This window comes from Cupressus sempervirens, chromosome 10 (genome assembly GCF_028749045.1).
Source record: "Cupressus sempervirens isolate cs-2001-9-10 chromosome 10, ASM2874904v1, whole genome shotgun sequence".
Lineage (NCBI taxonomy): Eukaryota > Viridiplantae > Streptophyta > Pinopsida > Cupressales > Cupressaceae > Cupressus > Cupressus sempervirens.
The window spans coordinates 54390358-54678715 of record NC_143127.1 but is presented as its reverse complement, the minus strand read 5'-3'; the positions used below and the strand labels follow the sequence as shown (position 1 = coordinate 54678715).

The 288358-nt window shown below is 36.2% G+C and overlaps 1 protein-coding gene across 1 annotated transcript; it reads right to left on the bottom strand.

The window, feature by feature from the left end:
• Positions 1-88540: 88540 nt before the first annotated feature.
• LOC149532529 (FAM91 carboxy-terminus protein) lies at positions 88541-258559 on the bottom strand. Its single transcript, XM_089804375.1, has 11 exons — positions 258211-258559; positions 245192-245353; positions 223034-223151; positions 222649-222745; positions 203073-203179; positions 188687-188809; positions 188059-188212; positions 177279-177339; positions 176650-177035; positions 134923-136546; positions 88541-89558 (listed from the first exon to the last, which is right to left on the bottom strand). Exons 2-11 carry the CDS (start codon positions 245317-245319, stop codon positions 89291-89293), a joined length of 3066 nt encoding a protein of 1021 aa, XP_089660501.1. The 5' UTR covers positions 245320-245353; positions 258211-258559; the 3' UTR covers positions 88541-89290.
• Positions 258560-288358: the final 29799 nt, after the last annotated feature.

Sequence of the window (288358 nt, the reverse complement as noted above, 5' to 3'; positions counted from 1 at the left end):
CAATACTCACACAGTCTAAAGACTAGCCAATTCTTATTATCAATTGTATGTGCACACCATTTGGGCCAAAATTCTACAAAACCAAGGGTCATTTTCTACTCTTTTGGCTCTGCAAAACTAGGGTGGGTATACCCAGGGATGATACAAGACTAGGAAACCTGTATGAGAATTATCTTAGTTTCAATCTGATTCTCATCTCAAATTCTCCAATACATGTACAATTCTTGATACTTTAATAAACACATCCCATATAACAGATATGGCCAAAAATCTTCTATAGGTCTGCAGATGTTCTCAGCAATAATGGCTAACTAAAGCTAAAACATTCCATGCAAACAAGTAGAGGCCAACTTTGAAGATCTACAAGAAATAAAAGTAAAGTTGATTATAATTCTGCATTTTGACAATCATGTGTGACACATTTCTCTTTCAACTGGATTAAATTTGATCAGTGCCTAATCCATTGGGGTTCAGAGTCTACTACAAATCTCTAGATCTAATTTGTTGTCTTACAACAAATTTTATCAGCAATTCTTATCAGAAATCGTCATTCAAAATCCTTTCCACTACTGCAGAAACCTTATCAAATTCATCAAAGCTTTTACTTAATCCATTGAATTAACAACCATGATAAATAGATATACAACCTAATTGAACTGCATTCAATTGCACAAGCCTTTATTTATACAACATCAAGATAACCAAGTAATCAAAAGGAGACAAAGTTCAAAAAGAACTGATATGGGGACAGTTCATAATTTGTATTCATTTTCCTTAAAAATTGTATACAATTTAAAATAGACTCAAAATGACCTTCAGAAAGAAACACAGATCATTCTATATTCATGTATTCTCAAGATCTAACAGAGAAAATACATCACAAATTTTTGCTCAAAAATGGTGGACCAAAAACAGACTAAGTGTATCACTTAGCAAATAGAATTCGGACCTTTTCTCTTGCCCTAGAATTTCTAAGAGAAACTGAAAAGTGTCTTTTACAAAGAATATCTACATACACCTATCACAAAATGACAAAACTATGGGTAACAGAAGATATCAAAATCAAATCATTCCTTTTGGTGGGTCAGCTTCTATTACATGTTTTGTTGTTGCTGAGTTGGCTATTGATTTGATTCATCTTCATATGTAACTGCAAAATTAGCCAATAATGAAGCTTGTTTTGATGAGGGCACATTAACCTCCACCTACAAGCAACCTTCATTCTGCATGGTAAGGACAACTTCTACCTTTTCCTTTTCTTTAATTGTATTGGCATCTTGTGATCCCGGTTCTGCAACTGAAAGTGACAGGTTTTTCTTGTCTTCTTCTTCTGATTGGGTTTGAGTAGTGATGGTATCAATGATTTGGACTTCCTCACCCTGCACCTCATCACTATCAGTTTCATCTACATCAAATTGTTCACTAGAAGGCATTTCTTCCATCCACCTATCAAATAATGTGCCATCTGGCCAATTGAATTGCAAAATATCCTTTTGTTTCTTTATTATATAATTAGCCTCATTATCAATATCAAAAAATTCCTATTTTAAAGAATCAAAGAATATTTTGGCTTTCACCATTTCTTCTGTTGTGGTGGCCCACCATGCATGCCCTATTTCATTTATGACTTGATTCATTCTTAAATAGAATAAATCATCAAGTTCCTTCGCCCATTCCTCTTTTCTTTTCAAACTATTTTTCTTATCTAGTGCATGAGGAAATAAATTGAATTTTTGGCTCTTATATTTGTCTAAGTAGCCTATTATTATCTTCTGTAAATGTATCCTTTTGCTATCAAAATTAGCAAGATCAGAAACAATGTCAAAGGTTTTATCAATCTGATCACGAGAACTATTTATAACAGATAGACACAATAAGGATATTTCTTTCTCCCTTCTCACCCATTTGTTCACAATAGGCTTTAGAGTCTCATCATCTACTTTTAACTCCTCCCAGATGTTAATCACCCTGGCCAATTGATCATGGATTAGTGGCCATTCAACCTTGTTTCCTTGATATGTAAGAGTTGTTCTTAGTTTATCTTCATATTTAGATTCCAACTCTACATGTAAGGCCCACAATTTACTCTTTTCTTCTTCAAAATCCTCAACAGTGTAATATTGTGGCCCTTGGGGTGTGTCTGGTATTTCAATGAGGGGGGTAGATTTGAAAGGTTCAACAGGGGAGCGAGGGTATGTTATTTTAGGCCTGGTGGATTTTCCCAGTAGCTTGTTCTCAAGCTCAACTCTCCTTTTTACCTCTTTATTGTAGGCATCCACAACTGCCTCATATTTACTTTATAATTCAAACATTTCCTTTTCCTCCCTTTTAGCAGTAGCCAAGTCAAATTGAGAATAATCCACATTCATGTGGGCTGCCTATATGTGTGAGGTATCAGCAACTCTTCTCACAATAATATTCCCTATCAGTCATGAACCATCAGGCTGTGCTGATACAATCCTAGATCCTCTTCTTAATGACCACATAAAAAGAGCAACTTGATCATCACTAAAAGCAATCCCTGCAAATTCCTTTTTATTTGGGTCTTGTAACTCCAGTCTATTAGAAACAGAGTTGAAAATCAATGCATCTGCAATATCCCAATTAGGCAACAATAGTATGTTAGAAGTTTTTACCATTTGCCTTCCCTCCTCAGGGGTAATGTTCTGGAATTCTTGCATCATTTTCTCCTTTATTTGGTTTTGGATGGAGGCTTCATCCATTTCTAGATGCTTTGTTTTCATGTTCTTACATCTTTCCTCAAAATTGTGGATGTTTTCCCTCTAAGCAAATTGATGGAAAGCCCTAGACCTTACAAAACTGTCATCTAACAAAAATTACTGGCTGGCTTGTTCCAAAACAAGGTCCAATTCCCTTCCCTTAAAATCAGCTACAGTTAGCTCGAGGCTTGGCACAGGAGGTTCCTAGGGGTTCCCTTCATCGATCTCTGCTTGAGTGACAAAAACTCCCCCTTGTGATCCAATTTGTTCAATTTGCTCAATAGTGAGCTACTCCTCCCCGGTTCTCAAAGGGGTCTGTGAAGGTGAATACTCCTCAATATGAGAATCCTCCTCTCTTATTATTTTCCTCCTCTTAGGGGAGGGCTCAATAGGCCTCTCTTCCAAAACCCTACTAGTGGACTCAATTATTTGTTTGCCTTTGTCCACTATATTCTTTTTATTTTGAACAATAGTTTATCCCAGCCTTTTTGGGCAGTTAATTGACCTGCCCTTATATTGGGAGTAAAACCCAATCTTCCCATTACTTCCCTGGCCTTATCTAGGTAGAACCTAATAAAGAATTGCTTCTTTTCATTCATTGCCTCTATTATTTCAGGAAAATTATTCATAATTTTTCTCATCTTATCTACATTTGTAACTGCATCATCCAAAGGACTATAATCTGGATCAAAACAATGAATGAAATCCAAAATTTTAGAAAAGACTTTCCACTTTTCTTTCCTAGTCTCTTGCTCCTACAAGGAGTACTCATTCCTTATTAAGTCTTTAGGAAAATAAAATTCATGCTCAATTTTACCAAGCTTAATTCTTTGCCTCAGAGCCAAATGATAAAATCCTTCATAATCACAAAAATGAGGATGGGAAGTGGCCATCTTATAAGGATTCAAAATCTTGTACAGAGAAAGCCAACCTCCTTTTGTGATTACAAAATGATGAGCCACTGTGCAAGTAGGAAAAATTGACCCCTGTTGTCTTTTCAATAGAAGAGCTTCCTCCACTCCTCCCAGCTACCACAATATCTCAGCAACTCCTACCTTCAAAGGCACTTGGTAGGGTAGTATGTGAGGGCTTTCTTTAAAACCATATATTCTAAATACAGTAGAAAAAAAATATGGAATGACATCTCCCCAATTATGTGAAACTTTCAAACCACTTGGGTTGTCCATAGGCCTAATGAGATTCATTAATGCTTTGGGGATTCGGGGATTGTCCCTTAATAGAAGGCATCTTAGCTTTGAAGCGAAATACCTATCAAACTTGACAAAAACTAGCATTCTTTGCATCCCAAGTCATATCTACACTCCACAATTGAACTGGTAATGCTTCCCCACTCTCTTCTCTGTCTAATTTCATTTCTTTACTAAAATATGTTACTCCCTTGAATAAGAACATGTGCATTAATAGAGAATAATGGCCAAAAGTTATTTCCACCTTACCCTTAGCAATTCCAATTAGTGCAATGTGAATCTCCTCAGCTAAGTAAGAAGAAAAATCAACAATTATATCCACACCAAAAGAGGAAATCTGAGTAATCATATACATAAAATCCACAGGCATGAACTCTTCTTCATCTCTCCCAAAAAATTTACACAAGGACCTATATATTTCTATAGCCCTAGAATTGAAGTATGCCCTTTTGAAAGGCTCCCTAGAGGATGTTGTTATTGCTGGCAGTGTTCCAATTCTACCTATTTGTGCGCTTAGTGCCCCTTGCCTAACTGCATCTCTCTTAGACATATACTCATTTTCTAACCCTTTCAAATCAATGGGCACATGATAATCAGTGACATGCCCTAAACTGAAAACTTCCCTAATCTCCTCTATGCTGATTGTAATCAAGATTTCACCATTAGTTCTCCTCACTACCCTAAGGGCTTGGTTGTAATTCTTATCTATAGTTTCCAAAAGATCATAATCCATGAAAACATTGGGAACCACCATTTTCCCTAGACCAAAATTTTAGATGTTGGCATGTGGGGCAAAAAGGTTCCTCTCTAAAAACCATTTTTTGAATAAAACAAGATCATTCTGTGAAGTTGTTACATCCCTAACCCAATTTCCTTTGTCATACAACCCATCTGCTATTTTCAGCCTAGGGTTTAATGAAGTTAGCCTCTTAACTTCTACAGTTTCAACAGTGGAAGAAGGGAGCAGTTCAAGCAAATCATCGTGGACATTCCTATCCAAATAGTTCTCTTGACCAGAAAACGCTTTCTATTTTGGAGCCATTTTAATTAACTCTCGAAGGAATTTAAATAGCAGGAGGATTATAATGCAAGTACTTACTTTGAATTTCGCTCTAGTTCTTCTCAGTGTTACTACAATCTTTTTGCGAACAAACTGCTTCACAATCTTACTGAATCTAGCACGATCTTCTCAACAACTGTTTCTGCTTTGAAATGCTTTGAATCTTTGTTCGAGTATAGTGGAATTAAGAAAATCTTCTATGTTATACTCTATTTTTCTTCACATGCGAAGCTTTCATCTCTCATAAATGCACAGGGTGGCATCACCTTCTATATTCAAATTTACACCGTGGATTTACGAAAAATCCTAAGATCCAAGGATGCAAGCAAAGATGACTCATGTTCCTCTTGAAAAGCTAGCAGTCAACCCAATGAAAATTTTCCATGTGTACCTTTCCTTCATTGTTGGTGCCTCTAAACTGGACCCACAAAACTCTGGGGACACATGTCACTTAGGCGCTATCTTGCTATACATAAAGAGTGAGCACCTTGCCATAGCGAGATAGCACCCGTCATTGATCCTGATTTGATCATGTGGATGACATTTGATGCATTGCTCAAAAGAAATATGGTGGGCCCCTTGTCGCCATGTCGCTATTCATAACCTTTGTGCAAGTTGCCATAGAGAGATAGTGATGATCATGGATCTGAGATAGATCTGATGATCAATCTTTCATATATTTTGTGAACAAGACATGAGTCCAATCATTGATGACGTGATGAAATCTTGGCTATATTACCTGCTTCTTGGGGCCCATATTTGTTTATTTCTCGGTCGGGCACTATGTTGCTAATGGCGAGAAGAACAAGTTCCTGATAGTGACATAGCGAATCTCGGTGTCTTTGCTTTTCCCAGTGTATACGTGTAGCCCATTAGATGCCAGCATGTTCCAAAGCCTTATAATTGATATCTGATGGAGTACTTTCTAGGACCCACTTACTCTGAAAAGTTTCCGCAGTACTACTTTCTATCTGGGCACTATGTCGCTAACAGCGAGAGACACCAATTCTTCGATAGCAACATAGCGATTTTTGGTGACTCATCAAAAATTAGGGTCAAAAAGATAAAGGCGAGTGAAGTCATAACTACCCTCGTTAATGTATCTGACACATAATAAAATAGCACGTGCACGACGCAACCTGAAAAAACTTATGATCATCAAAAAATTTAAAAGTGACTATTGGCCATTATTTTTGGTGAAGGCGTCATGTCGCTAACAGCAAAGTGCCCAATTTCTTTGATAGTGACAAAGAGACTAATAAAAAAAGCTAAGATTTCTATTGATGCTTTTTATACCTCAATATTGTAATTCCTTTTCAGGTTCTAACATGTCTATTGTAAACGTGATGAAATATCTCTGAATCAATACAATCTTCGGTCACTGTATTTCCACTTGACGATACCACTTTTCAACTTAGCGATGGTCGCTATGTCGCTAAGGGTAAAATACTTGTATCGTTTCATAGCAAGATAGCGATTTTCATAGATCTTTTAGGGATTAGGCAGTTAGAAACACAAAAGAAAAGATGTGACTCAAGGCGCGAAAAGTTTGAAAAGGATGGGAATCTTCGCATATTTTTAATTTCGCACCTAAAAATTTTAAAAGAAAACAAGACCTAGGGTTTCGACAAAAATATGCTTCAAAGACCTACAAAATATGACTTGGCTAGAAACCCTATTCACCATAGGTGGATCCCAATCTGAATTCTTCTATACCTTGGACAAAGGAATTTGATTATGCAAAAATTCAGACCAACAAAACTATCATGAAAAAATTGTGACAAAGATGCCACCTGCAACTATTAGACTATCATAGAAAAATTGTGATGAAGATGACATTAAAAACTATTGGACTATCATGTGTACAAGTCACAAAATGATTCCAACATATGAAATTAAGTGTACTACATAGGATAGTGATGACTAAATTTCCATGCCCTCCAAATTTGGTGGTTGTAACATTTATACCAATTTCATTTGTGGGATACACACTCTTTAAATACTCTAGGCAATTCTTGAGTTCGGATATTTCAATTCCTTAGTGTCAAAACTTGAATATATTTCATGCTTATCATTTCCTCTAACAATTCTTATGTAAAACATCATTAAAATAATTGTTCCCTTTGACAGCGTCAAAGAGTGTATATATACAATATTTTTGAAGTTGTTTTGTGATAAATGAACCTTTTGTGATCAAGTCCTATAAATATCTTGGTTGGTACAACTGCAGATTTCTTACTGGCTTTGTACTAGTACCCAAGATTAACATTGATGACATTAGTAGAATTCCAAGTTTTGCTCTTGTATTCCTATTAATTGTACTTGATTGTTGAATATGTTAAAGAAGAAACAAATGCCAGTTAATTTACAGACTGTAACTGACCTGAATTGCTTGATGTATTTTTTAAATGTTGAGATGCATATACTAAGAATTTTTTGTTGTTGCAAGCCAAGTCACAGCTGGCAGACAAGTCAAAGCTTCCAACTATTGTGGATCCTATGATTAAAGAGTTACTGAACTTGAAATATCTTTAGTAAGTAAGTTGCATGCAAAATATTTCTTTTGAAGGGAATTGACATTATTTTTAAAAATACATTTAGTTTATACAATTTTACTCATGTTTTGGTGGATAAAAACATAACGTTCTTCCACATTTCTTGCCCATTTTATTGCATATCTGAAATAAGACATAATCTTGCCATTTTCCAATAGCTAAATGTCTTTAACTATAATTGGAATTTGGCATAAAATGTATTTTTTAGGTTAGATTGTCAGCTAGTTTTGGTTGATCGCCATTTGAAAATTAGAGGTGCTAATCCTTTCATTGAAGATAAAATTTATAGTGCACTACATATCATCACACTTACCCAAAAACATTGAGCCAAACATTTGATTATCTAGATTGAAAGTCATTGTCCACTTCATAATCTTAGCAAGAAGAACACCATAAGTGCTTGTGAACCAAGTATTAATGATGAAGCAAGAAGGAAAGAAAAATGAAAAAATGTGTTGAGTTGAGAGATAGACATTGGAAAGAAAGCCATTGATTATAAAAAGTATTAAGATCAAGTTTTAAAATAATATTTTAATTGACAAGCACAAAGCAAGATTAGTAGCTAAAGAGCAACAAATTTTCCTTGTACATCCGTGCACTATCTCTATGATTCCATGTTTGGTCCTTAGCCTCTTTGCAATAACCACATGATCGATGATTGCCAAATAGTGCCAACATACTATGTGGAAAGGCCCTTTCTAGATCATATTTCAATGCAACAATTTATCAAACAATGGCGCCTTGATGGGATAATGATCATCTTCAACCATGTGACTTTGGCTCATTGCTTCAAATTTGTTAGAGAATATAGAAACTTACTGACTGTAAACAATAGGTATGTTCTTAGAAAAAAAAACCCATACTCATTGTAAATAGTAGGTATGGACTTAATGCATATTTCATGAGTTGTGGTTCATAAAAACCCATACTCATCAGCTTAAATTGTTTGTTTAATACCCAATGCATTGAGGTGACGCTTAAAATTTGAATTCATAACAACCATTTCTCATCAACTTAAATTGTTTTTTTAGTACCCATTGCATTGACATGACACTTACAAGGTTGAAGTATTGCAACTTCCTAGAAGGTCTGCCTACTCAATTCCATGATGATCCAACTTTCCTTGATCCTTGGTAGAATGATGCAGGAGCATCAAGGTCAAGGTTGAAGGCATGAGAAGACATTAAGGTCTCAAGATAACCAACATGACCATGTTAGAACAATTGATGTAATAAGACCTTGTGAAGGTCCTTTTTGATATGTTTGTAATCATTTTAGTTACATTTGAAAACATTAATTAACAAAAACCATATGTGCAGATATAAACATTAATCACAACATGTCCAATTTATTTGTAGGTATATTTTCCTATGAAGAAAGACCATGCCTGACAATATGAATCTAGAAGAAATTAATGAGACAATGGCTGCATTGTGGGCTCAATTACGAAGAAAACCTGATAAATTTTATTGTCCTTGCAAAAAGTTTAAGGGTTTAAAGAATCGAAGAATTCTAATCACAACAGCCTAGAGTCATTGTAGGCAATATGGTCATGTTGAAGGGGGAAATGATTTTTGTCCATTGCTGAATGTGGATTTCCTACTGGAGGAACATGGAGGTGTGAATATCCAAGTTGAGGATAACGTTCCCATGGAAGAAGATGATAATGTGCCAGAGGACATGATTGAAGAAGATGGTATTGGGGCAAGTGATGAAGAGGCTCACAATGATGGTACTAGAAAATCTGATAATAATGATGCAGATGGTCTTGATATACCTTTACTTGAGAAGGCACACAAGCCCTTATACCCAGGCTCCCAAACTTAAAGCTTATGAATAGCATATCCAATGTAGCAATGTCACGTATGCTAAGGTATCTCATTTTTATCATCTTCAAGGTTAGCATACAATTACTATTCATTATTTTAAGAATGCATATTTGTTGTTGTAGGTTGATTAGTGAGTTTTTGTTACTACCATCAAACATTTTGCCTCATTTGTACCGAGAATTATCTAACATTATGGATCAGATTGGAATGAAGTATCAGACAATACATGCATGTCCCAATGATCACATTCTATATCATAAACAACATGAATTTGCAACAGAATGTCCTAATTGTCATGTTAGTAGATATCGGTTAGATCAAATAACAAAAAAAGTGCCGCACAAGGTTCTTCAGTACATTCCCATTATTCCACGTCTGGAACAGTTATTCAGGTGCGCTAGCTTGGCACAATTTATGGATTACCATGCATGCAATAGAAGTCAAGATGACATTATGAAAATGCTTGCCGATGGTTCTGCATTTAAAGAGATAGAAGAAATATGGTCACACTTTAAAGAAGAACCTCATAATCTGAAACTTTCATTGGCGGTGGATGGTGTCAATCCATATGGAGATATGAGATCTGTTTACTTAGTATGGCCTATTTTTGTTATTAACAATAACGTTCCTCCTTGGATGTCAATAAAGAGGGAGCACATAATGTTGTCAATGATTGTGCCAGGTTTTTTTTTTTGTATAGTTATCTAAATTAATTTATAAATAGTGCATGAAAATGGTTATAATAATTACATAATGTTTATGTTCATTCAATTGCTAGGTAAATACCAAGTTAAAGATATGAACACGTATACTGAGCCCCTAATTGACGAGTTGTTGAAGTTATGGAATGGCATCACTATGTATGACATCTCTAGATCGATAGGACATCGACAATTTCAATTCCATGCAATGCTTGTATAGACAATACATGATGCCCCTCGGCTAACTCATTTTTGTAGTATGTTATATTGTTAAGATCACATATTTTTGGTCTGTTATAGTGCTTACACATTACTATCAAATGCTTAAGTTGTGCATGATAATTGTACATGATCCAATTATACATGATCTTTTAGGTCTTCAAACAAAGGAAAAATTTGCATGTCTAGTTTGTGGTCCGAAGATGAAATGTCATCATTCGAGAAGTTTAGGAAAGTAGGTTTTTGATGAGTTTAGACACTTTTTCCACAATAATCATAGGTGTCGAATTTCCAAAAAACATCTTTTCAATGGGAAAAAAGAGACATCATCAAGGCCATGAAGAATGACACCTCATTTATGGAAGTTGGAATACGATCGACTAAATCATCGAGGTAATGTCTAATTTGTTGTCCAAAGTTTACAATTTGTATTTTGATATTGTCTTATATTTACTAATGTTATAATTGATGCTCGTGAAGGTCATCAAGGCATCAATGACCAACTTCCAAGAGGAATGAAAAGTTATCCTACTCAATTTAGTAGGTTACCATACTACAAGGATCTCCCAATCATGCATTTGTTTGATGTCATGCATATTGGAAAGAATGTAACAGAGACACAATGGAAAATGTTGGATGGAAGGCATGATAGAGAACAAATTGCTAAAATTTGTACTGACATTCATGAATCTAATCATGCACTAAAAGTTTTCATTGAATCAAATAGGAATGGAGATCGCATAAATACAAGTGCCCTTCCTTGGTTATTAACAGAGCAACAAAGTGATGCATTAAAAAAAGTCATAAAAAAAAAAAAATTTCCAATAGGATTTGCTGCAAATATAAGCACTCTTCTATCAAAGAAAGGTGATTTTGGGCTAGGGTTGAAGACACATGATTGGCATACCTTCCTCAAGGTAAGTCATTTTTTCTATTTATAGTATATTTGTAAGATTGAATGTAGTACCAGTTGCATTATTTAATAATATATTGAAATGATCATTTTTTAATGATTATAGTTTGTCCTACCTCTATCCCTTCCACAACAGTTTGACAACAGTATTAAACAAGTTATATATGATCTTGGAAAATACATGAGGTTAGAAGAGTGTTTTTTCTTAGATTTGTAGCTTTTTATCTGAAATCTATTGTATAATTTTATTTGAAATCTCCTCTATGTGTTTTTGCATGTTGAATCTCATTTAGTTGGTTATCATCTAAAGAAATTGATAAAAAAGATATAAAATATTGGAAGAGAAAAAGTCCACAACTTATGTGTGAAATGCAAAAGTGTTTACCTCCAACATTTTTCAATGCTTAAGAACACTACCTCATACATCAAGTTGAGGAGATTGAATTGTGTGGACCTGTACAAGCTAGATCAATGTGGATGGTTGAGAGGCATTTGAAATTTATGAAGGGCTTGGTTCAACAAAGAGCACGTCCTGAGGGTTCTATGATAGAGGGATATATGATATACTAGACCATGGTGTATATCAGTGAATATCTTCCAAAGTTTGTAGCAAGTATCCATCTAGATCGCATTTGGGATCCCAACTGTAATGAAAAATTCAAAGGGGAGTACCTGACAGGAAAGGTAGATTGAGGAGGGTGAGAGGTAATTATAAGTTTTTTTTTGTAATTTAACAATTCTTATCCATCATCAATATATATAAGTTGTTTCTAACTGGTGTAATTGTCTTCTTTATAGTTGGTCGTGAGTGGGATGCACTACACTTGTATATTGCAAACAATATTGATTGGATGACAGTGTGGATTGAACAGTCTCAAGAAAATGGTTGCTCATTAACATGGGATGGTGTTGCATCGTTGGTTAAAGAAGCTCATCGTAATGGAGATCCCAATGTTACGCCAATGGTACTTGATCTAATATATGGCTTAAGAGATACAAAGATATGCATAAGATTACTAATCATGAGACATAAGTTTAATATCAACTCACAGATCAATGAGAAGATTCTTGACATGTTTGAATAATTGCAGGTCAAATAGCACAAAGCTATGTACTACCATGGCTATAAATTTTTCACAAAAAAGTTAGATGAAATGAAGAAAATGTGTGATTCCGAGATAAGTGTTGTCTTCGCAGTCACCAATATTTCATCTAGAACTGACATACATCCTCAACAATCTAAAAATTGATACTATGGCATTTTGGATGATATACTTGAGTGCGACTTTAATTCATTCAAAATAGTTCTATTTTTCGTCAAATGGTTTAGGTTATGATTGAATCGAAATGATCCTGATAGGACTATTATTGAACACGAAAGTGGATTTACTATGATTAATACAAGGTCATTTGAACCAGTCGGAGATGAGCCCTATGTTCTTCCAAGTCAATGCAATTTGGTGTTCTAGAAAAATCAGGTTGGTCATTTGTTGTTAGACATGGCCCAAGAGGAAGGCTGGTAAAGTATAATGTGATCAAAGAAGAAGATATTGAAGAAGCACAAGAGGAAGTAAATGATTATCAGGAACAACAGTTACCCAGTGATGAAGAAGAAGAAGATGGTGATGATTTTGGTCATGCTAACGATAATGGTGATAATGATGATGATGATGCTGATGAAGATCATGATCATGGTGACAAAGATGGTGATGATCATGGTGATGATGGTCATGATGATGATAGTGATCAAGAGGATGATGATGGTGATGAAGATGGTGGTGGTGACGACGAAGATCAAAGTGACGAGTACGATGATGGTGATGATGATGATGATGATGACATGGATGACGATCATGATGATCAATGAAATCTTCAGGTATGATCAATGTCAACTATGATGGGGTCTTGTATGACCAAATATTTCTTTCCAAACCATATGTGCACATATAAACATTAAGTAGAACATGCCAAATATTGTTTTAGATATAAACATTAGTTACACTAAATTTTTAACTTAAGAAAAATGATTTACATATACAATCTACTTTATTATTAATATTTTTTTTGGTAAGTCTATTACTTTAATTTCGCTGTTGATTTCTAAAACTTACTAATTTTTTTCACAAGGCGATATGGATGCACCATGTCAGACACCTTCAGTAGAGGTAAACATTAATTATCATAAATTTTAATATTAATATAGAAACAAATGTCCTATTATTATGTTCTTTTCTTTATGGCTTTGGAGTTATTTTGATGAAAGTATACGAATATTTGATGTCACAACTGATAGGAAAAAGCTACAATGATCGCTAATCAAATGCAATCTAAAATACGGGTGTCATATCTACATGAGATTGGCCTTAGTACTAACCCTGTATTCATCACCCAACAAATTACACAAAGATACATTGATGAGCTTGTTCAAATTATCATCAAGGGTGACAGAAGTGAGGAGGAAGAGGCACTGAGAATAGAATTGGACCGTAGAATCCAATCTTTGAAAGTAAGTAGTAATTCAACTAAAGTAGTAATAGAAGTTCAATAGATATTAATATTTTATAGTATCTTATGGATTATGATCTCTGATTTTATGTGTTCTTGTATAGACATATGTGCCAGTTGTGACATCACATGCTGAACATGGTCAGGGTTGTTTCATAGTACCTTTGTGTAAGTAACACTTTGTTTGTTTTGATCAACATTATAACACTTACCTTTTTTTTTGTCGACGTTTCTCACTAGTATCCCATTTGATCTTTATCCATTGCAAATGTCTTTTCTAACAATATTCTATTCTTCAGCTCATGATGAACTGCGGACTCCTCCTTCGGTTGGCGGTCCACTATTGTCTGCTACATTGTCGGCAACAAGGACCATGCAAACATTATTGTCTATGCCCAGTAGAACTGGTAAAACCTTGTTTTTCTATATTTTGTAATGTGCTATATTTTGTAATGTCTTTCTACAAGTTGATGAACAATGAAGTAGCACATTAGTGCTTAAATTATGTCTATAGAAGCTTGCATACATACAAACACATGCATACACACACCATGCATACATACATACATACATACATACATATATATATAGCCACACATAGAGAGACATGGACATAGGCAGGGAGGTAGACCAATAGAGAGAGCAGTACTAAAATTTTCATTTAATTGTTATGATGTTTCAGTTGATAGAGCAACAAAGAGCAATACTACTGAAGCTGATCCATTTCCTGGAGCAGTTCGTGTGATTAGTACTAGTTTGTATGAAGGGACATTGTTGCTGAATAAGAAAACTATGTTTCCATTAAGAGAACAAAAGCTTCCAGGTGCTTTAAAATTGATAATTTTTAAAGTGTAAATTTAGTTTACTTTTACATTACTCATTTTGGACTGATAAATCCTTTATGTTTTTGTAGGTAATAATGCTTTCTTTGAACATCTTTTTCATATGACATTGAGACTGTTTGGACCCACCATATGTAAAAGGTACGTAGTTTCATATCATTGCTACATAATTTTTTATTTTCTTCTATTTATTGTAATATATTAAAGTTATTGATCTAAGAATCTATTTGTTTTTAAAAAGGTGGAATTTACAAGCTGGGGAATTAAAAAATCAGCTGATTGCATCCATTGAGGAGAAATTTGGGAAAAACATTTTTGACATTGGCCTACTTCTAAAAAGAGCAGCAAAGCATATAAAGACTGTGAGGGATCAATATAGAAGGGGTCTTAAGGATAACCCAAAGTATGATCATCCTCCTATGATTCCACCAATGGAGTGGAATGAAATAATAGAAGATGCAAAGGAGAAAAGGCTATGTGGAGATAGAGATAATGAAGCAGCACAGGGCAAAAAGAGGTGTGTCATTATAGTATTAAGTACATTGTAATTATGCACTAATTATTGATATTTGTAAATATATAATCTAAGATGTTTGAAATTGTTCATAGATTGTAGGACACATTCGTGGCTACAAAAGTGAGAATAGAAAAGGTTGGCCAACACAAACTTGGCTCTGGTGGCTATATGAATCTGCAGTCTCGACTTGTAAGTAGAGCAATGAATTTTGTTTTTTTTTTTAATATAATGTTGCAAATAGTTTTGTTTAATGAAACCATACATGGAAAACTGATGTTATCAAGCAAAAACCATAGGGCACAGATTTCAATGTGGAGGTCACAGATGAAGATAGAAAAATTGCCTTGAAGGAAGGCTATAAAGTTGTGGTTGCACGCCTATGTGAAGAATCTATAAGCCTTGCTCAAGAATCCAATGCACCAAATGATATCTCACAGGTAAATTGGTCAGATGAAAAGTAAATGAAATTAAATAGTTGAGAAGATTCTTTTTTGGTATTAGTTTTAAACGTAAATTGACTACATAACAATGTGCATAACATTTTATTGCAGCCTTCATATCCTACCACAGAACCTGCTCCTGACAAAGGCCATGATGTGCATTATAGTGGTGGAGGTATTAATTTTCTATTGGAAATTAATTATGCAATTATGAATACAATTTAACATCTTCAATTGGAATTTGACGTGTATCCTTTTTTTTAATATTTCAGAGCATGTTGAACATCATGCTAAAGGACTAGACCATGTTCCAAGTGTTCAACATGTTGACATGGTGGCAGATCAAAATGTTAATGTACATGATGTGGTATTTTTAGGTAAGAAAAATGCATTTTATGTTGTACTCGTACTTAATTAAAAACTTGTAATAGTTAGAAAAAGAAAAAGAGTATGCCAATTTATCGCATTCACTTGTTCTTGCAACAGAGCCCCCTTTAGTGCAGCAACCTCCTGCTCCTCCAAAGAGAAGGAACCATCGTAATTTGACATTACATGTGCCAGAAGACGAGGAGAATGAAGTAGATATGGATGTCCCTATGAGCGCTTTTCTTAAGAGAGCTCAGAAAAACAAAAAAAAGAAATGATGTTTTAAAAATCTTCTTTGATAAACCTTTTTGGATAATGAAAGAACTTTGTTTTAAGTAATTATGTATGAATGATGCGTATAAATACAGATTTTTATTTTATGTTAATGAATATTGTTATGTGTTAATGAAGTTTTGATTAGTGTTGTATATTAATGATTTTTATATCATATTAATGAATGTTATGTGATTGTATTGATTGAATGTTATAGTTCATAAATGGGTAAATTAATGAATGAAGTATGTAATTAGATGATAATGGGTACTTTAGATTGATCCTATTCTCTGCAATTCAATCTCTGTCCCATGGAACAGTGAGTTCCTATGATGTATCAAATGCATTTTGACTAATATTTAATGTGACAACATTTTATTATTTTTGTTATCTTTTCCACGCATTTTTTTAATTTTCATTGCGGGTTGAGTAAGGAATAATAGACTGCAGCATTCAAACCAGTGATTGGATAGACACAGTCAACTATACTTATTCTGAAGTTTCCAATGTAGATTCTCTCCTACCACCTGTAGTCACTGTTATTAGTGGGAGACAATGAGGTTGTGATAATTTATTTTTACTATATTAACCAAATGCAGGAGAGTGGGAAAACTTGGTGCAAGTGTAGTGTTGGATGGTAATTGTTGATGGAGGTTTAGCCTGGATTAGACACTAGTCTAATAGACAGTGGATCATTTCATGTTTGAAGATGTTTGGGGGGTGAATCCTTCATGTTTGGGGGGTGTCTCTGTTACCAAAAATGAGACAGTAGAGCATTGCTAGTGTTATGGTGGGCAAAATATGTCTTTCATTGTGATAGAATATTTCTAAGTCATCTGTGTTGTTTCTTGCTATTGTCAAGAAGTCTTTGTTTTCCTTGAGACCATGAACAAAATTATCTACCATTTTTTCTAATGATAAACTTTTGACTTGAACAATGATAAAGTTTATTAGTAATCATTATAGTGGAACAACTTTTGACTTGTTCAAAAATTTTAGTCGAAGGTGTTGGAATTGATAGTGAACCCCAAGCTCCTAGAAATCACCTACAACCAAAATGCATGTTACATCTGTGTCTGAGAGAGAATATGATCCAAAAAGCATGCCTACTTTGGTGATTTGGCTATTATTGCAACACTATAAAGTGTCTTATAGTGTTTCTCATTTTCTTAAATAATAGGCAATTAGTCCATGATTTCATCATATCTTATAGTGGAACAACTCCAAGAATCTTGGGCAAATTGCTTACTATAAGACTTTCTTGTATAGGACACTCGATAATGTGGGCTAAGTGATGGGCATAAAGAGGAACAAGAAAGAATTTGTACAAGTGCATGGTGCAGTAGAATTCAAAAATGAAATTATCTTAGTTTATTCTGATTCTCCTCTGTTACTCTCACATACATACACAGCTCACTTCAATTCTTCAATGCTCTTAAACTTATACACATCCCTTATTAGCAAATCTGGTTATAATTCTCCTAAAATTTACAAATATTCCTGGAAATAGCAGCTACCTAAGACTCAGGAATTAGATATAAATGAGTTGAGACCAGAATTTATAATTCTTGAACAGGATTGAAAATAATTTTGATTTTGTAAGATGATTTGATATGTAGCAACAGAATTCATCCTTGTTTACTTCTGATTTATAAGACCAGTGCCTTATCCATTGGGCAAGAAATTGACTATTGGTGGGAGATCTAATTCAAATAACTTGTATAAGAATTAATCAATTGCAATCACCCATCTCCATTCTTATGCAATATCCCTTTTATGAACTCATAAACCCTACTGATTTACTGAAGCATTTATATAATTGCTTGCATTAAAAGCAACAATAAAACCAACATAAAACCCATCCAGACTGCATTCAGCCAAATAAACCTTATTTAAATGACTTCAAAGTAAACAAACCCATAAACTGGAGATAGCAATTGATGATCCACAGATATAGTGTAAATACCCCTTTGTATTATCCTTTTCATATGACTAATACAATAACCAATAGAAAACCAATTGAATGCCCAGAATAGATTGCCATTTTTGTCATTTCAATTTGCCTATCAGAAAGTACAATGGAAGCAAACTCAAAACCTCTGCATACTATTGGACCAACTGAATATGTACTCTTCTTGAAAGAAAAAAAAAAATTGCACAAGTCTTGGACCATCACAATTCCTTGAAAACTCATTTATATAGCATGAGTTGCAACAAGAAAAGGGCAATTGTGATCTGACAAGTGTCTAAGGAACAAAGCATCATACAAAAGAAAAAAAAATCACAACAGAATGCCAAGCGTATCAAATATTCCTTTAGGTACGCCCATTCCAGTTTCTGTTGTGAATCATCAACTTCTGATTTGTCTCTCATTATTCTAGCTCCTCAGAATACATGGCTACCAAGCTGGCCAAAGAAGGATGATCTTGTAAAATCAGTTTTCTCCTGCAGGTTCTCACTGCTTTCACCCTGAGTAGGCATTATTACCTTTTCCCCTTCTTCTTTTTTCAGTTCTAGTGTAGAGGTGTCAATAACCTGCACCTCGCCTTCTAGTTTCTCATCATCATCTGAACTGTCCTCCTCTAACTGCTCGTCCAACAGAAGATCTACCATCCAAGTGTCAAATTGTATATCATCCGGCCAGCTGAACTGTAGGATATCATTTTGCTTTTTTAAAATATAACCAGCCTCCTTTTCAAAACCAACAAATTCTTGCTTCAAAGAATCAAAAAATAATTGGACTTTAACCAATTCCTCTGTCGTGGTGGCCCACCAGGCATGCCCCTTTTCATTAATAACTTTATTTATCCTTGTGCAGAAAAGGTCATCTAATTCTTTACTCCACTCTTCCTTATTTTTCAATTTGTTCTTTCTATCCAAGGCACAAGGAAATAGATCAAATTTTTTATTCTTATACTTATTCAAATAAGAAAAAAAATTCAATTGCAGAGCAACTCTCCTGTTATCAAAATCTGACAGGTCATTAGCAATATCATACAATTTTTCAACATGGTCATGGGAAGACTTTATAATTGAATAACATAGAAGGGTGATTTCCTTTTCCATTTTTCCCCATTTATTAACAATAGGCTTCAAGGTATCATCATGAGTTTTCAATTCCTCCCATATATCTATTACTTTTACTAACTGATCAAAGAATAAGGGCCACTCAATTTTGTCCGCTAAATACATTAGAGCCTTTCTAAGCTTATCCTCATATTGCATATTTAACTCTACATGTAAGGCCCATAGTTTCCTCTTCTCTTCTTCAAATTCCTCGGCTGTATAATATTCAGGCCTTTGAGGTGTGTCTGGTATCTCTACAAGGGGGGTGGATTTAAAAGGTTCCACTGGAGGACGGGGGTATGTTATTCTTGGCCTTGTGGATTTTCCCATTGCCTTGTTTTCAAGTTCAATTCTCCTTTTTACCTCCCTATTATAGGACTCAAGAAGTGTTTCATATTTATTCTGTAACTCAGACATAACTTGTTCCTCCTTCTTAGTAGTGGCCAACACAAACTTAGAAGAATCCACATTCCAATATGTTGCATGTACATGTGAAGTGTCAACAACCCTTCTTACAAGTATATTTCCCATCAACCTAGACTCATCTAATTGTGATGGTGTGGCTCTAGATCCCTTTCTCAATGACCAACTGACCAATGCATCTTGATCTTCAATGAATGAAGTGCCTTTGAAGTCTCTTCTATTTGGGTCTTGCAACTCCAATCTACTTGAAACAGAATTGAAAATTAATGCATCTACAATATCCCAATTGGGCAATAATAAAATGTTAGATGCCTTTATCATTTTCCTCCCCTCCTCAGGGCTTATATTCTACAATTCCTTCATCACTTCTTCTTTAATTTGGTTTTGCATGGAAGTTTTATCCATTTCTGGATGCTCTGTTTTCATCTTTTTACATTTCTCCTCGAAAACATTCATGTTTGTCCTCTATGCAAACTATTGAAAAGCCCTTGATTTCACAAAACTGTCATCAGTCAAAAATTGATGACTTGCCTACTCTAATATAGGGTCCAACTCCCTGCCTCTATAATCAGCTATTGTTAGATCCAAACTTGGGAGAGGAAGTTCTGGAGGGTTACCCTCATCTAATTCTACTTGAGTAATAAAAATATCTCCCTGTGATCCCATTTGTTCAACCTATTCACCAGTGAGTTGCTCTTCTCCAATCCTCAAAGGGGACTGGGTGGGTGAATATTCCTCATCTTGAGGCCTTTCTTCTATCATTACCTTTTGCCTCTTAGGACTAGGCTCTTCAGGTCTCTCCTCTTGGGCTATACTGGTAGATCCTATTATTTTTTTGCCCTTGTCTATAGGAACCCTTTTATTTTGAATTATAGTATATCCGGGCCTCTTTTGTACAATTATTTTATCAATTCTCACATTTGGAGTGAAAGCCAACCTCCTCATGACCTCTCTGGCCTTATCAAGATATGAATCAATAAAAAATTGTTTCTTTTCATTCATGACCTCCATTATTTCAAGGAAGGTATTCATGAGCTTACTTATTTTGTCAGCCTCTGTAATAGCATTATCCAAAGGATCATATTTATTATCAAAATAATGAATGAATTCTAAAACATGAGAATAAACTCTCCATTTTTCCTTTTTAGTTTCCTACTCCTGCAATGAGAATTCATTCCTTATAATATACTTTGGATAATAAGAATCATGCTTGACCGGTCCCAACTTCATTCTATGCCTCAACATCTGATTGAAAAATCCCTCAGAATCACAAAAATGGGGATGAGAGACAGCCATCATATACTGCTCCAAAATTTTATGCAAAAATATCCATCCCCCTTTTGTAATCACAAACTAATGGGCCACTGTGCAGGTAGGGAAAATTGACCCTAATTGCCTTTTCAACAAAAACATTTCTTCCACTCCCCCTAACTACCATAAAACTTCAGCCATTCCCACCTTCAAAGGAACTTGGTAAGGAAAAACATGAGGGTTCCCCTTGAAACCATAGATTCTAAAAATAGTAGAAACAAGGTAGGGGATGATATCTCCCCAATTATGTGAAACTTTCAAGTCATGGGGGTTATCCATAGGCCTAATGAGACTCATTAGTATCTTAGGGATTTTGGGATTGTCACTCAATATGAGGCATCTCAATTTAGCAGCAAAATATCTATCAAATCTGACAAAACTAGCATCACTTGCATCCCAGGTCATATCTGCACTCCACAATTGGACTAGCAGTATTTCCCCATTCTCCTCTCTATTTAGTTCCATCTCATTACCAAAATATGTCACTCCTTTGAACAAAAACATATGCATTAATAGAGAGTAGTGACCAAAAGTTTTTTCCACCTTGCCCTTCGCAATCCCAACTAAACCAATGTGAATTTCTTCAGCCAAAAAGGAAGCAAAATAAAAAATAACATCTTCACCAAAGGAAGCAATCTGAACCATCATGTACATGAAACCAATGGGCATAAATTCTTTCTCATCTTCACCAAAAACTTGACATAAGGTCTTGTATACCTCTATAGCCTGGGAAGTGAAAAGACTCTTCTTAAAAGGCTCTCTAGAGGCTGCAGTAATTACTGGCAAAGTTCCTATTGTACCAATATGTGCCCTTAGTGCACCTCCCCTAATTACATCCTTCTTTGCTTTATATTCATTCTCTAATTCTAGCAAATCAATTTGCACATGGTAGTTTGATAATGGTTCTAGGTGAAAAACCTCTCTAATTTCTTCAGGAGTAATCGAGACCAGAGGCACACCATCCTTTCTTCTTACAACCCTAATGGCTTGGTCATAATTCTTAGCAATGGTTTCAAGCAAATCATAATCCATGAAAACACTTGGGACTACTAACTTTCCCAAATCAAAATTCCATACATTAGCATGCGGGGCAAACAACTTTCTTTTCAAAAACCACTTTTTCAACAAGATAAGGCCAGTTTGAGTAGTTGTTGCATCCCTAACCCAGTTCCCCTTGTCATATAGGCCATCACCAATTTTAAGCCTAGAGTTTAAGGAAATTAACTTTTTAACTTGTGCAGGCTGTACAGTAGATTCTGGGAGTAATTCTAATAAATCATTGTGGACATTCCTATCCATATAAATAATTTTCCCAGAGAATGGTTTCTTAGGAGGAATTTTGACAGTATTGAGAGAATTGGAATGCCACAGAGGTTATAATATGAGTTCTTACTTGACTTGTTGAACTTGTTCTTCTCTGAACTTCTAAAATTTCTCTCGAACGATAGAAGAATAGTTTCATGTCTTTACCAGGCTTAACACGACACAATCAATCAGGCTCTTGTGCTCAGAAAATTTGCAATCTCTGTTCACATGGGACTGGAATTAATGAAAATCTCTATGTTATTCTATGTTTCTCCCACATGCAAAGCTTTCACTTATCATAAATGCGTTGAACAGAAAAATAGAGGGGCATTGCACTTTCTTTTTTAAACTTGTGTCGTTGATCCTTGAAAAATCCTACGATCTAGGAATTACAACTAAGCTGACTCAGCTTTCTTCTTAACACATTGGCAGTCAAGCCAATAAAACACCTCCACCTCTACCTTTCCTCCAAGGCTGGCACTTCAAACCAGACCCATGCATGACTACGCACACGTGTCATCAACTTGCTAACTCGTTATACATAATTCTTGAGCACCTTTCCATAGCGAGCTAGCGATGATCATTGATCTTACTTTAATCGTGTGGTAGACAATTGAAACAAGCTTTAAGAACATGATGCTGGGTCCATTGCTCGTTAACTTGATATACCTAATGTGCACACATCTCTTTATAGCGAGTCAATGAGCGTCATTGATCCACACTTGATCTTGTGGACAGCAATTTTACTTCAACAGTAGTGGGTCACACTCGCTAACTCACTATACTTAACTTTCGAGCACTTCTTCATAGCGAGTCAACACCACCCTTTGATCCCAGCTCGATCTCATGATCATAAATCTTTGTACCTAGTACATGGGAAGTGGGTCCATGATATCGATGTCCATGATATGGGCCCTACAGATTTCTACCAAGCATTGGTCAAAAGTTTGACCAATGAATGGCAAAAAATGTGCTAATAACGCCAACATTTTTTGACCACCGTATTCATTGAAGTTTTGACCAACCTACTGGATGGTCAAATTTTTGACCAAAAAGTTTTCAACCAGTGCCATCTAGTTTTCCACCATGCATTGGTTGAAATTTTGACCAATGCCCTGCAGATTTCTACCAAGCATTGGTTGAAAGTTCGACCAATGAATGGCACAAAATGGCTCAACAACCTGGACATTTTTTTACCAACGTATTGGTCAAAATTTTGACCATCCAGTAGGTTCATCAAATTTTTGACCGAAAAATTATCGACCAATTCGTTGGTCAAATTTGGTCAAAGATTGGTCAAAATTTTGACCAATAAAGGTCAAAAAATCAGCCCAAATGTACTAGTGTAACTATGTGCTACGAAACCCCCACTGACCCACATTTAATATTGGGGATTTAGGTAGTTTACCCAATATTAAATAATTACATCAAATATTATCACAATGTTACAATTCAACTCATCAAGAATATTCCATGGGAATCTCTCCATGTTGCACACCCATCTTGGTGCTCCTAGGCACAACATTATATAATAAAATATAAATAATATTATGTAATGCATGCAATAGAAATAATCTCAACATAAACCACCCATGTTTTAGAGGACACCAAATACACTCCTTCCTTTTGTTATTTGGGACTAATTTTGAACCTATAAAGAGAGGAATATTGAGACCTATCCACCTCCCTCTTATTTTATTATCCCAATGTGACATCACTACGTCTCCCAAATAATAGTTCATGATCCTATTGTTGTTTAGTTTAATGAGAAGACTCAATCTTTCTAATAAATTTCTTATCACCAATCTTCTCTTCTTTTCTTGGGAAATCATTCTATTGTAATCTTTCCATAGTTCCTAAAGGAAAATTAGTGAGGTTGAGACCCATAGATTTCCATAGATATTATATTTCTTGAGAAATGACCATGCTAAGAGAATTTCCACTATTGAATGTAGAAAGGTTGAGGTCCATCCTAATTCATAACTCAACCATTTCCAACACTGATTGGGAAAAGGGTGATTCAAGAATAAGCGATCAATGAGTTCCTCCTTATTTTTGCACAAAGGGTATCTACTAAGGCCATGATAACCCACCCTCTTAAATTTATTTATTATTATTATTTTTTAATGAAGGACTAATCATGTGAATATTCAAACCCTAGATAGACATGATTTATCACAACAGAGTTTTATAGGGAGCTCGCATTGATTTCTCAATTGTTTGGACACTAAATGTTTGTGCCCCAATTTGGAGCTATAATCTTTACTATTGCATCTATCCCACACTAATTTTTCTTTTCCCGCGTATAATATCACCTTCCTTGATTTTAATAGCTTGCTAAGGGTTTCTTTTTCATTATTTGAGAGGTCTACATCCACAAAGTCCTTCCATTGCCAACGCACCCTATCAAATGGAAATAGTACATAATCTCTAACTTTATATCCCCATTTAGGTCCTAAGATGCTACTATATTGAGTGAATTTAAATTCAATATCAAAAACTTTGAAGCCTCCCTAAGAATCTTGCCAAAATAGAGTGTCTTCCCCATCCCCCAATTTCCATGTAAGTTTATCTTGGATTATGTTTCTGCAATCAAGCATGAAGTTCCATAGCCTTGATCCTTTGTGAGGGGATTTATTTCTAAATAGGTTGATAAGGTTAGGGGTTGATACATATTTATGTAAAAGGATCTTACCCCATTTGAGATGGGGGCATCTAAACAATCTCCAAACCAATTCGCACCCAATGTTTTCCCTTGGGCTTTAATTTTCTTTACCCCTACTCCTCCATGTTCTTTTAGTATACACACATTATCCTAGTATAATAAGGATATTTTATTTCTATCCCCCATCCCCTTCCAAAAGCTTATTGATTTACTGTCCAGAAGAAAACTGATAAATAGGTTGTGCTAATAAGACAATTGGACCATTATAGCTCTACCCGCAACTAAAAGTCATTTTCCTTTCCAAGACTTTATTTGTATTTTATTTTTTCAATAGTGATATCCCATAATTTAGTGTATTAAAAATCTATATTTAGGGGTAAAACCAAGTATTTACATGACAATATTCCCTTACTAAAGTTTAGAATTCAAAAAATTTGATGTTCCAACCTAGGAGAGGTATTGAAGAAGAAAATTCTAAATTTTCTAGGTTAATCTCTTGGCCTGAGGCTAGAGTATATTGTGTAAGGATAGACTTATAAGATTTAGCTTCATATATGGAGCTTCATCTATAGAGCATAATGGCATTAAAAAATAATTGGTAGATAGAAGGTTCTAACTTGATAGTTATTTTAATACCTTTGATGCGGCCTTCTTTCCCAGCTAAAGAAAAATAACTACCTAAATCCTTTTCCATAAGAATGAAAAGAAAGGGAGATATATGATCTTCTTGTCTTAAGCCTCTAGGAGTCTCAAATAATTTGATTGGCGATCCATTAACCAAGATGGATTATGCATTCATAAATCATATTAATCCATGGTTTGTTGAAGCTAAAGGCCTCAAGGAATTTAAAATGGAACCTCTAGTCTACTCTATCATAAGCCATTTTATGTCTAATTCAACAAGGATACTTGTTTCCAAGTTCTTTTGAAAATAATGAATAGCTTTTTGTGTTATTATCACCCCATCATAGATAGATCACCCTACGATAAATCACTTTTGTTCCTCACTAATTAAGTTGGGTGGAAGCTTTTGGATCCTATTAACTAGTATTTTAGAAAATAACATGTACATGGTCTTGCAAAGTTATATAGGTCTAAATTCATTAAAGGATTCAAATTTATCTTTTTTAGAGATAAAAAATATGAATGTGTTGTTACCTCCTTAAGGAGAATTCAAGAGTTTCTCACATCCTCTAAAGCTTTAATCACTTTGAATCCTATGAATTCCCAACATATTTGAAAGAAGTAAGTCAAGAATATATTTGATCCTAGAGATTTGGATGCAGCTTCTTGAGAGCTTCTTTCACTTCTTGTAAAGTGAATTTCCCTAATAGCATCTTGTTTTGATATCTAGAAGTGAGATTACAAATATTTTTAATAATCTTATTTTGTTCTAATAGATTCGACCCCTCCCAATTATTGAAAATATTCTCAAAATATTTTGCAAAATCCTTTTCTATAATCTTAGGAGTCTCCCTTACTTCACAATTTCATCATTGATGGATAGTATTCTATTCACAAATTCATCTTTTTTTGGTGCTATTATGAAAAAATAAATCGTATTCTTATCTCCTACTTCTAACCATGTCTTCCTTGATTTATGTCTCCAAAATATTTCTTATTTAGCTAAGACATCTTTGTATTCCTCCAATAGGTTCTTTGGAAGGGTTAATCCATTCTTTTTTCAATAACTGTATTGTTTAATTATACCAATTTATCTTTGAAGGTCATCTTATACTAAAAAATATTCTTGAAGAATTTAAAGTTACATACTTTCAACTTATGTTTGATAATTTTTAGTTTGTTGACTACTCGAAATTTTTTTAGATCCTAATACCTTTTTCTCCTTCCACCATTGTCATATCATTTTAATACAACTATCATCCTTGAGCCACATTTGTTCAAACTTAAATGCACAATTACAAGGTCTTTTTTCCTCAATACTTTTTTAGTTCTACTAGATAGTGATCAGATCCTGAGATTTGTTTTACTATTATTTCTAAGGAGATTGGTAGTGTTGATAGGTCCTAATGAATTAAAAATCTATCTATCTTTTCAGCTATATACTATATCCCTTCCTCCTATTTCTCCATTTAAATTATTCTTTGGGAGTTGTTATTTCAAAAAACCCATTTTTATTTATACAATTTGTGAAATACTTAGTGACCAACCTCCCTACCCACATCCACGCATTTTTTTAAGGATTTAAAATAGCATTTAACTCTTCTCCTATTATGGAAATTTCATCTTTAAATTCTTTTAATTTAAGTTTTGACTCATTCCAAACCCTAATCTTATCCCTTTTCAGGATTTGTCCATACACATTAAAGATCCTAAAGCTTGATTTAATTCTAACTCCCTTGAATAGACCAAAAATCCAATCCTCATGGATTTCTAGTGAGGAAATAGTAACTTTCCTAGGATCACATAAGATAGCTAGCCTGCTAGAAGCTCCCTTAGTTGGAGAGTCCAAAATCTCCTTGAGTCCTAGAGATTTTCTTTAAAATCTCATTTCCAATTTTTCTAATTTTATTTATTGAAAAAGAACGATATTTGAATGTGTTGTTGTATTACAATTATTTAGGATGTAATTCTTGTTATGGGCATTAAGGCCCATAACATTCCAAATCAAGACATTCATGGCTCATTAGGAAGGATCTTCCCCTTCTGTACATGAAATATTAGTTAATTTTGATTGTAATATCACCTCCCCATCTTTTTTTGTAAACTCTTAGATGATTTGTGTCCCCTTTTCTTAGTCAACCTAGCTTAATCAGGCTATACCTGACTAGGCAAGGAAGCTTCTATTGCTAGATATTCATGATCTTCATTTCAAGAGCATCAAGGTTAGTTAATAGGTTTTCAACCTTTATCCCTTCTGGGGGAATGTCTTATTTGTTAGCCCCAAATGATTATGATGAAGATAAGGGATAAAATGTATGTGAAAGAGTTATATCATTTGTTATGTTTTCATTGATGTCAAGCCTAAAAAGGTAAGAACTATGCTAATTATGTCAGGTGCCAAATCATTTGAAGGACATAGTGTTCATTGAATGAAGAAGTAAATGGAAAGAAATACAGTGTTGATAAGTATGTGGATTTAAATGGGCACTTAAAGAGTCAGAATTTGTCAAGGTAATATTGGTTTTATTATTTTACATTATTTTATGAAGTGTTGAGATCATGTATAAGTTAGTTATGTTGATTAGTAAAGAAAGAAATAAGTCATGAAGTGTAAAGACAAAGAAACAATGAGTTGCACCAAACTAGATAATGAGGTCACTAAATGAAGGACTAGTAGTTACCAAGAACATGTTAAGTAAGTGAAGAATGAATAATATTATTGAGAAATAATAGTATTAGACAAGTGATTGTAGTGTTAACAAAACAAGGGAAACATGAACAATTTCTAGAAGGATAAAATATGGATTGATTGAGAAGTTTTTAAGATAAGGACAACATTTGTTAAGAGATCTACAATTGGATAAGTTCAAAGAAGATTTGATGATGGAGATTTATTGATTAGAAAAGGAGCTCAAAGTTTAAGGAAAAAATGTGTTGACTAAGTATCTAGATTCAATGTATTCAAGCTGGATGATTATCGGGTGGTTATGATTAAGCTGAAAAATATTGGAGAATCTAGTGAAGTAGAAATGGCCTATCTATTTAAGGGATGAATGAGATGTTCGTTATCACCGATAAAGTTAATATTGTAATTGATGAGAAAGGGTCACTAAGCAGAGAATATTTTTGAATTCTAGCAGAAGAAGTGTGAAGTTGATGGATGTGAGTGGATCAACCAAAAGATGAAGAACTAGAACAAAGGATGAGTGAAATGGAGATATAAAAAAAAAAAGGTAGTTGCATTATTTATTAGATCATTTACTATTACTCTAGAGAAATAGTAGTAGAACATATCTTAACTTAGTGGAATTAACACTCTTATTTGTAATTCCTTCTTAAGGTGAAATTCCATTGATTTTTTGTAAGCCTTTTAGAGAAGGCCACTCAATTGAGGAGTGATAAGATCTAGATGATCTTTGGTGTAAATCCCCTAAATGGGTCACATTAACAATGTTCATATAACCTTTAACCAGATTGTCTCTTAACCAAGCTCACTTCAAAAGAGTAAAAATTTTGGGCTACTAGTCCCAGGTGGGTTTTCTGTTAACATGACTTCCATGTTAAAATACTTGTATTAAAATGTGTGAATGATTGTGTTGCATGGTATTTGATGTTTACTGTTTATTGCTTCAACTCAGTAAATAAGGTTTATGAAGTTTACAGTAATTGTCAATTACTCTAATACTTCGTATATAAGCCAATAATTTACTAGCAAAGATTGAATGAAATACTATTGTGAAGTTTAGATTTGTTTATTGAGCTTGTTTATTAGAAGTTTAAGTTGTTAAATTTTTGAATCAATATTAAGGATGTGACAATCATTGATTCAACCCCCTCTGAGTTATCTAACAATTGGTATCAGAGCTAAGTGCTTGAAGAGAAAATTTTAAAGGGACTTGAGCTAAAGATCCAAAGATGTATAAGAGAGATGTTCCTAAGCTAAAAAAAAAAGAGAACTTTGCATCATGGAAAAAAAGGATGAGATTGTACCCAACAAGAATTGGAGACTATACACTGTACTACTTGGATAACCAATACACTTCACAATCACTTGACCCAATGATAGTTGAGTAGATGAAGAAAAAGAAAGAACACAATAGCTTGATGATAGAGATTGCCTCTTCTCTTAATGTGGTTGAATTTGATGATGTCAAGAACTGTGCTATTGCAAAATAAATATGGGCTAAGCTTGCACTTGTTCATGGAGTAGATTAGAATGTGCTAAGGGAAAAAGATGAGAGCCTAAGAGAATAATTTTATGACATGCAGATGAAATAAGGAGAGAACATTGAACAATATAGTAACTCAATACCCATCTTCTTCCACAAATTTCTCCAAAAATAACCAAAAAAAACTATCTTTTCCAGAAATAATACTTCTTGGTAATCCACGCAATCTAACAATCTCTTTGAAAAAAATGTTTAGCAACATGCTCAACATCTGATGTCTTCTTACAAGGTATAAAATGAGTCATTTTAGATAATCTATCCACAACAAAAAAATATAGAATCATACCCCTTTTTTGTTTTAGGCAATCCAAGAACAAAATCCATACTCATGTCACTCCAAGGTTTCTCAGGAATAAAAATAGGTGTTTATAATCTAGTAATCTAATTTACTCCTTTTACAACTTGAAAAACTCCATAACTCTTCACAAATTAATGAACATCCTTATACATATGTGGCCAATAATACTTATCCTTCAAGAAACTCAATGTCTTATCAATTCCAAAATGTCTAGCCAATCCACCACTATGATTTTTCTTAATCAAATTAATACTCATAGAGCTTTTAGGAATACACAACTAAATACCTTTGAAAAACATACCTTCTTGAATAAAAAATGCATCATACTTATTGATGTGATATGTTATATTTAGTGCTCTGCACCCTCTCCATAACTCAAAAAAATTAGGATCAGTATTATACAACTCTTTCATCTCATCAAAACCAAGAAATTCAATCTTCATCTCAGTCAACAAAGAATGTCTTCTTCTCAATGCATCAACAACTCTATTAGTAACTCCACTCTTATTCTTAATCACAAATGTAAACCCACAAAAATACTCAACCCACTTCATATGTCTCTGATTCAATTTATTTTGACTTCTAATGCAGAAGCATCCTAGGTTGCACTATTATCCTACATGTTTTTAGTTTTTATCTTGCTCCTGAAACAATGTTTTGCTGAAGCTATATTTTATTGGTTTCTGGGTGCCTATTACAGACCATGTAACTAATTTTATATAATGAATGAAGGGATGCACACTTCAAGTATTAAAGAGGACCTAGTCCAAGGTGCAAGTTCTAACTCCTTATGAGTTGGGAGATATGGCAATTCTCCCAGAGCATCGATTTCTGGCAGTTCTTTGTTGATAGTTTCCTATTCTTGCCTTTCAAAGTGGATGCACACTTTTCCTTGATGAATTAGAATTTAAAAAATTAAGGGGTTGTAGAGGACCTAGATATCTACCGATAGTTTGAAGTGTGAGTTCTAACTCAATCAGAGCTAGGAGAGACCATGATTTTTCTGGGACATCAATTTCTAAAATTTAATTGCTGATGTAGGGTGACTTGTGGCTCTTCAAGAATTTAATGTTAGGTTTATTTTCATTTAAGATTTTTTGAGAGCCAACTTTTGGCTTCTCTATGTTCTAGAATTATCTATAAGTCATTTTGGCTAGTATAAATAGAGTGTTTAACCTAGGAACTAGAGTAGTTAAGAGTTTAAGAAGAGGATTACAAAGAAAAATTGGAAAGTACAAATTTTCCATTGATCCTTGTGTATGAATTTATTTTGTATCTGGCTGTAACCCAGAAGGCCTTATAGCTGGGCATGTATGTTGAATATTAGAAGAATTAATGAAATTATTTTACTCTTCTTCCTCCTTTGGTTCTTGTTCTTTATGTTTGCTTCTATTGTGTTAACTCTTGTAAGGTGGTTCAGAGAGCTAGGTGTGCCCTTGGCCCTAGTTTTCCTCGTCCTTCCTTGAGTCAGGTGGTATCAAAGCTTGAGGTTCATCCTTGTGAAAATTGGATCATGTAGAACCCTAATCTGGATTTGGTTGTAGGGTGGTAGATCTGGGGATTTGACCTATAAGTTGCAAAGGGTTACGATCTTGCAGGAACCTGATTTGTAAAGATGGTTCGTGGGAGAGGAAATCTTGATAATGTTATATTAGACAAGTTGAGACAAATTACAACTAGATTAGATGCTATGGAGATAGCCTATAGGAGAGGAGCACATCTTGATGATGTAAGTGATGATGAAGCAACAACACCAAACCTAAGTCTAAAACTTGAAGAAGATCAAGATGAGGAAAGATTGTTGAGAGTATTATCTAGGAAAAATTCAAAGCCTATTGTAAAATTTGTTCCTTAAGATGGAAAATTAGATACCAATGTTGTGTTAGATTAGATCTTAGATATGGAGAAGTTATTTGAGTATGAAAACACTCTTGATAATAGAAAGATGAAGATTGTCATCACGAGGTTGAAAGATCATGCATCACTATGGTGGGAGCATTTGCAAACTAATAAACAAAGGAGAGGAAAGGAGAAGATCGAAACTTGGCCAAAGATGGTGAACAAGGTAAAGAACAATTTTCTTCCTGTTGATTACCAAGTTAGCTTGTTGAGAAAGATGCAAAAGTTGAAATAAAATGACATGAATATGAAAGAGTATACCAAAGAATTCTATAGATTGGACATTACATCTAGACATGTGGATGATGATGTTGAGAAAATTGCAAGGTACATAAATGGATTAAGATCTAGAATTCAAGATGATATATGTTTTGTGAAGTTGGAAAGTGTTGAAGAAGCATATCAATATGCCTTGAAAGCTGAGGAGATCTTAGCAAAGAAGCATGAATAAAGACAAAGAGGTAGAGGTGGTAGATTCTAGAGAGGCGGAGGTAGATTTTATGGTGAAAGTGGCAGATCTAAAAGTTTTGTGTAGGATAAACGAAAATCTAAATGGAAGAATGATGACAAAGAAAAGATTGAGTGGAAAGGTGGTAGCTCATATCGAGGAGGTACTAGATCTTACCAAGGAAGAATTAATTCTTATCCTAGAGGTGGTTTTCATGGTAATTTTTTTAGATGTGGTAAAGAAGGGAATAGATCCTTTGAATGTAGATATTTTGAAAATGGGCAGAATAATAAAAATGTTGTGATTCAAGAAGACATTGAGAGTTCACCAAGTGGACCTGAGGCTGGAAAAAATTTGATGGTGAGAAGAACCTTATGTAATAAGGGAAGTGATGAGGAACTTGTCCTTAGAAGAAGTCTTTTCAAGACTAGATGTAAGATGGCTAGAAAATGTTGCAAGGTGATCATTGATAGTGGAAGTTCAACAAATTTGGCATTAGAAGAGTTGGTTGCAATTGTAGAGGCTAAAACATCCCAAACCATATCATGTTTCATGGATCAAAGATGAGCATAAGATATTGATAAGTGAGCAATGTGTTGTGAAGTTCAAAATTGAACATTACTTTGATGAAGTTTTGTGTGATATTATGCCTATGGATTATTGTCATATTTTGTTGGGTAGACCTTGGCAATATGATAGATATGGTGTGCATGATGGAATATTGAATCAATATACTCTTTGGGTAAATGGGAAGAAACAAATATTGCTACCTTTGATTGAAAGTTTGAATGAGGTCAGTTATATTGTGATAAAAGTTTGCTTCGTTAATGAAAAATAATTTGAAAAGGAAGTAAAGAAGAATCAAGTTTTTTTTGCTAGAGTTCCTAGAGGACTAAGTGCTAGTAGTAATGATCAAGTAGAAAAAGTTGGTATGATAGTAGAAATTGTTGAATTGCTGAATGAATATAAAGATATTGTTGTTGATGATATTCCTAATGGTTTACCTCTAGTAAGAAGCATAATCATTGTATAGATCTAATTCCTATAGCTAGTTTTCCAAACAAAGCACCATATAGATTGACACCTATAGAGAATAAAGAACTTAACAAACAAGTGCATGAGTTGTTGCAAAAATGTTTGATTAGAGAAAGTTTGAGTCCATGTGTTGAACCTATTGTATTAGCACCTAAAAAGATGGAGAATGGAGAATGTGTATTGATTCCATTGTTGTTAACAAAATCACAATGAAATATAAGTTTCCTATGCTAAGGATGGATCACATAATGGATTGCATGAGTGAAGCAAAGTATTTTACCGAGATTGATTTAAAGAGTGGCTATCATTAGATTAGAATCAGAGAAGGTGATGAATGGAAGATTGCTTTCAAGACAAAAGATGGTTTGTATGAATGGTTGGTTATGCCTTTTGGTTTGCCTAATGCACCTGGTACTTTCATGAGGTTGATGAATGAAGTTCTGAAAAGATTCTTGGATAAGTTTATGATTGTTTATTTGGATGATATTTTGATATTCAATAAGACTAAGGAAGAACATCTTGAACATATTAGACAAGTATTGCAAAGGTTGAAAGAGGAAAAGTTGCTAATTAATCTGAAAAAGTGTTCTTTTATGCAAAAGGAGATTGTGTATTTGGGATTTGTGGTTTCATTTGATGAATTGAAGATGGATCCTGAGAAGGTTAAAGCAATTTTGGAGTAGCCTACACTTGAGAATGTGGGTGAGGTAAGATCATTTCATGGTTTGGCTAGTTTTTACAAAAAAGTTATAAAGAATTTCAGCATTGTTTGTAATGCTATGACTAAGACAATGAGGGGAGATAAAAAGGAATTCAAGTTTACACGTGGAGTTGATAAGAGTTTTGAAACATTGAAACAAAAGGTTGTTGAATTATCTGTATTTTCTTTACCTAATTTCAACAAAGTATTTCAAGTTGAAAGTGATGCAAGTGGTAATGCAATGTGAGTTGTATTAAGTCAAGAAGGTAAGCCTATTGCTTTCTTTAGTGAGAAGTTGAATGATAATAAAAGAAAATATTTTGTTTATGATCAAGAATTTTATGATATTGTTCAAGAATTGAAGAAGTGGAGACATTATTTGATTCCTAAGGAGTTTGTATTGTATACTAATCATAAAGCTTTACAATACTTGAAAAGTTAACATAAATTGAATCAGAGACATATAAAGTAGGTTGAGTACTTGTAGAATTTTGCATTTGTCATTAAGCATAAGAGTGGAGTTACTAATAGAGTTGTTGATGCATTGAGTAGAAGATGTTCTTTGTTGATTGAAATAAAGGTTGAATTTCTTGGTTTTGATGAAATGAAAGAGTTGTATGATGCTGATCCTAATTTTTCTGAGGCGTGGAGAGAGTGCAAAGCACCAAACTTAACAAATCACATTAGTAAGTATGATGAGTATTTCATTCAAGACAATATGTTGTTCAAAGGGCATTTAGTTATGCATTCCTAGAAGTTCTATGAGGTTGAATTTGATTAAGGAAAAGCATAGTGGTGAATTAGCCAAACATTTTGGAAATGATAAGACATTGAGTTTGCTAAAAAAGAAGTATTATTGGCCACAAATGTATAAGGATGTTCAAAAATTTGTAAAGAGTTGTGGAGTTTGTCAAGTTGCAAAAGGAGTGAGTCAAAATATTGGTTTGTATACACCTAGTACTATTCCTAAGAAACCTTGGAGTGACATTAGTAAAGATTTTGTTCTTGGATTCTCTAAAATAGTGAAGGGGTATGATTCCATATTTTTTGTAGTGGATAGATTTTTTAAGATGGCTCATTTCATACCATGTAAGAAGACATCAAATGTTGAGCATGTTGTTGAACTTTTCTTTAAAAAAATTGTGAGATTGCATGGATTACCAAGAAGTATTATTTTTGACAGAGATGGTAAGTTTGTTGTTTAGTTTTAGAAGACTTTGTGGAAGAAGATGGGTACTAAGCTGAATTTTAGTTCTACATTTCATCTACAAACTAATGGACAGACAGAGGTTGTGAATAAAAGTGTGAGGCCTCGCCCCCGACCCATCGTAGCATAGTGATACATTACTCTTATTTTGTTATCCGCGACTCGAGATGTCGAGACATTATCTGATGCTTAGAACATATTTTATTATTTCATGTTGTGTGATGTTATTTTTAGATATATTTGATGATTTTCATTTAAAGTTCATGTATATGTATGTTGAAAAAATCAGTAGATGTAGGATTGAGATGTGATTTAAGATATTTCAAATGGTTAAGAATTATAAAGGATGAAGAAACTTTATTGATGTATGTTTTAAATTATGAAAAAATTCTGATACATATACGTTTATATACATGTGATTTTATGGGACTACTGATGGGTGCAATGAGTGTGCAAATATTTAGCCGAGGAACCCTACGGAGGAACAAAACTGATCTCCATGTGCTAAAATTTGGAAACCCTATTGTTAGTAATTGTGCTCTTTCAGTGTCGCTTGACACTCGTAAAATGTTTATGTACTTAATTTGCTAATTAGAGTTGTTAGATGGACCTATTTTATTTCTAGATTTTTATTTTGGCTCTAACCTCTTCCCTAAGGCTTTAAAACATGTTTTTTTTTCTAACCTATGGGTGTGGGTATGGGTTAGGGGTGTTTTCCAACCCCTAAGCCCCTAGCTTTGACTTTTGAGGGCACTCAAAAAGTCCCTTTTTGCCTTTGTGCGAAAATTGCAAGTGGTTGTCATGAGTTGTCTTACCCCACCTCCTTTCTAGGGTTTAACCATGGTGTAGGTTGTGTTAGGAGTTTCTAGAGTGGCTAAGTGGGTGAAGATAGTTATTGCTCTTTTTGGGTGGTTGAGTTGGAGGCTTATTAGAGGCCTTCCTTTGTTTAGTGGTGGGGGTTAACCAATCTCTACTTTGAGAGAGGATTTCTTGAAGCTTGAAGGAAGGAGGGATACTCTACTCAAATTGGTTCATTGCCATTACCTCTTTGTGAAGGTAGGAAACTCCCATTTTCCCTTATTCAGTTTTTATGATTGGTTTCATGTTCTTGTTACCTTGTTATTGTTTTACTGTTGTATGGTTGTGGGTATGTTGGAAAGTTTTGCAAACCTTGTTATTTTGGTTGCTTTCCTGTCTTGTTTATGTTTGAAATTTTGAGTTTCCTTGCATGGGTGTTTTGGTATTACTCACCCTAGGAGAGGGCAGAAGTGACCAATTTTGGGAGAGGTCTGTTTAGTTGGACTCCAACCTGTGTAGAGTCTCTTCTCAGGATGAGAAGAGGGATAAAGGGTAGGGTGTTATGGGCCCCTACCCGTCAGCACAAGCCTGGTATGAGTATGGCAAGTTTAAATGGAAGAACGGAAGTTCTTGGTTATTGGCCCCGATTGGGCATCTGAATTGGTGTTGTGCTTGACTTCTCCAGTTGGAAGAATCCACCTCTCCCTAGTCTTGATTCATTGTGAATCCTATTGTGTAAACCATGTATGATTATGCATGCTTGATGTTCTTTTGGTTCTGCTTGGTTGTCACCCGATCAGATATTGGTTTCCTCCAAGGTACTTGAAATGAGATTCAGTAAACATTACACACTCCTTATTTATGATCATGAATAAAATGGGATAAAATTGTTGTAATTGGGATTGCTATCCTATGAAATTGTATTTTCAAACCTTATTGTAAATGGCAATGAAGCCGGGTTTTCTTCCTGATTCTTTTCCGGCTGAGCCTTGAATCAGGTTTGCCAATAAAATTGGTGGTTTTGAGCATAATCATTGGTCATGTGATTAATTTTGTAACACATTATTTTTGGATGGATGCACATCAAAAATTAAGATGAAATGATGATAGTTTAGTAGGCAAAATTTTCCAGTTCTTTTTATGTTCAAAATGAAAATTATGATTGAGGAAAGAAAACAATGGCTATGGTTGATTTATTGCAATTCAAGTTATTTAGGGGATCAAGTTTACCATGCATTATTGTGACCACCACCTTTGTGTAGTATAAGAACATCAAGGAAGAGAAGTCCATTGCCAAAATTTGGTTGTCTCATGGTCTTGGATAGAAACATCTCTCAAGAATTTAGAATACTTGATGTTTGAGTGATTAAAAAAAAGTATGTTCCAAACTAAATTTGATATCATAGCAGAGATAGTATTCATAGAAATGATTATTCTTGTTGATTATTATTATCATTTTGATTCTAGTATATAGTAGCTGTGAATGTACATTCAAATTTAAATTTGCATGAGAATATAATGTCAATCTTTGAGAAAGTGTTTTTTTTTAAAACTTCATAATGCATAGATAAGAACAATTCAGATAGTTTCATATCAAGCCTTATCATGGAATATATATATATATCCATTGTATTAAGTTTAATGTTTGCATTATGTAGCTATTCAATTTTGACCCAATTTGAAAAGGATTAAATCTACTTTTAACACCATTCAAAAAAAAAAATTTCAAAACATCCAGCTACAGGATGCTGGAAATTGTATTGAAGTAATTGTTCATTCTCTTGGTTGAATAGAGAATATTCCTTTAAATATTCTCTTTTAAATTATATGATGAATCTTGTAAAATTAAAATAGAATAATAATGATATTTGAAAGTTTTGTATAACAAAATTTAAATCAATATATAAACTAATATCCTTCCTCACCCATAAAACTTTAATAACTTCAATGCCCTATCTTCTCCTTTAGCCGTCAGCACATAAGGAAGAATTAAAAATGGTTGAAATTTTGTTTTGTCATCATAGCGATGACATCACCCTTTCACATCACCCATCTCCTCCATTTCCTCCTTGTAGGCTCCTTCTTCCTTCTCCTTTGTGGAGGACTTGGGCATGAATTGCCTTTCCTTACACCTGCATTGGACATTACTGACGCAGGTCAGTTCTCTCGTGCAGTGCATAGGTTGAAGCGCTTGGAGAAGCGCGTGCCTTGGGGAATGGGGTTGACGTGTTTTGGGGGGGGGGGGGGGGGGGGTTAGGATAAAGGGTAGTGGTTAGGTTTGGGGCTGGTTGGAGTTAGGGGGTTGGTAGGGTTAGTAGGTGTGTAAGGGGGGGGGAAAAGCTTAGACTAGGGGGGGGCTAGTTGTAGGTGGTTTCTTATTTAAGTTTTCTTTTAGTGTGTAATTAGTATGTTTAGTTAGTTTATTAATTATGTTAAGATGTGTTTTATTTAAATATTGTTAAATGTGTTAGAGTGTTAAGAGTTGTAGTTTAGTGGTAGTTAGATTAGGTGATAGTGTTAGGTTAGTTTTAAACCTTAGGTTTAGTCTTAGATTAGTTAGTTATTTTATTATTTGATCTTAGTTTCTTTATTAACATTATTATTTCATATATATATATATATCTATTTAATTTAGAATGAAATTTTAAATTGTTAAAGAATAATTAGTTGAATTAATAAAGTTTAAGGTTATCTTATGTTTGATTAAGGGCGTTGTTTGTAATTGATAATATTTCTTTTGTTACTTAGTTATGTTTAAATACTAATTAGCTAGTTTTAATTTAAATGTACTCCAATTTTTGATCATTAAGTAGATTAAATTATCAAATAATTGGCTATTTGAATAAATTCTAAAGTAGTTTTTGATTGTTTTGTTATTGCAAGAAAATTTAGATCCGAATTCATGTACAATGTTATGTAAGTAAATTTGATCGCATATCATTGCAAATTGATGTAAATGCTAAAACCAATAGAGAATGTTGGATTGTTTCCTTTATCTTTTGGTCAAAATTAAGTGTAACTTACATCTCTAATATCTTTTGATATGTTTAATTCTTAAATACCATAACTTAAGATTGATACCAATCTAGTAACAAAAGTTTCAAAATCTTAACAATATAATCGCCTTCATGTTTATAACCTTAAGACATAAAGTAAGGAACCTGTACTAAAACTATTATCAATCTTTTCAAACCTAGGGCATGTTTAATATTCAGTCAAAAAAAAAAAAATTGTGTGTGTGTTTTTGCCTTCAAGTTTTGGGCATGACAAAAAGCTTTGGTAATTTGCTAAGATGTTTAGTTGGGAATAAGCTAAGTAATTGTGAGATGGTATTGGCACAAGTTGAATTTGCATATAATAATTTTGTGAATAGAAGTATAGGGAAGACACTTTTTGAGATTATTACTAAAATGAAGCCTAGAGAAGTATCAGATTTGAGGGATATTGCTAGTGAAGAAAAGAGGAGTGATGCAAGAGAAGAATTTGCTGATTTTATGGAGTCTTTACATAATGAAGTGAAGTTGAGGATAGAACAAGTAATCAAAAGTATAAGGAGAATGTTGATCAGTCTACAAGACATCATAATTTTCAAGTTGGTGATGAAATGATGGTTCATTTAAAGAAAGGAAGATTTCTAGTTGGAACATATAGTAAGCTAAAGATGAAGAAGTTTGGACCTTGTAAGATCTTGACGAAATTTGATAGTAGAAATGCTTATGAAATTGAGTTACCTAATAAACATGGATATATCTCCTATATTAAATATTGCTGATTTGTATAAGTATCATGAGTTAGATGATGAAGTTATTGTATCAGAGGACTATCCTAAGAAGCAGATTGAAGAAGTTGAATAGATATTGGATCAGAGATTTGGTAAGAGCACAAGGGAAAAAGATTACTATGAATATCTAGTGAAGTGGAAGAACAGACCTATAGAAGAGGCTTCATGGATTTCTCAATCTGAGTTGGATTCAGCTTAGGTTGTGACATCTCAATGATTCAAGAGAATCATTTCTTCCAACCCTAGTTGTTTGATGTAGGAGCATCTCGGGTTGCACTGCTATCTTGCATGTTTTTAGTTTTTATCTTGCTGTTGAAGCAGTGTTTTACTGAAGCTGTATTTTTTTAAGTTTCTAGGTGCTTGTTGCAAGCCATGTAACTAATTTTCCATAATGAATGAAGGGCTTCACACTTGAATGATTAAATAGGGCCTAGATTAATATCTATGGTCCAAGGTGCAAGTTCTAACTACTTATTACTTGGGAGATATGGCAATTTTACCAGAGCATCGATTTTTGGTAGTTTTGTCTGACAGTTTCCTATGCTTCACTTTCGAGGTGGATGCACATTTTTCCTTGATGAATCAGAATTTTTTCACTTAAGGGGTTGTATATGACCTAGCTATCTACCCATATTTTGAAGCATAAGTTCTAACTCAATCAGAGCTATGAGATATCATGATTTTGCTTAGATATTGATTTCTAGAATTTAATTGTTGATGCAAGCTGACTTGTGGCTCTTTAAGAATTTAATGTTAGGTTTATTTTCATCTATTATTTGTTGAGAGCTGACTTGTGGCTTCTTCATGTTCTAAAATGATATATAAGCTATTTTGGCTAGTATAAATAGAGTGTTTAGGCTAGGAGCTAGTGCAATTAAGAGATTAAGAAGAGGATTGCAAAGCAAAACTAGAAAGTGTGAATTTGTTGTTGATCTTTGTGTATGAATGTATTTTGTATCTGGTCATAACCCAGAAGGCCTTACAGCTAGGCATGTATGTTGAATATTTTAAGAATAAATAAGATTATTTTACTATTCTTCCTCCTTTGGTTGTTGTTCTTTGTATTTGCTTCCATTGTGTTAACTCTTGTAGTGTGGTTCGAAGAGTTGGGTGTGCCCTTGGCCCTAGTTTTCCTCATCCTTCCTTGCATCAACTTTTCAAGTACTATAAAGATTTATGATTAGTATACAACACAAACTCCTTAGGAATCAAATAATATCTCCACTTCTTCAAAGCTTGAACAATATCATAAAACTCTTGATCATACACAAAATACTTCCTTTTAGCATCATTCAACTTCTCACTAAAGAAAGCAATAGGTTTACCTTCTTGATTCAATACAACTCCTATTGCATTACCACTTGCATCAAATTCAACTTAAAATACCTTATTGAAATTAGGAAAAGTCAATACAGGTAACTCAACAACCTTTTGTTTAAATGTCTCAAAAATCTTATCAACTCCATGTGTCAACTTGAATTCCTTTTTATCTCCTCTTATTGTCTCAGTCATAGCATTACAAACAACACTAAAATTATTTATAAACTTCTTATAGAAACTAGCCAAAACATGAAATGATCTTACCTCACCCACATTCTCAGGTGTATGCCATTCCAAAATTACTTTAACCTTCTCAAGATCCATTCTCAAACCACCAGCTGAAATAAAAAATCCAAAATACACAATCTCCTCTTGCATAAAAGAACACTTTTCCAAATTGATCATCAACTTCTCCTCTATCAATCTCTACAATACTTGTCTAACATGCTCAAGATGTTCTTCCCTAGTTGTACTGAATATCATAATATTATCCAAATAAACAATCACAAACTTACCCAAGAACCTTTTCAGAACTTCATTCATCAACCTCATGAAAGTACGAGGTGTATTAGTCAAACCAAAAAGCATAACCAACCATTCATACAAACCATCCTTTGTCTTGAAAGCATTATTTCATTCATCCCCTTCTCTAATTATGATTTGATGATAGCCACTCTTCAAATAAATCTTGGTAAAATACTTTGCTCTACTCAAACAATCTATTATGTCATCCATCCTTAGCATAGGAAACCTATATTTCATTGCAATCTTGTTAATAGCTCTGGAATCAATACAGATCTTCCATTCTCCATTCTTCTTAGGTGCTAATACAACAAGTAAAACACATGGACTCAAACTTTCTCTAATTACATAAGGTTCTTCTCAACATCAAATTTTCTCCAACCTTGGGTCCACTAGGTGAACTCTCAATGTCTTCTTGAATCACAACATTTATGTTACCTTGCCCACTTTTAGAGGATCTACATTCAAAAGATCTATGCCTTTTTTTACCACATCAAAAAAAATTACCATGAAATCCACCTCTAGAATAAGAATTACCTCTTCCTTGGTAAGAACCAATACCTCCTCAGTAAGAACTACCACCTTTCCACTTGGTATTGTCTTTGCCATCATTCTTTCATTTAGATTTTCCTTTATCTTGCACAAAACTATCAAATTTTCCACCTTCACCATAAGATCTACCTCTACCTCTCTGGAATCTACCATCTCTACCTCTTTGTCTTTGTTCATGTTTCTTTATCAAGATCTCCTTAGTTTTCAAGGCATATTGATATGCTTATTCTACACTTTCCAATTTCACAAATCTTATCTCATTCTAGATTCTAGATCTCAATCCATATAGATATCTTGCAATTTTCTCAACATCATCATCCACATGTCCAGATCTGATGTCTAATCTAGAAACTTTCTCAGTATACTCTTTCACAGTCATGTTTCTTTGTCTCAAATTTTGCATCTTTCTCAACAAGATAACTTGGTAATTAGCAAGAAGGACTTTGTTCTTTACCTTGTTCACCATCTTTAGCCAAGTCTTGACCTTCTCCTTTCATCTCCTTTGTCTATCATTTTGCAAATGCTCCCACCATAGTGAAGCATCACCTTTCAACCTAGTAACTACAAGTTTCACCTTTCTATTATCAGGGGTGTTTTCATAATCAAAGAATTTTTCCATATCAAATATCGAGACCAACACAGCATTGGTGTCCAACTTTCCATCATAAAGAAAAACTTCTACATCAAACTTTGAATGTGCCCTAAACAATACTCTTAGCAATCTTTCCTCATCTTGATCTTCCTCTAGTTTTGGATTAGGTTTTGGTGCTACCACTTCATCATCACTCACATCATCAAGATGTGCTCCTCTCCTCTGGGTTGTCTCCACAATAGCTAATCTAGCTATAATTTATCTCAATGCATCCAACATGACATTATCTGCATTTTCTCTACCTCAAACCATCTTTACAAATCAAGTTCCTACAAGATTGTAACCCTCTACAAGTTACAGTTCAAATTCATAGATCTACAACCCTACAACCAAATCCAAATCAGGATTCTACATGATCCAGTTTCCATAAGGATGAACTGCAAGCTTTGATACCACCTAACACAAGGAGGGTAAGAAGAACAAGGGCCAAAGGCAGACCCAACAATCCAAACCAAACTTCCAAAGTTAACACAATGGAAGAAAACACACAAAGAGAACAACACTACAAAGAGAGAACAAACACTTTTATTGATTCGTCAAATAATCAACATACATGCCCAGCTGTAAGGCCTTTTGGGTTACAACCAGATACAAAATATATTCAAGATCCAAGATCCAACTTCAAATACAACTTGCAAACACATATGCATCAAAATTTCTAAGTGTTGCTCCAACTTCTCTTCAACTTCTCACTTACCTCTAACCTAAGCCTCAACACCCTATTTATACTTGCCAAAATGACTTACAGAAGATTCTAGAACATTAAAAAATAGAAAGGCCAACCCTAAAATGGTCTGTACACATTCCAAGACAAGATCTTATCATAAAAGTCATGATCAAAATTAATCTCACAAGTTAGCTCCCATTAAGAATCAAAACACAAAAGCCTTGTCCAAAATGCTTACACTTGGCATCAATAGGTTCACTCAGCATATGAAGAAATGCTCAACAAATACTAGATAACTCAACACCCACTAGATAGCTCGGTACACACTATGGAACTCAGCACACACTCTAGAGTGAGATGGGATAACATGCTAATTCGAATGTTAAAATGACATGGGATAACTTCAACTCGGTAGATATTGTAAAATTATTGGCACTTGGCAATTGTTACAACTCGACAATGACTACAACTCGGCAACAACTAACACAATGAACACAAATGAGCAGAATAACACATCAACCCAAGATGCTCCTATATCAAGAAGGGAAGTAAGTCATGATCAACATGATGAGTCACCATCATAGTGACATGATAGAGAAGACATAGATCAAAGCATGAAGTAGTTCAAGCTCTAATAAATAACAAAAAGAAGAAAGGACAAATAGGGTATGGATAGACCTAGCATAGATTGATAGGGCTACTAGTCTAGACTTTATGATGTAGGGGTCATGAGTTCTTCATGAACTACTTAAGTATGTGATACAAATTACAAATTATGCTTTGGGAGGGATGTTTTTAGGTTTTGACACCCATAAAAGATAGAATGCATATATTGCCAAAATGCTTTAGTATTGAGTGTGGAGTATCAGAGTGAATACATAGACACAAAAAAATGTGAAACAAGGAGAGAAGGTTGAATAAAACTAATATTTTCTGAGTAGAGATAGAAAGAAGATAACAATAAGTCAACATAGAAGGTTGCATTGCAGATAAGGCTAAGCAGAGAAGGAAGGTGGTGATATAGAAGATATCACAAGAGACACAACAAGAGAATATCAAGTTATCTTCTAGATGTACGATGGAGATCTATTAAGCAAGATGTGACACATAACTTAGATCAGTATTTGATTGATTTCTAAGCATTGTAATAATTTTGTAAGCTCTTAGTTGGACATACTTTAGTAGCAAGCATATAGTAAATCCTCTAACAAGGTACCTCTTGGAAGGAGTGCTTAAATCTTTTAGAAATAAGAAATACTAAGCAGGCGGTGGGTGAATCAATATTTCACAAACTTTTGCTCAAATATATATATATCCTTCACAGTCTTATAACTTGTATAAATAAATAAATTGTTTAAGTTGAATAGTAAACACAACCATAAATCAATGCGACACGTACCACCATATTTTGTTAAGTAGGGAAACCCTGGCCAAGGGAAAACTTGATGCAAGAGCATCAAGCTCAGATTTTGTAGACCTATGGTTTCTGCAGTTGGATATGTGTTTAAGGCATATTGGGCTACCTTGTCTTAAGTGCACATGAAGTTTGGAGTAATCATCTTGGAGATAAAGTAATTTTGGTGACTCCTAGTAATGTATTTGTAATGTCCCTAATCAAGACAAACTTAATGTCATTTGATTTCTTTAAACTAAATCTTTTCATACCATCCTTTTAATATATTTCATTTTCTTCTTACATATACTTCCCTCCTTTTTTTTGAGATTTACCAATCCTTTATATATTTTGAAATAAGAAAAGTTGTGTCTTTTCAAATTATATTTAATTATGTTTATATATCATATTATATTTCTTATTTATATTTTTTAATAATAAATTGAATAATAATATAATTATTAATATTTATTTAACCATTATTTTATCTAAGTAACATATTATTGTGCTACTCGTATATTCTTATTTACTTTAATAATCATTATATCTTTGTTACTAATTCATAATGAACTTATAATATAATTTGTTATTTATTCATATAATGATTATATATATATATATATATATATATATATATATATATTATACAATCTATTCAACAATAACTATTTATTTCACTTATCTATTTATCCATATTAGCACAATTAGGGGACATGACAATATTCCTAATTTACTAGCAAGCATTAGAGATTGTATCTACGAGCTTCAATCTGAGGGAGTTGACATGTGTGCTCTTGAAGTTGGATCACTGGATGGAACATGGACCTAGGCCTAAGGGTGCCTCTTTCTATGTTGTCATATGATTTAGTTATGTTTTGTAAACTTAGGGTCTATACTAAGTATTTCATTGTTTCATGTATTTAATATATGTTGCCAAGCCGTCTTGTCACTTGAGGGCATATTTAATGTATTCTTGCTAGGCTAACTTGTAGCTTGGTTTGGTATAAGTAGAGGGTCATGTGGAGTCAAGAACCATAATTCATGATGAAATTCATGAACATGGAGTAGTTGAGAGGAGAAAATTTTAGTAGATCTAGTAGCTAAGTGTGGGCTTTAGAAACAAGAAGGTTGCTTGGTGGCTTGGAAGCACACATTTAGATTCTTCTTGACATTTTATACCAAATTGTGGATCTAGGCTAGCTAGGAGTTTGGATCATGTGAGATTTTACAAAATTATTATTGAATTGTTGATGTATTTGGCCATAACTCATAAGGCCTTACAACCAAGCATGTTGGATGTAAATCTTATTCTATTATGAGAATTGGCATTGTTGTGCATCTAAATCATTTTGTTATTATTTATATTCCACTGTGTGGTTAATTATTAGGGGCTAGGACATCTCCTTTGGGGATTCTCTGAAATGGGCACGCCTGGATGTCCCAAAAAACTAAACCAATTTGCTGAAAGGAATTTTGTCAAATAGTTTGCATTCAACCTCTTATTTCTCTATTTAATGTTTTAAACCCCTTATAACTCTGAAAATCAAACGTTTATTTGTTTGTTTTGTTTTGTGCATGGAATTGGTATCATACAACATAAACAAAAAAGAAACTACAATAATATGCAAAGTGGAAATGAACTGCTGCTAATAAAATGTTATTTTCAGAATTCATAAAACCAAATACATGGCAAATTTATCAACTCACTAATTACTTCAGCAGTATTGACATAATACTTCATCTCATGCTTTCAAACTTGTTGCTACAGTGCTTTGTCTTTCAATCAGTCCACTACCTTCATAATATCATTCCCTCAAAGTGGCATAAGCGTCAAAAAAGTAGTGAAGAAGATATGAGCAAAATACCAAATCTGCCTATAGCTGGAAATGCAACTAAATTGCCTGATAATGAAGCCAATAACAAAGAATTCCAAAGGCCAAACCTCAAAGGAATGATGTCTAGAATGTTACAAGAGAGGATAGATGTCCTCAAATGCCAAGAACGGAGCTGCAACTCACACACCAATTTCTTCTCATATTCAACCTAGCTAATGAAGCCACAAATGCTTCCTTTTATTCTATTTCCAAGGGTCCGCTCAACTCATATGGGCAATGTGGGATAAAAAATGTGTAGTATATAAAAAATATATTAAAATATCCCTTATGTCTCCCTTGGGTACACATCCCCATAAAATAAATATTAAAGTAACACTTTAATATTTTACAATTAAATTAGACGTTAGTTTAATAAAACTTCAGGCATTAAAATGTATTAGCAATCAGACTCCAAATAATGCGAGTGATAGCTCATCAGAAAGCTCTCACCGAGGAGTATCAAATCCAATCACCAAAATTGACCTGCACTGTGTCCTTTTGACTTACTAAAAATAGTAAGTATTTCTAAAACTGAGTAAATCAACTTCGTTTTGGCCCAAACTAGAAATGACTAGGCCAAAACACTCCAGGATCTCATTAAACCCTTCGTTAGCCCTCGAGACCATGTAGAACAAGGCTAACACACACACACACTTGGTCAACTGCTAAAATGGGGACATTACAGTCTGGCCCCCTTGAAATTTCTTGTCCTCAAGCAATCTCAGTCCAACCTGTTGAATAACCTGCTCACTCTCCCATGTAGAATCTTCCTCCGGCAAGTCTCTCCATCTGACCAAATACTCCTTCACTATCTTGTTTCTAAGCTTCCTCTCTCTGGTGTCCAGAATAGCCTCAAGTACTAACACAAGCTTCCCCTCCTCATCCAAAGGGGGTAAATCTATAGAACGCACTACATTCTGACCAATGGCTTTCTTAAGCCTAGACACATGAAACACATTGTGCACTCGATTGCCCTCTGGAAGCTCAAGCTCATAGGAAACTTTGCCCACTTTGCGAATCACCTTGTAGGGACCATAAAATCTAGGTTTCAACTTTTTAGCTCCGCTCTTCTTGAGCGATGACTATCTATATGGTTGTAGCCTCGAGTAAACCATATCCCCTACCTCGAAGCTATGCTCTATTTGGTGCTGATCAACATACAATTTCTGTTGATTCTAGACCTGTTATATATTCTCTTTGAGCACTTTCAGGATGTCCTGACTATCCTGTAATAAGTTTTTGGATTTGGGCACTCTACTATCCCCCAAAACTAAATCCATGAAGCTAGGTGCTTCATAACCATAGAGTGCCATGAAAGGAGTCATCTTGATGGACATATGATAAGTGGTGTTATAACAATACTCTCCCATATGCAAACATCTAATCCAAGCCTTTTGTTGTGCAGTTACATAGTTCCTCAAATATCCTTCCACCCATTTATTCATAATCTTTGTTTGCCCATCTGTTTTTGGATGATAACTAGTGCTAGGTGTAAGATCTGTACCACACAACCTAAACAGCTCTTGCCAAAAAAAACTCATAAAATTACTATCCTATTTGCTGACAATGAATCTGGGCAGCCCATGTAACCTGAATATCTCTCTAAAGAAAAGATCTGCCACATGTGTTGTTGTGTAAGTGGATAGAATAGCAAAGAAGTGAGCAAACTTCGTCAAGCGGTCCACCACCACATAGATGCAATCCCTTCCCTGCACTCGTGGTAAACCAGTGATGAAGTCCATCAAAATACTTTCCCATTTCCTATCAGGAATGGGCAAGGGCTGTAATAAACCTGCAAGAAATGTATGCTCTCACTTATTCTGTTGACAAACCACACACTCCCTAACATACCTCTGAACATCATCCTTGAGCCCTTTCCATGAAAACCACTCTCGGATCTTCCTGTAGGTCTTGAAGACCCCCGGATGTCCAACTGTGAATGCATCATGAAATGCCTTCAGTATCACCTCTCTCAAATGTGATGACGGAATCAAATAAACCCTATCTTGAACTCTGATTAATCCATCTATCACCTCATAGTGATCATCCTGTATGGTACCTGTAATCAATCTAGAAGCCCAAGCATCTCCGACATACTCTGCTATAATCCGATCTCTCCAATCTCCTGAAATCTGTGCCAGAGCACGTAAGTGAGGTCTCTGAGATAAGGCATCAGCCACCACATTTTTCTTACCTTTGACAAACTCTATGTCAAAGTCATAAGCCTACAATTTAGTCACCCATTTTTGTTGTCGGTCATTAAGATCACGCTGGCTCATGAAGTATTTAACACTGTTGTGATCAGTCTTGATCACAAAACATCCACCTACCAAATATGATCAAAATTTGGCCAATGCATGCATTATGGCCAACATCTCCCAGTCATAGACAGAATAACTCTTCTCAACTCCCCGAAGCTTCCTACTCTCGAATGCAATGGGATGCTTCTCCTGCATCAATACTACTCCAATCCCATCACCTGATGCATCACAATGAAGCTCAAAAGGCTTCGTGAAATCTGGTAGAGCTAGAACTAGACATAAAGACATTACCTACTTGAAATGCTCAAAATAGCTCTGTGTTGCCCCTGTCCACACGAAGGCTCCTTTCCTGGTAAGATTTGTCAAGGGTGTAGCAATCTGTGAGAATCCCTTAACAAACCTCCTATAAAAACCACATAAACCAAAGAATCCCTTAAGCTGTGTAAGGTTTGTGAGAGTAGGCCACTCTACAATAGCTCTAATCTTTTTGGGATCAACCCGAATGCCATCTACACTAATGATATGCCCAAGGTAAAGGAGTTCAGTCATGCCAAACTCACATTTAGATTCCTTGGCATACAATGACTCTCTCTCCAGAATAGATAACACCTCCTCCAGATGATGTAAGTGCTCCTCCCAGGTCTTACTGAAGACCAAGATGTCATCAAAGAAGATCAAGACAAATCTCCTTAGCTGCTTCCTGAATACCTGGTTCATACAACTTTGAAATGTAGCGGGTGCATTGGTTAGACCAAATGGCATAACCATGAACTCAAAGTGGCCATAGTGACATCGAAAGGTTGTTTTCTCAATGTCATTTTCTCTCATCCTAATCTGATGGTATCTGAATTGTAAATCAATTTTGGTGAAGAAGCATGCCCCATGCAACTCATCAATCCTAGGAATGGGATACCTATTTTTAATTGTTTTCTTATTCAGTGCCCTGTAATCGATGCACATGTGCATTGTCCCATCCTTCTTCTTTACTAATACTACTACTAAAGAAAAGGGGCTCTTAATGGGCCTGATATGCCCCATCTCCAACAAATCCTTAATCACCTTCTCTATCTCATCCTTGTATTTCTTAGGATGATGATAGGGAGTAATCATAATTGGTTTGGCTCCCTCCTCGAGCTCAATAACATGTTCCATCCCTCTGTCAGGAGGAACCCCATGAGGAATATCACTAAATACTTTAGCGTGTCTATCAAGTATCTTCTGGATATCTGGTGGATGACTCTTTTCTTGTGGCTCTGGTGAAGTTGGCATAATGTAGCACTCTGTCGCCCACTCTATGTCATCATGTCAAAAAAGTCTCTACATTCTCCTCAAGGACACTACTCTGCAACCTCCATCTGAAAGTCCTCTAAGTACCACAATTCTGCCCTCATGCTAAAATCTCATCTCCAATTTCTCTAGGTTGAGTGTGAACTCCACTAGTGAAGCCATCCATGTCATGCTGAGGATAACATCATAATCTCCCATGTCCACAACATAGAACTCATCCTTCAACTCGTAGCCATCTCCAAACCTGATGTGAAGATTAGATATCTTCCAAGTGCATAATAATTTATCACCGTTAGCCACCATGACTCTAAACCCATCATGCTCCTCTATCTGTAACCCTCTCCTGGCTACCAACTGTGCATCTATGAAGTTATGTGTAGCCCCAGTGTCAATAAGAGATATCACTTTCTGCCCCTGGATAGTACCCCTAACCTTAAATGTGATTGCCTTTTGGGCCCTTGTCAAGCGTGCCAACGATCTATCATCCTTAGGAATGCTGCTCTCCTCTATAGTGTTACCCTCATCTGAATCAGAGTGCTCATCCTCCCCCTTTGACTCTGAATCTTTTGCTGAAAAATACTCCATTTGATTTGCCTTAGCCTTGAGAGAACATTTATGAGATAAGTCCCAAGGCTCTCTACAATGGAAGCACAGCTTCTTCTTTCGAAGTTCATTCAAGGTTTCATTGTCTAGTCCTTTTGATCCTTCTTTGGGTTTGCTATACTCTTTCTGAAATGGTTTTTTGTCTTTGTCCTTGCAGTAGGAAGAATCTATTGAATGGTTTTTTTCTTTATATACTGAAGGGGCTAAATCTCATGCCTTTTTAGTTGCTTCAGCTAAGGTGAGTGGATCATGTCCCTTCACCCAACCTCATAATGGATTAGCAAGACCATCACACAATGACACCACCAATCTCCTAGGAGAGATATCAATAACAAGTACAGACAAGCGCTGAAACTCGGCAATGTAAGCATCCACAAAACCTAACTATTTTAACTGTGCTAGTTCCTTGAAATGTAACTCGGGATCCCTAGTGTCAAATCTCTCAATCAATGTTTTGGTGAATTCCTCATAGGATGTAATCTGATTATGCCCCAAAGTCACCATGTCATGATGCCACCATTCATATGCAACACCATCCAAGTGCATAGCCGCATACTTGATAGCCTCCTCCTCAGGCATCGGATTTAGCTGCAAGTATGTATCTACCTTCTGCACCCAAGCTCATGCAGTCATCTTCCCGGAAGCATCATAATAAGGTAAGGAAAGTTTTCCAACTTTCTTTCTTAGCTCAAAGTTTTGATTCCTTCCTCCTACTCTAGGCATGTGTCTCATCCTCAAGTCCATATAATCTCTAAGGGAAATATCTGCCTGAAACTCTGGTCCACTAGCCTCCCAGTCCCTCCTAAACTGATCCTGTAACTTGATAATTTGTGGTTTTTTTACTGGTTGAGCCAAATCTCTGAGTGGGAAGGTGGGTAGAAGAGGTCTCGAGCTCACAGTCTGCGCTGGGTGTGCAACGTGTCTAAAGTTATCAGCCTCATTCCCATTATTTCCGTGCCCATTATTACCATTAATGTTATTCTCAGGACCATTATTGTTTCCTTGGCCTCCATGGTTATTGTTTCCCCCATTGTTATTGTTTCCCTCATTGTTATTGTTTCTGTTGTTGGCATCACTTGGATTAATATTGACACCCATCTATCTAGCCATGAGCTGCAACATCATGTCCATTTGCCTATTCTGCTCCTGCTGCACATGTTGCCCCTGCTCTAATGTATCCAATAATTGTCTGAACATTACGTCCCCCTGATCTGGACCGGCATTCCTGCCTTCGCCTAATCATGTATTCATGTCATCTCGATCACCCATATTGTTTTCCTGATCAAAGAATATCTCCTTTGTGTCTATATGGCTAGATTCAATGTCCCCCTGCATGGATGTACTAGACTGTTTGCTTTGCAAGTTTGAAATCCTATTTTGTCTTGCTCTGGTATCGCGAAAATTATAAGGCCCCTATCACATGCTCAAACATAAATTCTTAGCTTGTATTTTATTTATTTATTTCTGATTTTAGTGTTTTGACATTTCGTCAAACACTTTTCCCTCTATCCGGCTATTCCAAATTCTCTATAAGACCTCCACAGGATGGAAAGACTTATAGCTCTGATACCACTGAAATGGGCACCCCTGGATGTCCCAAAAAATTAAACCAATTTGCTGAAAGGAATTTTGTCAAACAGTTTGCATTCAACCTCTTATTTCTCCATTTAATGTTTTAAACCCCTTATAACTCCGAAAATCAAACATTTATTTGTTTGTTGTGTTTTATGCATGGAATTGGTATCATACAACATAAACAAGAAAGAAACTACAATAATATGCAAAGTGGAAATGAACTGCTGCTAATAAAATGTTATTTTCAGAATTCATAAAACCAAATACATGGCAGATTTATCAACTCACTAATTACTTCAGCAGTATTGACATAATACTTCATCCCATGCTTTCAAACTTGCTGCTATAGTGCTTTGTCCTTCAATCAGTCCACTACCTTCGTAATATCATTCCATCAAAGCGGCATAAGCGTCAAAAGAGTAGTGAAGAAGATATGAGCAAAATATCAAATCTGCCTGTAGCTGGAAATGCAACTAAATTGCTTGATAATGAAGCCAATAAAAAAGAATTCCAAAGGCCAAACCCCAAGGGAATGACATCTAGAATGTTACAAGAGAGGATAGACGTCCTCAAATTCCAAGAACGGAGTTGCAATTCACACACCAATTTCTTCTCATATTCAACCTGGCTAATGAAGCCACAAATGCTTCCTTTTATTTTGTTTCCAAGGGTCCGCTCAACTCATATGGGCAATGTGGGATAAAAGATGTGTAGTATATAAAACATATATTAAAATACCCCTTATGTCTCCCTTGGGTACACATCCCCATAAAATAAATATTAAAGTAACACTTTAATATTTTACAATTAAATTAGACGTTAATTTAATAAAACTTCAGGCATTAAAATGTATTAGCAATCGGACTCCAAATAATGCAAGTGATAGCTCATCAAAAAGCTCTCCCCAAGGAGTATCAAATCCAATCACCAAAATTGACCTACACTGTGTCTTGTCGACTTACTAAAAATAGTAAGTATGCCTGAAACTGAGTAAATCAACTTCATTTTGGCCCAAACTGGAAATGACTAGGCCAAAACACTCCAGGATCCCATTAAACCCTTCGTTAGCCCTCAGGACCATGTAGAACAAGGCTAACACACACACACTTGGTCAACTGCTAAAATGGGGACATTACATTCTCCTACCTTGTACTACATCAAGTAGTATTAGAGTTGGTTTTTGAGAGAAGACTGAAGTAGAGTTTGATCTTGGGGTGGAGTGTTCTTTTCTAGAGTCCTAGATATCTTGGTTGTAAGGTGACAAATCATGGTTTTGATTTGAAAGTGTAGAGGAATTGTAGATGGATCGGTGGTTGCAAAGATGGAAGGTTGATCTTGTTGACCAAATATTTGACCTTGTTCATGATTACTAGAGATTTGTTGCTTTGGGTTTGCAAAGATTTTGGTAGATGCCTCCAACAAGATTGAACCCTAGATGATTTTAGATCTCTATGATGTAGTGGAGAAGAAGATAACTAAGGTGTTTTCTTGGGTGAATGTTGCTTTGTCTAAATGAGTTAAAGATAAGGAGAAGAAATATGTATGCTATTGGAGTTGGATTTTACCAATCAGAAGGAGAGTGGTCTGACTGGTTAAGAAGATTGTTTAGAGAAGAAGAAACTTTATTGTTAAGGAAGATGTAAAGGATGACTCTGCTGAAGCTGAAGAGGTATGTATGGTTGGTCTAGCTCATCAGTTTGTGCAATATGATATGAAACCTACAGAGCAATTTGTGGTTGTTGATGAGATAGATGAGCTTACCAAAGAGGTTCCTAACCTTGTTGAGACTAAAAAGGAGGTTTTTTTTTCATGGTTAGTTGGTTGTACCTGACATGAAAATTACAAAGCATTCTTTTATGGATAATGAGATTTCTTTGCATTATCAAATTTCCACAATCCATTTGTCATATGAAATTTACTTTGGATTCAGGTGTCTGTCTATTATTTAGCATCAACGTTCAAATCACACTATGTGATCCATCATCAGGATGAGAAAATATAAGAATGTGATCACATTCATGTATTCTCTCATCATGATGATGGATCACAAAGTGTGATCTGAAACATTGATGCTAAAACACACACACACACACAATCAAATCTAGAAGCAAAATTTCAAGAGAGATTGTTGATTATGGGGATTTACATATGGATGAGGATTTGCATATAGTTGTTGATATAGATTTAAATTCATATTTTTCTGCTTATATGGTTGAGTACTCTATTGTTTCTATTGATGTGGAATTGGATATTGCTAGTGTGGATTCACTAGTTGTTGATGTAGTTGAGGATCTACATGATACTACTAATTTGGATCTATATGGTCCTAATGTGGAACTTCTTATGGTGGACATGGCTGAGGATTTACATGTTTCTCTTATTGTGGATTTGAGCTTACATGTTGCTCATTTTTTTTGGGAGTTGTATGATGTTGTTGACACATATTTCATCTTTGAGGATGTTACTATTGTTGGTTGTGATCAGTTGTAGGAATTGTTGGTGAAACATATATTTAATTTGTTTCCAGGAGTGAGCATGCTATTTGGGTTATTGAGATTCATTTGATTCTAATGTTTGAATGGATGAAGTGGAGATGGTTGATGTGCAAATAATTCTCTTGTACTTGATCAATTAGAAGCCTTTGGTAAAGATGAAGTTGGTTGCAAACTTTTCTTTAGTATCAAAGTATGAGACATAATTTTCCATCTACCCGAGGAGTCAAATACAAGAGCATCGAGCTCAAATTTTGCGGACCTATGGTTTGTGTAGTTAGAGATGTATTTGAGGCATATTGGGCTACCTTTTCCTAAGTGTGCATGAATTTTGGAGTAATTCTTGGAGTTAAAGTCATTTTGGTGACTGTTGATAACATGTTCCTGATTTACTAGTGGGCTTTGGAGATTGTATCCACAAGCTTCGATCTAAGGGATTTGACATGTGTCTCTTGAAGTTGGATTGTTGGATGGCACATCGACCTATGTCTAAGGGAAGCTCTTTCAATGTTGTCATATGAGTTAGTTATGCTTTGTAACCTTAGGTCCTATCCTAAGTATTTAATTATTTCATGTATATAATATCTGTTGCCAAGCCAACTTATGGCTTGAGGGCATATTTAATGTGAGTGTTTATTTAATTTAGTCTTTCTAGGAAAAATTTTGGCTTGGCTTAGTATAATTAGAGGGTCTTGTGGAGTCTAGAATCATAATTCATGATGAAATTTAACATGGAGTAGTTGAGAAGAGTGAAGTTTAGCAGAGCTAGTAACTAAGTGTCGGCTTGGAAAATAAGAAGGTTGATTGGTGACTTGTGAGTACAAGTTTAGATTCTTCTTGAAGTTTTATACATGATTATGGATCTAGGCTAGCTAGGAGTTTGGATCTTGTGAGGTTTTGCAGAATTATTATTGAATTGCTAATTGTCAATGTTTGATAGCTTCTGTCGGATGAACATATATATACATATATATATATATATATAGAAAGAATATATATACATATATATAGAAAGAATATATATATGTATATATATATATATTTATTTATTTATTTATTTATTTATTTATTTATTTATATATTCTTTCTATATATATATATATATGTATGTATGTATGTATGTATGTATGTATGTATGTATGTATATATATACATATATATATAGAAAGAATATATATATATATATATATATAAATGATTAAATATATTATTAATTATCTGATTAACAAATAGAAATGTCCCATGAAGGGATGTGTCTATTCATTTACTTATTCTAAATATATATCTAAAGAGGATATTGCATTTGGAACACACACACCAAATATAATGACAATATTATTACATTTGCAATGATCCTCATAAACTCAACATGGTATTAGAGCCTAGTTGCAAATGAAATAGCTGAATAAAGTACAGTTGGAGAATAGAGGAAATCTATGACAAAGATATGCCAAAATTATTAACAACAAACACAACAATAACCAAATCTTCAAGAGATTATATCACCTACTAGAACATATCGATAGTATTGAATGGTCTCAAATTGGACTTACATTATAATATATTGAGTGCCCAATGAGTCAGTATCATACATGGTCATTATTGTTGAAGAGGAGATACACTAGGATGCTTACAGTCAACTGAAAATATGGAGAAAATGATTGGGTGGCATAGGCATGGAAGAAAAGAGATGATTATAGTAAGAGCCTCTAGCTACACAAACAATTTGTTAAAGTTGTTACTGGCAATGTGATGGTGTATTCGGGGAAGAGACCAGCTCGACAAAATGGAAACATATGAAGGTGATGTAGTATATAGAGAGATTGCATGTGTTCATAATAGAACCAACAATTCTAAATTTACCTTCAATGGGGTGATAGAGGAGATTACAGAGAGAGAGAGAGAAGAGATAAAGGGCAAGCTGGATAGAATAGAGCTATCTATCATTTGGGAGATTTGAGATTAAACATGGTGGTAGCCCTCAAAAATCTTATAACTTGATCTTCAAGATATTAAGAATAATTTTACAACACAAACTATGGAAGCAAGAGGACATGCAAAGCCATTAGGATATAATGATGTCTAGGTAGATATACATTTTATATTCTCTATTCATCATCTTGTGTTGAGGTCAAAGACATGATTCATTGTATCAACAGATATGAAAATGGATGATAGATGATAGTGACCACACCAAAAACATAGATTAAAAGGAGCATAGAAAAACAAAGGACACATCAAAACTTTGACCGTGAATATATAGACAAAAAAAAAAAGTAGAAATCAACTGAGTATGACATGGAGTAGAAAATGTATGACAACACCAAAGTCAAACCATGAGTTGGCATGAACAAAGTAAACTAACACATGGTCAAAGGGATGAAAAAATATTAAAAGGTCCTCTACATTAAAGGTGCCGATAGCAAAATAATTAAATTCTTAAAAGGCTTCTTGGGAGTTTGCACTTCCATTGTGGAAAAATTGTGCTAAAATTCCCTTTTTTTAAATGGCCAAGGTACTATTTCACAACACTGTTGTTAAGAGGGCCCCCTTTGATCTAATGACATTTCCTTGAGGTAAGGGAAAGGGTATGATGTTTTAGTAAATGAAATAATTATGAAATATATATAGATATGTTGATATAATTAATTTCAAAGTTGGACTATAAAGTCGTATGCAATCCTAATACAAGAGATATTGATTAAGTAGAAGAGTATTAAGAGGTAAGTACTTTATGAAATTGTTTTATTTATTTCTTACTAAATAGAGTATTAATGTTATTTTTATAAAATGAAGAATTTCAATATTATATATTTTATTATATAAATGTAAGCATTAGAAGATTGTGAAATCAATAATATATTGATGTTGTTATGTTTATTAAAATATTTGAGATTTAATTAGGATAATTATAATTTCTTATAATGGAAAGATCAATCCAAGTATAACTTGGTGCCATCATGAATGTCATAATACAACCCAAGATAAGTTACTTTTCTTCTAACTTGAGACATATGAAGGCATTTTATTAATTATTTGATGCATATGAGATAAGTAGGTATTATTATTGAGTATTATATTTGTCTACTCATTATTTTTATTTCTATACATAAGAGCTATGTGCCTCGATCTTTTCCTTCAAGAATGTTATTTTAGGGAAAAGAGGAAGATTGAGACTTAGAGGGAGGTTGATATTTCAGGCAACCTTGAAAGAGAGGGAGTAGATAGATGATATGATTCAGTCAACCTTCAGTAATCTCGATCATATTGATTAAGAGGGAGTAAATTATATTGTGATGATTCTCCATGATCAATAAATTCTAGTAGACAAGAGGACAATGATTCATGAATATGCCTCGTGAATATGTGATTTTAATGGGCCTACCCCTTGTGTATATCATGAGGAAGTGACGACTTCCAAATGATGTCACTTGTATTTGCAAAAGTTATTGTAAGGTGATGATCTTACATTATCTTGTATTATGAGATCAAACAAATTGAGTATATGGTGAATGTCTTGCATCTCAACATTCTGGGAGGCCATTTCTTAAAGAGTATTTGGTGAATATAATTGATATTCTGGGAGGCCAATACTCTTGATATTAGATGTGATATCAAACTTTATTTTGAGTAATTGGTGAATATCATATGATATTCTGGGAGACCAATACTTGTGATGTCAAATGTGATATCACACCTTACTTGAGTAATTGGTGAATATCATTGATATTCTGGGAGGCCAATACTCTTGATATCAAATGTGATATCAAAACCTTTTGAGTACTTAGTGAATATCATTGGTATTCTAGGAGGCCAATACTTGTGATGATGCAATATCAAATGGTGAATTTTTTTTGAGGTATCAAATGATATCCTTAAAATTTGTAATTCTACTAATGGTGTAATATTTGTCTTTTATTCATCCTCCCTAGCTCAAAGGGAGTGTTAATGTTTCATAACTGTTGTCGAATGAACATACGTATAATTATATAATTGAGTTACATAAATATGAGAGAGAATATAGATATATACATATAAATGATTAAATGTATTATTAATTATTTGATTAACAAATAGACATGTCCCATGAAGGGACATGTCTATTCATTTACTTATTCTGAATATATATCGAAAGAGGATGTTACATTTGGAACACACATACCAAATACAATGGCAGTGCCATTATATTTGCAGTGATCCTCAAAAAATCAACACTAATGTATTTGGTTGTAACCCAGAAGGCCTTACAATTGGGCATGTTGGATGTAAATGTTATGATTCTATTATGAGAATTACCATTGTTGTGGATCTAAATCTTTGTGTTATTGTTTATATTTTTTTGTGTGGTTAATTGTTGGGGGCTAGGACATCTCCCTTGGGGATTCTCTTTCCTTGTACTGCATCAAAACCCCAATGGGGATAGTACCCACAAAATGATCCACTAATCAAAAGTATCTTGTAAATGATATTAACCATGTTAGGAGTCTATTACATCTGTAGAGTGTATCAATCTTTTTTAAAGGACTAGGCCTTGTTAGAAATCTCAACCATGTTAGGAGTTTTTATTACAATTATAGAATGTATGCAGGATGAGCCCACTTCCCAAACATGTAATATACAATGATATTCAATATACAAAAGTATAGCTACCAAAACCTCTTTACAACTACTAATATCTTCAATATATGATATGATCTTTGTAGCTCAATGTACCAACTTCACATATACAACCTCTTACTACTTTGATCACAAAATTCACATCACAAAACAATAGCATCAATATCACAATAACCCACACTTAGCCTCGCATTTCAAATCTTTCCTTTATACCATAATATTTTCCACTGTCAGCCTTCATGCTTCCATACGTATCTCAAAATAAAATATATATTCTTTTCCCACTTTGGGTTAACATCTAGGATGTCATCCCTAATTATTCAAGTAATTATTTTTGTAAATAAACAAATTCCTTAATATAAAATATATCATTCCTTAACTCTATCATGTTTAGTCGGCTCAATACTACAACTAGAAAAACTATCATAACTCTATTTGTACTGACCATACTCCCTTGTGCACTTAAGTATTGTATCCTAACACATTATAATATCACCAGGTAACTACATACATACCATTAATGTCTTTGTGAATCTCGCTAATCAAAACTATGCCTATGTTGATAGATGATCTTTGTGATACTTAGATAATTTTCTAAGTCAACTTGCCAAAACTTCATCTTCATACTTTGCTCACTTCATACTGAGTATATGTTTCCATAAATGACAACCTCATACTATCTACCCTAGGCAAATTTCTAACAACCTCCCCTTTGGAATTGATGGAAACATATGGAAAATTGGCTAAGTCCCAAAAATGCAAAATTTCAAAACTTGTGAATTTCTTCACATGGCCATTACAAAATTTTTAAAATGTGAATCATTCTTTATGTATACCATCTTACATCCTTATATCTCCTAATCACTTATTCCTCCTCCTTCGATTAGATTTTATTACATACTACACTCCCCCTTACATATACATATAATTTTATGACCATTAAAAATTTTCAAAATGTGGATCATTCTCTATTTATACCATCTTACATCCTTATATCTCCTAATCACTTATTATTCCCCCTTTGATTGTATTCTATTAAATACTATATTCCCCCTTACATATACATATAAATTTCTTGACTTCACTCCCCCTTTGACATCAATGACAAAGGTGAGTCCAAAACTATATACAAAGAATTTTTTTACTGCTACCTTCTTTTTCTTCATGTTGATGGATTATGCAACAATGCAATACAATTAGTAAAGTTTATCTTCAGGCTAGTTAATCCTTCATTCCATGTTGCCTTCACTAAGTCTGAAACTATTAAAAGAACATATAACCCATAAGATGCTAAATTAGTTGAATGAAAGTTTATGTATCTAAATTGTTCATAGGATGTCTTTGCTTTCAAACAATCCTCAAGATACCTCTAAATTTTATTAATATTTAGGGATAAGTGTTTTGCCAACAAGGAAAATCTCTATAAACTTTTCTCTGTTAGAAATAGATAATACTAAGAGGTTGGGGTGAATCAATATTTTCAATCTTTTTACCCACAACTAAATTTTATTAATTACTTTTCCACATGCATAAGAAAGAGAACCAATAATGTTAAACAAAATAAACAACCATACAAGAAGAGAACTCATAACACCATATTTTGTTAACTAGGGAAACCCTAGCCAAGGGAAAACATCGGTGGGGATGGAACTCACAAGATGGTTCACTATATGAAGAATTTGGTTAAGGATATTGACCCTGTTAGGAGTTTATGAAGAATTTATAGTATCTCGATTCCCTGTTAGGAGACTAGGCCTTGTTAGAAGCCTCAACCCTGTTAGGAGTTGGTAGATCATATAAAAATGTGTGCAAGAAGAGTCTATTGCTCTAACATGCATCTATACAAATAAGTTCTTCAAGAGAATAGATATACATACAAAACTAGATCACTTGTTGTACTTCACAAATCTTCTAAATGTTAGTAACTACGCATAATTGGATTACTTGCTATACTTCACAATTCTTCTGATTGTCAGTTCTTTTCACAAAGGGTAACTGTGCATATATCAAATTGCATCATTTCTCGCATCACATATCATTACTTCGTATGGTATTTTTTCATCATTCATATTATATACTAACTTTGCAAATGAAGTTCTTTATTTATACCAAGCATATCAATAATTCTTCCTTAGTTGGCTCAGATATCATCCTTAGAGTCGGCTCATCAAGAATTAATAATTAAAACAATTATTCATGTTGTTTAACTCATTCTGTTGACATGCTCTATTCTGCATTGTAACATCACTACATCACTAATTCCTTCATAACTTGAACTTGGTTGATCGTATGGACATGCGCACTAGTATGCATCATCATGATGATGTCATGCATCTCTAGTTAATTGCTCAAGAGAATATTCCAAGGGAATATTCTAGTATCATCAAATCTTATCATGCTACTATAACACTATCTAATACTTAGACAATTTTCCTTCATGAATAATTATGACTAATTTGCAAACAAATATGTTGCCATAAATGACAACCATATAACTTACCTTATCTAATTGATTGGTCATATTGCCAACATACTCTCTGTTGCTTTCTAATATTCTTCTCTCATCATGTAGCTTGCTTATCCTCTATTCCAACTATATGACTTAAACATCTATCTTTTTCACCTTAGTGGATACAAACTTTAGCTCATCTTCCTTTGCTTTTATTTGTGCATTAAACGTTCTCATATATTCATGTGCTAGCATACATTTCCTACATAGTTCCTTGCCTTCATGAATACAACCTCATAATTCTTTGATGCATGTGTCCAAATTTTCTAGATCATTTTTGACATTCTAACATACCTTTGCAAAAAATATTTGCATCATTCTCCACTTGTACTTTTACTATTGCTACCTCTGTCAATATCTTGAAATGACTGTCAAATTCTTCCAAGACCTTTACTACCCTTTTTTGAATGTCATTCTCATGAACTTGAATATTCAGTAGGATTTCCATCCTTTTTGAAATCTTCTCAAGAATTTCTTGAGTTACTTTTATACCTTTTACTTTCTCTATTAATCTTCTAGTTGTTAACATTAATGACTCCTTAAGCATTTCCAATTTAGTAACTTCTAATGAGTTCAATGGGATAGAACTTATTAAAATTTTCATTAAAGTCTCCATTGGTAACCTTGAAGAACTTGTTGTCTCTTGTCTTGCATCTCTAACATAAGTGACTAGTAAATTGTCATCCTCATGTTGATAAATGAATTTGTCAACCTCAGTTTTAATATGTTTCAACTATTGTATATCCAAATATGTTTATTGTGCAATCACTTTCCAAATAACTTGTAAATTCTGATTCATCTACCTCAACTCATCTGCAAGGGTAGCTAGATCCTCATCTTTCTTCACTTCTTATTTCTTCTCCCTTTTTCTTTTTCTCTTCCTGTTCAATCACCTCGATAACTTCATCTTCATCAGAGCTAGTATACGCTACCAAATTTTCAGCACTAGCTCTATAATCCATGAAAGGACCTTCTTCTATATCAATAGTAATATTAGTACTATCAATGTTCATTGTGTTTGTGATAATGGTGATCTATGGTATATCTGATGTTGTTGCCTCTGATTCCTTCATTGTTGTATCTACCTCTATTTCTACCTTCTTTTCTATAGTTGTTATTGTTGGGGTAGGAATAATGGCTGCTCCCCATGACTTCATACTTTCCTCTATGCTAGGCATATGAGCATTCTGAATTTCTCTCATGATTTTTACTATTATCCCCTTTGTTTCTTTATTTACCTCTTCATAGTTTCCTCCCTTGATCAAAATGATTCTATTTTTGTTCCTCAAAATAGGTTCAAGTTTCTTCAATATCTTCTAAAAATGTTCTTCACTCTCTATTACACAAAGTTCTCTAACTAGTCTTTCTCTTATGTCCTTGTCTTCCTTTGCCATTATCTTCTTCCTATTTATAACTCTTTCATACAAGTCCTTAGGAATAAGTCCTTGTGTATCAGTAAACTTCTTATTATTCAAAATTGTTTGTCTAATCACTGCATTCCCTAATTGAAATTTCTAAAAAAAAATTGTACAAATAATAAAACTTTTTTAACAATGCAAAATTTCCATCATCAATGATCACAAAACTTATCTTTTCAACCTTGGGTTTCCATAGTTTTCTTCCTTTTCTTTTTGCCTCTATTTTCAAATTTTCTTTTTCTTTCTCTTCATTTTCTACCTCTACCTCCTCTCTGTTTGAATCCTCTAATTTTGATTATGATCCAGCTATTTGAGTCTTCTTTCTCTGCTTTCTCATTATTGTCTTGTGTCTTTTTCCAGGTCTAGTGGAAAATTGCTTCACTCTCTTGTGCTTTGTAGCCTCAAATGGTTCTTGCTTAACCTTTTCCAATCTCATAGACTTCCTAGTGGATTCATATGATTTGAATTCAATAATTCTTACTTCTTCCTCTTCCTCTTTGCTATGTTGAACTCGTGAAGGAGGGATAATTTCTAGTTGCACTTGTGCAACTATTGCATATAGGGGGATGATGCCTTTTCTGATAATTCAACAACTATAACTCCTTCTGCTAATAATGGTGTTGATGGTGAAGGTTCTACTGCTTCCAATGGTGGTACATACAAGATGTTTTCTTGTCCAATCTATTTCATTCCAAAAATAGTTTTCTTGACTGCAACAAACTTCTACAGTGTCATCTGTGTTGCTTCCATAAATTTCTTCATTGTGTTATCTATCTTTTGATAGAATTATCATGTTTGGCTTGATAAGTCAACAACATGTTTTTTTTATATGTCCCAAATCTATCAAATTCATCATCTTTCTATGACTTAATAATAGTCTTCACATATCCTTCAACTTCTTCTTCACTTACCTCATAACCAAGAGGGTCGACATATATTATTCTTGGTTCAACTACCTCAATATAGGTGAAACCTGTTTCAACCATGAAACAAATTTCTTCCTTATACTTTCTCACAACTAATGGTGGAATTATGAATCTCTATTTCAACTTAGTCTAAAATGTTTTAATGATTAACTATTCACCTCTTTCAATCTTGTTAATTAGATGTCTTTTATACAAATCAATTATCTTCTCCATTGTCTATTTATCACTATTGCTTAGTTCAAAAAGTGGCATGAAAGAGAAACTTCTTAACAAGTGAAAAAATATATAGGTAATCAAGGTTTGAAACATGAATTCTCCATTTCCAACTTTCTTGATTCTCTCTTGGTTCTCTATCAATTGCACTCTCAAAATCTCCCACAAACTAACCTTTGATCTCTCCACACACATCATGTAGAATGCATAGACAAATCTAACTGCCATGTCATCCTCTCTAGAACTGGAATACCTTGGTTTCCATGATTTTACTGATAAATCTTGCTTCATCTTATTTTATCTCACTCGAGACTATGACTTTGACTTGGTGTTCTCAAGTACAACTGTCTTAACATTTTTATCATTTAGTGGGATGAAACCTTCATTACTCAAGCTAGTAACTTCATGAATAAGGTTTGTGAATATCTTAAATACATTATCTCCCATCCAAAAATTCCCATCATTAATTTTTCTGAGGATTATCTTGGTCCATTATTCCTTGTCAAACTCATAGTAAAACATGAAATTAATAATATCATTTTGACCTAGGTGTTTGAAACCTTCCTTAAATGACATGTCCTGATTGTAAATGTTTTCAAATTCTTTTGAGATGTTTCCTTCTCCTACAATTTTAAAATTTCTCCTAGTGTAACTACTAGTATCTTCCATATACAAAACATCATCTAGGGTTTGTAAAAATGTAGTTACAGGGTCGTCCTCCAAAGGTGGAATGGGGTTTAACTTTATCATAGGTCTAGGGATATCCTCTACAGGGGATCAAGCCCATTTGAACCTTAATGGGACAAAAAGTGGTGATTGGGACTCAACAGTTCTTCCTTGACTTTGTAGTAATTGCCATGTAGAAGAAAGGGTATGATGCATTATTGGGAAGAGGATGGCTAATCTTAGAAAAAGCTAATCACAACTAGAAGAAAAATACCCTTTCCATTGAAGTTGATGGTAGGAAATACATAATTAACATAAGGAGCTAGTTAGTAAGTTAAGAATTCACCTTTGATTCAAAAGCTAAGGAAGACGATGGTAATGGAATTGAGGTAGATGAAGAAGGAATTCTACAATTGAGAGAATTTTTAGAAGATAAAATGAGTTCCCTTAATGGCCTATTTCACTGGCAGATGGGGGATTATGAAGTATTTCAACCAGAGTGTAACATGTTATAGGTTCAATAGATGGAATCTGAGGATGGTTCTCTAAGGTTCTATAAGGAGCACATAGAAGGTATGACTTCACTCAGCGATAAGCCAACACGCACATTCTAGAAGGAGAAATGAATAGAGCACAAAGAGGCCAAACTAGAGAAGTTGAATTTGGGCAAAAAGGACTAACTTAAGGAAATCTTTATAGGAGATGATTTGGATCTTTTTTTAAAAGTAGTGACATTCAAAATATTTCTTGAGTATAAAGATGTGTTTGTTTGGATGTACAAGGACTTAAAAGGAGTGTCTCCTAAACTATGTGTCCATTGGATACCTTTAGTGCTAAGAGAAATACCAATACGAACGAGACCTTATTGGATCAATAAGAACTATGTGGCTAAGGTTGAAGAAGAGAATATAAAGATGTTTGAGGGCATAATCAAAGTACAAACCAAAAAGTAGGCATCACTAATAGTTATATCTTAAAATAAGATGGACATCAAACCAAGATTTGTGTATACTTCAAGTACCTAAATGTAGTAACTATAAAATATCCCTTCCCAATTCCCTTTACTGATGGTATCTTAAGAGACGTAGTTGAATAGGAGATGTACTGTCGAAGAAGATAAACTTCAAACCACCTTTTTAGTGGAAGATGAAGTATATGCTTCTAACAAGATGTCATTCGAGTTATGTAATGTACCAATAAAATTTCAAATAATTATTCTTCACATATTTGATGGGATGTCAACATGTGATTTCAAGGCCTTTCTGGATGACTAGTCTATTTATAGCTAAAAAGATCAACACTTGAAGGTTATAGGAGAATCCATGGAATGATGTAGAAGGGAAAGATTGACACTAAACCCAAAGAAATGTTGGTTCATGGTCCCCCAAGGAAGACTCCTAGGTCATTTAGTGTGCAAGGAAGGCTTGGAGATGAACCCTAAAAAAATCAAAGTCATTGTTGACATGAAGGCTCCCACAGATGTGACAGGTGTGAAGTCATTTCTAAGGCATGTGGGATACTATAGGAAATGTGTAAAGGGGTTCATAGAAGTATCCCTAACCTTGGAGAAATTAACAAGAAAAGGGGAAAACTTGCATGGAGAAAGGTCCAAGAGGAGGTTTTTCAAGAATTGAAGAGGAGACTGGTGGGTGCTTCAATCCTCATATATTTGGATTAGAATAAGGAATTTCACATCCATGTGGATGCATCCAACTATGCAATAGGCATCACTATGGCACAAATGAGAAAGGAAGGATTGGACCAACCATTGTGATTTTCTAGCAAGTTACTTTCAAAAGCGGAATGAAATTACAATAGTATGAAGAGAGAAGCTCTAGATGTGATCTGTGTAGTTAAGAATTTTAGACATTACTTATTAACCACTCCCTTTACATTTTTTGTAGACCATATGTCTCCTATATATCTAGTTAACAAACTATTATCCAAGGAAGATAGAGAATGTGGCTAATCCTCCTCCAAGATTTTACCTTTGAAATTATAGTCAAGCAAGGGAAAAGTCATATGATTGTAGATCAATTATCTAGAATAAAGTTAGGATAACCTACAAGAAATGGAGTAATGAATACATCCCAAATGCCCACTTATTTCAAATTGCAATACTCCCACAATGGTACAAAGGGATTTGCCAATACCTATTCATGACTACCTTTCTTAGAGAGATGTCATTAAGTGAAAGAAGGAAGATTGTATTGAAAAGCATAGTATTCCAGCTTATTAATGGGTTATTGTATAAGATGGAGCTAGATGAGGTGTTAAGGAGATGTGTGATGGAGGAAGAGATCCTAGAGTCCTTAGGGAATCCCATAAAGGCCTAGTTGGAGGACATATGGGACTGGATGCTACACCTCGAAAGGTACTCTTGGTAGGACTCCGGTGGCTTACACTTCATATCAATGCCTAAGAATGGGTTCTCAGTTATGATACATGTCAAAGGGAAAGGAAACCTCTCAAAAGAGACATCATGCCACTATTTCCCTTACAACCACATAAACTATTTGAGTGTTGGGGTTTAGACTTTGTAGGCCCCTTGACTACCAACAATTTTCATAGATTAGATATATAGTGGTTGCAATAGAATGCCTTACTATGTGGGTGGAGACAAGGGAACTCTTAGAAAACATGGTAGTAAGTATGACCAAATTCCTTTATGAACAGATAGTGACTTGGTTTGGCATACCCTTTAACAAGTGATAGAGGAGTACACTTTGTCAACCAGGAAATTCATACAATGACAAGTGAGTACAAGATTTTCCTTTCTTTTTCCAGTCTATACTACCCTAGGGCTAATGGCCAAGTAGAGGCCACCAATAAGGTTTCGTTAACCATTTTGTATAAAACATGTGTTGTGGAAAAAGGAGATTGGGAGGAAAGGCTTCTAACAGTCTTACAGACTTACAAGACTATTTACAAGGCCACCACTAGGCAAACCCACTTTCACTTAATGTATGGATAGAAGGTCGTGATGCTAGTGGAATATGTAGTACCCAATCTCTAAATAGTAGTTGAATGCATGCTAGAGGATATGGAGAGTTTAAGAGCATGGCTAAATGCCTTAATAAAATTGGATGAAAGGAGGACTATAGCCCAATGGGCCATTGAAGTGGCACAAGGGAGATGAAAATCTTGACATCATAAACATTTTTTTAAAATGAATTTTAAACAATGGAAGTTGGTACTCAAGTATAATGGAAAAAATAAAATAAAATCGAGTAAGTTCAAAATAAGATGGTTAGGACCATACAAGATAATGGAGGTATAGGAAAATTGAGCTATAAAGTTGTCAACCATAGATAATACTCTTGTAAGGGACCTAGTCAATGGGTCAAAACTAAATCTTTATAAAGACAACAAGAAGAATTTTTCTATTTACTTATTAGACATAAAAGAAGGAAGTCATGTAGGAGGAATGAAGAAAGACTTAATAAAGAAAAAAAATCCCTAAGAAGGAATAATAAAATTAAAAAGGAAAAGAAAACCAAAAATTGCCTTGCATATATGGAGGAGTATCACACAAAAGAAAAGAATCTCGATACCTAAAAAGCTTGTGAAGTATGAAGGGTCGGAAGAATACTTGATGCAGGCCAGAGTAGGATAGTTGGAAAGGAATCAAGTCTCGTACAATTAACAAGGGAAGAGTTGAAGTCGGGTCACATACCCACCACGTTGGATGCCACATACCGTATGTAGCCTAAGTGTATTGGTTCAATTACCAAGTGACAGTGGGTGCGAAGAAACCAACGAAGGAAGCTTAAAAAAAAGTGTATGAAGTGAAGAAGTTTTTCATGTACAAAGTGAAGAGATCAGCTATGTACAAAGTTAAGACATCATCAATAGATAAAATGTATGAGGCCAATGGTACGAGAATAGCTCTAAGAAGGTGTACACAATCAAAGAAGACAAGGTCATTCAAAACTCAAGAGTACAAGATGTAGGGCTATGAGAAGGATCAAGTGGGTAAACTCATACAACCAGTCAAGAAATCCTTACATACTAGAGGTCTAGGAGTGTCACAAAGAAAATAGCAGTAAGGAGGGTGGTGAAAATTTGTACCAAGAAAAATCGTACAAGCAACACTTGGCAAGGAAATTGTACCAAGAGAAATCTAGGCAACACGTGGAGACACAAAATGGTTGGACTATAACAAGAATTAAATTCGCCTAAAGACTTTCCAACTACCATAAAATAGTGAAGACTAGCATTTGCAACCCAAGGAGAGGGAAAGTCAATGTTTCCAAGAAAGACAAAATCTTGCAGGTGAGAAAGGTGCAAAAAATGACTACCAAGAGTACAAGGTGTAGGGGTATGAGAAGGAGCAAGTGGATAAACTCATACAACCAGTCAAGCAATCCTTACATACTAGAGGTTGGTGTCACAAAGCACAACAAAGCAAGTAGCAGTAAGCAGGGTGGTGAAAAATTGTACCAAGAAAAATCGTACGAGCAACACTTGGTAGGGAAATTGTACCAAGAGAAATCTAGGAAACATGTGGAGACATGAAATGGTTGGACTATAACAAGAATTAAAGTCACCTAAAGACTTTCCAACTACCATAAAATGGTGAAGACTAGCATTCGGAACCCAAGGAGAGGGAAAGTCAATGATTCCAAGAAAGACAAAGTCTTGCAGGTGAGAAAGGTGCAAAAAATAACTACCAAGAAGGAAAAGCTGAAGAATGCAGAAAACATTATGGTTACCAACATTTAATTTGAAAGTGTAGCAGGGAGTGAGCATTGGACATGGTGGAAGAATGTAGAGGAGATCCATATACTAAAAGAGGCATTATGAAAAGTAGGAGTAGATAAAATAGTCTTTATTCCTATTGTTTATTTAAAGGAGGTTGATCCTATGCTAAGAAGGATGGTTCTTGGATACAACAAGAAAAGCCATAAATTTGTTATTCAATATTTTCTACAAGCCCTCTCTATCTCGTAGTCTATAAAAGAGATAAATAATGTTTTTGAGGTTCCAAACAAAGGGCATGATGTAACAAAGACACCAACCAAGATGACAAAAAAGGAAAAGAATAAATGGTTCGTACTAATGTGAAAGAATGATCTTACATAATAGGAATGAGATATCATTCTCAGTAAGAATAAAAGTCGAGGATTGAAGAAAATATTAATAGTGAACAATGAATGGAGGTGCATCGTAGACCTAGTAAAGAGAAGAATGGATGGGAGTAGCCACACATCTGACATTTGTATTTGGATGTACCCATAGTAAATGGACTAAATATGGGAAAGGTTTACAATTGGGCACAACTTTTGTCAAAAATATTGAGGGAATTTTCATAGTTAAAGCTTAAATATTTCTACATATCCCACCATGCCATAGCATAATTTTTTGAAGTAGTTCAAATAGAGGTTTCCCTAGAGCATTGAAGGACCTTCATACCAACAAGAGGGTGGAACCCTATAAACTATCCATGGTGTATTGGTTCCATCTTGATATCTTTGGAATGAGACCTAGATGGATAGAGCCAAGGAAAAAGAAACTAAGGAAAATGGTAGCACCTGATATTTATCTTCAAGCACCAACCAAAAATGAAGAAGATGGGGGTTCAAATAGAGAAGAGACTAGTACATGATCATCTTCTTTAGAGGAAGCAAGAAAAGAGGAATTTTGGTTAAGTCATCTCAATGGCACACCTAGTGAAGTCACATTCTTACCTCAAGATGGAGGTCCACTACCACGAGTAGTTCTAGACATCCATTGTTAGCCACTTGGAAATATCCATACGCATATGGAAGAGAAAACACAGGATGATGGGAACACAGAGAATATTCATAGAGGTGGTCATACAAAGGAGAGAAAGCAGGAAGGTCATATGGTGATCTATACAAGGCAAGGCATACAAGACAGTTATACGAAGGAAGGAGTATAGGAAGTCCAAGGTTGAATGAAGGATGGTATAGAGGGGACTGGTATGTTGATTGATGGTAGTAGTATGGAAGGGAACATGGAGAGTGTAGGAGTCCATAATGAGCAAGTAGGTATAGAAGAGGGTATGCAAGGAGGTGGACAACTACTTCTGCAATAGGGTGCTAAACAAATGTCCATTCCAACGAACTTGATTTCTCCAGACCAATTGCCTAACACTAAGATGATAGATCTTTGGGGCCACAAGAAAGCTTCATAAAGTGTTAGATTGGTAACACCATAAGGTATTGAGGTGGATCAACCAATTGCCTTATTTCTTCAACCTACTAGCAAGAAGATGGTACAAAGTGAGAAGTCCATGGAAAGAATAAGTACATGTATGCCACCAATACATGAGGTATTTTTCTTCTAGTTGTGATTAGCTTTTTCTAAGATTAGCAATCCTCTCCACAATAATGCATCATATTGTTTCTTCTACATGGAAATTACTACAAAGTTGAGGAAGAACTATTGAGTCCCAATCACCACTTTTTGTCCCATTAAGGTTCCAATAGGCATGATCCCATGTTGTTCTACTTCAACTAATTGGAAGGTAGGTGGCCACCAAGTTGGTTTCTCAAAAGACTTCCAAGTTTCTTTAAGGAGGACATTCACACTTGAGCCTCCATCTACAATAGTTTTGGTCAATGTGCACCCCATGATCTCCATCTCCACCACTGCTAGAGTTCTTCCCATTCTTATGGTGAATACAAAGTTATCGTCTTTTCCTATTTTTCTTCCTCCTTTGATGATTCCTCTTTAGTTTTGTTTCCATGTGCTATTTCCACCCTTCATTGTCTCAAGACCTCCAATAGATCCCCAATCTTTACTAGTATTGTGGTCTCAAGAACTTGTTTCATGATGTTAGTTTTGAGAATGGACTTGGCAGAGGAGTTTTTAGGTGTACTTACCTTTCCTTATTTATCCATCATCACTTGGATCTCTTCCTCTTGGATTCATCCAACCTCTCCTTTTTGCATACTTGCATCTAGATATGTGAGTGTTCTAGCTTGCATCTAAGTAATATCTAGGACTTCATCTTCTGGTTCTGCCACCTCCAACATGTTCACGCTCTTCTATTTGGGACAATTCACATCCTCATGATCTCTAGGCCCACACCATTTGCAAATAATTCCCCCACCTTGTCCTTAATTTTGATAATTATGGGCAAAGTGCCCCCACTCGTTATATCTTTTGCATTGTATCACGGGCTCTCCTTTGGAATCGTACTATATTCATCTCCTTGGTGTGTTGTTATTACTATTATTGTTGCTACCCCTCTTGTTGTTCCAGTACCCTCCAGGTGATGCTTCAGTGTTAGTGTTTTTGGTGGAGTAGAGTGAGATGTGGATAGTTCTCCTTGAGTAGAAAATACTTGGGCATTGTGTGCTTTCAAATTATAGGGACAATCCTTGATGGAATACCCACCTTCCAAAAAGAAGACTGTTATACCCAGTAAAGATTCCTAGTTTTTCCTCAAACCTCTTGTTTATGCTACTCATACTTCTCATGTCCATATTTCCAATACCAATATGGTTGCTGAACCATGGGGAGCAACTTTTGGCCAACTAAATCTTGTAGCACCGTTACATGTACTACCTCAAGATTCTTGTAAGAATTTTCACAAATTATATGGGGATGGAAAACATCACCCAAAAGAAACAATTAAGGCTTTCTACATTGTTGTAGGAGTTTTTAGTGTGGAATATGAAGACATATTTGTAAGGCATTTTATTGAGACCTTACAAGGTATAACAGTTGATTGATTCTATAACTTGGAACCCAATTCCATCACAGATTAGACCTCATTGCAAGACAAGGATAATCTCATTACAATTCCATCATGGATTGGACCTCATTACAAGACAACCTAGTCTTTGGTTACTCCATAAAAGCATATTCCAAGACAACCATATACTAATGGTACAAATAACTACACAACTAAGAATCAGAACAAGCGTCCTCCTCTTTCGAAGAGGCTTGCATTTGAAGTGCCACCAAGTAACTCAACCACAGGTTACTATGAAATTGATCTTACTAATGACAATCAACAAGATTATCCTCTTGAGGATAATATTTCTCTCTATCATGAAGATAACCAAGAGATTGGAAAATCTACTATTGGGTATGTCTAATATGATGATGAAGAACATGAGATTGATTTTGCATAAGCCTACGTGGTATTGATGCATTCACAAATAAAGTTGGCTTAACAACAACATGAGGTTGTAAATAAAATGGATGCTCCTCAAATACTTGTTACCATTGCAAAGAGGGGAACAACTCTACCTAGCCTACCTATTGATCCAACAAGAAATTAAGAAAGTGTTGATCTTCCTACTCCATCTAGTATTTCAAAGCCCAACGTGCCTAATGCTGGTGTCCAAACCTAGGCAAAAATTCAAATGTCTAAGGTAGAATACCTATAAACATATCTAGATCAGCTAGATAGGCTTACAAAAATTTTCAAAGAATCACAACTTACTCAACTCGATAGGATTTCCCCTGAATCTAAAAGTACACCCAATATCTCGGTTATTATTCCATCCTTCGTTCCAAGGAAGATTGAACCTTTCTATCTATCCCTATTGATCAATGGTTTCAAGTTAAGCAATTGCATCATAGATTCTAGTGCCTCCAACAATGTCATGCCAACTAAGGTTTTCAATGATTTGGGATTAAATTTGACAAAATCCTTTCGTAATTGCTACTCTATGGAAAATAAGCAAGTACCACTGAAAGGGGAAATCAAAGATGCTCAAATTTCCTTTGCATCCTTCTCGGACAAGAAGATCAAGATGACCATTTTGGTTGCAGATATACTTTCTTATGGTATGTTACTTGGTTGTAACTTTTGTAAGGACGTAAACAGTGAACTCAATATGGATATGACTGAAGCCATAATACTTGTTAAAGGTGTAATGCAAAAGTTGCTTCTCGAGAGGGAAACAAAGTATGTGGTGGTCAAATCTAATGACCCACACGCTCATATTCTTTTCAAATCAGCTAGAATGGGTAATTATTACCTACATGTAGATGAAGTATCATAATTTACAAAGGACTAGATAGGCTTTGAAAGTTTCTCCTTGCTTTCAGACATTGAAATATTTGTTGATGTTGCTGAAGATTTAGAGGAGGATCAACCACCAATTATGATTAAAGGAAAAATTATTCATGAAGATGATCCTATAGATTATCTTAACAAAGAGGAAAATGTTTTAGTAAAAAATTCTACTGATTCTTTTGAAGGAAAGATTATTCTCATGGTCTGTGAAGAAAGCTCAAGTAATTCTAATGATGTTTGGATCATGGAATTCGATGAGAGTTATGCTTCTGTGGGATCTGAAGTGGGAACTGTGATGATTTCACGTGAAGGATAATTTTTCCCTTTTTCCTACAAGTTGAGATTTCCTAATACTAATAACATGACTAAATATGAGGCCTTGGTATTGGGATTGAACATGACATAGGCCAAAGGAATTAGGAGTTTGCATGTTAAAGGAGATGTTGAGTTGGTGGTGTGTCAAGTCAAAAGTTAGTATCAAGCTAGAAATGACTAAATTAGACATTATCGTGATCTAGCTTGGAACTTCATCAAGTTATTTGATGCCTTCAATATCTCAATGATCCCTAGAGAGTTGAATGATATAGCTAATTCACTTGTTGTTACAGCTACTCTGTTAATTGCCCATCAAGACTTTGAAGATGACATAGATGAAATACAATTGAATTACTGACCAAGTATCCTAGATAATTGTAACAATTTCAAGTGTTCAATGATAATACTCATATTATAAATTTTCTAGAAACCAAGGAAGGATTTGATGATATGTACTTTGAAGGAGGCAAGAACACACCAAATGAAATCATCTCTGATGAAAATTTTGATACTGGTCAGGAAGTAATTCAATTGAAAGGAAATAAGATCCCCAAAGGTCTCATTTCATTGGAAAAGCTATTTGACAAGCATGATAGGTATGTCAAAGAGAAAAAAAAAGACAAGCACTAATTCCTCAAGACAATACGAGAAATACAACATTGTGACTAAAGATTATCCAAATTTGGTAAACATTGGTAACCGATGTACTGATGAAGACAAGGAAAAGTTCATCACTTTTCTTCGTGAATACAAGGATGTTCTCACTTATTTTTACAAAAATCTGAAATCTTTTTGTCCTAAGGAAATCTAGCATGATATTCCTCTTAAGTTTGGTGCAACTCCCTTTCGCTAGAAGCGGAGGCAATACAGTCCAAAGATTTTGGGTACCATTCTAGCTGAAATTGAAAAGATGTTGGAAACAAGTATTATCTTTCCTATTCATCATTCAACATGGGTAGCTAATATAGTTCCTATTAGAAAGAAGCATGGATAAATTCACAAGTGTGGATTTTTGTAATCTTAATTAGACGTCTCTCAAAGATAATTATCCATTGGCAGTCATGGATAGTTGTAACTGGTTCAAAAATGTTATCTATGTTAGATGGTTTCTCAAACTATAATCAAATTGAAGTTTGTGAGGATGATCAATATAAGACAACATTTACTACTGCATGGGGTACATCTACATATCAACGTATGCCCTTTGGCCTTACTAGTGCTGGAGCAACTTTTCAGCAAGCAATGGATCTTGCTTTTTATGTTCTTATCAGTAAAAGCATCATCATATATTTGGATGATATGAATTTTTTCTCCAAAGAACATCAAGATCATTTCCTTCATCTTTGACAAGTCTTGGAGAGATGCAAATAATATGGTGTATCACTAAATACCGAGAAATCATTTTTTGGTCTAATGGAAGGCAAGTTGTTGGGACACACTGTGTCAAAAGAAGGTATTAAGATTGATCCAGAGAGAGTATAGGAAATACAAAGTTTATCTTTACCATCAAACAAGACAACGATTCATTATTTCTTTGGAAAGGTGAATTTCTTGAGGATATTTGTACCAAACTTCATAGAAAAGACTCATCATATTGTTGATATGATGAAAGGAAAAGATGCTTTCAACTGGAATTATGAAGGATAGACAATATTCACGGAAATCAAAGATATAAATAGCACATGCACCTATTCTAGTGTATCCCTATTAAATAAATGTATACTTATGCTTCTAAGAATACCTTGTCTACTATCCTGATGCAAAAAAATGATGAAGTATTGAATCACCTATTTCATTCATGATTTTTCCTCTGAAGGCTCATGAATTGAAATATAGCCAAATGGAGAAACATGCTTATGTTGTTGTCAAAGCAGTGAAGCGTTCTAGGTACCATGTACTGAACTCTCATATCATTGCTCTAGTTCCAGATATTATTGTCAAGACCATCTTGACACAACAAGATTTTGGCACAAAAAGAGGAAACTACATTGCCAAGATTTAGGAATATGATATGGAGATACGACCAACTAAGCTACTTTCTGACAAAGGACTCTATCAACATATGGATGAAAATGAACTTTTGCAAGTGGAAGATGGAAATTCCTCCTCTCTTCTTACTATTTTATTTGTTAGTACTTCAGATGATTGGTATTCTGATATGGCATATTATCTTAGTTATTGAGAATATTGCTCTCATTTAACATGCAAAGAATGAAGGACCCTCAAGTTGAAAGCTTTTAGCTTCATCCTGTGGGAGAATGGTCTTTACAAGCATGCAATGGATGGAAATTTTCTCTGATGTGTGGACAAAATCCAACAAGTACATATTCTGGAGATTTTCACTTAAGTGACTTTATTAACTATATAGTTTAATTTATTTTTGAGTTACTTTATGTTTTATTTAGAACATCTAAGTTAAATATTACTTTTTGAAATGATATTTGCACAAAGTAATTAAGCTATATACTGTAAATGTTATTTTTGGCCCAATTAAGTGTTATTTCCTCAAAAATCAATTAGACGTGTGCTTAATTGATCATTTAAGTTGTACATATACATGTTTTTTCAACCTATTTACATATAAATATCTCTAGAGAATGCAATTTTGCACTAGAAAGACATTTGAGATAATTTAACATGTAAATGCATGTAATTTAAAACATGCAATGGGTCTCCTAGAATGCGAGTTGCATCTAAAGGCCTCTTTAAAACATGTAGAGACCCTTGGAGACTGCAATTTTGCCTATATGCTTATTTTTCACAAATTTTTAAAAATGCAATGACACTCCTAGAATGTGATTTTCATTTAGACTCTTAATGCGTGTATTTTAAAACATTCATAGGCACTCCAAGAGTGTGATTTTCATAAGAGACCAATTCCTATGCATTTTAAAACATTCAATGACACTGGATAGTGTGATTTGTCTATTGCCTCCAAATGCACTCATTTTAAAACATGCAAACTTCCTTATAGAGTGTGTTTTTCTTTTGAAACACATGTTAATGCATCTTAAGACTACAATTTTGCAAAAGAGGGCAAAAAACCCCATGTTTATGCATATCAAGAACCCATTTTTCAAATGCCCAAATCCACCCATTTTAAGGCTCAAAATTCATGTAGCTAGTGTTGTTTTTACATCCTTGTGCCTTCTCATGCTTTAGGTGTTTGGTTTCATGTAAAAAAATGTTACATTTCATGATGTTTTGAAGATACATTTTAGCAAAAAAAGCCCAACTTTGGTGTTTTCCAATCATGTTTCGGATCAAGGGGGGGTCATTTTGGAGTTCAATCCATATCATTACTATTCATGATCACATTTTATCCCTCCAATGCAAAAAAACAATTTATGTTATGGAATGTTGAGACCACGTTGTTAGCAAAACACGTCCCAATACTTGGTATTTGCAAAAAATGTCTTGCATCCCATTGATTACTCATTAATGTCCATCACTTGCAAAGTTGACGGAGGCAATATAGTTGTTTGTGGATTCGATTTTGGAGGAAACTTTTCTTCAAACCTATCAATCCTCCACATTTGGCTCTTTGATCACCCAGTAAGTTGAATTTTTCAATTCCTTTCTATTTCATCACAAGTTCATTCCCAAGAACACAAGATCATTTCACCTAATTCTACTTTTCACCTTTTCATGCAAATGCATCATTCCAGTTCACATCCATCATCACATGCCATAGCACATTGCATCTCATTCTCCATATGCATTTACATGTAACCTCCTCCCCTGCCATCTGCACTTACATGTAATCTCATTCTTCGTTCTCATTTACATGCATTTCCATCATTCAAACATTCTTCATTCTCATTTACATGCATTTTCATCATTCAAACATTCTTTATTCTCATTTACATGCATTTCCATCCTTCAAACCTAATTGCATGTTCGCATAAAAACAACAATTACATGTAAATCACTTTAGATGTACATCCAGAGAACCCGATTTTGGTTTAAGGTCACTCTTTAAAAGCCAAAAGTTATAATTTGCACATATTCCCATGTTCTTAGCCTACATCTCTGAAATCATTTACATTAGAATCTTTCCTTCACCCACATATTTTTTATCTCTCCAAATCTCATTTCAAATCTTTGCATAGGCTTACCATTCCATTCAAAATCATTGCACAATACCTTTGAATCCATACTCTGAGCATATTGTCCCTCATAGATCCATTGTTGTTGGTCAAGAATCAACATCTTTATGGAATCAATATCCTCTAATGATGTGTTCAAATTTTGGAATTTTCATGTTGTAGCACAAGAAATACCCTCATCCACAAAGTCTAAAGGGAAGATGAAGCACCAATTTGACAAAGAGTTGGCTCATGCAATTGCATCTCAATTTTCACCACCTCTATATAATTTTTTTGATACAAAGATTAGTCATGTTGACATGGATGATTTCATACAAAGTGTCGAAGCTCCTTCAAATCAAGAAATGAGATGCATCAAGAAAAGTAATATCCATTTGGTGTCTACTTCCCCTATGGTTGCATTGGCACTAGAATTCATCTTAGGATGTGCATGACATTTCAGTCCAAAGACCAAGACAATAAAAAATGAGGATGGAAAGGTCATCATTAGCCTTGACCCATAGGTTATCAAATAAATCTTTAAAGTTCCTCAAAATGCGGTGTGTGGATTTGTCAAAAGAGATGCCTTTGGAGTTATGGAATGAGAAGAAGACAGATTATCAGAAGTATATAAATGTATATTTGTTGAAGGTCAAAATAAACAATTTTTCAAGATAGTCCAAAATCATTCATAGATCTAACTTCAATCTAGAATGTCAGGACTTGCTTACTCTCCTTAGCAAGGTATGCAATGGTCTCAAAGATTCTAGTGACTTTGAGCCATGGATGTGCAAATTCATTTTCCAAATCTTTGATAATGAAGAATCTATCTTCTGGGGAGAGATTATCAATACCACACTTTGTGAACAGTTTCTCAATGTGGGAACCTCAACACTGTTTTACATGATTTTGTATTTGGTCTACATTGGTGCATTCATGGGATCTTTCTCAGGGATTTCAACCAAAGGAGATAGGCTTCAAGTTCCTATTTGGGAATATTATGATCAAATCACCTTGGCGCATACAAAATACCACTATAGAAGAGTCCAAGATACATTTTTTGGACATTTCAGGTGTCAGTTTAATAAACAACTGGTAATCAAGAGCGTATCATATGAAGCTTAGAATAGAATAAATCAATTTGGTATTATATTTTTACAGTTTCCAACTTTCACTTATTTGAGAGATGGTTATTCCAAAGGAGAACTATATACTCTATTTAGATATGCTATTTGATAAAATCATACTAATGGAATTAGCCAAACAGCTAAAAGAAGTGCAATCATATAAAATACTAAACATAGGTTAGGATTTGGTATCACTATAGTTAAGCCCTAGGTAATTTGTCAGTATATGATCAATTAAGTCTACAAGGAAAAAAATATGGAGGCATAAGTTCAACTTATCACATTGAAGAGGTTCAAAGCTAGGTATGATTTTGATTATCAAGAAATGCACTCTATGAATAAAAGAGCACCACCCATGTTCATTGCATAAAGGACATATGGATTGACCTATGCACAAAACTGGACATTATGAGGAATGACTCCTATAGACCCAGATTGTACGAGATCATTGATCTTAACATGTTTGAAATCCCATCCAATCTCCCAATTGAAGATGATGAAAATATTCTTGATCCAAAATATCACTGGTTTTACAAGTAGTGTCCTTTTCCCATATATTGGCAGTAGAAAGAAAGTGTATCTATCTTTGATAGATTTTAGTCTATCTTGGAAAATACCAACAAATGATTAAAAATCAAAGGCTTAAAGAGGGTGAACCTTAAGCTCGGGGTAGTCTGTAGTAGTTTGGATCACTTGGAAGGAAATCCCAATTGGAAATTTGGTGCATCTTCCTCCATTTTAGCTAAATCCCTCAAGTTTAAGTTGAAAGGCAGAAACGGGTATAAATCACTTTCAAAACCGTCACAAGCATCTGTGCAAGCTCAAGAACCTAATGAGGAGGAATCTAGAGAAGACACTGATGAGGAGGATGAAGATGAAGGAGAGGTTATGATCATTTCCCCTCCACAATCGATAAACTATCAAGGTCCATCCTTTCAGGAGACACGTTTCTTGGGTGTCATAGATGATGATGTGGATTCATTCTACACTATTTTCGCACCTACCATCCATGCCTTCGAAGTAAACACATTAGCACTTCCTATCTCTTCAACAGCTCCTATTCTCACAGCTAAGCAATGCGAGAATTTGGGAAACATGTTTGAAGGTTTCCCAACACTCATGAAAAGTGAAGTTTCCCAACTTGATACTTTAATGATTGGTTTTAAAGAAATCATGAGAGAATCTTCTCATCAAGAACCTCTCAGTATAACTGTACAAACTGAAGCATGCTCAATTGCAACAAAAATACAATTAGGATCAATGTCAATGGTTGCTACTATATCTAATTTGTTAAATGAAGGTTTTAGTTTTCCTACATGGTGGGGGAAAATCTATATGAAGAGAAGGAAGGTTGTGCTACCCCTAAATAATCTTCCTATCAAGAAAACTAAGTCTAAATCTATGAAAGACATGATTGTTTCAAGAATTGTGGCGGATTCTAAAAAGACTAACTGTGTAGAGGTTGTTAAACCATTGTGGACAAATCGGCTAAAGAAAGAAATTAACCGTTAATATTAAAACTTCACCAAAATTGAACTTGGTAAGAAATCATGATTGGGTTGTCTACAAGATGTTCATGATGCACTTGCTAATGTATCAAAGGGCAATCATGAGTTATGGGAAAGGAAGAATCAACTCAAGCAGGGGGTTGCTTGCCTAAATGAGGTTATTCAACAGCAAGCTTCACAATATGCAATCATTACATCTCAGACACCTTGAGATAAATAGATAATGGAAGCATCAAAGACTTGGTTTGGAGAAGTTGTCTTTGAAGGAGTTCAGGCCATTAAAGATACAGTCAAAATTCTTGAACATATCAGAGGTATTGATGAGATGTTGCATGACCTAATTGCATTTATGAATCAAGAAGCTAACACCTTCAAGGAAATTTTGTGTGATTGGGATGAAATCACCAATTTTGATTTGGACGACTTAGTTGCATGTGATGTTGTCCCTCTTGTGAAATGTTCTACAAATGCCACAAACTCATGGGTTACAAGGAAGAGACACTAAGGAAACTTGTAACAAAGTTGCAGGCAGCCTTAGAAGATTGCCAGTCAATTGAAACTAAGATCATGTGCAACATGGACTGAATGGGATGCCAAATTCTTACTGAGCATGACAACTTGATCACAATAGAGGAGATGACGTCAGAATATACAATCAAAGTTAATGTAGATTTAGATTCTAGAGAATTTGTTTCTCATATAATGAATATGGTTGCTTTGTACAAATCATTAGCAAAGCACCTATTGGATTCTCTCGCAACAAATTGCAAAGTTGTAAAATCAACATATATCGATGTAGCCAGAAAAGAGGCTATTTAAAAGATGGTGGAAATCCCAGATCTTCCTACAATGTGTGATGTCATCATCAAGTTTAAGGCACTTAAGAACAATCTTTAGGAATATTTCAACTCTCTTCCACCTTCTTCCTTCTTTAGCCTTCATGTTTGTAGATTCGATAGAATGTATTACATGAAATTGTGTAATTACATGTAATACTATTTGCATGTCCTTATACATGCAATCCAATAATTTCTCTCATTAGTTAGACCTGGTCAAAGTTGGTTGAGTTACTCCCACTTTTTTCTCTTTTTTCTCAACTCCTTTGCCTATATAAAGGAGTGCCCCCTCATCATAAAAGTCATCTTTTGTTGTATCCAAGAAAGCTCTGGAAAAATTGTGCAAGCATAACTTTGATTGTGTAGTACTATTTTGAAAGAAAAGTGAATACAAAGAGACAATTAGAGCTGAACTTTGATTGAGTGCAATTGTGATTAGTGCAAGTTGGAAGCTTTGATTGTGATTTGCATTCGTTATCTTTGTTTCATATGTTCTTGATAATTGAGTATAAAGAGTTACGAAGGAATTAGAGTCGAAGCTTTAAATGTGAGTGGTTGTGGTGATACATAGACCGAGAGCTTTGAATGTAGCTTGTATCTCCTTAATTCACAAAAATAGCTAGAATTATTTACTTATGAAAGTCTTTGTGCCCCAATAGTAAAGGTTATTCTTATAACATAGATTAAGACCGGATTTAGAGCCAAATTGGTACACTTTTAGCTAGCCCTTGAGTAATGTGTTGGTTTATTGGTATCATTGTTTACAACTTCAAATAGAAGTGTAGTTAGAGGTTTCATCTTGCCCAATACTCGCTCCTCGGGTAAGTGGATTCTTTCAACATCTCTCAACTTCTTGAATATTGGTAATACCCTTTCAAAAATCTCTCAACTTCTTACTTACCTTGAGTTGATCCAAGGAATGGTGAGAAGGGGGAACCTTCCCTTTAAAATAGGAGAGACTTTGACTCACACGTTGTGGCTGGTCTACCTATTTTGTGACTGACTTTTACCCAAATTGTCAAATGCAAAATACCCACTGAACAACGTCCACGATCAAACTTAGGCAATAACACCAAAAACATAGAATGGACATCAACCAAAATAACAGAACATGCATTCAATTGTATGAGAACCAAAAGAACATTTAATGCAATTACCATTCATACCAAAGTTGGTGAGGGAAACTATATATTTTATTGATTACCAAAAACAACCGACACATCATCTATATTCTGAAGTTCTTAAAAAGAGGTCATTTGGTTAGGTGGATGAACCAACACATCCCCTTGCTAACAACTACCCATCCCTAAACTGTCTATCTTTAATTATAACATTGTATTATTAGGCCCTAGAATTTTTGGATCATTTTGACTAATTATTTGTTTATATCGATATACATTCAATGATTAAAAACTATCAAATCATTACAAACCCTTAATTGCAAATCAATTAACATTTAAAAGAACCCCTTTTACATTTCATCTATTTTTTTTGTAACCATTTGGAACCCCATTTTTAAATTTCCCTTTTCTTGTAATGATTTCCTTCATTGACATTATTAGTTGCAATAGAACCTTAAAGAATGATTGAAATGCACTAAAAGCAACAATTTTGATCAATACATCGAAAAATATTATAAACACAGACAAAACCCCAATTTTTTGTTGAAACTTGCAAGACACTTAAAACATTTGCAAAAAAACACAACTGGAAAACAATGATTATATCAACATTTTACACCATTTCTTTACCATTTCCTCTAATTATTTCTTTCTATCACATTACATGCAATCATCAACAAAAATTGTAGGAAAATCATGGAAACATTAAGTGCATCATAAATAATAGTAAGATATCGTTGCTTTGTGATTTCTCACCTCAAATGTAGAAGAACAAGGTTGAGCGAAATGGCACAAACAGAGGTGACATGAAGCATTGGCAGGAGCTTTGGGAGTGACCTCTATGTGACAAAAATGAACTGGTTTAGGATTGGTTGTGGTTAAGTGGGGTGCACAAAGGGGTGTAATAAGATGAGGTTTTGATTAATGCTAGGGACAAAGTGTTTTAATTAAAATGACTCTGACACCTCCTTTTCTACGTAGTGCATGGGTTCACATTATAAAGTGAACCACAAAAGCTATCACAAACTAAATTGATTGTAAAAAAATTTTGGGTTAAAAGGCAAGTTTCAGGCGAACATTTTAAAACAACACTTTTAGACCACCTTGCACTAAATGAGTTCTACAGAGAGCTCTATAAATGTGGGAAAGTTGAAAGGTTAGCTTTAAGCTCTATACTCACATATGAAGGCTCACTGAACAAATCGACAATTTTTGACATACAAATTACAAACTAAAGTTAACCCATGCAACTACTTGCTTGTCTCCCCTATGTGCTATGATAAATGGGGATAGCATAACATGGTGAATCTGATCAAGACCATATTGTAGTAATGGTGTTTTTTGAATGAGTCGATAAGTCGCTGAATGCAATTGGGAGCATTAATGCTTCAATCCTTTGTTCTTCATTGACAAGAGCTTTCTCATTGAGTTTTTCGTGCTCCTTGGTGGCCAAAATGAATCCTTTGATCATAAGGGAAGGTTCCAACAATAACCATCTTCCTCTCAAGTCATGGCTGAAAGTCATCGAGCATCATGGAAGCCACAAGAAATTCCTACTAATGACATCAACATTCAAAATGATCTTGGTGAGACCACAAACATGCTTCTCTAATAAAGGTTATTAGTGTAACATCGCCCATCGAGATGAGCCATTTTGTCCTTGCCGAGAATGCAAATTATCTTCACGAGCCACTCACTATGTAGATATTGACAAGACATTAATACAAACACCAAGCTCCATCAAAAATATCCTTGATGAGACACCAAGAAGTTATTTCAATGACAAACCAACACGTTGAACTCAAAATTTCATGAAAACATCACGTCAAACAAATAGGGTAGAAGTCTCATAAAAAATAGCCCTACCAATGGAGGTGGGCATTTTGATGAAACTCAAAGTTGCTTGATAGATCTCCAAACTCAAAGTTGCTTGATAGATCTCCAACTCCCTTCGAGAAGACTGCATTTGGTTAAAGTGAAAGGAAGTTGTATTGAAAAGGATCTTATTGATGGAAGAAACCTTTTAGTGGAACAAACCTAGATAGAACATTGCAATTACATAAACAATGATCCTTTTAGGTCAAACAAAGTAGAAGCTTCATTGATAACTACTTTATCAATGAAAGAAGGCAAATTGATAGAGCATTAGAACCTTTCACTAACCTCCTTGTTGTGGTGATAATCGCTGGTTAATCAAACAAATGAATATCCCATCGAAAACCATTGTTGAATGCCCCAACTTGTCCGAAGAGTTGAATATACCTCTTCATGATGAACTACATATGTTTGCAAAGACTTTCACCAATGTAGGAGTTGAATAGTAACCATTTCAGCAAGACCTAAAGATGTATTGTCAAAAACACGCCCATTGGAGCAACCTAACCCTTGGAACACCATTTGTTCCTTCAATTAGTAGTTGCTACATTTATGGATCTCATCGTGGAAACAAGGAATACGCTTCTCTAGTATCTGCCTCTCCAATCTGGTGAATATTTGACTTAGAATTTTGGCAACATAGTGGGCATTTCTCCTTGAAGTCCAAGCTTTGAGTCTTATATAATCTTTGCATGCCTACTTCAATGAAACGTGAGGAATATTTGAAATCGTTACCGTAGAGTATTCCACTGGTTTAAGTCTTCAAGCTTTCTCAACTAAATCCAAGTGATGGAAATTGACCCAAAGGATTAATGGTTACAAAAAAAGTCAACATGCAAAACTCAATTATAGGAGCTTAATCAATTACATGGAACTTGCAATTGTCATTGATTTGTATTGAGATACACTTTTGCAGCCAAACTCATAAATAGGATGAGATGTGTCCTAAAACGATGATGAGAACATGCACTAAAAAGAAAAATACAAATACAATTACCAATGAACAAAATACAAACAACAAAAGAAGCAATTGTATAGGAATTGACAACCTATAACTTCATATTGTCTTTGTGCTTGTACAAAACTATAGATGAGAGACACCTATTTATCATGGCTTCACATTTAATATTTCATAACTAATATTTCAACAATTACTTTTAACAATCTTCTATTCCAATAAAATAGAATAATAGTTGAGTCTTCAGAGAAGACCTCAATGACAATAAAAAATCAAGGAACAATTCCGCTTGTTGCCCACATCCATCAACTGAAATAATCCTTCTATCTTGAAATTCATCTTCACATTGCTACATGTTTTCCCTGAGTTATATTATTCCTAATATCATAAGTCGCTTTATATAAAGTGGTTTTTTCCAATTCTAGGGAAAATATACAAGGCGTACTCAGTTAGTGCCCATCACATCCTTCAAATCACTCAAAATGAGAAAGAAACAAGATTCTTCGAGTCAGTCAAGATGGTAAGAAAAGTAGGTGATACACATCCCAGAAGATATTGATGATCAAATAAAGCAAATATAGTAATCCATTCCACTAAGGTAAGGCAATATGACATTAATCTCAATACTGCCATAACATTCCTATTACCTATTGCACGTGCTAAAAGCAAAAGCAAAAAGAAAAGAAAAAAAATATGGAAAATAGTAGAAATGGTTCTGTCAACACTTTTGGTTCATTGTTTAGAAGATAGTTTTGAGACTCTGTGAGTCAGAGCAAGACTTGTCCAAGCAGAGTCCCAAGCTCTGGACTCTCTCTAACAACATGACTCATAAAGTGCAAAAAATAATAAAATAAAGGGTTAAGTGAATTGTTTGTGCTTTGTATAACATCTATTTTACCTAAAAGGGTCATTCCACCCTTTGCTAATGCTTGTGATAGAGAGAAAAGAGTAAGAGAAGAGCATTGGGGTTTTGAGAAAGAAATTAACAAACTGGTAGGCTCTCTCATATCAATTGTTGATTGCTTGTGCAACTTTGTAACTTGCACTTACGTATTGAGAGGAGTTAAAGGAAGCATTTATAGGAAGCTTCTACAAACTTGCATTTCCATTGTTTGTGCAAAAATTGAATGATCTTGTCTTCGTAGTTTGTTCACTACAACCCTCACCTTCTCTATAAACAGATCCAAGGCGTTCATATATCATTGATTGTATTTGAGACTGTTGATCCACATGCAAAGTGGAATACATAGAACGTTGATCGTGTCTCCAGTGATGAAGACGTGGAGTGGATTGATTAGGTGGATTGGGAGGCATAGGCAGTAGCGATGGTAGTTGATAAGGCTACATCGCAAAGAGACAAAGTGCAAGACCCTGAGGCTAGGAGTGATGGATTTGAGTTTGATGATGAATATTATGTGGGTGTGGATGATGAGGATGCCCCTGAGGTTTAGCCTCAAACATAAGGAGAAAAGATGGTTCTAGAATTTTCCATGACTTATCTTAGATGTATTAGTAAGAGGGCATAGGCTACTATGAGCCTTAGTCTTTTACACTCTCCCTGATATTTTGATATATGTTTTGAACTTTTGATTCCATGGATTTCGTATATTGTAGACAATTGATAGTGACACTGTGTTTAACTTTATATTAACTTATTCAATTTTTTTTGCTTAAAAATTTTGTTTTTATACTTATGTGATCTATGCAAAATTGAGTATGTGTGTCAAATAAGTTCTATTTATCTCAATTATTGTGTATTTGATGTTAATTGACTAGATACATAAAAATTGTGCATAAGGACCCTGAGGCTAGGAGTGATATATCTAAGTCTAATGATGAAGATTATGTGGGTGTGGATGATGATGAGGATGCCCCTAAGGTTCAGCCTCAAACACAAGGAGAGAGGATGTCTCTAGAGTTTTCCATGACTTACATGACTTATCTTAAGTGTATTCGTAGGAGGGCATAGGCTACTATGAGCCTTAGTCTTCTACACTCTACCTTATATTTTGATATAAGTTTTGAACTTTTGATTTCATGAATTTCATATATTGTAGACAATTGACAGTGACACTATGTTTAATTTTATATTAAGTTATTCAATTTTTTTCCTTCAGAAACTTGTTTTTATACCGATGTGATCTATGCAAAATTATGTATGTGTGTCAAGTAGCTTCTATTTATTTCAATTATTGTGTATTTGATGCTAATTGACTAAAAGATGTATGAAAAAAAATCTTTGAATTTCATAGGCTTTTCGATTTTCCAAATCCTTGCCGAGTCCGAGCCCAATTTTGACTTTCTGAGTCAAAGGCGAGACCGAGTCTTGTAACTATGCATTTTATACAGCTTCACATTATCCTACTGAATATGAGCAGTGGATAGTTTTCTGTTCCATGCTTTCATTCTAATTAAAGAGACCTGTTCACTCAATGAGAGCACTCTTTTCATATTCATCTTACATCAAATGCTTTACAGCGGTAACCCAAAAATTTGTTATGGAAAGATCTCAAATGCAAGATCCAAGTTATTAGCACAGGAACTAATTCATAAAATGCTACTCAAAATTGCTGCTGCAGATCGTAAGTTCATCTTGGTCTGCCTAAATTCTTGTCCATGTTAGTGCCATGACCAGAAAGAAAATTGCTGCATACCAGCAACAGCAATAGAATGATGTAGAAAAGACTTCAAAGAATCAATACAAATGGAGAATCATATATTGAAGGACAGGACTTGCAAGCCTCTATCCTTTACATAAATTATTGATTAATGATTAAAAATATAGCATCAATGTTGGCCAACATCATAGTGCTCAGTAGATGCTAATGAATGATATCAACATTTTACGGCTTCTGTTATATTCTGGCTGGGTAATCAATAGTTTGACCAATCCTCTTCATCACTCTTCTTTGATGATCATTCAAACTCATGAGGCAGGTGCTTAACTCTTTAATTTTTTATAAAGTCTAACAAATTAATTTGTCCTTGTTTGCAATACAGCTGATGCCGTAGATGCCTCTGCAATCAGAGAAACAGGGAGTCTTCCCTGCAAACAGGTGCCAATATCAAAAGGACGCAATAAAGAACCATCAAACAAGAGATTTACTCCAGGAAGAATCACATCAATACTGTCATTATCATCAGCACTTTCTAGCCTTGATTCAGATGTTGCATGATCAGTCGTAGCATATTCTTCAACCAATCTTGTACCAGGTTGATATACAGGAGTGAGAGCAAATGACCTGATAATGATAGCATGCACAATTACAAATTAGAAAGGCCTTAAGGATATATTGTGTTTGTATCACAATCATTGGTAGCTAAATTAAGCATACCATACAGATATGTTTATCAACATAATTACAACGCAAAATCTTCTATATAAACAGAATTACAATTGTACATCAGATAATATCATCTACTAACATCCATGCTTCATAAAAAAGAAAGTGAAAAGCACTAGCATGCCTATAGGTGGCTGTAGTATTGATACAATGTTTGATTGGCCTACATAAAAATCACATTTGCTAGCTAGCCTAATAAACATTGAATATAATTGAACATAATCATTTGAGAGCGTTTTATAGCAGACAATATAAAAACGTATCAGAATACAAGTACCTCAGAAATGTTCCCCCATCAACTCAAGCTCACTCTCCCATTTTGTTATCAATCTAATTATGGATGCGACACAAATAATGCCAAATTAACCGCATCATGCTATGTAGATATGGCAATGGGCTACCATCCCCTACCCTTGCCTCTGCTTTGAAATGTCCTGAAACACACAGTAAACACCGCGGATATCTAATGTCCCCAATCTTTTACAGTATGGCAACCAAGTCTTCCAATTCCCCAAAGACTTTGGGAGAGACAAAATCAAAGAAAATTGATGGTTCAAGTACAATTGGCCATCGTGATAACATTGAGGAGGTATACCAAAAGTTGAAGGGTATCATACTCTTATATTTTATTTTAAGGCTAACCATAACAATTATATGATTAATACAAGCAATTGACTGTTAAAATATTGACATTGATCATCCCGATTTACAGCATTGGACACACTAAGGAGATCAATGAATGAAATAGAACAATGAGCAAGTGGGTCATGACTTAGCCAATATTGATTTTTGATATAGAGGACTAAACACAAAATAATCAACAAGTGCCATTGAGAAGATAGCATTAATAAAGCAACAACTAATCTTATTAGCCGATTCAAGCAGAATTAGAATATGAAGTGTGTGATGTGGCAAACACAACAATGAACCTCAAACTTAGGAGCAAATGGCGAATAGTTTCAGACAAGATTAACTTCTATAGAATAATCATAGACAACCATATGGAGTAAGAAGTAGTTCATATAAAAGTAACAAAACACATCCATTAAGGAAGATAACAATTCAATGAAGGAATTGCGATGAAATAATTAGTAATAATGATAACACAGGTAGCCAAGCATTAAACAATGAGAACATTATGCATATCACTATGATTCATCTACCTTTGGTGATGGTGCCAAGAGACTGAAAGTTTGAGAATCTTCACATAAGACTCAGCTCAACATCAATCAGAAGGCGGTCAAGTATATCCATCTCCAAGTAATATGTAAGAAGGATGAAGGATACAAAATTGACAATTAATACAAGGATAATAGAGATTGCTATACTGACAGTGGTTAAGAATTAGAGAATAGTGATTCTATCGTCTTAAGCACGGTCTGTAAAGAGAGTGGAATCCAATTACTCCCACCCAGCACGACTAATAGAAAAGTCAATAGTTATGACCGTCAGCGATAATAATACATTCACTTAAATAACAGTTAGTATGGTTATCAGAGGTAATAGACATGGAAGATTTGAAATAACGAGGGAAAGGTTCCATTAGACAAATTGACTAATGATTATTGTTACATCCCAATTTTTTACCTAATTTGAAATATAGCCGTTGAGGTTCTCATGAAGTCAGTTGGCAGTTTAATTTGTTATAATCTGGCGAAATGGTAAGATAGTTGTTATGACTCAAGTGAAGATAACATGCTAGTTGATCGTTAATCACGAATTCATGGATTTGAGATGAAGGTTAACCATTATGATTATTTATGATTAATTAATTTATGATTTAATTACAGAGAGTTTCCTTGTATGAAACACGTCAAAGGAGTGGAAGCATTGTTAGAAAAGAATTAGGTAGGAGCATCACCATCATTGAGCAAATGGGTTGAGGACCTAGCAACTTGAAATAGGATACATCTGTGGAACCTACATGAGCTATTTAAATAAACAATTTTTTTTTTTAAAAGGGGGTTAAAATATAAAACATATCTCAAAGGATTTTAATTTATCTTTCATCATTTATTATAGTAAATATTTAAATTCATGCATTTAAATATAAAAAGGATTTGGCATCATTATAATTTAATAATTTAATAAAGTGATGTTTACATGTATATATAAATATAAGATTATGATAACGTTCGGAACATAATAATATTCGAATTATAATCTTCCAACTTTATTCTTTCTTTTTAATATTCCTTCTTTTAATCGATTAACATTTGGCATGATTAATTATATTTGGCAATTCGAATTGACTTAATCTTTCCAACTTCTCTTCCTTATCTTTAAATTTGAATTTTTGAAGTTTTCGAATGGTCATCTTGGAATTCCATTAGTTTATAATCATGAAACTAAAGGTAGCCGAAGAGCCAAGCCACCATTTAATAGTCTTTTTTATCGTATTTGTATAAATTTTTAGATCTCTGCATCCCATAACCTTTCCTTCCATCTGTTTTATGTGATTGCTCATGCATTTTTGAGAGGAGGAATTCTGAGTTGGTATTGGCCCCAAGGTATCATTTGTCTCTCTTCCATTTCCACGTCAACAACCAGCCACGAAACCTTTGCTAGATAGTGTGAATCAAATACTTCCAGCTGTGGGAGGAAGAATACAATCCAAAGTCATGTAAGACATCCAAAAACGTTTTGAGTTATTAATTTTTGTAAACCTTAATGTTATGCCAGTTGGTGTTCTAATATCCTTCTCAGTAAAAGTTAATAATGTGCAAAAATATTCTCCATCTGAATCAAGTATGCTAATAGACACTTAAACATAGCTTTATTTTAGTCAAAATCCATGGGGTCTGACAATTAATTCACCTGCTGTTTACTAAAAATAAATAATCTCAGTCAAGCATTTGGAAAATGAATAAATAATGAGAGCATTTGATTTTGCTCGAATGTTTTTCAAAATCTTTTCTTTACTCAATCATGCTGAAATGATAATAATTTCATAAAGTCCGAACTCCAAGGAATTCACTGGCAAAGAAGCCTTGAAAGGTGAAGAGGTGTAAAATAAATAGAATGGTCGTAATCTTTATGGCCACAATTGTGACAAGTATCCCAATCAGCGAATTCTATGCATAAGTAGTTTGCAACAATCTTTAGCATTTAACATGATGATATCTAGTTTGACATCTTGTTGAATTTACAAATTAAATCTCTTTAATTCAGCCCTGTGCATGGCAAGAGAAGTCAAGAAAAACATAGTATGGATCCATAATCTTTTTACCGATAGATATTAGAAATAAACAATCAAATTATGAAATCTTTCAATCACAGATTGTGAGATATTGGATGCATGTAATCTTATTGAATAATTGACAGAGTCGTCTACTTTGAGAATTCCGAACACCTGGGACACACCCGACTGTGTAGCCAAAGGAATGGGTGATGAGGTGAGAGAAAGGAGTCTGCAATAACATGAAGCAGTAGTCGGTTGTGACATGTCAATGTTTATCATTTTAATATGAATTATTTAATAGCTCATGCACGATTCCATTTAATGTAATCTCATGCTGTCAAGTCGAGAGGTATGGTTAGACATCAGGTTGCTCAGCTGATGATAAGATGGTCCCTGTCAATTCTGGGTAGGGAGGGCCTTTCTCATTAGAGATCGTGTGGGGATAAGATTTGGCCTGAGGGTCGGTGGTTAAGCCCCTGACAATGTCTCACCTCTCCATAAGTTGCCGGATGTGCATTGGACAAAGATAAGTCATACATCCAATTGGTTGTCGAAAACAAGTATTATCACTTTTATGATTAATATGCAATAAGGTAAGATTAATTGAATTATTTCATCGTTACACCTAGATGCAAGAGATAGATTAATGGGTTGTTTTTCATTTATATGAATATCGAATATAAGTATATTTTATAATCTTGAGTTACTGTCATAGTTAAGTAATCGAAAGGAAAGAAATCTGAAGCCGTAATTGATTGAGTGATAACTGGAACCCTAAATGATACAGTGGTATCAAGAGCCCTGATTGAATCCATGATATGAGAAGCCCTATTTGAATCCGTGGTATCAGAAGCCCTATTTGAATCAGTGGTATCAAAAGCCCTAAGTGATACAACTGTATCAGAAGCCCTAAAAGATCCAATGGTAATCGATGCCCTAATGATTAGAGTGGTAAGTGATGCCCTAATTTTATATAGTGATATTTAATGATAATCATCATTTGATTTTGAATTAGCAATATTGGATGGAAGTCGTTTTGTGATAATATTATAGTGGTATTTGTGGACTAACCCGGGTGGTTGCAGAAGAAGCATCCCTAGTTTTGATTGCGATCTCAATTTTCGAGGTATGTGGTTTTCAATTTCTATATTAATTTCATTTGATGGTGTTTCAAGTTTTTAGTTAAAAAATTTTGTCTAACTGATTTTAATGGTAAATCTTATTCACATGAACATGAATGATATAACTATCTTCCTATGAAACGAAGTGTTAACTGTATTTCTTTGAGTATGTTATTTGTTAATTAAGACCCGAGAAATCGGGATGTTACAATTATCATGCAGAAAGAGATATAATCTGTCTGTGTGAAGAGATGTAATTTGAAAGAGGTATGTCCTTTCATTATTCAAGCGGTGCGACCATTTTCCTTGCAAGGTATTAGATAGTAAACCACAGGACACATCCCCCTGCCCCGCAAAGTCCCCCATCCCCCCACCACTACCTTCCAGTCTCCAAGTCACTATTGGGATGCAGGACAAGCAGATGTCCCTGGGATGTTTGGGGACGCCCAGGCATCCCTTGGCTGTCTCAGGGACATCTGCCCATCCATCACCCCCAGTCAGGATGAGACTGCAGCGGCTAGAGATGTAGGACTGGCTGGTGTTCCTTTGGCAATTTTGACCGTGAGGAGTCCAATAGTTCTAGTGATGAGGAGTCTGCCTTGGGGAATGATTAAACGCCTTCCTTCACTACATTTTGAAATGGTTTTTTACTCATTCAGATATCATGCTACACATTGATATCATGTTTATGATATAATATAAATCAAAATATTCTATTTACTGATAATTTGACTTTTTAATAGTGATTGATAATTCAATATTCAATGTTCAAGTACACTGTTTTGGGTATGGTGCAATTTTGCAATGTTCAAATATTTGTATTATTAGTTCTTATATTGTTATACATCATTTCATAACTAGCATTTCAAGTACTATATGCATAGTATATTACAAGGTTTACATTGTGGATCGGAGACTACAATGTGATTGCACGCATTGAAAGTAAAATCAGGAGAAACATCAAACTTTGAAGTTGCAAGCATCCAAATCAGAATCTGAAAGAGCCACATATTGCTCATAGCAATATTACACTTTGGATAATTACATTGTCATATCAGATACAGAAAACTCATTTCTGCAAGCAATACTTATCAATTGCATACTCATATTGTCTATATCAGAAATAGCATCATTGTACTATCACTATAAGCAATAGGATTATCATATTCATAGCATATTTCATATCATTATATCAGACATCACTATTAAACATATTAATATTCATTTCATCTTGCATACATTTGTTGCAACTGAATCTGAAATAGCAGTTGATATCTTACGTAATCTTTATTACTTAGTCTAACTGCAAGTATATGGTCGAGTAAGCAGTGAAGTTGGAATAATTGTCCTGACTTTCCAAGTTAGCTAAAAAGGGGACATTACAGGAAATGTACAGGATGGCTGAATGTCTCCCCTTGGATTAGTGAAAAAAATAATTAAAAACTAGAAACACCTATTTCAATGCAAAAATTATAAAGTATTTTCCCCTGTGGGCCCCAGTGATGAACTTGGTGCCAAACATATAATCAATGTCAATTATTGATTCCCAAACACAACATAAAAATTTCCAGCAGCAGGCAGAGAGTGAGAAAACACAAAATTAAATAGACAGGAATAGATTGTTTAAAGGCAGGGCATCTGAGTGACAGAGAGCAGCAGCAGGGACCAACACTAAAGAGAGAACATCAAAGGTGAATGTGTATTATTTTGCGACTTTTCTGTTAAGTTTCAGATTCAAAGGCTAAAATAATTGAAAAAAGAATCTCCTAATTTTTTTCATTTTCAGACTCTGATCAGCTGAAGCACCAACTTCAGTTTGACCACAAACTCTAAAATACACTGAACCTGATATCATACAAAAAATTCTGTTTCCACACCAATCTCAATTTTTTTTAAATCCACCTCAACTCCTCCGATTTCACCAACCCAAGAAATCACAATCACACCTTTTTCAATCCCATCTGACTCAAAAAAATACCATGCTCGACTGAATACCTCTCAAATTATATTCTTAACTCCACTAATATGCTCAACTCCTATATCTTCCAGAAAGAACGGCTAAAGAAGCATAGACTCCAAGAATAACCTACACTCATAATTTGCCAAACAATAGATACTTAACCGCATTAATCAACCGTACTGTTGTAAAGAATTGACACATCTGTGACAGCTTGGCTCCAATAACTTGTCTATCCCTCACATGCCCAACTCAATACATTTTTCCATATATTATGCTTGACTGGGGAAAAATTATAAATACAATACTCAACTCAATCAATAGAAACCAACTATGCACTCCCCAAGTCCTATCACCTAGAATTGCAGGAATAATCAACACTAAACTCACATTGCTATGCATCCACTCTCATCTTTTCAAAAGCAACTATGGAAGACCACACTTTTTCTGCTCAACAGCAAACACCATCCTGGAAATATGGGTTTTGATTCCATATATCACTTCAAAAAAATTACATCATAAATCAAATTTCTTCACACTAATCCGGACAAAAACCGTGACTCTAAAAACTAATGCCTAGCACTAGCGAGAATAGTTATCACACTACTCTTTCATTCAAACAGCACCACACATAGTTTGCAAACTCTGCAAGTACTCTCTGAGTTGCCAAGTACTCTCTTTTTTTTTGTTCCACAAGTTTTTACAAGTTTAACTCTCGCACATTTATAGGCACAAGAAAAACATGGATAAAACTACCAATGCGAGTAAAATGCTGGTAAAATCTTCTGTTTTGTGTCCAAATTAAAATCTCTAAAGACTAAAATCTTATCTTGGAACAAAAATCATTTCAAAAATATATATGCTGAAAAATATTATATTTGGAATTGTATATCTCAATTAAATGAAGAGATCTTCAAAATAGGAATGAACAATGAGATAAGTAAAAGAGAAAAAGTTACTACAACAATATGAGGATATATTAACAAAAGAGGAAATATTTTGGAAACAAAAATCTGGGAAACTTGGCTATCTTAAGGAGATCATAATACGATTTTTTTCATAATAGTACAAAGGCTAGAAGAAACATAAATAGAATTCTAAGCATTAAAAATGGCAATAGAATTCTTCTTTCACGTATCTCTTATCTTTCCCTTTCTTGTTATAGAGTAAGGTTAAGCATGTATAGTAATTTCTTTGAGTTTTGGTTTTTCTAATGACATTTCTTATAATGTCCCCATTATTGGTGAATCTTTGCAGTTGATTGAGTCAAAATTCATCATAGAGACCCCTGTGAGCTGACAATGAGATTTCAGGGTCTCAATTGTGGACTTACTATTTAATCAAGTCTAATTTGGGTAGTTGTCATATTTGGCAATGCAGTTGGAGACGTTGGCAATTGGTCATCACCTACATTGGATGTGGCTATTTAAGGGACGGGTTCATTGTTACATCCCAAATTTTCACCTAACTTGAAATATAGCCATTGAGGTTCGCATGAAGTTAGTTGGCAGTTCAATTTGTTATAATCTGGCGAAATGGTAAGATAGTCTTTATGATTTCAAGTGAAGATGACATGTTAGTTGATCGTTAATCGCAAATTCATGGAATTGAGATGAAAAGTTAACTGTTATGATTATTTATAATTTAATTACGGAGATATTCCTTGCAGGAAGCATGTCGAAGGGGTGGAAGCATTGTCAGAAAATAATTAGACAGGGCAGCACCATCACTGGGCAGACGGGTAACGAACCAAGCGATTTGAAACAGGATACATCTGTGAAACTGCATGAGTTATTTAAATAATTAATTTAATTAAAATAATTGAGTTCAAATATAAAACGTATCTTAAAGGATTTTAATTTATCTTTCGTCATATTATTTTAATAATAATTTAAATACGTGCATATAATATAAATATGATTTGGCACCATTATAATTTAATAATTTAATAGAGTGATGTTTTGTTGTGCATTATAATAATGTTCGAATTATACTAATTGAATTATTTATTATAAATTTCAAATTATAATTTTCCAATTTTTCTTTTCAACTTATTTTTCTTTTATTCTTTTCTCTCTTCTTAGTCAATTTATGATCTGAATTAAAGATTCAGATTATAATACCTGGTGAGAAACCTGCAGTATTGAAAAACAATAATAATGAACAATAAGATTGCCAACCAAAAACTTCCACTCCATTCTGTTCAAAATATGAGTTTATACAAATATGGAGGATCTCAAGGGTCACTAGAATCCCTTCGGAAATGAAAATGAAGAGTCATTGAATGTTTAATACAAATAAACTTATTCAAACTACCAAGATTATCAAAAAAACTATATAAAAAAAATAGGTCCACTTGGATAAGGCATAACTTTCTAATCCTAGCTCCGATTTGTAAATCGTTTACTTCGTTGGAAAGCTGGTCAAAAACTCTAGAACCAAAAATGGGACATCAAACCAAGGTTAGATGTCTCTAAGGAAGATTGTCCCAGAAATGCTCTGAAGGCCTTCAAAAATGCAGTTTACTGAGATAGAGAAAAATATCGAAGAATTTTATTATTTTTGTATTTTTCCACTGCCAACCTGATCATTCCTCCCCCCTTGAGAGGCAATGGGCCCCATTGCACTAATCTGCTGCAATAAGTGAGGAAATTGTGCTTCAATTTGCTCCTTGGTTAACCACTTGCCTTGATGAGGATGCTGACCAGCTCGAACCACCCGATACAGAGGAATATTTTGATTTCGCAAAGTCTTTAAAATGACTTCAGTAATATGGTCACACTGGGCTGGAACAGTAGCAAATAAGTCTGTGACTTGAATATGTTCAGTAGCTTGGGAAATGTCTAACAAAGGAGCGAAATTGGGTCTCAACAATTCCACATTGAAAACTGGATGCAGTCCCAAAAATGATGGTAAATTAAGTTCAAAAGCGTTCTCACCAACTTGCTTGATAATAGTATATGGGCCATAACGAAGAGGACGAAGTTTCTTGTTTGGTCCGTGAAGGCGCTCTTTCTGAAGATGTAACCATACCTTGTCACCGATCTGAAACTGATGAGGAGTGCGATGTTTATCATGCCTCTCTTTATACTTTTGATTACTCTGCTCCAATATCTCATAAACTTGTTGTTGTAGGTGCCTAATGTTATTAATGAATTTTTCTGCTCTATCTACCTCCTTGTCACTATTCAATACACTATCAGACTGTAGAACTAGTAGTGCAACATCCATTGGTGCCAATAGCTGATACCCAAGACAAACCTCAAATGGACTATGCCCTGAAGTACTATGTAGTGCACGGTTGTAGCTGTGTTGCACGTAGGGTAAGCTTTCATCCCATGTGTGAGGATGTTTTGAATGATACATCCGTAAAATATGAATGATCATTCGATTCACCACTTTTGTCTGCCCATCTGTTTGGGGATGGAATGCTGTAGACTTTGTCAACTTTGTATCCATTTTATCCCATAGTGTGGACCAAAATTTGCTGATGAATCTGCTATCCCTATCAAAAATAATGCTTTTGGGTAGCCCAAAATGAACCCAAACATGTTCAAAAAATAACTTCGCAGTCTCTTCTGCAATAATCATCTTTCTACATGCCACCATAATAGCCATTTTAGAAAACCTGTCTACCACAACACATACACAATCATGTCCCCACCTGGTGGTTGGAAGCCCTGACATAAAATCCATTGAAATAGATTGCCATGGCTTATCAGGGATAGGTAATGGTAAGTATAGACCCAACTTACGGTTTGCTGGTTTTGCAATTGCACAGGCTGCACAAGCTTGTATATAGGAAATGATGTCCTACTTCATTTTTGGCCAATAGAAATGTTTTTGAAGGATAGAAGTAGTCTTACCAATGCCAAAATGTCCTGCAACACGACTATAATGGGCTTCCCAGATCATTTTCTTCCGTTCCTCAGTGGGTACACATATATGACCAACATGGAAAAGCAACCCATCCTGCAAGTGAAAATCATGGATATGCTTTCCTTCGACCAAACTGTTATAAGTATTAGAAAAATCAGGGTCAACACCATAGAGTTGTTCCCATGTGGATGATTGATGACCACACAAATCCAACACCATTGTCAAACCTACAATTGGAGGCCTACTCAAGCAATCTGCCACTTTGTTACTGCTTCCTTTTTTATGACGAATGTTGAGGTGAAATTGTTGTAGATAAGCTGACCATCTTTTATGCCTGTCATTCTGCAACTTCCCTTGTGTCTGCAAGAATTGAAGAGGTTTATGGTCTGTATGTATAATTGTCTACTTTCCCAGTATATAATGTTTCCATTGTTTGCAAGCCTAAACAATAGCATACAACTCCTTGTCATAAGTGGGGTACCTATGTACTGTATCAGAAAAAGTTTCACTATGATAGGCAATAGGATGCCCATGTTGCATGAGTACTGCACCGAGAGCATAATCAGATGCATCAGTTTCTATCTCAAATGATTGTTGCAGATCTGGAAGGGCCAATACTGGTGCTGAGCATAATCTTTTCTTTAACTCCTCAAATGCTTGTTGTTTTTCCTCTGTCCACTGAAATTTTGCTTGTACTCCACCCCTTAGTGATTGATTGAGAGACCATGATATGTGTGAGAAATTAAACACAAATCTACGATAGAAGTTTGCTAAGCCCAAGAACCTGCGAAGTTCTGTTAAATTTTTAGGAGATGGCCAATCTCGAATTATTTGAATTTTTACTGGGTCAACATGAACACCCTCAGTATCAATTATATATCCTAAGTATTGAATACTCTGTACACCAAAAGAGCACTTCTCCATGTTGGCATAAAGTTTCTGTTGTTGCAGAGTTGAAAGGACTTGTTCAACATGCTACAAATGCTCAGACCAAGTCTTGCTGAAAATAAGTATGTCATCCAAATAAACTACTACAAAGGAATCAATAAATAGTCTAAGCACATCATTCATCAACCTCATAAATGTGGCTAGGGCATTTGTTAGACGAAAAGGCATAACCAACCATTCGAACAAACCTTCCTTAGATTTGAATGCAGTCTTCCATACATCTGTTGGATCAATTGGGACTTGGTGATATCCAGATTTCAAATCAATTTTTGTAAAAAATTTAGCCCCCCTAAGTTGGTCCAATAATTCATCAATCCGAGGGATTGGATATCTATTTTTCATAGTGATTTTATTCAATGCCCTATAATCAATACAAAGTCTCCAAGTTCCATCTTTCTTTCTAGCAAGGACAATTGGACTACCACAAGGTGAAGTACTTGGACGAATGTGTCCTTTTTGAATCAACTCTCGAATCTGTCTCTTGATCTCATCATTTTCTAGAACTGACCTCCTATATATTGGCTCATGTGGTAGTGGTGTGCCTGGGATTAAATCAATAGAGTGCTTGACTTGACAGTGTGTTGGGACTCCCACTAGCGATTTAAATACACTATGATATTCTTTCAACATCTTATCCATCTGATTCTTTTGGTTTTCTGTTATGGTTACCTTAGTATGTGTATTAAGGACCACTGACTTTGCTTGTTCGGAATGAACCATGAGAAGAACAAAAGCCCCAGTTTGAGCAATCAAACGTTTGCATTGTTTAGCACTAACTAAAGAAGCAGTTTGTTTTGGACATACCTCCGGTATTCGATACGTCTTCTCACCAAGCTTGATTGTAACACTACGTGGCCTAGATTCATATATTCCAGGCCTTTGTTACATGTAAGGCTGCCCCAATAATATGTCACATACATCCAATGGTGCTACATCACATATCACTTCATCCTTGAAAGGCTTGATTGAATATGACAGATGACACTGTTGAGTTATTTGAATATCTTGTCCTTCATTTACCCACCCCATAGAGTATGGTTGTGGGTGTCTTGTCACCTTCAAATTCATTCGTTTGATTGTCTCCCTGGATATCAAATTCTTTTGGCTCCCACTATCAACAATAAAATGTAGAGGTTTTCCATCAACCCACATCTGTGAATGAAAAAGTCTCTCTTCATCTTCACGATGCATTACTTTAGCAGCTCCAACTATGGCATATGGGTCTGCTTCTATGATGGAGTCATTATTCTTTTGTTCAGAACTATCTGTTGGTGATGATTCAGCTTTAGGTTCAGCTTGATCTCTTTGTATTTCTGTAATAAGATTTTTAATATTTCGACAATCCTTTGTATTATGGGTTGGAGATTTATGCATCTCACACCACATGCCTGTATTATTCTGTGTCTTTTTTTCAGCCCACCATGTGTTCTTAGATGAGTTTGAGTGAGGTTCCTTAGTCACATATTTTTCCCCAGATTTATCGTCACCTTCAATCTTTGGCTTATTATTTGCAAAGTAATCCCTCTTTCCTTTATACTTCAATTTTTCCTCAATTTTTGTAGCATAGTTATAAGAAGTTGCCAATGTTTCAATATTCAAAAATTCCATCTCTGTTTGAATATACCTGTGAAGTCCACTACGATATTTCAGATTTCGATGCTTCTTTGAATCCTTAATACCAAGTTTTGCTGAAAGTGCATGAAATGTATTGGTGTAGTCCTGTACAGATTGGTCCCTCTTCTGTCGAAGTAACTGCCATTCTATGTATTTCTGTTCATACATATCCTCAGGAAGATATGCTTCTTTTATGTATTCTACAAATTCTCCCCATGTGGGTTTCTTGTCAACATATGTTTCATCAGAAAATTTCCGTTGTTTATTTGCTAATTTCCCAGGCCAATTTCACATGGGTTTCAGCTTTCAAGAGAGAAAATGTAATTTTTTCTGCATCTGAGAAATTGTTTACAGAAAAATACCTTTCTAATTTCGATAACCAATTATCAACAGCTTCAGCATCAACTTTTCCTTCAAAATTTGGGATGTCAAAATTTACTTGTACTTTGAAAGGAGTAGTTCCATGAAATGGTGTTTCTGATCCAGAGGGTTGTTGGTTCTAGAGCATGAGTGTGAATTGACTCATCATCTCCTCTCGTTGCTTATTCAAAGCCTCTTCCAACAACTTCATTGTATCGTTTGACATCTTCGGTCCTGTGCGTCTCAAAGGTGGATATATTGACAAATCCTGTGTCTCCAATCCTAATCTTTGGTAGGATGTCCTTGTGTAAATTGGCATAAAAGGAGCGTTCCCTCTCTGATACCACTGATCTAAATTAAAGATTCAGATCATAATACCTGGTGTGAAACCTATGGTATTGAAAAACAATAATAATGAACAATAAGATTGCCAACCAAAAACTTCCACTCCATTTTGTTCGAATTATAAGTTTATACAAATATGGAGGATCTCAAGGGTCACTAGAATCCCTTCGGAAATGAAAATGACGAGTCATTGAATGTTTAATACAAATAAACTTATTCAAACTACCAAGATTATCAAAAAAACTATATAAAAAAAATAGGTCCACTTGGATAAGGCATAACTTTCTAGTCCTAGCTCCGATTTGTAAATCGTTTACTTCGTTGGAAAGCTGGTCAAAAACTCTAGAACCAAAAATGGGACATCAAACCAAGGTTAGATGTCTTTGAGGAAGATTGTCCCAAAAATGCTCCGAAGGCCTTCAAAAATGCAGTTTACTGAGACAGAGAAAAATACCGAAGAATTTTATTATTTTTGTATTTTTCCACTGCCAACCTGATCAATTTAATATTTGGAATCCGAATGGTCATCTTGGGATTTCGAAGGGATTTTCTTGTAACTGAAGGGAGTTAAAGAGTCGAGCTCCTTCCATTTAAGAGAACATCTTAAATCACTTTGGATATACTTCCATCAACTCTCTATTCTCTGCTAACGGTGCCTTTCTCCTAAGCAATTGAAAACAAAATCCATTTTCTTTAAAGCATAAACCGACTTCATTATTATTGATTTCCTCTTCCTTCTTGGCCACGGGAATTAGAGCAAGCCGTGGGATTTTTCGTACCCAACCACAGTGCCTTCTGGAAGTCACAAAAGCTTCACATCTTTGAACCGGTAGGCGGAATCATTCCAAACGCCAAAGCTTTATTCAGATTTCCGGCAAAGTCACATAAGGCACCTGCTACCACCTATGCAACCTTTTTCATACTCATTTCTTGTTAAATTTGGATACGGTATTATTTCCTTAAGTCGTCAGTTCTGAACTTCTATTTCCATAGTGTTAGCATCTATTGATATGCCAACGAAGAAATAAAGTTGGTTTTCCTTTTCTTTCTCATGTACATAAACATCCGTATAGGTAGAACAATTCAGAATCATTTTGAATCATGTCAAGAAAGTATATTAACCTAGATTTCTCAGTAGCGAGGAGAATGAATATCGGTTTCATGTCATGACAGTCCCAAATCAATTGTAAAGAATGATAGATACCAATTGATAAAAATACTTCAGTAATCAGCTTCATGCAAAGTAAACCTTGTTGTGTAGTATGATAAATATAATTAATTCCAAATACTTTCTAATCATATTTCATAAGGGTGAATAGAATATTCCATAAATCAGAACACCAATTCATCAGCAATGATCCATGTTAAGGTGAAGAGATGCAAAGAAAATCCATCATACTGGAACTAATATAATCACAGACTAAATCATGATGGACGATAATCATAGATGTTTCTTTATTCATAAGAGTGTATCAATCATGCATATAAACGATAGAAATGTATGAAAGCTGTGAGCAATTAAAATTAGCTTAGAATGTAATACATGTAAAAGTTGTGAAAACCAACTTCACAGATTGCCAAGATCACCTGCATGCAAATAACCTGCTGAAGAGAAACCAAAAAAAGAAGAAAAAAACAGAGCTTGGAAAAACTCAACAAGATGAGAGAAAAACTGTATTCCAAGATTGATTGAATGAATGCTTGAAAAAAGAATTACAAGAGTTCAAACTTAAAGGTGAACGAAAGCCCTAAAGCCTAAAAAAGCTAGGTTGCACAATATAATTAATATAAAATATTAATTATATGCACCTAAGAGATAGCTTAAGAAAACTAGAGTATTAGGCAACTTATTTAATTAAATCAAAGTGATTTAATTAATAAGTATAAACAATTAATTACTCTAACAACCCCCCTTAAGCGAAGCTCGGGAGGTAAGCTAACCTAGCACAACTAAGAAAGCAAGAAAAATGGGTCTCGGCAACAAAGCCTAATCAGGTACCTAAAACAAGGAAATCTCTGTAAACCAGAGACAAAGGAGAAAACCCAATGGGAAAAACCCCTCTCCAAAAAGAGATAGCAAAGAATGTTCCAAAAGATAGGAACAAAGAGAAGATCATGAAGAAAACCACTGAAGCAGAAGAAGCCGCAAACTTTGTCAAAAAGAAACTGCTGATATGAAGATTCTCCACGGAAATAGAAGGCACGAACCGAGAGTGTCTATAAGGTAGGTGATCCATCTCACCAAAATGCATAGGTAGTCAGTCACTGCAATCGCCTAGTATATAGGATCAAAATATTGAATACATAGCTCACTCCAACGAACCATCGAACCAAGGAAGCATTAGAACCAACAATATAACCCCCCCTTAATGCAGACGGGGTGAGGTGATAGGCAACTGAAAAGATGGGCCAAAAATCTCCTACAACACAAGAACCAAACACATCGAGAGTGAGGTACAGACACCTATAAAGGCACGTGTCACCGACACTGCATGAGGCAAAAGAGGAAGAGGGCACAAAACCGGCAAACAACTATCCCCCCCATGGCACTTTATAAAATAGTGCGAGTACAACAAACCACAATGACGAAAAAGACCCCGAAACGCAAGAGTGGCACTTTATCTCAGTGCGTTTGCATAAAGATGCTTACAAATGATATCAACAATAATCAAAACAAAAAAAAGCTGAAACAAAAGATAGTACAGCTGAAAAGAAGAGATCCCATGCCAAGAAAACGATCCCGGGACCTGAAATACCCAAGATATCCATCATAGAGCAAAAATGCCAAAAACCTAATAGAAAGAGCATGGGGCAGAATCTGGAAGAAATTACATCATTTCTAAAAAGTAGACAGAACCAACTTTCCAAAAATATCACGTTTTCAAAAAATGGAGATGGGACGCACAAGAAATGCTCGTTGGAGTCAAAAATAGAACTTCGGACTTCAACTGCAAAAACAAGAAACTAAATTGCATCAAAACCAAAAAAACTCCTACACCACTATCTCCGTCTTGGAACTAGCTTTCTGGCGCTTCTTTCAGATTGGTAAAATACCTTCATATGCTCAAGATGACCAAAAAGGCGCAAGTAGGTCAAAAAGGGACCCTAGAGAGCCTTCAGGTGTGTTGATGCAGTGCTGATGTCATCAAAACCCTAGCTTAAATTTGATGGCCTAGCGGCCGTCGCAGCAAAAAAGAAGGCCACATGTCATGCCACGTGGCAGTGCCACGTGGATGACACATGGAAAAGGGCTAACTCGACCTAGTGACGTGGTAGGGGCCACGTGGCAGATGCCAACATGGCACCCATGCCACATGGCACCCAAAAATCACACCGTCGCAGATGTCCATGTATGGGCTGACGGAGCAGACAACTGTGCAAGAGCGGAGCTATCTAGCAGAGAAGTGGTGCGGAGGTTGCTGAGCGCAGGAAACCGGTGGAGGAACGAGGCGCTGCCAAGGTGGGAGGTGCGCCAGCGATAGCCGAGCCTTGGCGGAGTGCCGGCGGAGAAGCAAGCTGCGGTGGCTGCTAGGCTGAACCCCGACGGCACGTTTTTTTTTAAAACGCTTTTTGATTTTTTTTTTTTGGCAATAAATGCAAAATCGCGTCCGTACGGCCTCCCGGGGGGGCTAAAAAAAATTTCCAAGAGCCCGAAAGCCAAAATGGACAAGTTTTATATGGATTCTAACTGTAAACAACTTTCCAGATCCAATGGCAGCGTCCATTTAGGCCCAAAGTGTCCCGAAAAGTCACTCTTCCTCCCAATTGAAGAAAAAAATCTCAAAAAAGTCGAGGTTTCTAACTCCGAATTGCGGCTTCAAAAATCCTTCGAACAAGAAGCAGCAAGGCGGCTCTGATACCATGTAGAAGTTGTGAAAACCAACTTCACAGATTGTCAAGATCACCTGCATGCAAATAACCTATTGAAGAGAAACCGAAAAAAGAAGGAAAAAGCAAAGCTTGGAAAAACTCAACAAGATGAGAGAAAAATTGTATTCCAAGATTGATTGAAAGAATGCTTGAAAAAAGAATTACAAGAGTTCAACCTTAAAGATGAACGAAAAACCTAAAGCCTAAAAAAGCTAGGTTGCACAATATAATTAATATAAAATATTAATTATATGCACCTAAGAGATAGCTTAAGAAAACTAGAGTAATAGGCAACTTATTTAATTAAATCAAAGTGATTTAATTAATAAGTATAAACAATTAATTACTCTAACAATACATTCATTCATACCATACAAAGATGAAAATATTATCATGAATCCAAACACCATGGAAACTCACCAGGCAATATGGTGAAGAGGTGGAGTTAATTAATTAGACATTCAATTTTGAGATCTTTAAAAAAACATAATCATAGAATGTGAAATCATGGTTGTATGTAATCTTCTTGAATAATTGACAGAGTTGTCTGCTCTGAGAATTCTGAATACCTGGGACTCACCTGACTATGTAGCCAAGAAGATGGGTGATGAGGTGTGAGAAAGGAATCACCAATAATATGAATCAGTATCAATTATGACAGTTCAATATTTATCATTTAATATGAATTAATTAATGGCTCATGCATATTCCTATTATTGTGATCTCCTGCTGCCAAGTCATATGGTGAGTTAATTACCAAGAAGCCCAATAGATGGCAAGATGATCCTTGCCAATTACAGGTAGGGAGGGCCTTTTCCGTTAGAGATCGTGTGGGGACAAGTTGTGGTCCGAGGTTGGGTAGTTAAGCCTCTGGCAATGTTTCACCTCTCCCCAAGATGTCAATAGTGTGTCAGACAGAGATAAGCTTTGTAGTCAATTGTTTGTTGGAAACAGGTATTATCACTTCTATTATAAGGAGGTAAGATTGATTTGAGTTAATTTCATTGTTACCATTATTTTACACCTAGATAGATTTGTGAATTGTTTTCATTTATATGAATATTGAATATAAGTATTTATCTAATCTTGAGAAACTGTCACAGATAAGCAACTCGGATGGAATGGAATCTGAAGCCCTAATTGATTGAGAGATGACTTGAACCCTAAATGATACAGTGGTATCGGAAGCCCTAATTAAATCTGTGGTATCGGAAGCCCTATTTGAATCCGTGCTATCGGAAGCCCTATTTGAATCCATGGTATTGGAAGCCCTAATTGAATTCGTGGTATCGGAAGCCCTAATTGAATCCATGGTATTGGAAGCCTTAAGTGAAATAGCGGTATCAAAAGCCCTAAATAAACTGAAGGTAAACAATGCCCTAATTTGATACAGTGGTATGAGATGCCCTAATTTTATATAATGGTATTTAATGATAATCGTCATTTGATTTTGGTTTAACAATATTGGATAGAAGCCATTTTGTGGTATTGTTATAGAGGTATTTGTGGATTAACTCGGGTGGTTGCAAAAGCATCCTTAGTTGATTTCAATCTCAGTTCTCTGAGGTATGTAGTTTTCAATTTTTGTAATAATTTCATTTGATGGTACTTCAAGTTTTTAAGTTAAGAAATTTTGTCTAACTGATTTTAACGGTAAATCATATTCACATGAACATGTAATGATATAACTGTCTTCATATGAAACAAAGTAATATCTGTATTCTTTGAGTATGTTAGATGTTAATTTAGACATGGGAAAACCGGATGTTACATTCATATTTATTAATTAATTATTAAGGTTACATTATTATAATGACCCTTTATTATATTTAATATTAGAAAATGATGTTTTGATGAAGCTTCTTGAGTGAAAGGTGTGATGAAGAAGCTAAGTGTCATTTGGTGTTATAAATATGAACCCACTGTGAAGGAAAAAGACATCCAATTGTCTAATTTGATTTTGATGCTTTCTTGAGAGGGTTTCCCTGATTTGTGATTACAATCCCCTTGCTGAGGTATACGGGTTGGACTTCTGAGTGGTGTATTTCACCTGCTGCTGAGGTATTGCAGATTTAAATCAGAGTTTGCTAGTATTGATTTGAGCGTCCTCCCTTCTGTTATTACTGTTTGTCTATTGCTGAAGATATTGGTCATTAATCCTGGAGGACAGCGTTTGCATGTGAAGAGACATTAACTGTAATAACCCTCCTCAAATCTGCTCTCAAAAAATGCTGATGAAAGCTCAAGGAATTTCATCAAACAATTCACATGCAAGGGACGTATGACTGATATAGTATTTCAGCTAGCTTCAAATGACTTTTTTACAATTTGCATCAATGAAAATCTTGTGCTAGAAGACTACAATGGACTACACAATAACCTAACATGAGTGTGCTACTAATTTTGACAATATTCAGTGCATATATATGATCTAAGCATGAGAAATGAACACCTACAACCAACTGGCATTTTTACAAACAGTTGGTATGCAAACTAACTAGCTGATAAATAATGATATTAAATAGCTTAAATGACACCAGCAACTATTATCTTCTTAATTGCAATGAAAATTACAATGCTCATGAAATATGGCCAAGACTTTGGCATTTACATGGATTACAAAATGATAATGCTGGTATAATGCACACTACAGCTGAAAGCTCATAACACCCTAAAAAAACAATACTAACAAAAGAACCTGGTTGTAGACGGCTGAAATAATTTCCTTCTATGCTGCCCCTTCTGCTTTGCTTTTTTCGAACTGCCTTTTCGGCCTGCTTTTTCGTACCCGCTTTTTCAGCCTGCTTTTTCGGTTCCGCTTGTTTCGGACAGCTTTTTTCGTACCCGCTTTTTCAGCCCGCTTTTTCAGCCTGCTTTTTCGGACTGCTGCTATGTTAAATCTCAAGAGCATATCTTTCAATGGCATCAAGATTTCCAGCTTGAAGGGATTTCTTCCTCCAAACTATTGAGACATAATCTCCAGAAAATTTCTCAATTTCTTTGATATTTCCAAGCCTGCATAAAAGAAGCTCTTTCATTTCTTTTATAGTGTTCTCACAAGAGCTCCATCCTTCTTTTTCTCAATGTGGGATAAAACATAACTCCCGTTATGTAACTTATGTCTCCAATGTGTTATAAAATAAAGGGGACTCTTTTAATTTAAATATTTCCCACAAACTATAGTCTATGCATTAATAAAGTTAAATATTTAAATTTAACTTTATAAAATAGCTTTATCAATGCATAACAAATCTTATTAATGATAAACAAGTCTCTTTGTCGATTTTAAACAATTACCATCGACATACTGCTGCCACTGGATGTCCGACCATGTCCAAGATGACTTACTATAAATAGTAAGTATGCCCAAAGTTGCCTCAAAACCCATCACAAAGACCTGCAACTAAAACTATTTAGACCAAATGGCCTCGAAGTCCCTTTAATGTCCTGGTTAGCCTACGGGACAGTGGGGAAATAGGCCAACGACAACAACATGCTATGAATGCTTAAAAAGGGAACATTACATTAACATTCATTATTCCTGTCCCGCGTGAATATCTAATGGCTTATAGACGCCAAACCTGGTCGTATTTTCAAGCAGCATTTTAACACTTGGGATTGTAAGAAGTGGACGCAGGAATTATCTGCCAGCTGGGCATCTGGATTCATCAGCTTCAGCTATGGAAATTGCTGCACATAGTCACCTGGACTCTATGCATACTTGGATGGACTTATCCTGTAAGTTAGCGCTTTTAGAATTAAATGTATGGGGCTGTGTTCAATACTGTGAGGCCTGACTTGAATACTGGGAGGCCAGCATTAAGCAACCAAGGGCCTGCAATTTGTCTTAGAAGGCCACGTGCCTAACTGGGAGCCCATGCAGCATCTGCTGGAAGCTGCAATCTGTTTATGAGGCAGTTGTTGCATTACAACTTCCTATTGTGGGTGCTGGAGCAGGGTCTTTAACTTGTAATTTCAATCTATGTAACATAATTTGAAAAGCATAGTAGGTTGGCTTCAAATTCTGAGTTTTATCAAAGCAATTCAACTGTAAGTACAAGTCCTGGAATAACTAGATACTAGTTTACAATTAAATCACAATCTTGGTATACCGCAGTATAGTTAATGAGTCAGAACTGTACATCAGTGGTTGATATTTATTGAAACAAAACTTATGAGGCCAAAGTTAACTAAAAGTGTGAGCAGTTGGTTGCATCTCCTAGTATTGTGTTTGAAATTTAAAACATCATATATACAGTGATACAGGAGTTGCTCGCCAAGTGTTTGACAAAATGTCAAACAACTAAATAGTAAAAAAAAATTACTGTTTGTTATAACTGGCAGGGGTTATTACATTTCTTTTCATTGGGCATTGATAATTGCTATATTATTGACAGATTTTTTAATTTCTTCTAAAATGAATCTCTAAGGTCCCTTAAATAAATCCATTATCTCATTCTCTGGAAAAAGTAGTTAAGTATCCAAAAATGAAAATTATAATTAAACTTATCTTCTAATCCAATGGCTGACACTAAAACTTTCTTTATATGCTCTTGTAATCTAACAATGATCTTAGCTCATTGGCTTGAGTTTTTTCAGATTCTGATCCTTATCCAAAGATGTTAATAAAGACATCTATGAAGACATATGAAGACATTAATGAAGCGAGAAGGGGTGAAGCTTTCCTCTATTAGTTATGACTACATTCTAAAATCACTGATGTAATAGAAGGTATGCCTTCTAGATCCTGATGGAAAGGGAAGTTTAATTATGTAATTATGCAATGTAACGTAAAAAAATTCTAAGGATAATAGGGGGAATGCCCTCTAAAAGCCCCATCACGAAGTTGGGCGATTCTATCTTACACCGGACGTTTTGTTTTGGGCCACACCAGGGGTTTTCTTCCCCGTTCTTTTCCCCCCGCTGCCCACACCTGAATGGGGAAAATCTATCAAAATTGTAAATTGTAGTAATAATAACAATATGGCAAAAGCCTTTTATTGAGCAAAAAAAATGGCAATGGAAAAATTATTAATAACTGCAAGTTTTCTGCAAATTCTGATAAATCAATGCTGATATAATGCCTTTACTCTTGCTGAAGATAGTTTTTAAATATACCTGACCATATATTAAATATTCTTGCTATGATGTATAGCTCTTCAATGAAATATTTATCTCTGCTATAAATCGTATGAGGCAGTAAATGCTAAAGCAGAAGACTTGTATTTTATGTGTGTCCTTTATCCACATTCACACCCCATATATGTATAACCACCAAGGGGCATGTCCTTAGAAAGGACATGTCCCTCTCTAGGTCGGCCCTAAATTAATTGTTTCTCATAAAATCGGCGTCTCTTGTGGATGACCATTAGTTAGTAATTAAACTAACCAAGTTTATGCAATTAGACTTTAACAAAAGTGCCCTAAGGAGATGCCGATCACAATGAAGACAATAAACAATTATATAGGCCTGCTCAATCAGGAATTTTATGCATATATTGGATCTGTTCAATCTACAGATTCAGATCAGTATGAGATCAGAGATATCTCATATAAAATTTACAATAACCCTCAAAATTTATCTGATGAATTTGTAAACTTCTTTGAAAATATTCATAAATATTAGAGATTATTTTGACCTTGGTGCTCAAAAAGCACTTTTAAAAAATATCCCAAAGCACATTTCTTAGGTAGACAACAAAATTCTAAACAAAATCCTCTCTTTAGAAGAAATCAAATCTGCACTTTTCCATTCACACCCAGACAAAGCTCCCGGCCTACATGGATTCCAAGTAGGTTTCTTCCAAAAATGTTAGCACTTCCTGGGATAGGAAATCTATAAAGCAATAACACCAGAAAATCAGGTTCCGTGCAAGAAACAACACATTTTTGGCTCTCATTCCATAAAAAGAAAATTCAAAAGAAATGGGTGATTTTAGACCTATAGCACCATGCAATACTATTTATAAAATTCTATCTAAAGTGCTTGCAAACAAACTCAAAACACTCCTACCAACAATCATTTATGAGGAACAAACAGGATTTGATCTTGGAAGATCAATATTTGATGGAATTATAATAGCGCAAGAAATCATACACACTCTACAACACAAGAAAGAACCAACTATGTTAATAAAACTTGACATCCAAAAAGCCCATGACGAGGTGGACTAGAGATTTCTCGAAATATTGGGCTTCTCAAAGAAATGAATTTGATTTAACATTCGACTGTATCTCCACCCCAAAAGGGATTTTTTTAATATCTCTGAGGGCTTAAGGCAAGGAGATCCTATATCCCCATTTCTATTTACAATAATGGATGAAGCTTTTGGAATATCAATCACAAAAGCCCATCAGCAAGGATTAATCTCTGGAGTTAAAGTTACAAATGGTATTTCTAATCTTCCTCTATTGGCAACGGGCCAACATCCCGTGATGGATTCATGAAATGGTTTAACACCCTTATGTGTCTTCCATAAGTCTAGTGGTTGCATCTGGCATGAACAAGTCGATCTTTTGGTGCAACGACAACCCTAGTAGTTAGAAAGTGGTATCAAAGCTTGGTCACAGGTTTGAATCTTTGCAGGCCGCGATGAGTAATGTTGGGAGGGGGATCGTTGGTAGTGGGCCAATGTCTCTAGTTGGATTCATGAAGTGGTTTAATAGCCTCTTGCGTTCTCTATAAGTCTAGTGGTTATATCGGGCATTAACAAATCGATCTTTTGGTGCAACGACAACCCTAGCAATTAACATACTCATCAATAGTTTGTTGATGATAACATTCTCCTGGATAAAGTAACTATAGAGGATGCTAGAAATTTTAAAAATATCTTAGAGCTATACAAGAAAACTTTTGGACAATGTGTAAATGCAGCAAAATCTGATTTTGTTTTCCTAAATACCGACTCCAAGATGGAGGATGGAATTTGCAACATCTTAGGCTTTAACAAAGGATCTTTTTCTTGTAAATACTTAGGGTTATCTTTAGACAAGAGTTGTAGAACTAATAAATTATGGGATCCATTATGTAACAAAATAGATCAAAAAATGTACAACTAGAAAGGTAAATGGCTGTCCAATGCTAGGACAACCATGATCAAAGTTGTTTTGTCTACTATTCCATCTTATCATGTCTTGTGGCAAAGAGTATCAAAAGAAAAGAAACCAGCCTTAATCAATTGGGAAGAATTATGCAAACCCACCCAATACGGAGGATTAGGCTTCAAAAACTTAAAATGGCAAAACATGGCACTTGGTGCAAAACTCGTATGTAAAATATACTAGGACCTCAACAATAAATGGGTCAAAATCATCTCAAATAAATACCTCCAATCCAATGACTATATAGACATCTTCAGAATTTAAAACCCTCCTAGAGGATCAAGAGTGTGGAATTTTATTTTGGAATATAGAGATTCAATTAGAGAAGACTTATCTTGGGACATTTGTTCTAGAGAGACTGTTATTGAATAGCGTCGGTGAGAGACTGCAGATTATACATGTATGTGCGTGTATGTTTTACATACACTCACATACATATATAATCTCAGTCTGATAATACATCTGAAATCTGATCGAGCACTTCATATCAAACTAAGATAAAATCTATAAATGTATATTTGCATTTGATTCCTTACATAATGCTCTTGTGATAGATCACATATATATCTCTTATGTATAACACAAAAGTCACAAATTAGTTAGTACTAACTAACAAATATGATCCTGTAGAAGATTAGATTAGCTAGTTAATACTACCTAATCAATTTGAAATCCTGTGACTATTGATATTGAAGGATCGTGACCCTTCTTGGAAGGCAACCATTGGAATCAATATACATGTACACCGATGCTTGAAGTATTGTCATCGAAATAAATAAATGTTCAATACCTTCATCAACAGATCATCTTATATTATATTGCTCATTATCGTTTGTATCCAATCTGACATTATATCATATCTATATTGCATTTGCAACACACAATAACTAACATATTGCAGATCGAGTCACACGGATAATTATTTTGCAGATTGAGTTACAAGGTTGCAGATCGATACATAGAGATCCTCGGTATTGCAGACTGGGCTTTGACATACAAGCGAATCATTAATCTGAAGGTATTATATATTGAATATATCACTCAGCATTAAATAAGGTACATCTGCTCTCTCTTACCTGCAAGTAAAAGTCCAAACTGGATGATAAATTGTGATTAAAGTTAAAAGAAATATACAGTCTGATAGAAGCTTAATTCATTTACATGGTATCAGAGCACATGGTTATAACAAACAAAAATTAAACTTGAGTATTCAAAATGCATACTTTTAAGTTTTATGATATAAAATTCATATTTCAAAATGACAAGTGCAATAAGACTTGAGGATAGCCTTGAGGGAGCAAATAACTTCACAAAATGGAAGCTACGAATAATGATGGTGTTAGATGAAACCAAAGTAGACTCACTAGTTAAAATTAAAAGTATTGAACCTAAGAATGAGCCTGAAAAATCACAATGGATTGAAGAGAACAAAAGGCTAGGAAATTAACAGTGGATTCCGTAAGGAGTCACATTGCACCTATTTTAGCAAAACAAACTACGACATATCTCATGATCAAATCCTTAGAAAATACATTTGAGATAAATAACACTGGAAGGAATTTGCACTGAAAACACAACTAAATCACATAAGCACGAACGAAGGTGAATCTATAAATGCTTATTTTATGAGAATTATAAAATTAAGAGATCAATTGTCAAATGTTGGATATGAAATAGACAGTAAGGAATTATCTCTAACAGCACTAGGGGGTCTTCCAAGTTCATGGGAACCATTCAAACAAGGCATTAGTGCAAGATCAAAACTTCCTAAACTAGACCAATTGAGATATGATTGTCTACAAGAAGAAGCTAGACTATCACCTAAAGGAATCAAACAAAAATCTTAAGATGAAGACATTCAAGTTCTTAATACAATTACCAAAAAGAAAGGAAAGAAGAACTTCAAAAGAAAGAAGAATTTTCATGGGAAAGGTAAATATAGAAAAGACACTTCTCAAGTTCAATGTTTTAGATGTGACCAATATGGACACTATGTTGTATATTGTCCTGACAGAACAAAGAAACAAGCATCTTATGCCCATGTTGGAAAAGTAAACTCACAAGAAGAATCTGAAAAGCTTCTATTTTATTCCGCACTGTCAAATCAAGTATCAAACAATCTTGCACCTGGGTAATTGATAGTGGATCATCCAAACACATTATAGGATTCCGAGAAAATATGGAAAATACGGTAGAAGAAACTAATGAAGAAGTAACCATCAAAGATGATTCTGCACATCCTGTAAAAGGTGTAGGGACCTATACCATCAAATTAGAATCAAGCATGGAAATTCAACCAAATGATGTTTTGTACGTACCTGAAATCAAAACAAATTTAATATCCATTTCAGTTCTTGAAGATAATGGATACATAATTACATTCATGAATGGGAAAGTTTTGGCTGGGCATAAATCCACCACAATTAAGAAAGCAAAACTTATAGGAATAAGGCAAGGTTATTTCTATAAATTGTATACCGAACCTAAACAAGCTCTCATCCTTGAATTATCTGACATAAATGAAATCTAGCACAAAAGACTAGGGCACTTACACTTTCGAGCCTTAAATTCCTTGGATAAATTGGTGACTGGACTACCCAAATTAAACTCCTCACAAGGTGGAACATGCAAAGGATGTGGTCTAAGGAAAACCCCCAAAGGATCATTCCACTCTAGCACTAGTAAAACCTAAAATCTATTGGAACTAATCCACTCTGATCTTTGTGGACCTATGTCAACACCCTATAAAGGAGCACTATACTATATAATCTTCATAGATGATTTCCCAACAAAAATATGGATATACTTCTTAAAATACAAAGAATTTGAGGAAGTCCTAAATAGATTCAAAGAGTTCAAAGCACTTACTGAAAATTACTCCGAAAAGAAAATCAAGCCCTTGAGAACTGACAATGGAATAGAGTACACTTCAGAATTGTTTAAAGAATATTATTAGGAATTAAGAGGGAGTTCATTGTACCCTACAATCCTCAACAAGATGGAGTAGCTGAAAGGAAAAACAGAACTATTGTAGAGGTAGCAAAATCCATGATGCTTGATCAAAATCTAGATTCCTCTTTCTGAGCAGAAGCATCTAGGGTAGCTATTTATATTCAAAATAGATGTCCACATTCCCATCTTGATAATAAGACTCTCGAAGAAACCTTTACCGGACAAAAACCTGACATAAGTCATTTAAGAATATTTGGCTGCCCAGTGTACATTCATGTACCTAGAGAGAAAAGAACTAAACTAGAACCCTCCGGAAGAAAAGGAATCTTTGTGGGATATTGTGAAACATCAAAAGAATATAGAATATTCATTTTTGGACAAAGGCAAATAGAACTTAGTAGAGATGTTATATTTGAGGAAGATATTTCTTTTAAAAGAGCAAAGAATTATGATGAGCTACAAAATCACAATCCTACCTTAACCCAAAATGTATGTTCTACTCCTAAAACTCAGTATGTCTTGAAGACACTTCTTATGAAAGTCCACCTGAATCAAAAAATCAGAACGAGTGTCTTGATGAAAATCTAAATTCCAACAAAAGGAAACAACCACTTTGGGCTAAGAAAATTTTGAAGGAAGCTGAAAATTTTGCAGCACCTGATGAAACATTCAGAAAAGGAAAAAGACCCCACAAACTAACATATAATGCATTGATGAGTCAAATTCTTAATTCTGAGCCAGCAAATATTGATGAAGCCCTCAAACAAGAAGCCTGGAAGGATGCTATGACAAAAGAATATCACTCCATCTTAAAAAAATGATATTTGGGATATAGTTTCTAGACCTAAGGGAAAATCAATTGTTTCTTCCAAATGGTTGTTCAAAATCAAACATGTTGCAGATGGTAGCATAGAAAAACACAAAGTACGTTTTGTTGCCAGAGGATTCTCACAAAAGGCATTGACTACGAGGAAACATTTGCACCTGTAGCTCAATATACCTCTATTCGAGCTATGCTAGCCATTGCAGCAGACAAAGGTTGGAAGGTTCACCAAATGGATGTGAAGACTGCATTTCTAAATGGAAAAATAGAAGAAGTCTATCTGGAGCAACCTGAAGGATTCATAGTTCATAATGCACAAACTCATGTATGCACACTAAAGAAGGCTCTATATGGACTCAAACAGGCTCCCCAAACCTGGTATGAAAGAAATGGCAAATACCTCATGAGATTAATTTCTCTAAAAATGTTGCTGATCCAAATCTCTACTATAAATATATCAATGGTGATATGATAATTTTAATTCTTTATGTTGATGACCTTCTACTCACAAGAAAAGATCGTCTTACTACGCAATCCAAGAGAGATTTAATTTTAGCATTTGAAATGAAAGACTTGGGAATTCTTCATTACTTTTTAGGACAAGAAGTATGGCAAAAACCTGATGGTATCTTTTTGAATCAAGGAAAATACACTATTGATATACTCAAAGATTTGGAATCTTGAACTGTAGACCTATGTCCACTCCCATGGAAACAAACTTGCACAAATTAAAGGAAGCTACATCAAAATCCAAATTTGTTGATCCTACACTCTATAGACAAATTATTGGATCTCTTATGTATTTGATTAATACTCAACCTGACATATATTATGCAGTAAATGCCTTAAGTCAATTCATGTGTGAATCCCGTGAGATTCATCTTGTTGCTACTAAACATATTTTGAGATACCTACAGGGTACTAATGGATACGGCCTCAACTACAAGAATACTAATCTTGAACTACATGGATTCACAAATTTTGATTGGGTTGGCTATGTGATAGATCGGAAGAGTACATCTAAGTACTGTTTCAATTTAGGATCCACTATGATCTCTTGGACAAGTAGAAAAAAAACCTCCGTTGCACAAAGCTCTACTGAAGCTAAATATATTGCTGCTGCATTGGGAACTAGAGAAGCTATATGGCTCAGGAAGCTGATTGTGGGGCTATTTGGAAAACCTCTATTGCCTACTACCATTCTATGTGATAATCAAAGTAGTTTCAAGCTATCTGAGAATCCAGTATTCCATGATCAGTCCAGGCATATTGAAATTCTTTTCCACTATGTTAGAGATATGGTAGAAAGGAAAGCCATTCAATTAGAATATATTAACACTAGTGATCAAACTACAAACATTCTCACCAAGCCTCTTTCTAGAGCTAAAGTGGAGCACTTCAAAAAGAAACTTGGTATGATTGAAATATAATTGAGACTTAGTCTCTAAAATTTATTTTACGTATAAAATTATATATTCTAAGATGTTTAAATGTGTAAACTCTTTTGTCATATGTGTCTCTGTGACTTATGGGCCCTCTACCTATATACATTACATTAAGATGACAATCTTTTTTATAATGTATACTTGAATTAACATTGTGAAGTGACAACTTTATAATGTTTCCTATCATGATGGATTTCATGTGACGTGATATCCTTTGTGGGTCATGATAGTAGGATCTCTTGAAAATTGTTGATGACATATCATGAGATGTGATGTCTTTCAAATCATTATGTTCGTCTTGAGAAATCTAACAAGGAATATATGAATATCATGAGACTTCATATTCATTATACTTCCCGATATCACAAGTAAGGTGATATCTAAAATTTATACTTAGTTGTCTTCCTTAGCTAAGAGGGAATGTTATTGAATAGCGTCGGCCAGAGATTGCAGATTATACATGTATGTGTGTGTATGTTTTACATGAACTCACATACATATATAATCTCAATCTGATAATGCATCTAAGATCTGATCGAGCGCTTCATATCAAACTAAGATAAAATCTATACATGTATATTTGCATTTGATTCCTTACATAATGCTCTTGAGATCAATCATATATATATCTCTTATGTATAACACAAAATAGTCACAAATTAGTTAGTACTCACTAACTAATCTGATCCTGTAGAAGGTCAGATTAGCTAGTTAATACTAACTAATCAATTTGAAATCCCATGACTATTGATATTGAAGGATTGTGACTCTTCTTGGAAGGCGTCCACTAGAATCAATATATATGTACACCGATGCTTGAAGAATTATCATCGAAATAAATAAATGTTCAATACCTTCATCGACAAATCATCTTATGACTTATATTATATTGCTCATTATCGTTTGTATCCAATTTGACATTATATCATATCTATATTGCATTCGCAATACACAATAACTAACATATTGCAAATCAAGTCACAAGGATAATTATATTGTAGATCAAGTTACAAGGTTGCAAATTGATATACAAAGATCCTCGGTATTGCAGACTGGGCTTTCACATACAAGCGAATCATTGATCTAAAGGTATTATATATTGAATATATCACTCAGCACTAAAGAAGGTACATCTACTTTCTCTTACTGCAAGTAAAAGTACAAACTGGATCATAAACTGTGATTAAAGTTAAAAGAACTATACACTCTGATAGAAGCTTAATTCATTTACAGAGACAACCCTTTTTTGGGAAGACTCCTGGGGTGTGTATACTATGTTGGATGGTAATATTCCACCTAGGATCAAATAAATTCTTTCCTCTTGTTGGTGAAGCATGTCAAGGATTAGAATGAAATTCTCTCCAACAACCCCATCTTTGGGTGGAAATGGAAGCCACTCGAGGACACCTGCTTAACCAATAATGAAAAAGAGGAGATGATTACAATACTTAGCTCTAGATAGATAACAATCAAGAATAGAGAAGATAAATTATTATGGACAAGGTCAAAATCAAGCTCCTACAGGGTTAAAGACGAATATAATTCTCTTATTTAGAAACAATGGCAAGCTAACACTTTGCCATTGTATCTATGTTGGGACAAGGCTTGTCTTCCCAAACATAGAATGTTCTTATGGGCAGTGATTCAGAATAGAACCTTAACTGCTGAATAGTTCATAAGAACAATATTAATATAATAAAATTAACATGAATGGGCACATCCTTTCTCACCATAAAATGTATAAAGGAATACTTACATTGAGATAAGAGATTCGGAGAAATTACCAACAAAAATATTCTACTTTTCAGAAATTACCCAATCTGCCTTCATCTCTGGCATCTCTACTGCTAGCCACCCTTGTGCCTCAAAGAAACAGCAGAACCATTCAAAGCAAGTTCGCCGTATGTAGGCTCAGATTAGTTGCAATTCCCTTGTTCTGATCAAGGCATTATGCACAAGTACCTGACCTCTTTCCAGCACATTCTCCAAAGCCCTAATGTATGCCATGGATCTCTCTTCATCCGACCCATAGGAGAACCTCTCCTCGTCCTCCTACTCATCCTGCTGGTCCATATCTATCTCCATTCCTCCTATGTCTAACCACTTCCACCTCCAATGTGGCCTGCTCATCTCCTAGTGCATCCTCAGACAATGGAATTCCCTTCTCCTATTGTGTTGTTGGTACCCTAGCCAAAACCCCTTCCCATCTTGGGGACTGGATGGAGGGACGGACATCTGCAGGATTGAGTCAAAACTATTGTTGCAAGAACATACTTGCCCTGTCCATCACCTGGACCTCCTCAACCTCTAGTTGTGCCGACTATTCCATGCTCCCTAGTTTAGCCAACAAGGTAGAAGCAATGGTGATGACAACCTCGGTGCCAATTACCTCTAATCCAACCTGGGGCTCAGGTGTTCTCCTCTCATTTGCTTCTGTGTCCTGGTGCATCTCCATCACACCTTCTGGTCAAACTACATCCACCACCTCTAGGCTAGTCTAATCAGTGGTTATCTCTGGAAAGACTACTTCCCTTTCCCTTGTCACTTGTTCATTTACCACTACGGTGATCTCTGTCGTCGCCAAGGTTGGTGTCATAACAATCGGTGGTCTCCTTTGGCTGAATGGTGGGATCAAAGGAGTGGAAGTGGTGGGTAACAAGTGTGCAATGTGGGTAAGAAAGGCTATGCGAACAGTGACTTAGGTGGAGACATTGCCTAGGTCACGTCTACCTCGTCCTTCGCTTGAGAATTTTTCCTTTCCGAATCAGTCTCATCACTTTCCGAAGTATCTTCTCAGCCACTGTCCATATCACAGGTGCTCAACTCCTGCATCACCCTCTTCTGGCCAGCCATTGTGCCACTTGTGTCTAAGTGTTGCCAATAAAATATAAGGGGTTCTCCCTGTGCCAACTTGCCTTTCAGCAATACCTCAAATACATTAGCGAGAATTGGATATAGTGCAACCTCTAAAAATAACCCAATGGCGTGGTAGGGCATGTAAAATGTGCAGTGTTGCAAAGTCATAAATTTCTCCATTCGATCGGCCAGTACAAATGCCCAATCATGCACCACCCCGTTCATGACTTTGTTCATGAAAACAACCTGTGGTAAGGCAATATCGGAAGCCCTACGTGCCCCTGTTAGTCGGCTCTTAATGACATCCATGATACACTGCCAAGGTCCTTCCTTGACAAAGTCATGTCTCAGACCTCTTCGCCCAGTGCCTATTATGACAAAATCAAATTCGTTAGCTATAAGCTCTCGACCTACCAACTTAACACAATATTCCTTCTGATCCTGTGGAAGTTTGTGATTTTTGGTTACCACCTTACGGCCTCCCTATCCTGGAATACCAAAAACTCTAGTAAAATCGAGGGCTTCGCATGAAACAATCATAGGATGTTTTTTTGTATTCGAATGAGCTTGTCCTAATATGTCTGTCTAACGATTCAATCATGATTCTCAATACCTGCTCAAACAACCGAACGAAAAATACTACCATTAAAATGGCCTAATGCACTTGCACGCACACCAGTATCTACTTGATCACATCAGTATTGGGCATCTCTTGCCACCATCACCTACATTCACTGTCGTTCAAGCCTTCAAACTGAACTGTACGATGCGAAATGCCAGCCTTGTGGGAAGTTTGTTGTACTTTCAAGCGCACCTTTTGTTTCTTGGTACTAGACGGTGGACAATTAAGGCCAAGACTCTTGCATTTTTGTCCATATTGTAACTATCTGCTTCCAACTGGTCCTTCCACTGTTGACTGCATATTGTAACCATTTCTTGTTTTGTTGTGTTGTAACAAAGACAGTTAGGGTTGCCCTATGGATGCAATCCATTCCTCCAACATGTGCTTTCCACAGACAACGCCTAACCGTGAGCCCACACACTTTGACTATTCAGAATCTTGTCGTTCTTCATAGTGTGGACTATTTCCCTCGAAACTACATGATGCCTGCCCTTCTCTACTCATGTCTTTGCTTCTCCGTAGATGGTTCCCTTCACTATGGCTTGGTTTTATGAACATGCCTCCACAAGTTTCCCTATTCACCACGGCTCTCGGTACTTGTCCTTGGATTGGTTGCGTTCGTCGAACTTGGTTGCAGCACAATATATATGGTGTGCCCGCGGTGTCATAGAGGTGTCCGCGAGGAGTGCTAATGCGGAATGATCTCTACTAGCTCGTTTGTTCCTCACCGCAGTCTTTATAGGTCTTCCCTCTCTGTAGTGTGTTTTTTTTCCTTGTGAAGTGTCCGCAAGTGTACATGGGATTATTGTGCGGAGCATGTTGTGAGGTTCGTGGAACATGTCCATAGAGGTCATGGTATATCCGTAGTGGGAGAACATTCCACGAGAATATGCCTGTGGGTCATGTCCGCACCTTCTCTCCTTTTTTTAAAAAAAATATTATAAATTATTTTAAATTTTTATTTCTCATAGCTAGTTTACTTGGTTTCACTCTGTCCTTCATGCCGTTGGTGGTAGATTTTGAGTTTCGAGCCATTCACTAAGTCTGCTATCTTCTATCCATTGAGAGTCCATAACTTAATGGCTCCGTTGTCACCCACTTCCCATATTTTGTAGGGCCTAGCCATTTCACCTTGAACTTTCTGAGTTTGATCTCATTCTGTCCATTGTACCTTAGCACAAACTATCCAGGCTAGAACCTTGTCCGCTTTAAATGTTTATCATGCCACACTTTTCGCCAAGTTTGCACTACCTCAGTTGCCCATTGCACCATTAGTCATCATTTGTCTAGCTTGTCAATTGCCAAGACTTTTCACATCACCAAGTCTATTGTCAATTGCTATCTTGAGGCTTGGAACCATAAATTTTGCTAGCACAACCTCTCCTTGCCCGAACATGAATTGGAATGGCATTTTTCTTGTTGTGACTTTGAAGGTTGTGCAACATGCCTAAAGTACTAACAGTAGCATCTCTTCCCAATTGGCTTGCTCCATCCCACATGACTTATATATGACCGACACTAGAATTTTGTTCGTTGCTTCGGCCTAGCCGTTGGCTCTCGGATGGTATGGGCTCGACAAGGAATGAAACATTTTGAACTCGGTTGTGAGATGTCAGATCACATGATTTACGAAATGACCTCCCAGTCACTGGTTAATTGGATAGGGATGCCATAACATGTGATTATCTGCTCATAAATGAATTTCGTTGTACTTATTGTCAAGTTATCAGGCAACACTCGTGCCTCCACCCACTTTGTGAGATAATTTGTTGCTACCACAATGTAGCGGCATCTGCGAGCTCGACCTGGCTTCAAGGGTCCCACGAAATTTAAACCCCATCGTTTGAACAATTCCTGTGCATGTAATGGATTGAGCGGCATATAATCCCGTTTCAAGGGTTTACCCGTGTGCTAACAAGTGTCGCATCTAACCACCCACTCTCTGGCATCATTGTATAGCATAGGCCACCATAACCCTGCCACAAGTACCTTGTCATTTTGTCCGGTCCCATATGCCCTCCTGCCAGGCCTTTATGGGCTTCTCGAAGATCACTTTGAACTTCCTCCATGACACATCTTCTCAATACCTCGTCTAGCCACATTTTATACAATAGACCATTGATCAAGAAAAATGTTGTGCTTCTTAATACCAACTTCTGTTATCCGCGCAGTGGCATCTCCCTCAAAAATTATGAAGTGGATAGATATTTGTCGATGCTTTTATACCATTCTGGAAGGATGGCTATACGAAATAAATGTGCATCTAGGAAGTCATCAAAAACTCCTTCTAGTAGCTCCCCCGACCTGATCCGAAATAGTTGATTGGCTATAACATGGCTCTTCCCCGATCACACCACGATGGTGAATGTAAACTCTTGGAGTAGCAATAGCCATCTGCTCACCCTCCCTTAAATGATGGGTTTGTTTACCAAGTGCATCAATGCCTGGTTGTCTACGTAGAATGTGAAGGGCATTGCCAGCAAATAGTGTCTGAATTTTTGTACAACATACACCATTCCTAGAGCCACCCGCTCTGTCGTGTTGTAGTTCTTCTCCACCTTTGACAACAATCTGCTAACAAAGTAGATAGGATGATCCAGGCCATGATCACCCATTTGTTCAAGTGTCGCACCAATTGCAAAGTTACACGTGTCCACGTGCACATGAAACTCTTTATCCCAATTCGGGTATGCCAGAATTGGTGTCCCTAGCAATCTCGTCTTTAATTCCTTAAAGGAGGTCTCTTGCTCCGTACTCCAAACATAAGGTTCCCCATTTCTTGTCAGCCTATCGAGGGCGCATGAAACTTGAGCAAAGTTCTTTATGAACCTCCTCTAATATCCAATATGCCCTAAGAATGATTTGACTCCACTGACATCGATTAGCACTTCCATCTCCACGATCCCCTGTATCTTGTCGAGATCAGTTTTGAATCCCGTCTTACACACAGCGTGCCCCAACAGCTTACCTTGGGGTACCATGAATCTGCATTTCTTTGGGTTCAATGCCAGCTTGGCCAGACGACACCTTTCCAAGTGTTCTCCGAGTGCTACCAAATTCATGTCCTGTCCACTGAAGATAGACCAATCATCCAAAAATGCACGAAAGTTCCCTAAGGGCATTTTATCGAAGATATGGAGGATTATTCTTTGGAAGGTCGGTGCATTGCACAACACAAAGGGCATCTGATTGTATGCATAAACACCATTTTCTACCACAAAAGTGGTCTTCAGCTTATCCTCATCCGCTATCGATATCTAGTTATAACCGAAGAACCCGTCCATAAAGGAGTACATTTCATGCCCAACAACTTCTTCAAGTATTGTATCTGTGAACGGAATAGGGATGGGTATTTTATAGTGACAACATTCAAGCAACGAAAATCCAAACATATTCTAATCTAGTTTGCCTCCTTTTTCAATGATATCACAATGGGTGAGACCCATTCACTTGTTTCAACTCGAATTTGATTACTGCCTCCAACATGTGTTGGATCTCTTCATCCACCCTAGTTGTGTATTTCTTCTTCATTTTGTATGATCTCTTCCGCACTCGTACCGCGCCAGGCACTAAAGATATACGGTGTACACACAACTCTAGCAATACACCCTTCAGGTCCTTGTAACTCTAGGAAAACACATCTTTGTACTCCATGAAGATTTTGAATGTTGTCGCCTTCAACAGAGGACTCCAATCATCACTAACCAAGATGTTGCGCAAACTCACTTCATCCCCAAGGTTCATGATATGTATGGATGGTTCTTCGTATTTGATTGGTTTCCCTGCATCAAAGTTCTAAGCAGAGTTTTCATTCACCTAGACTTCTCCTTTGTACTCTCTGAACTTCAGTGGAAAAACCTCCTCTTCTGAATCCATTCCTTCCACTTCTAGCATGTTTCAGCTCAGAAATAACCCATAATCTTCCATTTGCCAATGGAAAAGGTCATTCAAGGAATCTATGTCATCTTCTAAACATCTTTCAAGTTCCAGCACGCCTTCGTCATTAGGCTTCATCCAATCTTGTCCCTTGTCCCTTGTCCCTTCCCCCAGATTCTCCGTTAGACTCGGATTCTGACACCATCTCCATTAGACTCAGATTCTGATGCCATCTCCTCACCTACCACTTGTGTCTAGAGGTCAATAACGAACTTCCTTCTGCTACTCTCCAATGAAAATGTATTTCTCTTCCAGTTATGGTTTGCACTTGTTACTAGCCATCCCCTTCCGAGAATGGCATCATATCCCTTCTTCAATGGAATCACGACTAAATTTAGTACGAATCGTTGGGTTCAAATGGTGACTTGTTGAGCCATCAATGTTCCCAGAGGTTTGAATCCATGTTGGTCTGCACAGAGTAAGTTGAAGGTTGGGGGCCACAAGGTAGATTTTCCAATTTTTTTCCATGTCTCCTCTGGAAGCACATTTACCCCTGACCCACCATCAACTATTGTATCAGTGAAGATTGTCCCGAGGATACCCATCTCCACTACCGCAAGGTACCGTCCACTGTTCAACGCATGTAGCATAGGGTCTACCGCTGATCCTCCCAAAATGGTTGGTTGTTGTATGGTGTTGGCGCTTGGTTGTGCAATGTAGGTGTTTAGTAATGTCCACTTCAACTAGGATAAGGTGTGGAGGTCTTGTACTTTAATTAGAACCTCCATTTGCAATATCTGCCCTATTATGTTATACTCAACCTCTATTCGTCTAGAGGTACTTGTAGCCACAATTATATCCCCCTTTGCTTTCATTGCCTTCTTTATTTCTTTTGCCTCCCATACTCTTTGTTTCTTTGTACAAGGATCAGGGTACATAGCTTGTTTCACTTGGTTACGGGTGACTGCTAGTACTTCGTCTTCCTCAATGTTGAGTAAGTTCGCCTAAGGCTTCGGGCAATTGGCTTCTTCGTGATCTCTGGGACCACACCATCAACACAACTTTTGCGGCGTGTTGTTCTTGTCACAGTCTCGGGCAAAGTGGCCCCACTAGCTGTACGCCTGACATTGAATCATTGGTCGGCCCTTCAAATCATATCGTATCTAACTTTTGTTCTCATTACCTCCTCTTCCTCCTCACCAGTTATTTCGGAACCTGCCCGATGACGCATTCTTTGTTTGTTGGTTGGCAGACCCGGAGGTAGATGGTTGTTCTTGAGCGAAAAGGACTTGTGGCCCTCTTGTCTTTAAGTTATACGGGTACTCCTTGGTGAAATGGCCCATCACCTGGCAGATGTGACATATGGACTTTTTGTGTCTACTTTCTTTGCACTCCATTCACCACATTTCTCCTTCATCATTTCACCCTACACCTCCTTTCATTGTTTTAAACTCCCGCATCATGCGTTCCATACCCTTCTATAACACTTGTACCTTTTTATTAGATTCATCCTCACTACTACTATCCTTGTTTGAGGATTCGTCGCTCTCGGATGATGACTTGCTTTTATTTTTCTTTAAAGATTTTCTTTCACTTTCTGAATTCATTGCTCTATCATACGCATCATTGTATAATGTCCATGGTACGATCCTCATTGCCCTTCTCAGAGATGTGTTTAATCTGTCAATGAACCATCTCTTCTTTAATTCATTCGCCGGTTGGGTTTTCATCTTTCCGAGCAATTCCTTCAACCTTCTATTGTATGCTCGAACAAGTTCCTTCATTCCTTGCTCAACACTGTAAATCTCTGTTACAACTTCATTGTTATCCCAAAGCAATTTAAGTTCTTGGAAATCTTTCCTGAGATCATCCCATGTATTTATTTTTGCTTTGGCCATGTCTAAATACCAGTTGATGGCAACACCCCGTAGTGTTGCAGGAAACTGTTGAACCCATTCATCTTTGTCAGTAACACCATTTGTCGCCCAGATAGTTTCACATGTACGATAATGATTGATAGGATCTTCCTTCTTGTCACCAATAAACTTGGGTAATTTTTGTTTTGGCTCTGCCATAACTAGCAGTCGTTGTGCTGCTATAGGTGGTTGTGTCCGTAACGATTGTTGTTGTTGTGCGTGCACTTGTGCCTGTGTGTACTGCGGTGTGATAACTTCTACGAAGAGGTGTGGTCTACTATCGAACTGTACTCGCTCGAATAGTATATTCATGACAAAGTAATCACCATGCGCTCGTGCTCCTTCGGCACCTTAAGCCACACTAGTTCCCTCTTTACTTCTGCCTGGGTTCTCCACCTATGGCATATGTAAGTTCGGAAACTCCTCCCTCGTCTCCTCAACCAAATTCAACCTTTTTTGTGTCTCTTTGAGTAAGTCCTTAGTACTTCTCGATCGTAGATGGTTAGGCAAACCTTGCTCTCCATTCAATGCATCTCCTGCAGCACTGAAGTCACCCTCTGTGTCCCCACCATCGTACCCGTCAATGAGTTGCTTGAGCCTTTTTCGTCGCTCGACTCATTGTGTGACTACCAAAGCTCTTTGTGGAGTGTGAATATCATCATTCTTTTGTTTGTTTCTATTTTTATTTTTGTTCAACTGATTTGTCATTAATCCTCAAAAAATCATCATAGTTAACAAGAACACTTTTATTTATGTAAGTCTATGTACATCATTATGGTCGTCTACGTGACTGTTTATAGAGGTTAGTTCTCTTTTTCACACACTCTACCTACATTCCCATGGCCTAGAGCTCATGGGTGGGACCTTCAGCTATTTTCATCACGCTCTTCTGCTTCCCAATTGCGTTCTCGAAAGTTTTGAAGGGTTTGCTGCCTTCGCTGCTCCCGCTCGATCTACTCGCATTGTTGTCTCTGTGCCAGAAAGGCTTGTGCAAACAGTCTGGGCAACTGATGCAAAAGTCAATTGGCGGTGGGTCTCACGTTCAGTGAGTTCCAAACAATGTCCTCCAAAACTTCTTCCCGTACAGCTTCTCTCCGGAGCAAGGTTTCAATAGTCAAGTGGAACAAAATGTGGAAGTTCTTTGTCAGTTCATACTCCCCTTCGAACTGTTCGGGAATTCCATTTTCATTCACTTTCACGTTCTCCTCAAGAGGTATTTCCATTTACTCTATTTGTGGTATGCCATTGGTCGCATCACTTTCTCCAAATTTGAAGCGACAACGGTGCCAAATGTTTACCCTCGTGGTGTAACAAGGACAAATTGTGTACAGAAAGTAAAGTACTCAACATGAAATGTAAATAGAGATAATAATGATATATTCATTCATTGATCACCATACACCAATATACTACATACCAACATGTCTCAAATAAGGAAATGATGCATAACTATAGTGTCCGAGGGGTCGCGAGACGAATCATCGTGACCGTGTAACTCCCTTGGATGTCCCAACTATCTAACTACCCAATAACCCGACAACATCATGTGTGTGACTTCATGACCTTAATTTTATGTCCTTATGAAGTAACTCTGGTAAATTATGTTATGCTGAGATAGCACGTGTTATGTGATATGAATTTATCATTAACATCTTTGGTTGCAATTATATGTCTGCCTTACTAAAGATCTCTCTCTTGCTAAGAGGGAGTGTTGATGATTGTAGTTGCGATATATCTTTGGTCTTATGAAATAGATATATATTTGTTATGGCCATTATGATCATCTTCGGCTGAAAGAGACATTTGTGATAATATTTAAGTTAATATCATATACAAAGACATGTCATACATTATGCGAAGAGGCATGTGTATGAAATATGAAGGGTTTTGTATTTGGAAATTGAAGAAACCTTCGTGTGTAAGATGAAGAGTCTGAATTCAATCTATTTATGTGATTGCCTAGTGTATTGTAAATCAATCAAGTGAAAGCCTTGTACTTGAACATTTTTCATTATCAATAAAAGCGATATTTTGCCAGTGTGGCTCGGTTTTTCGCTTAAGTTGAAGGGTTTTCCCAAGATAAAATGTATTGAGTCTTTTGTGTTTTGTTTTATGCTCTTTGATGCTGTTTTATCTTTATTCCTGGGCAAAACCTTAACTGTTTGGGTCATAATTTTCATTATTACTGAAGGTGGTACCTGGTATTTTGATCCTGTCATCATCATTTGGTTTGTTTTTTGAGCCCATTCCTCTTTTGGCTTACGTACATGCTCTTTTATTATTCTTGGCATCATCATTTCGCCCACTTCTCGCACAGCCTTGTGCTTCTATACAGAGTTTTCCTGTGGCCAAGTATTGTTGGGCTCCTGGTTTACTTTCTTCTCTGTTCTATGCATGAGGCCAAAGATTTTGTGGTGGTATGACAGATAATATTATACAGATATATATTTATATGGCTGAGAACATATACTTGAGTTAGCAACACACACACACATATGGATAATTCAGACATATCCATCATAGTACAAAGTTGCCATGTAATTGTTATCCTTTCCAGTGTTTGGTGCTTTCTTAGCAGATTTATTCTGGGATTGATTGAAATTTGCTTTGTGGAATGGAAAATGTAGTTATTTCTGTTTATTAATCTATAGAAGATGCTCTCTAATTCATCCACAATGTTTGAAGCTATAATTCCTATTAAATTTATGATTTTCTATTGATAGAATATGTATTTAATATTCACTTATTCATATTAACTAATATTCACTGATTTTGTATAGTATATTATGGGGTCTCTAACAATGATCTTAGTTGAATGCCGAGGAATTGATGACAGGATCAGGAATGTGAAGTGAGTTTACCGCAAGAAGATTATGGATGAGAAAGGAAGATTCTGATATAAAATCTGGGACTGCGGCAACAATGTTTATTCATGTAACCCTTAAAAATCTGTATTGCACATGGATAGGATGTAAAATAAAAATCTATCTATATAACAGATAGATAATTTGTATTTGATGTCTGCACTTGAGGAATATGTTCATCCTCATCTGAACTATCCACAAACTTGCAGTTTTGTATTATTTTACTTAAAGAAGGACCTCTGGTCATGAGCAAACTGTTCTTTTCCTCCAGTGCCCACACTTGAACGGGTAAATTCAAAATTATATTAATAAAATAAAAAAGGCCTTGGCCAATTATCGATTAAAAAAATGCTGTTTTCAATTTCTTTTAGTTATAAAACCATGCATTTTCTCTCTTGAGATGTCAAATTCTAATGTTAAAAAACATTTTGCAATTGAACTTTGCTAAAAAGATTATGCTCTTTAAGAAATTTTAATTTTAGTACTCTCTAACTTGCCATGTTTTAGTTGAGTTTTTACTGAGTCAAATGTTTTGGGATTGCTGAGTACTCTTCAAGTCCAAGTCTGCAAACTATGCCTTCACATTTGATCATTTTTAGAAGAAGAAACTTACTCCATCATTATATACACAACTGACTGATGAATCTTACAATAAATGCATAGGAAAAATATTACGGAAGTCTATGGCTGTTGCTATAAATGAACCACCCAATAATAAACACCTCGTATGAATACATTTATTTCAAATATAAACACCAAGGTATTGTCTCTTTACACACCTGCAATAGAATAGAAACCTGTTTCGAAAAAAACAAAAGCAAGGTATATTATCCATGAATACTCACATATTCCTCCAAAAGATATATTTCACAGCCTTCCTTATTGTTGTATTATATGGTTGTCGTCATGTAAATCGGATATACATTGTGCCACTTTAGATTAAATTTTATATACTAATCACCGCATAAGACATATATAACTACTCTTTATGTTTAATATAAGATTGCCACTAAAATAGACAAGCAACCAGCACAAGTAGATGACCATGCAGCTCAAGCACAAAACCATGTAGCTCAAGCAGTCAACAAAGTAGCCCAAGCAGACAACATAGCTCAAGCAAGATGCCAACTAGCTCAAACAAACAAGCCAAGAAGCCCAACTAGACAACCAAGGAAGTCAACCAAGTAACCAAGTAGCTCACCTAGACAACCAAGTACTTGTCGTAGGTAAATATTGGGCAGCCAACGGGTCCTTTCGGGAAGGTTCTTGTTATGTAGCCGACGGACCCTTTCGGGAAGGTTCTTGTTATGTAGCCGATGGGCCCTTCGGTAATTGTCATGTAGCCGACAGACCCCTTCGGGAAGGTTCTTCGGAAAGCATTTATACCCCCTTCGGGAAGCATTGTATTCATCTTATCTTATCAAGCATAATGTAATGTCTTTGGCATATGCGAATAATAATAAGAAGTTTTACTATTCATATCTATGGTTTGTGCACTGATTTCTTTACCCAGTACGATAAACAGTACTTGATGAAGATCTAATGAATAATAAATAGCCTGATACACATTTCATTCCAATTCTCTATTTCTTAGAGTGATCCTTCAAAATCTATACAACCTTGATCGTCAACTTTTGACATCAATGACAAAATATTGTCATTTTTTCTGTTATCCCTATTCTGGGATACTACAATTGTGGAGTGTTTATAGTGTGTCTTGCAGGGTTCTTGAGGATAATTGACAATGTCTTAGTTACCAGGAAGAACGGTGTATTTGTGAATAGTTGAGAATGTATCGATTCATATGTATTGATGAATACTAAGGACATCCAAGGATATGTTCAGTTAGGTGTTTCCTTCATGGTTTGTGATATCTGGGTGGTTGTTTGTCCCAAACTAGAACCATTGTTCCTACATCTGTTCAGAGTGATGTAATAAGGGGGATAGTTTATAATATATTACATTAATAGTTAATTGAGTGAGGTGGTTGTAATAAGTTCTTTGTTAGATAGAGAAGTCTTTGGTGGCTAGGTTGTTGGTTCTGTGGGAAAATGTCTTTATAAAGCCATTCCTTAAAATGTTTTGTTCAATATATCATATTCCATCATAACAATATTACATAATTTATCTGCTTCGATCATATTGTAATCAATTCTTGTGCATTGTGTGATGCATTATAATATGTGCTTATGCTTGATTGCTACATAAACCATATTTTTGAGTGCTATGAGGTTTGATTGTCGTTGTTTAAAATTACAAGATTAAACTTATGAATATTGATTTAACATTCCAAAATCACAACAGCTTGGCTGACTTCACATGTTTCTACAGTTGATTTTACCATTGCAGGAAAGTCATTATGCACTCAAATTTCTATCTATACAAATTTTGAAAAAACCTCTCGCATATGAAGCGAGGGAGGAATATTAGCAGTTCTAATTTGATAAATAAACTTTGCCTTTTTTTAGATTTATCACGTTATTGGAAATATTAGCAGGTATTCTCAAGGTCACAAGCATGAAAATTTGCATAAATAATATTTTTTTTCCAATTGTCATAGTTCACAATCTGCACCAATAATAAAGTCTGTTGTTGCTAAAGAAGCTATTGATAATTGTCTTCGACCTTAGATGTTGAGATCCTATCTTCAAGCCTGACAAAGACGCAGCTTGGTATTCCTCTTAATGAGGAAACAGTGATTGATTAGCATTATGGATGAAAAATATCCCCATGGTTGTTTCACAGGCATTTCATGTATATAAAAATGATTGAATGCACTCCATTGCCGAATGGTATCCAATGATTTGTTTCAAAGGATTTCCATATCTTAAATAATAGTACTTAAGATAGTAGAGAGTCTGCAGTCTTATTGGTTTCAGTCCATCCTGAAGTGTTGATATACAAATTACATACATAGTTATCACAAGAAGCACTCTTTATCATTTACAAGGACACTAGAAATATCATGTCAGTTATTCAAAATAATTCTTGTGAGGCAATAGTTTCCTGCATATTGTTTTGTATTAGTGATTTTTTAGTATAATCCTCTTTTAGCAAAATATTACTCTACAAATGATGCATCATAGTATCATATGCAACAGATGTACAGGCAATTATTTTGCCAACTGCTTAACATTACTCCTAAATTCCTAAATATATAGCTATGTGACATGTGAAATAGTAAAATTGCCAAATGGTGTTAAAAACAATTGTCTTAAATTTTGTCATCTTAAATCAAATCTTCCAATCTACACTTGAACAAGGGAAATTCATCTATTTTAAAAGGAAGACCATTATGGAAGAAGCGTAGGTTATAATTTCAGTTTCCTCAATAAGTTTGAATATGAGCTTTAACAGATATGTATGAAATGAAAAATGCGAGCTATACAAGTACAAGTAAAATTGAATAAATATTAAAACAGGTGAAATTAGGCACTCAGATATTACTCCCAAGTCCCTACAACACCAGAAGATAGGTTGAAGACCAACAACAAACAATAGAAATACACAATATACAAGGGAGAGACAGTACCTCAAAATATCACCATCAAAACTTAAAATTTCAGAATGCCTTCGCCGATCAAAATTTGTTAGTTTCTTATTACTTGCTGTCCATGGAGAAGACGGTTCAACAAAAGGATCCCATCTTCCACTAGCATAAGTTGTCAGCATGGGTGATGCATCTCTTGTTGATTGTTCCCTAGCATAGACAAGTTTTGCAATAGGACCAGTTACATGATATTCTGCACAAAAATCACTCAGCCTTTTCCTTAACTTTTGCATTGCTTCGCAGTGCTCAGAAAGTGAGTTAACTTGAAGCAACTCTGATTGTATTACCCTTTGACATATGCTTCTGCACAATTCTGGGCTGAAAAGTGGTATTCCAAATTCTATACCAAGTGGAACCCACTCACATTTTGCAATCTTAGCAGAGTGATTCTCATTATCTTCCATTCTATGAATCTTTATTAGACGGAGATATCCTATTGTCCAAAATTGAAGTTCTTTGGCCAAAATGGTTAATGTTGAATTCAGCTGTGCAATTTCTTCAGCACTAAGTCCAATCTCATTACTGACAATGGTACATGAACCATCTCGATTTATCAAAGGTAAAGGTATATCCTTTGTAATAGGCTTTCCAGACTTGTTTAAATCAACTTTCAACAGGGGCAAAACAAGAACAGCAGAGAATTTTAGTAAAGAATTCAAGCAATGCAAAAGAATATTTCCATTTACAAGAGTTCCATCAAACCTGCCACCAAGTCCTCCTACAGTAGATCCATCCCAAGCCCACAACAAAGCTTTTTCACATCCTGATAAAGGCGGAGGAAGCAATCTAATCCGCTGACCTTTCATCAGAACAACAGAAACAGGACCAGAACCTGCTACTGAATATAGAATCAGTTTCATCCACGGTGTCATGGAAGAATATGATGGTGGACCAAAATGGACAGGACTGGCACCGCCGGGCAAAATTACTGAAGGAGAAGAAGGGAGAGGGATCATTGAAACAATTATGTCATAGTCACGGTGAAATAAACGATGCAATGTCGGTGGTGCCAAGCCAGCTAAGCTTTCACAACGAAGAACATCTACACGGTATTTGCGCTTCCGCTTCACACGATTCTTTGAATTAATGTTGGTGTCAGTAGAAATCAAAGAGTTTTCTTCTTTCTCAGCATCAAGGCCCACATTTGTCAGCTGGTCTGCATAGTGCTGAGATGATCTGTCAGCATATTTATCAGACTCTGGCAATGGGTACTTCGGTTCAAAAGGTTGATTATCCATCTCAGAAATTCCAGATTCAATTGAGCTCCAATGGAAGTTATTATTTCCAGAACCATTTAATTGTAGTTCTTGCCCAATATTAGAGTTTCCAATACTTTTCCTTGGATTCTCTCCATCAGAAAAAGCACTTTTGTTAGAGAAAGCATCAAATAAGTCAGAAACATCTCCCTCTGTTGTATCAGTTGTCAATCCACCAGACTGGAGGCATTCAAGCACACACCGAAGACTGGATGCGTGATTTGCAAACTCTTGCAGTTCACCTTCAAACTTTGTACCTTCTAATGCAAGCAGGTCATTGCATAGCTCAGCAATGCTAGCATCACCAAGCTTTCCTGCTTCATAGAGTGTAACTGCATGAGATTTCAAACCTGCAAAAAAAAAAAAAAAGTTTACAAGTCATGTTCATTGTTAAGTAACTTCAAATCTTCTTATTAAAAAACATAATTGTAAGCATGAGAATGGATCAAATAGAATATTTATCAGAGATGCATAAGAAAAACATTAGATACAATGGAAACTTACACATCAGTATTATTACTCAAGAGCTCTACCAAATTAACAGCCTGATCATCAGTTGAAAATTGCAACATTGCATGTTTGTAATACCCCATGCTATAATATACATATTACTGACCCATTTACGTAGTTGAGTTTTGAGTCATCATTCAAGTCCTTAAATAAAAGTGACATCTCATAAGTTTGATGCATAGTTTATTGAAATGGTTTGCATTTTTTCTTATAAAAGAGAGGTCTAAGTATTGAAAAGAGGAACAGTTCACAGCAGCCAAATGATTTATACTAAAAATGTTAAACAGAAAGCAAAAGGTAATTACAGTCTTTACCCAAACAAGTGAATTACATATATAAGCCCAGCAGTTTGGTGTAAAGCATAAGAAAATTAAAGTAAAATATCACAATATGTATACTTGTAATCATAGTTGAAAAACTCGCTTTCGGCAATATCTCGGCTAGCTCAAAAAATTTGAAAAACTCAGAATCGGCAATAAATTGGCACTTCTATCAAATATTTGAAAATATATAATTTTTATAGATATATATTAATAAATAATTATGAAGACTATAAATAAATATATTTGTTCTCTAAATGAATTTATAATTTATAAACACTGTAAACTTATAAATGTTGTTAATAAACAAAGCATATGCATATTAGCATTAAGAATAAATATACAGTATTATAATTTATTAGCTATACAGTTATTAATTTATACTAATTTATAGCTCTCTATAATGAATTTATTAATATACAATATTATACTACTTTAGTATTAATATATATTATTATAAATGTACAAAACCAGTTCAAGTAAATTAAAATTTGTATATTATAAACTTATCTATAAACTCACAATCATCAATTCATAACTTCTAAAAATTTACAACTTATAGCTCTATAAAAATATATATAGTGATGATGTGTATATAGAAGCATAATAGTTATGTGTATATGAGGAGATTTGACCACTATGCATTGACTTTACAAGTCATTCATTGGGAATGCAATTTGGCATACTTAGACAAATTTACATTAAATTTCCAAAAATGTTTTCTATAACGTGTTGAAGAGCAAACCATTATGTGAGTATCCTACAATCAGCACTCCATGTGATGGCATCTTTGAAGCATATCAATGAAATTGTTCCTATCTCTAAATCTGTGTGCCTTAATAGTCCTCAGTACTCACACCTTTCCTCAGTAGCCATCATAGCCCTTTTGTTAGCCGTCGCAACCTACGGGAAAATGAAAAAACTCTAAACATTTTTTAGAAAACTTATTTGTTTTTCAAGTTGACTTAATTAGCAGTTTTTTGACCCAAAAATCATAAATCATAAAAACCGTGATTTTTTCACCCCAAATGTGGTGCAATTTTTTCAAAATATCGTCGGCAATTTATTTGACGATTATATCGGCTGGCAGTTTTTCTCGCAATATCTTGCAATGTTAGTGATATATCGCAGTTTTTTTTAACTATGCTTGTAATAATTGCCCTCTAAAATGTTCTTTCATTGGATTCAAAACAATGATATATTATCATCAAACATCCCTAGAAAGAAGGCCTGCCACCACTAGTGGGAAAGTTTGGATCAGTTATATGAATTCGCTTTTCCAGAACTTCACCCTCTTTTCCAAAGGTTAGCCAGTGTCTTCTCACAGGTATAGTAGACAGTTTGTATAGATTTGCAATTTGAATAGGAATTAATTGAACTACAAAAGAACATGAAAGTAACCATCCATATTCAAGAAGCTCTCTTTAAAAGTCAAGCAACTTGTCAATGAAATGATTCTGGAATAAACCAAAGTCCATCGAATGTTTTAAATCAAAGCAGAACTTGTGGAAAGACCACTATTAATCGTGGATAGGCAGGGATAGTGATTTTTTCCCTCTCAAAATTGCAATTCTCAAACAAGTCATTGAGTGCCAATTTATCCCAATTTTATTATAATGTATAATAAAGATATTATAATCATTTAAATTAAAAATATAAATTTAATTTAAATAACATAGTAAGGACAAGGACAAGCTGAAGACAAAATGCAGCGTTGACCAAAATTAGAAAACTTGAAAACACGACGGATTTTGCTGAATTTTCAGCATCTATTCTTCATGATCTGCATATTTTGTGATCGAAAACAGCAAAAAAATTGATAAAAAATCACTGTATTTTCTCAAGTCTAGAAAAAAAAAGTTTTGACTTTTTTGTCTTTGGTACATTTTGTCTTGAGCTTAGCCAGCGCCATATAGTAATCCATTTTCGTGATTAATATTGCTTGAATGTTGATATTTTAATTTTACTGATCATCGATCCTTAATTAACCGATCTACCAGCCAACTAAACTAGTGTCATCAGGTTTTAGACAAATACCATCAGTTATGGAGAAACATGACCCTTGAAAGGAGACACAGCAGATATAAAATATATTCAGCCAGCAACGATCAAAAGATGGGAGGTATACTACCCATAAAATCAATCAAACAGGAAGAAATGCACACAGAGGAAATTAGTGGAACGCAAAGGAAGTAGGTCTGCAATCAAGAGAAGGAAATCATTCATGGAATCACAGAGCCAATAAGCAGTTAGTATAAACAGTTAGTGACCAACCAAAAGAGAGGAGGAGGAGATAAGGTAAGATAAAATAAGATAAAAGTATTAATGTCCAACAAGAGACCATGAAATGGAACTAAGGAACTGAAAATGTACAATCAAGGAGGCTATCAACAATAGGATCACCAAACGGTGTTCGGAAAGAGCAGAGCAAAAGAAAACAAGAAAACGAAAGAGAAACAAGAACAAGAACAGGAGCAGGAACAAGAACACAACTAAGGCAAGGACTAGGGATCCTTCCTTGGTGTAAAGAAATTCAGAACAGAAGGGCAAGGCCCAAGGCAACCAAGAACCTAGTGCGTCTCTTAAGTACTACTGGAGGGGTGACACTGCCAAGTAAGACCGCTGCAAGGTCTCACGGATCTGGAATGATCGATGGTAGATACATTTATACAGTTTGCAAAACAGATAACCAATCCAGCAAGAAACATCATACAAACAAATTATTCAATCAAATACAAAAAAGCAAGACTTGTCTCCAAAAATACGGACATGTCCGTCTAAATGTCATCAAATAGAGAGAGAGGATTAAAAGGATAAACAAAAGTCGCTAAAAGGACGTGGCTGCAAAAAAACAGTAAGTATACACTCACAGTCATCATGTGATATTTTCTCTGGCTGCCATGGAGACCCTATTGCAGGGTACATATTAATTATGATACAAATTAGAGCCGGTGGGAAGACATAGAATCATACTACGACAAGTATATCATATCAGGAAACTAATTCACTCATATGCTGCGTTATTTATGTCTGATATTTTGTATCATTTACAGTTGATAATCTGGATCTCAGTTAGATTGCACAGGTACTTGGATACGTATTATATAGTCTTACATATTATGTATTATTGCAGATACTTATAAGTCTGAAATGGTATTTATGTGCAAGAATTACTATGAGAATCTATAACTATATGGACAGATTATATTACACTAACAATATAGTCAGTTTTATTCCTTGTTTGGTGGTACCTGGACCTAAATCAAGATTTATGTTGTTGAAAGGCATTTTAAGTGGCAAAGTTATATCTCTAACCATCTTAAAATTCTTATTTTAATGAAATCTGTGATTCTAGGATGGAAATTAGAGAAATCCGAGAAACGAGACATTACAACTGCCTGCCAAGAAGATATCAAACCATCCTCAAACTCTAGCAGCCTTCTCTTCCAGCATACATCATCCTTCCTTGAAGGGTATGACCAGCCAAAAAAAAAAGAATATATCAATAGACTCAAATAATCTCCTTGATCAGCCACCATCTCTATCAAACTGAAGCTTTGAGAAATTAAGATATCACCATCAATGAAGCACAAATGTGATTTAGGTATAAAATCACCAACAAACTCTCCATATTGTGTCTTTCAACATGGAGGATGTTGCCTATAAAAGATTTCCAGCTAGTTTGCTGGTTCGTATTTGGTTACGGATTTGGGTTTGTGTTCAACTTCGTGGATTTGGGCAAATTTTATTTTTCCATTTGGGTTTGTGGGGGGGTACATGAGCATATATATATATATATATATACAGAAAAAAAGAGAGAGAAACATGCATAATTGCAAAAATAAGTCATTTCATAGTATGAATATGTGTTGCTTGATCATTGATCAATACCAAATGTCAAAGATAAACATTAATACTCTCTCAATAATCTATGTTTGTGATTGTAAAGAAAATCATACATCGAATTACTAAATTGCAAAATGAAATCTCAAAACATGCATAATTGCAAAAATAAGTCATTTCATAGTATGAATATGTGTTGCTTGATCATTGATCAATACCAAATGTCAAAGATAAACATTAATACTCTCTCAATAATCTATGTTTGTGATTGTAAAGAAAATCATACATCGAATTACTAAATTGCAAAATGAAATCTCAAAACATAGACTAGTTCATCATATAATAAAGTTTGAAACATAATGATAAATGTAATTGAAAATCATAATGACAAGTGTTTAATAGTTTATCAATGACCAAATATCAATGCCCTTCAAGGGTCAAATGGGTCATAAAAAAATAAAGGATTAATGGATTCATCCCTTACTGCAACTATATCTAGATCCTCATCATTGGAACCCAAACCAGTTCCACTAGCCCTAGATGCTGCTATATCCTCCTCCTCAACATCTGGAAAGGTAATTCTAGCTAGATCCTATGCGTTGGAATAAAATTGAGGACGGGATCATCATCAGGCCCAAAATGCTTCTAGAGATGGAGGAATAGGCAATTCAGATCCGTCAGAGGCTGAAGGAGGCATATGACTAACAGAAAAGCTATCCAAATGCAAAGAGGATACCTAGGGAATTCTCAATAGGAGAAAAGGTCCTCTTGAAGGTCAAACCCCAGAAAAGTACTATCAAATTTGGTAGAAATGCCAAATCAGCCCCAAGATATGTGGGGCCCTTTGAGGTGGTTGAAATCGTAAACCCTGTGACTTACACAATTACTCTACCTCCAACCCCTGCCTAAATGGATAATGTACTTCAAGTTTCATATCTTAAGAAATATGTAACTAGCGAGGGGTGGTGGAAATAGAGTCACTCAAAATACTTGAGGTGCATAATCTTCACTTGTGAAATCAAAACATTACCCAATGCAAGGTCCAATGGTACCAATACACCGAAGAAAATGTCACTTGGGAAGATTATGATGAAAATTAATAGAAATTTTCACATTTATTTCCAAGAATTTGAATTATGAACCAATTTTGTTTCAAATTGATACAATGACAATTATGATGAGGTAATTTTGTTTATTCTCTTTGTGCAATTCATCAAGGACGATGAATCACAAGGGGGAAGGTATGTTACATCCCCAATTTTTGCTTAAATTTTACATTTCTCATCTAGCCATTATGCTTTCATGTGAAGTCAATTGACAGCTAAAATTTATTATGAGCATGTGAAATAGTAAAATGATTAATCGTTAGAATTTCATGTGAAGATGACATGTTAGTTATTAGTTAAGATATTATATTGCTATCTTGAAATATTGGAAAATTGGTTATTCTTTCATGAGAAGTGAAATGGTAGTTAGCTGTTATGATTTATAATTGATAGCTTGTAAAAATAATTTTGAATATTTTGAAGAATATGATATTATTGTTGAGGATTTTCTACTTGCAGGAGAGCGTCGAAGGAGGGGAGCATTGCCAAGAAAAGAATTACGCGAGGGACATCACTTCACCTAGGAGTTGACAAGTATGAAATCTAACCACCAAGGCTAAGGGGTAAAACGGCTAGGCAGGCAAGAGTATGTTAAGGACTACCATGAGCTACCTAGTCAATAATTGTGCACTATTAAGAAAACACTAAACATTTAATTAAAATGTAAAACCTTTTGATAATGATGATCTCAAAACTTCATGTGATGTTGCCATGCCTTAGTACAATAGCATCATATCATCTACCTATACTTGCATAAATATATACATACATGTATGTATGTATGCATCTGCATAATATAAGACGTATATGTTAAATACGTTGTTAATATACCACACATACATATATATGTGTTTACATACGTACACAAGTATATATAGGTGGCGAATGACATTATTAAACTAAGATGTTACACATGAACTAATTATTCTTAGCAATAGTTTATCTTTCTCTTTGAGCGACCACATTCCTATAATGTTCTCATCAGCCTTTTCATTATTTATTTTAGGGTGCCCATATTATTAATATTATTATTGCCACATTGGGCCAACAGCCAAAGAATCTTGTAACTCTTGCCACTCTTGCATCTTACTCATAACTGAGCCGAGAAGGTTACATTTTGTGTCATGGCTCTTGATTGAAAATATATATTTTCTTCTTGGCAAAAAAGAGTCACTGACTCATTTTTGATCTCTTCTTTTGCTCTCAATATTTTTCTAAATTGATGCATCTTGGAGTTAGGAATTTTGTGCATCAACTAGAGCTGCTCATACCATGCAAGCCGACCAATAATTAGGTCATGTTGTTACCTCTGTATGTTTACCATATATGGTAAAAGGATACTTATTGCATGTAGTGCAGTAAGATATTACACAAAACAGATACTTTATTCATATACGCAATATGCACTCCAATGCTTACAATACGATTATGATGATTACAATGATCCAAAGTCCCTTCCGGACGATGTACATATACTTTCTCGAAGGGGTGACTCAACCATCACATGCCCTTTCAGATGCAATTCTACCCATCGACTTCAATATAGAAATTACTGACAACATCATGTGCCCCAAAAAGACCCCGAAAAGTAAAGTCATCTTTGGACGACAATTATAAAATATCTAAGATAGATTAACAAATCAGAATAGATCTTTTTTTGTCACATCACATTCACATTCCTCCCATGCCTGCACCAAACTGGTCTCTAAAACAAATTGCATTTGAAGCCTTTGCTAACACAATACTATCTCCCTAGCCAATCTGACCTTGATATCCACCCGTGTCGCCTTCTCTGCTTTCACTCTTGTGTATGTTGAGGCAAGTGTTGCTCTAATGCCTCCAACTAGATGGCTAGCTCCTCCCAAGCTCTCTATTAATCCACCAAGACAGCCTCACGTCCAACACCTACTTCGAGTGCCTCAAAACATAGCACCCCTTACGAAAGGCTTGCTCTAGTGCTCTCTCCACCTCTGGCATACAGATACTCCATGCCTGCAATAGCTCCAGGTCTCATCAACTGCTCACACTTTTCAAGATTGATAACTAAACTGACTGGGGGTCTAAGGGGCAACGCCCCCGGCAAGGTCAAAGGGCAGCACCTCTGCGGGGTCCTAGGGAACACACACAACTAGCACCCTCAAACCCACACAAAAGTCCATGGAACACACCATTTTTGTAATTTTCTTTCGATGTCACACTCTTTCTACCAACCGCTTAGGTTTTACTACTTTTTTATGTCTTTCCCTTCCCTTCGGTATCATACGTTAGTCATTGTGAACTGTTTTGATTTGGTTTTTTTTTTTTAGAACCTCTTCTCACCATTCTTCTGTGTCTGTACGATGATCATCTTACAGTGTTTCAAATGGGAAACTCTTCTTTGCGAGTCGTACAGCAGTCCTTTCAATCTGCACTGCAGTCCTTCCTTCTAGTCCGTATGATAGTCCTTCCTCCCAGTCCGTACAGTAGTCCTTCCTCTAATTTTGTACGGTGTACTTATGTGCCTTTCCATTCGTACAGCCACATGAATTTCTCCTCCTTGGCCATACGGGATGTCTCTCAGTTCGTGTTTACTCTGCTTTTCTTGTACGGACCGTACAGTGCACCTACTAGTTTGTTTTGCCTTTCCTAAGGTCGTATGGTAATCACCATTTCTCCCTGTTTGTGCAAGGTCGTACACTACCTCTAAGATCCTTGTAAGTACGGTCGTACGATCGCTTCTTCCTTCCACAATCCTCTCAAGCCGTACAAAGCTTCATGTTCCCTTCTATTTGAAGGTTGTACGGTGGCCATACAACCACCTATAACTCCTGTGTGCACTGTACGATGAGTTTATCTTGCACGTTGTTAATCTTTATCTAATGCTCATACAATCGTACGATATCACTCTTGACTGTTGGTTGTACAACTTCTACAATTCTTTGTATGGTGCTACTTCTTACCGTACACCACCTCAACTATTTGTGTCTTTCCAAGTGCTCTCTTTTGTCTTCCTGTTGCCGTTGCACGATCCTTTTTTAAAGCCTTTTAATGTGCTCCTGTGGTTGTATAATGCCAACCTCACAATTCCTTCTGTATGTGGTGACTGTACGGTGCCTTCCCTATGTTGTGAACATAAGTACAGTGGTTTGTTCAACCTTCTCTCTCTATCCTAGTGGTCGTAAGTCACTAGCTGCTCTTTTATAACTTTGTATGTTAAACTTTCTATGTTTTTTATGCCAAAAATCTACTTTTTCCTATGTGCTCTGCATCTGTACGGCATTCTTTCCTTCCTAGTACTAACCATACGGTATCATTTTCTTTTCACTTGATGGCCTTCTGTTTATTCCTTTAACATTGCTCTATCAACCTATTGCAATTTTACATTATTTACATTTACTTTATATCTATACCTTATTTATCTATTAATTTTATATTCTCTCTGAGTTCGTCTATGGAGGTGCTTTACTTCTTTCATGGTAGATTTTCAATTTCGACCCATTCACTGCCTCGGCTACTCCCTTCCCGTTAAGCGTCCATAATTTGATTGCCCCATTATCACCAACTTTGAGGATCTTGTATGGTCCAACCCATTTAGCTTTAAATTTGCCTAGTCTAATCTCGTTATGCCAATTATACTTTAAAACTAACTGCCCCAGTTGAAATTTATTCAATTTCAAATGCTTGTCATGACATACCTTTCGCCTATTTTGTATAACCTCCATGGCCCATTGTACTTGCAATCGCCGCTCATTAAGTTTATTTAAGTTATACAATCTCTCCCTCAGACTTTCCATATCTCCCAGTTTGTTCTTGATCGTGATCCTTAAACTTGGTACCATGAATTTCATCGGCTGCCACTCCTTGCCATCAATAACAGTATTCTTGATCTAGAACTTTCATTATGTACTGCTGAAGTTATTATTAAGCCCTTCCTCTTTGTTTCTTGTGCAGACCGTACAATGTGTTTTCCTTGCTGTCAATACCTTTCTACTAAATTCGTGGTGTGGCATAACCTTTTCTTTCCGCGCGATCTATTCACTGTGTACCATATCTTTCCTTCAACTTCAGTCGTAACCACCTTTCCTTCTTTCACTTCTTTGTATTCCTTCAAACATTCATTTTCCTCTCCTTTATTACCTTCGTCGACCCTTACCATATTATAGCTTGAAAAGAGCTCATAATGCTCCATCTACCAATGGAGTAAGTCGTTCACCGAGTCTAGGTAGTCATCATTCGACCCTCCTTCTAATCTCAATATTCCTTCTTCGTCTGGATTCATTCTCTTCTTTCCCTCATCATCACCTTCGACTTCACCTTTGGAATATAATGACGCTACCTCCTCACCTACCATTTGTGTGTGCATGTCAATTATAAATCTTCGGCCTCCACGTTCCACGGATAGGGTATTTCGTTTCCAATCATGTTTCACCTTCACTTGCACCAGCCAACCTCGTCCAAGGATGGCATCATATCCTTTTCTTATTAACGGAATGACCACGAAATCCAATAGAAATGGTTGCGTTCCAATGGTTACCGACTGCACCATTAGGGTTCCCAACGGCTTGATTCTGTGCTGATCCGCAGTAACTGAAATGTAAGTGGCCACAACGTAAGTTGTCCCAACTTTTTCCATATATCCTCTGGTAGCATGTTTACTCCTGACCCTTCGTCGACGATTGTGTCTGTGAGTATTGTTCCCAGGATACCCATCTCAACTACTGTCGGATGTCTTCCTATCATGAGTGCCACTAGCATTGGGTCTATTGCAGTCGTTCCACTGCCATCCTTTCTTGTTTCCTCCATTGCTTTTGGGATTGGTGTCATGTTCAGTATCGTCGTCCGCAACTAAGGCATTGTAAGGTGGTCATTTAATTTTATAGGAGCTCCTATTTACATTACCTGCCTTATCATGTTTTGTTCTGCCAAGTTTCTCTTTGAGGTGTTGGCAGTGTCTTTTGTTTGTAATTTCTTCATTTCCATTTGTTTTTCCAACTCCATGCATGCTTGTTGCAACCTTTTCTTTTCTTCCTCTACAACGGGGTACTTTGCCTTCTTTGCTTGCTCATGCATGATGGCTAGTGTTTCCTCATCACATGTTTCGATGCTTAACAAGTTCACCCCCTATTTCAGCCATTTCAAATCCTCATGGTCTCCTGGACCACACCATCTGTATAACAACTACGGCATCTCCTTCGTGGTACAATCTCTGGCAAAGTGCCCCTAGAGGTTGCATGCACAACATTGTATCATTGGTTGTCCACTCGAGTCATTCTGTATCCGACTTCAGTCTCCATTGTTATTATTATTACCACCCCTTCCGTGCTGGTTATTGTTGCGATATCCTCCTGAGGTTGCATCATTACTGTTTGTGCTTGTTCCTTCTTTGGTGAATACTTCTTGTGTCAGTAGCACTTGCTGATGTCCCTTTGTCTTCATATTGAACGGGCATTCCTTTGTAGAATGTCCTGCAATCTAGCAGATATTGCAAAATTATTTATTCGGATAGCAGCCCTTTTTGTGGCCCTCCTCCTTACAGTCCGTACACCACAATTCCCCCTTCACCGAGTCAAGATTCTTTTTCAGATTTTTAAATACCTTCATCATCCATAGCATATCCTTTTGCAACACTTGAACTTTCTTACTTGATTCTTCATCGCTGCTACTACTTTTGGTAGATGAATCATCTAAGTCCGATGATTTGTGCTTCTTTTTGCTCGTCTTCTACTCACTCTCCAGATCCATCGCTCAATTATATGCATCAGTGTACGATGCGGGAGGTATAGTCTTCATTTTCTTCTTTAGTGTCAGTCAAAGCCCTTCAACAAACCATCGTTTCTTTAATCTGTCAGCCGATGGGACTCTCCATCTTCCCCACCAACTCTTTCAGCCTTCTTGCATATACACGAATCGTTTCATTCTTTCCCTACTTTGTACTGTATATTTCTGCTACAATTTCGTTATCATCCCTTAGCAGTCGGAACTCTGCTATTAACTCCTTCCTAATGTCTGCCCATGTAGTTAATTTCTAAGGATTGGCATCCACAAACCAATCAATTGCTACACCCCGTAGGGTCGCTGGAAACTATTGGACTCAATCATCTTGGTCCATTACACCATTTTCCGTCCATATAGTTTCACATGTCTTGCAGTGTCTAATCAAATCTGTTGTCCCGTCACCATTGAGCTTCGGCAACTTTTCCTTTGGTCTTGCCATTACTACTTTCTTCTAAAGTGGTGGTGCTTGCTGTGCACCCACGTTGTTCTGAGTACCTGCATTGTTCTGAGCACCCGCGCTATTCTACACAACCACACTGCTTCGAACAACTGCCCTAGTTCCAACAACTGCGTTACCTGGTGAGAAAAGATCTTCCTCAAACGAAGTTCGATTCTCCACCTATATCCGTTTGTCAGGTGTATCGGGAACAAAGAGTTCACTCCACGCTTGTGCTCCTTTGGCACTTCGAGCCTGTGTGAGTTACTTCCCTTCCGTTCGGATTTTCTACCCTCAACATATACAAGTTAAGGAACTCCTCCCTTGTCTCTTTCACCAAATTCAATCGTTGTCGAGTCTCTTCTAGCAATTCCTCAATAAGCCTCGGTCTACTAGGTGAATTTACTCCCTCTGTTTGTGCGCTTTTGCCCCCTTAGTGTCCATCGGTAATCTGTTGAAGCTTCTATCTGTGCTCCGCCTTTTGAGCTAAAATTAAGACTTCCTGTGCTATGCATATTTCATCCTTATCTTTCATCTTATTCCTATCCTTGTTAAGCAGATTCGGCATTAATCTTCATAACACTTCCTTCGTTTCAGGTTCGAGTGGCAATGGCGCCAAATGTTTATTGTACAAGGTAAAAGGATACTTACGCATGTAGTACAGTAAGATATAACACAAAACAGATACTTTATTCATATACACAATATGCACTCCAATGCTTACAATATGATTATGATGATTACAATGATTCAAAGTCCCTTCCGAATAGTGTACATATACTTTCCTGAAGGTGTGACTCAACCGTCACGTGCCCTTTCAGAAACAATTCTACCAGTCAGCTACAATATAGAATTTATCGACAACACTGTACATGTATAAATATATCTTGCAAATAGATCATAAGACATGGCTAAAGCCATTTAAAGATCTCCTATGCTATTTTATTGATTATGAATGAAACGATGTTCTTCCTTATGAATGACATGATTGTGGGAAAGTGTAATGTCTTTTTTAGGAAAGTTCTTATTGAAATATAATCCAACACGGGTACAACTTATGCAAGAGTATTTGCAATATACTTCCTACGATGAGAAATTTTTACCTTGAAGATTCAAATTTTTGTGAGATCAAACTTCTATACCAATGCATAATGTCAAGCCAGAATGGCTAAAAACTGAATTGATTAAAGGAAACATCGTTATGTTGCCATTGCCAGAATGGTAGATATACTAGTTGTTATATGAATGCCTAATCATTTTCAAACTTCCTTTTGAAATGCCAACGCTAGAATGGTAAAAGAATTGGCTATGCATATTAAGATATAAATTCAAAATTATCTTTATTAAGCCAAGCCAGATAGGCAGATTATTGGTTGTGATTACCATTACTCATACATCTACCCAATGAATCATCCAAAAAGACCAGCATGGTCGAGATGAAGGGTGAAAACAAAGGATACTTTTGCATGATAAAGGAAGGAATCCTCAGTAACTCAAACAAGAAAATAAGTTATTAAAAGAGATTGTATCGGCTCATTATAGCCCTTAATGTATACTTGTTGTCTAGTCGAGCAGTGGGTGATCAGGTACACAATGCCATTACAAATCCTAAATAGGTTAGTAGCATGCTTGCTAATGTGATCACTAGAGGTCAAAGTGTTAATAGTTAGAAGATAGGTTGATAGAAGATGTCCATAGCCTCCTCAGCTAACTAGCCGACACTCTAACACATGATACTCAGTGGTTGGACAGTGGTGCCCAAGCTTGATTCCCAAGGTAGGGAGGGTCTTTCTCAGTAGAGATTGTGTGGGAATACTTAAAGGTCCGCAGTTGGGAGGTCAAGCCCAATGGCAATGCTTCTCCTCTCATCTATTTACCATACAAGGTAAAAGGACACTTAACGCATGTAGTATAGCAAGATATAACACAGAACAGATACTTTATTCATATATACAATATGTGTTCAATGCTTACAATCCGATTACAATGATCATGATTCAAAGTCCATTCCAAACGGTGTACATATACCTTCCCGAAGGAGTGATTCAACCATCACGTGCCCTTTCGGATACTATTCTACCTGTCGGCTACAATATAGATTTTACCGACAACATCACCCCCCCAAAATGTAAAGTCCTCTCCAGACGACAATTACAAAATATCCGATACAGATTAACAAAATAGAATACACTAACTATGACTAACTATAACGGGATAGATCTTTTCCGTCACACCACTTTCACATTCGTCCTGTGCCTGCACCAAACTGGTCTCCAAAACACGTTGCATCTATAGCCTCTACTAACACAATATTGTCTCCCTAACCAATCTGACCTTGGTAGCCACCCGTGCTGCCTTCTCTACTTTAACTCCTAGGTACACTAAGCCAAGTGTCGCTCTACTGCCTCCAACTGGATGATCAACTCCTCCCGAACTCTCTATGCATCCACCAAGACAGCCTCACGTCCAACACCTACTCTGAGTGCCTCAAAGCCTAGTAACCCTCTCGAAAGGCTTGCTCCAATGCCCTCTCCAACTCTGGTACACAGACACTCCACGCCTGCAGTAGCTCCAAGTCTCAACAACTGGTCACACTTCCCACGATTGATAACTGAACTGACTAGGGGTCTAGGGGGCAACACCCCCAACGAGGTCTACCCCCGCGGGGTCCTGGGGCAGAATTAGCACTCTCAAATTCACACAAAAATCTATGGAACACACCATTTTTGTGATTTTCTTCCGATCCCATACTCTTCTTGCCAACCGCTTATGTTTTACTACATGTTTATGTCTTTCTCTTCCCTTTGATATCATACGTTATTCATTATGGACTATTTTGATTTGTTGTTTTTTTTAACGGCTCCTACTTCCTGAAGAGTACGACTCCTTCCTCTTGAATGCTCTGGTACGGCCTCCAAAGAGTAACTTTATTATTGTACCTTTGTTAGTGCGGCTTCCCATTTGAACTATCCTTAGAGGGGAGATGTCAAAAAGAACCATCAAAGATGTGCAAGGATGTTCTTCCAGGAAAAGAAGATTGGTACATTAGGCATGCTACCAAATATTGTGTACGACTTGACCTCATGTCATGCTAGATAATGCATTTTTTGAAGAAAGATAACTTCTATGATTGGGGTCATGTAAGGAATATCCTTTTGTGATCGATGAAGCATCTCGAGGATTTGACTAAAATTACCATCGAGGATTATATTGGTTCAAAGGGAGTTTGATAATCTATCAGAGGAAACCTTAGACGAGGAGGTTAGAAGGTTGATACTCACTGAGAAAAAGTCTAAGGCAATCTTGGTCGAGGAGGTCAAGAGGTTGATGCATGTACTTCAAGCTTCAAATAGAAGACACATTATCATGACTGTTGGTGTTGCCAAACCTGGGGATAAATCCATAGTCTATCACATTCAATCATGTTACTATGAAATCAAACAAGTATGTTTGTGTATGAGAGACTACTCCTACAAATAATGTTGAGATCAGAATAGAGAGAGTTGCTAGAAGATCAGCCAATTGGATCTTTGATGATAGTGATTTAAAGGGAGTAGTTGCAATAGATCCACAATCTAATATGGTTCATGGTAGATGTCATGTGTGTGACACCATGACAACACCACATGAGAGAATTCATAGTGACTCCATGTAAACTCTTTAGTCATATGTGTGACTCTATGACTTTATGGGCCCCCTATGTACATTATTGAAAAGTGATGATCATTCTGATAATGTACACTTGTATCCAACATTGGAAGATGACGATTTCACAATGTTCACTATTATGACGAATATCATGCTGCCTCGATATTCATGGAAATGTCTTGATAGTTAGTATCTCTTGGACTTATTGATAGATATAATGCTGACTTGATATCGGTTGTGTATTAATATGTTCCTAATGAGATAAGCATGGTGGATATTATGTGACATAATATCTGTGGACACGCCATAATATGTTATGGTAGAGATCATGTGACGTGATGTCAATGCACATACCATAACTAGGATATAAGAATGTCATGTGACTATGTTCTCTATATTTCTTAATATCATGAGTTAGATGATATCTAAACTGATGTAAACTTAACTATCTTCCCTAGCTAAGAGGGAGTGTTAATATATGTAGCTTCGGTCAGATACAGGGCTTACATCAATGACATACATGCATACATACACTTCCACATAATTCCTATGCTAAATCAGAGTTATTATTCATATACCTTGGTAGAATCCTTGCACCTAATCAAAACCATATATAAGTTAAGTATACAGAAATCTGCATTTCCAGATTATCTCTTGGAGATCGAGTAAATGATCTGTTGTTCAATATCGATCAAGTGTTCTCAATATATTGTACTTGGATCGAGTATATAATCCATTATACTATATACAAATCGAAGGTCTTATAAATAGAATTTGTTTAGTGCTTAATCACACCGATTAGTATCGGGTCTGTTAGAGACTTTATAATGAACCTTTCTGTCTCTTCATGAGAAGACATATCATGAGCGGACATGTCCGTTCATGACATGTTCCTTAGTGGCATTATAAATATAGACCAAAACAAAAGAGATGAGCATCGAAATTGATAAATGCTCTGCCTTATTTAGAGTTCTGAGATTATACTTTGATAATCAGTATTTGTTGATACTGAATCTATTTCACATACTTAATGAACAGTGCCATTCCATATGGATCCTTCTACAATAACAGATCAATTTGTATTACTGTTTATGTGTATCGATTACAAATCAATATATGAGATAATGCTGCATATTTCATAACAGACCCGAATCTGTTTATGACTTCATATCGCCGATCACAAATACCTATATTAAGAGTTTGGTAGTACCGATTTGAAACGGCAGTATTACGGTAACACAAGGTATAGGTTAAGTGAAAGGACGTGTCAATGAATGGACATGTCTCCACTCACGTGGAGGCATGTCTATTCATTGAGCAGCCTCTACAAATTATACATATACACAACCTGATCAGTCTAGAGAGCATCACAGTAATCAATCAGTGGTAGTCTCTCCAAGCATTTGATAATTATCAAATATTCAGATTCAACACTGAACTTATCATTCAGAAGTCAGAATTACATAGACATTGAAATAATAAATACTTCCTTTCAGATTATAATCTGCAAAGAAAACAATTTGATTGTGAGACTATTGCTCAAGAAAATTAGAAAGATTTACAATATTCTGATCTAGAATAAATCTAATAATTTTAACATGGTATCAAAGCCTTGCTAAGGAAGACCCGATTAGATTTGAGAGTTCAGATTACTCAAAACTCTAATACTTATTCTCTCGAGTCTTGAGATTACAATCACATTCCATTCTTCATTATGTCAAGTGTAACCAGATTTAAGGATTGTCTTGAGGGTGCAACCAACTTTGTATCATGGAAATTAAGAATCATGATTGTCGTCAATAGAAACTGTGTCAGCCGACGGAGTGATTGTCGTCGGTGTTTCTGTAGCCGACGGGGTGATTGTCATCGATGGTTCTGTATTCTGTAGCCGACAGGTAAATAGTTTGTAGCAGACATAATGTTTGTGGCCGACGAACTCCTTCGGGAAGGTTCAATGGATAATATTTATAGCCCGTCTGGGATCATTGTTAAAAAAATAAAAAAAAATGACGACGGATTGGGGCAGTTCGGAATGAGTAGCAGATGATGCCAAAGGGAAGGGGAAGCATCAGTGGTTGCCAGAAAGAGTGTAGAATCGGCAGAAAATGACAGAAATAGTGTGTTCCGTGCATTTTTGTATGAGGTTCGGAGTGCGGATTAGGTCTTGGCGGCAAGGGGCGCTACCCCTCGACCCCGCCCTGTATTGCGACAGGGAGCGCACTTGGGGCGCTGCCCCAGGACCCCGCGGGGGCGCTGCCCCTCAACCCTGCTGGGGGCGCTGCCCCCTAGACCCCCAGTCGTTGCGGATATCAGTCGTGAAGTGTGACTAGTTGAGAAGACTTGAAGCTGCTGCAGGCATGGAGTGTCTGTGTACCGAGGCACTGGGAGTCGGTGTTGGCCGAGAGGCTGTCTTGGTGGAATAGAGAGCTCGGGAGGAGTGGGTCATCCAGAAGGAAGTACGACACTTAGCTCAGTGGACCCAGTATTGGAAGCAGAGAAAGCAGCACGGGTGGCTATCAAGGTCAGCTTGAGAAGACAGTATTGTGTTAGCAAAGGTTACAGATATAACGGGATGAATGTGGAAGTGATGTGACAGAAGCAAATTTTTCGTAATTGTCGTCCGGAGACGACTTTTTCTTTTGGGGGGGATGATGTCGTCGACAGAAACTGTGTTAGCCGACGGAGTGATTGTCGTCGGTGTTTTTGTAGCTGACGAGGTGATTGTCGTCAGTGGTTCTGTATTCTATAGCCAACGAGTAAATAGTTTGTAGCGGACATAATGTTTGTGGCCGACGGACTCCTTCGGGAAGGTTCGATGGATAGTATTTATATCTGAAATAACCCCAATAGGTTACAATTTCTTCAAATACCAAAAATCTTTATATTTCAGTTGTTTGACATTCTGTCAAACACTTTGTAAGCAAGGGCCATCTGACTGATATAACTTTTCAAATTGCTGCAGTGGTTCTTGTTGGATTTGCCTCAAAGAAAATGCTTACAAAATTGTTTAAGCAATGACCTAACATAAATATGCAACTAATTTTGGCAATAGTGAATGCATATATGAGTTCTAATCATGAAAATGATCACTTACAGCCAACTGGTATTTTAACAAACAGTTGGTATGCAAACTAACTGGCTGATAAGAATGGATATATTAACGCTCAAAGACAACTATTAATGACCAGCAATTGTATCTCCTTGATTGAGAATGAGTATCCAATACAATATTCATACTAAGTTAGCCAAGACTCTTGGCATTTACAAAGATATCAAAATATGATGATTGCTGATAAAGTAATATGCACCTACAGCTGCCAATGAAAACTAATGCAACACTAAATATCTAACTTCAATACTCCCCTACAACAGTACGCTAATCACATGCATGATTAAATACAACTAAAGCCATGGATTGCTAATACCATTGTGAGGAATGAAAAAATGAATGATAGGTCTGATACGAAATGACAATTACAACAGCACTCTATAGTGAAAGGCAACTATGAAAATACACATCAGACCTGGCATATGAAGTCGACTTAGAGAATAGATGTATTGCAATACCACTGAACAGAAAATAACCTCTTCAAGTGCCCAAGTCGTGCCTCTCTAGCTGCCGCCCCTGATTGTAGATGGCTATAATAATTTTCTTTGCTTTTTCGAATTTGCTTTTTCGGATTGCCTTTTTGGATTGCTTTTTCGGACCTACTTTTTCTGCCTGCTTTTTCGGTTCTGCTTTTTCGGCCTGCTTTTTTCGGACTGCTTTTTCGGCCTGCTTTTTCGAACTGCTTTTTCGGACTGCTTTTTCTTCCGGTTTTGCTTTTTTTTCGTTTTGCTTTTTGTACTCATATTTTTTCTCAATGTAGCACAAATAGAAGACTGAAGTATCTTCCTCCCAGCTGCAATATTTCAAGTGATATTTCACACCCTCAAAATTGCGTACCAATTGAGAGTTTTCATTCTCAATGGCCAATTGTGACTATTGCAGAAACCCTAGGTTCCACAATGCACATCAACAAACATCAACATCAACAACAACAAATCTGGATGATTAGAATGAAGCCCGGGGTGCCTATTTATTCTTTTTCCTCCACTTTCTCCAGAAGCTTCTAGAACATTATTTTGTTTTATCTATTAAGTGACTTTATAAAATATTTTACAATTCAAGTCACTTTATTAAATTAATTAAATATAAAGTTACCTTTTAATATTTATTTATTTGATAACTTTATAAATAATTAACTTAATACCACTTATTTATTTAATTAAAATAATTAATTAGTCATCCTCATAAAATATTCATTATTTTGGACAACCTAATTAATTAAATTAATTAAATCAAATTGCCTCCAAAATGGAGACATGACAATATCCCGTCTGGGATCATTGTAAATCATCATTCATCTTCTTATCTTATGAAGCATAATATAATGTTCTGGCATATGCGAATAATCTAAAGAATTCTGTTGTTCATTGTCTGTGTGCATTTCTTAATTAACCTATGCGGTAAACAATGATGATATTGCAAAAAAAATTAGACTCGTTTGTAAAATAAAACAAAATAGAACCAGAAAATGATCCTGAGAAAACTCAATGGATCGAGAACAATGAGAAGGCTATGAAACTTATAGTAGATGCAGTTAGGATCATATAGCACCTATCTTATCAAAAGAAAGTACTACGTAACTAATGTTTGAATCTCTTGAAAGCACATTTGAAATAAACAACAGAAGTAGAATCCTTGCTATAAAGAGGCAACTTAATCATGTAAAAATGAACAAGGGAGAATCCATCACCGCATATTTCATGAGAATCACTGAACTAAGAGATCAACTCTCAATAGTTGGCAATCAATTTGATAGCAAGAAGTTGACATTAATAGCTCCAGGTGGCCTACCAACTTAATGGGAGTTATTTATTCAAGGAATAAGTGCAAGGTCAAAACTCTGTAAATTTGATAGGTTGAAATCAGATTCCTTACAAGAAGAATTCAAACTGATGACCATAGGAAACAATCAAAAACCCATAGATGAGGATATTCGTGTATTAAACACTAATTCTCATAACAAAGGGAGGAAGGAAAATTTCAAAAGAAAGAAGAAAACTTATAGAAAGGAATTGTCAAAAAGGAGAAAGGACATATCTAAATACAATGTTTCAGATATGATCAGTATGGACATTATGCAATCAAGTGCCCTAATACAAATAAACAAAAAGCATCCTTTTGGAAAGGCTAAAATAGAACATGATTCTAATAAATTGTCTTTTATTCAGCCTTGTCAAATCAAGTTTCAAACAAACTTAACACTTGGGCAGTTGATAGTGGATCACCAAGACAAATCACAAGATTCAAAGAATGGTTAGACACTGTGATAGAAGAATCTGATGAAGAAGTAACTATTGGGGATGATTCACCATATCCAGCAAACGGGGCTTAGACTTGCGCCATAAATTTGAAATCAGGCATCTCCCTTCAACTCATTGAAGTATTATGTGTTCCAGAAATAAAAAGGAACCTAGTATCCATCTCTGCTCTTGAAGACAAAGGATATAGGGTTACCTTATGGATAGAAAAGTTCTAGCATGGCCAAAGAACTCCACCATAAACAAAGCACAAACTATTGTAGTTGGTAAAGTTATAAAATAGTCGACGAGTAGATTAGCATGTTGTCGGTAAATAGCCGACGGATAGATTAGCATCCGAGAGGACGCATGACAGTTGAGTCACCCCTTTGGAATGTTGTATGTACATTGTCTAGAATGGACTTTGGATCATTGTGGTAATCATCATCAGAAGCACTATATAATCTCTTCCGCATAAATGTGAATAATAAAAGGAGTGTTGCTGTGTTACATGTTCTTGTCTATTGTCTGTATGCATAAAACTATTTACCCCATACGGTAAACATTTGGCGCCATTGCCCAATGGACCTGGAATGAAGGTAGAGGAATGAAGACTAATGCCGAATCAGCTAAACAAAAATAAGAATAAGCTAAAGGAAAAAGATGAAATATGCACTGCACATGAGAATTTAATTTTGGCACAAGCAGCCAAGCGCAGATGGAGGTTTCAGCAGATTGTCGACAGACACCGAAGCACCGAAGAATTGTTGGAAGAGACTCGACAGTGGTTGAATTTGGTGGAAGCAACAAGGGAGGAATTTCTTAACCAGTATACGCCGAGGGAAGAGAATCTAGATAGAAGGGAATTAACTTGCACGGCTCGGAGTGTCGAGGGAGCACAAGCGTGGAGTGAACTTTTTGTCCGCGATACACTTCTAGAATGGACAACTTCACTTAACGAAGACCCTTCTTCACCAAATAACACGGCTGTGGGAAATAAGACGACTGTCCGAAACAGCTCAAGTATTCAGAACAGCGCGAGAGTGCAAAATAGCGCGGGTACACAACAAGTACCTCCAACTCGAATAGTAATGGTTGGACCAAAGAAAAAATTGTCAAAGTCTGATGATGATGGAACAACTAATCCAATCAGACACTGTAAGACATGCGAAACAATTTGGACGACGAATAGTGTAATCGACATAGATGAATGGCTCCGACAATTTTCAGCAACCCTAAGGGGTGCAGCAATTGATTGGTTTGCCAACGTTGATCCCCAAAAATTAACTTCTTGGGCAGCAGTTAAAAAGGAGTTTATCACCAAGTTTCAATTGTTGCAAGACGACAATGACATCGTAGCAAAAATCTACACCACAAAGCAAGGGAAAAATGAAACAATCCGTGTATATGCCAAAAAACTAAAAGAATTAATAAATAAAATGGAAAGTAAGCTGGCAGATGGGCTGAAAAAGAGATGGCTCATTGAAGGACTACGCCCGGAGTTAAGGAAGAAAATGAAGATTGTGCCACCATCATCATACACCGAAGCATACAATCGAGCGATGGACATAGAGAGTGAACAGAAAACGAAAAAAGAAGAAGAAAAGTAGCTCATTCGACTCAGATGATTCGTCTTCAGAAGAAGATAGCAGTGGTGACGAAAAGGACAATAAGAAGGTTTGAGCTCTCCAGAAGGATATGATCAGAATGATGAAGGAATTTAAGAATATGCAGAAAGAGACAACGGGAAACAAGCTATGGTGCACAAAATGCAAGACAGAAGGTCATACGAAGGGGTCCTGTCCGAAAAACCAATTTTGTGATATCTGTCAGATTATGGGACATTCTACAAAAGAATGCCCCTTCAATATAAAAACAAGAGGGCATCAGCAAGTACTCCTCACACAGGAGGCTTCTGCGTCAAGAGGGAGCGAAAACACAAGCAATGATGGTGCCACTTTGGGTGGGTACAAATATAATAGAAGAGGGCAAAACAACAATACCAACAATAATAATGGGGCCGCAGCCAAATTCAGTACGATGCGAACGGTCGCCCGATGTTTCAATGCCGAGCATGCAATTTGTGGGGCCATTTTGTGTGGAACTGTACATCAACAAACACACCAAAGTTGTTATGCAAATGGTGCAGTCCTGGAGATCATGGAGATGCTAAGTGCCCGAAATCAAGAGAGAATTTGATCAGCATCCACACGGACGAAGAGAAGGTTCTAGCAATCACAAGGAAATAGGCAAAATTGTACCCAAACCCGATGGAGGAAAAGAAGAGAATGGAAGAAGCATGGGCAGAAATTGAGAAAGGAATGCAGGCAAAAAAAGCACAAATAAAGGATACTGCGGGTACCTCTATGAGGAATTGTGCAGAATAGAACATTGTAAGGCAGATATTACAAACTGAGGTACCAGTCAAAATAAACGATCTGCTGCTCACAATGCCTCAACTTTGATCGACATTCACAAACATCGCTCCAACTGCTAAACTACCAGGAGAACATGGAAGGGAAAAAGAAAGCGGAGCGGACCCAATGCTGCTAGCACTCACATCTGGACGACATCTAGCAGTCGTAGAGTTGGGTATATTAGGAACAGTCCTTTCAGACACAATTGTGGACGAAGGTTCAAGGGTAAACGTCCTACCAAAAGATACTAGGAAGAAGTTGGGATAGCCGACATTGTGGCCACCTACGTTCCAATTGCTAATGGCGGACCAACACGGCATTAAACCTCTAGGGGTCCTGATGGCACAACCAGTGACTATTGGAACACAGCCTGTCTTACTCGATTTTCGTCATCATCCCGCGAAAGAGGAGAGGATATGACGCCATTCTTGGCCGAAGATGGCTCATACAAGAAAAGGTTAAACATGACTAGAAGAAGAATACACTATTAATGGAAAGCAAAGGATGAAAATTCATTATTAATTTACACACACAAATGGTGGGCGAAGAAGCTCTATCATCTAATTCCAAAGAAAAGGATGAAGAAAGGCAGCGAATGGAACCGAAAGAGGAAGGAGTTCTACGGTTGGAAGATGGATCAACAGACGATGATTTGGATTCGGTGAACGATTATTTCACTGGCAATTGAAGGATTATGAGCTATTCCAGAGCTGTAACAAACTAACGATAAAGGAAGGGCACAATGAAGACAGATTTCCAAAAGAATTCAACGAAATAAAAGAAGGGGACGCACCGCTGGATAAAACACCTACACATGTATTCGGTGAGGGAAAGCCAATAAAATATGACGAAGCCATAGTACAAACCATGAATTTGGGAGGTGAGGCTGAACCAAAAAGCATACTGGTGGGGGATAACTGGAATCCAATACTAAAACCAACGGCATTTAAAATATTTCTAGAATAAAAAGATGTATTTGCTTGGACATACAAGGGTTTGAAAGGAGTACCACCGGAGCTGTGTGTTCACCGCATTTCGCTGGTCAAAGAAGTAGTGCCTGTATGGAAGCAACTTTACAGGATGAATAAAAATTACGCGGCATGAGTTATAGAAGAAATTAACCGAATGCTAGAGGCCGATATTATTTTTTCAGGTTCAAACAAGTGAATGGGTGTCACCCATAGCAATATCCCTGAAGAAGGATACCACCCAAATCAAGACATGTGTCGACTTCAAATGTCTCAATGCAGTAATAATCAAGGACCTCTTCCCGATACCATTCACAGACAGTATATTGGAGGAGGTAGCTGAACATGAGATTTATTCATTTATGGATGGGTTCTCGAGATATAATCAAATTTGCATAGCAGAAGAGGATAAACTTAAAACAACATTTGTGATAGGAGGGGTATATGCGTACAACCAAATGTCATTCGGCCTGTGTAATGCACTGGCTATGTTCCAAAGAATCATATTGCACATATTCGACAAAATGTCTGTTGGAATTTCAAAGCATTCCTAGATGATTGGTCTGTATTCAGCACCGAAGACAAACATCTAGCGGCGTTAGGCGAATGCATGGAAACATGTCGAAGGGCGCGACTAGTCGTAAATCCTAAGAAATGCAGACTCATAGTTCCACAAGGAAAATTACTAGGACATTGTCTGTAAGGAGGGATTGAAAACAGATCCAGACAAAGTCAGAGTAATAATGGAAATGCAACCATCTACAAACGTAGCGGAGGTGAAGTCCTTCTTGGGACTCATAGGATATTATAGAAGATTCATCAAAAACTTCGCCAAAGTATCATACCCGTTGGACAAATTGACATGCAAAAGGGAACCGTTCAAATGCAAGAAAGAATAGGATGAGTTATTTGAAGGGTTGAAGGTACGATTGGCCACGGCACCTATATTGGTGTACCCAAATTGGAATAAGGAATTTCATGTTCACGTAGACACATCCAATTATGCAATAGGAGCAACTTTAGCGCAAACAGGTAACCACGGGTTAGATCATCCGATGTATTTTGCCAGCCAACTACTGTCAAACGCAAAACAAAATTACAGTACAACAGAACAGAAGGCCTTAGGAATGGTCTGTGCAGTGCAAAAGTTCTGAAATTACTTGCTGGCGACACCGTGTTTTATGTGGACCATCAGGCTTTGTTGTATCTAGTGAATAAACCTATCATCCAAGGAAGAATTAGCCGGTGGCTACTTTTGTTGCAGGAATTCACCTTCAAGATCATTGTATGGCCTGGGAAGAATCCTATTAGCAGAGACCATCTAGAGCAAATTAAAACAAGTGAACCAACAGACGGAGTGAGTGATGATTTTCCTGATGCACAGTTATTTCAAATTGCAGTACTGCCAAAATGGTACACAAGTATTCGGGAGTACCTTTCCACGGGATAACCACCGAAGGAAATACCACAAAATGAAAGGCGGAAATTAGTAATAAGGAGCCGTACATTTCAATTGATTAATGGATTACTATACAAAATGGGGCTTAATCACATCCTGTGATGGTGTCTGTTAGAGGAGGAAATACCGAGAGTGTTGAAAGAAGCACATGAGGGTCCAGCAAGAGGACATATGGGACCTAATACCACAGCAAGAAAAATATTCCTGGTAGGACTGTGGTGGCCAACAATGTACAACGACGCACGAGAATGGGTCGTCGAGTGTGACACTTGCCAAAGGGCAGGAAAGCCGCTAAAGAGAGACTTCATGCCGCTTAACCCCTCACATGCACAAGAATTATTCAAACGATGGGGATTGGATTTCGTGGGACCCCTGAAAGTAAGCCGAATACATCGATGTCGATACATAGTCATAGCCACGGAGTACTTAACGAAGTGGGTAGAAGCACGGGCCCTACTAGATAACTTAGCAATTAGTACAACAAAATTCATATATGAACAAATAATCACTCGGTATGGAATCCCATTTCAGATAAAAAGTGAGCGTGGAGGGCATTTTGTCATTCACGTCATTAAACTGTTAACCACGAAATTCAAAATATATCACTCTCTATCAAGCTCGTACTACCAAGGAGCAAACGGACAAGCCAAGGCTACGACCAACATCTTGGTAGCAATCATTTACAAGTCTTGTGAGGTCAAAGGTGAAGACTGTGAGGAAAAACTATCGTCTATCCTCTGGTCATACCACACAGCATACAAGGTGACAACGAGACACACACCGTTCCAATTAATGTTTGAACAAGAGGCGGTGGTACCAGCAAAATTTATGATACCGAGTCTGAGGATCGTGCTAGAGAATAAGTTAGGCGACATGGAAAGCCTAAGGGAAAGATTGTATAATCTGAACAAACTCAAGGAAAAGCGACTATTGGCACAATGGGCCACGGAGGTGACACAAAACAAGCACAAAGCGTGGCATGATAAACACCTAAAATTGAACAAGTTCCAACCAGGACAACTAGTCTTGAAGTATGGTGGACGGAACGAAATCAAACCGGGGAAGTTTAAAGTCAAATGGGTTGAGCCATTCCAAATCCGGAAAGTAGGTGATAACGGAGCAATAAAGCTATGGACATTGGACGAGCAGGAAATTCCAAAAACGGTGAATGGTTCCAAGTTAAAAATATACCATGCCAGAACTCTTCCCCCATCGATAAACAATGAGGAGCAGTAGTAAAATAAATTTTAAAAAAAGAGAAAAACAAAGTGTTGGAAAAAAAAAATCTAAAACCCGTACGATATACAAACCACAAGAAAGACCAAGTAAAATAAAACATATACTGTATGACATACAGCCATAAAGGAGCAATTGAAGCTAACATACAAGAACCCTACGGCAGGGAGGACGAGCAAATGTGAAGACTGTATGCTACAAGAAAGTAAAGAACAGAGTTACAAGTGTGAACACCGTACAGCGTACGGAAGCAAGAAACAAAGACAAAATGACAAGAACTGGCCGTACGATGTACGATAAAGGGAAATAAAGTGCAGACCGTACATGTTAGAGAGACAAAAATGCAAAGGTCATACGGTGATATGGACGGGCCAAAGCACGGTGATACAAAAGAGAGCAGTGTATAGCTCCATAAAACAAAACATTGAGATCGTACAGCGCGTGGTGTACTGTAATATTCTGAGCTATTACCTACAGCAGTTCAGATAAATTCCAAAATGTTCTGACCCTGAAATCTGGCAAATGCTGTGTTAATTTTGTGAGGTAATTCTATCAAACAGTCACAAGTTCCTATAGTAACTCCCAATCTACCTAAACCTTTCAATGTAATTAAAAATCCAGTCCAGTATGAGATAACAGAGATAAAACATTTTGACAAATAGTTGTCCAGTATTCATTTACTGCTCTTTGCATGGAAAATATGAGATTTAAATTCTATTACTGTTAATGCATTAGTGCTGGTATGAGATGATTATTATAAACGCAAAGCAGTCTAGAGCCCAATCAAAGTCTTAATAGATTATAACATAGATACAAATTCAATCAATGCAACTTAATGCACTGATAGATAATACCTTACATTCCCAATGAGTGCTAGCAATAACTAATCATACCGTGGCTAAACATATGTTGGTAACAATCCCTGTCGCTATAATCATCCAGGAGAAGTCTCAATGCACACGCCTACCCAGTAACCTGTTTGCAAGAAAGAGGATGATATCTGCTGACTGTATATAAATTTATGGCATTGCAAAATTCCCGTCTGCCTGTGACTCTTGTTGAGTTGGATACTATTGTGCTGTAAACCCTTCTGGAGTAGAAGTTGACTACTATTCCACGTCTCTTACTGGTGTTTACTGCTCATATTCTAACTACCCTGTCTGACTAGGAAAGCATCACTTTCAACTTGATGCGCACAGCTCCTGTTCATCCGCCGGTAGTCTAAACTCATACCATTACCCAATCCTGCGACTGTTGCACACTCGGAATACAGAACCCGACCTCCTTCAGTGTTGTTTTTTTCTATGTAGAAGATTTCCCACACCCAGAACATCGTGACTAAGCTTAAACCCGACTGTGTTCTATCCTGCGTGAATGTCCACCCTCATGCATAAACGACTGGCAATGGACCTAAAACCCACGGGTTCTCAACTTGTAACTACTGCAGTAGCTTCCAAATGGCAAAAATACTATCTAGCAGACCACCAATACACCTTCACTCCAATTACCTCGACCCACTACGAGTTACCATACACTTGAGAAATGCGTATACCCAAGCTTGAATTTCCAGTCACCTAAACTTCCTGTGACGCTAAGAACTGGGGGTTGAGTGTTACGTTAGGTGTGGTTATGGAAATTCCGTGGCCACTACAACTGGTGTTTTAAAATTCCATCCAACCCGATTCCACCTAATATTGATAGAACTTCAAACAAACTGAACTTAGAAATAGTGCAGCAAGAAGTTCGTACCTTCTTCCAAGGATTGTGACGATTATTCAAAGACCTCCATAAAACTATCCATAAAATAAGTGATTCAAGAGAAGCTGGGGCTACGTCCAACGTCTCTTATTTTTCTCTGAGGGTTTTCATCCTCAAAGCAACCAGTCACATTTAAGCAACCAGAAATGCTAAAATGCTGAGCTCATAAATTCTTCTTGTGTGTTAATCCCAATGCAAGCATGTGCTTAAATAGCCTCGAAATGAGGGAGAGTACAAAGTACAAGGAATGTGGGATTAATTGACATTTTCCTCCTGTAGTCACTTAAAGCTATTATAAAGTAAATAACTTTTAAAACATTAAAGTGACTTAGCTCTGCTCATTAAATAAAGTTCTAAAATATATTAATTTAAATTTCTCATTGTGACTGGAGAGCATCCTGCGTGAAAATGATATTAATCTATCCAGATGTGGAGATAGATTAATTCTGTCGCCTGAAACTAAAATCGAGAAGGGGACATGACATGTACGGCTCCATAAAGTAGAAGTATTAAGCCCGTACAGTTAGTGAGACAAATATGTTGGCATGCGACTAGTCCAACAGAGCAAATAAGGTTGTACGTTTCACTACTGGACAATTATAGGAGGAATCGATAAGTACAATAGAAGCTAGAAGCCGTTCATAAAGCCTTGAAGGAGGGTCGTACAGACGTCAGGGAAGGAGAGATTTGTGGAAGAAGTCTGTACGAAGAAATAACTAACCTAAGCAGAAGAATAAATGGAATCTGCAGGCAAGAGAAAGTGGAAAAAAGAATTAGAAGAATCTACAACTGGGAAGGGGATGAAAATGTCGCCTGCAGGTAACCGGAGTGAAGGCACCAGTAGCAACAGCAAGCAGAAGCGTAAGGCGCAGGCACATGCACCTGCAACTACTGAAATCACACCACAGAATATAGCATTCGAAGGATTGAGCGGTATGGAATGTAGGAAGTGGTGGCAAGAAACTCCTAACAGTCATCCAATAAAAGCTAGCATTAGAAAGGCACAATTGGAATGGGCGATTTGGATGCTTGTTTTTTGCATCCAAGACTACGAAGGTTTCCTATACACCCTGGTCGAGACTTATGGCAGGGCCTCTTGGAGAAGTTCATTCCCATACCTGGGAAGAGACCCGGTAGTCTCATTCAAAGCAACAGATTTCACATGTGTGTTTGGCATACCAGGGCCGCAAGGAAAAAAGGTAGAGCCCAAGAAGATTACCAAAGAGGTAAAAATGTTTTTGATCAGGCTAGTCTGCAAAGACATGGCTAAAGCAGAATAGGAAGTATTGGCTGAAACATCAAAAGGTAGGGAGCTAAAGAAAACAAACATCTAGGAGGGACCATGGCGATGCCTGATAGATTTAGTCAAGAGCAGACTTATTGGATCAAGTAGGGCATTTGATATCTCCTTTCCATAGGTATTCATGATGAACGGCATAATGAATGGGAAGGTGTATGATTGGGCATCCATGTTGGCCGAACGCATGCATGAATTTATGACACTCCAGCATAAGACATTTTATATGCCGCATTATGCCATAGGCCTCTTTCTCGATGCTATAGCGCAGATGATTCCAGGAGATAGGTTGGAGGCAAAACCTGGACCATTAACCCCCAAGGAACCTCCTATCATACAGTGGAAACACTTAGACACAGCCAGTGGACAAAAGGGCACTGCAAGGCAGAAGAGACCTCGACTAGATACAGGAGGCAATACGGACAGCGGACGGCAAGAGACATCTTCCAAGGAGAATAGCACGAGAGAGGAGGAAGGGGAAGACGGTGATGAAGAGGTTGAGATTATCACAACCCCCCTTGTTATTTTTGCACCCTACACTGCCCGCCACTTCCTGCCTAGTCCTAGCAGGTGTACACATGGCACATATACTAGGGTTTGGACAAACAAGACAGCCGATAGTGATGACTACAGAACCACAGCAGTCGGTTACAGTAGTCGCACCATCGCACCACGAGGTAAGACCTCCCCCAGTCCGACCGATCGGACCAGCAATTAGGTTTGTCGTGGGGTTTGCACGAGTGGCAGAACCCGTTAGCCGAGAAAGTATGCCAACTCCTGCCGAAGCACAACCAATAGCAGAAACCGTGGCACCTACAGCAGAGAATGTACTAGAGGAGAGAGAGGAGACTACCATGGAGGTACCCAAACTACCAATACCAGAGATATCAGAGAGCTAGAATACGCCTGGTGTGCACTTTAAGGTAGTGGGTTCAAATGCAATAGTTACAGTGGATTTAGCACTCTTAGCATCACCTGAGCGAGATAGGGAGAGTTGAACTCAGTGGCTGAGTACCTACTTAAGTATGCGGTTCCGCCGTACTCCAGTACCTCAGGTGGCCCACATGCAAACACCTACGCAAGACGAAATTCTGAAGGAAAACACTCTTTGCATGCTCCTTCATGAGATTGGTTTAGTTTGAGCAACTTAGTCACAAATTCTTTTAGTGGAGGTAGGGCACTAAAGTGTAGATGTCCTAATCTTCGGTCCCATATTTAATTTGAGTGAGAAGTCTCATGAATTAGGGCTTGGTTTGAATCAGTGCAAAGTTTGTAAAGACATCCTTGTAAAGACACTCTTTGCATGCAAGACGAAATTCTGAAGGAAAACAATCTTCTGTAGGACAAAGCTCAACAGAAGTCGAATACATTGCAGAGTCTATGGGAGCATGAGAAGCAGTATGGCTCCGAAAATTGCTTGTGGGATTATTTAGTGAGCCCTTGAATCCTACTATTATCCACTGTGATAATCGGAGTTATATTAAGCTTTCAGTGAATCCAGTGCTCCATGATAAATCAAAATATATAGAGATTCCTTATCACTATGTGAGAGACATGGTAGAAAGGAATGTGATTGAGTTGAATTATATTAGTACAAGCAATCAAACAACAGATATTCTCACCAAGCCTCTCCCCAAATTGAAAGTTGATCACTTTCGGAAGAAACTTGATATGGTTGAATGTAAGTCATTATTGAGATTGAGTCTCAAACTATATATATAAGATGTTTAATGTGTAAACTCTTTTTGTTTTGTCATGTGTGTGACTCCATAGCTTTAATAGACCCCCTATGTACATTATTGAAAGGTGACAATCTTTCAGATAATGAATGCTTGTATTTGACATTGTAAGGTAATGACTTTACAATGATTAGTCTCACTATCATTGATGGATATCATGTGACTTAATATCCGTGGAATGTCATGATAGTTAGTATCTCTTGGACATTTTGATAGATAACATAAGACATGATATCACTTGAAGATCATTATGCTCCTTAAGAGTTAATCATAGTGGATATTGCACCCATGCATATGCCATGATTTATTATGGTAGACATCATGAGACTTGATGTCAGTGCACATACCATAATAAGGATATTGACAAAGAATGTCATGTGACTTGATATTCTCAAGCATATAATATCTTCTAAGTATCACAAGCAAGGTGATATTGCTATGCTTGGATGAGTATTATCTTCACTAGCTAAGAGGGAATGTTGAAATAATAGCTTCATTCAGATAACAATGGATGATTGTCATGTCCCCATTTTGGAGGCAATTTGATTTAATTAATTTAATTAATTAGGTTGTCCAAAATAATGAATATTTTATGAGGATGACTAATTAATTATTTTAATTAAATAAATAAGTGGTATTAAGTTAATTATTTATAAAGTTATCAAATAAATAAATATTAAAAAGTAACTTTATATTTAATTAATTTAATAAAATGACTTGAATTATAAAATATTTTATAAAGTTACTTAATAGATAAAATAAAATAATGTTCTAGAAGCTTCTGGAGAAAGTGGAGAAAAAAGAATAAATAGGCACCCCGAGATTCATTCTAATCATCCAGTTGATTATTTCTCTCTTGACATCAAATTGTGATTCAATCACATAGTCTATTCTGGAGCCAAGTGGTTTCAGATAGTCAATTGATCTTTGGGAACGAAAACTCCCTTGGATTAGCATAACTGAAGAATTGAAATATCTTCTGAAGGGTTGCACATTTGGAGGTGATACTTCAGTCACTTCAGCTAGGGCATCATTGGGCCTAAGGCCATTTTCAACATTTCAGCATTTCAAGAGGCAATTTTAGCAAGGCCGAAATTATTGGAGGTCATTTCTAGCAGGTCTGAAATTATAGGAAGCCATTTTAAAGCAGGCCGAAAAAGTAGTCCGAAAAAAGCAGGCTGAAAAAGCAGTTTGAAAAAGCGGGTCCGAAAAAGCAGTTCAAAAAAGCGGATCTGAAAAAAGCAGTTCGAAAAAGAAAATCCGGAAAAAGCAAGTGGAAAAAGCAGATCGGAAAAAAAAAAAAAAAAAGAGGAGGCAGAAGGGGCAGCATTGAAGGAAACTACTACAACCATCCACAATCAGGTTCTTCACTTCTCATTTGGCACATTTTCTGAGAAATGTAGGTTTTCAGCTGAGTACAAAATATAGCTTCAGCACTTCATTATTTTACATTGTACTTGTCTTTGTTTGCCATTTGGCATTATTGGTATCAAAGGAAGGCTAGGATTTTGCAATTAAAGAGTATTGTAATTTTTAGACTATCTATATTGTAAACCTAGAGTTTGATGATCAGCTTATTAGTTTTCATGCCAATTGTTTGACAAAATGTCAATTGGCTGTAAGTTCTCTTTTTGGCATAAATAATGTTATAATTTTGCATACTAAGTGTTTATATTAATGACACTTGGTTGTAAGTGCATTAATGCCATCTTAGGTTGCATCCAAAGTATTTGTCTTAATTACTAGTTGCTGTAGCTGCATATTGCAAGCAGTTTAAGTCACATATTTGTATTGAATATTGTCAAAATTAGTTGCACATTCATGTTAGGTCATTGTTTAGACAATTCGGAGTCTTTTTGTAAGCATTCTCTTTGATGCAAATCGAAACAAGAGTCATTGCAGCAATCTGAAAAGTTATATCAGTCATATGGCCCCTTGTATGCAAAGTGTTTGACAAAAATTTTCGAGCCTTCAATCAGCATTTTAAGGTCGGAATTGAGCAGGACCATTACAGTGGGATCAGAGTTTGCTTGCAAAGTGTTTGACGAAATGTCAAACAACTGAAGTATAAAGATTTTTGGTGTTTGAAGAAGTTATAACCTATTGGGGTTATTACAGTGGTATCAGAGCTATTGACCTGCCATCCTGTTGGGTAGATTGGACATTGAATCAGTTAGTTAATCATGTTTACTTCAAGTACCCAGAAGCAGTGGGACAAGGATATGAAGAAACTTAAACAAAATTTGAAAAGGTTGGATGAAAGTCAGAAAAGGATGAATGAATTGATGGTTTCCATGTTTAAGAGGACTACATCACATAACAAAGACAAAGAGGAACAAGAAGTCTCTACAAGTGAGGTATCTAGAAACCTCTACAAGGAGTTTGCAGTAGTTGGTGAGTAGCATATAGCCAAATCTTGGGAGGACAAAAATCAGACTAGCTTGGAGGAAGATGTTGGGCACACAATACTTCAGAAGGTAGTGGAAATGGATATTACGCAGATTGATAGTAACGGTCAACTTGATACTCAAGTTGAGACAATTGTATACAGGTCGTCAGAGGGTGATGTCACAGGTAATCGGGATGGTTTAGTTCCAACAGGCAGTGACTACAACGTAGTGGGTCCAGATGATGATTATGAGGATGTTGTTGTGCATGATGGTGAGATACTTGGTAGAGATGAGCAGACATTGAGCATTCATGACTTTGCTGAGAGAGAGTACCAAGCACAGATAGATGCTTCGTCACATGAGGTTGAGGCTGGTAGTACTTCACATGATTTGTCCAGCCAGCTGAAGGTGAGCGAAGACAGTATTATGACTTCATTATCTCATCATGACAAGATGCGGGATATGATAGAGGATCACGTTCGGATGATTCAGTTACAGGGTAGACATAAGGGAGTTCAGGCGAAGTCTTCTTGTGTTGACTTACAGGCGATTAGGGAAGGAATGGGAACGATGAAGTTGAGTTATTTACATCTTCTATCAGATCGTGACCATCTTCTTAGACTTGTCAGAGACTATTCAGATGCCTTGAGGAGGAAGGAGGAGGAAGTTGATAGGCTTTCTCGTGAGCCTGAGGACGCTCGAGCTTCTTTGGTGAATACTCCATTGGCATTACAGGACTAGGAGAGACATGGGGATAAGCATGGCATGGAGTTGAGTTTAGTTCCGTCTTGCACTCCTGATACTCAGCTTTCTGCGGCACGTAAATCATATGTGGTCGTTGATAATGTTGTGAGTTCATCTTGCATTCACATCCAGGACACAGGGACAATCTCAGACAGGTATGTGGAGTTAGTTAGTATTGGTCATATTACTCAGGTGAGGAGTTTGCTTGAGTTACCAACTGATTCTAGTTTACGGATATGGACTCGAGATTGTTATATTGGCGTTTGGGATTCAGTTGACTAGAGATCTTTAACACTTTTTTGTAGCAGTGATTATTTGGGTGCTATCATGGATTTGATTAGCAGATTGCACGGTGTTGTTTTTTCTTTTGCCAGCAGCTTGTCCAATGTTGGTATTAGTTTTTATACACCGGTGATGGGCTTTGTTCATATATCTAGTCGACCATTCTTGCTGGAATGTGTTGATGATCTTTCATATTTGGCAATATGTACAGATGAGTCCCAGGATCATATTGGCATTGATGACATCCAGGAGGATGCAGTGGGCAGTTTTGAAGACATAGTTTCCTTGGCCGTTTCTTTTGGTACAGAGGAGTTGGATAGCGGTGCTACAGTTTTTGATACTCCGTATGTTGATATGAGCCTTGGAGTTGATTCGCAGGATATGGATGGTAATACTCTAGAGACCAGTAACTTTGAGGATACTCCTTTAGACAGTGTGTCAGAGGAGGTTGGTAGGAGATAGTCTAGCCAGTGCCATCATGTGTCTAGTCAGTTGAGAGTTAGTAAGCAAGACATTGCTATCACTTGTCAATATTTCGATGTTGCTCGTCAGTTGTTAGCAGTTTATGGATGGGGTTCTCCTACTAGTGATGAGCAGGGAGGCAATTATCTTTCCTTGACAGAGTTCCACTCTTTATGGGAGGCTATCCGGATTCTGAGACAGAATTATATGCAGTTGGTAGCTGACAGAGATTATCTTATGGAGTGGGGGAGTACAGCATACGATGCATTATTGGCCAAGGAAGATAAGGTGAGTGAGCTCACTCAGCAGCTCGAGGTGACTTCAGAGATTCTTGAGAGAACACAGTTGGCTTTCGAGGAGTCACAATTTCATTTGGCTAAGGTGACCATGGAGTTAGAGCGACTGCAGTCTTTACCAGATTCTGTACAGTCACAAGCTATGGTGTCTGGTGATCCGAGGATGTCCATGGTCAAGATTGTCAAAGACAGTGGAGATGGGGATGCATCCATCCTTGATACTAACATTGGCATATCGGGTTCATTCCCACTAGAGTCAAGTTTAGTTGAGTTGGGTGTTGTAGCAGATTGTTGTGGTATGCCTGACATAGTGGTGGCCTCTAGTACTGATGGCACAGAGACTAGAGATGTTGTATCAAAGATCATGTGTGATGTTGGTGAGCCCGCAGTTGGCATGGTTCTTGCTAGTAATACTACTCTCTTGGCGATGTCTTCAGAGGTAGTAGTCAGTTCCAACTTGGCTAGTGATCGATTGCAGTTAGTTTCCTCTGGATTGCAATATGAGCCACTGACTGAGATTGGCGCATTCTATCGGCATTACACTATGAGGTATGCTCATCAATTTACTTTTGATGACCATGTTGATGAGATGATGATACAGAGATGTACTTTGGTTCCTAATGCTTGTCATCAGTTATGGGACGGTTTGACGACTCGGGATGAAAGTTGTGATGAGCATGACATGGCGATGGGTTCTGTGGTTGACAGCTTGATAATACATGACTTAGAGCAGGAGTTTGGGAGTGATGCTTCAGCGGTTGTTGTTATTGATTCTACTCCTTTGGCTATGACATCTCCTGACTTAGCTAGTGATCAGTCACAGTGGGTTGTATCACTTGTTCATGGTGAGTTGTTGACTGAGGTTGGTTCTTTTTATCAACATTATACTGTAGGGTATGTACATCAGTTAGCATTTGATCCTTGTGTTGAGGAGTTGATGGCAGGCAAATTTGGTTTGGGTTCCATTTCTTGCTGTTTATCTTGTGATGTCTATTCACCATCAGCAGTGCATGGGAGTTATGGTTATGAGACAGTGGCCGGTCATCTACAAAGTTATGTTGCCTACAGGAGTTGTACAGTGTGTGGATTCTCCATACTTGGTACAATTTCATTCGGGAGCGTTCACCATTGTTGCAAAGTTGGATTGTATATTCCGTATAGGCCAGTGGGATACATTGATGGTATTTACTGTGTTGGCAGTTGTGATTTTGGAGTTTGGTTGAGCTGTAATTGTCAATTTGATTATGGATTCCTCTTGGTTATATTGCAGAGGATATTACAGGAGCCTGTGTTAATTGATAGTAGTATAGTTCATGACTACATTTGGGATCCAGGCGGATTGATTGGTTTATTATTCAGCCATTGCTTGGGGACAAGCAATTTCAGGAAGGGCGGACTATCATGTCTCCATTTTGGAGGCAATTTGATTTAATTAATTTAATTAATTAGGTTGTCCAAAATAATGAATATTTTATGAGGATGACTAATTAATTATTTTAATTAAATAAATAAGTGGTATTAAGTTAATTATTTATAAAGTTATCAAATAAATAAATATTAAAAAGTAACTTTATATTTAATTAATTTAATAAAGTGACTTGAATTATAAAATATTTTATAAAGTTACTTAATAGATAAAATAAAATAATGTTCTAGAAGCTTCTGGAGAAAGTGGAGAAAAAAGAATAAATAGGCACCCCGGGCTTCATTCTAATCATCCAATTGATTATTTCTCTCTTGACATCAAATTGTGATTCAGTCACATAGTCTATTCTGGAGCCAAGTGGTTTCAGATAGTCAATTGATCTTTGGGAACGAAAACTCCCTTGGATTAGCATAACTGAGGAAGTGAAATATCTTCTGAAGGGTTGCACATTTGGAGGTGATACTTCAGTCACTTCAGCTAGGGCATCATTGGGCCTAAGGCCATTTTCAACATTTCAGCATTTCAGGAGGCAATTTTAGCAAGGCCGAAATTATTGGAGGTCATTTCTAGCAGGTTTGAAATTATAGGAAGCCATTTTAAAGCAGGCCGAAAAAGCAGTCCGAAAAAAGCAGGCCGAAAAAGTAGTTCGAAAAAGAGGGTCCGAAAAAGCAGTTCAAAAAAGCAGATCTGAAAAAAGCAGTTCGAAAAAGCAAAACGAAAAAAGCAAATCCAGAAAAAGCAAGTGGAAAAAGCAGATCGGAAAAAAAAAAAAAAAAGCAAGCAGAAGGGGCAGCATTGAAGGAAAATATTACAGCCATCCACAATCAGGTTCTTCACTTCTCATTTGGCATATTTTCTGAGAAATGTAGGTTTTCAGCTGAGTACGAAATATAGCTTCAGCACTTCATTATTTTACATTGTACTTGTCTTTGTTTGCCATTTGGCATTATTGGTATCAAAGGAAGGCTAGGATTTTGCAATTAAAGAGCATTGTAATTTTTAGAATATCTATATTGTAAACTTAGAGTTTGATGATCAGCTTATTAGGTTGCATGCCAATTGTTTGACAAAATGTCAATTGGCTGTAAGTTCTCTTTTTGGCATAAATAATGTTATAATTTTGCATACTAAGTGTTTATATTAATGCCACTTGGTTGTAAGTGCATTAATGTCATCTTAGGTTGCATCCAAAGTATTTGTCTTAATTACTAGTTGCTGTAGCTGCATATTGCAAGTAGTTTAAGTCACATATTTGTATTGAATATTGTCAAAATTAGTTGCACATTCATGTTAGGTCATTGTTTAGACAATTTGGAGTCTTTTTGTAAGCATTCTCTTTGATGCAAATCGAAACAAGAGTCATTGCAGCAATCTGAAAAGTTATATCAGTCATATGGCCTCTTGTATGCAAAGTGTTTGACAAAAAATTTCGAGCCTTCAATCAGCATTTTAAGGTCGGAATTGAGCAGGACCATTACAGTGGGATCAGAGTTTGCTTGCAAAGTGTTTGACGAAATGTCAAACAATTGAAGTATAAAGATTTTTGGTGTTTGAAAAAGTTATAACCTGTTGGGGTTATTACAATGATAATATAAAATACAATGATCTGTATATAACATGCATGCATATTTACCAATATACACACACACACACATTAAATAACAAGTCATTATTATAATCCACAAAATCTGATAAATATCTCCAAGTATAAATCTGATGTTATTGATCTGTTCTGATTGATTTGTATTACTGTTTATGTATATCGATATATGAGATAATGCTGCATATTTCATAACAGACCCGAGTCAGTTTACGAATGTTCAATTGCCGATCACAAATACCTTAATTAAGAGTTAGTGCAAATTTGAAACAGCAGTATTAAAGTAACACAAGGTATCAGTTAAGTGAAAGACATCTCAATGAATGGACATGTCTCCACTCACGTGGAGGCATGTCTATTCATGAGTGGAGACATGTCCATTCATTGGCATGCCTTTACGAATTATACATATACACAACCTGATAGGTCTAGAAAGCATTACAGTAATCAATCAATGCTAGTCTCTCCAAGTACTCAATCATCATCAAATATTCAAATTTAACATTGAACTTATCATTCAGATGTCAGAAGAGTGACAAAACCCTTGAAATTTAGAGATTGTTTAGGATTTAAAGAACATTTCATGCACCCATTATTAAATAAAGCTTAAAGACACAATAACATCATGAAATAGAAGGTAATTTGATCAATTACATAAACATACATCGATTACATAAGTACAAAGGTAAATTTTAGATGTATTAAGAATTTTTTTTTTAAACTAAAATTAAAAGTCAGGCGAGTCAGGTGAGTCAGCCGAGTCAGCTAGGCGAGTCAGCTGAGTCAGCTAGGCAAGTCAGCCAGGTCAGGAGAGTCAAGCAAATCACCCAAGGTGACCCGCTGAGCCAGGGTTAAAGGCCAATTTGACCCGGCTGAGGTTACCCGACTGGCTGACCCAGGCAATTCGCCTGACTCGTGGTGAGTATCATTACTCTGCATTGAAATAGTAAATACTTTCTTTCAGATTATAATCTGCAAAGAAAACAAATTGATTGAGAGAATATTACTCAAGAAAATTAGGAAAGATTTGCAATATTCTGATCTAGAATAAATCTAATCATTTTAAGATATTTAAAAAGACATTGACTATGTTTTCAACTTTTCACTTCTTATATAATATATTATATAAGCATTGGACATCACAAGCACTATTCAAGAACATCACGTCTGCATTATCTAGCGTATGGCTGTGAACTAAGAACTAACATTCCATGACCTAAACTGCTTTTGAAAATAAAAGTAAGCATCTATGCCTGAAGAAGTTCTACAGAAACTTCTTACTAGAAAGGGAGCACAATATTTTATCTAGCCATGCTATGCAATCGAATCCAGGAAAAAATGAATAAAAAATCTACAACATTCACTACTTCATATTAATTGAGTTGTCACTTAAAATTAAATAGTTCAGGTATATACCAGGAGATACTGAACCCATCATTAGATATGATGTTATGTTAGCATCAACAATAAATGCAACACGCACAGAGCTGGAAGATGACTTCGTGCTATCTATGCTGCTTCCATCTGGCAGGAAATCTGAATTTTTTCCTCCCAATGGGTTCTCAATGCCGAGGCCTGTCAAATTAGTGCAATCCTCGTCATCATTGATTAAACCACTTGGGGAGCCAGGTATGCTTGAATCTTGAAGAACTGATTCTGGATCAAGGACTTTTACTGCCCATCCTAGGCGACATGCAAATGATGCAGCAGCTTGAAGATGAGGTAAATCGGCCTGTAATGTTGTGGCTAGTTCAGCAACTGTTGCATGCTCACTTGAAACCACAAAAACAGCATATAATAGCCTGGAAAATAGATCTCAAAGTATCAGAAAAAAATTACATAGTACTAAAAAAAGTGTCCATCCTTATCCTAGATTGGGGAAATATTATTATTAAAATCAATGTGCCAAAAGAACACCTGCATTCATTTCAATATACATAATAGAAACATAAACATATAAAAATCACAACCATATTAAATACTCCATACCCAAACACCACAAAAGAGTTCATATGAGAGTGAAACTGAAGCAATTCACAACTCACTCTTCTGTAGGATCTTCATATGACTGTTCCCTATTGGAGACAAATCCTTCAAGCTTGGAAACTGAGTATTAGGCCAAATGATGAAGTGAGTAGAAGGAACAATACCCTTTCTAACAATTTTAAATCACAAACACATAGTAATTAAACATTTTCATACAGAAATATAAAAGTGTGCAAAATCAAAAGGGTATTTTAAATGAGGAAACCAGTACAAAGAATCCCTCAAGCTCAAGAACTGAATACTCCAGAAAATTTCAACACCATTTTTTTTTTTCATTTTTCACAATTTCAACTCAAACATGAACAAAAAAGAATATATGATGCTAAATACAAAAGCATCTCATATTGCAAAGATTAAAGTTAATTTTTACATCTATATCCATTTCTCTAAACATTTCTTATTGAGTATTGAAATGAGGTTGAGAAAGCTGAAGGAGTTCCAAAAAGATCTGTCATTACAAATCTTGCTAAAATACTCTAGAAGACCAGGCTCTGGGCATATAGAGTAACTAGAGCAGGCAACTTCTCCCTAAAAATGTGATCATATCAACCATAGTTGGGAAACTCAACAAGTTGGTATTGCCAACTTTTCAACTCATTGGGCTACTTTAGAGTCAACTCACAAGTCAGATCCGCTGAGTTTCTAGTGAGCACATGTATTGTTTTGGCAAATACTCCCCCAAAACTTGGTGGCTTTGACATAAAACTTGCTGAAAATGCAAAAGGAATGAGACATGAACAATTTAAAAACTGACAATTTTTCCTATAAATGTTTGAATGCCCCTCAGATTTCCTCACACAAAAAATGTGCCAAACTACATTATGTCTCCTTTAGTGATAAGGTTGTGAATATAGTTTGCAACATGAAGTTTTGTGTGGTTTCAAAGGCCTTAGTTTGGGCTTTGTGGTAGGGGCACTACCCCTCAACTCTGCTAGGGTCATTTCCCTCAAACTCCATGACGGGCGCTACCCCTCAACCCTTCCATCCCATTGGGGTCTGAACTCCTAGATCCCCACTAGTTATAGGGATCTCTTCTCATATGAGAAATTTGATTATAGCAAGTGGATTTGGAATTGGAGACCAAAATCAATGACTTGAGCAATTATCTTTATCATTATCATAATGTTATCGATCAATGATGAAGTATTATATTATCAGTATCATAGATTCAAATGCGACTATTATTATAAAATACAATAGAACCCTCAACTTTACAAAAGAAAGGTAGACAAACCATAGAAGGTCATTGATTTGGTTGAGTCAAAGCTACAAGCACAACCTTCAAAATCAAGCAATGAGATTGTTTACTGCTCTATCTGATTTAATGAATAAATGAATTAATGATAGAGATGACAGTGCATATCGTATGTCGGAGACAAATATATCTTTATTTGCACATTAAATTATAACAACAGAAGATCAGAAATGGACAGCCAAGGATAGAAGATCTGACAAAAACATCCTACTTTCCTTGATGATACATGGTCTATTTTAAAGACTTGATTGATGCCAAGAGGAAACATATTGTTAACCAATTAATGCTTATAACTATCCGAAGCGAACAAATACTTAACACAAACAATTAAAACATAATCAAAACATAATAATAGGTATGGCACATTGACTACATCATCCCCCCAAAAGAGTTGTCTTCTAGATAACAAATAAACATGTTATATTTACGAAGTCTTGTACACAAACTTGGAAGTGTACCTTGCAAACTCAAACATGCAGTGTACTTGACATATTTAATGAGTGCAATGGGGGTCTGAGGTATATTAATAGGGATGGCACATTGACTACATCATCCCCCCAAAAGAGTTGTCTTCTAGATAACAAATAAACATGTTATATTAGCAAAGTCTTGTACACAAACTTGGAAGTGTACCTTGCAAACTCAAACATGTAGTGTACTTGACATATTTAATGAGTGCAATGGGGGTCTAAGGCAATGCCACTAGTGGGGTCAAGGCAACAGCCCTTGCAAGTGCTTTGGTGGCAGCACTCTCAATGGTGATGCAGGAGCATTCTTGGGTCGTTGGCAATCTTGCATAACCCAAAAATATTTCCTTTCTAGTTTTTTGTTTCAATGTTCACTAGAAACATTTTCTGTTGTTTCTTGCGATTGATCCAGTTGGCTCATTTTCTTATATGATCCTTATGGCATAATCTGGGTTTTAATGACTGTAGCTTTGATCAGATGATTCTGATCGATTAAATCAAATGTTTGAATAGCCTATCGGTCTTAAACATTTGATATATATCCTACACTATTATTATCATGGAGCATTAGTATTGTTGATTATATATATATATATATATATATATATATATATATATATATATATATATATATATATATATATATATATATATATATATATATATATATATATATCACATATTTTAACCATGAAAATACCTTAAACAAATATTATTTGTAATAACTAATGGGAAGTAATAAGAGACATGTCTCTTAATATTATATATATATATATTCATTGAGAAGGTAACTCGAAACACACAGAAACAAAATAAGTGCTATTACAAGTTACAACAGAGGTATATCATATCATCTCAAATAGAAAGCATATCTCTAAATAAACGTTAACATGGTATCAGAGCAGGTTCCGTACCAGGCCTGTGAGATTTTAGATATTATTTACAACATAAGATCCCATATCTTCATTGTATGATAAAATTAATTAGGCAGTTCAAACTATTGGGGGAAAATAGTGAAATGCAGCATGAAGGTGGCTGCAGAGCCTTTAATGTACTCAACATTAATATCAGGAACTAGCCAACAAGTGCATACGAATTGCAATAGAAGGTTTCATACCAGAAGCTGAAGCAGAATGAGGATATTTTCTTTGTACAATGAGTTTGCTGAGTTTGGCACAAGCTCGTAAACATACCCACATCCACCCTTTACCTTTAAAGTTATGTATCATGCAATGGAGCCCTCCTTTTACGAGTATATTCATGTAATGGCATGCATATTTACCACCTACACAACGTGAATATGAGCACTTGGGAATTACATGACACAGAAGTTAATTTCCATGGAGGGGGGTTTCAAGAAGATTCAAAAACATTGAAATAAACAAAACTACACGACAGTGTTGTTGCAATACATTACATTATGTCAGACTGTAAAATTACAATTCTTTATTTCTTTCAATACCAGCATGATTTTTGTACACCGATTGCTCTTCCGTACAATTATTGATTCAAAGAGTGCACTACTGTCATCGACACCAAGCTCTCTTAAATTGGGGTAGCGGCGTTCATGGAGCACCATTTTCAAAATTAATCCCTTTATCTTCTAGACCTACCAAAACAATCTTTGTATAAAAGATGTGGCATGGGAGTATCTCACTGTTACAAACATTGCACCCGATCTAATCTGGTTGAGATGTTAATCGAATCATCACTCAATGCCACCCAAATAAGGTGGGCTTTTCATAGTGAAGTTTTTCGTTGAGTATAAAGTTGAGTCAATGGTCCTCAGGAATAACAGATTTGACTATTGATGATACATAGGCCTGTTCAAAATATGATGCCTTGCGACAGTTGATAGCTACAAATCTATGGCAAGAAACCCTGAAGTTGTCTTTCCCCTAAAATCAAATATGCAGTGTGGTACTAAAGTTTAAAGCGCCAAGGTAGTATAAAGGTACTTTGACCATTCATGAAGCTGTGTATGCAGCAGTTATATAACTTGCTTGGGATTTATATTTACCAGAACAACCATTGTTATAACAAGCTTCTGCACTTAGAGATCAGAGATAAGGCCTCATTCTAATTGACTTTGTAGGTGCTTGTTTATTTATATGTAGCCCAAGAATAGTTTTGGCTCACGAGGTGAATATTTTTAATCCTCAACTTTCTTGCTCGAGGAATCTGGTCATGAAGGGCCTTGATGGTGGTACTGAACACGAACTTTCTATAATTCTTATCTATATTCATTTGTTAATTAACATAGTGGGTTGAGATGTTTAATCAGCACGGTCGATGTCAATCATCAGGAACATTGGGAAGGCACTAATATCGAATAGGAAGTGAGAAAACCCGTTGACCGTCTTCTAACAATTATAGGGATAAATATATTGGAGCCAAACTTTGGAATAAAATTGTGTTTCATAGGAACAGGAGTTCTGGCTTCTCACCATCCATAATTACCTACAATAGTCGACTTGAAGGATTTACATGGAAGTTCTAAAGAACTAGATTTCCTTAAATGTTTATATGTTCAACATAATGATAAAGGCTTTGTGCAGAGAAGGGAATCTTGAAAATACAAAGAAGTTATTAATAAAATGAGACCAAGGAGGGTTTCTCCTGATATTGTCATTTAAAAATACTTTACTTGATGCTTATTGTAATAATGGTCCCTTGGATGAAGCTTTCAAGTTCATGAATGCTATGTCTGATATGGGTTTGGTTCCCAATGTTTTGAGTTATACTTCTTCCACGAATGGACAATACATTAAAGGAAAGATTGAAAATGCAAGAGTTCTCATGAAGAAAATGCAAGAAAATGGCTATGGAGTATTTTAAGGAAATGCAGCAAATTGGGTAGGTTTTAGATGGTGTGGGTCACACCATTTGTGGGTACTCTAGTGAAGGTATCGTGGATGGGGATGGTATATTCTATGTGGAGATTGAAGATGCAAACTTTCCTGGCATTACACTTGTATGAGATGATATTTAGAATAAACACAAGGTTTATTGTTTACTCAAATAACTCCATTAAGCACAATGACACACACACATTTAAAAAGAGTAAACGGAGGAATGATTGCGCACATGCAGAGAAATGGTTACATTCAATAGACATTTGAAAGAGTCTGATAGACTTGGAGATGCTCAAATCTACAGCTATTTGAGGATACATAATTTGTGCTCTATAAACAATTGACCAAACTGAAGGATGTTGATTAACATTTGCTCCAAAATAATGAGATAAGTATTTCCATGGCCTTTTGAGTACTATTTTTATTTTCTTATTGCAGTCAATCTCTTATTTGTATTTCTGAATATACTATAAGAGCTATTTGTTTTCTTTTTTCTTTGGTCCCTAAGGATGATTTTTCGAGGAAGAAGAGAATGGGTGCATTAGGAATGTTGTTGAGGCATTTTTGTGGGTTATAACATCCGAGATTATGAAATAAAGTCGAGGGGATCTTGCAATGAGAGGGAGCAGACTGCAATAGGATTTTGGTCAAATATAAAGATGATCATATAACCATTTGCTCTAGGACTTGATCTTATGATACTAACTCCAAAGAGATCTTGGATCTAGTACCTTCAGCCACATATGAATCATGTCAGTTAATAAAAGACTCTTGAAGCAAGATATCTTTGATGATTGAGATTATGAGTAACCTTCTATATCAAGAGGGAGCTTCACATTTCATTAAAGGCAACCTTGGACGATGAGGTCAAGGGGTTGAGACTCAGTAGACATCATGAGACTTAGTATATGGAGACACCATGTGCAGATATTTTCTTTGGTAGGCATCATGAGACTTGATGCCAGTGCACATACCAAGGAAGACATAAGTATGGTGAATAGCCTATGGTTGATACTCATGGTTAGATCATACTTTTTATGATACCATAAGGTAACATCTAAATGATGGATCTATCATCTATGTTAGATATCTTCTTAGTAGAGATCATGAGACGTGATGTCAATGTGCATACCAAGAAAAGATATGAGTATGGTTGATATTCTTGGGCATACCATACTCTTGATGTTACCGTGAGGTAACAATTGTACACTGTGTTGTTTTTTGTTCGGATAGAAATCAAAATCCTTAGCTAAGAAGGAGTCTTAATGATTTTAGCTTCAATCAGATGATTCCAATCAATGAAATCAAATATTTGAATCGCCTATCGGCACATTTGACATCTATCCTATACTATTATTACCATGGGGCATTAGTATTATTGATAATAAATAGATATATATGTATATTAGATATATGAGATATAGTATATGTTGATGTTTTGGTAGCTTTAGTAGGATAAACTTGCGATGCATATTGGTGCATTGTTCTATGTTGTAATACTTTTCATAGACCCTCTTACATGTTTGCAAGGCAAGATTTATTCTTATGAAGACTATTATTATGATTTGGGTTCTAAGATATCTGTTTCTAATATGTTTTCTTATCTTGGAGAATTTTGATTAGATAAGTCAACTTGTGCTTGGTGATCTTGTATATAAGTAGGATAGGGGTTGCAGTTAAAGTAAACCTAAGTGGCTAGCAAGGATAGCACAATCTATGAGGTAAATGTGATCAATTGTCGAAGGTAGTTTGGAAGCAATTGGAATGTTAGGTTTATAATTTTGAGGGATGATCAACTATGAATTGGCTAGCAATTGTCTATTGACATTGGCAATGTAATAATTGCATTTGTAGGCCAATTTGATGATAATCCAGTGATATTATTCCATATTGTCCCTTTTCTTGTTAAGTTTGTTTGCGCAAGTCTATTGTTGCTTACTCTTGCTGCAAGGTTAGACATCTCCCTTGGGGGTTCTCTGATCCTAGCTGCATCAAGTAGGGCCCAACAACAGTGTTGCAAGCCCAAGTTGAGACCTTTAAAAAACATACAGATCTTTATGAAGCATGGCTACAGATGGTTATCCAAGGATCAAATCAATCCAAATGGATCACACTTCTTCCTTGACTCTATACAATATATTTAGAAGAGTCGATGGTTGCCAAGAGGAACACAATCATCAAACTATCGATGTGCATTTAACTACACAAAGTTGGCAAACACTTAATGCAAACAAGTAATACATTATTGGATAACCAATATTACTACAACATAATAATAGGCATTTTACATTGTCAACAGCTTTCATGTTGGCACTCTAACTATAAGGATGTTGTAAACTTTTTAACAACGTACCTTACTCAACTAATCAAACAAATCAAATGGGACAACCATGTAGAATTTCTAATAATCTTTAATTCTACCACCATCTATTTGGAGAATGCCAACAATCTAGTCAAGCACAAGTATAAATTTTGTAACTTAAAAAAAAGGAAAATTCAGTAGCATGTTCATCCCCCACAATTGCTCAATGTGTTGTCAATGTCCATGATGTTCTCAAAAATCTTAAATTATGAAGATTGTTAAAAAGCTATCACCTTCGAAGCACATGTTTTAAGATATGATGCACGACTTTCATGGTGGAACTTGAGCTAATAAAGTGGTTGTAAAAGTTAATAAATTGTTTATAACCCTCCTAGTTAAAAAGACATTAATCAATTTTTTATGACTCGTCACTTCTTTAATCAAGTACTTCATTCTTGAATATAAGATCGAAATAGAGATAGAGACACAGAGAGACTTTCTTTTTACAATTAAAAGGTAAGAAATGTAAAACACCCATTTGACAATATGGGCATGAAGTACTCAAGCATTAATGCAGATGCTTGTAGACTATGAGATAATGTTCTTATGCAAATAGCTAATGAGCACAAGCTTATATTGAGAAGGGGTGAAAGAATACAAGATAATCCTTGTAACTTTTTCAAATCAACAACTAGAATCTTCAAAATATTAACAATTACAAACACAAGAATATAACTCGTGCTAATATCAATTCTAATCATAGTTACAAGATCCATACCCGTCTTGGAGATGTAGGAGCATCTTGGGGTAGTTGGCAATCCTGTATGTTGCAATGGCTTTTAATCTTGGTGTTGGTGAACTCGGTTGAAGATTGGTGATGCTCAGTCACTTGAGTAGTAGCTCTCAGTTTGAAGATGTAGTTTCCTCGCGTTCACGAGGGGGACTTGGTTATGCTAAAGGGACTCGATGTTCCACTCGATAGAACTCGTTCTCAATCAACTCGGAGCTCGGTGGATGAATGTGCTAGGTATGTTTGGTGGTTCTTGTTGTTGATGCTCAATGATTTGATTCACCAACTAATTGTTCTTGAATGTTTGGTCAACTAACTAGTGCATTTAATTTGTGTTGTATTTGATAGTGACGTGGATAATTGTGGGATTCGTGAGGACCTATTCTTGGGCTTGACTCTTTCTCCTGTGTATTTAATGGTTGTTGTAAGCTGACTTAAGGCATCTTGTGTTCCAGAGAGTTCTATTTGCAATAGGCCAACTTGTGGACATGCAAGTATAAAAGAACAATTTTGGGTAGTCTTGTAGGCAGTCAGAAGAGGGGAAAGGAAGTAGCGAGTTAGCTAGCGAGGAACAGTTGGAAGGGGCAAAAAGTAGCAAAGCTAGTAGCTAAGTGTAGGCTTAGGAAACAAGAAGGTTACCTGGTGGCTTGCGAGCACAAGTTTAGATCTTTCTTGGGGTTCTACCAAATTGTTATGGAGTTATAAATCTAGGCTAGCTAGGGTTTGTTTGGATCTTGTGAGATCTTGCAGAACTGTTACTGTAAATGCTTTGTATTTGGTCGTAGCCGGGAAGGCCTTACAGCCCGACATGTAATCAATTATTGATGAATAACGAAGTTGACTTCCTATCAAATCTTGTGTCATGTTGCGCTTCCACTAAAATATTTAGCAGCTTGGCTGAAAAGTCTGTTTTCACACCCTCCAACCTAGAGGAGGTTGCGTCACTTGGACTTGGCAAGCATAAATTGGACTTGGACTATCAGGCCTTGACAAGACTCAAGGATGTCTCAACAAAGTAGAAAATCGAAGGAATTCAAAAACTTTGATGGATTTAAATCTGGTTTCATGCACTCTTATTAAGTAAACCTTAAAGACACAATAACATCATCAAATAGATGCTAATTTGATTGCACATACAAGTATACCTTGATCACATAAGTGTAAATGCAAATTTTAGCAGAATGAAAAAGCACACTTAGATATTAAAAAATTCCCAAATGTATAAAAAACTCATGGCACATGAAACCCATGACATCAAATGTTCCAAACAAATATCAAAACAATAGCTATATGTCTATGGTGTCTAAGGTAGGTCTTGGATACTACAACAGCCATAGAATACTTTTGACTATGAATATATACAAATATTTGCAACAAGAGATATGTACTATGCAGATGTGTTTTATCACAATTTATCATCGGCCTCTACTACCTTAGACTTACAGTTAGATGATGGACTGGGGGTATCACCAAAACGAGGTTGAGGTAGCTCTACTTGAGGGTGAGAAAGAGAGAGACTAAGAAGGGAGAGAGGAGAGTGTGAGATAGAAAGAGGTAGAGAGGGGAATACATGAATAGCGATAAGGAGAGAGATAAGTCTAGAGTATAGGGGAGATAGAGAGCAAGAAAATTCTAATAAGAGCCCATTGTTTACTAAAATTTGACTGTCTAAAAAATTCTAAGATCTTCTCAAATCTAGATTTGCATCATAACTCCTAGGGATCTAAAACCACTCTCAAACATCCTGCCAATATATACATGAAACATGACATATAAGTCACATTCCTTATACTTTAAATGTTATATTTCATTTATACATTCTAATGAAGAGAACAAGATTGACTTGAAGATAAAGATGGGGAATTAGATATTATGTTTCTTCTATTTTGGGGGGACAGGTCATAAACCAAAAGCATTGAAATTTTATTAGTTTTTTCAAAGATGGTCAAGATTTAAAGCAATTTGATGATGCTAGGCAAGTACAAGTGAGGGGTCTCAGTGACTCTTGAACAAATTCAACTGAATCCAAGCTCGATCCCTAGGACTGACCAGGTCGGACTCAACTTGCAACTTGTTGAGTCCATGCGAGTCTCATTTGTCGAAAATTTCTAATATTGGCTACTTGGCGCAACATATGTTATATTCTTGCCCAAATGTGAAGAGACAACTATTCTTCAAGCAAACAACCTTACCAATATTTTGTCTACCCAAAAGATTATTGATTATAGATGCTAATAGTACTGCACCTAACTTCTATCTAAGATAGTTCAACCCCCTCAAAAAATGTCAATATCTTTAAGGCATCAACAAATTTTGTATTGGCCCTTTTCTAATGGTCAAGAAGAATGTTAATAGAATTGATAATCTTCGTTATGATCTATACTAGAGCCTCACTCCATATCACCTTCTTTATTTGCCTCTACTAGCAGTTCTGTTTAAAGTCTGTGATTTCTTTCGTGTTATTATTTTAATATGGGTGGCTTTAAGCATACTAATTTCTCTAGGCTTTAAACCTCCTATTAAGTTTTTTGGCTCCATAGATTTTAGTCTTGATTTAGTTCGATCTTTTTTTCTTGCTATATTTGAGAGAAGACATTTAATACTCATAATGAGCTATTTAACTTTCTCTTCTTTTCAGTCTAATTCATCTACTTGATCACATGAGATGATTAGTAGAATCTATTTGTGTCCAACAGAAACACTTAAAAATTGATTTAATAAGAAAAAATAATAATTTCTGTCAAAATTTAATAAATCAGCAATAACCAAACAAATATGCCTCTATAACATATCTTGCATAAAAAGTATATAGCAACAATTAGTAGGCAGCCTCTCTTTCTGTTCTGAAATGGTATTTATATACAAAAACAAAACTACATAACAAAGAGGTTTGGGGTTTTCTTGTTATAGTGTGAAGAATCAACTTAGTCAAAAAGGACGTTATGTTCTATTATTTTAACAAAATCACTGGGCAACAAGACCAGGAGCAGTAATAACAATATTCGATGAGCAAACTATATAAACTACAAAATACACATAATTTTTTACCGCATGTATTCTCAGCCAAATTACAGATGGGCATGAAAATGAGAAACGAGAAGGTGACTGACCTTTAAACCGATCATCTGGATAAACTGGGACATCAAAGTACACTAATCCTCTTCGATATAACCCAAGTATTATTTGAGGATCAAACAACACAAACAAATTTGCCTCCTCTTTACAGATTTTGTCTATTGTTGCCATCTCATCTTCTGTGAGTTTCTATCCAAGAAGATATGATTAAAGAATTTAGAGCCTGAATAACAGATTTTTAATTTAACCTGAATGCATAAGAAACCAACATGCTTGTACCATTGAATGTTATTCTATAATTGTAGATAAGCATGCAAATATATTCAACTAAGCATACATAAAAACATAATAATAATCAGATAAGTAATACATGCCAACAAACAAACAAGAAGCAGCTACAAATAAAGTCTTCTGTAAAGAAAACCTTTAGTAGGAGTCAGAAGAGTAGTTGTAGTCAAGGTAATCAGACTACATCATTGGTACAAATATCAACTTGCAGCACCAACACTTTCCAACTAGCCAAGATATTAAATTGAACTTCTGTTCCTATAATGATAGCAATGTATCCACTGAAAAAGAAGCATATCGAAAATTTATTTTTTGACTTTCATGCAAGCAGGAGAATAGTGACAACTACATTTTATGGAGCAGACTCAAACTCACCCGAAATTCCTCCAAGGTAAAGTTGACAAGACAGACACCCCACCATGGTTCAATTGGGAAATCAACTGGCTCTGTTAGCAGGAACTCCTTGACTATTGATTTGTTAATCTTCCACATAATTTTCTGCATGAGGATCATTATTCCAGTTAACAAAAATAAAATAATAACCCCAGAAAAATAGCTTAGTTTTATTTTATTCCAGCAAAAGCTGATTAATATAAAAAAACACACAAAAAAGAGTAATCTAAGCAAGCTTTGAATTTCTAGTCCCATGGCATTTTAAAAAATTGCTCAAACAAAGATGATAACCAATTACAAATAAAATAAGAGCAATGGATTATATAAATCTACATTTGTCATTAACACATGTTATGTCGTCCAATTGCAGAAAGTCACTAATTCTCTTTTCAGTTCTTAAGTTATAAATTTAAATGCGCATGGAGTTATCATATTCATGTCGCCAAGAACATTGCACTTAGCCATGCTTCATATGAGACAGCAATGCTTCAAATTTTATTTTCATGATGCTTGTCCGCTTCTGCAATTAGATCGCTGCTTTAGTTATGAACACAAATACCGGTGTTGCTTCCACACTGAACCAATATTAGGAACAAAGGCAAGACACATATTGACTCCAGTTCTTCATTTTAGTCTAAAAGGCAGCAACAAGTCAACAGGTATTGAAGGGAGCAGGAACAAACTTGGGTCAGGTGTCTACAACATACAAAATCCTTGTTGCAAATCTCTACATCGCCACTGTTGTCCTGCACCTTGTCACTACAAAATGTAGGTAACACTATGAAACTTTTTCAATAGAGTTTTGCGCTTCTCTGAGATGATTCACTATTTAATTGGCTATGATTGATCAACCAATTGTTCCCAATTCATATAATGAATCCTTTCACTAAGGGCTATCGTCACGTCTTTTTGTTTTTTTATATTTTGATAGCCTATGCTTGACTTTTTAGGCCTTCAACATCCCTTTTTACACTTTTGAGTGTTTGTTTTAGTTGGTTTAGTTTTTTTGTTTCCTTCAAACTCTTGCTTTCATGTTTCTCTTTGATTCGGTATATCTTAGGGCTTAATTGAACTTGTTAGTCAAAAGATATGACTATTTAACTACCCAAAAAGTGTACTATCCAAGCTCAATTGCATATTTTTTTTTAATGATGTTATATTCTAATGTTGAGTTGCACTTTTTGAAAAATATAACTTAAATTCACTTTACATTTTGTGTTTAAGTTACTTTATAACTTAAATTTATCACTAAGTCATTATAGTGCACTTTATGTTATATTTTGATTTTGAACTACTTTTTAATATTTCACTTAAGTCACTTTATAGTCTATTTTGATGTTGAGATTTACTTTCATGTTTTATTTTTAAACATTTAAGTAGAATGTTGTTTTTTAAACATATTTGTGCGTTATATGTAAAATATATACTGTAATTATGATACTTGACCCCTTTAAGTGATATTTGCTCAATTATCAATTTGACATGTGCTAAATAGATTACTTAAGTGATGCAACTCAACAACATGTCTTTTCTTATAACATGTTACATGCAAATGCATCTAGAGAGTGAGATTCACCTTGGACACCCAAGTGCGTGTTATTTCAAAAGGCATGTAACATGCAATCACCCTCGAAGAGTGCAATTTGCATGTAAAGGCAAAAATAAAACATGCAATCACCCTTGGAGAGTGTGATTTACCCTTGGAGAGTATTTTTAAAACATGCAATAACATCTCTAAAGTGTGATTTGCACTTGAAAGCCAAAAATTAAAAAACATGTCATTGCACTTGGAGAGTGCGATTTTTCTCTTGAAGAGATATGTTTGACTTAGGCAAATGAAAGAGCATAAAATAAAACATGCGTTCACATGTCAAGAGTCTGATTTGCATGTAAAATACATTTTCCAGCCAAAACGTCACATGTAAAAGCCCTCCAAGAGTGTGATTTGCACTATAAATTCACTTAGCATATGCATTTGCTTCATGTGTCTTGAGGAGTTTGATTTTGCTCATAAGAAGAAAACGCTGGAATTAAAAGGAAAAATAAACCATGTGTTTGCATCCCAAGAGTCTAATTTGCCATTGAGGGCATGAATTCCTCTAAAAACATTCCATGTAATGGCATCTTTAGAGAATGATTTGCATTAGAAGTCACAAATGTATGCATTTTCTCCTCATATATTTCCTCCTCATGTAAATGCATCTAGAGTCCATGTTTTTCACCAATACATGCAAAAACGTCTCATGCAAAAGCATTTTTAAAGCACGTTTTTCACCAAAAAAGCCCATATACATGCATTTTCCAAAAACATTTGCATGCAAAGGGTGTTTGAGACCATGTTTTTGGCATCTTGAAGAAAAAACGCTCAGGTTCTTGGGACTTCTAAGTCTGATTCACATCAAAAACGTTTGAAGGAAGAAGGTTGCAATAACATCTTGCTTATTCATGCACATGTCTTTGCCCTTGGAGACCACAATTTGCATTAGAACTCTAAATTTTTCAGACTCTTGGCTGTTGCATGGGTTTGCACTTGGAGAGCCCGGTTTTGGAGAAGACTTGTTCATCCAAACTTCCTCTTTCCTCCTTTTTTGGCTCACTAAGCTCCAAATAAGTAGAAGGATTCAACTTTTTTTGTAGTTTTTACTTGTTTTGCTACAATATTGTATTGTTTGGCTCATTTTTGTCTATTTGTTCAAATGCAGCCCTTGTCTTTTGTATTTTGTCTTTAACTAACTCTCATTGTAGATGCAAAAACTCTTCCAAATTCCAAACACAAAAATTGCATGTAAAGGGATATTTTAAAGTGTGTCATGTTTGAGTCAATAGCAAGAGGTAAGTTGTTGTTTTGTTTTTAGTTTTCTCTTTCTTGTTTATTGCTTTTTTTTTATTGTTTTTGGAGAAAAGTTGAAGTTTTTCACCCGAGAATGCAAGTGCATTTCCATGTTTCCATCTCCCACACTTTATCCATTTTCCAAACTCGCTTATTTCCCACTTTCTTGTACATGTAATCACACTCTTTACACCTGATTGCAGATTTTACACAATGTAAAATAAGTAGTTTTCACCACATGCAATGACATCTAGAAAACCGGATTTGGGTGAAAACTCACATTTTAAAGCACCCAAACTCTCATCTTGTACATACCCATATGCATCCAACTTGCATTCTTGGTCACCGAAAGCAAAAGCCTCTTTTTGCCCACATGCAATCGACCATCTTAAACTCGATTTTGGCCAATTTTTTGCCTAAAATACAAGAAGTCTTAAACATTTCAATCTTTCCAAAGTGTTCAATAAGTATCTAATCCATACTTCAAACACCTATACTTATTGGCATTGTTGTCCTGCATTTTGTCATCACAAAATGTAGTTAACAGTATGAAACTTTTTCAAGCTTAGTTTCGCATTTCTCTGAATTTAGTTCATTATTTAATTGGTTAATATTGATCAACCAATCAATATCAATTGATATAATGAATCATTTTACTGAAGGCCTTCATCAAGTTGTTTTTGTTTTGCTTTATGTTGAGTCTTTGCTTGATTTTTGAAGCCTTCACAGTCCGTTCTTTGTTTTTCAGTTTGCGTTTGCTTGTTTTTAGTCCTTTGGTTTTGCTCATGTCATGCCTTTCGTTTTCCCCTTCAATTCGGTCTAACCCAGAGGTCAATCGGTGTTGTCAGTCAAGAGATATGGTCATTTTAGTGCCACAAAACTGGACATTTTAGGTGCAACAGCACGAATTAAAAATATGATGTTATATTTTCATTTTGACATTCACTTTTTGAAAATATAACATTTTAGTCACTTTTTGTTATGTTTTTAAGTTACTTTATCTTTTAAATTATAACTTAAAGTGACTATAGTGCACTCTATGTTATAATTTTAAGTTGAGTTACTTTTTAATTTTTCACTTAAAGTGACTGTAGAACTATATAGTTACTTTTTAAATTTTTTATTTTTAAATCAAATACTTATATAAATGTCATTTTAATATAATGTTTATGTATTATATTGATTAATATGATGCATAAATGTTATTTTTGACCCATATTGATGACATTTTTATAAAATTAAGTGAAATACATAACTTAAATGCCTCAAAGTGGACTTTTTATTTGCAAATGCATGTAAAAATCTATGAAAAGTGGAAACTTTTCATGTTTTGCATATAAAAACTCATTTTGAGAATACTTTTCATGTCATTACATCGAAAACTTGCAAAAGTGGACCTTTTTGATGCAATGATATGAAAAGTTGAGTTTTTGTGCTTATGCATCAAAAAGGTGAGACATGTTTTTAAAACATGTAAGTGACTCTAAAAGGTCCGATTTTGGAGTCTAACACATTTTAAAATATGCAATGAGCTTCAAAAAGTGAGATTATGTCTAAAGACATATTTTAAAACATGCAATGGACTCTAAAAGGTCTGATTTTTCCTTCCAACATGTTTTAAAATATGTAATGAACATAAAAATGTCCTATTTTGTGAAGAAAACGTGTTCTTGCTCCAAAAACCTCCAATTTTGACCATAACTAGAGATTTTCTCTATGGATTTGGATGAATTCACTTGCATTCAGAACATTTTGGAGTGGTGGTCATTTTGTCTTCATAAAAAATGAGTTCCATGAGCTGAAAAATGTTTTTTGGGAGTCCAAATCTAGGGCACATTTTTGAAGAAAAACTCCAAATTTCTTCATTTTTGCTCATAACTTGAGTTTTACTCAATGGATTTGCATGGGATTCGTTCCATTTGAAACATTTTTGCATGGCAATGAGTTTCTTTGCTTCTAAAATGGATTCATTTGCCTCAAAAACGTTTTTGAAACTTTCATGATGAATCACGTTTTTGCTTAAAATGCCCGAAAATTTCGGGTTTTAATCCGCTTTTATGCATTTTCAAGCCACTTTTTTGCATTTTGATCCATGTCTATCCATTTGGAGAAGTTGTTTTTGCATTCACAAGTCAAAAATGACTCAAAAACATGCATTTTTTGGCCATGTTTTTGCAAAAACGGCCCAGATTTTTGCATTAAAAAGTCATGTTTTTGTTCAAAAAACTCAAAAGAATGCATTTCCAGCGCATACCTTTGATCAAGAGGGGTTGTTTTTGAGTTTTAAATGCATGATATTGTCTTTGGAGACTATTTATTTGGCACTTTCATGTCAAATTCGACCATTCAATGTCCATTACATGCAAGTGCGGAAAAAGTCAAAAGATTGTTTGAAAATTCGGATTTAAGGGAGAATTTGTTTTAAGTCTATAAAACTTGTTATTTTGGCTCTTTCTCTTCCATTTTTGGCACTTAATCTTCATGTAAGTGGAATCTTTCTAACTTCCTCATCAATTCATGCTTATCTTGTTATTTACATGCATATTATTGCTTGATGATCGCGATTTCTCCATATATATGCCATGAAAAGTGCATTTTGCCTTTAAAAAGAATGAAAACTCTCATTTTCACACTTTTGGAATTTCCCCAAACCCCAAATTCGAAATTGCATGTTGAAGTGCATTGCATCTTGACATGTTTGAGTTTTTTGCCAAAGGCATGTGTTTGTTTTGTGCTTGTTTTTGTATTTTGCTTATTTGCATTTCGGTTTTTTCTCCATTTTGGAAGAAATTGCAAGTTCTTTCCCAAGAACTTGAACACGTTTCACTTCACTCCACTTTCGATTTCCATGTCACAACACTTCGCATCACATCCAACAAATGCGATTACATGTTTTAAATCTCATTCGCCACCTGCACATGCATGTAATCTCATTTTCTGCCTCCATTTTCACCCATCTCACCTTTTGCTTCCATTCGCACGACATGATTACATGAAATGTCTTACGTGTAATTGCATCCAAAAGGTCCCATTTTGATCAAAAGTCATATTTTGAAAAGACAAAAAGTCATTTTTGCTTTCCGTGTACTTTGACTTCTTCCTTTCTCCAAAAGTGACTATATAACTCATTATCTCACCTCCATGTTTCATTTCCATCTTCACATATGCATTCGCACTTACATGAATAAGTACATGTTTCCACCTCATAACATATTTTACATGTTACCCTTCATCCGCATATATATGTAAAGTGTATCTTTCACTCGCACTTGCATCTCATTTCACCTTCCACCTTCCGTTATATGTTGCATTTACATATAATCCATTTTCTGTGCAAGGACATCTTGAAAGCCCAAGTCACATTTTGAAAATCAGCAATCTCCACTTGCACACATTCCCATGCATCAAGCACTTTATAGCAAAAAAAAAAAAGGTTAAAGATGTTGATGAAAAGTTATTCTGAGTTTACATCTGGACATCGTCAAGAAGGTTTTCAAAGTGTTAGAGAATCCAGAATATGCCAATCTACAAAGGAGAATTCACGACAACTTGAACGAGAAAAGCTGAATCACATTAAGTTTCCACATGACAACGGACAACTCATCAAAGTCAGAGGTTACAAAAAGATGCAAGACCATGATTATCAACATGAATACAACAGTACAAGATACAGGAACTCTCAATCCTGTTATCATCTGAGATTGCATCATCAAGTACAAGGCCCTTTAGAATTGTTCCCTTCTCTTTCGTCTTCTTTCTTCTTTTTTCATGTTTTTAGTTGGAGAAGATGCATTACATGAAAAATTGTAATTACATGTAATGCGAGTTACATGTATGTAAAAAGATGTAATGTGAGTTGTATGTGCAGTTGCATGTAACCTTTTATTTTCTTCTGTAGTTAGACTTGGTTAAAGTTGGCTGAATTGCTCCCACTTTTTCCTCCACCTTTTTCTCAACTTCTTTGCCTATATAAAGGAGTGTCTCCTCATTGTAAAATCATCATTATCTTTATGCAAGAGAGCTCTGGAGAAATTGTGCCAACAAAACTTTGTTTGTGTGAGCATTATTTTGAGAGAAAGTGAATACAAAGGAGCATTTGAGACTTAACTTTGATTAAGTGAAATTGTCACTTGTATGAATTGTAAGCTTTGTCTATAATTCATTCAAGTTATCTTTGATTTGTACCATCTTTTGTTATTGATATTGTATCTTGTAAATTGATAGAAAAGAGTTAAGAAACAATTGAAGTCAGAGCTTTGACCAGGAACAATTATGAATATCCATAGCTAGAAGCTTTGTCTATAGCTTGTATTTTCATCTTAATTCGCAAAATAGTTAGATTGTTCTTACTTTTAGGAGTCTTTGTGCCCTAATTGTAAAACTTTTACCATATAGAAGTACGACTGGACTTAGAGCCAAACTGGTACATTTTGGCTAGCCTTTGAGTTAGTTAAAGTTTATCGGTATCACTATTTCCAACTCCTGATAGAAGTGTAGTTCAACATTTACTTTGCCCATTATTCGTTCTACAAGTAAGTGGATCCTTTCTTGAAAGTTAAAAAGAAAGGATATTAGTAACACCCTATTTACAAAATCTCTCGACTTCTTGCTTACCTTGAATTCATCCAAGGACCGGTGAGAAGGGGGAGCCTTCCCTTTAAGGTAGGAGAGACTCTGTCTCACACGCTGGCTGGTCATCCTATTTTGCGACTGGATTTTTACCCAACACTGTTGGTTGCAAAATATCCACCCAAAAGGCATTTTCATGTTACGATGAACTCTTCAAGTCAAGAAGGTGTGATTGGAATCAACAGAAGCAATGATTCATTTGGTCTACATACGCTATGGCAGGTCTACCTATTTTGCAATTGGATTTGAACAAGCTGTTGGTTGCAAAATATCCACCTAACACCCACAATCAAAGTCACAATCAAGAATTATCTTGTGTCATACATTGGACAACTTGTTCAGAGTAAAAAGGGCCATAGGCAAAGTTGGCAAATAAAGCCATTGTAGTGTTGAATACAAGTTAAATCATAGTTAGCAAGAAATGTTGTAATGTTCCATTGTTGAGATTACCCTAAAAATTGCCCTAGAATCACAATTAGGGTTAGGGTACTAACTTTGCCAAATAAAATATCTCCTTTAAGCAAGATGAGCTTTGATTAAATTTACAACAGTTGTTAAGATTATTAGGCTGTTGATATATCAGATCAGAATTGGATTCTGATCTTGATTGTTTATCTGCTATTTATACATGTCTATCTGATCTGGAAATTGTCACCTTTTTTGGATTTCTATAATTACTTGATGATGAAAAGGTACAAACTTTTTAATGTCTTTTTCACAAGATTAATTATTATTGTCTGTTTGATACAGTGGTCACAAATCAGATCTGTTACAGGTCTGATCCAGTTTGCCTTTACTACTCACAATGATCTCCCTCCAGTCTGTATTTGTGTTCTGGTAACTGATTGCTGCAGATACTTCAAATTGTCTTATTCAATTAATATCCTTGTCTCTTCTTCTCTATGTCCAATGTCTATTGAATTATCTTCCTTGATCAGAAATCCCTAAGCTATTTCTGTGTTTGAATGGATGGATGTCTTATTTTCTGCTTACGTTTTCTGTTAAGACTACCTTTATGTAAGTCATCCCTGCATCCTCTGGTTTCCCCTTGCTGATCAGTATTCTTCTTGTTTTTCTGCTGATCTCCTTATGTCAGATTCCAGCTTGTATTGACCTTGTCTGGTTGCTTGATTATTTTTTTCTTGATTGATGCCTTCTATCTTATGGATAAAATTCTTCTTGCATTCTGCTTGTCTGCTGTATCTTTGTTGCTTGGCTGCCTGTTGTTGAGACTTTTATGTCTTCTCCTGAGGACAGAAAGGCATGTCTCTCCTTCAGAACCTTTCCAATTCTATAATTGCAGCTCCTCCAGGTCGGAGCTCTTCATAGTTGATTGGGAGTTGCCTTAAATAATAAAGAATTAACACTGATTATTAATGTTGAAGTCAGTTTATATTAATAGTTACTTAGCCACTGTTATTTTTAATAGGATGGCCCTTATTTTGACTATGCAACATCCCTCTGTAGTTAGATGCTTTTTATAAATAGCTTGTTGCTTAATTAAGGGAAATCGTCATTTTTAATAAAATAATAAAATCACTCTGGTTAGTATTCAATAGTTGCATTTTCTTTTAAAACTAGGGTTTCAGATAGGATATGACAAATGCTAACTTCATAATGCAAGAATGTAGCATAATGCATTGCATAGACAACTTGTAGAACAATCCCATCTGTTAGTATCCTAGCTAAGGTTGAACTAGAACATAACCATTTATCTTTCTACTTAATTGTTCCTCTTTGCCAATAAGCTTGCCAACAAAACATGCAGTCATGAAGGCTTCAAGAATATTTAAATAATAAATTCCTCATTTCAATATACACACCAGTCACTGAGACACATGAAAACTTGTCCCCTTGTTCTGTTGTCCCCCCGTCCCCCAAGGCAGTGTAACTATGGTGACAACTAAGTCAGAACATGATTGGTGAAGGAAGAACAAAGAGAAAACATCATCGGTGAACAAGAGTATATGATCGATGACTATAGCAGTATGGTTGACATTATACAAAGCACCTTCAAAGCAGTCAACATAGAAGAGAAATCAAGAGATGTGATCACACATACAGAATCCAAGTGATCATTTAGTTGCATATTTACAACCACAACCTAATTGGTTAACTAGTTAAAAAAGTTTGAACTATCACAAATGTCAAGCAAAGGAAGAACGCTTGAAGACAGAATATTCGAGATCATTGAAAGGCATAGTATAAATGATCCTTTTGGATGATGTGATAATAAAGAGTGAAGGTTATGACATGTTGAGTTGGCACCAATTTGATCATTGGATCAGTATAAGATAGTGTTGGTGCATTGGGAAAGGTAATATGTTTTGACTATCGTAAGTAATTGAGAGGGAAATCCAGTTGAAGGCCCACACAGTCAGGATAAATCATATAGATATCAAGATACGTGAAATGGTTAAAGAGATTAATAGGAAGCTTAAGATTTGAACGAATGGTCAAGATTAAGAGGCAAAAGTTGTGCCTAACAGAATAGTTCTTGAGAAGGTTTGTAACTAATAAAAAAGAAGGAGATTGCGAAGTGTAAAGGTTGCAATCAAGAATCAAAGTAGAGAAGAATTGCAGAAGAACAAAGAATTAATTTAATCTGACAGGCAAGGAGTGTCATAACCAGATCATTGATTTAGTTGTTTCCTAATAGTCACAACAAACAAATCCCCGAATCAGATGAAACTAACAGGCTCTAGTTGTAAATCCCTTAAGCGGATAAACTCCTAAAAGAGTATTTGAGATCCTCTATCAAGGTCCATCCTAGCATATCTGTTTGTAGTTCTAACAAGGTACAAATCACCCCTAATATGGTAAACCCTCAGAAAGGGTATTTGTAAGCTCCTAACAGAGCAACTCATTTACTGTAGTAGTGAGCTTGTGGGTACCATCCCCACTGTGGTTTTCACACTTTAAAAAGGTTTTCCACAACACCAAAATCACTCTGTTATGTGTGATGGTTGTATGGTTGAATCATATAGTTATATTTTATTTACTTGCATCATTTACATGTTTTACTGTTTGTAAGTTAGTATTTCAGTTTAGCAAATCGGCGGTTGAATTTTTATATTACCTATTTATATTGATTCACCCGCACCCCCACCCCTCACACCCCCACCCCAGTACTTAAGAATCGTAATAAAGAATATCTAAGTTAAATTAATAAAATAGCCTTGTAAATTGTAGAGCGCACCAAGCCACCAAACTGGAAAGCTTTGCACTTTGAATTAAGAGGGGATAGTAACAAAGACCCATGTCATAGGAATAACACTTGCTCAAACTAGCCATAAGCTAAACAAAATGCATTAAAACAACCTACTAGAGCTCTCTCGAGACATTGAATCCCTCAACCACATCCACTTAGCTTAGAGGATCTTGAGAATTGCAGCTATAACTTCAACAAACACCAAATTCTTTTATAATTCAGTTGTTTGACATTTCGTCAAACACTTTGCAAGCAAGCTCTGATACCACTGTGAAAATCCAATCTTGGCTATAACATGAACAATTTCCGGTTTCATCAATTTCTTATATCATTTGGATGGTTTGGCATTTTATAAAGCCTTGGCAAGTATACAGCCAGTTCTGATGTGACTAACATAATTCAACTTTATATCCAATATTTGAAATGATTTAGAATTTCCAGCAAGACTTTTGTTTTTAATGCTTCACAACCCACAACTTGCAATACCAAAGACAGTATGGAAATATAGAACATTAACTTACAATTTCAGATCAGTATTTTATTCATTCAAAACTCAGAAGATATTACATCTCAGAACCTGATTTGGAGGCAAAGGGCAAATTCTCCAAGTCCACATAGCCACTTTGGCTTCAGCCTGTTCTTCTATACTAGCAACCGCTTCTCCCTTTCCTAGTGTGAGCTTGCAACTAGAACACAAGTCTGTGATTATGTTTGCAGATTTCAAATAACACCCAGCACTGACTGATATAATGAACGGCAACAATGATTTCAAGCCCAACTTGTGTCAGTATGTCTCAGACCTGACGTTGGAATGTGAAGTATTGTTGGATGCTGCAATTGGTAGAAGTTATATAGACGCCTCAACACAGATTTCAATTTCCAGCTTATGCCAAAGTTGCAGCCCAGTCACTTCGTAATCAGAATTTCACTATGCACATCAAACACTTATTTTGTAAACAACACTCTTGCCAACAGGGAATTCTGGATGCCCAGGATGATGTAATATAGATGCCCTACTTGTAATCATGAATTACACATAGATTGGGTTTAACTAGAGAGTTTGATACCTGAAAGAAGTACGCCCTTCTCTGATTTAAGCAACCAAATAATGGTCAATTTTCCTTAGTGCAATAACCGTCCAGAATGCTGGTTACTTTGGCCGCCCAAGAACAGCAAAGAATTGACATCCAATGTCAAATCAATCCTCCCAACTTCAATCTGTGATTTCTTCAGCCAATAACCGGTATGGATAAGGAGACATTGAATGAATATGGATTCAATTTCCTAGCACAATCAAACCCAGCTAGCACTTCAGATTTCAGAACTTCTCCACACAAAATTTCTCCAATGCTTAAAATGTATACAGATCCCTTGCTCGGAATAGCTTCTCAGACACAGAAATAAAAATGAGAAGCTAATGCAGTGTTTGCATACAATTTCCAGAATTATCTTCAATCTCAGCAGTGACTATAAACAATCTTCAGGAATGGAATTCACAATACCTCAGCTGTGAATTACCCATGACTTCTCAGAACTCCAGATCAAGATTATTCTCCTTGGCCACAGGAATACAGTAGGAGAATGTTGGCCAAGTGTATGCTTCAGCACAATTGCCAAGAACTTCTCAGACGAGACCCTTATACTTTGACAAGGGCTCACAAATCAAAATCTTAAGAAAAGCCACAAAAGCAACAAAAGCAAATATATAATCAAGTGTGTTTTTCTCAATGAAATGAGCTCATATTTATAATGCCTTTGTTGACAAGAGTTTCCAAAATAACTCAACTTCTGAAATTGTGAAAGTTTCCCAAAGAACTCAACTCTTGAAACTTTCCAACTTAACTCTTTTGGCAACTTTCCAATGATAACTCAATCTTCAGCTTAGGTGAAATTATAAAGTTAAATTATAACTTTATAAATAGCCATTTAATTAAATAATAATAATAATTTGGCCACTAAAAAGATAATAACTCCCAAAATACTCATCATTTAAATATGCCATCTAAAATAGAAGTCATACCTATTATTTCTCCATGTGACCAAATGCACTTTCCAAAAATAGAAAGGGTCCATCTTGATCAACACCAACTTACCACAAATAGTAAGTACACAAAAATAAGGTCAAACAAAGTCCGATCTGAGCCAAACAAAAACCAACTTGTAGCTTACTAAGATGTGGAGAAGATAAGACCCTCCCAAGCCAAGCCACTACCACAGAAGACCCTCTATCCACAATAATTAGCCTACAAGGATCACAATAATAGGCTAATCCTTGAAACTCTGATGCCGACAAAATGGGGACATTACAAGAATATAGAGAAAACTAGAGATGATCAACTAGGGATCAAAGTTCATTCAACTAGAACATATTACTTTCTTTGACAATACAAAATCTATTTAGAGGACTTTATAGTTGCCAAGAGGAACACAACCATCAACCAACCGAAACTTGTAACTACATTAAGACAACAAACACATAATTGGATTTAGACGAAGACTTGAGAATATGAATTTGTACCTTGTAATCCCCCTAGCATGGTCAACCAGTAATGCCCCTTGTGGGGACTTAGGGGTAGCAAACCCCTATGGGGTCAAGTGGAGACCCAAATTAAAATTTTCAAAGTCAAATAGATCTTCATGGCACACATCATTTTATGATTTATCCAACATATGATGTCAACCAGGGAAGAAAGATGTTGTACAATGGCTGATTGTTATGTGATGAAGGAAGGTTATGCTGAATGCTGAATGATGTTATACTATAAAGAATGGACATTGATGGAGAATTTTCCCAAGGTGTTGTATTGTATGCAAGAAATGCCACGCAATTTGGAGGAGATGATGCTTGACGACAACTACTTTTTGCAGGACATTGCAAATAGTGATCCACTATACACTATGCTTAAAACAAAGTTGTACAGAGATAGAGACAACTCAAAGAAAACTTCATACAGGACAGAGATGATGCCTGTGTTCATCCCTAACATTCAATATAGACTAGATTGTTGTACAATGTACAAGGAAAGTCATATAATTAAGCATGAAAATAGTATGCAGTAGCCAAATTGTACAATAGAGACAAAATGGAGATGCTATACACTATTTGAAGGATACGCCAAACTTCATACAATATGCCAAAGAGGTTGCTATAATGTGCAAGGAGAGTTAATGTATGATTGAAAGGAAGAATAAGTGTAGGATGTGTGGAGCAAGTCTAATTGTAGAAATAAGTCATTGTACAAGCTATAATGCTTTTAATTTTCCATGTGCAACTACATTATCATTCTCTTCGCTCTTCAAAAGAGAGCTTGCCCTTCAAATTTGAAGAAAAGCCTTATCTTGATATTCCATTTTGTGTTGCCCTCAATGGGAATAATTAAACAGGTATTAAAATTAGATTTTGAGTTCCAAATATAAGAATATAATTATTTTCTTGCAATTAATCTCTTGGAGTTGCATGTCAAGAACCTCATTCACTCACATATTCAATTAATCTATATGCAAATATTCCAATAAGTCAAATCATCTTGAAAATAAGCATAGACACATACATTGTATGTGTGTATTTTCACTAAAATAAAAAAGCAACAACATTAGTGACAGCTAAAATATCAGATTATTTTCAAAGATAAAACAAAATACTTTCTATTCTTTCCAGCATAGTCAAATAAGAGGTCACTATCAGTTTTGGTGTGCACCTTAGCTCTACATCTGTTCATGATGTCAATAAATTCATTTCTTCCAATTCCAGTCAGTCTTAAAGCATCTGCAGCAGTGAAATTTGGTATACGATCATATGGTTGCTCTGCATAATAGCAAAAATCCTCATATGATCAGAATTGTATGCATTGCTCTGCATATAAAAAAATATATTGACATGATCATAGATTCACAACCACAATTAGCTGATTTCCACAATCCCAAAAAATTAAAACAAAGTATTGCATGTCATTTACAAACGTTATACTCATACAAGCATCAAAATGAGACCAATTCAAGCTCTCAGAAGGATTCCTATAAACTAATAAAAGCTCTTAACGAATAAGCACACTGGTCACTTCTTAACAATCCCCTTTACTTAGAAACCACATCCCCATTGGAAGCCAACTATGGAAGATCAAGAGCGAAAACTTAGAATTCCATATAGATGTCCCTCTAGAGTTTTGAATTTGGGTCTCCACAACTATAATCAACATTTAAATCAATTATGCTCTACCCCTTGGACACAAACATAAAATCATAAAAAAAATTGCATATTACTAAAAGACTAGAGCATATCTTTAAATTCTTCGTACATGCAAAAGCTTTTAGAATCTTCAAGATCAACAAATTGTTGAAAAGGATAAATGTATTATGAATATTTCCAAATGAAAATATAGAGATCACATATTTTTAGATTCTTTGTACGTGTGCAAAAACTTTTAGAATCTTCAAGATGCAGCAAATTATTGAAAAGGCTGAACGTATCAAGAATACTTCCAAATGAAAACATAGAGAAGATCCTCCTAAAGAAATGATCTTTCTCCTCTATATCCATTTAACAAGATATATTTCAACCAAACTACTTGAGTGTATAAAACAAAACAAAAACCACTGAATAATTAAACATGATGTACCATAATAAATAGAGATAGTCCACAAAATTCCTAGCTTTCAAACACCTAAAACAGTGTTACCAGGTTTAATAACCCAGCCTTTGCCTTAATTAGTTAAAAGTTAAAACCTGTTACAGGCTGAGTTTGCCCAATATTCTGCCAAGTCCGGTGGGCGATTATTGGTATACATCCACATACCCAGGCAGAACACAGAAAACACAGCCGTACCAGTTTAAGCCAATAAGGGTATAGATTGAATGCTAAACTTCTAGGCAAACCTGGAGACACAGTAACATGGTGCTGGATTATACAAGACATGTCCAGAGCAAACCCACTCACCCAAACATAAAAGTCACAAAACAAAAGCAAAACACATTTTCCTATCTCCCATTCCTCATCCACATTGTATGCATGGACAGTATTAGCAAACTGGAGTGCAGAGGCATTTTCATATCTCCATGGTATTGCAATTTATTGCCAGACCAATGAATAGTATTGGTTTTTCATGTGCAATTTGCATTAATATAAAGTTACAAACCAGTTAAATTATCTTTGACATTTGACATTGAACGATCAATTATTGGCTGTAATCTGTATTTAATTTTGTATATTTTATGCAAATTATGGCTATTACGTGTGTGGGTATGGTTGTGTGGATCAGCATGGCTGGGTACAGATGTAGATTATGGCTGTAACATCCAATAATAGCAATATTATATTTATAAAATGATATATTATCAAAAAAACCTTAATTTTACTGTTTCACCAGCTACAGCTTTACAGTGGTGATAATGGAACGTTCTACAGATGGTAGGCTTGACATCTGTTCAGCCCATGGTGAACAAGAAAGAAAACAGATACTTAATGTAAATCACTATTCATTATCAAAATGTTTCTGTACACAGCAATGATATCCATACAATGACAATGACTCTGATTATGATGCCAAATACAAAAGTGTTCGCAACATTTATAATGTACGAAACGGTGCAATGAAACAACACAACTGTCGCCACACCGGTAACTGCTAACCACCCTTTTTCGAACATCATCCCCCCAAAAAAAGAAAAGTCGTCTCTTGGCAACTTTAGAAACTAACAAAATAGGAGACAACAACATACAACATAGAAATAATATAGACTAGGGAGGAGGTTGCGTCCCTAAAGAGCTCTGTTGTCGGCGCAACTCGTACACTTGATCCGTCTGGATGCGTAAATCCTTCTGAGTCCACGTATTAACCTCTACTACTTCCTTCAGAAGAAGCGTTGCATCCATAGCCTAGGCCTTAGCTGTTTGCAATTCCTGCTCGGTCATCTGTAGTCTTTGTTCGGCCATCTCCTTGTCTCACAAAAGCGTTGCGCGCTCAGCTGCCCACGCTGCCTACTGACTAACCAAGTCAGCAGCTAGCTTCTCTCAAGTCTCCCTCTCAACCGTCATAGATCTCTCAACTGCGATCCTTTCTTATGTCCTATCCGCCTCTGCACGCCTGTGAGCATAATAGACACCTTTATATAACCTCACTATCTCGTGCGCCAGCTTCTCCATCGGAGTGTTGCACAGTCCCAGCTCAGACTCGATGACCCAATCAGCTAACATCTCTGGTGTCTCAACTGCTAACCATCCCTTGTCCTCAAAGCAAGAGCGAAACTGCTGAGGACAAACCCCTCGAAGATAAGCCCGGATCAAATGCAACTCTCTCCAACACATCAAAGCCTGTAATGCAATGTGTGTCCTTTCTTTAGCGCAACCCGCATAGCTCTAAGGTAGTCCCTACATCTATCCACATCTGACCCATAATCCTCCTTTGCCACATCATCCATCGTCCATTCCCCATCACTATCCATCTCTGCCTTGCCTGCAGTAGCCACCTCCACATCCGATGCGGCCTCCTCTCTGGGCGCATCCTCGGTCTATGGAACTCCCACCTCCTGTGGCTCTAATACAGCAGCTGGTCCTAGGGATACCCCTCCATGCCCTAGGGACTGAATGGAAGGACCGACCTCTGCAGGAATGAGTCAGAACTACTGTCGCAGGAATGCACTCGCTCTGTCCATCACCTCCATCTTCTCAGGCTGAGCTACTTGCATCGGTTGCATGCTCTCATCGAGTTGTGGTGGCCGTACCAATGAAACTAGTTGTACTAGCACATCTGGCTAGGCTGGCTGGGCGTCGACCAACAAAGAGTTAGAGATAGTGACCACAGTGTTCGAGCCAATCACATCTAATCAAACCTAAGGTTCAGACTCTGGCGCTGGCGACACTATCATCTCTGAGGCTGGCTCTGTTGGTGCAACGGAGTCTAGGGAAAAACTCTATGGAGGCATGCCCTCGGTCGTGGCCATCGGTGGAACAGCATTTGTCGTGGCCATCGATGGAACATCTGTCGTGGCCATCGGTGGAGTCAATGATCAGTGCATGTCTTTGGCCAAACAAAGGAATGAGCGAATGGTGGCAGTCAAGTGCACTGAAGTTGGCAACTGGGGAGGGGTGAAGAATGTGGACCTGCTGGCCGCCGCGTCGCTACCAACTTTCGTCGAAGTACTTTCTTCCACGGATTCGGCCCCACTGCTCTCTATAGTGTCCTCCCTTCAGCTATCAGTGTCTCTGTATGCCTCCAACCCTTGTAACACCTTCTATCCAACTGCAGTCCCACCTGTGTCTAAATGTCTCCAATAAAATATCATGGGTTCTCCTAGCGCCAATTTCCCCCTCGAAGGGACTTCAAAATCGTCAAGTGGAACTTGATGAAGGGTTGCCTCCAAAAACAAGTCGATGGCATGGTGCGGCATGAAGTATGTCCAGTGTTGGAGTGTCATAAACTCCTCCATCCTGTCGGCAAGGACCATGGCCCAATCGTACATGGTACCATTCATGATGTCGTTCATGAATGTAATCTGCAGCAAAGCTATATCCGAAGCCCAACTTGCCCCTGTCAACCTACTCTTGATGACATCCATGATACATTTCCAATGGCCCTCCTGAATAAAATCTCTCCATAGCCCTCTGCTCTTGGCACCCTTTACCACTGACTCCATTTCCTCTGGCGTAAGATCGCGGCCTACTAATTTCACCCAATATTCTTTTCGTTCCTGTGACAACTTGCGGTTCTTGATCTCCACTTTCCGACCTCCTTGGCCAGGAATGCCAAAGATCCTACTGAAATCCCTCAATTTGAAGGAAACTGTCATATGGTGCTGCTTGTAAACAAATGTATTGGTTCTGTTGTTCCTATTGTACGATTCTATCATAATTTGTAAAATCAACTCCATCAGCCGAATGGAAAATACTGGAAGTTGTATTGCCCAATGTACTTGTGCTCGTACCAAAATTTGTTTAATTACCTCTGCATCTAGAGTTTCTTGCCACCATTTCCAACACTCGCTACCATTTAGTCCTTCAAACTGGACCGTGAGGTGTGAGAGGTCAGCCTGCACTTTTTGCTTCTTATTACTGGATGTTGTTGGCCCTGCAACTCGTATTCCAGAAGCCAATACTCTTGCATTCTTTTCCATATTTGCTTTCAACTAGGTTTTCCACTGCTTTCTTTTTCCTGCGGATTCTATAATAACGGTTTCTTGCTTTGTCTTTTTAATGTACAAAAAAAACAGTTAGGGTTTCTCCTTCTTTTTTCCTCTTTTGTTTCCCGCGGCAAAGATTCTCCGACAGCAATGATTCCCACGTGGATTGTCATTGCTGTCCTCTACTTGTCTATCTTCCCACAGATGATGTCCCTACAATATATTCCTCTCCGTAGCTTCTTTCTTTTCCTCCAACAATTATTCTTCTTTTGGCTTCTTCTTCTTTTTGCTTTCTTACCGGCATTAATAATGATTACCGCGGACTGCCCTTCTCAACAGTAAATGCTCTATGCTTGCATCTCTACACTTGGTCGCTATCTCTTTTCCTGTTTTCTTCTCTACCTTCTCTGCGGCTGCAATTTCCTTTTACAAACTTGGTTTGCTACCCGGCATGGTTCCCTTGTATCCTACGGCTGAGTTTTTATGTCGTAACCTACGGCTGAGCCTTTTAGTGATTCTATTTTGTCCATGGGGTTTATAACATGGTCTACGCTAATTATACGTCTGTCTGTGGGACTTACACACGCAACCCGCAAGACTTTAAACATAGCCCATGGAATCCTTGCCATAGGGCACAGGTGTCCGCGGCCACGCATCCGCAGGACTTTCTTTTCTTTTCTTTTAATTTAAAATTTTTTTCAATTTTTTAAAATTTTTATTTTTTTTGGTTAACTCGGTCTGATTGGGCGATTATTACTTACGTCGCCTCCTTGTCGTTCGTGATAGATTTTTAGCTTTGATTCATTGATGGCCTCGGGAATCTTGCACCCATCCAAGGTCCACAGTTTGATGGATCCGTTGTCCCCGACTTCTCTTACTTTATATGGTCCCAGCCACTTAACCTTGAACTTGCTTGGTCTTATCTCGTTACGGCCATTGTACTGAAGCACGAGTTGACCTGGCTGGAACCTCGTCCTTTTCAAATGTTTATCATGCCACACTTTCCGACGAGTCTATGCCACTTCTGTTGTCCATTGCGTTGTTAATCTACATTCTTCCAGTTTGTTCAATTGGTAGAGACGTTCTAGCAAACTCTCCATATCTCCTAGTCTATTGTCGATTTCAATTCTCAGGCTCGGAACTATAAATTCAACCGATACCACCGCTTCTTGACCAAACATCAACTAGAACGGCATCTGTCCTATTGTGACTTTAAATGTCGTATGGTAGGCCCACAGCGTCGAAGGTAGCTTCTCCTCCCAGTCGGCCTGTTCTACGCTACAGGATTTGTATATGATGCCCACCAGAATTTTATTTGTGGCTTCCACCTGACCATTAGCCCATGGATAGTAGGGACTTGACAATGAATGAAAAATTTTGAATTTTCTTGTCAATAATCTAATCACGTGGTTGACGAAGTGACCTCCTTTGTCACTCGTCAATTGAATAGGTATACTATACCGGGTGATGATTTGATCGTACAAGAACTTGGCCATGTTGATTGCAGAATTATCAGATAGTGCCCGTGCTTCTACCCACTTTGTTAGATACTCTGCGGCTAGCACTACGTAGCGGCAGCGCCAAGCCCTACTCGCCTTCAAGGGACCCACAAAGTCTTGTCCCCAATGTTCAAATAACTCTTGAGCGTGGGACGAGTTCAAGGGCATAAAGTCCCTCTTTAGCAATTTGCCAACTCTCTGGCATGTGTCGCAACTCAACACCCATTCCAGCGCGTCGTTGTAAGGAGTGGGCCACCATAACACGACGAGTAGAACCTTCCGTGCTGTTGTATCAGGTCCCATGTGGCCACCTACCAGTCCTTCATGTGCTTCCCTTAGAACATTTTGCACTTCTTCCTCCATGACACATCACCGTAGTATTTGATCAAGACCCATCTTATAAAGAAGACCATTTATTAACTGAAACGTTCGGCTTTTGAGAACTAACTTCCGTCATTCGCTTGGCGGCATCTCTCTTGGAAATTGAGATGTTGATAGGTACTCTCTAATAGATTTGTACCATTCCAGAATAATGGTGATTCTGAATAGGTGTCCATCTAGAAAGTCGTCACTAACCCCTTTCAGCGGCTCCCCGGACTTGATTCGAGAGAGCTGATCGGCAATGACATGACTCTTCCCGAGTCGCACGATGATGGTGAAGGTAAATTCCTGTAGCAACAACAACCATATGCTGATTCTCCCTTGGATGATTGGTTTACTTACCAGGTACATCAACACCTGGTGATCCACGTAAAAGGTAAATGGTGTAGCCAACAGGTAATGTCTGAACTTTTGCACCGAGTACACCGAAGAGCCTCCCTTTCAATGGTACTATAATTTCTCTCAGCTCTTGACAGTAGCCAACTTGCAAAATACACTGGGTGATTGAGACCATGATCACTAGTCTGCACCAACGTCACACCGATAGCAAAATTTGATGCGTCCACATGGACATGTAACTCCTTGTCCTAGTTTGGATACGCCAATATGAGCACTCCCAGCAATCTATTCTTTAGTTCTGCGAAGGCGGTCTCCTGCTAGGAAGTCCACATGTATGGTTCTCCTTTTTGTGTCAACTTGTCGAGGGGCAAAGCAATTCTAGCATAGTTCTTTATAAACAGCCTATAATACCCAATGTGACCGAGAAAGGACTTTACTCCAGCTATGTCCATCGAGCCTTCCATTTCTACTATGACCTTTACTTTATTCGGGTTAGTCTTTAGTCCACTCTTGCCGACGATATGTCCAAGTAGTTTTCCCTAAGGCACCATGAACCAACATTTCTTTGGATTTAATGCTAGCCTCGCCTGCCGACACCTCTCCATACATTCCTGAAGTGCCTTTAAATAGTTGTCTTGTCCACTAAAAATGGACCAATCCTCCAGAGAGGCGCGGAAGTTGCCGACCAACATTTTGTCAAATATATGCAGAATGATCCTCTGAAACGTAGCGAGTGCATTACACAATCCAAAGGGCATTCGGTTGTACGCATACACGCCATCCTCCAAAACAAAAGTAGTCTTCAGTTTGTCTTCCTTCGCGATGGAAATCTAGTTATAGCCAAAAAATCCATCCATGAAAAAATAGATCTCATGTCCGGCCACTTCTTCCAAAATCGTGTCGGTAAATGGAATTGGAAAGGAATCTTTTATTGTTACCGCATTAAGGCACTGGAAGTCCACGCATATCCAGATTTGGATCTTGTCCTTCTTCATTGATATCACAATAGATGACACCCACTTGCTTGTTTGAACCTTGAATATTATGTCGGCCTCCAACATGCGTTGTATCTCCTCATCTACGCAAGCAGCGTAGTTTTATGTAATTAGTTGTTTTGAATTTTGTCGTGTTGTTGTCCGGAGACGACTTTTTTTTTAGGGGGGAATGATGTCGTCGGTAAATATTGTATAGCCAACAGGGTGTGCGTCAAGATGTATCCCGTCAGTATATGCTCCTTCGAGAAGGTTCTTGTTATGTAGCGACATGTTGTATGTGGCCGACGGACCCCTTCGGGAAGGTTCTTCGAGATGTATATATACCCCCTCCGGTTAATCATTGTAATCATCTTATGGAAGCATAATGTAATATCTTTGGCATATGCGAATAATAAAAGGAGTTCTGCTGTTCTTGTTCTATGTGCATTAATTTCTTTACCCCAGTGCGGTAAACACTTGGCATGGTCAATTTCAGTTTCAATGCCTTTGTAGTGTTTTCTGCAATATGAATGAAATTATTTAAATTAGTACACTAAAGTTATAAAGAAGCCTTATATTTTTCACTTAAGTGTTTTAATTCTAATAGGATGATAATATGTCCCCTCAAGATTGCCTAGGGATTTTAGCTCTCACTTGTATTATTTAAAGTTGCACACAAAGGGGATGTTGAAATGAACAAAAGATATCTAGAAAGTTGATTAAGAACAAAAACAATCACCAAATCAGAAGTTTCATTACCAAAAGTCGATCCTAGTTGGTTGATGCGATTTCACACAGGAATCACTAGTGTTTTTCATTAAGTTTGATAATCTAGGATTTCGTGAAATGAGATTTTGCATGGCTTCTTAGAGCAGATTACAGAATTGACTTTAGTGAGTTTTAGTGGTTAGAGTTGAGTTTTGAGTGGACTAGAAGCTGGCTGTACCACTTCAAGAGTTGGCCATATCCCCTATTTTGGATGATAGAACTACAAATAGAGGCCAGACTTGAAAGATGTAATGTGGTTACTCTTACCCACTACTGGGTGATGCAAACAGGAGCATTCACGGTAAGTATTAATTTCATGAGGTAATTATACCTTCCTAGAGTGTCTTTACAGCTTGCCATGTTACTTCTAGGTCCAAATGCCTAGAATTTGGTGCTCATTCTGGGCCATTGGAGGGCATTTAACTTCCTAAGAGCGATTACAACCAATTGCGAGGTGAAAAAAAAGTGTATTGAAGGTCTAATGAATTATCTAGGAGCTACATGCCCCTGCTCCAGCGCCATGAATAGCTAGGAATGACAGAAAAATAGTTGTTGCAGACTTGTTGCTTCTCTTTAGAAGAGCTGGAAGGTATTTGAATCGAGTATTACCATTGATACTTCACCTAGGGATGTTTGGTGGGAGCATTCATCAATTGGAGACTTGTGGAACATTTTCATGGGCTGCCCTGCTTGTAGCAGCATGATTTTTAACATTGTTCGGCCCTGTAAGTATCATTTCAGACCTGGTTTGAAAGTATTTCTCAATGGACTTCCATATATCCTCTTTTAAAAAATGTTTATGTCAACACAGAATGAATATCCTCCGATGATTTTGTAACAGCTGTAGTATTAACAATATAAAACAGTTTCAGACCTATAACAGCAGTGTGTTTCAGTATTTGCAAGTTTATTATATGATTTATTGGTCAAAAAAACAAAACAAAAAACTAAGAGGGTGCTTTACAGATTATCCTTCAGTTTAAATCAGGCCTGTGTAGTCAGTAAATAATTGTAAATGAGTCGACGGGTAGGTTAGTATGCATCATTTGTTATGTAGCTGACTTGTGCCCAACAGGTTCCTTCGGGAACCTTTCAAAAGGCCCTTCGGTGAGTATTTATACCCCCTTCGGGAGCATTGTATTCATCATTCAAGCATAATATAATATCTTGGGCATATGCGAATAGAAGAAGTTCTGTTGTTCTCATCTAGTCTCTATGCGTTAACTCATTTACCCAGTACAGTAAACATTTGGCGTCGTTGCCCGATGGACCTGGTACAAAGGCAAACGGATGAAGAGTAAATGCCGAATCAGTTGAACAAGAATAAGAATAAGCTGAAGGAAAAGGACAAAAAAAAAACGTCGCGCAACAAAATTTAATTTTGGCACAACACGCTGAACGCAGACGGAGATTTTAGCAAATTACTGACAGACACAGAAGCACTGAAAAATTGTTGGAAGAGACTCGGCAGCGGCTTGATTTGGTAGAAGAAGCAAGGGAGGAGTTTCTAAACCTGCATACGTGGAGGGAAGAGAATCTAGATGGAAGGGGATTGACTCGTACGGCTCGGAGTGCCAAGGGAGCACGAGCGTGGAGAGAACTCTTCGTCCGAGATACACTTTCGGAATAGACAGCTTCGGTTGACGAAAACCCTTCTTCACCAAATAGCGCGACTGTCAAGAACAGCGCGGTTTTGCAAAACAGCGCAGGTGTGCAGAACAATGCGTGTGTGCAAAACAGCGCGGGTTTGCAAAACAGCACGGGTTTGCAAAACAGCGCGAGTGTGCAAAACAGCGCGAGAGTTCAAAATAGCACAGGTGCACAACAAAACCCACAACATCCAGTAATAATGGCAGGACCAAAGGAAAAGTTGCCTAAATTTGATGGTGATGGAGCCGCCGATCCGATTCGACATTGTAAAACATGGGAAACGATCTGGAGGGCAAATGGCATTACAGATACGAATGAATGGATCCGACAGTTTCCGACCACCCTACGAGGTGTTGCAATTGATTGGTTCACCGATACAGATCCCCAAAAGTTAAATAGTTGGGATAACATTAAAAAAGAGTTTATCGTAGAATTTCAACTCTTGCGCGACGATAATGAGATTGTAGCGGAGATATTCGATACTAAGCAGAGGAAGAATGAAACAATCTGAGTCTTTGCCAAGAAGTTGAAGGACTTGACAATAAAATGGAGAATAAGCTGGCTGATGGGCTACAAAAAAGATGGTTCATTGAAGGCCTCTATTCGAAGCTACGAAAGAAGATGAAGATCGTGCCACCATCGACATACACTGAAGCATACAATCGAGCAATGAACCTAGAAAGTGAACAGAAGATCAAAAAGAAGAAGAATAGTTCATCCGATTCAGATGATGACGCACCTTCCAAAAAAGATAGTAGCGATGATGAAGGCAACAGCAAGAAGGTTCGCGCCCTCCAAAAGGACATGATTCAAATGGTGGAGTTCAAAAACAAGGAGACTAAGGGCAATGAGCTATGGTGCACAGAGTGCAAGAAAGAAGACCATACGAAGGGATCCTGCCCGAAAGACCAATTTTGTGAGATTTGCCAGATTATGGGACATTGGATAAAAGAATGCCTTTTCAACCTAAAAACAAGAGCACCGCAGCAAGTGTTCCTCACACAGGAGGCGTCCGCGTCAGGAGGGAGTCCTACGATTGGAGGGAGATGATGATTTGGATTCAGTGAGCAGTCTTTACCACTGGCAGATAGAGGACTATGAACTGTTTCAAAGTTGCAACATACTGACAATAGAGGAAGGACACAGCGCTGACGGATTTCCAATAGAATTCACGGAGGTAAAAGAGGGAAATGTGCCGCTCGATGAAACACCCGCCCATGCATTCACCGAAGGAGAGCCCATCAAATATAATGAAGCCACGCTGCAGACTATGAATTTGGGAAACGAAGTCGGACCATGCAACATACTGGTGGGAGATAACTGGGATCCAGTATTGAAGGCAATGACATTCAAGATATTCTTGGAATATAAGGATGTGTTTACATGGACATACAAGGATCTGAAAGGAGTACCGCCGAAGTTGTGTGTGCACCGCATCCCATTGATCAAAGAAGCAGTACCTGTACGGAAGCGGCCCTACAAGATGAACAAGAACTACGCAATACGGGTTATGGAAGAAATCAATCGAATGTTGGAGGCCGACATTATCTTCAAGGTGTAGACCAGTGAATGGGTGTCACTTGTAGTAATCTCACTGAAGGACACCACCCAGATCCGGATATGCGTCGATTTTAGATGCTTGAATGCAATCACCATCAAGGATCCGTTTCCGATTCCATTCACGGATAGCATCTTGGAGGAGGTAGCGGGACACGAGATCTACTCATTCATGGATGGATTTTCCGAATACAATCAGATTTCAATCACAGAGGAGGGCAAACTAAAGACGACATTTGTCGTAGAAGATGGAGTATACGCATATAACCGGAGGTCGTTCAGCTTGTGCAATGCGCCTGCTACATTCCAACGGATCATACGCACATCTTTGACAAGATGCCCGTCGGAAACTTCAAGACATTTTTGGATGATTGGTCAGTATTCAGTACCGAGGACAAACATCTGGCAGCACTGGGCAAATGTATGGAGAGATGCCGACGCGCGTGCCTAGCCCTGAACCTAAAGAAATGCAGGTTTATGGTTCCACAGGGAAAGTTGCACGGACACATAATCTGTAAGGAGGGATTGAAGACAGATCCGGATAAGGTGAGAGTCATATTGGAGATGCAGCCATCCACCAATGTAACGGAAGTAAAATCTTTCCTCAAACATATAGGCTATTACAGACGCTTCATCAAATATTTTGCCAAGATAAAATACTCGCTAGACAGGTTAACGTGCAAAGGAGAATCATTCGGATGGGAGAAGGAACAGGATGACGCATTTGAAGGGCTCAAAGTACCATTGGCTACGGCTCCCATCTTGGCGTATCCAGATTGGAGCAAAGAGTTTCATGTTTAGGTTGACGCATCCAACTATGCAATTGGAGCAATCTTGGCGCAGACAGGTACCCACAGGTTAGATCACCCGATCTACTTTGCCAGTCAACTGCTATCAAAAGCCGAACAAAATTACAGTACAATCGAACAGAAAGCTTTGGGGATGGTCTACGCTGTACAAAAATTTCGTCATTACTTGCTGGCAACACCATTCGTCTTCTATGTCGACCATCAGGCTCTGTTGTATATGGTCAATAAACCTGTCATTCAAGGAAGGATCAGTCGTTGGTTACTTCTGTTGCAGGAGTTTACCTTCAAGATCATCGTACAGCCGGGGAAGAAATATGTAAGTGCAGATCATTTGTCACGCCTCAAAACAGGAGAGCCGATAAACAGTGTGAATGATGACTTTCCTGATGCACAGCTGTTCCAGATTGTTGTACTGCCAAAGTGGTCCACGAGCATCGGCAAGTACCTGTCAATGAGACAGTTTCCGAGTAGCATGCCATTGAATGAAACACGAAAGTTGGTGTTACGAAGCCGAACGTTTCAGCTGATTAATGGGCTGTTATATAAAATGGGACCCGATCAAATCCTAAGGCGATGCATCTTGGAGGAAGAGATCCCAAGGGTATTGAAGGAAGCACATGAGGGTCCAGCAAGAGGACACATGGGACTTGATACCACAGTGCGGAAGATATTGCTGGCAGGACTATGGCGGCCAACAGTGTACAACGAAACACAGGAATGGGTCGTCAGGTGTGACACTTGCCAACGGGCCGAGAAGCTGCTCAAGAGAGACTTCATGCCATTGTACCTGTCCCACACTCAAGAACTTTTTGAGAGATGGGGACTGAATTTCATCGAACCTCTAAGGGTGAGCAAAACCAGGCAATGTCGATACATCGTCATAGCAACAGAGTACCTAACCAAATGGGTGGAGGCACGCGCACTACCAGATAACTCGGCGGTAAGCACAGCAAAATTTATTTATGAGCAAATTATTACTAGGTACAGTATTCCGTTACAATTAACAAGTGATAGAGGTGGACATTTTGTAATCCATGTTATCCGATTGCTCACCATTGAGTTCAAGATTTATCATTCACTATCGAGCCTGTACTACCCAAGAGCAAACGGACAGGCCGAAGCTACAAACAAAATCCTGGTGTCAATTATCTACAAATCTTGTGTCGTCGAAGGTGAAGATTGAGAAGAAAAATTACCCTCTGCTCTTTGGGCTTACCGCAAGGCGTATAAGGTGACGACGGGGCACACACCATTTCAGTTGATGTTCAGACAGAAAGTAGTGGTACCCACGGAATTCATAATATCGACCTTGAGGATAGCACTCGAAAATAAGTTAGAAAACATGGAAAGCCTAAGAGAGTGGCTGTATAAATTGAACAAGCTCGAGGAGAAGTGGCGCAGTGGGCGACAGAGGTAACACAGAACAAGCATAAGGCATGGCACGACAAACACCTGAAACTGAACAGGTTTCAACCAGGTCAGTTGGTGTTGAAGTATGATGGTAGGAACGAAGTCAAACCAGGCAAATTCAAAGTCTGGTTGGTTGAACCATACCAGATCCGAGAGGTAGGGGACAATAGAGCAATAAAATTGTGGACTTTGGATGGACAAGAAGTGCCTCAAGCAGTGAACAGCTTGAAGTTGAAGATATACCATGCCAGGAAGACTCCCTCGTCGCAAAATGAAGTCCGAACGACTCCTTCGTCGTTGCAGAATGACGAAGTTTGGATGGGAAATTGAACCTACTGTATTCTTAAAAAATTAAAATTAAAAAGTAAAAAGTCACCGTACGATTTTGAAGCTCCTTCACAATACAGCTTGTTTTAAAAAAAAAAGCAGGGGGGAAAAGGAAAGCCACCATATGGCTTTATTAAAGGCAACGTCTATACAACCACGAAAATGCACTTCCATACGAAGGAGAGGACTTAGTTAATTTTTAAAAAGTTAGAAAAAGCAATGTAAAGGAAGTGCATTTTCGTGGCTGTATAGCCACAGGCTATATTAAAAGCTTGTTTACCGTACGGCGGAGTTGAACAATACAAATTGTATAACACCGTACGAACAATTAAAGAGGGATGCACCATACGGATTTGTAAATGAGTTGCCCAGTGTACGGATTCTGAGATTTCAGTGTACAGACTTGGTGAATAACATCTACCGTACGAAAATTGCAGCGTACGGATTCCAAGGGGAATTTTCAGTACGGGATTGAAGCTGATTCAGTCGTCATTCATCATACGATTTTTTAGAGTACCCTTACTGTACAAATTGGAGTAGGATAATAATCAGTAGCCGCATTAATGTATGGATTTACCTTCATTTGATTGGCGTACAAACTTCAGCACTACAGGATGCCATATGATTTCCCAGAATCTATTTGAAGATTGAAATTGCCATACAGATTCTAAAAGGTCAAAGTAGTTGTACGGATTTCAAATGATTAAGCTCAAGTATAAATTTGCAAATTTAAGCTTCCAATTGCGTACGGATTTTGCAGAAGGGTATTGTGTACAAATTTTTGAAGACTAGACTGGGCGTACGGAATTGGAAGATTAAAGTTCTATTTTAATATTCTCGGGGCTTCGCGTGAGGAAGTGCCTTCCAAAACTTGGTGTACGGATTTCATTATATGCTTGAAATATTGATGTTGTACGAATTTTGCCTTGTGGGGCTTGAGTTTTGCATTAAATGGTGCATGGATTTTTGTGGCGTATGGATTCTACAGGTCTGGGTGTATGATTTCTGCAGGATATGGCATTCAAATTTTAAATAACATTACAAGTTACTGCATAAGGAACTGGGTATGGACCTTGAAGGTTATTGTTGTACGGGATTAAAATTTTGAAGAATAGATTACTTGTTGTACGAACTGATTAAAATATTAATTAAGGCATCAAGTTGTGAGGAATAATTGATACGTCCACTTCTCTTGTAGCCTGGTAGCCGTACGAATCCAAATGGCCGTTAGGAAGGGACAAGGAAAGTATAATAACTGACCTAAAAGTATATGGAGTCGGCAAGCAAAAGGAAGTGGAAAAAGCAACTGGAAGAATCTAAAGCTCAGAAGGGCATGAACATGTCGAGTGCAGGCACTCAAAATGAAGGCACCAGCAGTAGCAAGCAGAAGTGTAAGCCTTTGACACCTGCAACAGCTGAAATCACGCCACAAACTATACAATTCGAAGGGTTGAGTGGAATGGACTGCAGAAAGTGGTGGCAAGAAACCCTTGATACTCATCCAATAAAAGCAAGCATCAGAAGGGCACAGGTGGAATGGGCAATTCGGATGTCTGTTTTTTGCATTCGAGATTACGAAGGTTTCCTGCGCACCATGATCGAGACCTATGGCAGAGCTTCTCGGAGAAGCACATTTGAGTACTTAGACAGAGACCTGGTGGTTTCATTCAAGGCAGTTGATTCCACACGAGTCTTTGGTATACCAACGCCGCAGGGCAAGAAGGTTCAACCTAAGAAAATTTCTAAGGAGGTAAAGTTATTTTTTATTAGAGTGGTATGTGGAGATATGACTGAAGCAGAGCAGGAGGCATTGGCTAAGACATCAAAGAGAAGGGGATTAAAGAAAACAGACATTCAGGAGGGACCATGGCAATGCCTAATGGACTTGGTCAAAAGCAGGCTTACGGGATCATCTAGGGCATCCGATATCTCATTTCCGTAGGTATCTATGATGAATGGAATAATGAACGGAAAGGTGTACAATTGGGCGTCTGTGTTGGCTAAGCATATGCATGAGTTTATGACTCCAGCATAAGACATTCTATATGCCACACTATGCCATTGGTCTCTTCCTCGATGCGGCAGCACGGATGATTCCAAAAGACAATTTGGAGGCAAAAACTAGACCATTTGCTCCTGGGGAACCTCCTATCATGCGGTGGAAACACTTGGATTCAGCCACTGGGCAGAAAGGCATTGCAAGACAGAAGAGACCTCGGATTGACACGGGAGGTGATATGGAGAGCGGCTATCACGAGACTTCTTTTGAGGAAAATAGTGTGGGGGACGAAGAAGGGGAAGAAGATGATGAAGAGGTTCAGATTGTCACAGCTACCCCCTTGTTTCCACGCACTTCACTACCCGCTACTCCCTGTTTGGTGCCCGCAGGTCTGCACATGACTCACATTCTAGGGTTTGGACAGACAAGGCGGCCTATACTGATGACTGGTGCACGCCAACAGGCAGTTACAGTAGCAACACCATGGCAACACAAGGTAACGCCTTCTCATGTCCGACCGAGAGTTGGGTTTGCCATAGGATTTGCACGGGTGACAACACCTGTCAGCTGAGAGACTTTGCCAGCCCCTGCTGAAGCACTTCCGATAGCAGCAACCGTGGCACTTGCCCTAGCACAGCCAGCAGTAGCAATTGTCGTAGCACAGCCAGCAACAAGAGTTGCCGAAGCACAGCCAGCAGTGGAAGTTACCTTGGCTTAGCCAGCAAGAGTTGAGGTACCTTCAACAGAGAGCGTACCATACGGAGGAGAGGAGACGGCCATGGAGGTACCCGATCTCCCAGCACCGGAAATAGCTGAGAGACAGAATATGCTGGGTGTACACTTTGATGTTGTAGGATCTGATGCAATGGTGACGGTGGATGCAGCACTTTTGGCATCACCTGAGCGTGATAGGGAGAGTCGAATTTGGGAGGTCAGTACTTTTTTGAGCCAGTCGTTTCGCCATGACACGACTCCCCGGGTGACCTATTTGCAGACTCCTACGCAAGATGATATTCCGAAGATAGACACTCAGGCACCAATAACAGAGCCACCTCAGGACATTGGACCGTCGCACAGTACTGTAGAGCGTATGGCGAACGCCGTGGAGATGGCTATGGGTGAGCAGGAACATCCATTAGCACGGGAGACGGGAATGAAGGAGGCATTTCTTGCCAACTTCACAGCTCTAGCATCCTGGGCTCGCTAGGTGTTGGATTCAACGGAGGCTCAAGCATTGGATTCAGTTGTGAAGGAGCTAGAAGGAGTCATCTCGTTTATGCGACTAGGATGCCCAGCTGCCTTCATGGTCTGTTTTGAGGAGCGGGGATGGCCAAATGTAGAGACTGATGAGATGCGTCAGGACTAGGCCACCACAATAGATTTTGGTATGGACAGCCGGGTTAAGGTTCTGCTCCAAGAGATAGTGAAGTTGCACAAGGAGGCGTACTACACTCTTCGGAGGAGTCGAGCGGATCAAGTTGCAGCTGAGAGAGCTCGGGAGGAGTCAGCTGCCAGGTTGGCTTCAGAGAGGGTAGCCTAGCAAGCCGAGAGGGAAGCCCTATTAGTCAGAAAAAATCAATTGGTAGCAGAGAAGGAGCAGTTGGCAGCACAGAAGGAGCAGTTGGCAGCAAAAGAGCAGGCGGCAATGAAAAAGGAGAAAGAGATGGGAGAAGTTGGAGCGATGATGCAGTCCGCACTAGAGCTTCAGATGGAAGCGGGGGCTGAGTTGAAGGTTCGAAAGGAGTAGGTCTACAAACTTTGGGCTGAGCTGAGCGATCTGAGAGCACGGACCCATCCCCCTGCCTAGTATCTTGATTTCTGGTTTGAGGTCAAATTTTGTTGTATTGTCGTCTGGAGACGACTGTTCTTTTTGGGGGGGATGATGTAGTAGGTAAATAATTGTAAATGAGCCGACAAGTAGGTTAGTATGCATCATTTGTTATGTAGCCGACTTCTGCCCAACAGGTTCCTTCGAGAACCTTCCGAAAGGCCCTTCAGAGAGTATTTATAGCCCCTTCCAAAGCATTGTATTCATCATTCAAGCATAATGTAATATCTTGGGCATATGCAAATAGAAGTAGTTCTGCTGTTCTCATCTATTGTCTCTGTGCGTTAACTCATTTACCCAATATGGTAAACAGCCTGCAGAAGGCACTACAGAAAACTACCTCATTTTTTAAGAGCTGCATGTGTAGGATCCTTGGGTGAATAACTTCATACAGCACCATCTGCACAAGATCCGCCAAAATTATTGAGTCCACACAAATATTTCAAGTCTGATACTAAGACTAGAAGGCATCTCATAGCAACTATTGACGTGTAGAAGCCAGCTGGTATGCAATTTATTCTATGCATCATAGACCTATAGCCTATTTAAGAGCTCTGAGGGTTTCATGGCTGACAGACGAGGGTGAAACTCATCTTAGGGGTGTTTACTGAACCCCAATGGCATTCACTTCCATTCAAGTTTCAATCTTCTGTAATATGGTAGACTTTCATGAAATTCAAGGGCCACAAAGGTCTATTACCGGATCTGGGTGTTGAAGAAGTCATTTTTTCTTTAAAAAATAGAATCGTAAAGTCCAACTCACCTTGTATCAGGCAAATCATTTAATTAATCTAATACATTTTCTGATATTCAGATTCTAACGGATTGTAGCTGTGCTTCCTGTGTTTCTATTTTTCATTAAGGATTTGTGCTTAAAAAGAAGAATGAACATATATACCACTATTGTTCCATTTCTTATTCAGACTAGAAGATCTAAAAGGTTAGGGTAAACTAAAATCCCTACAACTATAACACTCTTGGTACTTGTCCTCACTACTAGGCCAATTTTTTGGTATAGTGGCACATTAGTCTAGTATTAGAGCCAAGATCTTGAGGTTAACCTAAGGAGTGTAGTGGGCAGCAGCACCAGTGCATGTTCTTCTGTTGTAACGGTGGCAGACATGCACCCAATTCGGATGGTGAGACTTCCACATGTCTATTGTATGCTACATCATGGATCCTCCAAAGGAGAAAAAGTTGAAACTCTCCCTTTACACCCTGGGTGCTCATCCTCACCAATAGCCCAGTCTTTTGGCACAGTAGCATATTAGAAATCATCATGCTAGTTCCTTCTAGTGTATTGCCATTTGCCGCTCCATTTTAACTTTATATAAAATTAGAAACACTCCAACTGTCCAGGCCTGTTAGTTTTGGTCTGGTGTGTCACTGTGGAAATGGTGTTTATCCTTCAATCACTATGATTGTTAACTTCTCCTCTATTTAATGAAGGATAAATTAATCTATCACTACATAGTTAATAAAGTTATCATTAAACTGTTTGAGAGAATGCATAAACACCAAAAAAAGTCGAGCTATCCCTGACTAATTTTCATATTGCTTAATTTAAACATTGTTGCTAGAAACTTGTTACCAAGAAAATTAGAAATGGGCATAATATACCATTTTTCATCACTTCATAGAGCATATCACAGTAGTATCTAAAAGGTGATATTCTCATTATTCGACAAACATATTCCGCCAAGTGATAAGGGAATAGCTGCAGCCACCAAAGCAAGAAATTAGTTTGCAAGGAAATACAAAAAATATATATATATAATGACACCAGTTATGCATTATGTTGCCATCATGTCCTGATTTGAAATGCCGAGATTAAGTATCCCAAAAAGATACTTTGCTGCAAATGGAATGCCTACTCTTGGTAGCATGTCCTTAAAGAGTAATTTTACTTCCTAAATTTTCTACTCATCAAATACTGTATTAGCTTTTTAACTGAACGAGAGGAATGAGGACATTATTTTATTTTAAAATAGGTTTGTGTGCAAACCGCCAGATTTTTGCGCAGATAATTCATCATATCTTCATAATACTCATTTTCTTTACATGTTTTCCTTGCAAAACAATCACTCCACTGGAGGCGCTTCTTTATACAATGTTCTTTGACTCTGGTCAGATTTAACAGATTCAAAATGCAATTAATCAAAGTTACACAAACAGATAGTATGGGGAACCAAATTTACAATGAAAAGCCTCTATATTTTTAGCATTCAATCTGATTTTGTAACCATATGAATAAGTATTACTGTATTAAGTAAATGACAAATGCATGTGAGAATAAAATTTCAATCAAATTATTAAATATCTTAAAAGACTTTGAACAGAAAGAAGAGGTATATTTTGCACCCAACTTTGTTTTAAGGGAACATGCCACGATTACAAATATTTTGAGCTCATCCACCCTAATGGTCCTTCAGATAAATGTGTATTATAACTAACAATGAGTTGGAAGCTTTGACTATACATGGAAGCTTTATTGCACATATTTATTAGACTAATATTTGGATATCTAGTTATTTAATGGTCAATATCTAGTTAGTGATTGTTTCTTTAGGAAACATCATCGATGTAATCACCTATATGTACATTTCATTCTCTGAATAAAATCAAGCAATTACGTCCCATCACTGTAACATGGTGTAAGAGTAGGAGGTGATTTATTGAGAAAATTTAATAATTATGAAAATTTTAAACATCAATTTTTGGTTAAAATTTCTCTATCTGCAATTTGTGGGTTGGTTTTTGATGAGAACACGTCATTCAGCAAATTACATTTTCAAATTCATGGCGTCACAGATCTTGGTCACAGTTTTTTGGTTCTCAGTTTTTACAAATCGTGTGAAGTAGAGTCTACAGCCCATGTTTTCTTTTGAACATCTTTGTTGCGCTTTCCATTAGCCCTGTGACTTTTGTTTCTTTTTGTGCATTTGTGGGTGTTGTTTTTCACTTGAATCTACATGTTTTTTATTGATATAGGGCTTCCGACGGATTTCTGGAAATTTATGCTCATGTTTATTCAATTTTCTATATGCCACAATTTTTTTTTAAATTAATTTCATGTTTTTTTAACACTTTTCTCTTTAGTAGCAGCATCTGAAGCCTTTCTCTGTGATTTCAAGCTGAGCTTTGCACCCCGGTCTGTTCTTTGGAGCGTCAGCAACAGAATTTGTTACTGCACATTTTTTAACTCATGCCTAAGATGTTTTGTTGGGTTTCTCTTTTTAATGTCACTGCTACGGCACAATTTTTAGCGTGCCTTGTGTCTGTGTCTAGGAGTTTCAAACCCTTTTATGACAGATTGCAGAATTTCAATTTATTGGTGGCATTTCCTTTACCCGCGGTTTACAAAAACTATTTAGGGTTTCAGTGTATTCAATTCTTTCCTGCCTTGGAATTGGTGCTCCAGAACTTGTCTTTGTTTTCTATGCATTAATTTGGTGCCTTGGGTTTTGCGCATTCAAGGTTTAAGCCTCTCTTGTTTTCTGTACCTCAAAAAATGTGAAGGATAGCTTCTTTGACCAACACATCGTTGGAAGACGATCAAAAGTTTAATGGCTGCAACTACAACACTTGAAAGCAAGGAATGATGACTATTTTTGAATATCAATGCCTTGACCAGATTGTTCTCAGCAAGTCTACTCAGCCTACAACATTGGGTCCAAATTCAGATAAACTTGATGAGCAGAATTGAGAGGTCATGGTGCATTAAATTGTCGATCACTAACAATCAGTTCCACTGGTTCCATCAAGCAAGACAGCTGCAAAAATAAGGGATTATTTCAAGGGCCTACACGAAACACCAGCAAGAGTCATGCATTTTTTCTAAAGAGCATGCTTTTCTCAATCATGATCGATGAGAATATGTCCATGCAAGAACTTCTCACAAAAAACAAGGACATCCATGATCAGTTGGAGGCGATTAGTCAAATAATGGAGGAAGAAAACATGGTAGCGTTGTGAGGTTTTCACACCATCACCCCATTGCAAATAGGGACCCACTTTTTTTGAGTTTGGGCAAGTAGGGATCATTGTCTTAAGCGGTTTTAGTTGGCAACATTTTCAAGTCTCTGAGTCCAAGGATGAGTTTGAGCAATTTTGGCCTGCTAGGAAAGAAGGTTTTTTGTTTGGGGTCTGTCTGTGGTTTTGGTGTCTATTGTGGTGTTTTCTCAGCCTACGTCCAAGTGGGAAGGTAGAATTTCAGTCCGAGCCATAAAGGTTTACATGATTGGGAGAAGGATGTGAGCAAAATCGAATTTGGTGGAATTTCTTAAATTTCTCCCAATGGAAATACTTAATGCTAAGGATTCCCACTAGCTATCATTTCTCCCCAAAATCTCAAGATTTCCCCTTTGGACAAGCTGATGTGCGAGCATTGTGAGGAATCCTTATTACGGTGGTAAACTAATCAATGCAATGTTAATTGAAGAGAAGAAAACGATAATTTTCCCTAAGGATAATGTGATGTTCTTGACCTCCGGATGCTAGTTGGATGCAACTCAAACAATACTGTACAGTATGCAATGTGTACGGCAATCGATGGGCTGGTTCTGTACAGCAAAAGAGTGATACTAGCACCATACAATGACAACAAACAGATGATATCAAGACCGTACAATATACTTGGTGGTCGTACAATGAGAGTGAAGGAAGATGTCGCATATGCTACAAGAGTCGTACGGTATACTTGTTAGCCATACGATAGGATGAAGGAAGAGGCCATACGGACTCCACCAAATGGTCATACGGTATAAGGAGGGAGTTAATGGTTTAGATGACGCACGAGAGGGCAATGGAAGGCCGAACGGTAGGACCGTACAGTGTATGGAGAGCAATTGTGCCACAAAGAGTAGTTGGGTCGCACAGTAGGTACTTCTTGAGCTCACGGATGGATAGTGGTTCGTACAGAATGTGAAATTGAACTATACTTAGTGCCAAAACTGAACCATACATTTGCTAATTAATACAAAAGTAATTGATTCAATTCGTACAAGAGATAAATATATGCATCAACAAATAATATAGTGCTCTGATTTGCCGGATCTGAGTGAAGTGTTACAGACAATGGAATAGGGTGAGGGTTGAATCCCACCGAAACCGGAATAGCCAAGTAGGGAAGATCTTTCACTTTCGAAATGGCAAACAACAAAGAATCCCAACTAGAATTCGCAGTAAAAAGAAATAATCCAAAATGCATACCTAAAGACTACCTACAAACCGTGCTTAAATACCCATCAAGGAAAACTTCCTGAGTGTGTACAAAGATAGCCAACGACGACACAAACTACGGAAATAAAATAAAAATGGGCCCAAGATATATTAAATCAACCGGCCCATTAACAATAGTTTGATTAATGATTTATTTTATAATGGGAACATTATAGATAATTGTCGCAATAAATTTGGTGGAAATCCTTAGAGCTAAGGATTCCCACCAGTGGAAATCCTTAACGCAAAGGATTTCCCTCTCCTCCTTATCAACCCAAAGGAGATGCAAGGTCATGCTATTACATCCCAATTTTTGCCCTAAAATTTTAAACTGGTTACAGCCATTGAACTAAATTATTTCTTCATGTTCATGTGAATTATAGCCGTTGTTATAACATGTTAGTTATAGCCGTTACTTATCCCTTCATGTTCATGTGAAATTGAATTAGTTAATTATAACCGTTGTATGGATTTAATTATCATATGAAATTGAGTTAGTTAATTCTAGCCGTTGTATCGATTTATTCATGATCATGTGAAATAGAGTCAATTAATTGTAGTCATTGTACATATATGATGAAGAAGTCAGTCATTATTATATTGATGAAATTCCTAACGGTCACTTGATGATTTTAATTAACAATTTATAAATCTTGAATTGATGTCTTGGCGAGAATGTTGTTTTGAATGATTACAGGATGAAGACTAGAGAGAGAGAGGAAGCATTGCGAAACAAGGACATCGGAAGGGGATGGTCATATGATTCAGTCATCAAAAGAGGCAGGTTTGACCTAAAAACTATCTTGGGAAGGTTATTGGCACTTGGCAACATATTTCATGGTGAAACCGGATGAGCTATAAGTAAAAACGTTACAATAAAACAATACAAAATAAACATAAGTTTTTACCTTAAGAAATTATCAAATAATAATATTATCTAAATATTATTTTATTCTCTCAACTATGATCATAGGCAAACAATAATAAAGTGGCACCATTACATTAAAATCATTAATCCAATGATGCCACCTTACCATTGCGTACATATAAACATCATCAAGAAAATAAAACAATTATAAATAATATTAAATATTTAAAACTTTTCATCTTCTTTTCCTTCTCAATCTTTTCCCTCCTTTCTTCTTTTCTTTTTAGCCAATTTGAGCAAATTTTGATTATGATCTTTGTAACTGATGGTAGCCGTAAGGTCGGCTCAAATTTAGATATGGAACCTTTAACGTGTATTGGCATTGAAACTTGTTATCGGCCTTCTTTACATGCACGAATTCTCATCAAATTCCTTGTTCAATATACTGTGCCAACAACACCCGACTCTGATTTTTATTTGTACCCACTCAAACCAATATGATCCACCGTGGGACTCTGAGCAAAAAGGCGAAATTTGGCCAAGCGTAGACCTTCTCAGACTACGGTGACAGAGAGTCACGTAAGGATTTGTTTATTACTTTTTATTACCTTTAGGAATGTTGAGTCAGTTGTAAGTTCAATCAACATTAAGTTATTTCTTTTTGTTATTCGTTGCAAGTATGTCGTCTTCCCTTATGTTAGAGAATACGATCTGTAGCCAAACGTTTCTCTTTTAAAGTCTGCGTTTTGTTTATATACTAAAGTAAGGCAATAATCAAAGCCATTTACAATCTTTCTAGTTCATTGTAATCTTCTAAGTTCAGTTGACTGCCATATGCAAGATCATAGCAATGGTTTATATTTAAGTTTGCTATTCTTTTAGAATCCGAATATGTAACTTCTGAGATTCTTCTTGAAAAGCTATCTTTTCTAATTATTTTGTATTCTGATATAATGTCTGATAACTGAAAATGAGATACTAAACCAGAGCACCAAGGGTTCACCAGGCTAAATGCCAGAATATGATGAAAAAGGTGTGAAGTATATAAGTAAAGTTAATTGGAAGGCACCAAGGATTCACCGGCTGGTTGGCCTGATTATGGTGAGGAGGTGTAGATGAACCTGTAACAATACAAGAATGAAATCAGAATCAAAACAATAATAAATTAATTAATGAATTAGCTCATGCAAGTTCCACATGTGAAATAAGTTGTCAAGCTGAGTGGTGGAGATCGGGTTGTAAACCCACATTTTGGAATCCTTGGCCAAGGTGGAATTAGGCAGACTTGCCGAAACAATTGATCTTGTTGTTGTCCAGACGCTTCAATTATTTAGTCAAATAACTGTTGGGATCTCAACCCACCTAGATACTTTGATGGCTGGATTAATGAACATCCCAAGCCCAACCTCGAGGTAGGCAGGGCCGTTCTATTAAATTAGAACCTATGAGGATAAGTAATGGTCCGCGATTGGGAGGTTAAGCCTATGTCAAAGCTTCTCCTCTCACCAAAGCCAGAGCTTGGACAACCATTAAAGGAAGCTTCACAATTAATCTGCATGATCTTTTAAACCTGTAAGTTTAGTTATTTATTTTTAAAATTGAAAGTCATTTACTTTAAAGATAGTTATTATGTTAAGTTAGTTAAATGATCTTACATAATTAGATCTGAATTTCTGTTCAAGAACATCTGTTATTTAATTTCAGTTGAAATAAAGAAATAGTTGAATATTTATTTTCAGCTGATCAAGTAAATTAATTGTTAATGTTTTCATTTAGTATTCTTGGTAGTTCAGTATTGTAGTTAAGACTATTTCAGTTAAAACAGTTGTTGGAAAACCTTGTCATGTGAATAGGAGATAGAAATCAGATTATTTCAAGATTAAATTTAGTTGGTGAAAAACCGTATGTTACACATGCTATGGTGTAACCAAATCGAAAATTAGCGAAAGAATGGGCATAAGGGGCAAAATGATAGGTTTTGGGAGTCTAAGTGGCAAAAGTAAAATTTGGTGGAAAGCCTTAGCACAAAAGATTTCCCCTGGTGGAAATCCTTAATGCTAAAGATTTCTACCACATTAATCCTCCCAAACCCAATATTCCACCACCCTTTAAGACATTCAAAATCCGTGGAGGCTAGCAGGCTTATTAATGAACTAATGTCATTAAGAGCGGCTTATTAGTGAATGCACTATAGTTCCCAGCCAACCTAACCCAACCCAAATAATAGCCTAGAATTTTGTAGGGAGGTCCCCGAGGGGGCACTGTTCTGGGTTAATAATAGTTGGCCCTATGAACAAGGTGGGAGGGAGCTACATCATGAGTAAAATAGAACAAGGAATGTTGAAATGAGGAAAATTTTGAGAAAATCATACTTGGTGGAAATACTTAACACTAAGGATTTCCCCTGGGGTAAATCCTTAACGCTAAGGATTTCCACCACTTTTCTTCCCCTTCCATTTTGGCACCAAAAAGCATTTCAAGCAATTATTAGGGGTAGAGAATGTTTAGTTAGGATGAAATTGAGCAACAGTGATGAAGTTTGGAAGGTTTTAAGACCAAGGAAAGCTACACCATGTTTGGTGGCAAGGATTTCCCCTCTCATCCTCTATAATCACTAAAACTTCCCGCCATGAATTACTTTTTTGCCGCCCAAGGTTGGAATTTCAAAATGTTTGTTACTAAATTGACCCTATCTCCAACTGCAACATTTTTAATCTTTACATTTAAGTTCCAAATTTGGACGAAGGTAGCAAATTGTATTACGATAATAGATAAGCCTCTATTATTAGTTAATGGTTATCTATTTGTAATTTATTGTAAATTTTAGAAATTAGAATGTTTCTAATATTAGCTAGTTTGTAGTTATCTATTAGCTTACTTTAGCTTTCTTTTAGCTAGAATAGAATGTTTCTATTCTTTACGATCATTTCCTAAGGAAACATCGTTCAATTCTTTTGTATATATTAACCCCTCGGTCTTTGTTAATAACAAATAATATTTTTCAATTACTTCGTAATATGGTATCATAGCAACTTCTTTAAAAAAAAATTGTCCTTTGAAACTATCAGACCCTATTTTCAAAATTATTTTCCTGAAATATTTGCTTCGAACTAGGGTTTGTCTAACAATATTGACCATCAATATTCACTTCTTCTTTTTTTTGTTTAAAAAAAAAATGTGACTATTTTTTGGGGCATTTTCGTCCATTTTTTTCTCACATCTAGGGCTAGGAGCGACACCAAAGGTTTCTTAAAACCCTCAATAACAGATTCACACCCAGAAACTATGTTTTTTGCTACAGAGTCACCACTGATTTCAAGCTTTTTTCAGCCCAAGACATTTCTATTCGAAACCCTAATTTTTGAGCTCAAAATTATTTTCTAATAACAGTTTCTTGGTCAATTTTTCGAGGGCTCAACTAGGTTGTCGTCAAATTTGTTTGGGTGCCTCGATTTTTGAGTCAGCAGATCTAGAAACCGACAACAAATTCTTTTTGGGCTTTTCAAGCTCTCTTCTAGGTACCCCTTCAATTTTTCTAGGTCTTCCATCTTTTTGCCTCGAAGTACATGTCTCCACAGATTTTCAAGCTTTTTCATTGAAAAACGTGCTATGGCATCTCTAACTAATATTTTGCTCAAGGGCAATTCAAAATTCAATGGTTAGAATTATGGCACTTAAAAGCGACAGATAATAACAATTTTTAAATATCGAAATACTGCTCAAATTGTTCTGGGTGTTACACGGTGTTCGACTGCCTCTGGTACCGATCAAGATATATGGGATCTGAATAATCAAGAAGCGGTGAAGCTTCTCAAATTATCTGTAGCCGATAATCAGCTCTCTCAAATTTCATCCAACAAGACAGTTGCTGAAATATGGGCACATCTCAAGAATTTTCATGAGACTTCTAACAAAAGCAGCGCTTTCTTTTTGAAGAAAACTCTGTTTTCTATTATCATAGATGAGCGAACATCGCTCTAGGCTCACCTAAATAGGATTCAGGAAATTCGTGATCAGCTACTTGCCATTGGTGGCAAGATGGAGGAAGAGGACATTGTGGTCATCACTCTTAGGAGTTTACCCAAGTCCTACGAGCATATCGAGACTCAACATCACTTTTGTTGGTGTTGATCTAAAGTTCACAGATTTCTACACACTTCTGCTTCAGTAAGATCAGTGGAAACAACAATTCGGTAGCAGTTCCAGCTCCACCTCCACAGAGCAAGCCTTCACTGCTAAATCCTTTTGAGGCAAGTCTCAGCAGTCTTCTCAACAAAAGTCCTCTGCTCCAGCTTTAGAAGGCTTCTAGAAGAAGACCATTCAATGCAACTATTGCCACAAGTTTGGTCACATGAAGGTTGAATATTTGAAATGTTTGACTGCCCAATCTAAGCAATCTAGTTCACATCCCACAGTGAATAGTGCGGAGCACATTGAGCAAACAGAATCTATCTTTTACGCCTTTTAACAGCTTTGTGCTCTGGATAGATTAACCATTAAGGGAGGGTATTAAAATAATAGATAAGCTTCTATTATTAGTTGATGGTAATATATTTGTAATCTATTGTAAATATTAGAATGTTTCTAATATTAGTTATCTATAGTTATCTGTTAGCTTTCTTTAGCTTTCTTTTAGTAGAATAGAATGTTTCTATTCTTTACAATAATTTCCTAAGGAAACATCATTCAATTCTTTTGTATATATTGATCTCTCGGTCTCTATTAATAACAAGCAAATATTTTTCAATTACTTCGTAATAGGTTGGCCCTCTAATTTTGGAGAATTGTAACTTGCAAATTGGATAGTTTCTAGGTCAGGTCGCACCTAACCACATTGGCCCTTTTAGGATCATCATTGACATCTATAAGAGGGGGGAAATCTAGAAATTTCAACGAATAAACAAAAAAAAAAAAAAAAATCATCTCTGCTCTGTGGCAGTGAATTTCCTCCTGATTTTGCAGCGATTTCAGTACAGATTTGGCAATGAATTTCACAAGAAATAGCAATATTTTTCTTCTGCCTGTAGCAAGCAGCATTTGGGGCTTTGTAAGGATGGTGTGAACTGATTAAGGGGTAGTGATTTTCTCCTAGAAAGTAAGCATTTTCAGATTTTAGAGAGTTTAAGAGGGTAAGACCTGAGCATTTAGTCACTGGGTTGCCTAGCATTCGATATTTTAAAAGGGAAAAATTCTGAATTACTTCAAGACATAGCATGGTTGTAGGGAGACAAATTTTGACTTAAAAGGAGGAAACTAGGACTCATTTTTTCACTAATGCATTAACAATGGAAAAGCATTTCAATGTTATTAAGACTTCTACTTTATTTCCTTATTTTTTTCTTGCATGCCATCTAGGTTTGGATTCTAGGTCTGACTTGTATTTTGTTGTGGCAGCTAGGAGCATGTCTAGATGCAAATCTGGAAAAACAAGGAAAGCAACACAAGATCAAGTAAGGAGGGACACCAAGGATATGGCACCAAGGTCACTCTTCACTCCAAAGTACAAAAAGCTCAGAGATACCAATTTGAGCCCCATAGATATGGTTCAAGTAAGACAACAGATGACAAGGGAATCCAAATCAAGGATGACGAAAATGATAGTGACAAGAGGAATAGTTGATGCCGCCTCTTTCCCTCCTCGACTGCAATGCACTGAATTAGTCCTGGAGTGTGCAAAAAATTATAATGCTCAAACAAAGACAGTCGAGTGTAGGAAAGAAAGGGAGGTCGTGGTCGTGCTATCAACAAAGACTATTGCAATGGCATTCAACATATCATCTCATGCAGGAGAAATCTACATCACCCAAGAGAAAGCCAATAAGAATTACTATAATCAAGTGGATGCTTGCGTGAAAAGGATGCATGAGGAATGGATGGTTGAACCATGAAGCCACTACTCCAAACTATTGAGGTTAGGCAAGTTAACTATATCAAATTTCAAGCAAGATGTTGAAGATCTCAATGTGATGTTGAATCGGGTGATGGAAGAGCCACAGGGGGGCATGTTCAAGCCTTGGTTGTACCATTTCATAGACAAGATTTTAACAAGAGAGGTGAGATTCGCCTAGGCAAAGATTATCAGTGTCAACATTGACCATTAGTTAAGAACATTTAAAGAGACTAAGAATGCGAAGGACACCAGGACGTTCTAAATGACATCCTACCTAGTGTATCGTCTTAAAATGGACACACTTGCCTTTTAAGACCTTTTAGCACCTGCTTCATAGTTATTTCCTAGACCATGGATGGATAGGTGCTTAGTGCCCTCTTTCTCCTGTTTTATTCCACCTATTTATGAATCTTTCTGCATCTCTCCTGAGCTTGTTGTGGCATGTCTTTTCCCCTCTTTGGGAACAGGTCGACCTAGTCTAGAAGAGGTCGACCCAAGTCTACCTTTTCTCTAGTGATAGGGGTGCCCGGGGCCTGAAAGGTCTCAAGATTTCAATTTGTTAACTCTCACTCTCCAGTCGGCCTGTATTGTTTTCCCACTTGAAAGCTAGTAAATCAAGAGACTTGGAGGCTTCATTTTACATCCACACTTTCACATCCTACACTTTCATGACAGCTACACTCAAACTTTGCAATCAAGAATTCAAGGAGTTCAAGTATTTCAAGCATTCAAGCAAAGGAGATTTCTCATCAAGCATTGAAAGATTCTTTGTGAGCACTTCGTCTTCAAGATCTAGCATATTGTTGGCCATCATGGGAGGAGATCTACATTGAGGCATTCATCATCTTCTTCATTGATGCACATTTACATCCATGGCTCCATGATGTGGTTCAGGTAGATCCATCGCAAATTTTGGAGATATCCTACGCTTACCGAATTCGACATCAACAACATACAACAAGGCAAAATCCTTATTGTCGCCTGTCTACTCCCCTCTCGGGGAACAGGTCGACCCAGGTCAACCTAGTCTAGAAGAGGTCGACTTGGGTCAGCCTCTTCTCCAGTGATTGCCAGGCTCGGGGCCCCAAAGGTCTTGGGATTTCAATTTATTAACTCTCGGTCTCCAATTGTCTTGTATTGTTTTCCCACCCGAAAACTAGTATGTAGGAAGACTTGGAGGCTTCATTTTGCATCCACACTTTCACACCGTACACTTTCATGATAGCTACACGCAAACTTTGCAATCAAGGCATTCAAGCAAAAGAGATTTCATCAAGCATTGAAGGATTCTTTGTGAGTATTTCCTCTTCAAGATCTAGCATATTGTTGGCCATCAAGGGAGGACATCTACATTGAGACACCCATCATCTTCTTCATTGATGCACATTTACATCCATGGCTCCATGATGTGGCTAAGATAGATCCATTGCAAATTGTGAAGATGTCCTACATTTACCAAATTCAACATCTACAACATACAACAAGGCAAAATCCTTATTGACAAGGGTTTTTACAAGCAAGGGCTTCACCAAGACAAGCCCTCATCCACCAAACAACAAAAACCTTTATGTGTGCAGGAGCACAATAGTGCAATTGTGATTGCAGATCTGTAAATAACTTTCGAGAGCTTTCTGGAGAACCTGGGTTGACTTCATTACAGTGCCCCGAGACCACGGTGACCTCCCAAGAACTGTTTCAGAACTATTACAACCCGAATGACCTATTCTATGCTCCTCAACTGGAATATATATTTTTGGGCTTTCTAGGGTTTTTCATTCTATTTAGAGTTCCAGAGTCAGATTTTCTATTACGGATCTGAATCCCCACTTTTTAAAGCTAAAATACAACTTCCACTACACATTTCAAGGTGAGTCCTCTATCTTTTATTTCCATTCAAAATTTTAACTTAGATATGTATCTTAATTGGGTTGTTTGTATACACTTTACATCTATATCTACTTTACTTAATCAATTAGTTCAATTTTGCATACAAATTATCACACATGGGCCAAAGAGTGCATTTCCTTATATTGCATTCCTTTACACAATTCAAATTCAATATTTGCATTCATTTCCTTTTGGGCCTCGCTAATCTAATTTGGATTGAAAGAGGAATCATATTTGAGGATTATCTCTTTCCCTACACACGTCTTTGAATGGTTTAGTGCCTAAAAAGTGGAGGCCTAAATCCTATTAAAGTGCTTCCATTTTTCGACTAAACACCAGGTCTATACGATAACTCAACTATTCAAGTTTCCTAGATTGAGGCCGTTAGGAAAGTGTATGTCCAAAAAGGGGGAGTATTTGGTACACACATGTTATCCACAACTACATCTTCACAATCTTAAGGAATTCAAGGTCTTCAACAATATATTTGCCATGAAAATTGTGAGACAGTTGCAACGAGCTTCAAAGACAAGAATTTCAAAAGAAGCAAAGAAGTGATCAAAGAATAGGGATCGTGATACATCCAGAATGAAAAATTCACATACATTTGCATGTGTGGAAGCACGGTGTGCCTAAGGAAATTGCCAAGGTACCCAAAAATAGGATAATTATCATGGAGGTGACAAGGCAACTTCTCTCCTATGACAGAATTCAAAAGGATAGACACAGGCCACGCATTAGGTTCCTACTCAGCCTTAGTGGTGAAAAATGTCCCTCCCTAGTAGTAGCTGAGTCAGAAGATGCAGAATTGGAAAACTATGGGCTAGGTTTCTACATGCAAGGCGACATTTTGACCCCATGCAGATGATCAAGAGAGCATATGAGATAAGTACTTCCACATCCTGCACTTGGAAGATTATTGGGCCAATGCAAATGATGAGTTTGAAGTAAGGAAAAAGGCATTTTCAAGACTAATAACAAATGAAATCAGAAAGTATAAGTAGAAAGAAATTCAAATCCCTAATCAGCTAGCGGATGATGGCAACATGGTCAACTTTCACACCACCACAAACCATGGGTTGGATCTGATTGATTGGGTAAGTGAGTTGGAGGTTAGCCTAGATACCTTAATGATCATGGTTTTCCTTGGTACTCAAGAATGGTTGGATCAAAAGATGCTGGAATTGACAAGGAGACAAATGCCTTTAACTTGTGACAAGCTGAATGAAGCTGGAGAAATTGATGAGGATGAGTCATATGAACAGCCACAAGTGTCAAATGACCAACAAGGGGAACCCAACAAGAAGAGGAAGAATACTACAAGGACTTCACTCGAGGAAAATTTGATGGACAAGGGAATAAGAATCGATGAGCCACCAGCTAAGCGGTAGAAACGGGCAGCCCCTCCATCCAAGGAAAGCATTGCTTTGACGAAGATAAGGGTCACATCACCCAAGGATAAGGTGGTAGACTAGTAGATATCTTCAAAATCAAAAAGCAGTACAGGTGAAAGTTCATTAGGATACTCACTATTGAGTGCCTCTAAGGCAAGAGTGCCCTCCCCACCAAATGGTGACAATGATGAGATGGTTGATATTGAGAGCTCCTCGTCGCAAGGACGAATGCCACCCACAAACGAAGGCCATAATGCAGATGTTGTAGTAGATACAATTCAGAGACAAAGAAGAGGAAAGCCTAATCCAGGGCCAAGGGAATGCACTGCACCTGGTTGGCTATGGGCTACATTGCAAGAAGAAGCAAAATATTATTGAGGCAAGACCAATTGATAATATTGAAGATCTTATAGATTGGGAACCAAGAAGAGGGCCACCTAGCTAAGGTGATCTGGGATGACTGGGGAGTCACAAAATCCAAATTGCCATCCCTAACGTGAGCCAAACAAAGGATGATATTCAAATTCAAGTTTGTGATGTGGTGCAAGACGAGTTGGGAACAACCACAAAAGATATAGAGTACGATGAGGCTAAAGGGTGTCTCAATGCCTTGAAGAGAAAAGTGGAAAGTGAAATCACAAAAAAGAACAAGAACAAGGAGTAATGTCGGCGGTTACTAGCATTCTATAGAAATGCATGCAAGCCAATTCAGCAAGTAGATCACACCGTCACACCAAGACAAACCCTTGAGAAAGGAGATATAGAAGGTGTGGAGAATTTTATGATTTCATTGAAGGAGACTCGAGCCTAGATAGAGAGAACGATGCAAGAGGTATTAGCATTCCTCCCAGGATTCATGGAACAATTTTAGGCGCTTGTATCACTCAAGGCTAGATCGCATGCATTTGTAGACTTTTGGGATGAAATTTGACCTATCAAGGGAAGAACCATACACCAACTATATGCAATGATTAATGTTCCTGAGCAGCCATTGGTAAGAAGGAAAGCTAATCAAAGCAGGGGGGAAAGGTGATATAGAACCCTGGTACTTTCTTTAGTCCATAAACAGTATCTTTTGGAGGGGATAAAGCATGAGAGCACTCAACTCAGGGTTCTCATGACTTCAATTAGAGACGACACAACCAAGTAGGAGAAGACAATCACTACAGCTAAGCCTGAGATGAATTTGGCTGATTAGAAGATTCGGAACACACCTATGCTTCCAAAGAATGAGCTTAACAACATGGTGTCTAGAATCTAGATACATTAAACTAGCAAAGAAAGAAAGAGATAAAGGAATTATCATTTTGGATAGTAATTTGATGTAAGCCCATATGGCATCTATTCTCTCATTGGTTAGTCGTTTAGGTGTCTGATTTTGATTGTCCCCACATTTGTGGTGTCTTTTGGTCGGTTGCTACTCCCATGAATTTTTTCCATTGGTCTGTTTTAGGATACTCAAATCTCAGTGGTCAATTGTGTGGCAATCCTAATTAGGGATTGTGGTATTCAATATGGGCCATTGATCTTGGTTTAATCTTGGTCGTACATTGTACTTGAGCTCCCTATATAAGGACTGCTTCTCTCATTTGTAAAGAGTTGTTGAAGAATTGCTGCAACAATAAAGCCAAAGTTGCTCTACTTATCATTGTTGTGTTTTGCATGGTGATAATTGTGATCAAGTTTGTGTTATTGCATGGTTACCTTCATCCTCATTTAGAATAGATTTTATTACAAAGTTACTTTTCCATTTCAAGTTGTTGAGATAAAGTACAGTAGAAGTTGCTTCAAGTAATTTAGTTTAGTTTACTGAAAGTAGTTGTGGATATTTACTTGTATGACTCAAGTAAATCCATGCCACTAGTGCTAATATGGACTGTGAGAGTGTCTTGCATGATAAGCCAATGAAAATTAGTACTTAACTTCAATTGGTATTGAGTCTTTAATTTGCATCCATTGAATGGGATTGAAGAGATGTTATTATGAAAACCATTCAAGTACACCATAGAAGCTTGCACTAGGTGAGTTGAGATGCTAAACTCTATCTAGTAGAGTCCAAGCCATTCACAAGCCCTTGCATTCAAGTTTAGGAATAAAGGCACTAGTCAAGTTTAAGTAAATTAAGCAAGCAAGTACTGAAAATGAAAGAAAAAAGAAATAATATTTTCATTGCACATTGTGAAGCCATATCTTTAGAAGCGCATTGTCAAATCTTGAGAAATAGCGTATGTCCCCAAGTGTTTACCAGCATATTACATCATTTTGTTGAGCGAATATCCACACTAAAGAAACCTTGAAGTCACCTTGTGATCTTATTTTGTATGCTTAGCATAAGAAACGACTTTATATCAAGAAAGGATTGGATATTTGGTATTTCACTCTGAAACATTGAGTGTTTGATTCTGCATGTTGTAGTGGAATAAAACTCACATCAACAAAAATTGGCACTAGAAGGAGGGCTGATTGTGGTTTTCTCAAGTTTTTGTTAAAGTAAAGATGTTGAAAAATGGTTCTTCCCATATCACAACAGCCTAGAGCAGCTTGGGGTACCCTTCAAGATCATATCATTGCCATACTGCATTCGGTAGCTTGGGAAGGTAGAGCAGATAACAGAGAATATTTGCATGATGGTGAGGTGTTGAAAGAAGAATTGAAAGCACGAGCGATTGAAAGAAGAATCCAAAGGAGGTTGGAATGCCAAAGGGAGATCGAGAGGGGGAGAGAGAGAGAGAGAGAGAGGTGCTAAGGCTAGCACAATCAAGCCTTGAAGAAGATCAAAGTTGGATAAGAAGATTGGATCTTTCTCTCCTGAAAGATATGAAAGAATACAGTCTGAAAGAAGACAAAGGCTATTGAGATCCACACCGCACAAAGAGGAAGAATTAATTGAGTTGCAATTTCAAAAGAAAGGAAGAAATCGTTGGGTAGCCAATACCTCAAGTTAGGCAGGTTCTTCTAGTAGTCCAACTCAAGTATTACAAGATCAAGTTCCACAAATCCAAATTAGTCAAGGTCAAGTAATTCGACCAAATCCAATAGCAATGGCACAACCCCTGTGGTTCCAAAACAATGCTTTACCTCTTGTATTCAACCAATATAATGATCTGCCAAAGAATCTGGAGCATTTATGCTCCAAGTTCCATGTCAATGATCTATACCGAACAGTAGAGGACCACTTCAAGATATTTGAAGATGCATTATGTAATAGAAGGATTCAACATGAGGATGTAGTGTGCAAGCTATTCCCTCACTCATTAAGAGAAGAAGCATTTTACTGGTTTGTGAATTTGCCAAATTCATCTATAAATGGGTGGAATCAATTAAAGGGAGCGTTCATCGAAAATTTTGGTCTCCCTATCACTCCATTTTGCACAGGCAATTTATAGATCTATGGAGATATGAGCATGAACCTATCAGTTAGCTCAATGACTGATTCCATAAGGCATATTCGAGGTTGCAAGCTCTGTACACAGTCCAAGACCTGCGCGCACTAGATATGTATTACAACGCCTTGGATTCCCAAACATCCATGTTTATATGGGTATCGCAGCCCGCTCCTACCAACTTGAATGAAGCCTATGCTAAGGCAATGGTTGTGGGCAAGTAAATGAAGCAACAAGTATCTGGACCTTCGATGAATACAAGATTCTAAAACAACTCAATGCCACCGATCACATATCAAGCTTCATCCAACCAAAATTGGTGTTACATCTTGGGGCTCCATTATCTCAAATGCCTCCAACAGTACCTTTGTATCTTCAAGATGAAGAGCACATCCACAAGGACACAAAACAAAAAGGATAAGATTAAGGAATTAGTTGAGCAGGCAAAGAAGCTCTCTACGGAAGTCACCTATTTAAGGAATCAAAACAATCAATAACTGAAAATACAAAGGAACTTCCAAGGAGGCAACCATGGGGGCTATCAAGGAGGTTACAAAGGAAATTATCAAGGGAACAATCAGGATAACAATTACCAAAGAGGCAATCAAGACAGTGGATGCCAAATGAATAGCCAAGGGGAAAATTATCAAGCTGGTGCGCAATCAAGCGACCAGGGGTACAACAACAATCCAAAGAGGAGTTGGAATACTAATCCAAACAATGGTAATGTGGTGTCGCCTCTCGACAATCAACCACATGCAAAGAATAGAAAAAAGCTACAGTAAGCTATCCCAATATATTATTCGCGATGTCACTCATTTTCTCAAATAATAATACATGGTGGAGATCCTAAAAACCAAACCTAAGAAGATAAAGAAACCATAACTAATTCAACCACCAGTAATTAGTTCAATGTTGTCCATAACACAAAAAATGATGTAAATAATTTGATGTTGTCTAGAAGCATGCACAAAGGAAATTCAGCAAAACAAGAAGCTAAGTTACAATTGGGACAAGATAATCAACACAGAATAGGTCGATTATATATGTGGGGTTAAAATGCAAGCTTTCTAGTTATTTAAGCATATTTTGCAGACACAGAAAATTCCATGCTTTCTAGTTGAAGATTATAGTGCGATAGAGATCTTTACCTCTGACATTGCCATATGACTTATTTAAATTGAGATAATGCCTTTGTATTGCATCGGCAGCAGAGATTTATGGTGATATTTTCGTCATATTCATTTGTATCTTTCTTATAATCAAGTGAGCATGACGTGGCATTCAAGGTGTACTAGGTGTCTCACCCTATATATTTGACATGTTATCATATAAAGAGGCATGCGACATTCAAAGAGACACACATTTGGAAAATGAAGAGACTTCCAATTATGATATGAAGAGTCTCTCAAATCAAGGTATATATGATTGCTTTGTGTGATGAGTGTGTACTTGGACCTCTATTGTTTAATAAAAGAGAATTTTTTTTGGTGTTTCTAGGTTTTTCTTGTCAAGCTGGAGGGTTTTCACAGGATAAATTGCTGTGTCTTAGAGTTCTTTATTTTGTTTATTGTTGTTTATCTTTATTTTTGGGCAAAACATTAGCATGATATTAGAGTAGGTTAGATAACAGAAGTAAGGGAGTTTCTCTCGTTCACTAGTTCTAGTTTGTGTATTTGTTGCAGATTGCACAAGTATTTTGTAGGCAATTTGTATGTGTTGAATTAAGTAGCTGCGATACTAATCTTCATCTAGTCTTGCTCGTGTTCTTGGACTCGTTTAGACATTTTTCAGCTGCAGTCTATTGCTATTATAATTCTATGTGTATTGAAGTTGTAGCTGTGATATCTCTCTTATAATTCTGATGAGATGTCGTTCAATTCCATCCTCTTTTGTCTATTGCAATCAAGCCGCATTATTTCACCATTCGTCGTATTTACTTTCTTGGTGCCTTGCTCTTTCTTCTATCCTTTCGTCTTTGTAACTCTATGATTTCAATGTCACCTCTAGCTGCTCATTTTAAATTTTGGTGTCATTGATTTCTTATAATTGTCGACAATGTTTATGGTATTGTTAGTTCCCTCTTAATGTTCATGTACCCTTGTAACGCCTGCCAATTGAGCTACCATCAAGAACCTTTGCTTTCAGCATTTTTGTTGTATCAATTCATGATGTTATATAGTTCCTTGGCACTAATAACATTTGATGTATTATGTTGCATAATCTATGTGTGGTGGTGGTATAGATTTTTGATAGTAAGTTTTATGTATGTTGATGCCATGAGCATAGCATTGGCTATAGAGGCCATATTCTTGTGTGGCAGCATAATTGCTAAAGCTCCCTATTTGGTCAATTTGAAATTTGCACTCTTACTATGATAATCAAAGCAATGAGAATGTTGCCCCTATCGAGAGGGAGTCTTTAATGAGAGAGAATCTCAAACATTCTTATATATGTTTATGAGTTTTTCTCTACGAGATAAGTTCGCGGTGAAAACCCTTGTTCCACCTTCTATGAGCAGGTATGGTGGATCCACCAGCTGCAAGTAGGCATGCTAAAGATGCATTCTTTTCTGGGAGAAATCTAAGGTGGAAACCCTCGTTCCACCCTCTCTGAGTAGGTATCATGGATCCACCCTTTTGTGAGTAAGCAGGGTGGAAATGCATTCTTCTCTAGGAGAAGTCTAAAGTGAAATCCCTGGTGGAAATGCATTATTCTCTACAAGTAGGTTGTAATATTCTCCCTCCTTTAGTTGTTTCTCAATGAGATTAACCTACAAAGATTTGTTAGTAAAAATATTTAATTTAACTACAATAACTAATATTTAGATATTCACTTGTTTCTACATAATCCTTAAGGATTCCTTCAAATCAAGCTTGTTATCCATATGGGGAGGATCCCCTGTGTTCTGGAGAACGGTCCTCAATTACTCTACCCTCTTCCTTCAAATTGTTATTCAAATCAGGCTTCATAACCCTCTGCGAAGACCCCCTGTGTTCTACAAAACAATCCTCAATTAGTCAGCCATCTTACCTTAAAGTTATCCCTTAAGGTCTACAGGACTTCCTGTCAAATCCCCAACATCTCCCTCGAATGGGATCACCTAAATCCATATCCTTCCATATTTTATTTGTCATCTATGTCCTAAAAAGTCAAAAACCTTTTCTGAAAAGTCGCAACACATCATAATTACAAACATTTTCAAAGAGTCATAGCACTTCATAATTATACCCTTTTCGAAGAGTCACAAACATTCATAATTACAACCCTTTCAAAGAGTCACACCCTTTGACTATTGCAACCATTTGAAAAAGTCACTTCCTTGTTTTCGTTCATCCATTTCCTCTTCTATTAATCCTTCTTTAATTCCTATCCTCTTGTCTCTTTCTTCCTCTTTCAAATGAACTCTCCTCCCCTTTATATCTTAATTTGAAGGAGTCACATCTCTTTATTACATATCTCTTAACTTTTCAATAGATTTAGTTAATTTTATATTATTCTATGTTAAATTATTTATTTACTTATTTATAGTATGTTTATTATCACTTATTTTAAATCCTTTTTTTTTTTTTTATTAGACTGCAGGAATCGGGTGCAGCACGGCCCCCCCTATAAACTGCAGTGCGCCGGGTATACTTTTTAACGTGATCGGTAGCGCTGGCGCGACTTTTAAATCTTATTTAGAAAGGTAACATAGTTTCTATAATATTCCCTCTTAAAGATTATTTTATCTACTTATTCATTAGATTTAATTATTTAAAATCTTGTTTTAAATATTATTTTATTGATAATATATTATATAAGTTATTATTTATATTATAATAATATTTAATATTATTTCATAATTTTATATCTTAATATTAATTTTAATATATGATTTTATGATCATTATTTATTTTATAAATTGTATTATTTAATTATTATTAAAATTATATCTTTAAATGGGAGCATGAATAGGTATAGTGGATCCACCTTTTGCAAGTAGGCATGGTGGAAGTCATGTGTGTGACTCTATGACTTTAATCTTATGCTTTTGTGCAGCTATGAAGAATAGTGTTATGCTGAGATAACAATGTTTTATTGAGAAAATATGTGATGAAAATTTATTATTGACATTTTTTTATTGCAATAATGTGCACCTGCTATATTAAAGACCTCTTGCTAAGAGGGTGTATTGATGACTATAGTTGCGATAGAAATCTTTAACTCTTATATTGCCATATGATTTATTGAAATTGAGATAATGCCTCTGTATTGCATCAGAAGCAGAGATTAATGATGATATTTCTGTCATATTCATTTGTATCTTTTTTATATCCAAGTAAGCATGACGTGGCATTCAAGGTGTGCTCAGTGTCACCCTAAAAGTCTGACATGTTATTATATGAAGAGACATGTGGCATGCAAAGAGACGTGTGTTTGGAAAATGCAGAGACTTCTAGTTATGAAATGAAGAGTCCCTCAAATCAAAATATATATGATTGCTTTGTGTGATGAGTGTGTGTCCAGTTGAAAGCATTGTACTTGGACCACTATTATTTAATAACAGAGATTTTTTGGGGGTGTGGCTAGGTTTGTCTCCTCGAATTGGAGGGTTTTCACAGGATAAATTGCTGTATCTTTCTGTGTCTTAGTGTTCTTTATTTTGTTTTGTTGTTGTTTATCTTTATTTCTAGGCAAAACATTAAGAGACACTCATTTTCTCAAATAATAATACATGGCGGAGATCCTCAAAACCAAACCTATGAAGATGAAGAACCCATAAATAATTCAAACACCAGTATGTGGTTTAATGTTTTCCATAACACAACAAATGATGTAAATAATTTGATGTTGTCTATAAGCATTCACATAGGAAATTTAGCAAAGCAAGAAGCTAAGTTACAATTGGGACAAGATAATCAACACACAATAGGTTGATAATATATAAAAGGTTAAAATGCAACCTTTCTAGTTATTTATGCAAGCTTGCACCACTTGGCATAAACCCTGTCATACCTTCTTTTAAGCCTTCATTATACAAATGTATTAACAGAAGCAAGATAATGTAAATTGCCTGTGGGATTAAGATTTAGTGCACAGTGGCACAAGCAAGCTACCGCCAAACATATAATAGCAAGAGTTTATAGTGGCATTGACCATAGAAATGAAGTCCCTTCAAATGTGTTTCTTGCTTTACAATTTCTTCCTTAGTTGTTGGAAATTGATGCAAAGATTAATTGATGTTTCCCTAGTTAGTATATACAGTTTCCATGGCACACAAACCATGAATTTGCATTTTGTCTTGTGTTCAGGTCCTCAAGGGAATGGCTGTATACACCTAATCTCTATATAAAGAAGGAAGAAGTTGCTATAAAATTGGATACATATATGCAACAATAATGTATCACTCTATATGCCAAAGAAAAGTTCTAAAACCAAATAAATTATGATATTAAATCCAACTGACATATATTCCTACAGTAATAAAAACGAAACAAATATTAGTAAAACTACACATCTAAGAAAGGAAAATACTTACCTTTTGTGCCACTCTTCTTTAGAAGATAGAAAGATCTGAAGACGCTTTGGAAGGTTCTCCCATGGACACTCTTCTTGAATTGATCTCACAATAATTTGTTCCTCAATTGTTGTTGGAGTGTGCTGCATATTTGTGTATCTTGTGTTATGGTCCTTGTGGGACCTGAAAATGAGTTCTCATGTTATAATTATACAATAGAAGAAGACAGGTTTTATAAGGGTGTCTTATAGAAGATGCAAAACATTAATTGAAAGGAGGAACATCAAAGATTCTGTTCATGATAAGAAATTCCACAACTTCCAAACTCAACTTCTGATATAGAAATCTACAAATGGATTTTTTGGTATCAAATGTAAAATCAATCCAGAATTAGAATAATATATTTATTATTTCTTATTTATCAGTCAATATTGTAACTTATGTAAATATTAGATACTTCCTATTCTACAATTGTTTCATAGTAGAAACATTCTCTTTGTACAACTATAAATGATCCTGTGATCATTCAATTAATTCATTCATTATTTTACCAATTACTTGTGTAATTTGGTATTAGAGCGCATTTTTAAAAAATTATAATTTTATAGTTTATTTTAGAAATTATTGATTTTTAAATTTTTCAGAAATCTTCTGTTGGTGCCTAGGCTTTCTTGTAGAGATTGAAAGTCCTAAGCACAGCACGAAATTGTGTATGTGAAGTTTGTCCAAATTCAAGGGATTAAAAATCAGAGTTCATGATTTTATGGTTTCAGCTCGTTGTTTTTCTATTTGTGTGACTTCTCTTCACACATTTTTTCCGATTTGTAGTAGTCAATATCTTGTTGTTCTTCGCACCTCTATTTCTGCATCTGAAAAACTCTGTGATAGAATTTGACAGCTTGTTTTTCTCTCTATGAATCTTTTTTTCCGAGTTTTTTCAATTTCTGTTATACACCAGATTGCAGGGGATGTTTTCTTCTTCTCAGCCTACGACTATGGTTTTTCACCCTGCTGCTCAGCTTGCGATTTCAAAACATGATTTCCTCAAAAGCTCATGGCTGAAGACAAAATTTAACTGCAAAAATTTGTTAAAGGTTTTCAAGAATTTTTGTTTTTTTCAAGTGTTTTGCAAACCTTCTCTTCCGTTGACTAGGGTTTTTCAAAAATCCTTGACTTTTTGGTCAGACTGAAATTTTACCTACATGTTCTTTGTGGGTTTTTCACGTAAATGTTTGGATCTTCATTAGATTTTCCTGGGTCTATGAAAAATCTGTATATTGGGGTGTGCCAGTTGTACGTCATTTTTTTGAAGTTTTTATGTGAATCTGCCTTTGTTTGTGCATTGGCACCTATGCCATGTGTTCTTCACTCCATTTTTTGTCTCTTCAAAAATTTTGGTTTTTTGTATCTTGGAAAATGTGTGGATGGTGTCTTTGACCAACATAATGTTTAAAGGCAACCGACAATTCAATGATAATAATTACAACACATAGAAGCAGCGGATGATAACTATCTTCAAGTGTCGTCACCCTGGTAAGCTCATTTTGGATAAGCAATCTCATCCTACAAAAAGATGGACAAGATCCAAATAAGTTTGACAAGCGCAACCGAGAAGCGGTCATGCTTGTCAAGCTTTTAGTGAATGATGATCAGCTGCCACATGTGCCATTCAGCAAGCTAGCTATAGAGATCTAGACTATTTTGAAGGATCTCAATAAACATCAAATAAGAGTTGTGCGTTAATCCAAAAGAACCACCTATTTTCTATCATAATGGATGAGTGTATGTCCTTACAAGAACATCTAACAAAAAATTTAAGACATTCGAGACCAGCTCGAGGCTATTGCTCGAAAAATGGAGCAAGAGGATATGGTAGTCATAATTCTAAAGAATCTATCTAAATCCTATAAGCACTTTGATGCAAGAGCTTCTTGGGTGTAAGGGTGATCTTGCATCACCCAAAAATATTTCTATTTCCAGTTTTTGTGTTTTTAATAAGGGTTACTCCTATACAAAGTTGTTATTTGTGGGAGTTTACTAGTTTTAGTAACTTGATATTCTGTGCTCCGATTGTTCTAATCTCGTATATGGAGGTTCATCTTTGACATATCAGCCTGCTGGATGAGTTTTATTGTCATATCATATGTCTTGGTGTAATTATTGCAAAATTTCGGTATGAATTTTGGCTATCCAAACTTCAGGTCTAGCGATGAAGGCCTAAATAAATGGTTCTGAAACGAGGCGAAACCTCGACTAATGGACGCTTGCGCAATAGGCTGTTGTAGATCGCTAGCTGAGGATTTCAAAATGGGGTTATAATAGCCCATCGGGTCAACGGTTTGCTAGTTATGGTCTCCAGAAGTGGACCCATCCGAAAATACAATTTGTAAATTGTCTTGAGTCGATCTTATGTAATATAGTGTGATAAAATGATATAATATGAGGTTGGTCGGCCTCAATGGTTAGGGCTTAGTGTCTAAAAGCTTCTCGCACGGTTAAAAGTGCCTATATAAGGAAGGCTTGTAGGTTGTCTAGGGCAGGTTTGGGTAATAGTCGCAACTCTGTCTTACAGACTGCTGTAAGGAAGGTGCCCGTGTGGGTTTGCATATTATAATTCTATAATTCCACATTTGTGGCGATAATAAGAAGCCCAAATTTTGTTCTCTCAATTTGTGTTGTTCTTTGGTTCTATTGTTTGTTGTGGTATTAAGGCAAGTGCCCTCCATCACATTTCATAGAAACGCTTAAAATTACTACAACTAATGTTGACTACATAATCATTGGAAACAAAAGTTTGATAACAATACAACTTCATCATCCTCAAAACTAGCATTTGCAGCCAAATCCTTTCACAAGGATAAAACAAATCTCAATCAGCTCAACAGAAAGGTTCCAGTCAACCTCAAAATAGCTTGAAGAAGACGAAGAAATTTTAGTGTAACTACTACCACAAAATTGTTCACTTAATAAAAGATTGTCAGAATCGGCTTGCTTTAGAATACTAGATGTGAGAAGGATCTCATCCTAAGGCCAATGTTGCAAAACACTCAGAGCAAAAAGAATCTTCATTTTATGCTTTTATGGTGAAATGCCTTGCAGAACATGTGAAATCTTCTACTTGGTTGATGCAGGAGCATCCTAGGGTAGTTGGCAATCCTACATGTTGGAGGGATTTTGGCTTTAGAGTTTACAACTCGGTCACCAAAGGAGTCGTGCTTGATTGTTACTGGGTGTAGTATTGACCGAGGAGCTCGATTGCTGAAGGTTTGCTCGACGTCTACATACTCGGTCATGCTTTGTTGGTGGTTGTTGATGCTCGGTAGTTTGGGCTTGCCGAACGGAATTCTTGCATATTTAATCAATTGACTTGGTGCATTTAATGCATGAGGAGTGTGATTGTGACATGGAGCAATCGTAGTAGTTTGTGTTGACCTATTTGGGTCCTGGTTATTTATCCTAGGTGTATTTAATTGGTGTTGTAAACCTTTTAAGGCATTAGGTATTTAATATTTGTTGTAGGCCGACTTGGTTGGGTATAAGTAGAGGGCCTTGTAGAGTCTTCAATCATAATCATCCAGCTTGGAGAAGAGGAGGTAGATGAGGAGCGAAGTTGTGTGCAGAGCTAGTAGCTGCAGCTTGGGAAACAAGGAGATTGCTTGGTGGCATGCGAGCACAAGTTTAGATCTTGTTGGAGGTTTCTACCAGAGTGTTGTTGAATTACAAATATGGCTAGATAGGTTTTGGGATTGGATCCTGCGGGATCTTGTAGAACTATTACTTGCTTTGTATTTTGTCGTAACCGAGAAGGCCTTACAGCCCGACACATTGCATGTAATCAGCTGTTTATTGAATAAAGAGTTGAGTTTGATATCAAATCTTGTATCTTGTGTTTTGTTTCCATTGTGTGGTTAATTGTTGGTAGCTAGGACACCTTCTTTGGGGATTCTCCTACCTTGTACTGCATCATTGGTACAAACTCTGATGCTTCTCAACATTTCACTCATTAGCATGATTGGTTCATAGACTTCTCACCTGTTACAAATTCTATCCTTTTTGGAGAAGAGTATGTTGTTGTTGGCAAAGGCAATGAGCAAATATAATCTGCTAGGAGGAATCTCATCTTCCTTGTAATAACCCTATTTGGTTATGCTTCTAGCAATGCAAACTTATTCATACATTTGACATTTCAACAAACACTTGGCAGACAACCCAATTATCACTAAATATATGGTATTTAAAATTCCAAACACGGTACTGGAAAATGCAACAATTGTTCACAAGTTCAGTTAACCTTAGCCTTATACATTGCTCAAATAAATATCAAGCACTAGAATATAAATTTGCCATGTGAATTTGCACATTTAAATCTGAAACAACAAATGGCTCACAACAAATTCTAAATTTATTCATTAACTTAGTATGCTTCAAATAATTCCCACTTGCAATCACATAAAAAATTTATCACCAACAAAACCAAAAATGTCCAACCTTGAGAAATCCAAATCAAAAATTACCAGAATCAAAAATAAATTACCAAACTCTCCAAGATAGAATTGTCCTCTCAGCCATAGTCAATACTACATCATTCCAACCAACAATCGCTCCTCAGCCACAAGAAATACAATACAAGAAGCCACCACGAAAATCTCAGAATTTGAAAGAAACCAAACTCCACTATACTTCAGCAATAGAGCAAAAATCTCAAATGAAACCCTTATACCTCAGCAAGGGATTTGAAATCAGAACCTCAGAAAAAGCCACAAAGGCAACAAAAGCAAATTAATATTCAAGCATGCTTTTCTTAACAAATGGGCTTGTATTTATAACCTCCATATGCCCTTTTGTTGTCAAAATGTAACTTCACTCAAGAAGCTTCACCACACAACATTAATTAGAAACTTCCATTAGATTCTTTCACTTGACTTGGCTTAACTAATTAATAAATGGCTCTTCCCAACGATAACTCAACCTTCAAGTTAAGTCAAACTATAAAGTTAAATTATAACTTTATAATAAGCCATTTAATTATTTAATAATAATTTGGCCACTAAAAATATAATAACTCCCAAAATACTCATCATTTAAATATGTCGTCTGAAATAGGAGTCATGCATATTATTTCTCCATGTGACCAAATGCACTTTCCAAAAATAGAAAGGGTCCATCTCAATCAACACCCGACCTACCACAAATAGTAAATACACAAAACGAAGCCCAAACGAAGTCCAATCTGAGCCAAATGAAGACCAACCGATAGCTTACTGAATTGTGGAGAAGACGAGACCCACCCAAGCCAAGCCACTGCTGCAAAAAACCCTCTATTCACAATAATTAGCCTACAAGGATCTCAATAATAGGCTAATCTCTCAAATTCCGATGCCAACAAAAATGGGGACATTACAATCCTCCCTCCCTGAGATTTCTTGTCCTCAAGCAATCTGGCAATACAATGAACTCCAACCTCCACCTGGATCCCAAATGAAGAACTGTGTGACATCCCTGTGAACACTAAACCAAGTGCAAACTAGCATCATCAGGACCAACCACATGCCCTGCAGCCTAACACCCAAAACTTGAGCAAATGATGTAGAAGTCAGAATGTCACCAAAAGGCAACTCCATAGATGATCTATGCATCCTCTTCTTCCTTGTATCCACCCACATAATGTATATTGGACAGGAATCCTAATCATCACCAATAATCACTGAAAAAGATATAGCTACAGGCAAACCATATGCACTCATGCCAACTGTATCAACAATAGGTGTAGCCACATCAAAATATGTGGACACAAGAACAAACTAGCTACAGCAAAAAAAAACTGAACCGAATCTGTTGTTGATGAAAACTCATAACCATCAACACATGCGTCATCATCAGAACACACATCAACAACTGGATGCATATTGCTAAACTCCTCCATAGATGGTTCAATCGACGCAAAAGTAGCCACCAACATCAACATGACTATATCATCGCATGTTCCTACTCCCATTATCATTGCATCACCATCAAATGCATGATCTTGGGAAATCATGCCAACAACTGCATCATCTAACTCAACCAAACATGAATTCTTGTCACATTCCACCTCCATTGTGCCCAACTCATGTGGTATCTCATAAGAAGTGTACCGCATATTTGTAGCCGCAACTGTATCATCACATTTCGCTCTTCGAAAAAGTGATATCATGCTCTGCTCAAATCTCGACTCTGAAATTAATTGGGTCATTAGTTTGTGATTTTGATTCAATTCATTTACTTGCACATCCAACTGTTTTACAATACCATGTGTCTCAAATTCTCCATCCCTAGGTAGAGAAGTATGTCCTCTGTGAGCATAATATCTACCTGGAATTAATCTCCTGTTACCATCCATGTCACTACACCAATCAAAAAATTAATCCAAAAATCTCAGAAGTAAGCACCAACCAAAATAATAACCGAGCCCAATTCTTGCAAGCTAGCAGGAAACCGCTCTAATACCACTATAATAACCCTATTCAGTTATGCTTCTAGCAATGCAAACTTATTCATACATTTGACTTTTCAACAAACACTTGGCAAACAACCCAATTATCACTAAATATATGGTATTTAATTTCCAAACACAGTATCAGAAAATGCAACAGTTGTTCACAAATTTAGTTAACCTTAGCCTTATACATTGCTCAAATAAATATCAAGCACTAGTGTATAAATTTGGCATGTGAATTTGCAGATTTAAATCTGAAACAACATATGGCTCGCAACAAATTCAAAATTTCATTAACTTAGTATGCTTCAGACGATTCCCACTTGCAATCACATAAAGATTTTATCACCAGCAAAACCACAAATGTTCAACCTTGAGAAATCCAAATCAGAAATTACCAAACTCTCAGAGATAAATTGCCCTCTCAGCCACAGTCAATACTGCATCATTCCAACAAACAATCACTCCTCAGCCACAAGAAATACAATACAAGAAGCCACCATGAAAATATCAAAATTCACAAGAAACCAATCTCCACTATACTTCAGCAATGGAGCAAAAACCTCATATAGAAACCCTTATACCTCAGCTAGGGATCTGAAAATCACAACCTCAAAAAAAAGCCACAAAGGCAACAAAATCAAATTAATATTCAAGCATGCTTTTCTCAAGAAATGGGCTTGTATTTATAACTTCCATATGCCCTTTTGTTGCCAAAATGTAACTTCACTTAAGAAGCTTTACTACACAACATTAATTAGAAGCTTTCATTAGATTCTTTCACTTGACTTGGCTTAACTAATTAATAAATGGCTCTTTCTAATGATAACTCAATCTTCAAGTTAAGTAAAATAATAAAGTTAAATTATAACTTTATAATAAGCCATTTAATTATTTAATAATAATTTGGCCACTAAAAATATAATAACTCCCAAAATACTCATCATTTAAATATGTCATCTGAAATAGGAGTCATACATGTTATTTCTCCATGTGACCAAATGCAATTTTAAAAAATAGAAAGGGTCCATCTCAATCCACACCCGACCTACCACAAATAGTAAGTACACAAAACTAAGCACAAATAAAATCCAATATGAGCCAGACGAAGACCAACCAATAGCTTACTTAATTGTGGAGAAGACAAGACCCTCCCACGCCAAGCCACTGCTGTAGAAGATCCTCTATTCACAATAATTAGCCTACGAGGATCTCAATAATAGGCTAATCTCTCAAATTTTGATGCCGACAAAAATGGGGACATTACATTCCTCAATGTATACTAAATTCTTGGTATGGAATTTAATCTTCTCTCTGTGAGATAGAATATGTGGCATTCTCTCTAGCTTGATGTGGTCTTCACTTCACGCAAGTTTTAATTGTTGATTGTGTGACTCTTATTACTATGGTTTTTGGCATTGAAGATCATGATCTAGTACAGACTTGTGAATCAAGTGATTCTCTTGAGCATGCTTTTGCAGCTGAATCATCTTCCATTAGCAGTCTTTGGCTTCAGCGGTATGACCACTTGAACATTGACTATTGTACTCAAATTGTTTGAGAGGATCTATTTCTTGGCTTGCCTAAGATTCAAACTAAGCATCGGCGAGTTTGTGGAGCTTGTTAGGATAGGAAGCAGCACATGACACCATTCAAAAATTAGGACTCATCGCGAGCCTCAAAGGTATTGCAATTGGTTCATGCTGATGTATGTGGTCCAATGAATACTTCTTTTGTTACTAGTGCTAGGTATTTCTTTTTTTCATTGATGATTTCAGTCATAAAATATTGGTGTGCTTTCTTGGAGAGAAATTAGATGTGTAATTTAGAAATTTAAAGCCTTAGTAGAAAAAGAGTCAAGTTGTCCTACAATCATTCTTGGGTCAGGAAGGAAGTTTTGTTCTAATGCTTTCTCCAACTTTTATGATACACACAGCATCAAACTTAGTTAATCACACCTTACACCCACAGTAGAACAACATTTTTAAATGTCGAAACTGCACTATAACTCAAACAGATAGGTCAATGATGAAACACAAGAGCATTCCTATGAAATTTTGGTCAGAATCAGTATTCACTATAATCTATCTCCTTAATTGGTCTTCTATACAGGCTATTAAGGGGAAGACTCCTGGAGAACCAAGACTAGTTGCAAGCCTAGGATTAGTCATTTGAAACTCTTTGGCTCTTTAGCATATGCTTGAATCCCATATATCCAACGCTCCAAGTTGGATTCCAAGAGTTAAAAACTTATGTTCACAATGTGCAGTGACAACCACAAGTCTTATTGGTTGATTGATATAGGCATTGAGTATCGTATTTTCAGTTGTGATATTGTCTTTGATGAGCAATAAGGACCTTTTCAGCTTTACCAACCTATGCAGAATTCTACGGATCGAACCTTGAAGGTTGTAGATTTAGTTGTCTGACTTCCATTTGGTTCATCTAATGGGAGCAATGATGCAGGCTCTATGTTTGATGATGTACTACCTAAATTTCCTTTGGATGATGTTCCTCCTGTTGAACCTGTTCCAATTATTACTCCTACATTTGATGTTGGCTCTTCTAGTCTTCGGTCTAAATGGCGGACTAAAACCTCTAGGAATCTCCGTCCTCACGAGCTCATTGAAGGTAGATCTTCCAGAAGCAAAAACAAGCAGCATAGTATAATCAATTTTTCTCTCATGGCCAACATTCATGGTGTTTTTGAGCCTCAAACATATACTAAGGCTAAAGGGAATCCTAAGTGGGAAAAGGCTATAGAAGCTGAACACCAGTCTTTTGAAGAACAACACTTGGGTTCTTTTTTATCTTCCTACAGGAAAAGAAGCCCATCAGCTGCAAATGGGTCTATAAAGTTAAATACAAAGCTGTGAGAACCATTGACAAGTACAAAGCTCATCTTGTTGCTAGAAGTTCACACAGAAAGTGGGCATTGATTATGAGAAGCCTTTTGCTCCTATAGCCAAAATGAGTACCATACATTCCGTCCTTGCCTCATTAGCTCAATTTGGTTGGAACGTCTACCATATGGATGTTAAGAGTGCCTTTCTCCAAGATGAGTTGCAGGAAGAAGCCTAAATGATGCAGCCTCCTAGTTTCAAGGTTGCTGGAAAAGAAAATCAGGTGTGCAGACTGGTGAAAGCATTCTATCACCTAAAACAGGCTCCTCGGGCTTGGTACATCAAAATTGACAAGTACTGTTCAGATAATGGTTTTCAGAGGAGTTAATCTCATTCTAATATGTATGTCAAAAAAAGTGGTGATGATATTATTTTTCTTGTTGTCAATGTTGATGATCTAATCATCACTGTAGTTGGGCATTTATGATCGATTACATCATAACACAGTTTGTGTCAATCTTTTGACATGACAGACTTGGGACTTCTGCACTATTGTTTGGATATTGAAGTTTGGCAAACTGAAGGTAGTATCTTCTTATCTCAGTCTAAGCATGCCCGCAATTTGTTGGACAAGATTCAAATGCAAGACTACAGACCCCCAAACCTGTGGAGAGAGGGCAGCAGCTAACAGCCAAATCAGATTCACCTGTGGTGAATGAATCGACATTCAGATAAATGGCCTCAAAATCACACACCCTAAATCAGGATGTGATACAGAGAACACATGTTGAAGATGTGTGAATTGATCGGCTTACATACAAAGGCATTTAGGGTTACCAAACCCACCCACCCACGTGAGCTATCTAAAACTGCACAAAAGTAATATATAGGAATCTAATTAACGAATATTATGTACTGTAGACTGCTTCCCCATATACTGGAATTTGATGGCAACTAATGACACATTCTTGCAAAACTAGAGTCGTTTTCAGTTTATGTCCACTTTGGGCACTCTGCTTAACTGTACAAAATGCTGGAAATTTTATTCAAAAAGCATGGACAGTGAGCACTTCTAAATTTATACTGATATCCATACCATATATTAGTTAGCTGGCACCCAGCAGTTAAGAACTTATAAGATGCCACTTTTGCAAGATTAATCAGTGAAGTAAATTGACAGTCATGAAAAAAAAAACTACCGCATTTGCCAGAAACTATTCTATCAATTATCGATTATGAAATTATTTAAAATCTTCTTAGTTAATGATATCACTGCCTTTACTTTTTGCATGCAACACCATATAAAGTTCCATGCAGATTGTCTATTTATCAATGAAGATAATTGCTAAAAGAGTCCTTCATTACACATTGAAGACAAAAAAGCAAGTCCCTCATAAATTAGAAAAGAAAATTGTGAAAATAAGCTTGTGAGAAAACTTTGCTGTCAATTATTTCATTGCGTAAGAACAAGGAATAACAAGATTATCTGAGTGTGCATCAAGCTGTCATGTGCTGATAAGGTGGGAGAGCACTAATGCCTGGCAATAATCCAGGTTACAGTTAATTAGTGAAGGTAATTGTTAATAAAATGGTTCATTACATATTACAGTCAAAAAAGCAAGTCAATAATAAGTTAGAAAAGAAAATTGTGAAAACAAACTTGTGAGAAAACTTAAAAGTCAATTTCCTCATTACCCAGGGACAAGTAAAAACTAGATCCAATGCCCAGGTATAATCCAGGTTACAGTCAATTCTGCATTGCCCAAGAACAAGGAATGACAAGATCATCTCTACCTGTACATCAAGCCATTGTTTATTGCTAAGATGGAACTAATACCCAGCAATAATCCAGGTTCAGAATCTTCATATGGTAATGTGGATTGTGAACAATGGCAGAGGAGTTGAGTTTCTAATATTTTGCAATCTGATAGGGTTATGAAGAGTTAGTCAGCTTGTCATGATGAAAGAGAGAGATGGACTATCGAAATAATTGCGAGCCATTCAGAATAATCTATTTTAGGGGCAAGCTTGTGCAGTCTGCAGAGCACCAGGTGCTTGCACCGCAGGGAGCAGTGGAGGGCTTGCCTGCCTTTATCAGTACGTCCCCCCTCCTCAACTGACCATTTGCCCAGCTTACCAAATTGATCCTCAATCTTTTGAACCATTGAAACGCTGGCTAAAGAGTATGAATCTGCTGACAGTGCAGCTACAGCAGCGGGAGAACTTTCTTTGGGAAAAAACATCTTAGTAGCCTATATGCCATGGGAAGTAAACAATTCTGACGATGGAATACTTATTAGTGAACATCTGGTATATGAAGACATTTTACTTCTTTCCAGATTCTAAGATATGGAACTGGAGTTTATTTTATGGACTAGGGCCCTGAAGTAATAAGACACCAAGTTTTCATCACACTGCATCGTGGCAGGCATAAATATTATGGAATGAAGTTTCAGACATAAAGAACACATGATTCTATTGCACAATCTTACTAACAGGAATGAATCTTTGGCAATGAAGTGCAGATCCTGAAAAGATATTCCGTCGTCTTGAATCTAGCTAAAAGGCAAATAAATCTTCCTCCATGAACATCATACAATCGATTAATATGTGTTAAATGTCCCTCGAAGACCAATAACAATGCTCTGCTTTTAAGCCCCAACACCCAGATACTTGATCCATAGAGAATTATTCGTCAGTTTCTTTTGCTGGACCTAGTTTGAAAAAAGCTGGTCTAGGACTCTTCTTCTGAACTTACGATACCATATATTGTTTCTCATTATACAATAGTGGATCGGGGATCCTGCGGTTTAAACAATAACAGGGAAGTAAAATATCGTGGATCCTGCCACCGGGCTGGCCAAGAACCTGGCATAGAATGGTTATAAACTCCAAGGAACCGTATGCGGATGAAGCATCCGACGACAAAATCGCATATCGGGGGAAATAAACACAAAGATTCGTTTGAAGTGCGACTACTGATTCCAGAAAATTCAAAAACTTTATATTCTGATGTTGTTTGCCTTGAGGTTGATTTGTCAAAGTAATCCTCAACCACCACCACCCCCCCACCTTTAATTCAAAAACTTTCTATTCTGATATTGTTTGCCTTGAGGTTGATTTGTCAAAGTAATCCTCAACCACCACCACCCCCCCACCTTTTCCGTGTGTCTTTGGGGGCGCAGTAAATGTCAAGATCAGGCTCCTTCCTCTTAACGCAGTAAACTGTCGAGGCAGAGTTCAGGTTTAATGCGTATAGTGAAAAACAAACGAATTACTTAATCTGAAAAATACACTGAGGCAATAAAAAGGGATTGTTCATAAAGTTCATGGAGAAACGAAACATGTCTCACAAACCCGCAAAAGATCAATTTCAACGTTGATATGCCTTGTATATAATTATTCAAGATTTTAGCCATGACCACGGAACTTAGGGCTTCTGCTCTACTTGTGCCTGTATTAAAAACCGTCAGTTCAAGTGTTCTCGTCGAAACAGCGGCATTGAGGAAATCCTTTGCACGTTAAAACGTTCCTCTAGAATCTTATTTCAAGAATGTTCTTCGATCGTCTACAACACGCACATATTTTAGTTTCACAAATTACAATTTTATATATGATCTTCATTTCCTAGGGCAAAATATGCAGAGTTTGAATGTTAAGGGCGCGTGCTGGATTAATAATGTTGAAAAAAGGCGATGATATCTACTAAATAAGAGGAAAACCTGTTTGCGCGATCTTCGGCTGAGTCTCGGAGTTAAAATTGCAGGGCCTGGAAATCAGCAGCATGAAAACTGCTCGCAATTTGAAAGGCTGAATGTTCTAAAACTTATTTAAAGATCTGCAGCTGAAGATGAACTTCGACCTGTCTGCTGTCCAGCTCCAAAGTGAGATGCGCAGCTCTTCAAACAGAATTTATAAATGCATTTTCATACATAAATAAGCTCTCTGCAGATCTCAAAAAGCTTGGCGGGGCTGTGCATATCTTCAATCTTTCTTTCTTTTTAAATATATTTGACGGGTGCTCTGCACAGCTTTTGCTTTCTGCAGTCAACGGACGAAGCGTTTTATTATGTGTTGTACGGGTGGGGTTGCCATATAAATTCTGTTTGGAATCAACGTAACACTGCTTAATTCTGCATGGTCCTCGTGATTCAGCAGTTTTTTCTCCAACAAAAAGCCCCCTTATACAAATAGAAGAATGGATCAACGCGACTCCGAAAAAATATTTTTAATATTTATAGGGTAAATATAGCTTGTGGAACAAGAAGAAGAAGCTATATTTACTTTAAAAATATTAAAATTATTTTGTTTAAAAATAATCAAAGGTTTTGATCGTTTACCGATCAAAATATATATAGCTTGTGGAATTTAGTAAAATAATTAATTTTTATACAAGTTCACTATAAGTGTAATAGGAATGGTTTACACAAAGTCATGTTAGGTGTTCTACCGAATAATCTTTTGGAGAATGGATCAACACTATTCTATGATAATGTGAAAAATGAGAAGAAGATAATTTTAATGTTTATATGTTAAATATAGCTTATACAATGGCCTGTGGAATTCACTAAAACAATTATTTTCTATAAAAGTTGACTATGAGTACAAGGAGAATGGTTTACACAAAGCCATGTTGGGTGTTTTACCTAGTAATCTTTGGGAGAATGGATCAACACTATGCCATCATAATGTGAAAAAGGAGAAGAAGATAATTTTAACATTTATAGGTTAAGAATAACTTGTGGAATTTAGTAAAATAATTATTTTCCTATACAAGTTGACTATGAGTGCAATAGGAATGTGGTTTCCTCGTAATCTTTATTGTTGTCATATTCTAGTTGATAGAAGATTATATTAAGTTTTTTCACTAACCTTTGTTGTTGTTATAGCATGTTTCTTTGGGATAATTTTTCTCAAAGTAACGTGACTCGGACTCGACAAGGGTAACTTGACTCGTGACCTGGCTTGGACTCAAAAATGACTCGGTGGTGACTCGGCAAAGTGAAAAAATCTCAAAATTTTGAGATTTTTTAGGATTTAAAGAACATTCCATGCACCCATTATTGAATAAAGTGTAAAGACACAATAACATCATTAAATAGAAGATAATTTGATCATAATGCACATACTTAAAGTTAAAACTTAAAACTTTAAAAGTCAAACATACATCGATTACATAAGTACAATACTACAAAGGTAAATTGTTAAATACTATATTACTAGTAATTAAAGTTTATTAAAGTTTAAAGTTTAAAGTTTAAACAATGGCTGAAGGAAATATTATAAAAGTAAAACATGGAGTCATATATAAAATGATAAATCCATGCAACCCATCAAAATGTATATGTATTATGAAATGGTAAATCTAACACATCAAGATTCAATGAATCAATAGTCATATGACATCAAATGTTCCAAATTTTGATCATATATTAAGTTAAACAAAAAGTTAAAACAAGACTATAGCTATGGCTCCTAGTCAGAGTCTCATCATCATCCTCATCCTCGTTGCCATCCTCATCCTCATCCTCATCCTCATCCTCATCCTCATCCCCAACCTCAGCCTCAACCTCAGGCTCATTATAATCTATAAAATGCCTCTTAGTAAGGCGTCTAAGGTAGGTCCTGGATGTCTGAGTAGCCATAGCATCATCTCGTGAGGTGCCTCTAGGATCAACTGTAGTCTCTGGCTCTGCCAATGCCTGTGAGGTGCCACTAGGAACAACTGGAGCTCTCTGGTCCTTTGCTACCATAGCCACAGCCTCAACGTGGCCCTCTCTATCTGCCTGGTCAAGCCACTGAAGGTCCTCATCATCAAAGACAGGATCAGTAGCCTTAGTGATCCACTCAGACTCTGGATCAACCTACTCTAGACTAATTGGAGAGGTGTCACTATCCAAAATTTTCCTGATCCTAATGCGCAAGTTGTAATGCACAAGACTAGCCTATTCATTTTCTGCACAGACAACCTGTTACGCCTCTTCGAATGGATGTGCTCGAACATGCTCCAGTTGCGCTCATATCCAGAAGAGCTACTTAGCTAGCTCAAAATGCGGATGGCGATTTGCTGAAGGTTTTTGGTTGAAGGCCCAAACATTTGCCACCATCTATCTGAATTTTGAAAAAAGGAAAACAAAAAAATATTAGTCTCATTTCAAAATTTGAACTTTAAAGTTTAAAGCTAGAAATTTAGAAACTAGATTGTATAAGGATTAAGTTGCAATTTTTACCTGGCTACAATTTTGTATGACCTTCTTTGCAAATTTGACTTGAAAAAATGGGCCCTGATGCATTATTGTAAGCATCCATCTCAAGCAATATATCTATGGGATTAGGGGACATCTTTGATATCACTATGTATAGGCCACTAAGAAGCTCCTCGTCTGCCTTGAAATCATCACGGAAATGGTATGCCAGATTGAGGTAATAGGTTGCTGTGTGGATGGGCTTATGAAGCAAATTTTGCCATTTCTTATCAATTATGTTCCAAATAGGGCCATAGTTTTCCTCAACTCCAACATATTTGGCCTTGATAGTCTCCTTGACCCTATCCATGCCCTCATAAATGTAGCCCATAGAGGGCTTCTCACCATCAACAACTCGTAGGAGGGCTACAAGGGGCTTAGTGATCTACAAAACAATTAAACAAAAAAACAATTTAGTGAATGATGAAACTTTACAAAGTTGCACAATGAAAAAAAAACAAAAAATATGTATGAGATAAATTAATTTATAAAATTTTAAAACTTAAGCTTTTAAAATTTAAAATTTAAATTACCTCCACAATCTTCGAACATGGCTCTCAAAAACCTTCATCATCATAAATGCATTTTGTTACATCTATCCCTGCAGGGCTGGTGGCAAAAGAGGAGGAACTCCATTCTGGACCAACAAATGTGCACCTCAAATCTAACCTTGTAGTCAGCAAGGATTTTATTGTGACAAAATTAGAGGCAAATCTTGTGATACCAGGACAAGCCAACTCCTTTCCCTTCGTGTATTGTCTCATAGTGTTGAGGACCAAGACATGATTATAGATGAACTTACAAAGATTTTTGGCCTTGGTAACACATGATTTCACCCATGCAAGCTTGCCAATATCCTCTAACATGAGGTCGATGCAATGGGTCGCACATGGAGTCCAAAAGATTTTTGGGTGTCTCTCCATCAAAAGTTTTCTTGCAGCAATTTTAAATTAGTTAGTAAACAATTTTAAAAATTGATGTATTAAAAAATTTTTAATTTTCAAAATTTAATGAAAAACTAAAACAATTTTTTTAGAGGTAGAACTTAGAAAGATAGAAGTTAAAATTTTACCTGTAGCAACATAATTAATTGCATTATCAATCACCAATTGGACAACATTGTCTTCCCCCACCTCCCTTATGACCTCCTCAATAGTCTCACATAAGAATTTTGCATTTTTCACATGTGAGGAAGCATCTATAGACCTCAAAAACATGGTGGAACCTGAAAGTGAAAATTAAACAAAATAATTATCATTCAAGATTCAAAAATCAATAGTGAACAAAACAATTTTTTTGTTATTCAATAATACATTAAATTTTAGACTTCAAGTGACAAGAAGTAGAGGATGATGAATTAGTATTACTTCCGCTAGATACAAGAAAATTTCGGAGGTTCCTATTCCTCCTATCTATCCATCCATCCGTCATAATAGTACGCCCCTTTTGGCTCCAAATTTTTTTATGGTCCTCCAACTCAAGTTTCATCTCCTCAACCATATTTAGTAAGAGGGGGTCACTCAACTCATCTTTAGTGGGGGCTTTGAACCTCGCACCACAGATGGAAACTGCATCATTCATCCCCTGCCAATAAGGAGTCCTATTACATGTATAAAAACATTTTAATTAGCATATTTCAAATTTCCAACATCAAGTTAAAACTTAAAAGTATAAAATTGAATTTAAATTTTAAAACTTAAAACGTAAAAAAATCAAATATAAATGAAGTTGAAGTACCTAGCTGCTATAAATGAAATGTTGCAGAAAAACCAAAACTTGCAAATTGCTCTTATTCCAGCTTCATGTACCTCCCTATTCCAACCCAAGCTCTCAAGTGAGGGTTGTGCACCAGGAGTGGTATGAGGTACAAAAAAATTGTCCAACCTAGATTTTGATTTTCTAACTTTAGGACGAAAGGTAAAGCCACTAGGCCCAATACTACTAGAAGGGGCAACAACTGTAGTAGTAGCACCACTAGCAGTGCAAGGCATAGATGTAGAAGAAGTACGACTAGCAAAAGCACTAGGATGATAAGGGGGAAGGGAAGAACCTTCTCCAATACAACCTACTGACTCAGAAACATTTCCAGAGGAGCATGGAAGGGAACTAGAACCAATCTGAGCTAACTCTTCTAATTATTATTTTTTAATTCTTTTTCTTGTTCATATTTTTCCAGGGCTACATAACAAAAACGTTGAGCCTCAACAGTTGCAAGTCTACAAGGCTCAGTATCATGACCATGTATGCCAACAATATGGTATTTCAATCTATTTATCCCCCCACTATTAATGGTTTTGCAAAATAGGCATTTTGTTTGAGTTCTAGTTCTACTAAAAAAATCTATGGTGAACTTCCAACACTCATCTTTTTTATTGCCTTTAGAGAGCTTGGGTTTTTTTACCTCCAAGAGCCATTATGAGTGAGGAAAAATGTAAAGGTTGCTGCAATAAGACATTTTAGACCATATTACCATTTAAGCATTGTATTTTATGAAGATCTAAAGTATTAAAAAAAAACTCATAAACAAACAAAAAAAATTCATGCAAAAAACCCATAAACATAGAGAAATAAATCATCAAAATCTAGAAATTCAACTCTTACCTCTTTCAAATGCTTTGGGAAGTGTTGAGAAGAGCTCCTATAAACTCCTTGATGATCTAAATGCAAGCTCCAATGTCACAAATGCAAGCTTTTCTCATCTTTCTCTCAGCTGGTTGCAAAACAAGGAAACTCTATTTCTCTTCTACCTCTCTCTCTCTTTCTTCTTCTCACAATAGAGTGTTATGGGAGCCCTTTCAGAGTTATAAGAGTGAGGAAGAACAAAAAAATATTAAAAAAATTTTGCAAAAAATAATATTTTTATTGGCCGAATTTGTACTTGCCGCAGTCGAGTCAAGGCATGCCAAGTTAGGCGAGTCACCTCGTGACTCGCGAGTCACGCAAGTCACGCTACATGACTCACCGCTCGCAAGTCACGGGTCATTATGACTCGAGAGGGTGGTCATAACTCCCGGACTCACGTGTTCTTTCATGTACAAATGTGTTCTTATATCTTTATTTCTTTATTCCAATTCATTTTTTATTTTTTTTGTAAGTAATAGTTTGTCCATGATCTAGCTTATTGACTTGTGTAGTTGTTTATATACTCTTGGTGCTTATAATTACATTAAGAGGGAGCCAAAGGGCCCCTTTCTATTTTCTTTTGAAGTGTTCATCGAAATTAATGACCTCGTACTCTCTAATTATAAACATGCAATCAATTAATTACTGACTATGAATGACATCAAACTTGACCTAGGATTGAAAAACAACCATGATTTGATAGATTTTTACAAAAAAATTAAAGGATGGGCTCATTCTCGTTATTGATCTATGTATAATTGTTCATGATGTCTTATATTTAGTAATTGTGCTCTATAATTAGCAAAGTATGCATTTGGCTACATTTAGAGGGGGCCAAATGGATTCCCTCCATTTTCTTTTAAAGAGATTATTTATTGTGATGACCTCATGATATCTAATAATAAAAATGCTAATAATTTCTTAGTGTGGGTCATTCAAATGACTTCAAACCTACACCAACGATTAAAATATAAACAAAGTCCAATAGTGAGGAGAGGCTCATTCTCATTCTCTTGTATGTGATCATTGATGATTCTTATGTTTATCAAAGTGTGATTTCATATACAATGGTGTTTCCCTTCCCAAAGAGTTGAACTTGTCAAACTTGGCGACCTAAGGGATATATGAATATCATTCTTATTTTGAATGGGATATTTGTAATATTTTTCAGAATAAGATGATCACTGTATATATATATATATATATATCCAAGAAGATCATGCTTCTATAGAAAGCTTCACTCTCAAGTTCTAGTTTAGATTTATCTATTTTAGCATCCAATGGACTTTTAGGCATCTAACATTTTTAATCCATTTTTCTCAGTGTAATTAATTTATCATATAATTACACTTAATTAAGCTTACTTAGGAAAACACATTTCATATTAGTTTGCATAGGAGAGACTTAGGAAATTGCATATCATGGTTGTGTGACAAATTCCACCTTTGGTAGTGTGATCTACTTACTTATAGTGGAATGATAATTCCTCCTTCAATAGGTGACCTACCTTTAATCAAATTGTCTTATATGTTCTCCCACTGTAATGTCCCCATTTTTGGTAGGTTCCTACAGTTGGCTAGGTCAGTTCACCATTATGACCCTCATGAGTTGGTAGTAGGATTAGAGGGTCTCAGTTATGTGGTTATATGCTTTCCAGTAGTCTATAGTGTGTTTTGGCTCCATTTGAGGGACTTACTATTTATAGTAAGTCAAATTGTTGGTTTTGATGAGCTCAATTGAGTTAGAGGAGTCGTGTGATACTCTCAATTTTTATTTCGAGCTTCCAGTTTGGGCTCCAAGAATCTCGGAGGGAGTGTTTATTTATAGTAAGTCACCTTGTTGGGTTTATTCATCATCTTTCATCATCACAATCACTTTGGTATTGTCAAATTTTGATTCTAATGCTTCTTCAGTTGTTTTCACAAGACGAGTGAATTATTATTATTATTCATCTAAATACATTGAGGTTTCTATTTTTGTTGGTGTTGTTGGTTTTTCACCTTAGTATCATAGCTCATTGGAACTAGGACAAAAAAAATTAAATCATGGGAACAAGAAATAGTGGCCTTGTGTGTCAAAATATTAAGTTATGGTGGAAAAAGGTCACTTTTTGAGCCAAAAGCAATTAATAAATTATATTAATGGCATTTATTATATTATAATGTTGTGTGTGGGAAGCTTCTTAAGTGAAGTTCATTTGGAAAACTTTGTGCCATTTGGAGATTATAAATATGAACCCATTTGATGAGTAAAGCATCCAATTATTTGATTATCTTATCTTTCTTTGTTGTATTTGTGATACTTCTGAAGTTCTAAAATTTTGTGTCCTTGTTGAAGTATAAGGGTTTGGGATCTACAACTAAAGTATTGTAGATTCAATTCTAAGATTGCTTGGCAAATTGTGTTGAGGTACACAATTTGTCATTTCTCCTACTATATTAACTGTTGCTAAGGAGAAGTTTAATTTTTCTTGTTGTTGGAGGTTGTTTTGGAATCTGTGAAGGGATTCACTAGAATTGTTATATCAAATTGTGTGCTAGTTAATTTGGAGTTGGTTGAGCGCCAATTTATATCTGTTGATGGGTGTTATTTCTATTTGCACTTTGGGAGCAACATTTTCCAAATTTGCAGTTGCATTTGTTTGTCGAAGAATTCTTTGTTGTTGCTAGTTTTTAGTTCAGAGGGTTCCAAGGCATGTCTTACCTATAAGTTCATGGATTGTAACTTCTAATTTTTTTGGGTATTGTTGATTTAGATAATAGGGGATATTTTATCCACTGGATTGCTGGTATTTTGTGAAAATACTCAGTATCTAAGTTGATATTGAAAAGTGGAATTTTTAAGTTGTATATTCCCTATGTAATATCTAAATATTTGAGTTAAAATTATTATTACAAAATCTTCTAGTTTGTTGCTATATTGTTGTATCAAAATTCCAAAACCTCAAGAACAAAAGAAAAAGAAATCAATTCTTCAGCACAGATTGTTTAAGAGCCAATTGGGTTGTTACAGTGGTATCAGAGTGGTTTCCCATCATCGTGTGGGGTAGGAAAATATTAATTATTTCAAATCTGTTGTTGTGATTGGAGTGATCAAAACTTTTGTTATTTCTAAGTGTGGATAGATACAAGAGGCCTAGTAGTTTTGGGAGCTAGTGGAGTAGTGAGGAAGATAGCGGGAAATTAGATTATTTAAGAGAGAGTATAGAAAAACTTAAGCTTCATCAGCAAAGGATGTCAGAGAGCTTGTCAAATCCAAAGACAGTTGATAGGGTAGTGAGGTATATGGTTTCAACCTTTAAAAGGTCGACATCAAGGTTGTAGGGAAAGAAGCTTGAGTTTTCCCTAACAAGCGTCCATTATGCAAATGTACTTGTATTTATTATGGCACCTGCTAGTCCTAGCTGCAGTGTTGATGATGGACTCATTTCACAAAGATCAGTAGATGTGCCAGTACCCTCAGTGGATAAAAACATTAAGCTTCAGTGGGTTGAGGCTCCTAGAGTTGTTGTTGAAATTAGTATAGAAATAGTTGATGTAGTTGTTACTACTGACACTTTTGGCTCTCTCAAGGAGGGGATTATTATTGGAGATTTGTATGTAGGTTATCATAGTGTTGTTCTAGTATAGGAGTCATCTGCTTCCTCAAGTGGGACTGATGCATGTATGGAGTCACTTAGCTATGACATTGGTGATTTGTGTGTTACAACAAAGTCAGTAGATGTGGGTTCATGCTCTAACATTATTGATTCACAACTTGACATTGAGTCATGTGTGCAATATTAGGTGTCAGTGTTGAGGCTTTATTAGGAGATGTGGATGTAGATAGTATGGACACATTTGATGATACATTTAATGATGCTATGAGTTGTATCGGGTATGATATCCCTTGCCAAGTCTCAACTGATGACTACAAGGAGGCTTTGGACGAGTCCCAGGATTAGTGTTTACAAGATCAATCTTTTGAGGTGGAAGCTGAGACATGTAGGGATATTGATATTGTGAGGGCTTCCATTTCTTCAGATGAGGAGTTGATTGAGGTACATAGTAGTTGTATCTCGTATGTAGAGTTGTGCGAGGTTGATAGCACACATGCAGTGAGTGATCTTGTTGTAGGTAATTCTGATTTAGTTTCCTATCACAGTATAATTAGTAAGACAGGGAGATTGCATAGGAGTCAAGTGTTACAAAGGCATCATGTGACTTGTCAGCTAAAGGTGAGTGATGGTGACATTTCTTCAACTCTTGAGCATGATGATGTTATCCATCAAATCCTAGCTACATCTGGTTGGGGTGCTCCTATGTTAAAATGAGCACGATGATAGTAGTCTTTCCCTAATAGAGTTTCATGCACTTTGAGAGGTTGTTAGGACCTTGAAGCATAGTTACTCTCAGTTAGTTGCTGACAGGGATTACCTTTCGAAGTGGGATAACAAGTGTTATGAGATGTTGCTAGGGAAAGAGGAGAAGGTGGTTGAGCTCACCTAAGAGCTTGAGGTGATTGCAAACTCTCTTTAGTGTACGTAGTTGGCTCTTCAAGAGTCATAGTCATAAGTGGATAAGGTGACTGTGGAGTTGGAGCATGTTTGGACCACACCAGCCCTAGATCTAGTTCAATTATATATTGTGGTTGGTGGTGAGTTTGCTTCTACAGCTGGGGATGATAGACGTGATAATGTGACTAACACATATGTCTAGCATATGGGTGTAATAGGTATAGAGGAGGTGAGAGAATATGTAGACAATGAGCTCTCATGGTGATTTTTTTTCCTTCTATCGAAAGCAAATCTATTTCTTCATTTCATATAGCTAGTACCATTGGATAGTTGGCAGTGCTACATTTTTAGAGGGATCAATTGTGGGTCGCAGGGGAGCAGGTTGATGCTTCCACATATAATTTCTACTACACAAAGTCTTTCATGGGGTATCTTTTGGAGAGTTCAAATGTGCATGAGGGTTCATACAGAGTGTCTGAGGGCACTCTCATTAGAGGCTTTTGTGCTATTCAGAGGTTGGTGGAAAAGATTGTAGAGACTTTGTCTACTATGCTTCCCCACAAGGATTTTGAGGTTGGCTTTGTTGAGAGGGTTTCCCAGGATCCTGTCTGACCAATAGTTTAGAGTTAGAGATTGGAGCCATCTTTTGGTTCCCAGTTTGATACTGATGAGCCCTTGATAAAGATTGGGAGTTTTTATCGGCATTACATTATGAGGAGCACTCATCACTGTTCTTTTGACCCACATGTAGAGGATTTGGTTTCACATCGGTGTGGGTTGGCTCCAATTTCATACCATCTATTATGGGATGGGTTAGCACCATCTTCTATGGATAGGATCAACGACTGCAAGTCAGAGCACTTGCAGGATCCACACACCTAGGACACTTTATGAGTGGTTGGAGTTGATGATAGTGATTCAAGTACCTATGGTTGTTATCATCTCCACAATACAGTTGTGTATGACTATCAATTTGATGGGGACTCAGGTGTGGACAGAGTTGGTATTTCAGTTGGGTTGAGTTCTAATGAGTTATTGCCTTCATTAGCACTTAGGGTCAATTTTCAGATGATTCTAATGGTGATGTTTGTTATTTGGGCATTGGTGCTACAAGAGTTGCTTGTACATGACATAGATAGTACACAATTCTACCCATGGGATCCAAGTGGATTGTGATGTCCATTTTGCTCCGAGATTACTTGGGGATAAGCAATCTTAGGGAGGGAGGACTGTAATATCCCCATTTTTAACAGGTTTCTATTGTTGGCTAGGTTAGTTTACCATCACGACCCTCATGAGATGGCAGTAGGATTTGAGGGTCTCAATTATGTGGTTATAGGCTTTCCAACAGCCTATGGTGTGTTTTGGCTCCATTTGATGGACTTTCTATTTATAGTAAGTCAAATTGTTGGTTCCAGTGTGCTCAGTTGAGTTAGAAGAGTTGTCTGATGCTCTTAGTTTTTATTTTAGGCTTCTAGTTTGGGCTCCAAGAATCTTGGAGGGAGCATCTATTTATAATAAGTCACCCTATTAGGTTCATTCATCAACTTTCATCATCACAATCACTTTGGTGTTATTAGATTTCGATTTTGATGCTTCTTCAATTGTTTTCACAAGATGGGTGAATTATTATTATTCATCTAAATACATTGAGAGTGTTATTCTTGTTGGTGTTTTCGGTTGGTGATCTCATTATCATAGCTTATTGGAACTGGGATGAAACTTTTAAATCATGGGAACAAGAAACAATGGCCTTGCATGTCAAAATATTAAGTTATGGTGGAAAAGGTCATTTTTTGAGCTAAAAGCAATTAATAAATTATATTAATGGCACTTTACACTAGTAAATTTAGATCTATTTTTTGAAGAGCGTTGGTCGAAAGTTCGATGCTCAAAGTTCAAAAAATATTGTCACTATAATTTCATCAAAATTTTTATGTAGTCCACAGCTATCAATTTATTGACGAACAACTTTGTCAGAAACCATCCCAATCTATGTCATAGGGTGGCGTCAAACAACTAGTACAAGATGTCCAAAGTTTGACAACTATGAAATGGTTATTGGTGATCGTTGTGGTCGAAAGATCAATGTTTACAAATTGTTGTCGATGAGTTTGACATGCCCTCGATGGTAGGCCGCTTTGAAATATCGACCACAATGAGATTTTTATAGATGAGTTTGTCATACCATCGATGGTTGGTGTCATCAAAATATTGACTAAGAGGCATAGAAATTTTGACGATAACCAGAGTTTTTAAAAATATAAAATAAAATAATATCAGTGTATCAGGCTAATAACAATCATATGAGTGTCGACCCTTGGTTCCTATTGAGTCAGCAATCATATTATGGAATAATTGTTGTTAATAACAAGAGTGTTGCCAAGGGAAGATGGGGAAGAGGTTAAGATTATTTGGAAAATGGTTGACCAAAGATAGAATATGCCACACCATCCTTTTTATGCACTCGATAGTTATTTAGATATTAAATTAGTGAATTTAATTGTGACAAAGCAGATGAGATAAACTTGGGCTTATTTGAAGCAACATATAGGATGGTCCATTGAGATAGAGTTGGGCAAAACCCTATTATGAATCTAATCATTTTAAAAACTCAAAAGAAATTATATTGAATAAGGTAGGCAAAGGTATATACAAGGTAGACTCTAGTGCTTCTAATCCACGACAGCAAGAGGAATGAAATAAAATTAAAAGGAAGCCCTCTAATTTGTAAGGTCCAGGAAGTATAAATAGGCACCTAAAATCTTGTTTTAAGACCACAAATGCAATAACTTGGGTGAAAATCTAACTAGAATGGCATGTAAAGCTTCCACACCGAGACAATATTGTAGGCCTTTTCAAAATCAGTTGAAGTCTAGAACCCATACTAGATCAACAGATTTGCATACTTGTTAGATATTTATGATTTTGGAGAACCTCATCATTGGAATCACAAGTTTGATAACTAACGAGATGGGTAGAAGGAAATTGGATCCCTCTAGTTGCAAATTGCTAGATTGGAGTTTTGCCTCTAATTTGGTCAAACAATGTTAGATTCTCTTAGAAGGCTGGGAATTACCATTTTGGAGTGTGAAGCTAGCTCTATGATAACAGATCATCATACTAGGCTAAAGAAATTTCTTTTGTACATTAATGAGTATCAAATGAAAGATGTCTCTGATGTAAACCTTGATTATTAGGTAATAAAGTTGATTCATTAGGAGGTTTTCATCTTGAAGTAAATTCATCATTAATCACTATGTTGTGATTCTGATATGAAATATGAAAAGTCTAACACATGGGGTTCAATGAAAGGGTGAAAAATAAAAGGAAAAAGATGGCCACGAACCAAATGGTTCAAGTGCAAGCGAGATGTTGCCAATATGGATTCAAGTAGCAAGTACAAGACCAAGATCAAAGGACATCAAGACTAAGATCATAAATGGTTCCAAAATGTTGAAAAAAAAGATGATATGAAGTCAAGGACAAGATTTGGTTCAAGATGAAGGAACGCTATAAAGAAAATTTTCAAGATATCAAGACATGGAAGAAAGATTCATCAAGTTCAATGGAAGGACATAGTCAACATAATCTAGAAGATGCCAAGTGAAAATATTGCAACATAAAGGATTCAAAGCAATTGAGAAGATGGGGCATCACAATTGAAGGTTCAAAAAGGGTTTTTCATCATCATATGTTATTTATCAAGTTTATAGGATGAGTGTGTTGAGGTGACAACCATATCCTCAACAAATGAGAATGTGCCACATGTCCAAGTGGAAGAACTTCATCATGTTGTGTCTAGATTTACTAAATTTTCTGAGAGAGGAAAGGGATAATAAAAGTAATATTTTTGGATGTGGCTTGGTATAAATACAAGTGGCATCATCTTATCAATTTAATAAATGGTGGTTCAATAAACTTCTCTATTATGAGAATGCGTCCTCGATGTCTGAGACAAGAAATTGAATTAGATTGTTTCAAGCAAGGATTAAACTCAAGAACTCCATTATAATCCAAGAGTAATTTTTGTTCTCTCTAAACTTGGTTATACTTCATTTATATCTTGAAGTGGGTGTTAAATCTCTTAGCTTGACAACAAAAGTCTCTAAGGCCTCTCGTTTGCAGCTTGAAGTTGGGATCCTACAATTTGTCACAAGTTTTACCATGCAAAATAATGATTACATCACTAATTCCATATTCGTCCACTCAATGGGATCCTTAGAAAACTAAATATTGAGCATACGAAAGCGTAATTATGATGGATACATTCAAATTTCACAATTTATGTGTGAATTTTGGACCTTTAAATTCTTGTCCATCTCATTGGATATTTCTAAATAGGTACCATTTCCTACTATGTCAAATAACTATTGAGGTTCTTGAAATACGCTATTCCCCAATTAGAAAACAATTACACTCACCATCCTACATAATTATTATAAATTAATAACACTATTCAATATCATTTACTCATTAATATACATATAAATATTAACACTTCAACTTAGTTGAAAATAAAAACTGTACATATAATACAATCCTCATCAATTAATGACGTGTTTTGAATAATATCAATTATGATAGGTGTATTGCATGAGTGAACTATGGAAATGTTAAAATCTATTTGGACACTAACAAGTTCGTTTCCCAAGATATGATTTGTGATTAAGTCCTTACCTCTCATTTGCATGGGTAGTTAACCATGCTTTCTGTGAGTTCTGATTCTTTATGCCAACAACATGGCACTTAGTAGTGGGAAAAATATATTCCAATGGTAGTTCTCCTATTGTTGGCTACTGTGAGACAATATATTTTTCAAATAAACATTACAAATATTAAATAGAAACATTTATATAAAATTTATCATTACAAAGTAATTAAATTGTATTTATATATGCATTTTTATGTTTATTAGGAGTCTTCTATGTTTTGGCATGCATTTTGTAGGCATTTGAAGGCATTTAGAATGAGAATCAATAAAAGTTGCAAAATTGACAAAAAAAGTTGTCATGCAACAATTTTTGTTACTGAGCAACTTTTGCTATTTTTTGGGAAGGCAAAAGTTGCTTAACAACAAAAATTGCTGCATGATAACTTTTTTAAGATTCTAGAGTTTAGTTGATGTTTTGATATGCATTTGAAGGTATTTAGAGTAATAATTAATAAAAGTTGCAAAATTGACAGAAAAAGGTTGTCGTGCAACAATTTTTGTTGCTAAGCGACTTTTGCAAGTTACTGGGAAGGCAAAAGTTGCTCAACAACAAACATTGGTGCATGACAACTTTTTTTAGCGTTTTAAGTTTTCTTGATGATTTGACATGCCTTTGTAGGCATTTAGAGTGATAATCAATACAAGTTGCAAAATTGACTAAAAAAGTTGACATGCAAAAATTTTTGTTGCTGAGCAATTTTTGCAATTTTTTGGGAAGGCAAAAGTTATTCAACAACAAAAATTGTTGCATGACAACTTTTTGTTAGAGTTTAAAGTTTAGTTGATGGTTTGACATACATTTGTAGGCATTTAGAGTGATAATCAATATAATCAATAAAAGTTGCAAAATTGACAAAAAAAAGTTGTCAAGCAACAATTTTTGTTGTTGAGCAACTTTTACAAATTTTTGGGAAGGCAAAAGTTGCTTAGCAACAAAAACTGTTGCATGACAACATTTTTTTTGGCAATTTTGTAACTTTTATTGATTCTCACTCTAATGCCTACAAATGTGTGCCAAAACATGGGAGACTCCTAATAAACATTAAATGCATATTTTGGGTCAAAAACACCTTTTTGTCTACTTTTTCAAAAAGTTTTCAATGGCATTTTAGACTCAGAATTAGACTCAAGCACTTAATTAGACTCAATTACTAATCATAAATTAATAAAAGGGATTATTAGTGCACATATTGCAAGCTAATTTATTTTTAACAAAGAAAACTAAGATTGCAAGCTATTGAAAACATAGTGCACATAAATTAATAAAAGGGATTAATAAAATCCTGCACATATTGCAAGCTAATGTCTTTTTACCAAATAAAACTAAGATTGCTATGAAAGAGTAAGTGAAGAAAAAATTCTGAGAAGCAACATATGACTCACCACACATTCTTCAATATATCGATTAAAGACTGGATTATGTGCAATGATGGTGCTTTCATCATTTTTATGGGGAGAGTGATCGATCCTTGTCATTTTATGAAAGTGATCCAACCATGTTGGATACTTCAAAGTTCAAGCATCCCCGTCTACAATAATGACAATAATGCCTGTGAGAGACAATAATGAAATGATACAAGAAAAAGTTATAACTAAAATGCTTTTAATGGGGAAATTAAAACCACTAATGTTTTACCCATATTGTAAATTAATAAAAGGGATTGTCAGTGTAGTAACAAACCTCAAGTATCATTGTCAAACTCGAGCACTCCAACTTAAGAATTTTAGTTATGTTGTTCGGTACCCTGCAACCAAATACAATGAAATAATGATCAATTCATGTTTATAACAACAACTTTAAGAAGACTAAGATCAACATGTTACCAATATGGTTTCAATTAACAAAGATCAATTTTAGTGAATGAATGCATGACACATTTCAACAAAGGAAACAAACATTACTTTTAATAACATCAAAATGTAGAATGTAGCAATAGTAAAAAAAGGAACTGAACGATAGAATGTAAATAGTGAAGAATCATTGTTTGTAGCCTTTGGACATGCTCTCTGTCAAACCAAGCCCTTCAAAAATTTCAAGTGCCTCTTAACCATCCACAATTGATCTAGTTGGTATAGGTCCATACAATTCAATCTCCTCAACTAGATGTATGAGGTAGTGTTCTTGTGCATAAAAAAGTTGAAGGTAGCCACTTTTGCATCTCACACAAAAGCTAAGGAATTTTGCTCTTCCAATGCTTTATGTTTAAAAAAAAAAATCAATTTCTTTAGATGACAACCACCTAGAAGATATTCATCACACAAAAAATATTAACAAATATAATAACACTTCTATTCAACAAATCTAACAAATAATACTTTTAACCTCATGTATTTCCCAAGATCATATATAGTGTGTTTGACACTCATGTTGTTGAAGTTGTGTGGAAGAGATAGAGGTAGAACGTACTGCAGTAATAATAAAATAATTTTTTCTATATATTATAAAATAAAACAATCAAAAGTACATGATGTTTTATAAATTTATCGTAAATAGAGAAGAACATGATTTACATTGACGAAGGTATGTCAATCATGCATTTTCAACCCTAATCCAAAATCACCTTTCTTTGATATGAGACTGCTTATGTTTGCAGCAAGTCCTGTGTGAAATTTCATTTTTTTTAATGGCTTCATATTTGACATCAATTTGTTGCTACGTTAATAACCAAGGAATGGTAGTCATATAATCTGATTTTCATTACTATTTGATTCAAGGAAAAAATTCAATGCATGATTGGATTCATCAATGTCATTGCAAATTTTGATCAATTTTTCTTTGTCACGCCTTCCATCCAATATTTTCGATAGTGTCTATGTGACATTCTTTCCAATATACATAGCATCAAACAAATGCATGATTGGGAGGTGCTCGTAGTAAAACAACCTACTAAATTGTCTAGCATAGCTTTTAAGTCCTTTTAGAAGTTTCTCATCAATGCCTTGATGACCTTCATGAACATCAATTATGTAATTACTAAACAAAAGACAATATCCAAATTTTAGTTTCATACAAAAACTTGCATCAGATGGAATGACATTACCTCGATGATTCATTCTATTGTATTCCAACTTCCACATGTGAGGTGTCATTCTTCATGGCTTTGATGGTGTCTCTTCTTTCCCATTAGAAAGATATTTTTTAGTAATACGATACTTATGAATTTTGTGGAGAAAGTGTCTATGCTCATCAAACACCTGCTTTTCTAAACTTTTTGAATGATGAGATTTCATCTTTGGACCACAAATTGAACATGCAAATTTTCTCTTTGTTTGAAGATCTACAAGATCGTGTATAATTGGATGACGTGTACTAGAAGATTCATATTTACAATTATCACACACAACTTAAACATACAACAAAAATGTGTTAGCACTATTACATACCAAAAATATGTGTTAATAGTTTTACATACCACAAAAATGTATTAGTCCAAGGGCATCATGTATTGTCCATACAAACATTGCATGGAATTCAATTGTCTTTCACCAATTGATCTAGAGATCTCATAGATAGTGACCCCATTCCATAACTCCAACAACTCATCAATCAAGGGCTCAATATATACATTCATTGTTGAAACAATTGATTAATTGTGTATTGTCTTTGATCTTACACAAAATGTCATATCATCACCAGTCAATGTATGTCGAGCTCACTTAGGCATTGTAGATAGTTTTCTATGTCTACCGAGCATTTCAAAGTTTGCCTAGTTTAGAAGATAGTATCTAACGAGTTCACTCGCGCACCAAAGGAAAGTCTGCAGAAGATGAGTGTTAATTGAGCTCACTCAGTTAATGAAAAAAATGTTGGATGGAACCAATGTTAATTGAGTTCACTCGGTTCCCAAAGGAACTTTGCGAGTATGTAGTGTTGACTGAGTTCACTTGGTTAACATAGGAAAATTGTTTTTGAGTTAATGTCTACGAAGTAGGGTTAGCTAACGAAGGATTTTCTTATTTTGGCATATTGAGTTCAATTGATTTATCCGTTGGTTCTAGTCAACTAAGAAGATGAATATTAATTATTTTAAGTTATTGACTTGGCATTGATATGAAATATATAAATATAAGGTCAAGTTGGAGAGTGAATGCATGGAAGATAATAGAAGATTTAATGATGCTAAGAGAAAGTGAATGAAGAAGGATAAGAAGAATATCCTTGAGAAGCTAAAAAGATATATTCAATCAAGAAGGATCTGTAATAAGCAATTCAGTTGCATCCAAATCAGGTCATGTCATTGTTACTCTCTAACCATTGTAGCAGTGATCTAAATCTCTTATACAGTTGGCTTAACAACTATTTGTAAATCCTCTAACAAGGTGACATTTCTATTGAATTGTCCAAAGACCTCTAACAAGGCCACTCCTAACAGGGTGATTAAATCCTCTAATAGGGTCACACCTAATAGTATATTTTGTAACCTTCAACAGGGTTGGCTCCTAATAGGGCTCACTTCAGAAGAGTAAAAAATAGTAACTAGTTGCAATTGATGGTTTTTCCCAAATTGGGTTTCCATGTTAAATCTTGCTGTCAAATGTGTTCATGCTATTTCTTTTGTGTTTGCACTTGTCTACTCATAAAATCATAGAAAGTGCACGTGTGAGAATTGATGAGTTTACAGAAAAGAGTGAAGAAGAAAGAAACAAAGAGACTGAAGATTACAAAATAAGTGTCTATTATAAACCTGATACCCTACCAAATCTACTGAAAGAAAGGAGGCTTCACCTCCTGAGTCCCTAAAATCTCCAATAGCTACCAAGTTGCAGATGGTGCAACTTGCATCATGGTCTGAAGGACCCAAGTTGCAGTCAAAGGCTACCAAGCCACTACAAGAGCAAACCGAGTCTAATGGACCTAAGTCACAGATAGTGGGACCTAAGGTTGATACTGAAGTTCATGATGAAATCAATGAAACTCATTCCAAATCCAAAGACCCTGTGTTAGCAAGATACACTAGAAGACATCATGCACCTAATTAGATCATTGGAGACAAATCAGATGGACAATGATAAAAATAAATTGAAAGGTACATGTTTATTTTCCGAATTTGAACCTAGAAATGTTAAAGATGCATTGGATAATGAAAGTTGGATTAAAGCAATAAATGAAGAAATAGAACAGATAGAGAAGAAAAAAACTTGGACTCTTGTTCTTAGACCCAAGGATAAAAATGTGATTCACACAAAGTAGGTATTCAAAAATAGGCAGAATGACAATGGAAAAGTTTCCAAAAACAAAACAAGGTTGGTATGTAAAGGTTATTCTTAAGAAGAAGGTATTGATTATGGTGAAACTTTTTCTCATGTTGCAATATTAGAAGGTGTTAGAACTTTACTAGTATATGCAGCTCATAGAGGATTTAAAGTTTATCAAATAGATGTAAAATCTACATTCTTGAATGAAATTCTTAATGAGGAAGTCTACATTGAGCAACCTGAAGGTTTTGTAGATCCTAGCAAAAAGGACATGGTCTACAAATTACACAATGCATTATATGGTCTCAAGCAAGCTCTCTGAGCTTGGTATGAAAGACTTCATAACTATTTGATACAAATCATTTTTCAAAGAACTAATTATAGCAACAGTCTGTATATCAAAGAAGCAGCAGACAAAAAGATTGTGTTGGCAAAAATATTTGTTGACGATACTTTATTCATAGGAAATGATGAGTTGTGCAAGGCATTTTTAGAAGAAATGAGTAAAGAATTTGAGATGTCTATGTTTGGAGAGATACAATTCTTTGTTGGATTATAGATTGAATAGAAGAAAGATGGTATCTACATTACTCAATTTAAATATATCAAGGAGATACAAAAGAAATTTGAAATGAAAGACTCAAGACCAGTTGGAACACCTATGTCTACTAGACATAAAATTTTCAAAAAATGATGATTCCAAAGAGATAGATCAAACCACATGCAAATCAATGATTCAAAAATTGCAGTATATAGTGCACACAAGGCCTGATATTAAATTAGCAATCTATATAGTGGCAAGATTCTTGGTAAATCCCAAAGAAAATCACATGATGGCAGTCAAAAGAATCATGAGACATTTGAAAGGTACTGAAGAATATGGTTCATGGTACAAAATAGGATGCAATTTGGACTTAATAGTATTCACGGGTGCTGATTGGACAGGAAGTATTGATGATAGAAAAAACACCAGTGGTGGAGCATTCTTTCTTGGTAAAAGACTAGTGTCTTGGACAAACAAGAAAAAAAATTTGTATCTCTCAATCCATAGTAGAGACAAAATATGTGGCAACAGTAGTCAATTTTTCTAATATTATTTGGTTCAAATAACTATCGATAGGTATGCAGATAGAGATCAAGTATCTAGTAGTTATATATTGTGATAACACTAGTGCAATCAATATATCAAAGAATCTAGTGATGCATACCAAAAAAAAGCACATTGCTATAAAATATCATTTCTTGAGAGAATTGGTTTAAGATAAAGAAGTAAGGCTAGAATATGTAAATGCAAAAGAACAAATTGCAGACATATTCACCAAGCCATTACCTAAGGATGCATTTTTGTATCTAAGAGGTAAGCTAGGGGTCATTCCCCTATCTAAAGCTCACTAAATGAAGTTTAATGATGCATCAACTAGATCAATTAGTTGGTGCAATATTGACAAGGGCATATTGCAAATGAATCAGTACTTGAGGTACATTGATATTAATTTATTATTGTTTTGGCATGAGATGTTAAAGAGGGAGAAGTTTGCTATCATATCTTATAGAAATTTTGTTAAAAGAAAGAGTTGCCAAAGAGGGAGAACGAACTTGGTCAGATATAAAAAGCAAAGTTTGCTATCAGAAGAAGTTTTAGTAGACAGAAGTTTTATGACAGAGGGAGAAATTGAAGATAGAAAGAGTTCACACTGATAGAGAGAGTTCTCATGGATGAGAATTAGAATGAAACTAAGGATATGTTCTTTACTTTATTCTTGCTCCAAAAGTTCATTGTATTACGAAATGTTGTGTTGCCATCAATACCAAAGAGGGAGATTGTTGAAACAATTGATTAATTGTGTATTATCCTTGATGTTACAAAAAATGTCATATCATCACCAGTCAGTGTATGTTGAGCTTACTTAGGCATTGAAGATAGTTTTCTATGTCTACCGAGCATTCCAGAGTTTGCCTAGTTTAAAAGATAGTATCTATCGAGTTCACTTAAGCACCAAAGGAAAGCTTGCGAAAGATGAGTAAACTGAGCTCACTCGGTTAATGAAGGAAATGTTGGATGGAACCAATGTTAACCAAGCTCACTCAGTTACTAAAGGAACTTTATGAGTATGTAGTGTTGATCGAGTTCACTTAGTTAACATAGGAAAATTGTTAATGAGTTAGTGTCTATTGAGCAGGGTCGGCTAACAAAAGATTTTCTTGTTTTGGCATATTGAGTTCAATTGATTTATCTATTGGTTCTAGTTAACTAAGAAGATGAATATTAATTATTCTAAGTTATATTATTGGTGACTTGACAATACAAATGATATAAATATAAGGTCAATTTGAGGATTAGATGAAAGTGAATGCATGGAAGATAATTGGAAATTTAATGATGCTAAGAGGAAGCAAATCAAGAAGGATAAGAAGAATGCCCTTGAGAAGCTGAAAAGATATTTTCAATCAAGAAAGATCAAGTATACAAGCTAGAACTAAGATCTGTAATCAGCAATTCAACTATATCCAAATCGCGTCATGTCATTGTTACTCTCTAACCATTGTAGCAGCGATTTAAATCTCTTAACAGAGTTGGCTTAAGAACTATTTGTAAACCCTCTAACAAGATGACATTTCTATTGAATTGTTCAAAGACCTCTAACAAGGCCACTCCTAATAGGGTGATTAAACCCTCTCACAAGGTCACACCTAATAGTGTGTTTTGTAACCTTTAACAGGTTTGGCTCCTAACAGGGCTCACTTTAGAAGAGTGAAAAATAGTAACTAGTTACAATTGGTGGTTTTTCCCAAATTGGGCTTCCACATTAAATCTTGGTGTCAAATGGATTCATGCTATTTCTTTTATGTGTTTGAAACTAAGTAATAAGTAATCATAGATAACATCTTAATATTTCCATGTTAAGTGTTTGTCGAGCATTCTCAATATTTACCGAGTTACAACATTTTCAATGTTTTAACTAAGCAACAATAGAGCTCAGTTTTTAGAGATTATTTTATACTGATATCTAAGGGATGTGGGATTTATTTTTGTAGTGATTGATTCACCCCTCCACTCTTAGTTATTGCTCTTATGTTTCCAACAATATCTTTCACTTGGTACTTACCTAGTTGAATGAACATAAAAAAAACATAATTATTATAGTCATTTTGATATTGTGTTTATAAATTAATTTAGATGACTATTAAATGGAAAAGTACCTAGATGTGGGATTTATTTTTGTAGTGACTGATTCACCCCTCCACTCTTGGTTATTGCTCTTATATTTCCAACAATATCTTTCACTTGGTACTTACCTAGTTGAATGAACATAAAAAAAACATAATTATTATAGTCATTTTGATATTGTGTTTATAAATTAATTTAGATGACTATTAAATGGAAAAGTACCTAGTACAATCATCACCAACATTATGTGCTCCCTCTTTATGAACATCCAAGGTGGAATGTTATTGATAATAACAAAAATAGGCCAGACCCAGTAAACAGATTTGATCTCTCCAAATGGATTGACACTGTCTACTGCCAATGGAAGCTTCAAATTATAAGATTCTTCTTTAAATAATGGCCACCTATCTTCTATGCCCTTAAATGTAGAACCATCCAAAGGCATTCACAGAATATCATCTTGACTTCTATTGTGTGCATGGTAATCCATAAATTGTGCCAAGCTAGAACAACTAAATAATCGTTGCAAACGTGGAATAATGGGAATGTACTGAAGAACCTTATGAGGCACCTTTTTAATCATTTGATCTTATCAATGTCTACTAATGTGACAATCAGGGCATTGTGTTGCAAATTCATGTTGTTTATGATATATAATATGATCATTGGGAAATGCATGTATTGTTTGATATTCCATTCTAATATCTTTCATAATGGTCAATAATTCTCAGTAAGAGCAAGGTAGAATGTTTGATGGTGCTAACAAACACTCACCTATCAACCTATGGAAAAATTTGTAATATAAAAAATATTAATGGTACGTTAACATAGAAGATGACAAATATGACACTATACGTTTTCATACGTGAGATTGCTACATTGGATATACCATTCATAACCTTGAAGTTTACCAACAATAATACATCAGAGAGAAGCATTGTTTGGTAGCCTTGGTCTAGGGGCTCGTATGCCTATTCAATTATAGGTATATCAAGGTTCTCTTTATCATCATCATTAGATGTGAGACTATTATCATCTTCATCATCTTCATCAATTGTACCAGTAACATATTCTTCAATTGTGTTCTCTGCCTCAAGATCATCATCTTCCATCTGAGAATTACCTTCTACTTCGATATTAACGCCTTCATGTTCCACCAGTTCAAAATCTACATTCACCAAAGGACGAAAATCCTTTCCCCCTTCAATGTGGTCATGTTTCCTACAATGTTTCTGAGCTATTGTGATTAGAATTCTTTGATTCTTTAAGCCCTTGCATTTTTTGCAAGGACAATAATATTTTCCATCACCTTTTCTTTTAAACTGAAACCACAATCTAGAAATGTTGATATACAGTTATTTTGAAGCGAAGAACCTGTAATGGAACAATCATTATTTTTTCAATGATGTCAAACATGCTACCTCCTGGTGGGACAATTACATTTTGGTCTAAAATATATCATTTACTTGATTGATGAAAAGGATTTGAAAAGAGGATATAACAATAGCACCCAGAGAAAAGTTCAGTTATTTGGTATGTAAAAGAAGCACTAAGACCAAGTAAGACATTGATACTATAGTGTATTGTTTATCTACTTAAAGTCTGAAATGAAAGATTACTCAAGTTAAGACTCAAAGAAGATCAAGTAAGAAAAGTGTCTATCAAGCCTTGTCGAGCAGTTAGTACAAGCCGAGTAGAAATCAGTGGAAGTCGAGTGAAAATCAAGAGGTGTCAAGCAAAAATGAAAAATAATTGAAGCTAAGTGATTGTTAGTATATGATGAGTAAAGTTTAGTTGGTGCCAAACATTAGTAAACTTTAGTATTTTTTGAGTGACTAGTGTTGGCCAAGTGACAAAATAGTATAGTTGCCGAGTGATAACAAATAGTGTTAAATCAAAGATTTGATGAATCTGAGCCAACTATTTTATTTTCTTGAATTGTGTGAAGCATGTGGAAGATAACTATGATGAGTTGGTGGCACATAATTCAAGGTAAATATTTTTGAGGCAAATTCAAGGAATATTGTAGAAGAAATTTCTAGAACCAAATGGAAAAGTTGGTAGAATCTTTATATCCTACATAACCCTGAAATGGAGGATTGTGGTTAAGTAGTAAAAAATCTTAATTCTCTATTTATAGAGATCGTTGGTCAAAAGCAAAGATTGTCATGTGTGAGAACGTAAGGAAGACAAGGAGTCTGGGGTATTGCTTCATTCAGTAGCCGAATAGAAGTGACTGTAGTTGGCATGCAAATCAAGAAGGATTAAGAGTATAAATGCTTAAAGGGTGAACAAGCTATCAAAGCTAAAGTGTGTGAATGCCAAGAAGAGTGGAATACTAAAACAAAGATCAATAATCTTCAAGTGAGTTGTAATTTGTTATCAGATCAAGCTTTACTGTTACTTTCTAATCATTGTACCAGTCTAGGGTAAATCCATTGGATTAAGGTTGACCTAATGGTAATTTGTAAATTCTTTAATTAGGTGATATTCTAATGTAATGCTCTAAAGTCCTCTAACAATGCTCACTCCTATAAAGGTGGTTGAAATCCTTTAACTAGGTCACATTTAACAATGTGTATTGTAACCTTTAATATGGTTGGCCTTTCACAGGGCATCACTTCAGAAGAGTGAGAATTAGTAGCATGTTATTGGTGGTTTCCCCCAAATTGAGTTTCCACATAAAATCCTTGTGTCAAATTGTAATAATGTTCCTATGTTGTTTCATGTTTACATTTCAACAAAGTTGTTTTGACCTAGGATAGTAACCAACAAAGTTTATGTATTGTATGATCTAATGGATGCATGCATGATAATATTTTATGGATATGGGTCTACTAAGCATTGAAAATTTTTACTTGTACATATAGACCTTGGATAATTGATTCACCCCCCCTTTTAGTTATTCTTAAGAATTCCAACAATTGGTATCAAAGCCATAGTGCTTAAGAGGACTAGTTTGAAGGTACTAAAAGCAAAAGATCAAGATGTACAAAATAGAGGTACCCAAGGTTAACAAGGAGAACTTTTCTACATGGAAAAGTCCGATGAAGCTACACCTAGGAGGTCTTGGTGATTATGCACAATCTACCATCACCACTGAGCATGTTGACCCTACTGGAGCCCTAATCGTCGAGGATTTGAAGAAGAAAAAAGAACACAATTAGACAATATTGGAGATTGCATCTTCCCTAAGCTACACTAGTTTTGATGACATCAAGGAATGTGATACTACTAAGAAGATTTGGGATGCTATAGAAAAGATCTAGGGAGGAGATAAAAATGTACTAAGAGCCAGATCTAAAGTCTAAGAGGTAAGTTTGATGATATGATAATGCAAGAAGGTCAGAATATAGTTTAATATTATGCTAGAGTAAAGGAAGTAGGTAATGCTATTAGAGGAGCAGCTGGTAAGATTGAAGATGACACTATGATCAACAAAGTACTGAGAACCTTGCAACCCATCTATGCTATTAGAGTTTATGCCATACAAGATTTGAGGTGCACACCTGGTAATGATATGACCCTTGAAGGATTAATAGGTAGACTTACTGCCTTTGAACTCTCTAATTTTGATAATTTCAAATTTGAGAATGTTGAATCTACTTTCAAATCTAAACTGTTATTAAAAGAACCTAAAGAGAAGAAGAAAAAGGTCAAATATGTTTCTAGTGATAGTGATATAGATAAGGAAGATGTAGACCAACTTTAAGCACTACTAGCAAGGTGATTTCACAAAGGTAAAGGAAAATTCAAAGGTAAGTTACCTATCATGTATTTTAATTGCAATGAGGTTGGTCATATTGCTACTAGCTGTCTAGAGAAGAAGAAAAATAGAAGTGGAGATAAATACAAAAGTAAAAGAGATGAGGACAACAAAGATTTCAAAGATAAAGGCAAGAAGTCTTGCTACATTGTTGAAGAGGAAACCAAAAATGGATCTGATGACCGTGATGATGAAGTGGTGTATGTTGCAATGAAGGATGATTTTGATGAGGATGAGGTAATTGCACTAGTGTCTTATGTGAACAAGAGTGACAAATGGCTCATTGATAGTGGGTGTTCACATCGCATGAATGGAGATAAAAGTAAGTTCATCACCTTTGATTATTATGATGGAAATAGTGTAAGGTTTGCTAATGATGCAACTTGTATGATAAAAGGAAAATGATCTATCAAACTCACAGAAAAGATTATGTGTGATAATGCTTATTATGTGGAGGGACTTAACTATAACTTGTTGAGTGTGTCACAACTGAATAATTTAGGTTATAAAGTTGAGTTTGAGAACAAGATAGAAAAGATCAAAGATACTTATGGGAAACTAATTGGGAAAGGTGATCAAACTAGAGGTAATCTATTTTATCTTGATATGAATGATGTACTTGTCTTGTTGAAGAATTTGATGATGTGTGGTTATGGCACAAGAGGTTATGCCATGTTAACTTTGATAACTTAGTAAGTATTAGTAACATGAAAAGAGTTAGAGGTTTGCCTAAACTAAAGAAACCTGATAATATGATATGCAAACAATGTTAGTTAGGAAAAATGAAAAATAAAATAAAAATAAAAGTAAAACTCACACCTCTAAAGAAATTTTGGAGATTATTCATATTGATTTGTGTGTACAAATTGATGTGCAAAGCTACAAAGGTGACAAGTACATTATCCTATTTGTTGATGATCATTCTAGGATGATGACAATTATGTTTCTAAAATAGAAATATGATGCTTTCCAAATGTCTAAGATCCAACAGGGGTGGAGAATTTACATCAAATGAGTTTGAGATGTTTTGTAATGACAAAAGAATCAAAAGACATGCTTCTGCACCTAGGACCCCTCCACAAAATGGGATTGCTGAAAGGAGGAATAGATCTATAATGGACCATTCTAGGAAACTCATAATGGAGAAGAATGTTGCTTTGAAATACTAGAGAGAGCCTTTAAGTACAACTATCTATACCTTGAACTGTGTGCAAGTCAAGAAAGGTACTCATTCAATACCTTTTGAATTATGGTATGGATACTCACCCAATGTAGAATATTTTAAGGTATTTGGAAGCAAGTGCTATATTCTTAAGGATTCCAAGAATGGAAAATTAGATGCTAAAAGTGAAGAAGGTATATTCCTAGGCTATTCCATATGAAATAAAGCTTATAAGTGTTTAAATACTAACACTAACAAAGTTGTGGAAAGTGCAAATATGAAGTTTGATGAATATACAAAGGTACATGAAGTTGAACCTATGAAGGAACCTAAAGGGTAGAAATCATTTCTATACTTATATAAAGGTATGCATATTGATGAAGATGCTATAAACCAAGTTGTAAATCAACAACAAGCTTCAATGACTATCAAGTCACATACAATGAATGTCAAATTGCATTCAAGAATTGAGTTACAATTAGGAGCTGAGTTGCAGATAGAAGCTGAGGCACATTTTAACTCTAAGATTAGTGTACATGAAAGAGATGTTGAATTACCAGATAGAGAAGTACACAGTGATTCAAAAGTTGATAGACCTAATGAAGAAAGAAGAGTAGAACCAATATTGTCAAAGTATGTCAAAAGACACCACCTTGCTACACAAATTATTGGAGATAAAGATGCTAGACCAATGAAAAGAAATAGGCTGAGAAGTGATACATGTTTGTTGAGCATGCATGACCTTAAGAAAGTGAAAGATGCCTTACAAGATGAGGACTGGAGTAAAGCCATGAAATAAGAGATTGAGCAAATTGAGAAAAATAAGACATGGACTGTAGTTCCCAGACCAGAGGACAACAATGTGATTGGAATCAAGTGGATGTATAGAAATAAGTTAGATGAAAATGGTGAAGTCACAAGGAATAAGGCAAGATTAGTTTGCAAAGGGTATGCACAAGAAGAAGATTTATACTATGGAGAAACATTTGCCCCTATTGCAAGATTGAAAGGAGTAAGAATTCTACTTGCTTACTTTGCATACGAAGGTTTCAAAGTTTATCAAATGGACGTGAAGTCAACATTTCTAAAAGGCATATTAGAAGAAAAGGTTTATATAGAACAACCATAAGGATTTGTTGATGCTAACAATAAGAACATGGTATGTAGACTACACAAAGCTTTATATGGTTTAAAGCAAGCCGCAAGAGCATGGTATGAAAAGGCTTCACAATTATCTTGTGAAGATTAGGTTTGAGAGGACTGATGATAACAACAATCTGTACTTTAAGATAGGAGGTAACGGTATTTTAGTAGCTGAAATGTTTGTGGGTGATATCATATTTGGAGGTCAAGATACATTATGTAAAGCATTTGCAAATGAAATGAAGAAAGAATTTGAGATGTCTATGTTTAGAGAGATCAAGTTCTTTGTTATTTTACAAGTATATCAAATGAAATATGGTATATACATCACTCAGTCTAAGTATGTGAAAGAACTATTGAAAACTTTTAGATTAGAAGATTCCAAACTAGTTAGCACACCTATGGTGACAGGACACAAATTGTCAATGAATGATGATTCTGCTGATGTGAATCAAACATTATACATGTTTATGATAGGAAAATTGCAATATGTAGTGCATAGTAGTCTTAACATTGCATTATCTATTGGGATTGTTTCAAGATTCTACGCAAATCCTAAGGAGAATCATTTGATGGTTGTTAAGATAATTATGAGATATCTGAAAGGAATAGATGACTATGGTGATAATTTTGAGTTGAGGGCCTACACTGATGCTGATTGGGCTAGAAACATTGATGACAGAAAGAGCACAAGTGGTGGAGCATTTCTCTTAGGAAAGAGGTTGGTCACTTGGACTAGCAAGAAATAAAATTGCATTTCTCAATCGACTGCTATAGTAAATTGTACAAATGTGGTATGGATTAAATAGATACTCAAAGGTATAAAGGAGGAAATCACTGAACATGTGGTACTTTATTGTGATAATACAAGTGCTATAAATATATCAAAAAACCCTGTGATGCACACAAAGACTACGCACACTACAATCAAGAACCATTACTTGAGAGAATTAGTTCAAGAAAAAGAAGTAAGGATGGAACATGTGAATACAAAAGAACAGATACCTGATATATTCACAAAGTATTTACCTAAGGATGCACATGAATATCTTAGAGGTAAACTAGGAGTGATACCCCTATCCAAAGCTACTTAAGAAGAATAAGTAATGCCCTACATCAACTAAGCTGAATGTTGTATTTTACAACTTGATGCAATGGATATTACTTTAGGAGCTACCTAAAGTAATGAAGGAGTTGAATTAGAAGACTTATAATCACATGAAAAATGATACAGGGAGACTCTGGAATTGATTATATATGCATATACATATGATAAGTCTTTGGCATTGTTGTCAAAAAGGGAGATATAAGATTGAAGAAGAAGTACATATACATGTACCTAGTGATTGCAAGAGAAG

What these genes read in the sequence shown, in the direction of transcription:
- LOC149532529 (XM_089804375.1), bottom strand. Translation starts at nt 245,319, where the DNA reads ATGCAGCACACTCCAACAACAATTGAGGAACAAATTATTGTGAGATCA. An exon ending in AAAGAAGAGTGGCACAAAAG is followed by an intron (nt 223,152 to 245,191) that starts GTAAGTATTTTC and finishes AAATCTGACCAG; the next exon opens with AGTCAAAGAACATTGTATAA. An exon ending in TTACCTTGGAGGAATTTCGG is followed by an intron (nt 188,213 to 188,686) that starts GTGAGTTTGAGT and finishes CTTCTTGGATAG; the next exon opens with AAACTCACAGAAGATGAGAT.